This window comes from Cupressus sempervirens, chromosome 4 (assembly GCF_028749045.1).
Source record: "Cupressus sempervirens isolate cs-2001-9-10 chromosome 4, ASM2874904v1, whole genome shotgun sequence".
In the NCBI taxonomy this organism is placed as follows: domain Eukaryota; kingdom Viridiplantae; phylum Streptophyta; class Pinopsida; order Cupressales; family Cupressaceae; genus Cupressus; species Cupressus sempervirens.
Window position 1 is genome coordinate 55,388,640 of NC_143121.1, and position 288,358 is coordinate 55,676,997.

At 35.2% G+C, this 288,358-nt stretch overlaps 1 protein-coding gene and 1 long non-coding RNA gene across 8 annotated transcripts; one reads left to right on the top strand and one right to left on the bottom strand.

Moving 5' to 3' along the window:
- The first annotated feature begins 2,333 nt into the window (after positions 1-2,333).
- LOC149559912 (uncharacterized) lies at positions 2,334-210,132 on the top strand. Of its 5 annotated transcripts, none has more exons than XR_016363638.1 (4): positions 2,334-2,490; positions 26,374-26,413; positions 97,396-97,517; positions 209,635-210,132. It is a non-coding gene; the product is annotated as an uncharacterized LOC149559912 (long non-coding RNA). The 5 variants fall into 5 exon arrangements; XR_016363637.1 differs by lacking the exon at positions 2,334-2,490 and adding an exon at positions 12,139-12,274; XR_016363639.1 differs by lacking the exons at positions 97,396-97,517; positions 209,635-210,132 and adding an exon at positions 87,118-87,154.
- LOC149559913 (transcriptional activator DEMETER-like) lies at positions 2,892-215,446 on the bottom strand. Of its 3 annotated transcripts, XM_089824361.1 has the most exons (22): positions 215,159-215,393; positions 214,989-215,031; positions 213,767-213,847; positions 212,713-213,637; positions 210,814-212,543; positions 210,666-210,768; positions 207,896-207,986; positions 206,609-207,713; positions 95,665-95,744; positions 95,402-95,486; positions 27,560-27,651; positions 27,232-27,300; positions 25,955-25,991; positions 12,651-12,733; positions 11,757-12,251; positions 11,556-11,592; positions 11,407-11,464; positions 11,120-11,262; positions 10,921-10,986; positions 9,853-9,967; positions 9,723-9,761; positions 2,892-3,270 (listed from the first exon to the last, which is right to left on the bottom strand). In XM_089824361.1, exons 3-22 carry the CDS (start codon positions 213,779-213,781, stop codon positions 3,131-3,133), a joined length of 5,508 nt encoding a protein of 1,835 aa, XP_089680487.1. In that variant the 5' UTR covers positions 213,782-213,847; positions 214,989-215,031; positions 215,159-215,393; the 3' UTR covers positions 2,892-3,130. The 3 variants fall into 3 exon arrangements, with proteins under 3 accessions (XP_089680487.1, XP_089680489.1, XP_089680488.1); XM_089824363.1 differs by lacking the exon at positions 11,757-12,251 and having other exon boundaries at positions 215,159-215,446; XM_089824362.1 differs by lacking the exons at positions 12,651-12,733; positions 25,955-25,991 and having other exon boundaries at positions 215,159-215,395.
- Positions 215,447-288,358: the final 72,912 nt, after the last annotated feature.

The window sequence follows — 288,358 nt, forward strand, 5'->3', positions numbered from 1 at the left end:
ACCATTTAAGATTGTAGAGGACGATCATATAGATTTGGAGAAAATATGATCTTGGCATAGATTCTGATGCAAGAAAATCCAATATTTCACACAAAACAAAGCCCTGAGAAGATAGAATTGGCGCCATTAATCATTCTGACCGAGTAGATGGATAAAACCGAAAGCAATGGAGTGTTGTCCTTTGTTGTTTCTAACCTTGCATTCATTCAAGAGTGGTTGGAATCGATCATGAAGATCGAATCGTGCAGAAAACCATCTCTTTTTCCTCATTTCTAGCTTATAAAATCAACAAGGTCAGTAGGACAACCCGGTCACGCAACTAGAAACCTCCATGTGGACCAACCATATCATTTCCTTTTGCCACCTTGTAGAGTCTTCACATGTTTGATCGCCAAACCAACCAATTGCACTACCTCCTCAATCGCCAACGATTTATAATATTGCAAGTTCTAATTGCAATGTCAACTTAATTGTGTCTGCCAAATTGGGCCCGCCAGGACACATGGTGAATCCTCACTATGTCACTATAGCTAAATGTCGAGCAACTTCTTATAGCAACAAAGTGAGAGAAGTCGATCTTCCTCCATCTGACGGTCATGAAGAATCATCAATCCTACCAGTGCACCAACCAATAAAAACATGACCCTTTTGCCATCTTGTCTGACACTTCATCCACATCACATCGTGAACCACAAAGGGAACAGGCACACCCGCCACATGTCAACTTGTCACTTTTTTGCCTTGACTAAATATCGAGCAACTCCCCAAAGTGACATAATGACCACCCTTGATCTGCTTGCATTGAACAATAGAAGGTAGAAACTAAGAACATTATGGCCCACGACACTGACCATGTCAGAGGCTCAACCAATGAAATGCCCACCGCATGCCAGCTTGATCTGACTCATCAATTTGTCACCTTGTGGCCCACAAAACATGACATTGATATCTCTACGCAGTCGGAAGATGACCCACGAAGAAACTTGGACCCACAATCCATGTGGCAAGTTGTTGCTATGTTGCATGAAATAACTCCCTTGCAACTGCATAACGACATGGCAACAACCATTGATCCTTAAAAGATCAGACGATGGGGAAGTTGCACAATGAACTAGCCCACACTTTGGACCATTGTTACCCTAGCCAATGAAACAACACCATATTTCCACATTGTCCTGACAATTGCCTGGTTGTTTCAATAGGAAAGGGGGGTCCACCAAGCTGTCACTATGTTGCATGAAATAAAGAACGTGCAACTCTGCATAGCAACAAAGCAACCACCATAGATTATCTTCGATCCTAGAAGATCTGACGACAGATCGAAACTTGCCGAGGTCGAAAAAGATAACTTAGGAAAAGGAAATACAATAAGTTTTTATTTTTGTTTATTTTGTATTTCCATTGGCATTTAAATATTTAAAAGTGGGAAGTGACCGTCGGGTGGACCTAGATATTTGAATTCAAATATTTGGCAGGGAGGCAAATATGGTTAACAATTACCACCTCTTGTTGCTTTTCTTAATCACAAACAATTACCACATGTTAATAATTCAATATTACACTATGAGACATAATTAGATAATTAATTGTGTTTAGTGTAGATAGATATTATTAGGTAATACAGAATTCAATATTAACTTTAGAGAAATAACTAGACTAAATTAATTATGCTCATTAGCGTAGATTCATTAAGTGTTTTTTTCAAGTAAAATCCCTCTACTCCACTATTAGGACAGTGCAGTTTTTCTGAATATTAAGGAAATGATTTTTCAATGATACATAGCTTGTCTATTGACCATGATGGTGTTCCATGATCAAAAGTAAAATTTCTTCATAAATTTTTACTTAAACTAAAATATATGTCAATTGATATAAAGAGAAAGTCAAAATATAAAGCAATATTATTAGTAATTATTGAAAACAGAATCATCACAACAAGGGAAGATTGTGGGAATGAGGGATGCTTATTCTCTAACACAATTATCACATGTCAACTAAGAGAGATGTCTCTTTTAGTTTTAATAGAATTCGAAATACATCAATTGTGTTCTGAACATAAATTTACAAGAAAGCCAAAATACATTATTTTTATTTTTAATATTAAAATAAAGGGAGATACAAAATAAGAAAGGCTAAGTGGCCATCATAGAGAAATCCACTAACTAATATCAGTCATAATTTGTCGATTGATTGTTTGTTTGTTTTTAATGAATAGTCTCTTCCTTATATTAAAAAAAATACAATAAAGTTACATATTCAAAAAAATAATTTGTCAATTATTTTTTAATTACAATTTATGCTGGAAATCAATTTATTGCAGATCACCCGTTTTCCATCATTGCGGTCTGTAAAGAGTTTTTCGTTCTGCTTTTTCTTACAGTAAAAGGCATGTTACAAATAAATAATTTGTGACCGTAACCAGTGGCATGATATGTTTATACCATATAACGTTGAACAAATGATGCATATGCATGGGACGCAGACTATACGGTAATTTCATTTTTTGCAGTTGTAAACAAAAATTTAAGCCAGGTGTATAAGAAATTTCATCGTATATCGATACTTCTTATTAATGCAATTGCACAAATTTCCTGCAGCCTATTCGAAATTTAGATTTTGAGGGGATATCGTGCTCCACTAGTTAATTGGATTGTTGCATCTCAGAATTTCAATCCCAGTAATATTAATGTGCCACTGTATATGGGAGTTCAAGTAATATTAATTGTGAAATTGTGGATGGAAATTGGAGTTTATCTACATAATGTCAGCCAGATAGTTATTCTTTTTTGGACTATTTTACATCGAATTTGAAACTCATATCACTAAGAAATGTAGAAATGTGCTTATGCCCAAAGTGATCATAAAATTAGAACTCAACAGGAGGTGCTCGATTATTGAATTGTAATGCTTTTTATTGTGACCTATATTTCTTTGTTGAACAATTTAATCAATTAGGAAGTTTGAAAATGGATTAAATGGCCATGTGGCACAAGCTTCTTCTTACACATATTAATGATGAACTCTCTATGAATACTCTTCAATTTTTTTTGTTACATTTCAACCTTTAACCTTTGCTTGTCCTGCATCAGTATGCTATAGCCCAAGTTTCATCCTCAATCCTTTTTTTGTTTCAGTATATTGAGGCTTCTCTCTTGTACTTTACATCATTGTCTTGATCTTTATCTTTCCTACTTGCAGGGAAGTGTAACCTTACAACAAGTGGTCGTGGAGCTCGTATCTTACGCTCGAACCCTCTTACACAAACATATCCTGCAAACATATCATTGCTCAGACCTTACACAAACATGTCATTGATTAATTACTCAAGCTCCTCTCTAACACAAACAATCATTGATTCATATCATTATTTAATCCAGCACTTTATGATTATCGTATGTATTCAAATTGAGTGGTTGGAAACTCCCAAGCTACTTTAGTGAATAAGTGGAAGCGCTTAAAAATCAAAGTAAAAACTACTGTAGCATTATATTTTTGAACCCATTGAAAACAATAAGGCAAGTACTGCGTGAACAATTCCCCGTCTGTTGGCTTTATTCTCGTCCCAATAATTTATTCCCATTCAGAATTAAAAGATAGAATTTCAGAGGTCCTTCTAGGCATTCCCTTTTCTTTCGTTATATAATCTTTTTTTTCTTTCAAGCATAAGAAATACGGGTGAAATTTGGAGGAGAAGGTTTCTGATTGTATCTCAACATTTTAGCAGTTCAAACATCTCGAAGTTCCTACCAGTTGTAAACACACACCCCCATTGAAAATGAGGGACCCAGTTAATTGCTTGGTTGCTTAGTGTTTTGCTTGGTAGTTAGTAGTTTGTCTAGTTTAGTTGTAGTTTAGTAGGTCGTCTAGTTTAGTCTTAGTTTAAGCAGTGATTTCAAAGGTAGAAAGTTTGAGTAAGGTTGAGATGAAGTCCATTACTAGTTAGGAGGTCCAGGGGAACAAGTCAAACTTTTCATTTGTCAAGTCATGATCCACACACTTAGCAAAACCTTTGGTACGAATCTAAGAAAGGTTTCTAAAGACTAGTAGGTTTCTGACTTGGATGAGCATTCAATCCAAGCAAGCCGCTAAGGGCCCGTTTGGTGAGCGGAATAGGAATACCTATTCTGGAATAGAAAATGGGGCTATGTATTCCTGTTCTCCGTTTGGTTCAGCCAATATTTGATGGGAATTCACGGACCCCAAAATTTATGTTTTAGTAAAAAAAGTGGAATAGGAATACGTATTCCAATAACACCTATTTGGGTGGAATTGCAAAACCCCATTTTTGGGCCAAAATTGGAATACGTATTCCTATTTTACTTCGTATTCCAATTCCATTTTGGTGCATCCAAACAAGGAATTCAAAATTTTTGGAATACGTATTCCTATTCCGCTCACCAAACGGGCCCTAAATTCTGATTTAAACATGATGGAATCAGATTGAGTATTGATCAAAACTAGAAACAAGTGTAAAAGTCCAGTTCAACTCAAGGCAATTAGTGTGAGCAAGTAATGGAATGTGACCTCAATGTTGATGGAAATTAAGACAAAAAGGTGAGTATCTGAAAATCTGAGTTTCCAATTCTAGGTGAAATTTTGAAATTGATCTTAGTGTAAGGGAGCCTAACCAAGGTCAGAAATCCAACCTCCTTTGGGTTCTCAAGCCCAAACCAAGGGTGAAATCCTAACTGCAAAGATGTGAAAATACTTAAGGGAAAGTGAAACCAAGTGCTGTTTCAAAATCCAACTTGATTGCCATGACAAATATCAGAACTTTTAAACACTATTATGCAAACTCCTATCAATCTGAGATTTCTGATATGAATGTTGAGAAGAAAATCCGAGTCCAAGGCAAAATTTGATTTCTTTTCATAATGCGTTCCTAACATTTGGTGAATTTTTTAAGTTCAAGGTCAGAAATCTGGCTTTTCTTGGGCAGAAATCACAACTCGGGCTCTAATTTCCAAAAGCCTGGGAAGGTGAAGTTCAACTTGCAATCAATGAAGAGACTTGAGGGAGAGGCGTGGTCAGGTTGTTGTCATTGAATTTACCAAGCATTGGAGCAACCCAAAATGATAGCCATACACTTGTACAAATAAACATTTGTAATAGTTCAAGTCAAGAATGGAAACTAATATGCATTTCAAGTGAAAATCGAAAAACAAGTTGAAGATCTGATCACTTTAACAAACAATTTCAACACTTCGCAATTCTGGTGAATTGATTTTACTAGGGAGGCCAAAAATCTGACCTCCCTATGAGGCAATGTTGTGACCTTTTCACACATTGCTTCATTGCAAATGGGAACCCCCTCTTTTGGTTGAATAAGCCAAGTCTTTTGCATTCATTGTTGTCTCCTGAACCATGAAATGGATTGATGATTCATGCTAAGTATGGAATTGGGTTTCAATTGCTTTTGAATTTGAAAGAGGAAAGTTTATTAAAAACCAACGAGTTAGGAGAAGTGTGAAAAAAAATTGATCTTACACAGAATATGTGAGTGAAATTTTCAATGTCTTTACCTGCTATTTCTGGAAATTTCTACTTTTAGTATGTCTATTCTTAGTAAGTTCCATTGCACCCCAGAATGGCCTAATTTTATGTTTGGAACAACTTAATTTTTTTAGCAGTGTGTATTTTTCCTAAATCTTTTTATAGTAAGTTTTGTTTTGTCCTAGTTTGCACCAATTTTGCATTTAAAAACTCCCTACTTATAGTAATCCTACTTATGGCAGGTCTGTTTTGATAGTTGATGAGAAATGATAGAAGAAGAGGCAAAGGGCATCCAGTTCTAAATCTGGAAAAAAGAACATCTGAGACAGATGATCTAAATTTGGCCAAGTCTGAGAAAACAATTGATCATTTTTGAAAAATGTGAGCATTAAAAATTTAACTAAGTCTAGAGAAAATTCCTCCTCCACCCCAAATCAGTGCCCAAGGTAGGAGATTCACCATTGTCAAGGATTTTTCCAAATTTCCAAAAGTTCTTCTCCATGCCCAATTTGCGTCCAAGAGGTGTTCTGAGATATCAAGGAATTTTTCCTCACAAGGGAAATCCTCTACTGTGGCTAAATTTTGCTCAAGCTGATAGACACTTGGAAAGTTGGCGAAGTGATTGAAAATTCCATGACCCCACATATACGTTCAAGATAGAGAAAGTAGAAACAAATAAACAATGGCGAAGTCTTGGAAAATTCCATGACACCCCCTCAAATGCACCCAAGGTAGAAGATGAGATGTCAAAAAAGCTACTTGTTGATCAAGAGGGAGATGGAGATGTTAAAAATTGGCCGAGTATGAGAAATTTCCCTACACATGCATTGATGGCACAAGCACTCGTAAGTGCTGATTCTCTAGTGCCAAGCAAGTTTTCAAAAAGTGAATGTCCACTGCCATTCTCATTTTCACCCAAGGGCATGGATTCTTTAAGGGAATTTGTTAATGTTTAAAAACATCCCTCTATATCCCAAATGCTCTCTAGAGCGCCAACCCACAATGATCAAAGAATTTTCAAAAAGTCCAAAAGTCCTTCATTATCTCTCATATGCACTAAAGGGTGCTAGTTTGCCTATGACAAAGAATTCTTTGAGGTCAAAATCCACAACCATATCTAATGTGCACTCAAGGAAGAGATTGCAAGTGGTGATTAAAATTTGAAGTATGGATTACTCCCCATATCTCAAGTATGCCCACAGCAAAGATTGAATAGAAATGTTGAAAAATTAGCCAAGAGTTAAAAATAAATCTCCAGATCTCAAACGTGCCCATGGAAGAGAAGTGACTAGAGCTGTAAAATTGAAGTTTCCAAGGAGATATTTTGATAAAACATGGCATTCTTGACAAGTTAGAAGATTAAGAAAATTGTAATTTTTCTGTGATGTAGGAGCAGACAATGAATTATGCATTTACATCTGCTCTTCATCATAAAAGTAGTGGTATCAGGTGTTGTCCCCTTGCTCCAAACACTTTTTACAATATCCTATCCTCTCACATGCATTTTGTGAAATCTCTAAAAGATGAAATTGGAAAAATAGCAAACAAATAAAAAGGTTCTGAAGACCTCAACGTGAAAAGATCTGATAATAGATAATAATGCATAATAAATTTAAATATAATCTATTATTTATTGATAATATATTATATTACTATAACAATAATTAGCAAAATATAATAATAATACAATATTAACTGTGTAAATAATAATGTATTATTATTTATAAATAAAATACTAAATAAAATATAAACAATAGAAGTTTATTGATTATGTATAATGAATATAATCACAGGTGGCTTAATGACTATTCGCAACCCTCAGGACAGTTGCCTCTCCTCACTTCCCCACACCAATATACTGTGAAGAGAATAGCTGCTGTCCTGGAGGGGAAGAATCAGCATGGATTATAAAACATGTCAGTACAAAACTATAAGAGAATCCTGCAGATGAACGAAATCCTAAAAAAAAATAGGTCAGCCCTTGATATTTAATTCTCAGATCAGAAAGGCTCTATAAGAGCTTAATAATCTGGTGAATAAGCAAGATGATATCTGGAATGAAACAGCTAAGACAAAGGCACTACAAGGATCGAAAGACACACAAGAAAAACATAGAAAAGAGAAAGATTAGAGGAAGCGACTGGCAGTGACAGCAGACGGAAATTAACTGCAAATGATAACAAGGACAATGACCAAACCCAATGACATTCCTGTCTCATGAGGTAATATGGTGGTAAGAAATTCCATTCTACTTGCTGGATAGTATAATTATATGAAAATATATGGGATGGTGGGATATATTCCAAGCAATGTCTAAAACAGATATATGTGTGTGTGTGTGTGTGTGTGTGTGTGTTACTGTTTCTTCAATACAAAGTAATTACTGTGAAATGTCTTATATATATGGAATATGTACATTTGCAAATGGCCTATGGTTTGTTGATCATACTAACTGTGTAATATAGATAAATACTGTCATCGGACTCTGTACTTTTGCATATTCATAAGTTTGCCATAATTACCATGTAGGAATGAATGATAAAAATTAGTATTATATCTATTTATATCCCAACTACATTAAGATTATCTCTTCACAAGATAAGGTAAAGCCTGCAAGTTGAATGAACTGTGCTACATTATACAAAGGTACCAAGGAAAGCGTGTGGTGCTGATGCAGGAGCATCCAAAGGTATAAGGGCAATCCTGTGTCACCCAAAAAAATATACTTAGACTTAGTTTCTGTTTCATGTGTTTTCAATTTTGGATACCCATTTGGGTCAAATAAAGGTTCCAACTCTCACAGTTCCACTATCAGTGTTCGTGTAAATCCCGAAAAAAATAGGAGTATGTAGTTGAGCCATCATTTTGGTGAACGAGGAGGTGTAAATTGGCCAGATGAATGTAATTGTGATTTAGAGCATTCCAGAAAAAGAATCAGGTCAAAAGACCCCACGGTTTGAAAGTTATTGCAGTTTTTCGGATTTTGGAGACCTCCTAAGAATGCTTCAAAGTTAGGTTAGGGGCATTAAATGACCTCGAAAAGGGCCGAAAAATGGGAGACGAGCGAAGCTTGTCCATAGGGCTATAGAGCGCTTCGAGAGCTTTCCGAAAATGTAAACAGTTCGTCAATCGGAGCTACGGTTCAAAAGTTATGCCTCTCGGAAGTTCGGTTATCGTTTCTAGATTCTTCTAGATTTGCGCCGACTTCTAATGCAGCTTCTGGAACCTTCTATTTGGTCGGTGGATGCCTACTAGCACTTTCTAGAATGTACTCCTAGTCCTTAACCCTCCGGGGTCTATTTAAGGAGATTTCTGGCATTGTAAAAGGCAGTTCGGAGTGGAGTTTGAGAGGAGGGACTGAAAGGAGAAATTATCTCCACATTTATGCTGTTGTAAGCCCTTAGGGCATGTTTTGAAGTTTATTTTCTCTGTACTGAATGTACTAGCTTATTTTTTAGTTAATACAATTTCCCTTTTCTGTTGTGTCCATTCTGTTCTTGGGTTGTGTCCCCATCAGGTGCAATGGGCATGAGCTACATCATTGAAAGGCACTAGGGAAAGCATGTGGATGTGGTGGAATGGGCACGAGCTACATCATGCAAAGGCACTAGATAAGATCTGTGGTATTATGAGCATGGGTTACCCGATACAAAGGCACTATTTTGCAAGGGATGATCCACATTGGCAGAGAAGTTATGATGAGGGGGCATGATAAGGCTACCAGGTATGCCAACCCCATGGAGCATGGGGCCAAGCGGAACAGGCTTCTGCCCTTGGGCCTAGGGTTGGGCTAGGGCACCCTCTTAGTAATATTTCCATCCACCTTTAGGAAAGAAAAATACTGCACATTACATGTTGTTATGGATTGGAACTCTCTTTATCAAGTTACAAATGTTTAAGAAAGATAATATCATGTTAAAAATATATTTAGTCTATGAATGTATATTTGAGCTCTTGTTTCCTTTTTGGTGTTGCAGGCCCTAAGGATTATCTTGTAGAAAGATATTTTTATTGATAAAGTTCCATCTCTAACCATCTTATAATTCTTACTCTAATGGAATTGGCAATCTTCAGCAAAAATTAGAGCAATCCCAAAAGGAGACATTACATCAAGAGTTCAAGACTCCTCAAAGATTAAAGAAAACTTAGTTTTATTTCAATTAAAATAAAAACACCAACGCTGCATGTATAAATCAAAATTATAATAAAAGCCGTGAAAATATTTGCACCTTTCCAGAAACACTCTTGGATTGCTTCCGCATCAAGACCTGATAGCATGCAGTACAAAAATACACTACAATTTAGATAAGAGTAGAGAAACTAGGAGCATTTTCTGGTTTTAAATGGATGTAAATTTACCTCTAAATATACTGGGAATTGATGTACTAAAGTATACAGTGCACCGTCGCAAGTTCCAAATCCAATTTCTTGGAACTTCGATTGGATGTAAACTTGTTCTGTGATCAGCAAACACCTGTAAGGAATAAACACATTTTTTAGAATATATATTAAACAAGGCAAACAATCTCTGGTGATCATTAGTGAGAGTTTGGATTCCCAGTCGTTGATGGGCATTCATCTTGGGACCTTTTCACTTCTATTTTCAGTTCTTTTTGTAGCTTAGAGAATCTGTAATTATAGGTTATCTGGTGTAAATATTTTCGTTGTCAGAAACCACGAAAATATTTGTGAAGTACCGAGTGTAAGGCACCTTTTTCTTTAATACATCATGGTGCAAAAAACAGTTAATTTGCAAATGAGGCAAAGTTCTACATCAATCATAAAATTGAAATTGTGAGGCAACTACCAAGGGTCATTAGTTACAATGAAATTCTATGATGTAAACAGTGTTACAATTCATTAAGTGAATACTCTAAAAACAGATGGACACAAATATTACCCTAGTAGATTTTTAGATTTTGCAAGACAATGTTGTCTTATGCCATATTTGAGTATGAGAAGGTTTTTTCATAATCTTTTCTCTTCACTCCTCTAATCTCATCACATAGGATCAGATAATAATTGTAATCCAGAAATAAAAGTGACGAGCTTCAGTTAGTTGTTTTCTTTTAGTCATTATTTTAACTCATTTTAAATATGGAGGGGGTCCTCACAAGCCTTTCTACAAATATATTGACTTATGTAAGGGAGTTGATGCACCATGTTGAATGATCATAAAGCACCATACATAGAAAAATACCCATATAATTTTAAATAGCAGTTGCTAATCTAAACCACATTAAAGTTTATTGATAAATGTCAAAAATTGCGATCACTAATCTAGATTACATAATAATAAATCTTTAATTTGTCGTATTGGTTGACTTCACAGATTGGTGCTACAGTCATATATTCTAATGTGACCTTGTTCTACATAATGAAATTTACAATAGAAGATGTGCCTTGATTAATGTCTGTCTAAAATACCTCATTAACTTGAAAATAAGTTCCATTTAATGGAAAACGCCCTCTCATTGCTGTTTTGCAAGGTATCTGCATATGATAAACTTGTATGAGTTTACAAAATATGGTATAGAAATCTTCACCATACATAATGATCTCAATTCAACACACAGATCCACATGAGATAATTGCATTTCAGATATGCTTAATTTTTGGAACATACCAATACTGTGCCCTTGACAACACCGTCATTAATGCCTCTTGTAGTTGTACAGGAACTGCAACTTTCTTGTTCACATTGATATTCATTCGATCCATTCAGAATACAACATGAACCTGGTGTTAACACTCTTTCTACTTTTTCACCTGAATTAACAAGATAAGATATTAGAGTAATCTGCCAAAAAGATGATTCTTTTTCAAATTCTGACTTTCATTCTTTTTTCTTGTGATTTAGGGTTTTCAGCATAACTGAATCTATGCATGAATGTAACCCTAGTGGAAATATACCTGAACTCCATATAGCTAGAAGATAAGAGCAAGGGTCATCTGGTTCTCTTGGGTCAAACTGTTCCAGAAAATCCCAGTAAGAGAACTTTTTGGAAATTTGCTTTCCAGTTATGCATTTCTGATAGTAAATGAAAATTTCAAATGCTTACCTCACTCAGAAGCTGATGATTGTCTGGAATCTCATATCTGCAAACAAAAAACACCTTTTTGATACTAATTCCAAGTTAAAGTCCATAGACTACTAGTGCATCCTTTCTCTCTATGAACTTATTTAGTTGAAAATGTGAATATGAAAATATTTATTTTCTTTAATAAGAATAGAATCCTGTGCAGACAAAGCTAGTGCTTACACTTGATGCTCAGTCCGAAGTCGATTAACATTTTTTAGCTTAGGTAAGGGTATTGAAGCAGACTCAGGAGGTGCAACTACTAAAGCTGTCGATGTGTCTGTTGTATCTAAGTGTTGGGTGCCACTCTCAGAAGATTTGTAAGTCTGTAATGCATTGTCATCACAGTTCAATTTGATAATGGGAATTTCTTCAGAATCCATATCAAATGAATCATGTGGTGCATTTTCTGCTGAACTGTCTATGCTCTCATGCTCTGGAGATGAAGGCTCTTCGACAATAGGTTCACAGGCAGGCATCGATGTTGATATGTTACTCACAGAAATATTGGCCAAATCTAGGGCATATGGATCTTTCTGATAAAGATTATTAAATGAAGATATTGGAGGCAGAGCAAGTGGAATAAGGGGATAAGAATCTTGCTGAGTTTGTGGATCGAATGAAGAAATTGGCACTGATAATGATTTGTCAACTGGAGCTGGAAGGGCCTGTCGTGCACTGAGACAGAAAATGAAAGAAAAGTAAGTATATCAAGTCTTTGAGAGATCTTAAAGTCAGACTTGAAGCCTATTCACTAATGTAGTTGTGTTACCTATGCTAATTTATTGTAATATCAATAACAGTAGAATCACAATGGTGGATAAGTGGGACTATGCTGACCTTGAGTAAAATACTGATGCACATACTAATTGAATTCTTCCTATTTTGATTGAAAAAATAAATGCCAAGCAAATGTGTTAGAAAATCTCCAAAATATGTTTGTGACCTAATATTATGTCTGCTCTAGTTCAGGCTTCTGCATCAAGCTTCAGAATGATATTGAATCCTAGAGTCAGGTATTGTATTACAGAAAAGAGTTACATCAACAAGGAGGATAAAAAATAAGTGTCTGCCAACCTCACAAAAGCACTTGCAAAGTGCTTGCAGTTAAGCTTCATTGGACATGCATTACAGTTTGGCCTGCTTTTCTGACAGAAAACCTGATATGAAAAGGTTAAAATAATTAAATTTCTGAAAAATCCTTAAATTGAGAAAAAGTTAGAATTCATTAATTAGAAACTTAAGACCCTGATTTAGATAAAAATGCTGATACTTGAATTTTCAGAGCCCTAATTTGTGCTCTTAAAGTTAGGTTTTAAGTTTTAACCCTGTTGGAGTTCTTACTGGTAAGGAACATACTAGGTTGCTTTGAGCCTAATACTAGGGTGCACAAGACAAAGACCAAGCCTAAGGAATAGCTAAAACCTATAATCAGCTGGGTTTATCCTAGCTTTGGACCAACTTCAACAGAATCACTATGACTCCCTTCACTTTAGGCCTTGCAGGGCCAAGGCGGGCAAACCTTAGGGATTGATATGATTACTTCTATGATACTCTTCTCTTCAAGACAATCCCCTATAACAGAAAGTGGTCAATGTTCTTCTATGATTTACATATAACTTCCCTAGCACAGTAGCTAACTATAACTGAGAAGATATTGTAAATAAGTAACGACTAGCAAATTTTAGTTCTTCATTACATAAAATGGTGAATTGATTGTTTATAATTGGTGTATTCAGCAATTATATGAATCATCAGTTTGCAACTTTAAAATTATTGACCAGTGTCTTATCCATTCTTATATAGAGTCAAAATGAGCAGCTCAGACCTATTTAATCAACTTGTAACTAAATCTGTCAATAGTGAGCTCTGAGTTTCATTCTTATCATATCCTTCTTATAAACCCTAAACCCTATCACTTACAGAAAGCAATTACTTATTTCTTTCAACTAACAACAATTAGTAAGAGATACACAATTCATTCAAATTGAATTAAACTGAAAGAAACTTGTTCATTTCAATCTCAAGATCAAAGATATATAAAGGAGACAAAATTCAAAGACATAGATATGCAAGATTTTCCTTTTGTATTAATTTTCGTTTGAAAAGTGAATACAAGACTGATAAAAATTCAAAATATGATTCAAAACTAGACAACTGATACTTAATATTCACTGTATTCTAGAGTAGACAAAACTGGATGGACTGCAAATCAGGCATAAAACATGAAAATTTCTATAGACTACCGATCACCACTCCACATCATGGGAATTCTTGTATAGAGGATTGCACCAAGCTTCAGATGGGAGGGCAGATGTCAAAAACTATCCAGTCAAAAACAAAAAGAAAAAAACCTTTGCAAGGTTACATTAATACATTCTTTGTAGTTGGAGAATAGGTAGGAAAGTGGGTGCAAAAAGTAGATGTAACTTATGGTAAGAGCTTTTGCTTTAACTGCTTTGTCTTTTTTCATCTTCTTCTGTCCTCTCGTAGCAAGCTCAAAGTCGTTTCTATCTAATCATCCTCCTGGGAAGGTAGAACCTTGATGTCTGCAATCAACTCCCATATGACTATTTCTGATTCAATATCAGGCCAGGTGGCATTTCTAATCGCATCTAAATCCTCTAAGCACTTTGTCCACTCAGCATCAATTATGGCTCTGACCTCAGCAGTCACCTTGGACATCTCTGTCTCTATTTTAAGAGGCATATCAATCATATCATAGACGGCAGTAGGACTCCCTTCATTATTACAAAAAAATAGAAATCTGGGATGATCAAGAATATTTTCAAAAGATGATGACCACTCTATCTAGTCCTTTATCTTGCCTTCATTGTCTAGAATTGTAGGTATAAAATTTGGTGTTCTTGCAACAATTGTTTTCATCTTGTTTTGAACTAGCTGCATCTTACCTCCAAAAAAACCATTTAACTCTCTCACCTTATGAATTGCTTTCCTTGTGCTCACATTGGTTGTCTTTGGCAGACCCTTTTTCTGTAAAAGTATAGTAACTAAATTATCAAAGAATTGAATATCCTTGGGCCCCATGTGCCAAATAGCGGAGATAACAACGCAAGTGCCTCTGCACATTTGTATTCTACCCCTTCTAAAGCAAGCTAGCTGCCATGCAGATTCTAAGAAACTGCCTTCAGTACATTCATCTTATTAATCAACAAATTTTTCATAGCTCTGATCTCTGCATCCTTGCTAGCTTCTAACGTCTCTTCATTAATTTCCATAGCATGGCTTGATGTTTCCCATGTTTCATGTCTCTGGCCCTCTGTTTGCACACCCTTGTCATGGACCTCTGAATTGTTCCTGACATTTTTTCTCAAATCAGTTATGTCCATTTCAAGTTTGATAGTCCTTTGTTCCAAAACATATGTTTTCTTCATTTCCTCTTCATGGCTCCTCTTAGTTCTCAGATATCTCTCATATGTTTGTTCTAATTGAGCTTGAAGGGTATCTAAAGTATGCAATCCAAAAATCTGATCACTAGAGGTAGATTGAACATGCCAGAAAATAAGATTTCCCCTAGGGGATTCTTTGATTTCCACCAGGCTAGGCTTATCATACTTAGGAGCCATGCTCCAAATTGACATTGCTTGAGCATCTATATTGTAACCTGACCCTCTCAATTCTCCATATTGATTCTCATCTTCAAATGAGACCGATCTATTCTGTCTCCTCATTTGATCTAGTAAAACAGATGAACTAAGATCCCATCCTAGAAAATCAATCATACCATTCCTCATTACCAGCTCCCTTGCATCCTCAACAGTGAGGCTCTCATTAGCAAGGTCATATTCTTGTAGCTTTTTGATTAGTCTACCAGCTACCTCTTCAGAATCCCATCGCTTCATTTGTAGGGTAAGTTCATTTTGTTTTTCTTTAAATAAAAAACTCTTGAACTCATCAATTTTTATAAAATTATCATCTTTCATGAATTCATGAGCCTCTATAATTCTATCATTTATCATTTGAGCTGCAACTTCTTTGCTCTTTGCTCATCCTCGGAAGCTTGAGATATTAAATATCTCCTCCTTATGTCATCAAAGTATTTACTGACTCTTGACAAGACTTGAAGAGCCTTTTGCTAGGCTTTTTTAGGTAATTCAACAATTTTTTGCTTCTTATGTCTCTGTTCTACCCACTCAGAACTCTTAGGAACATTTTCCTTAGCCTCTTCTTCATCTTGGTCCTCCTCATTAGAGACTTCAACAAAAATCTCATCATTTGAGTACTCAAGGTCAATCCTTTTTTTGATTGCCTTTGGAACTTGGATTACTAATTCATCAAAATTTGCCACACATTTTTCCAATTTTGACCAGTGATCCTCATTAGGATAAAAGCCTTTGAAACTTTTATCTATCTTTTTCATCTCATACTCAAAACTAACAATATCTCTATACTTAACCATTCTTTCTCTACACACATCTTCATTCGGCTTGTCAACAATGACATCCTCTTCCCACATAGGTTTTGTAGGCAGCAGGGTATATCCTCTCATTTTCTTCAAGGCATGTCTAACTACGTGAAAGGATCATAAGTCTTAGCTGGCCAATTGGCAATCTATATTTTCTCAAAAATTCATTTGTTCCCTCAATGGCATTCTTGTCAATCTCAAAATCTCCCACTTTGGTACATCTACAAAGGAAGATCCCTTTCTTAACATCTTTGCCTAAGTACTCTTTGTTTAAAGAAATTAGTTGCCAAAATACCTCTACAAACCCTAATCTTTCAAGTACATATTTAGGTAAAATATGGGGTGGCTGAGGGCATCCAAAAACCCTAATAACAGTATATTCTTCAAATAAAAAGACACTACCCCAATCACGTGTTAATTGCTTTCCGTCATCAAAGCACATTTTAGGTTTAACAACCTTTCTTACACTTGTAGGGATTCTTTCAATTATCAGACCTATCATTTTTAAGATTGGATAAATAAAATCATTATAAAAGGCAATTATATTAGAATGAGGGTAAAACATTTGACATACTCTTGTCCACCTTTGTACTGGCAATCTCTCTCCCCATTCTTGAGTAGACCCAAAGAAACTCTGATCAAATATGTCTGAATTCTTGAATAGGATTAGGTGCATGAGTAGAGAAAAATGGTGGAATTTGAAATTCGCCAAGTCTCCTTGTTGAGCAACAGTGATCTCCTTATGAATATGTTAGAAAGGTTAATATTTCCTTGGATATATTTTAATTGGGATATTCCAAGGGTCCTTACATGTAGTTTGTCCACTTGTACACATGTGGAGGATATGTCATTGTTTGTCCTTTATTCCACATGTAAGGACAACTCTTGTTTATTTCTTTATTTAGTTTATCCTCCTTAAGAGGATTGTGACACTTTGCACACACCTATTATGAATGTGGCATTCATAGAAATGGGAGTTACAAATGCAACTCCTCTCTCATCTCTATATAAGAGATGCTCCTCCTTCTTTCTTCACAACTACACACCACTCTAAGCACTTGATGTTATTGTATTGAGCTACTTTTGCTCCAACACTCTCTCTCTCTCTTCTTTAGGCATTTGCCTTCATTCATAATAATTCACAAGGGGTTTTCTTTGCTTTCCCCTTATAAATCCTTGTCTCCATTGTTGAACCATCTTGGTGTATGCTCTTGGAGTTGCTTATCTTATGGTAACATTGTTTCACACTTAACTTACTGGGATTGTTTCTCGTTCCTTGCTCAACATTATCATTTCTTACATGGTATCAGAGCTTGGTTATCTAATCCTTGTTTTAAGTTTTGTGGTGAAGGTTGCCATTCATTGGAGCACACCTTATTTGGAGACGTTATTGAGAGAAGAAGTTTGTGTTGTGATTTTAGCTCTTTTTAACTAATCTTGTGCATGCAAGCTTTATTTTTTTACTAACCCTCTTTGGAAGGCTTGCCGCCAAAGGGTTTTCTTGTAAAGCTTTATATTTTTCACTAACCCTCTTTGGAAGGCTTGCCGCCAAAGGGTTTTCTTAGTAAATTTTAATTTTTTTTTTAGTAAATTTTAATTTTTTTTTTTTTTCTTTGGTTTGTTTTGGACGGCATGCCACCAAAACAAAACATATTACATTGGTAAAGGTTTTTATAAAAACACAATAGTAAAGCTTTCTATCTCTCTACTTTTTCTTACTTCATTTATAAAAAAAAAAAAAAAAATAATATATTTTACTATATTGTGTTTTTTTAAAAAAAACATAGTGCAAAGTTTTTTATATATATAAAATAAAATATATTTTTTTAATTCAGTTGGGCGGCCGCGCCACCCACGCGCCACCCCGTGCCTCAGCGCGCAACTGCCGCCAACGGCACTATCATCATTCTTCGCGCACAAGCGCCGCCGCGCGCCAACACTGCCTCCGGTTCAGACTTACGCCGCCGCGCGTAAACGTCGCTGCCGTTGCAGACCTCGCGCTGCTGCGCGCAACCGCCGCGCACTCTTGCGCCGCTCCCCACTCTGTTCGCATTTTAAACCCCAACCACCGCTTCCGCTGCTACCTCCGCCCTCCTTTCACCACGCGGCGACCACCGACCTCGGCCCTCCGTTCGCCCCGCGGCGACCACCGACCTCGGCCCTCCGTTCACCACGCGGCAACCACCGACCTCCGCCCTCCTTTCGCCACGTGGCAGCCACCGACAGCTCCGCTCCACTTTCACATTTTTTTAAAAATCCTTCCCCCTCTTTCATAATTTTAAACCTTTTATGTTTTAAAATTTTGTTTTAATTCCAACTAATACAACTTGTATTATATTAATTTTTTAATTGTTTAATAAATTAATTTTTAATTTTCTCTATCACAATTAGTTAAAATTAAAAGAAAATATTCTTAATCTTATCAAAAAAAAAAAACAAAAAAAACTAATTTTTTTTTTTCAATTAATAAAATTAAAATTTTTTTTCTCTCATTTACCCTTTTTTTCAATTCATCTGATTTTCAAATTAAGGGCATTTTTTTTTTTTTCAAAAAAGCGAAGAATTTTTTTTCCTAATCATGTCAACATTAATTCCAGAAATCAAACTTAATTATTCTAATTATCATTCTTGGAAAACTCATATCTCATTTATTTTTCGTTTTAAACATCTCTTCGAAATAGCCACTGACCCTTCTCTTGAGCCCGGTTCAGCGGCTACTCAAGACGAGAAAGATACTTGGAAAGCTAAAAACGAAGAAGCTTTAGGGTTAATTGGTATTTCTATTATTCCAGATTTATATGTCTTAATTGCTCACTGTTCTAAAGCTCATGATGCATGGTCCATCTTGAAAACCAAGTATGACAGTGGCGATGAATACCGCAAAATACAATTGCAAGATCAACTCGAAGATCTCAGGTATGCAGATTTTAAAGGTATGGATGAATTCCTCTTAAAATTTGATTCTCTTAAAAGTCAAATTATGGCTTTAGGTGTTCAATTAGAGGACATTCGTTTAATCCATCTTATTCTTAAAAAATGTCTTCCTAAATAGTTTCAACAGTTTATAACTAATATTCATGCATAGCTTGCTATTCCTACTTTAACTTCTCAGTTAACTTATGTTATTTTTCAAACTTTATTAAGACAGGAAGAAGCTAAGCTAATTCAGTTTGGTACTCTCAAATCAACTGAACATGCATTTGTCTCTAGAAATTCAACTAATAATTTTCGTTCCAATAATAATAATTACAAACAATCTACTTCTAATTCAAATAACACTAAATTTCATCCCAAATATAATAATACCCATCATCCTAATAATACTCGTAATACTAATAATCAAAGGAATCATTCCAATTCCAAACCTCATTGTTCTTATTGTGGCAAAGATGGTCATCTTGTCAATAACTGTTTTAAAAAACAAAATGATAAAAAACCTATGAATCATAGTACCAATCATCAAACCTCAAACCATAAAAAAGGTAATTCAACTAGTTCTAATCCTCGTCATGCTTTTACTTGTAGCTTTAATCTTTGTAAACCTTTAGAATGGATTGTTGATAGTGGTGCATCACAACATGTCACTTCTCATAAAGAAATTTTTGATTCCTTACAACCTGATATTGCTAACATTCCTATTCAGTTAGCTAATAATCAGACTTGTAAAGTTGAAGGACTAGGTGATGTTACTATTCCTAATGGTAAATTGCATGATGTTTTATATGTACCTGACTTGAAAACTAATCTACTTTCTGTTTCACAGCTATGTCAGAACTATAAAGTTGAGTTCTACAAAGATACATGTTATATTATAGATCCTCAAACCCTCAAAGTGATTGCTCATGCTAAAATGGATAATGACAATTTGTTTAAATTCCATGAATTTGCTAGTTCACGATATTCTTTACACACTTCTATTGATTTCAATATATGGCATGAAAGACTTGGTCATTTAAATTCTGATTATATTACTTTCATGCAAAAGCATAGTATGGTTGATGGCTTGCCTAACATTATTCCTTCCAAGATTGCCTGTACAGGTTGTATGAGTGGTAAAATGCATAGGGAGCCCTTTCCAAGTGGAAAATCATGGCGAGCAACTCATAAGTTGCATCTTGTCCATAGTGATCTTTTGGGTCCCATGGAGAATACCTCCATCCAAGGTTCTCGGTATGCACTTACCTTTGTTGATGATTTTTCTAGACGAACTTGGATCTATTTTTTGCATAGCAAGGATCAAGTTCTTGATATATTTATTGAATTTCAATTATATGTTGAAAGGCAATCTGGGTATAAACTTAAAATTCTTAGAACTGATAATGGGAAGGAATATGTGAATAATGCTTTTCATTCTTATTTGAAATCGTGTGGAATTAAGCACGAGCTTACTATTCCTTATACACCACAACAAAATGGTGTAGCGGAAAGAAAGCATCGGACCATTGTTGAAATGGCTCGAAGCATGTTGCATGCTAAGAATTTGCATTATAAATTTTGGGCTGAAGCCATGTTTTGTGCAACTTATATTCTTAATCGGACTCCTACCAAAGCTCTCAAGGCTATCACTCCAGAAGAGGCTTGGTCTGGTAGGAAACCGAATTTACATCATTTACGGATATTTGGTTCTATTGCTTATGTTCATACGCCTAAAAAGAAAAGGCATAAATTAGATGCTAAGTCATCTCCTTATATGTTTGTTGGCTATGATGAAAACACTAAGGGTTATCGTGTTTATGATTCCACTACTAACAAAGTTCAAGTTGCCAGAGATATTTGTATTGCAGAAAATGGAGTTCATGATTGCTCTACTACAATGGATGAAGAATTCAGTGGCACTAAAATTGTGCTAGTGGAGGACCAACCTCCTTCTCTTAACCCTACTCTTTCTCTTAATCAAGTACCACCGGTTATTTCTGCTCCTACATCTCATGATACTCAAATAGATACTAATGATACTTTTCTTACTCATGATTCTTCCTCTAGTGATAATTCCATTACAACTAAACGTAAACCTAAATGGGCTCAAAATCTCATCAATGAAGCTGATGATTATATTTCCAAATCGGGTGGAATTAAACATAGAAGGATTAATTATTGTAGTTATGCTTTGATGACTACTATTATGAATTCTAACGATCCTCAGTCTTTTGATCAAGCTAACTCTCACCCTCATTGGCAGAAAGCCATGCAAGAGGAATATGATTCGTTACTTGCTAATCACACTTGGGACTTAGTCACATTACCTCCTGGCAAAAATCTAGTTTCATGTAAATGGTTATATAAAACAAAATTGAATACCAATAATGAAATTAGTAAATTTAAAGCTAGACTAGTTGCTAGAGGTTTTTCCCAAATTGAAGGCTTAGACTATAATGAAACCTTTGCACCTGTTGCTAAAATGCCTACTATCAAATTAGTTCTTGCTTTAGCATCTAAAATGAATTGGCCCATTCATCAAATGGATGTTAAAAGTGCCTTCTTAAATGGTGAGTTACATGAAGAAATCTATATGGCTCAACCTCCTGGATTTGTTAAGAAAGGTACTGAAAATCTAGTTTGCAAATTGAACAAATCTATTTATGGTCTTAAACAATCGCCTAGAGAATGGTATTCTCAAATTAATTCTTTCTTCATTTCTCAAGGTTTTACTAGAAGCAAAAATGATCCTAATTTGTATATTAAACATACTAACGATGATATTATCATTGTTATTGTTTATGTAGATGATTTAATTCTCACTTCTAGTTTAGACATTTTGATTTCTGATATTAAATTCCAACTTAAACAAAAATTTCAAATGACCGACTTAGGTATCTTACATTACTTCTTAGGTATGCAAATTTTTCAAACTCCTACAGGTATCTTTGTTTCTCAAAGCAAGTATGCTTATGATCTTGTAGAAAAATTTAAGATGAATGACTCTAACCATGTTTCAATTCCATGTGAATTAGGAACTAAATTAATGAATGATATGAATACTCCTTTTGTTGATGAAACTTTGTATAGACAGTTAGTAGGAAGTTTAAATTATTTAACTCTTACTAGACCTGATATTGCTTATAGTGTTGGTTTAGTGTCTCGCTTTATGTCTAAACCTCAACAAACTCATTTTAAAGTTGCCAAACGCATCTTAAGGTATATTAAAGGAACTATTAATATAGGCTTATTTTATGATCCAAACTCTGAATTTATTTTACATGGCTATACTGATTCCGATCTAGGTGGAGATCCCAATGATGGGAAATCCACTTGTGGTTATTTTTTCTTTGTTGGTTCAGGTCCAATTTCTTGGAAAAGCAAAAAGGAGCACTCTATTTCCCTATGCTCAACTGAAGCTGAATACAAAGGTTGTACCAATGCAGCTAAGGAAGCTTTGTGGATTCGAAGACTTCTTGATGATTTCGGTCTACCTCAACAATTACCTACACCTATACATTGTGACAATCAAAGTGCTATTGCCTTGGCAAAGAATCCAGTGTATCATGCCCGAACCAAACATATTTCACTTCAACATCACTTCATTCGAGAACAAGTTGAAGACAATCAAATTATTCTTCTTTATTGTAAAGGAGAAGATCAAGTGGCTGATATTTTAACCAAACCACTTTCTAAAGAGAGATTTCAGTTCCATTGTAAAAATTTGGGTTTACAACCCGTTGAAGTAAACTCCCCAATTAAAGATTAAGGGGGGGTGTTAGAAAGGTTAATCTTTCCTTGGATATATTTTAATTGGGATATTCCAAGGGTCCCTACATGTAGTTTGTCCACTTGTACACATGTGGAGGACATGTCATTGTTTGTCCTTTATTCCACATGTAAGGACAACTCTTGTTTATTTCTTTATTTAGTTTATCCTCCTTAAGAGGATTGTGACACTTTGCACACACCTATTATGAATGTGGCATTCATAGAAATGGGAGTTACAAATGCAACTCCTCTCTCATCTCTATATAAGAGATGCTCCTCCTTCTTTCTTCACAACTACACACCACTCTAAGCACTTGATGTTATTGTATTGAGCTACTTTTGCTCCAACACTCTCTCTCTCTCTTCTTTAGGCATTTGCCTTCATTCATAATAACTCACAAGGGGTTTTCTTTGCTTTCCCCTTATAAATCCTTGTCTCCATTGTTGAACCATCTTGGTGTATGCTCTTGGAGTTGCTTATCTTATGGTAACATTGTTTCACACTTAACTTACTTGGATTGTTTCTCGTTCCTTGCTCAACATTATCATTTCTTACAGAATACTCTCAATGATATAATCCACAAAAGCATAACCTATATTATGGTTTGGGTCTTTGATATTCAAGGCCATAATATGTCCTAGTGCTTCCATAGTTTCATCTAAACCTAGGACTTTGTTGCTTCCAAATAAAATGTTCTGAAAATATCTTTGGAAGAATTCCAAAGGCATATGTTTGTCAAGATCCTTCTTCTTTGGAATGTTTCCTACATCCTTCTTTGTAGACGAAATATGCCTGGTCATGTTCTAGCCCATATAGAAATTCTGATGACTCTTGAAATTCTCAGTTAACTTCTCCACCTCTATTGGCATTGACATAGGTCCCCCCAAGTCAAAAACTTCTATAAATATTTCCTTGTCTAGGGATAAGAAAACACTTCTATCCTTCCTATGAAATGTCTTGTTGACAGAATTATAACATTTGATTAGGGCTTTCTCTAGGTTGACATCTACAAAAACTTCAAGAATGATTAATTTGCCTAAGTTTCTTCCCCATGGATTCCAAATCGGAGCATTTGATGCTTTGTTCCTATAGAAGAACCAAAATAATTCATACCCATTTCTATGAGGGACTTCTGCACCTCTACACAATGCATATGGGTCTTTGAATATCAAATCATCTGCTTTCTACGCATTAGTTGAACTAGCAAAATGTGAATCCACTCTTCTACAAATGTGTTTGGAACCTTCGGTGGTGCATCTAGTTGCTCAATTATTGCTTGCGTGATTAGCTCTCCCTCCCTATGAGGCATTTCTACAAGAAATCTAGTTAATTTTGTATGCTGAAAGCTGAAAAAATCACTTAGATATCACTTTGCACTTGAAAATTGCTCAAAAAAATAGACAACTTAAGAAAATGATAATGAAAATTCTCCCGCTATTCAGACTTTATTAGTTTCTATAATGAGGGCGTGGCTTTAATTGGCATTTAAGAGTGGCACACTTGAAAATCTATCAATTTCTCGAACTGGCCAAATCTGCACTTTTTCCAAATTTTTGTACATCTAGCTCATCACATTCTTATCCAGCTCAGACTTTGCCATTGAAAAAGTTGTTTTATGCCTTAAGACTAATACTCGTGACCATGCGACTAGGGCTTCACCTCTTAGCACTTCGCAACTTTGCAACAGTTTAGTAAGATACCTATAGTAACTGTGTGATGCCGCACTCATTGTTTTATCTAGCCGTTATTCTTTCATTACAACATTGTGACTTAAATTTTATTTGCTACACATATCCTTGCGAACATGCGACACCCTGCAACCTTAACCATTTGATCTTGCTTTCGCTCATTCGCAGCATCAACTTACTAACTAGGGTTAGAACTTGCAACAGTGTGATGCACTACATTCGCTACTTCACCACCTTCCCCGCGAGTTAAAATTTAACTCCAGTGATGGTGCGAAGCCATAAAAGTTGATTGTATGATCACTTGATCGCCTCTTGCAACTTGAAACTTCAACTATGCTTTAAACTTTTGCAAACCAGCAATGGACATTTCCTTTGAATGCCATATATCCTTCGCGACCTCACGGCTGGAAGATTATCCTGGCCACTTGACCATGCGATCATGTGCATATGTCAGATTTCTTTGCCATGTGTCATAGACCAATCTGCGTGTCTATGATTTGGCTTTACCATCTAGGAGCATTTGGATATGTGTCCTCCCTTTGCTACTTCGCAACCTTAGAAGACTCCAGCTGGGTCTCACATGCGAATATGTGACTTACCTTTATATTGACTGCTTTCCTTTGTTCGCATGGTCGCCAATTTGAAATAAGAAAAGTTTGGAAGACCTGCAACCTTGCGCTTATACTCTTTGCGACCGTTCACAACTAAAATACAAAAGTTGCCACTGACTACTATGAAACCGCGCAGTACCTAACACAAGCCATTTCGCTCCTCGCTACCTTAGGAACAGTTAGTGAGCAAGGATGTGTGATGTTGCTGAAAATGAAGACTTCGCAACATCACAACTTAACCATATAGAAAGCCATGAAATAATAATGTGAAAGCATTGTCGTATATCACAAGGATAGAAGATATATCAAACAAATTGCATATCCTTATTTTGGACTTTTAAAATCAACTTTGAAAAAAGGGTTTCTATTGATCTCCAAGATGGAACGTTTTGACCTAGGGTTTTATAAGGACAAACAAACTTTAGAAACCCTAAACAAGGTAACTGCAATTCTTTCACTATTTTCACTTATAATTTTCAAAATCTTTGGTAGGTGGAAAATTAGACCAACAAACCCTAACTAAATACAGGGCTTTTTGAGTTTTTCAATTTTAGGGGTTCATACAAAAAAATCCACTTAAGTTTTTATTTTTATTTTTTATATTTAAGCATTTGTGACTTGGGTATAGCATGATTATCATATCTCACTATATCCAGTATGGGCAATTTAGCTGCTGGTTATGACTTTTCTCATTAATCTTATTACACCTTGAATATAAACATAACTTTGCAGTCATTAGTATGAGAGAACAATGGTAGACTCTATTGTTGTGCTTAATATTCTTTATTGATCACATTATACTTTTCTGTGGAGCTAATACTAACCAATACAATTACTTTTGCATCTATAAGATGTTTATGAATTGATAATTAATTGAAAAATAGTGTTCCACTTATTTAGAGTCATAAATGCATTACCACTACTAAGCAATGAAACAAATTAATATTATTCAAGTGTGTGAGGCACACCTTTCCAAATGTAATCAACTGATAGTGAAGTTCGTAACTGCACACAATAAAGGAAGAAAAGAAGTTGAGTGTCATGCAATGAAACAAAATTGAAAACCCCCACATATGCAATCAGATTAAATAATGGTAAAATGTTTTGTTTTAATTTAACAAATTGTGAAGTAGAATACTTGGACAAGAAAAAAATAGAACCGCCAAAGTATGATTATATTTTTGTTTTAACATTTTACATCCTTGATTTAATTTAAAAAACATCAATAGAATTTGTTGATAAAGGTTCATAAATAATTACACTGTTTGTACTTTTGGCTTCAAGCTTTTCAAACTCTGCAAATACTCTCTGAGTTGCTGTGTACTCTCTATTTTTTTTTATCTATTACTTTTTACCAGTCTAACTTGTGCTTTTTTTATACATACAGGAAAACTATGGATAAAATCGCAAATGTGAGCAAAACACAGGTTAAAACATTTTTTTCACTTAGTTTGGCCATATAGCCACTAAATTTCTATTTTGAGATGACTATTTTTTATCTGACACAACTTGTAATTGGATTTTCCAAAAGATGAATATATGATCTTTTTTGAGACTTTAAATTAGGCACTTCCTGTGTTGCCAAGTTGTTTTTGTCAAGTTGAAAATTTTGGGCTTGTCATGTACTAAATCCGAACCTACAAACTATGGCTATAACTAAAGAGAAAGGATATGGGTATTCAAGGTTAACAAAAAAGATATATAGATTGTAAAGCATTAATTGCCTCTATACCCACAATAAGAGGCTAGATAGTTATGGCTAAATGCAGAGGTGTTATTCTTTCGACATTATTTTGCACGTATGCTTTTCTTTTAATTGTAGTCAACATTAGAAGTACATCTACCATTTTAACAGTTAATATTACATGTTTGATTCTTAAGTTCTTAGGTTTTATTTGAACAAGTTGAATATATCTAAGAACCTACAATTTGTTTTTTTATCTAAATATTAATATAAAAGCACTATGTTAGGTCGATGAGAGAAAATGGTCCCTACCTGTCAAAGATTGTAGTCATCTCTTCTTACTTCAGTGGTTCTAATGTTTTCTAACCACATTAAGTTAAACTGCTTATCTATGTATATCAAATTTTGCTTTGTAGATAACTTGGGATCCAATGCAATTTTCACACTTCTAAGAACATTATTCCCCAAGTAAATGCATTAATTAATTGCAGTGTAAGTTTAAAATTAAGCTTCTGTACGTGCTTTAAAAATTGCAGTCTGCTAAAAAGCATAAAAATTTACAGAGTCCGCTGATCAAGTGTGCACAGTCGTGGCCATAAATACTGATGGATGCTGTTCAAATAAGGGTACCTGCATGACATAAACCAGGCAAAAATGACCTTACTGAAAATTTGATATAAATCTTATGGCTTATTAACAATGCAATTATGTTTAATTTCCAGATGTGATATGTCTAGACTCTAACTAACTTTTTTGTATATGACATCAACTATACAGCCAAAGTGAATTAACATAATTGTGAACTATTTAGGTAAATCTTTTGAGGACCTACAGTTTAGAACTGCCATACATTGAAATCAGTAAAACTTTGTTTATTCATCTTACTTACTCCTCTAATTTATGTATCAAAAGACTTTCTGGGAGTGGGGCAAGTGGAACCCATCCAAGACGTACAACTATCCGTGCAACATTTGTGTCCACCTGGCAAAAAAATATTTTGTATTAGTGGCAACATATCCAAATCAAATCTAGTTCCAAGGGACCATCAATATGTGTTTCTGATTGAGTTATGACATTTTTAAATCTTTATACAAGTAACTACCAAAAATATCTAATGTAAAAGAACGATAGTTGTGAATAACAATTAAGGTATACATATACTAGTCAAACATGTTGTATACGTCAGCATTTTTCTTGCAAGTTTATAAATCTAGAAGTAATCAAGATTAATTTTTCTAGTAGTGGAAGGAGAAACATGATGACCCCAATAGTTTAATTTAGTTTTTAGAATATTGTGATAGCAATGGAAACATATTGTAACATGCTTCCTAAGTTTAACTTATTCTTTCATATAATACCTTTTATGCACATACAATACTCAAAATTAATAATTATTACCATGAGATAAGATTCCAGTTTACCTTCATTATTGGTAAAATTCATTTCCAGCTTGCATCCCAATACTGATGAGTTGGACGCTTTTGGTATGCAATTTGAATTCTTTTATTGTACGTCAAGTTCGAGTTGGAGTTCTTCTCTATTTGTCATTTCGGAAGTGAAAGGCCTTCCCTATTTGGCTGATATAGTTTCGGTGGGATTCATCCCTCACCCTATTGTACTTGTTTCCCTTGGCTTCAGATCTAGCAAATCTGATGCATTACCATTAATTAATCAAGGAATAGGTCTTTGGCAATTCATATTTAGTTGACTTATCTATGCATGAATTTATTAATCTACTATTTATAGATGACGAATGCATTCAGAAGGCATAAATCACTCCATTTGTGAAGTTTGTTGGAGGCATTATACAAACACCATTCTATACTCCCACAACACTTACATATAACTCCCACCGCACCCCACCTGTACAACCTCTACAATATCCCACCCTCTCCCAATTACCATGCAGATTGCAAAAACACCATATGTTCTTGACTTCGTACGACCCTACCTCATCATCGTGCGCCATCACTCCCCTTCCACTATACACCCTTACTTCCTCCTCTTCCACCATAGGCCCTCACTTCTCCCTCTCTCTATCATATGCCCTCACTTCTCCCTCTCTCTAGCATATACCCTCACTTCTCCCTTTCTTCGTTGTGTATTGTCTTTCTCCCCACCATACTTTCACTATTGCATGCCCCTTTACACTCTATCATTGTAGAGGCACAGCCAGTCAATTCCATAGGCCCTTGTCCTTGTTAACATATTATCTCACAAGAACATAGCTGAAGGCCAAGCATATTAGGTTACCTACATTTCCCATGACATTTGTAGGAGATTATAATGGTAATAGAGCTAGTGATTTTGCTATCCTGTGGGAAGTGAATGCATGTTTGTACTAGAAAAAATAGATAGTATCACTCTGTTGGTAGAATGCGGGAGCCATAAGACCCTACTGTAGAAGTTGCAACTTTGCTAAGAGAGCTCAATAGAAATCAAGCTCAGATCAATGACATTTAGCGACTCATGGAGGAAACATTATGCAAGTTGGTCAAGGCAAAATATATGGAGAACAAAATGGGCATAGTGATAATTCGGTTATGGGAAGGATAAACCCTGAACTCTCGTGCCCTTGACCCCCGATGCCAAATTTTCCTCCAAAAATTTAAACACTCCATACAGAACGGGAACCTACCTTCCAAGAAATGCAAGAAAAATTATAATAAGATTGGAGAAATGTGAATATGGAAGGGGATATATCCTACAAAGATTATACTGAGTTGAGAATGAGGTAGTCCGACAGTGGAAACTGTGGCTACTTTAATAATGACCTTGAAAGAAAAATAGGCAAGGTGAATCTATCTCCATTTGATGGATCTAGATCAATCTTTGCAAAGGCATGGGTGAGGAAGACATACACATACTTCCATCTCAATCCAATGCTTAAAGAAGAAGAAATCAAATTTGTCACACTCCACCTGGAAAGAGTTGCTAAGGAATGGTGGCATTACAGTTTGGTCACTCTTGATCATGATCCGCTAAACTCTTATGTCAAATTTATAGAAAGACTTATAGATTGTTTTGACAATAAGGATCTAAAACTTAATTTCAAGGAGTTGGCAAAACAGAGGCAAACTGGGTCAGTTGAGAAGTACATTGCTGAGTTTCAAAGACTCTCTATGTTGGTGATGAACATCTCAAAGAGATGATAGATTATGCTGTTCATAGATGGTCTAATAGAACCACTAAAAGGATGGATGAAAGGGTTCAATCCTAGCCCTCTCTCTGAGGAAATCAAGAGGGCATGTAACATGGTAGCATCTTTTTCTTCTTCTTCTTCCAAGAGTTATTCTCACCTCCAGCGACCCTTGGCTCCAAAGGAGAAAGACAACAAACCCCATCTGAAGAAGCCATCATTGGGTGAGGCCACTAGACAAGATTGAGGAGGAATCTCTATACTTTTGTAAGGAGTCAAAGGAACCAAATCATTGATGCCTAGGCAAGGGAAAAATCCATTATATTGAGGTGATGTTTGATAGCGAGGAGCATGAGGAACCAATGCCTAAAGGAGATGGTCAATAAGCTTTCCAAGGAGTTTAACATAAACTACACAAAGAGGATTGCCATGCTGGTATGACAAGGAGGCAACATTTCTCTTGCTGATACTCAAAGGGTATCATAGTCCACCCTTCCCAAAATTGCTTGTCCTCAAGCAATGCAAACTTTTAGTGTAAGTGATGCCCACTTATATACCTCTGATATCCAATGTAATAACCTTGAAATTTCAACTTGAGGTTAGAACTCTATAAATTTTTGCGAATATAAACTTACAAATCTGTAAAACATCATAATATTTAATTTAAAATACTAAGAGTAATTCAATTTTGGAACTTATTTAATGTATTGTAGGATTTTCTTGCTCCTGACTATGCATTGCCTTGTCCTAGGATGAATCTTGAGGAGTAATCCTTATAATCCTTGGAAGAGACTTTATCTCTTCCTAGGCCTTATGGATACCCTTTTAGGATACATCCCTTATTATTCACGGTAGATATTCTATCTCTTTCCACGTCTTTATGGATATATCACTTTAGGATGCACAAATCTACAATCCTTTGGAGAGACTTTATCTCATCCCAAGCCTCTATAGATATCCCTTTAGGATTTATCCATCTCTATAATCCTTTGGAGAGACTTTACCCCATCTCAGGCCTCTATGGATATCGCTTTAGGATTTACTCATTTCTACAATCCTTACGAGAGACTATCTTGTCTCAAGCCTCTATGGATATCACTTTAAGATTTATCCACTCTACTATCCTTAGGAGAGACTTTATGTCCTAGGCCTCTATGGATATTCCTTTAGGTCTATATAATCCTTAGGAGAGAGTTTATCTCTTCCCAAGCCTCTATGTATATCCCTTGAAGATTATCCATCTTTCTAATTCCTAGAAGACTTTATCTCTTTAAAAGCTCTAGAAATGTGTGATCTTAAATTAGTTCCATACAAGCAATTGAAAAGATTCTAAGCATAAGTAAATACAATTGGATACCTGCATTAATATGTTTGTACTTTATTGTTTCCTTACAAATTCTCATTCTCTAATTCAATATTCAATTCTTTACTTGTTACAAGTCATACCTGCCAATTCTGATATAAAATTAATATTGATAATTTCCAACTAATTTAAAATCAATGAATTTTGATTTCTAATTCCACTTTTTGGCCTTTCTTCTCTAGTATTGGTTGTTGTTTTGGTTCTCAAATTTGTGCGCCATTGTCATAACTAGGATTGAATTTCATCAAAACTCCATTGCTTTTCCTCTTCATTTAGTGATTGGATGCTATTGAGATCTCTTGTATCATGTATTTTTTTCTTATGCAGCCATCCTTCTATTAATTTGTCAGATATTGCTTGTATTCTATGGAATTGATTCATTTTCACACACTTATGTCCTGCTGCCCATGGTTCTTTGCACCTTAAACATAAGCCTTTCTTCATTATGCCCTCTTTTTGCTTGAGAGCTTCCTTGCCTTGGCTTTGGTGCCCAATACTCCACTGTTCTTTGCAAAAATAACATGCTTTTCCTTTATAAAATTTTCTTGACCCTTCATACTCATGGTATGCCTTGGTTGGTAAATTCTTAGTCATTTCATTAATTGTATTAGACTCAACTTTCTTTGCCAATCTGGTGGCTTCCTCCACGTTTTGGGGATCAAATGGTTTTACAAAGTTTTTGGTGAAATCTTTAAGTCCTATAAAAATGTGACCCTATTTTGGGAAAGATTTGGGACCATAATAGATAACCTTTGGAATTGGTAGGATATTCCTCCATGGTTCTAGTTTGTTAGAGCTGGGTTTTCTCGTGGAAATACCATTTGGGGTCCTTTTCATCAAATCTATTTATATGTCTTTGGGAAAATTCCCCATTGGAGTTTATATCTTGGTGACCTAGGGAAATAAGCCCTTGATGCCACCACTCATGTGTTGCCCCTTCCAGATGGAGTATAGCAAATTAGAGTGCATTTTCTTCTATCATTGGGTTCAAAGTGAAGAAGGTATTCAACTTCTGCAACCATGTGTGAGTTGTGCTTTTGGTGGTATTACTTTGTTTCCTTTGTTGGGCTCTTTGTTTATATGCTTCCTAGTTTCTTTTTGTCATGTCTCCCCCCTTAGATTGACCACTGAAGCATATACTTAGCATATTCCAGAAACCCATTAGGCTAAAGTTATTAAACAAGGGATGATGAACATGGTGACATTAACATTAATATTGTTAATTTCATGCCCCTCATTTTAAGTTGACAATTTTATAATGTTGAATTTAGCCAATGATTCTATTTGGTGTTTTCCCTTAGGTCAGTTTCCCTATTGGCATTCTTTTGCACACTATTAGCCAATGCTTACACCTCAGGCTAGGCACAATTCCATAATGAATGGCCGCCATCACGATATTCCTAAGTATGGGTGTAACACTCAGGTAGACGGATATTCAAGGGAAAACAATGCGTAGAGAGACGATGGGAAGAAGGATTGAGAAGCCATTTTGTTAAGTAATGCATTTGCAAGTGGAGTCTATGTTGAGGCTAGAGATGAAAACTCAAACTAGTTGAGGAGTCCATCACAGAACTTCCTATCATGCTGATATAAACGAACTATGAAGGCGAGATTGACATTCTGATGTACCGGGAATCAAATTGATTTGGTCGAATGGAGAACAAGGCATGCCTTTGCAGTGTTCAGTTCAAATGGTTAAGATGAGCTTGTGGTTGAAGTCCATATGCTCAGAGCTTGAAATAGTTAATGTGGACAATAGTATTGGTAACTCATAACTACCAAGTCATCAGTCATTCCTGAGAGTGGTAGATAGTTTGCACTCTTGTGTTGTCATCTCAATTGCATGGATTGCAGTATCTAGAGAGACAAACTTTAGTGCAGACAGGCCTAACAATCGACTCTTGTAGCCAACCTTATTAATCATATGTTGAAGGTGGATTTCGGTGATTAGAAGATAATGAGTATTTCCTATAATTCGAAGTCAAGCCTAGGGGTTATGTAAAGTTTCTAACTAGATTTCAATATAACACCAACTAATGCACAATTTTGTTTGCAGGTTTAAACACAGATGCCAATGAATTAGATTTACTTTAGAATCTATATATAGCACTACAGAAACAACAAAGATGTTTTTGTATATGCGATGCTTATGTTCCTTTGATATGCTTGAATTAATAGATTTCAATGCCTTGCAATATCGAGCAGATCGAGTATATATATAACAAGGAGGGGTGTGAGAGTGAATGGGCATGTCTCTGAATTGAGACATGACCATTCACTATCACATCTATTTGGTGATTGATTATCATACTCGTTCTAAGTTAGTTAGACTTAACATGTTACATCCCAATTTTTGACCTAATTTAAAATGTTCATATAGCCATTGAGGTTCACATGAAGTCAGTCGACAGTTAAATTTGTTATAATTCTGCAAAATGGTAAGATGATTAGTTGTTATAATTTCATATGAAGATAACATGCTAGTTGATTATTTTGCCATGAATTCATGGAATTGAAAAGGCGGTTAGCTGTTATGATTATTTAAGATGATTAGTCATTACAATTTCATGTGAAGATAACATGCTAGTTGATCATTTATTCATGGAATTGAAAAGGCGATTAGCCGTTATGATTATTTATAATTAAATAACTTATTATGGTAATATGATTTAACTGTAGAGAATTTCCTCGTAGGAAGCATGTTGAAGGTGAGGAAGCATTGTCAGAAAAAAATTGAGCACAGGAGCATCACCATTGCTAGACATAGGAGCATTAACATCGTGAATCACCATAGTCGAGGACTTAGCGACTTGAACATCAGGATACAATCAATGAAACCAAATGAGCTATTAAATAAATAATTTAAAACATAAAATAATTTAATTAAAATATAATGCGTACTTCCAAAAAATTTAAATGAACTTTCACTATATTATTATAATATATACCTATGTACACATAGATATAAATAAAGTGACACCATAATATCATTTTCGTTATAATAAAATGATGCCACCTCATTAATATATCTACGTATATGTAGATAGATTTAAACCTTAATATTTTCCGAATTATAACCTCCAATCTTCTTATTCCTTTTCTTGTTTGAAAACTGATTGAACACTTGGCACATTTATTTGGCATCCAAGAGCTAATACATTTCCTTATGTTATGGCTTCTTGGAAGCCAAAGAGTTTCTTAATTCTTTTTATAGCATGAGGTCGGGAGAGATGAGAGACAAGAAATCACATTTCCGCCTGCTATTATTTTTCTAGTGTTTTCCTAGCTCATTTTGGCTTCTTTCCACAAATGATACTTTGCAAAAACAAATCGATTTTCTGCAATTTCCATTCGAAAACCTTTGCATTTATAGCAGTGCCATTCTTAATATAGACTGCTGCATATTATTCCTTCTATGCTAAAGATTGACATTGTATTTACATATTGTGATTATGCCTGCAAGCAAATCAAAGAAGAGCTGATACAAAATTGTTTAGCAATACTCTATTCTTATTTCCTACAAACACCTGACTACCTTGTTCATATTTATTCTGCCAGAAATTGTGAGCACTCTTATGCTAAGACTGTAATAGATGTTTTGCAAGCAAAGGAGAGGTAAGTAGTTGAGCATCCAGCAAGGTAACAATTACGAATTAATCTAGGTTATGTAGAATACCCGAAATCCAATATTTCAAATACGGTTTTTCTTGATCAATGGTGCAAAAACATCGAATTACACGGTAGTAAGCTATAATATTTATCATCATTATGTCTTGTTTGACCTTATAGGATCGATCCTCTTTAATTTAGAATTGTTCATGGTAAGTAAAAGCCAAGTAACCATGATATGAATCCATGAATCATTATGCCATTGGAATTAACACAATCTTTTGCAAATCTTTAAGAATATTATTTTCAAATCACAGATTGTGATAAGCTGGAATATATATATATATATATATATATATATATATATATTCATGAATTAGTTGAGAATTAACAGACAGAGCCAATTGCTCTGAGCTCCAAGCACCTAGGATTCACCGGCTATATAGCCATGGGAAAGGTGAAGAGTTGAGATGGAGTCTGCAATGACATAGAAATAAAAGTCAGATATGAAACATTAAATCTGGAATAATATCGTTTCATAGCTCATGCATGATCATGTTTATTATATTTTCTACTATCAAGTCAAGTGGTGTGATTAGATACCAGGATGTTCAGTGAATGACAAGATATTCCATGTCTATTCTGGGTAGGGGGCATTTCTCATTAGAGATTGTGTGGGGATAAGTTATGGTCTGAGGTTGGGTGGTTAAGCCCCTAACAATGTTTCCCCTCTTCAGAAGATGTTGGACGTGCATTAGATAGAGATAAGATATGCATCCAAAAGTTTGTTGTAAATAGGTATTTTTACTTTAATGATGTATATTCAAATAGAAGGTAAGATTAATTGAGTTGTATCATCGTTACAATTATTTCTTTAAATGAGAACAACTCTTATCGTCAATATAGTTGGAAACCAGTTAGATCAATTGATCTTCTGACTAAACGTGGAATTTATTTATTTGCGAGAGATGGATTTATTTGATGGATTGTTATTTCATTCTTTCATTTATAAGAATAATGATTATGAGCATATTTTCTAATCAGATGTTATTGCCACAATTAAGCAATCGGAGGGAAAAGAATGATCCAATGGTGATTGCCTAATTGATATAGTGGTATATGAAGCCCTAAATGATATAGCGGCATCTGATGTCCTAAATGATTCAATGGTAATCGATGCCCTAATTGATACAGTGGTATCTGAAGTGCTAAATAATATAATGGTATTTGATGCCCTAAATGATCCAATGGTAATCAATGCCCTAATTGATATAGTGGTATGTGATGCCCTAAATGATATAGTGGTATTTGATGGTAATTGTTATTTGATTTTGATATAGTGGTATTTAATGATAACCGTCATTTGATTTTGATATAGCAGTAGTTGATCGTAATCGTCAATTTATCCTAAGTGATATTTGTGGACTAATTTGGGTGATTGCCAAAGCATCCCTATAATGATTTCTCAGTTCAAATTCCATGGTATGTAGATTTTAATCTCTGTAGTAAATTTATTGATGGTGTTTTCAGATGTTAGTTATGAGTTTTCCATTTAAGTAATTGTAACTATTAATCTCATTCACATGAACCTAACTGATATAACTGCCTTCCTATAAAATTAAAGTAATAATTGTATTTCTTTGAATATGTTAGTTGTTAATTAAAACCCGAAAAAAGTGTATGTTACATATGGTATTAGAGCATCAGGTTCAACGCTGAAACTTTGGGCCAAACACTGCTTTTGAGAAAACTGAGAATGTAATGTTGAAAAAGATTTATTTTACATGACTAGATATTACAAACAAGTTGGAAATATCACACCGAGAAATCATCCAGAATAGCCGAAAAGAGTTGAGATGATATGAAATGGACAAATGTATAAACTGCAAAATCATAAAGATGAAACAAAACTAAGAAATGACATGATTGGCAAGTCGAGCAGTGGTGATCGAGCTATTTATCCGCTCATTTAAATCCTTGCCAAGGTAATTTAAAGGCATGTTTCCCATCTTTCGAACACAAGATTGTCAGTGGTGCTAGTTAATAAGGCAAGACCCGTCTATTATTGAGCGGACATTCTAAACACTAGTATGCTTAGGTCGCAGGACCAAAATGGTACATATGCCTTATCCCAGGAGGAAGGGTCATTCTCAGTAGAGAATGACAAGATTAAACAAGGTCCAAATGTTAAGGCTTGCACAATACAAACTAGCTCCTATAACCTTGATGAGATGTTATCTAAACCCTGATGATGGCTAAATATTTCTTTTCAATTGAACGTTCCTAGCATTTACTTTATGCAATTATATTCCTATTCATATGAAATGGTAGTAATATTTTGCTATCTATTTTGGACTTGAACTAAAATAAAAATAGAACAAAAAGTGTGAACTACAATTTGAGAACTCTTTTAATTTAACAATGATAATCCTTTTTTGATGTTGATTAAATGACAAGAAGGCCATTTTGTGCTCCAATATGGAGTAAACACACTTGCATAATTGAAACTATCAATGCTTATTTATAAATATAAAGTTTTGTTTGACTTGAGTTTTCCTTGAAACATTACGTTGACAAGATGGGCATGAAAGCCTAGGTCACAAAAATGGAAAAGATAAACTTCCAAATATTTACAAGCAAATGATGAGTTACTCGATAAGAACCCTATGTAAATTTGTTTCTAATGCTTATGGAAATAACAAGACACATTGAGCTATTTATATTATTTAAGGATGAAGTATATTTCTATCATGGGCTGATTATTTTGATGAAATATTATTGTGATAAGATGGGCATGAAAGCTGAAGTTACATAAATGGGAAGCATGGATCTATTAACCTTTTCCAGATGACTTGTAAGTTTGCGAGGATGATCTACTCATTATGAGTACCATATGCCAAATGGTATGTATAAGTGATTTAATTATGTGATCAAGTTATGATCTAAAACTTGCTAGTTGAAGAATTCCAATTTTGAATACTTATCTTACTCTTAGTTATTTAACCCTGAAAATTCTATTATATCAAGATATCAATATGGAGAATTGAACTAATGATATGGTGAGTGTCTACATGAGTATGAAAGTAATATGAAATAGAATATCCTACAATATAATCAACTCAAGTGATATTGAGGTGACCATAAGAATGGTAAAGTGAACTCAGGTGAGTATGTGTTAAATTTTATGATATCATGCAAGCATTTTTCTAGAAACATTGAAGTAAAAACAGACCTTGAGTTTTGATCATGATTTAGATTTTCATCCAATTTTGAAAAGAAATGATATCATGATACTATATATACATCTTGTATTGGAATATTCTTTTGGTGTCTAAAATTGCAGAGATCATCGAGGACGATGAAACACAAAAGGGAATGGTACATTACAGTCCAATTTTAAATGCTCCTTTATAATGTTCGTTACAATTTCAAGTTCATCGAGGACAATTAAACACAAGGGGAATCGTATGTTAAATGTTCATATAGCCATTTAGGTTCACATGAAGTCAGTTGACAGTTAAATTTGTTATAATCCTACAAAATGGTAAGATGATTTGTCGTTATAATTTTATGTGAAGATAACATGCTAGTTGATTATTTATCATAAATTTATGGAATGAAAAGGCAATTAGCCGTTATGATTATTTAAGATGATTAGTTGTTATAATTTTATGTGAAGATAACATGCTAATTGATTATTTATTCATGGAATTGAAAAGGCGGTTAGCTATTATGATTATTTATGACTAAATAACTTGTTATGGTAATATGATTTAACTGTAGAGAATTTCCTTGTAGGAAGCATGTCAAAGTGGTGGAAGCATTGTCAGAAAAGAATTGGGCATGGGAGCATCACCATCACTAGGCAAATGGGTATGAATCATGAATCACCATGGTTGAGGACTTAGCGACATGAATATCATGATACAATCGATAAAATTGTATGAGCTATTAAATAAATAATTTAAAACATAAAATAATTTAATTAAAATATAATACGTACCTCCAAAGATTTTAAATGATCTTTCACTATATTATTATAATTTATACCTATGTACGTACACATAGATATAAATAAATTGACACCATAATATTATTTTCTTTATAATAAAATGATGCCACCTCATTAATATATCTACGTATACATAGATAGATTTGAACCATAATATTTTTCGAATTATAACCTTCAATCTTCTTATGTTATAGTTCTTGGAAGCCAAAGAGTCTTTTAATTCTTTTTAGAGCATGAGGTCGGGAGAGATGAGAGACATGAAATCACATTTCCGACTTCTATTATATTTCTAGCATTTTCCTAGCTCATTCAGGCTTCTTTCCACAAACGATGCTTTGCAAAAACCAATCAATTTTCTGCAATTTTCATTCAAAAACCTTTGCATTTATAGCAATGTCGTTCTTAATACAGATTGTTACATGTTATTTCTTCTATGCTGAAGATAGACGTTGTATTTACATATTGTGATTATGCCTAGAAGCAAATTGAAGAAGAGCTGATACAAAATCGTTTAGTAAAACTCTATTCTTATTTCCTACAACACCCAACTACCTTGTTTATATTTATTCTACTGGAAATCCTGAGTGCTCTTATGCTAAGACTGTGATAGATGTTTTGCAAGCAAAGGAGAGGTAAGTAGTTGAGCATCCAGCAAGGTAACAATTACGAATTAATCCAGGTTATGTAGAATACCCAAAATCCAATATTTCACATACGGTTTTTCTTGATCAATAGTGCAATAACATTGAATTACATGGTAGTAAGCTATAGTATTTATCATGATTATGTCTTGTTTGACATTATAGGGTTGATCCTCTTTAATTTAGAATTGTTCATGGCAAGTAAAAGCCAAGTAACCATGATATGAATCCATGAATCATTATGCCATTGGAATTAACACAATATCTTCTGCAGATCTTTAAGAATATCTTTTTCAAATTACAGATTGTGATAAGCTAGAATATATATATAACATTCATGAATTAGTTGAGAATCAATAGATAGAGCCTATTGCTTTGAGATCCGAGCACCTAGGATACACCGGTTGTATAGCCATGGAAAAGGTGAAGAGCTTACATAGAGTCTGCAATGAAATAGAAATAAAAGTTAGATATGAAACATTAAATCTAGAATAATATCATTTAACAGCTCATGCATGATTATGTTTATTGTATTCTCTTGCTGTTAAGTCGAGTGGTGCGATTAGATACCAGGATGCTCAATGGATGACAAGATGTTCCATGTCTATTTTGAGTAGGAAGGGTCTTTCTCGTTAGAGATTGTGTGAGGATAAGTTATGGTCCGAGGTTGGGTGGTTAAGCCCGTGACAATGTTTCTCCACTCGACAATATGTCGGACGTGCATTCGATAAAGATAAGCTATGCATTCAAAAGTTTGTTGGAAATAGGCATTTTTACTTTAATGATGTCTATTCATTTAGAAGGTAAGATTAATTGAGTTGTTCATCGTTACAGTTATTTCTTTAAATGAAAACAACTCTTATCATCAATATAGTTGGCAACCAGTTAGATCGATTGATCTTCTGACTGAACATGGAATTTATTTATTTGCGAGAGATAGATTTATCTAATGGATTGTTATTTCAGTCTCTCATTTATAAGAATAATGATTATGAGCATATTTTCTAATCATTATGTTCTTGCCACAGTTAAGCAATCGGAAGGAAAGGAATAATCCAATGGTAATTGATGCCCTAATTGATACAGTAGTATCTGAAGCCCTAAATGATACAGCAGCATCTAATGCCATAAATGATCCAATGTTAATCGATTCCCTAATTGATACAATGGTATCCGAAGTCCTAAATAATACAATAGTATCTGATGCCCTAATTGATATAGTGGTATGTGATGCCCTAAATGATAGTGGTATTTGATGGTAATTGTCATTTGATTTTGATATAGTTGTATTTAATGGTAACCGTCATTTGATTTTGATATAGTAGTAGTTGATGGTAATTATCAATTTATCCTAAGTGATATTTGTGGACTGATTTGGGTGATTGCAAAATGATGTCTCGGTTCAAATTCCATGGTATGTAGATTTTAATTTCCATAATAAATTTATTGATAGTTTTTTAGAGATTAGTTATGAGTTTTCCATTTAATCAATTGTAATTGTTAATCTCATTCAAATGAACATAACTGATATAACTGTCTTCCTATGAAAATGAACTAATAACTATATTTCTTTGAATATGTTAGTTGTTAATTAAGACCTAAAAAAAGTGTATGTTACATAACACAGGTATAAACATATATTACTGATCATAATGAGCTTGATTCATATGCAGCCTGATAATGATATTTATAAAGATTGATAATGATCTTAAATCAAAGGGATTGGAATATGTTACGATCATGACTGAGATATGATCTTAGATAAAATATATATATGTTCATTGGTTTGAACTACAACGATCATTTGCAAAATGACATAAAATGGGATTATATATACATTTATGTATGTATGTATCTATGTATATATATCAGTGTGTAAATCATATTGGTATATATATACATATGTATATAGATCTTTGATCATAGTCACTGTCTGACCAAAGCTAAATGCTTTAACAATCCCTCTTAGCTAGGAAAGACAAGGTGCATATATATATATATATATATATATATAAGTTCGCCTTATTTGAAAAGTGATATCACCTAGTTAGTGATATACTTTAAGAAAATCAAGTCTCATGATATCTACCATAAGAGATCATGGTATATCCATAGATATAATGTCACATAATACCCACCGTGATAAAATGAACATATTGATCTTCTATAGATATCACGTCACATGATAGCTATCAATATGTCCTTTTAACTCTCATGACTTGTCCATGAATATCAAGTCACATGATATTCATTATGATAGTAATCTAATCATTGTAAAGTCATCACCTTATAATGTTAGAGTCAACATTTCATTATAAAAGATTGTCACCTTTTAATAATGTACATAGGGTAGGCCCATAAGCCATAGTCAGACATATGACAAAAGTGTTTACACTTTAAACATCTTTATTAAATATAATACAAATTTACAAAGTTGAGACTCAATCTCATAAACTTACATTTCAACCATACCAAGTTTCTTTCTAAAATGATCAACCTTCACTTTAGGAAGAGACTTGGTGAGAATGTTAGTTGTTTGATCACCTGTATTAATATATTCCAATTGAATAGCTCTTCTTTCCACCATGTCTCTTACGTAGTGGTAAGGAATTTTTATATGCTTGGATCTATCATGAAATACCAGATTCATGGACAACTTGATACAACTTTGGTTATCACAGTGAATGTTGGTAGGTTTTAGAGGGTCACAGAATAAACTAGAAAGCAATTTTTAAAGCCACACTGCTTCTCTTGCTCCCATTGCTGTTGCAATGTACTCTGCCTCGGTAGAACTCTGATCAACTGAAGCTTGATTCGTACAAATCCATGCAATCATAGCTGATCCTAAACTGAAATAACATCTTGATGTGTTTTTTCGATCTTTTACACTTCCGACCCAATCAGAATCAGTATATCCATGTAACTCCAAGCTAGCATTCTCATATTTAAGTTCATACCCAATAGTGCCTTGAAGGTACCTTAATATGTGCTTCAAAGCAACAAGATGTATTTCTTGAAGTTCACACATGAACTGACTTAATGCATTCATAGCATAGCAAATGTCTGGTCGAGAATTCACAAGATACATTAGAGACCCAATTATCTGTCCATATAAAATGGGATCAATAAGTCTGGATTCAACACTTGCTTCCTTTATCTTGTGCAAGTTGGTTTCCATAGGTGTTGACATAGGTCGATAGTTTCAAATTCCAAATCTTTTTAGAATATTGACAGTATACTTCTTTTGATGTAGGGAGATGCTTCCAGACTTCTAATAAAAATCCAATCCAAGGAAGTAATGAAGAATCCCTAAGTCCATGTCAAATTCAGAAGTCAATTCTTTCTTACACTGATTAATGAAATGGTCTTCTCCCAGTAATCAGAAGGTCATCAACATAAAGGATTAGAATCAACATATCACCTTTAGTTACTTTAAAGTAAAGATTTGGATCAGCATCAATTTTGCTGAATCTAAGACTTAGAAGATATTTGTCAATTCTTTCATACCAGGCTCGGGGAGCCTGTTTGAGTCCATATAGAGCCCTTTTCAATTACATACATAAGAGATAGCATCATGAGTAACAAATCCTTCTAATTGTTCCAAGTATACTTCTTCCTCAATCGTTGCATTTAGAAAAGCAGTTTTCACATCCATTTGATGAATTTTCCAACCTTTAATTGTTGCAATGGCTATTACCATTCTAACTGAGGTATACCTGGCAAATGGTGCAAAAGTTTCTTCAAAGTCTATTCCTTCCTTTTGAGAGAATCCTCTAGCCACAAAATGAGCTTTATGTTTTTCAATGCTACCATCTGCAACATACTTAACTTTGAAGAGCCATTTGGATGAAACAACAGATTTTCCTTTAGGTCTAGGAACTATATCCCAAACATCATTTTTTAGTATAGATTGATATTCTTCTTCCATTCTATCTTTCGAAAATTGATGTTTAAGAGCTTCAGAAGCATTAGAAAGTTTGGAGTTTGGAATCTCACACATGAATGCATTGTATGTTAATTTTTGAGGTCTTTTACTTTCTTTGAGTATCCCTGAAGGTGTTACAAATTCATCTCTTTCTTCTATGATTTTTCTTGCCCAAAGTGGCATCTTAAAATTATTGTCAAGACTCTTCTTGAGTCTCAGGAAGTATCTCATTTTCATTTGAAGTCTCTTCAGGGTACTCCCTTTGAATCTCAGGAGCAAGAGCCTCTTCTAGGGAATAGGCTAAGTCATCTATATCTAGTTCATTTGAAATTTTGGCTCTTTTGAAAGCAATATCTTCTTTGAAGATGACATCTCTACTGAGTTCTATTTGTTTCTATCCAAGTATCTAGATTTTGTAACCCTTTACTATTTCACTAAAACCAATAAGAATTCCTTTCCTTCCAGTAGGTTCTAACTTTGTCCTTTATCTCCTTAGGTATATGAACATACATAGGACATCCAAATCTCCTCAAATGGCTAACGTCAGGTTTCATACCTAAAAAGGCTTCTTCAGGAGTTTTGTTGTCTAGATATGAGTGAGCGCATCTATTTTGAATATAGACTATTGTATTAGATGCTTCAGCCCAAAATGACACGCTCAAGTTTTGATCATATATCGTAGCCCTAGCAGCTTCTATAATGGTTGTAATGCCACAAAAACTAAAAGATAAGAAACCAAGAACAAGTACAAAAAACGTAACCATTTTTTTTTAAATCAACTTAATACAAGTACAAATACAATGATTGAGTCACTCTCAATCCAAAATACTCAAGATGAAATATGATATCATCCATATATGTTTCCATTATAATGCTAATACATATTGAGTTTAGTACAATAATGAAGTACAATGTCATTCTTAAACACCTATGTCCAACATATGGACACTACAAGTAACAAATTCTATTTTCCAGATATAACTTCAATAGTCATCCTTAGCTACTTGCTAATCAACTTGAAGCACTTGAAAAACACACATAAATGCAACACAACACAAAGAGGGCTCAATACTGAGTTGAAAAGCGTAATCCACCTGCATACATGTTAGAATAAGCATATACATATCCATAATGCAAATATCTGATCCACTTAACATAGTGCATTTCTGAAATTAATATGCAAGAAGTAATCATTTACTTATAAATGCAAAATTAAACTCGCACTAAGAATAACCCGTAAATGAATCATATATATACTGAGGTGTCATCGTTATGGCACTAAGATTCTGCATCCATGTATGGTACGCTCATAGTCAACACATAACGGAATTCTCTATTATACTTGTCAACGACTGAATAGAGATTCGCCTTGTACTCCGTACTTAACCTTATAGGTTTAAGTCATAGGTAAGGCCAATTGTCTTTTTTTTTTATGTAATTAACCCACCCAATTCATTTTAAAGTTATCACTAATTTAATTAACTGAATAGGATAAACCAAATTCAGCCACCCCAATATATGTTCATCACAGCTATTCATAAAATACCCATCAAACAAATATACTAAGAATGTACATGAAACAGATATAAAATCAGTATTCAACATGATACTACATCCTTTAATCTATTTGTAACACATCTTATTCTGCCCATTTCAAAGGTAAATTTAGATTACTATAACAACAAAAGAAAATACTATAATAGTAAGAACTTGTAAATATAACTAAACTGACACATTAGTTTAATGATATTTACCGATCTTAGTACTATACCATTTAACCCTGCTGTCATCAAATATCTATATTTATCCTTCGGAATGACAAAATAGTAAGATCAAAGTACAGCTGATATTCTTGTTCTAAAATAAATTCCATCTACATATATCAATGGTACATCTTTTCTAACTAAGAAATAGTTTTGAATTCAAATAATGAACTAAAAGATTTCTAATTCATAAAATTTTAATTTCAAACCATCATATAAATATTCATTGGAAAGCTTCATAACACAACCAAACTAATTTAATCATATCTGGCAGACTTCTCCATGTCCAAGCTTAGTTAATGTTTCAAACAAAAGAATATTAATAATGATACCGAAAGTTCAACATTATTTCCAATTCTCAATTGCAAGTTCTACTTACGGCAACTCATAGGCTATTACCAATAACCGTAATTAACTAGAATGGAAGTCTGCTATGTTTTAAGATGCACACTTACTGTTCAACATAATTTTCATTTAGGGCATCGAGAAACATCAGCTATCAAATTTTTCAACTATCACATAATACCTTATAAAATGGTGAACGAAACCAGATCACATACACCCCTCAATAAAACATCAGCTATTATAACTTGATACCTCTCTATAAATTTCCATAACATAATGAGTAAATTATGCTGTCGCAATGATATCTCTATTTTTCAAGTTTCCTCTTAACTATTTGACAAAATGCCAATACCACAGACTATCACCTTTTATGCTATTTTCAATTTTCCATAAATGCTGCAGACCGTATATAAAACAGACACAACAAAATTTAACCAAGCTACGGGTTGAAACATAGTTGTATTTTAACATTTTCTACCCGAATTTAATCCAACAGGAAACTTAATACATATATCATTTTTTCAAGATTATAACATAGTCCACACACAAACTGTTGAATGCCCCACATAAGTGTTGTTTATTCAAAACAATAAAACTACAAAACTTCGTTCTCACAGGGTTCGGATTTTACTAGAACCGATACCCACTATGTATTCTCATTTCCTCATTACAGTATAAACCTAGATTTATAATCACGACATGGTATTAAGGTGGTGCTATATATATATATATATATATATATATATATATATCGCATGCAAACTATTTAACAAAATGACAATTAATAATATACACCAAAACTTAAAGCACACAAAACGTGGCTCTATGGAAGCCGGAAATCTCATAATGTTACTCATTTCCATAACGTAAAACAAAACTCTACTGCATGCTATGAAACCACGGTGTTTACACCATACCCACATCCAAGTATGGGGATATGCACAATTCGACAATTTCATTGCCGAACCCTACATACACCCACACTTGGGTGTCGATATTTTAAAAAAAAAAATTGCAGCATCTCCTAATTCTTTCAATTAACATAAAATAACAGTAACAGAATAAGTTAGAAAATGCCCCCTACCTGAAATATAGAAGATGGAAAAACGTTATGAAATATGCTTGATACAAAAGCCCCAAATGTCCAAACTGAAAAACAATCTCCACAGAGCTACCACACAAAACTCGCAACCGACCTCCACAATGAAGGATAGCAAAAGAATCTAAATGTCAAACAGTAAATAAATCCCAATGAGTATTCTCCTTGCTCGACTTCATAAGCAAGTATCTCTTTCCAATTGAAACCCCTCATATTGCCGAAACCCCAGCAACATCTCACAGGTGTGAAACAAAACAGAGGAAAATGGCCAAATTTTCTAGCCATACCTAGCATAATATCTCATTCACAACAGGACTGGCTGACCAAGTCCTTCAATGTTATTAAGGCCACATTAAAATGCAATGAATGAATCTGCAATTCACATAGTGTCGTGCATACGGCTACCTCATAGCCATCGGCATATTTTGGCCGAGTTTTAAACAAATGCAAAATCCCTTAAGCATAATGTATGTGAAACCCATTAGGGTTTTAGGGAAATAAAACAATAGCCACATTTTCTATAACAGCTGTGGGTTTTAAACCCTTTTTAATAGCAATAGATTTAAAAATAAATAAACTTAGGATACATATAGACCCCTTTAAATACACAACCCACATATATATATATATATATATATATATATATATATGACATGCCAATGTAGGGTTAGGAAAACACCTAAAACATGAACTCATAACCTAAAGCAACATTACTTAACTAAAGTCATCATAGGCCAATGGATTAACCACTATTACATTAGACCAAAGCTCCGCAAATGTTCAATTTACAGCATATTAACATTAATACTGTCATACTGAATATAAAACATGATAATCCTAAACAATATGCTGATATGCAATAAAATATGAAAGCTACAACCATAAAACCTGAGCTTAATTTAAAAAAAAAACTTTTCAATAGTTTTATCAATCATATTTTACCTGCAATCAATACATAGCAATATTGTTAAAACTAGAAACATCAAACATTATTTCTAAGTACATCAGAAAGTTTGTCAGATTTATAAGTGCTTCTACCAAAGCTCAAAATAGAGTATTTCTGAAACAGAAAAGTTTGTCCAGCAATAATCTCATGTTCCAAGGACATTAATAAAACCTAGTTCTACAGATAATAAGAACATAACATCAGAAAGAAACTTATAACATCAAAGTCCTAATATGCAGAAAACCCGGAGTAGTGGTCAGGCATGACAATGGTTCTATTTTTCCTTTTAGCAACTCCATTCTGTTGAGGGTTGTCGGGAGCTGTATACTCCCTCTTAATCTCAACAAATTTGTAGAATTCTTTAAATATTTCAAAAGTGTATTCTTTCCCATTATCTGTTCTTAGAATTTTAATTTTTTTTCTGAGGAGTTTGTAGTGATAGTTTTGAATTCTTTAAATTTAGAAAGAAAGAATCTCTTCAGATTATTTGCTCTTAAGGAATTATATCTATGTCTTCCTTGAAAGATCATTAACAAACATCACACAGCACAAGAACCCTCCTATGGATAGTGTAGACATGGGTCCACATAGGTCAAAGTGCACTAGTTCTAACACATCTTTAGTTTTGCTCAAACCATGAGGAAATGACTTTTTTGTGTTTTCCCCCAAGGCACAGCCTTTGCAAGATTCATTTTGAATTTGATTTAATTTGGGCATTCTAATTACCAACTTCCCCATAAATGTTAGGGCACGAAATTTGATATGACCTAGTCTTCTATGCCAAATTTCATTTGAATCTGAGGTTCCATGAACAAGAGCATGATTTGTCTTAGTGGAAAGCTCATATAGTAGTCCTTGTCTTACTCCTATTGTTTGGGCCTTCTTTATAGTTGAATTCTTTGCACATGCTAGTACTTTGCCATCCATGAATGTAATTCTATAACCATCATCTTCAAGTGCTGATATAGATATTAAATTTCTTTTAATACTTGGTACATATAGACCTCCAAAAAGCTGAATGGATTTTTCTGATTTTAATTTAATGGTGTAGGTCCCAATTTTTTTACGGAATGTGTAGAATCATCCGCAATTGTAACTTCTTCATCTGTTTCTATTTGCATGCTTTCTAGGTTATCTTGATATCTAGTCATGTGTTTTGAAGATCCACTGTCAATTATCCAAGCGTTGGACTTGGTTGATATTTGACTAGACAAGGCTGAGTAAAAGACGTATTTCTTAGAAACTTGACCTTCGATTGATTTATCACTTTTGGCAAATGATGCTTGAAGTTTTGATCGATTAGGACAATTTAGTGCATAATGTCCATATTGATCACATCTGTAACATTGAATTTTAGACAAGTCTTTTTTTTTTGTTTTGACTGTCCTTTTCTAGGAAAGTTTCTTTTCCTTTTGGTGTTCTTCTTCTTACCTTCTTATGAGAGTTCATGTTAAGAACATGAATGTCTTCATCTAAGGTTTTATGTTTTCCTTTAGCCATTAGTCTTGACTCTTCTTGAAGACAATCATATCTTAATTATTCTAGTTTTGGAATTTTAATCTTGCAAATTATACCTTGTACAAATGACTCCCAAGAATCTGATAATCCTCCTAATGCTATTAGGGATATTTCTTGATTGTCAATCTCATAACTGACTGAAGATAATTGTTCTCTAAATTCTGTGACTCTCATGAAGAAGGCATTTACTAATTCTCCTTTATTCATGCTAATATTATTCATTTGTCTTTTAAGAGCAACTTTTCTATCAATGTTATTTACTATGAATACATTTTCAAGACGTTAAACATGCAATATGTTGTTGCATGTTTTGCCACAATAGGCACTATGTGATCTCGAACAACATCCACTATTATTTTTTTCATGGCCTTCTCATTATTCTCGATCCATAAAGTTTTTTCTAGATCATCTTTAGGTTCTTTTTTTTCTTTTACAAAGGATTCTAATTTGTTCTCTTTAAATAGCATCATTATACTAATTTTCCAATTCAAAGTTGTCAGCACTTGTGAGGTGGTGTTCGAATCTTAAAATGTTTGTCATCTTGAAGAATAATGAGAGACTACAACTTAATGTGAAATCTGATCTCTTAAACTTAATGAGATCTTTCCTTATACCATGCAAAGTTTCTAACCAGATTTCAATATAAGGTGGATTGATGCATGATTTTGTTTGCAGGTTTAAACACAGATGCCAATGAATTAGATTTACTTCAGAATTTGTATATAGCACTATAGAAATAACAGAGATGTTCTTGTATATGTGATACTTATGTTCCTTTGATATGCTTGCATTAATAGATTTTGATGCCTTGCAATATCAGGTAGATAGAGTATATATATAACAAGGAGGGGTGTGAGAATGAATGTGCATGTCTCCGAATTGAGACATGACCATTCACTGTCACACTTATTCGCTGTTTGATTATCATACCCATTTTGAGTTAGACTTAACACAACTCTAGACATATATTACTGATCATAATGAACTCAATTCATATGCAGCCCGATAATGACATTTACATAGATCGATATTGATCTTAAATCAAAGGGATCAAAATATGTTACGATCATGACTGAGATATGATCTCAGATAAAATATATATGTTCATTGGTTTCAACTGCAACGATCATTTGCAGAATGACATAAAATGGGATTATATATATATATATATGTATGTATGTATGTATGTATATTAGTATGTAAATCATACATTACATACTAATATATATACATACATACATACATATATACATACATACATATGAATATAGATCTTTGATCATAATCATTATTTGATCGAAGCTACATGCTTTAACAGGTTAGCCTTAGGGCTACTATTGGAGCCTGAGGATTACATTTTATTCACTCTGGGTACAGGCATTTAGAGTGGTTCCAAATAGTTGACACAATTAAGTCAAGTCTCAATGAGAATTTGTCACATTTTTCACCCTATAACATCCACCCTCTGTTTCTTATAAAGTCTTAAAAACTAAGACTCTTTCAAGACCTCTTAATGGTTGTTCATTAGATGATATTGTATTGAAAATTATGTCTTATGGGAATTGAAGAAGTAATTTCTAGGTGTTAAACTGTTTAAAATAGTTCTATTTCTTTTTCTATCCACATTCCATTTGGTTGTGTTGTTCAATGTTCAGTTCTTAACATTTGGGGCTGCTTTAAGATATTAGTAATGTGAAAGTCTATAGGCGACACATTGAAACCATAGCCAAGTGAGTTATAGTTCGATGTAATGTCCCAATTTACGATCTCCCTTGATTTAGTTTTGAAACAATAATTTTAAGTTAAGGTGAGAACTATTATATATGAATATAAATTTATCAAATTTAAAGATATTTCTCTATAATATTCAATTTAATAGCTTAAGAATAATTCAAAAGTTAGGACTTATCTTGATATAAGAAAAGCTTCGCTTCTACCATCTGGAGCATTGCCTCATTCTATATTGAGCTTTAATGAAACTACCCTAATTCTTAAAGAGAGTTTGTACTCAGGTTCCATGCTCTCGAGGGAGTACCTCCTGGGGATCTAGTTGCCTTATATGGCTATTCTAGAAAGGTCCTCAAGGTATTTCACCATCTCATTATGGCTTTCCCTTTTAAGGCCTTATGGATATCCTTTTCTTGGTATATCCACCCTTGGGAGAGACTATCTCTTCCCAATCCTTAGGCGAGACTATGATCAAATACATAGCCTTGGGGAGTGCTTCTTGGGGTTCTAGTTACTTTATAAAACTTAGAACAACTCTCCAACTAAGTAGCATCTCCTCACTATAATTCTCTTTGTAAGGTTTTATGGATAATCAACCTTGATATATCCATCCTTCCTAGGAGAGAGCTCTTTCTCACCCTAGGCCTTATGGATAACCGCTCTAGGTGTATCTATCCTTGAATATGCATATGTCACTAACCTTAATAGTATATACTAGCTTTAAGAGATGCATAATCTTTGCCTTAATTCCCTTCTAGGAATTTCAACATTCACTAAGAATGTTACAGATATGTAATCTCTACCTTAATTCCTTTATAGGAATCTCAACATTCACTAAGAATGTCCTTGGCCTCAACCTTATTTGCTGGTTGATATAAATTTAATTACAAATGAGAAATACTACCATTTCTTGACGAGAACTAAATTCTGATCTTTCTATCAATTACCTTGTGAGAAAGCTTTGTTGGGAGGTCTTCACATCATTGCCCCAAAATTTTGGGGACCCCTTTTTTACCACCTTAATGAGTTTTTCGAAGTTGTCCAAAAGTTTTCGATTTGAAAATTTTACACCTTGGACGCCTTTGGGCCCAGGAGGGATTTGATGTAATTTGTTTTTTTTTCACCTAGTGTTAAATTGATTTTTCGAAGCATGTAATTTTATCCTTAGGCCAAACAAATTTCAATAGCAACATTTATTTTCGATGGTTAGAACAATATTTGATAGGATAAAATTGCAAAATTTTGGACTTAGACGAATTTTGTAAATTGGAAATAATTGTATAGACTTGAGCATTTTCAAAATGAATTTTTTCTTAGATTTAATTGTTTTGGAAAATCTTAAATATTTTTGGTATGAAAAAGAAAATTTTGATAGTGAAATTAAAATTGGAAAATCGATTTTGAATGCTAGAGAAATGATTTATTTTGATTAAAAAAATAAAATTGCATTGCAAAATTGAAAGTGGAATAAATTGCAAAATCTCATTAAATTGGTTGAAATATTGCTTAAAAGACTTTTTAATATTAAAGGAAATTGGTAAATTAAAATTGAAAATCGATTTTAGCTTGCTAAATTCGATTTTAATAATATTTTAATTGCCAAAACGATGTTAAATGAAAATTTTGGCATCTCCTAGGCTTTCCTTGTTTTATTTTGCAATTTTTGATCAAAACTGGTAATTAAATCGGCTAATTTCACTATGAGCTAAATAATTTTAGCATGGCATTCTGGGCCATTAATAAAGAGCTAATTTAATTTTTGCTTTCCTCCAGGGCAAGTCGGCCAACTTGGAGGGACAAGGAAATTTTGGTATAAGAGGCGCTCCCCACTCTCTCATCTCCTCATTCCATCTTCCTCCTCCTCATATGTTGAGCGATTCTCCTCTAGAAGGGCAGCTTGCAGATTTGGGCAATTTTCTTGGGCAGATTTTTACTTGCTTGGCGTTATTTTTTTCCTTCTTCCATCTTGAGTGAAATTTCTGCCCTAGGCGATTTTGGAGCAAATCTGAATTTTCTTTAACTTGGGCAATTTGTTTTTTTGGTTTGATTTTCTTTCCAAAGGCTGCAATTTCAATTTCCAAATTTGGGCAATTTTGTTAGTGAAGAGGCTATGTGACCCGAGGTCTAATTTTTGGCAAATGTGGACAATTTCAAAGAGGTCGAAATTCTGATTTTAGCTAGGGAATCATTATTTGCAAGGAGGCTTGAAATTTTGAGATCTGATCCGAACTTGAAGAGGGCCTGATTATTGGTAAAGATAGATTTAAGGTAAAATTCTATTCATTTTAGAGGTGAGGATTGGTTTAAAGGCGGATTCTATTCTTTGTTCTTACTTGGTTCATTTCCTTTATATTTTTCTTGCATTCATCATCCACCACTTCATCATTCCATTGATATGTTGAAGTTTGGAGAGATAAGTGTAGATCTCATGATATGACACTTGGAGAGGCAAAAATAAGCTAGACTGCTCTAGGATTGAAGTTGGGAGATATAAGTTAGTCCATCCTAAGGTAACGAAGAGGCAGAAATAAGTGGTAGTCCCACGCCCCGGTTGAAGGTTGGAGATTGATAAGTGTAGAGATAGAACTTAAGGAGGCTAAAATAAGCTAGATTCTATCGATAGGAAGAATGTTAGAGATTGATAAATGTAGTCCATATCATTTAGAACGAAGGGGTGAAAATAAGTGTTTGGGATGGTAGATGTTAGTGTGAGCAAGAACCAGAAGGGAACAAATACCAAAAAAGACAAGGAAGACATGATGCCTAAGACCACCTTCTCGAAAGTGAGGCGAATAAGTGATACCAATATCGGCACAGAGAACATGGTACAGTTGAAGGACAGATTGAAAAAAGGATAATCCCCCATGGCAAAGAAGATCTGCAAAAGCGGAATTGTACATGCAGCGGCTTTCCCTTCTACCTTGCCCTGTCCAAACTTGTTAATGGAGTGTGCACCCCGGTTTGATATTGTTAGTAAGTCCATCGTTTTTGATGAAGGTAAGAGAGTGTTGGCTAACATCGATAGACAAGTGGTCAAAGAAGCATTTAATATTCCCTAATATAAAAGCACAATAGTGGTAATCATGGATCAGGCGGCTAAGTTATTTTAGGATAATCAGGAGGCTTACTTCATTCATCTAAAGCAAAATTGGCTACATGAAGGCAAGAAGAGAGTCACTAGGTCATCAAGGCTCACCAGGTCAGATTTCAAATTAGAGTATGGCGACCTTATTGTGGTTCTCAGCCGAATCATGGGCTTAGCTCAAGGTATGCAATTCGGAAACAAGATGTACTTCTTTATTGATGCAATTGAAAATGGAAAGATAAAGTTTGGTTGGGCTAGATTTATAAGCAAGAATTTAGAGTTGCAACTTAGGACTGGGAAAAATCAAAAGCAATTCTATATGGGATCGTATCTTTTCTATTTGATTGCGAGACTATCTGAAAATATTGGACTTAAGGCCTTAGGAGTAATTGACAATGGGTCGGGGCAATGTTTGGTGCATGAGTGTTATCCATAGCTTGATTTGCACAACACCAAAGACTATAAAATGTTTTATGATGCCTTTGAAATGAGGATGGTAAGGATATTGCAAAGGACACCTACTAAGAGGCTCTCATCAAAAGCAGAAGCAAAAGTTAAGAAGTATGGGAGTTGGTTCATCCAATTTTCACAATTGACATATATTAGAGTAGCAAGAAGTACAGTTTGTCCCAAGAGACTTCCAAGGTACCCACCTGACAAGGTAATTTTGATGGAATTGGCTTTGCTACTTGAGCATTGTGACAAAATGATGAAACTTAAAGGTGAAACAAGGATTACCTTCTCATTTGGAATTGGCAATGATAGTTGCCCCAATCCTGTCGCCTTTGCAACTGCGGAGAAAGAATTAGAATGGTATCATCTAGGATGGTATAGAGCAAGATGAGGATTTGATCTTAACAGTCTTATCAATCCATCTCATGGAAGTACATTCAAACATGTTCCTACCATAGAGGATTTATGGGCCAATGCACAGGATGACTTTCATGCGAGAAAGCTAGCTTTCTCAAGATTGTCAGTGAACATGATGAGGACAATCAGATGGAGAGGCTTTGATATTCCCGATCAACTAGAAGATGATGAAAATGTGCTAAGAGAAGATTATGATACAATGGATGGAACGAAGTTGAATCTAGTGGATTGGGATGATCATTAGGATCCTTCCTTGGAGACAGTTACAAGGACAGTTGATCTGCACACCAAGTCATGGTATAATGGAAAGTTAAGGAAATTACAAAGTCAAAAGGTATACCTTACTTATGAGAAGATGAAACCAAAGGAAGGTCTAGCAGAGTCAGTTGGACAGAAAGGTGAGAAAAGTAAAGAACGTTAGGAAACTCTAGCAAAGAAATAGAATGCAGCACTGGCAAGGGAGAGCATATTTGAGGCTAGAAGCCAAGAGGATAATACAAGTGGACATGGGGCCATGGTAGAGGTGAGCTTTGATTCAGAATCGAGTGGTTATAGTGACAGTACTGAGTGCTCCCCTCTCTCGGAGAACCAACATGGAGATGATGTGATAGTCACTAGTGAAGAAAAGGATAGGCCAATTGATATTGAGGAAATAAGTCGGGCGCCTGAGGCCATTGGTGATGCTATGCTAATCAAACCAAATCCAGATTTGGGGAGATGCACGACACCGCTATGGTTGAGGCAAATGCTTATGCCAAGAGGCAAGGTGGTGACTGTCCGAAGAGTTGAAGATATCCAAGGATTAGTGGAAAAAGGTGATAGAGAGAACCAGAAACAAATTGCAAGAACGATGGCAAAGGTAATCAGGAGTGACAATGATGGTCACCGAAAAGTTTAGATTGCTATACCAATGGTTAGCAAGGGATTGGATGAGATTTTAGCTCAAGAATATGAGATAGTAGAGCATAACTTGGGGAGAATCATGGATGATATGGAATGTGAGGAGATCTAGGAAGGCATGGTTTCAATTAGAGAAAGGTTGAGGAAGGCAAATGAAAGGATGGTAAAGTTGGAGGCCGAGAACAGGTATTGGAGAGATTGTCAGCTTATCCAATAGTAGCACTAGGTAGCCATTCCTCAAGACAGTGGAAGCAACACAGAAGAGATATCGGCTCAGTTGCGAAATCAAGGATTAGATCCATGATAGAATCCAAGATGGGCAAAATTTCTTGCCTTCCTTTGTCTCGACATTCAAGTCATTGGTGGCTATTAGAGACAAATTCAGAGCATTTGAAGATGAGTGGAAGGATTTCCTTCCAGTCAAGGACTTAGCCGTTCCCAGGCTCTGAGCATTCATTGAGCTACTGGAGAAATATTTGAAAAGAGACAAGTTGGTTGATAAAGGAGGATTGAGTATGGTGGAGTCTCAGTTTGTTGCCTTAACTATTAGATTGAGAATACTTGAAGAGATATGGAATAAGATAGCACGACACAACCCAAGTGTTGACACTTCCATTTCAACCACGATAAGTGATGTTGGGATTGTGCCTGATTTTGAAGATATCAGAGAGGAGAACGTCAATGAGACAGAGTTTGGATCAAGATTGGATGAGTTGGGGAAGGTTGCCATCAAGAAGAAAAATTTGGGCACCCTTGCCTCTCTCAATGCCTTTGTCGGATATGCGAAAGAATATGAGAAAGATCATAAGAAGACACTGCAAGTAGCGAGCAACATGATGAATTCAGCCGAGCTCAAGATGAAGCATACACTTTTCCCTCCCATGAAGGAAGTCAACGACATGCTAGCCAAGTTCATCACTTTGGCTAAAAAGATGAAAGAAAAGGGTAGAACTATATTAGAAGATCATTTGATGTAAGCCCAAGTGGAAAATTCTACTCCTTCTTGGGTAGGATAGGTGTTTGATTCTGATTGGCTATCATTTTGGTGCCTTCTCATTGGTTGCCACTTTTTCTTTTTTTCATTGGTCCATTGATGAGGTGGCATCTTCTCATTGGCCGATGGGGTGGCAACCCTTATTAGGGTTTCTAGGATCCAATTTGGATTGTTGGTTTTGCCTCTTAATCTCTACTGTTGGTTGTAATTTTGGCCTCTATATAAGGCCATTTGCTCTCATTTGTAAAGGGTTGAAAAAATTTGTTGCTAAGATAATACCAAAATCGCTTCTATTTATCACTGTTGTGACTTGCACTGTGATTAAGAACATTTGGTGTTATTGCATGGTTTCTACTTCCAATACTTAAAGTTAGATTTCTTTTGAAGTTGTTAAAGTAGATCTCTTTTCAAGTTGTCAAGTAAGAGTAAGAGTAGATGGATAGTTGCATGGTGATATTAGAAAATGTTTGATAGGGATCTATAACTAGGCCACTAGCATCCTAGCAGCTTGTTGGGAAGCCTTACGTGGTAAACTAGTCTTTTCCTTAGAATCATTACATCTATGAAAGTAGAGCCGTTGGTTAACTTTCATCAAATCCGATCCCCATCCATTGGCTAATCTTTCCACTCATAGGAGTAGGAGTAGAATAGCAAGTAGTTGAGTAGTCAGATTTCATTTTAAGAAAGTTAGAAAGGTAAAAGTCATTAGAGCATTATTGCCCCCATCATTGCAACCCTCAACATTATCTAGTGCTAGACCCTCCATCATCACCACCATCATCATCTAGCACTCATACAATATTATCACCATCACACCAGAAGTCCAAGTTATCCTTGAATAAACAACGTAAAGCCATCTATGTGATTACTAGCAAATCATATCGATATAACTGAGTTAGTATCCAGAGGTGTAAGAAACATTGGAGTTTTTCTCATGTCTTCATGAGTATTAATTTTTCAAGAGAGGAACTGAGTGTTTGATATCCCATATAAGTGTTCAATTGCTATATGTTATGTAGTGGTACAAAACTGACATTAACAAGGTTGTTATTCCTTTTGCTTATTATCTCAACTAAAGACATATTTTGCCCACTTAGATAAACTAGAGAATTATTTACCTTTAACTGATTTCATTTCCATAAACATATATATATATATAATTCTGATTTCACTTCTATATATAGAGAAATAATTGTGATTTCACTATTATTAATTCTATACATATGATATTATTATTACGACTGATATCAATGCTATATATATTGGCCATTTATTACTAATAGTTTTCTTATATTATTCTGTATAGCATTTTAAACTCTAAATATGTCATGGTATAATTGTCGTCACTAGTGCTTGCCTACAATTTAAAGATTCATTCAACTATCATCACTTCAGGTTAAAGAGTAACCAATATATTCCTTTTTATATTCTGTTTTATGATCTTCTGAGTCTTCTACTGATACAAAGTACCAAATATATTTCCCCTCCACAGTTATCAAAATGCTAGATATAATATATAAATTGATACCTTCCTTTGAAAATATGCATCCCATATTAGCAAACCTTCCTTATTACAAACCAAATAACTAATCAATTCATGCCTTTGGATTGATATGGAATATTGATTAGTTTATTGCGGCGATATTAGATTTCTATACAAATCCTTGATTGTAGCTAAATGTTGACATTATTTCTGAATTGCTAATTTTAGTTTCCTAAATCCCTTCTGTATTAATGCCAGTCAATTCATGCCTTTGGATTGATATGGAATGTTGATTAGTTTTCTGCTGTGATATTAAATTTCTATTCAAATCCTTGATTGTAGCTTATAGTTGACATTATTTCTGAATTGCTAATTTTTCTTTCCTAAATCCCTCTTGTATTAACCCCAACCAATTTGAATGGATACAGAAATCAATCAAAATATTCCCTTAGGGCCCGTTTGGTTACAAGCATAGGATTAGGAAATTAGAATGGAAAATAAGAATGGCAATGGGAATGGAAAATGGCAATTCCATTCCTATTTGGTTCAACTAAAAATTCTCCGAACATGTAATTTTCCTTTCTCCTTTATTCATAGATACACAATTCAAAACTAAAATTCTCCCCTAATATTGAATTTCTGAACAATTGAGATATTTCAACGGAGATCGAAGAAAGAGTTGCGGCAACGACAAAGCATATTGTAAGATCTCTTTGCACCTCCGAAAACAAAGATAAAGATATGGAAAGAATTCTGTCCGATTTCGACAGTCGGTTATCTATGATGAGCCCAAGTGAGCAAGGAAGGAAGAATTTGTATTTAGACAGCTTATCCAAGGCAAAGAATCTGATTTCTAGATGGGACATTAATGCCACGAACAAAATCATGATCTAGAGGAGAGCAGAAGAAGTGTGAGTGTACATGGAAACGGTCGAAAATCTGCGAAGCCAAAGTTCCTTTTGGTTCATTTCATCTTGGAATTGCGGAGGATTCAATGGCAAGGGAATTACCATCAAATAGGTGGGATGGACTAAGCTATGCACCGTTGGCACCTGCAAGAACACTAGGGGAGACATAGTACTCGAAGATTTCAAGACGATGGTGACATATTCTTATTCTCCATTCCAATAATAAATATTTTTGGAAATGGACTTATGCTCATTTTGGGCTAAAATAGGAAATGTATTCATATTCCCCATTACCATTTTGCTCACCAAATGAAAAATTGAAAAATATATCCTAATTCTCAATGACCATTCCGGTCATATTCCAGCAACCAAATGAGCCCTTAGTTCTATTCCAGCCATCACCAAAGTATTCCTTACTTCCATAAGCTGGAGATGGTTTTTCCTTTTGTTTGTTTGCTGTTTTATAGAAGTGATGTGGCATGCTGACTAGTAATGAATAAGATGAAGATAAGAATAATCAGCAGTCCTTTTAATTGTTTGCATATTAAGATATTGTTTGAATGTGTATCAACTCATACATGCGTAATAGGGGATTACCAAGATCACATTAATAATCCATTTATTTATATATTAGTAAGCATGATAATCAGATTAATAAATAAGGATTTACATTGTATGCTTTTGTTTGAGGAATTATATACTTTTTTAGTTGAGATTCATATATATATATATATATATATATATATATATCTACACATGTTGATATGTATTATATTATATTATATTTATTTACATTATAGTTTGATTTTATCATTTTATTATAATTCTAACTACATTTGTTATAGTTATTTATTATGATAATATTATTAAATCTGATTTGAGAAAAAGGGACATCACAGTCTGCTCTTCCTCAAAATTGCTTGTCCTAAAGTAATGATAATTTATATCTTTCCATGTGGGTAGCCTTATTATTGGATTCCTTCTCACTAGAATGATTCCTTGTTTATCCTTTAGCCTAGGATGGCAAAATCATGCTCTGATACCTTTGTAATGTCCCCATTTAGAACCTCCCTTGATTTTATTTTGAATCAATAATTTTTTTTCTATTGAATATCATTAAGTCAAAATTTAGAGTTCAGCTACACCGATAAAGAGTTTATCAAAAAAATTAGAAATAGTAGAGTGTACTCAAGCGATAGAGTTCTAGTACATATCAATACAAAATAGTAAATCTAAAAATATCAAATTACTACTACAAAAGGTCTTCATCTAGGTTTCCACTATCGTAATCAAGATGCTTCTCCTAATTAGAATTTGAATTGTTAGTGTCCAGTGAGACAACATTATTGTTGTGACCAAAGTAACGAGAATCAAAATCGGATCGGAATTAGCAAGGCCAAATCAAATCGTGAATCGGCTATGAATTGGCAAATTAAAAAAACCCTCAAAATTTAGAGATTTTAACAATTTAAAACTTATTTCATGCAACGTTTATTGAATATAACTTAAAAACACTATAACATCATCAAATAGAAGTTAACATACATAAACATGGAACAAAGTAACTATCCAAAATGTTTTTCTGCACTCTAGGCTGCAATATGTTGGACTCAATCTCAGTATAAGATCGACTAACACTAGCATGAGCACTAGAACTAGGACGAAAAGGAGACCTAGAAGAACCCTCTCCAACACAACCTACGGATGCAGATGCAGATGAGGCTATAGGAGCATGGGAACCAATAGCCCTTAACCCTTCAAGTTGCCTTTTATTATTCAATTTATCTTGTTTATATTTTTCTAATGCCACTAAACAAGTGTGTTTTGCCTGAGGAGTTTGTAGAGTGCAAATTGTAATATCATGTCTAGGTATAGCAGCATTATTGAGTTGAGGAGTGTTGCTATTCACTCCTCATGCTCCCAATGCCATCTGATGACCTCCCCAAATGGACTTTTGATCTCTTTGGTGCTCTTCCTTCTTGCCAGTTGGAAACCTATGATTTTTCTTTTCTCTTCTTCTCTTTCACTTTTCCTCTCTTCTACTCATGCTTAACAATTAGATGGTGCTTTAGGGTTAAAACAAAGAGGAAAGGCCACCAAAAAAAAAGAAGTTCACTTTAATCCTTGCCGATTCAGGCAATTTTTTCCATGAATCGCATGAATCGGCAATTTAGGCAATTCATGGAAAAAAAGCCCGAAACGAATAACGGCTCAAAAAATATCACTATGCCTAAATCGAATCGCTAAACTGGCAATTTTGGCAATTCTCAAAACTATGGTTGTGATTATCTACAGTTCTGGGCCATTGATCCATGCCCTATGAGGATTCTAGAGCAATACCAACTTAATTCCTCCGCTACCCCTTTTGTTTCAGTTGTTAGATGTGTTAAGGTATTATCGTTGCGAATGTAATAGCATTGCCTGTAATTTATGTGTTCCAAAGCCAATAATCTCTCTTGTACATATATTGTGAATGAGACAAAGAGGGGTATGTCCCTTCATGGGACATGTCTATTCATTAACACGTATTGTTTCATTGTTTATGATTAGTAATTATTAGACAATTATTAATTAATTTTTATATATATACATATAATATATATAACGTATATATACATTAATTGTCCAATGATTACTACTTAGAATGATTAACTAGTAATCATAACAATATATCTAATGGTTAAATCAATCTTACTGAAGCTACAACATTAACACTCACTCTTAGCTAGGGAGGATTATTATAGAATTAACACACGCTGCCCTCAAGCAATATAGAGAGACATCATCTTAATATGATGTTCTTGAAAATGACATAATTAAGGATATCAACATATACCAGCCAAATTAGATGTTATCCTTTGATATCATCAGAAACATGATTCAACAAAGAATATCAACAATAGGATATTCATCATACTTATATTTTCTTGGTATGTGCAATGGCATCAAGTCCCATGATGCCTACAAGAAAATATTTGCAAATTGTGTGTCCAATACTATGTCTCATAGTATACACCATGCAACATCTTAGTACAACAACTTTAAAAGTTATTTGTGAGATATGCATCGTCAAATTGTACGGCATTTCCACGAATATCTTGATTAGAAGATATCCACCATAATTATATCAAGAGAAATCACCTACAAATATCAAGTCTCATGATATTTACCAAGTACTCAAAGTAATGGCCTACGAATATCAAGTCTTGTGATATTCACCAAGTACTCAATATGTTCTTAAGTATGTGCACTCGTATCACCCATGTGATACTTACCATTAGGACATCCAAATCATGGCCTTCCCACGGATATTTAATCCACCATGATATATATATATATACAATACAACTCATAGATATATATGTGACAACATCTATCTCTCAGTTGATATTGATTTATAAGATGTAATCTATCAAGATCTACTTAGATATCAACCATATGACATCCATCATGATAGAAGGTTAGACTATTGTAAGATCGTCATCTTACTATAGTAATCATAAACAAACATCAATGAAAGATAGTCACCTTCCATTATGTTTCCACAAAGTCATGTAGTAACTCACATGACATCCACCATGAACGTTTCTAGAGAGTGGAACAAAGTATTTCACCTCAAACTTGTCTCTCATAGAGAATGATACATTATAGTACCTCTCAGGTAATCAATGATGCTAATTCTCCCTCTCACTAAAGGCTTTGATCTTTTACTTCAAGCTTGTCCTGAAGAACGTACAAACTTCGCTTTGGCAAAAGGCTTGGAGAAAATCTCGGTTGTCAAATCTTTAGTGTTAATGTACTCTAAATGAATAGCATTCCAAGTACCCATCTAGTTTAGGCATTCGCATAAAGACCTTTTAGTTTGCACATATGGATCTTTATCTCATGAATCATAGTCCTCTAACTACTATAGTTTCTTGATCATTGGAGAATCCATCTTGACATGGTCTACTTACTCCCTCTAAATAAATATGATCAAGATCCTCAAAAATCAATTGAAACATATCCTTGATTTTTTCCCTTTTTCATGAAAGCATACCTTGATTCATAGTAACATGATTGAATGTACTAAACTGTGAATTTATCCTAAAGATTGGCTATACCTAACATTCATGCTAATGTTGATCTTTTCTAATGATCCAAGTTCATTAATCAACCTCTTGACTTCCAAGTTTACCCTTGATGGATGTACCAAACTCCCTCTTGATATAGAAGGATGCTCCTAATCTCAATCATCAAGGATATCTTGCTCCAATAGCCTCAATTTATCTAGCATGATCATCAGATGACTAATGAATCCTAGATCATTACTTCTTTGGAGCTACTATCATAAGATTGAGTCTTTTACAATATTTGGTAGCATGCTTAATGTACCAATTTTTTTTCCTACAAGAACATCCCCGAAGACAAAGGAAAAGGTCAAGGCAAATAGCTCTTTATAGTATGTGTTACATCCCAATTTTCGACCTAATTTAAAATATAGCCGTTGAGGTTCACATGAAGTCAATTGACAGTTAATTTGGCTATAATCCTGTGAAATGGTAAAATGGTTAGTGGTTATAATTTCAAAATGAAGATAACAAGCTAGTTGATCATTTGCCATGAATTCATGGAATTGAGAAGATGGTTAACCATTATGATTAAATAATTTATTATGATAATATAATTTAATTGCGGAGAACTTCCTTATAGGAAACACATCAAAGGGGTGGAAGCATTTTTAGAAAAAAATTAGGCATAGGAGCATCACCATCACTGGGCAGATGGGTTAAGAACCTAGCGACTTGAAACATGATATAGCTGTGGAACCCACTTGAGCTATTTAAATAAATAAATTGAGAAACATAAAATAATTGAGTTAAAATATAATACATACCTTTAGAGATTGTTTATTAATTTTTATCTTATCATTATAATAAACACTTACATACGAACATATAAATATAAATGAAATGGCACCAATAAATCATAATAATATAATCTAATGATGTCACCTCATCAATAGACTTATGTGAATGTATATAAGAACGTATTATAATAAAATAAAGTTTATAACTCTTCAACTCCTTAATTCTTTTCCCTTTTTATTTCTCTTCCTTTCAAATTGAATTAATGTTTGAATTTGAATGGACATCTTGAGAAACCGATGGGAGCCAGAAAGTCACGACTAGTTCCTTAAGAGAAGCCATGATAGGAGTTGGGTCAAATCAAACCTCATCATACATACTTTTCTGCTATGATTCTACATATGTTTCGTTTGCTTAAGCCGAGTTATATACTCTTCTTTCTTATTTCCGCCATTACTTGCAACTCCCAAACCAAATCCATAATCAAGTCGGGCAATACACGACTCCCAGCCTTCCCATTATTCTGCAATCATTTCCGTAAGGATGCTTGCAACAAGCCGAGTTCCAAGATATTCTAGTTATTACCTATATCCACCGCACTTTGCAAATGTTGTATCTAGCTTGATTCAAAATTGTGTGTCTCAAACTAACCCGTGCAAGAGTTCTAGCTGGAAGATGTGTGGGTATCAAATACAAGCCAAGGCCATCAATATCCAGGTTATGAAATGCTTCCAATGTTTTATTTATTTATTTTCCAGAATGTAAGACACAGTGCAGCCGGCTAGGCATGGTAAATCATTATTTGGACAGAGGTTATCATTTGTAGCACTACTGTTGGCCACCTTCAATTTCATAGAGCCTTTCATTTTCGTTTTTCTATATGTATATTTTCATTCATTGTATCTTAGACCTTCAATAAAGAAGTTGATGGTAACTTAGGGATCTCAAATAAAACAAGAACCATTACAAACAATATGAATATCAACAGCAATAATTATTTTGTTTCTGAACCATGACACATGTAATATAAGAGAAGTATGGATTACTATGCCATTGGATATTAGAATCCATTCTAGAATCTTTAAAGAACATAATCATGTAACCATAGATAGTGAAATGCTGGATGCATATAATCTTCTTGTATAATATTCAGGCCCTATAGATTAATATTCAGTCCCTGTGTTTTAATATTCAGGCCCTGCGAATTTTATAGAGGCCTTTGTATTTGCTAGCATTGGCCAGCTATTTATTTGGAGGTCTGTAAGAGGGCTGCGATCACATCGGGGAGACACATGGTGTCTGAAAAAGTTTGAAACTATATCAAGCAAAATAGGTTACAACATTCATTTTTTATATTCCTTCTTACTGTTGCAGTTGGGTTCATTAACAAATAGTTGTAATTACAAATTAGAAACTCAAGAATTAAGTAATAAGTGGAAATTGCTTAATGGAATTTCATTGCACATCTAGCTGGACTTCATTGTGAATCTTGATTGCAAACTAATAAACAGTTCAATTCTAAGATTCCAAGTTTGAGTTATATTTGGTTTGTTATCATATTTGGATGGAGAGTTTGTTTGCAATATGTTTGACAAAATGCCAAACCATTTGATTGTTGGGAAAAATTGTTGAGACCACAGTGGTTCAAGATATAGTCAGTTGAGGGTTGTTACAGTGGTAACAGAGCGATTTCCTGCCATCCTGTGGAGTAGGGAAAAAATTATTAAGTCAGATGTGATGTTATTTTGGGAGTGACCAATAGTCTAGCTTTTTCCACTTATGGATAGATGTAGTAGGCCTAGTAGTTCTGAGAGCTGGTGGAGTAATTAGAAAGATAGTAGGAAAATAAATGCTTTGAAGGAGAGTATGGAAAAACTAAAGCTTTGTCAGTAGAGGTTGCCGATGAGCTTTTTAGATCCAAAGATGGTTGAGAGCGCAACAAGGTATAATTTTTTTGCCTTTAGAAGGCAGACATCGAGGTTGCAAGGAAGGAAGCTTGAATTTTCCCCAACTAGTGTCCATGATGCAGATTTACCTATATTTAGTATGACAATTGCTATTCCCATCTGAACTGTTGGTGATGGACTTAATTCATAGGGATGTGGTTGTGTCAATGGCATTGGAGGATAGTGGCACTGAGCTTCAGCAAGTTAAGGCTCCTAGAATTGGTGTTATAGTTAGTGTAGGACAACCACTGATACTTCAGACTCTCTTGAGGAGGGGATTATTATTGGAGATTTGTAGGTGAGTTGTCACAGTATCACTCTAGTGCAGGAGGCAGTTGCTTCCTCAGGTGGGACCAAGGCATGTATGGAGTCACTCAGCTATAATGTTGGTGATTTGGGTGTTATAGCGGAGTCAATAGATGTGGGTTGATGCTCTAGTATTATTGATTCACAACCTGACATTGAGTCATGTGCAGAGTCAGGTATTAGCAACTAAGGCTTTATTAGGAGATGTGGATGCATATAGTATGGAGTCTAGACACATTTGATGATCCATCTAATGATGTTATGATTTGCACTAGGTATAATACCCCTTTCCAGAAATTAGATGATGACTCCGAGGAGGTTTTAGATGGGTCCCAACATCCATGTTTACAAGATCTTACTTTTGAGGTGGAAGCTAAGACATGTGAGGAGATTGATACTGCAACGGCTTCTATTTCTTTAGATGAGGAGTTAGTTGAGGTACATAGTAGTTGTATCTCGAATGCAAAGGTGTGCAAGGACAATAGCACACATGTGCTGAGAGATCTTGTGGTGGCCAGTTCTAATTCGGTTTCCTATCACAATGTTGTTAGAAAGATAGAGAGCTTGCATAGGAGGTAGGGGTTATAGAGGCATTATGTGACCAGTCAGCTAAAGGTGATTGAAGTGACATTTCTTCAGCTCTTGAGCATTATGATGCCATCCGTTAGATGCTAGCTACATCTAGTTGGGGTTCTCCTATGTAAGATGAGTAGGGTGATAGTAGTATTTCCCTAGCAAAGGTTCATGCACTTCGAGAGGCCGTCAAGAATCTTGAAGCATAGTTACTCTCAGTTAGTTGCTAACAGGGATTACCTTCTAAAGTGGGGTAGCACCTATTATGAGACATTAGCGAAAGAGGAGGTGGCCGAGCTCACTGAAGAGCTTTAGGTGACCATGGACTCTCTTCAGTGTACTCAATCAGCTCTTCAGGAGTCAGAATCACAATTGGATGAGGTTATTGTGGAGTTATTGGGGGTACAGTCGACATCTGCCCCAGACCCTGCTCAGCTACATATTGTGGTTGGTGGTAAGTTTGCTTCTATAGTTGGGGATGATGGACATGATGATGTGGCCGACACATCCATCTAGGATATGGGTGCAGTAGGTATAGAGGAGGTGAGAGCATTAGTGGAGATGAATTCTCATGGTGATTTGCTTCCTTTAGCCTAAGGAAAATCTATTTCTTCATTTCATACAACTAGTAGCATTGGATAGTTGGCAATACGAACTTTGTAGAGGGATCAGCTGTGGATCATGGGGGAGCAGGTTGATGCTTCCACATATAATTTCTACTCCACAAAGTCCTTCATGGAGTATCTTTTGAATTGTTCAAATGTGTGAGAGGATTCATATAGAGTGTCTAAGGGTACTCTCCTCTGAGGCTCTCGTGCAATTCAGAGGTTGGTGGAAAAGATTCTAGAGACTTTCTCTATGATGCTTCCCAATAGGGATTTTTTGGTTGGGTTTGTTGAGAGAGTTTCTCACGATCTTTCCCGACTAGTAGTTTGGAGTCAAACACTGGAGCCATCTCTTGATTACAGATTTGGTACTGATGAGCCATTGGCAAAGATTGGGGCTTTCTATTGGTATTATACAATGGGGTGTGCTCATCATTTTTCTTTTGACCCACAAGTATAGGATTTGGTTTCATGCTGATGTGGGTTGGCTCTAGTTTCATACCATCCATTATGGGATGAGTTAGCACCATCTTTTGCAGATGGGATCTGTAGCTACAAGTTACACCACTTGCAGTATCTACACACTCATGATAGTTTATCAGAAGTTGGAGTTGGTGATTGTGACTTGGGTACTTATGGTTGTTATCATCTCCATAGTGCAGTTGGGTGTGAGTGTCAATTTGATAGGGACTCAGATGTTGACAAAGATTGTATTTCAGTTAGATTGAGTTCCAATGATTTCTTACCGCCATTAGTGCTTATAGTCTATTTCTGGATCATTATGTCATTAATATTAGTTATTTGGGTGTTGATGCTACAAGAGTTGCTTGTACACAACAGGGATAGTACGTAGTTCTACCCTTGCAATCCAAGTGGATAGTGATGTTCATTTTGCTCAGTGATTGCTTGGAAATCTTAGGAGGGAGGACTGTAATGTCCCCAGTTTTAGTAGGTTCTTGGGCTTGGTCAGTTCACCATCGCGACCCTCATGAGCTGACAATGGGATTTGATGGTCTTACTTATGGGGTTATAGGCTTTCCAATAGCCTATGGTGTGTTTTGGCTCTATTTGAGGAACTTTCTATTTATAGTAAGTAAAGCTATTGGTTCTTATGAGCTCAGTGGAGTTAAAGGAGTTGAGTGATGCTCTTAGTTCTTATTGCAGGCTTCCAGTTTGGGCTTCAAGAATCTTGGAGGGAGTGTCTATTTATAGGAAGTCACCCTGTCAGGTTCATTCATCAGGATCACTTGTGCTGTCTGATTTTGATTCTGATACTTCCTCAGTCATTTTCGCAAGATAGGTGAATTATTATTATTACTCATCTAAATATGTTGGTGTTGCTATTTTGTTGGTGTTATATGTTGGTCACCTTAGTATCATAGGGATAAAAAGTTTTAAATCGTGGGCACAAGAAACAATGGCCTTGTGTGTCAGAATATTATGTTATGGTGGAAAAGGTCATTTTTGGAGCCATAAGCAATTAATAAATTATATTATAATGGCACTTTATTATATTTTAATGTTGTATGGAGGAAGCTTCTTAATTGAAGTTCATTTGAGAAACTTGTCTGATTTGGAGATCATAAATATAAGGCCATTTGATAGGAAAGGCATCCAACTGATTATTTTTTTTTTGTTGGCTTTGAAGAGGCTATGAGTTTGTGCCCTTGCTAAAGTATAAGGGTTTTATTTCTGAAAATTGTTCCAAGATTGCATTGCAAATTGTTGCTGTTGTATGGCAATTTGCTCACACTTCTTTACTGTATCTTCTATGACTAAGAAGAGGTTAAATTGTGAGAGCATTGACTGGTCTGTAGATGATTATCCGTGTCTATTGTTGTTTTGCATGCCTACAATTTGCTGGAAGTAATTATTGTGCAACATTGAGAGGTTGCAATTCCATTGTGGCAGCATTTGGGCACTATCCTACCTATTGTTGCTTAGTATTTGTCCTACAACACATTTGGAGGGGCGGCATCCAAATTATAAGGGACCTGCGTTACTTAATAAAGGCCTACGAACTTCTTTCAGGCCCTATGGATTAATATTCAAGACCTCTTTTATAATATTAGGCCTTACGAACTTCATAGAGGCCTTTGTGTTTGCTAGCATTGTCCTGTGATTTATTTGGAGGTCTGCAAGAGGGCTGCGATCACATTGGGGAGCCCTGTATTTGGGTTTGAAATAGGTTACAACATTCATTTTTTATTCCTTCTTACTGTTGCAGCTGGGTCTGTTAACAAATAGTTGTAATAACAAATTAGGAACTCAAGAATTAAGTGTAAATTGCTTAATGAAATTTCAATGCAGATCTAGCTGAACTTCATTGTGAATTTTGATTGCAAACTAATAAATGGTTCAATTCTGAAATTCCAAGTTCGAGATATATTTGGTTTGTTATCATATTTGGATAAAGAGTTTGTTTGCAATATGTTTGACAAAATGACAAACCATCCGATTGTTGTGAAAAATTGGTGAGACCGAAGTGGTTCAAGATATAGCCAACTGAGGGTTATTACATGAGCTGATTAGTTCGTATGGCAAGATGATTTCCTAGTCTGCATAGTGGCACTATAGGTGTTGGGAAAGTTGGCGTGCGAAGGAGAGAGGTTATTGTATGGACTATGCTCGTACAAAAGGAACATGTACGCATAATTGCCACAAAAGAATTCAGAGATAGATAATTACCTTCAAGTTGCCAGCTGAGTGAAAAATTGAAACAATGAGTATGCACAGAGCAATTTATAACCAAACATAGATAATTGTAGCTACTGATGGTGCTCTAATTTGCCAAATCCAAGAAAAGTATTACACAGAACAGAATAAGGTGAGGGTTGAATCCCACCAAAACTGGAAAAGCCAAGTAGGGAAGGTCTTTCACTTCTGAAATAACGAACAATATTGAACTCCAACAGGAATTCACAGTATAAAGAAATAATCACAATCGCATACCAAAACAACTCAATCTCGTGGACATATATACCCCATTAAGGGAGAAACTATGTGCCAAAAGAAGACATGGAAAACTCCTATAGAATTAATCAGCCGATAAACAAGTTCTAATAAATTGTTTATTTTATGACGGGAACATTACAGTTTCTCCCTTTTTGAAATAACTCAGATTCTGATTTCTCATACCCAATTAATCTCATCAATCAAAATTGAAAACCTTCTACCTCTGAGTATTTTTCTTTCTTTATTATTCCTCTGCCTTGCCAAACTGATTTGGACAACATTTTGATCACGTCTTCCAATCATTTACTTATAGATATTATTGTTTGAAGTAGATTATAGATCTTGTATTCCTTTTGACTGTGCCATTTATACTTGTATTCTTGGCAGAAAAACTCCTATATATAATCCCTTCTCAACTGACAAGATATGCCTTAATCAAATCCTTTCAATGAATAACGATTGTTTCGAAGTCCCATCACATAACAATGCAATCTGCTAATAAAATCACTTCCCTTTGTAAATGATAACCACTGGGCACTCAATCAACTTTATGTCTTTATCGGTAAAGTCTTTATTAATGTTCTCTTAACTAGTCACTGACAGGGATAATTTAAACTACAACAAATCTGGTTGGGGTATTCAATGTCTTAGTGATATATAAGTGGCTCATTACAAGACGGTGACCATATGGATTGAAATTGCAAATAAATGTCCTCTTGCTCTCATTTTCTACACTGCCACATATTCCATCATGGATATTTCATGTGTCTTTCTTCATTCAGATGCTATTCGTAATGATCTTTATAAATTATCTTCATGTGCCTGTAATGATTCATATGTTGGCTTGGTACTGAACCATTGAATCTCTTCCTTATCATCATTCTTTGTAACCAATGGCCAAGGAGGCAATTCCCCCCTGTTGGTTTAGATAAAAACTTCTCCACAATCTTCTTGAACGTTGTTTGGCTATTCCCTAAATGTTACTGACCTGGATCCCTAGTGGCCGGTTAAATAAATTTCCGTATAATCTGCAATGGAATATAGAAAGCTCAAGTGATTAATGCTTCCAGCTGTCTGTTTTGATGGTCGATTATGGTTTATTATATGATGGGTCTTCCATATATTCATTCTGCTCCCGAAGCCTGTAGCGCTGAGTTTTGACATTTGTTTTTAGTATGAGAAAATACAAATCAGTATTATTGGTATCTTCATAATGTTTACGATGACTTGAAGCTTTATGGAATCCGGTATCATTGTATTTCTCTCCACATCTTAGTTCTCCTCTCTTCTGTATGTATCTCCTCGCTGTAATGGTCTCCACTATGCATCTCAACATTGTTTAATTAGTAATTTATAATTATGGTTTGTGCTGAAGATGGTGACGACAGCTATATTAACCAGAAATTTGTAGATAAAATACTTCCATAATCCATTATATAATCAATATGATTGGTTTCTTTCACTGGTCTATACTTACAGAAATTGACTGACTAAAAATATACAAATTGTTCATTAATTATTTCTCATGTCTATCCGCCTGCAATGCATTAGCTTGATCCTGCATAAAATGCTTATTCTCATTTTCGTTCAAATGCAGTAGCTAAGGTTATATTCTTGAGATTGATATGGATCTTAGCCTTATTCAAGGACGATGTTTATCGCATGTCAAATGTATCTCTAACTGAGAGTGTACTATCATACCAGTGTAATCTTCGGTCAGACTTAGTTTCTTCTGTACTTGGCTATGGTATGCCATCTCAATGTTAGGCATCTCATTGGGCTTTTGATATTGTCCCTCACAAAATCTCTCTAGGCCTCACTTTAATTCCTGACAAATTTATTCCAACATATCTTAATCAGGCTTCAAAGTTATCTCTCAAGCTGATGATTCACCCATAATATCTCTCATAAGCTCCATTGTGGGATCCAATGGATGTCCATTGAATAGCTAGAGACTAGATTTCATTCTATTGCTCAACAATAATATCTTATTACAATCCATTTCATGGCAGCTTAGTATGTGAAAGATCCCTAAGACCAACGTGCTCTAATAGCATGTTAAGGTATTATCGCTGCAAATGTAATAGCACTGCCTGTAATTTCTGTATGTTCCAAAGGCAGTTATCTCTCTTGTATTTATATTGTAGATGAGACAAAAAGAGACATGTCCCTTCATGAAAAATGCTTATTCATTAACACATACTCTTTCATTATATATGATTAGTAATTATTAGGCAATTGTTAATTTTATATATATTAAAAATGAATGTATACATTGATTGTCTAATGATTACTAATCAAAATGATTAACTAGTAATCATAACAATGTATCTCATGGTTAAATCAATCCGACTGAAGCTACAACATTAACATGATGAGCTCTCAAAATCATCTTTGTCCTTGACATTAGTGTATCCATAGGTGATCTAGGTACGGTTTTTAGCCACCCCACAAGACATCATTATTCCTAACTTTCCAAATAATTTGTAGCCATATAGAGGAAAAAATAGACCAGAATATTTGTTGTCAGTAATAATGTTCCCAGAAACATCTTGCAATGAGAATTTTCTATTCGTGGCCTTACCAAACATGTTCCAGATTTCCTTTGCAAAAGAGCAGTCAAAGAACACAAAGAATACAGATTCTGGAAGTTTGCAAACCGAATACATATTAGGCTCCCCCCTAAGTTTCTAAAAGGCAGTTTATGCAAGAAGAAACACCATAGGAAACAAGCTACCTCGGGTTCAATAGGGCAAGCCCAAAGATCAGATAGGAATTTACTCCATATAGTAGGTACAAGTTTTAGATGCTACTTGCAGTTGAGGTGTTCAAGGATGTCATGTTTATGGGTCAACAGAGAGTAGATATACTTAGCTTTGATCAGATGAAGAAGGGTCTCATCAGGCCATCTGAAAAGGAAGTAGTGGACATCAAGAGGACAACAGGAAAAGGGGAAGGCCAAGCTTGGAGATGGAAGAGGAGAGGATAGAGTAGGTCCTCCAGTAAACATATGAGATACCAAAATCACGTTGAAGAATGTCCCAAGGGATCAACTTGCCATCAATGATAACATTCTGAAAGGTTCTAATACCCTGTTCAGCCCATTTCTTGGCAGAGCACCCCTGTAGTAGAGTAATATACTTGTCACCCTGTTTCAAGTTCCAGCAGACTCATCTTAGTCTAAAAACAATGTGATTCCCTTCGATGCCTCCAACCTCTTTGAATAAGTGCCTAACAAATTTCCACCCTTTCTATATGGATTTAAAAACATTAGAACATTGTACTAACACATTCCAGTCCATGGTTAAAGTTTTTGAAAAGTGAAATCCCATCCATGCCTTTTCTCTGCAAGGCTGACCATGAGAAATATTGTATTCGATAAGGACCTTCCATGGCTCACTCCCTTAACTGGCTTTTGCCACCCATTTAACTGCTAGGGAAATACGTTGGGTCTTCAGATCTTTAAGCCCCAAACCACCCAACTGTTTGCTTATACTGTACCAGTTCCAACTGACAGCATGATATTTCTTATTCCCTTTGCCATTGGACCACAAGAAGTCTCTAGTAATCTTCTGAATAAAGCTGAATTGGTTTTGGTTAAAAAGCCATGTAGAGGAGAAATAAATAGAATATAAAGACAAAATCTTGGCAGAGCACCCCTGTAGTAGAGTAATATACTTGTCACCCTGTTTCAAGTTCCAACAGACTCATCTTAGTCTACAAAGTGTGATTCCCTTCAATGCCTCCAACTTCTTTGAATAAGTGCCTAACAAATTTATACCCTTTCTATATGGATTTGAACACATTAGACCATTGTACTGACACATTGCAGTCCATGGTTAAAAAATCTGAAAAGTTAAGTCCCCTCCATGCCTTTTCTCTGGAAGGCTGACCATTAGAAATATTGTATTCGATAAGGACCTTCCATGGCTCACTCCCTTAACTGGCTTTTGCCACCCATTTAACTGCTAAGGAAATATGTTGGGTCTTCAGATCTTTAAGCCCCAAACCACCCAACTGTTTGCCTATACTGTACCAGTTCCAACTAACAGCATGATATTTCTTATTCCCTTTGCCATCGGACCACAAGAAGTCTCTAATAATCTTTTGAATAAAGCCGAATTGGTTTTGGTTAAAACGCCATGTAGAGGAGAAATAAATAGAATATAAAAACAAAATCTTATGTTACACTTGCATTGGCTCAACAAAAGAGAGGAAGTTATTGTACCATTTGTTAATCTCCTTAGAAATTTTCTCTTTAATCTAGAGCCACATGTTGTTGATATTAGGATTGATAGCAAAGGAAATGCCAAGGCATCTAACAATATGATTAGGGCCTTACCATGTAATCCCAATCCTATCCAGCCAAATAGGGAGTTTGTCTTCCCATCCTAGTATGATAGACTTTGAGAAGGAAATGTTGTTGCCTGTGTAATGTCCCCGTTTTGGAGGTAATTTGATTTAATTAATTTAATTAATTAAGTTGTCCAAAATAATAAATATTTTATGAAGATGACTAATTAATTATTTTAATTAAATAAATAAGTGGTATTAAGTTAACTATTTATAAAGTTATCAAATAAATAAATATTCAAAGGTAACTTTATATTTAATTAATTTAATAAAGTGATTTCAATTATTAAATATTTTATAAAGTCACTTAATAAATAAAATAAAATAATGTTCCAGAAGTTTCTATAGAAAGTGGAGAAAAAAGAATAAATAGGCATCCTAGGCTTCATTCTCGGCAAGCAAATTGGATGTTGATGATTGATGATTTCTTCTTGAGTATTTGTGGAGCCAAGTGGTCTGCAGATAATCAATTTGTCTTTGGGAACGAAAACTCCCAGTGATAGCAATTTTGAGGGTGTGAAATATCCCCTGAATTATTGCAGCTGTGGGAAGGATATTTCAGTCCTTTCACTTGTGATTAATTGGTGGCCAAAGGGCCAAGTTCTTTTGCTGGTTTGGAGTTTCAATTGGAGCCATTAATTGGAGAAGCTTGAGCTTCCATTGATGAAGCTTGGAACTGGAGATTTCATTATAATTTGATATTGGTCTGATTTTATTATAGTCATTAGGGCCAGCATATAGGAGATTCGATTTGGCATAGAGGAGCAACATATTCATTTAATTTTGCATGGGACAATGTGGAGATGATGATTCTTTGTAGGGTATATTGTTAGCTCCTCATTTGGCAGAAAATTATTCTTTATTCCAGGTCATAAAGGGCAGATTGCATAGGGAAAGTCTGATAATTCAAACTTCAGAAAATTAGAGTCATAATGGAGGCCACGATTTGCTTGTAACTCCCTCAACTTGGTTCGATTCTCCCTTCTACCCTGGGCGCACTTCATAAGAGGGTTAGAAGATGAAGTTGGATGCATTTTGGAGGGCATAGAAGCTGAGAATTATTTTATAGAAATTAACTTATATCAGAACAAGGGTGGCTGGGTCTAAGGATTGTTTCGGCATCAAGAGGTCATTATCATTCAAGATATTGCTTGCTAATTCATCAAAGCTTCAAGGCAACTTCATGTTCCAGGTCCCTTTTGATTTATACAAGCTTAATGATAATTTAGATGCATTTCATGGTAGCTGCTGTAGGTGAACATTTGTATCAAATCTGTTTGTAACTATTATATGAGTTGTAAGCCAAGAGTCTTGGCATTGGCATTGACATCATTGTTAAAAGATTGCATTCTCAATACCATATCAATAGTTGGAAGTTTTCACTTGTTGTTTTGAGCATTGAATGTTAAAATCTGAGGCTGTATGTCAACTGTTTGATTATAAGCTGTAGCTGCACATTTAGCTGCACATTTAGGTCATGATACTTCATCTGTTGCATTTCAAAATACAAAAAGAAATCTGCATTGCATCTAGGACCTTGTCTAAACATCATAGGACTCTTTTGCAAATAGTAAATGGGAAAACATTTATGCACTCAGACCAGCAAGTTATAAGGTTGCACATGATTTGTTTGACAAAATTACAAGCAGAAAATTAGGGCAAATTGTGGTCAATTTGAGGAAGGCTCATTACAGCTTGAGGCCAAGAAAAACAGCTCCAGTTTCCCTATGAGGTGTTCCATATTATTCTCCTCCAGGTTAATCAAAATATCTATATCATCTGCAAACTGCAAAATAGATTTTTCTTCATTGCTAAGTAACAAGATGCCTTGTCCTCTGGGGGATAAAGTATCATCTCTCAAGAGGTAGTGTAAGGAATCTGCTGCTATCACAAACAAGGATGGGGCAAGAGGACACCATTGCCTAATTAACCCAAGCAATTCAAAGAATTCCAACCTTGCCCCATTGATTTCAATAGCTTCCCTAGGACCAAGAAGTAATGTGCAGATCATTTGCAAAATTAAGGGGGAAAGCCCAGTGCATCTAGAATTTCTACAATATAGACCCCATTCAATTTTGTCATAGGCCTTATCATAGTCTATGAGCAACATTCCTTCTTTTTCCCCATACTCCTTGGCCCAATCTAGTGTCTCGCAACACGAGATGAGGTTTTCAAGAGTGTATCTTCCTTTTACAAAACCTGTTGGAGTTGGATTAATAATTTGAGGGAGCAAGTTTTCAATTCTGAGGGCCAATAATTTGGCTAATATCTTACATAAAAGATTGAGGAGGGTAATGGGTTGTCATGTCCCCATTTTGGAAGCAATTTGATTTGATTAATTTAATTAATTAGGTTATCCAAAATAATGAATATTTTATGAGGATGACTAATTAATTATTTTAATGAAATAAATAAGTGGTATTAAGTTAATTATTTATAAAGTTATCAAATAAATAAATATTAAAAGGTAACTTTATATTTAATTAATTTAATAAAGTGACTTGAATTATAAAATATTTTATAAAGTCACTTAATAGATAAAACAAAATAATGTTCTAGAAGCTTCTGGAGAAAGTGGAGGAAAAAGAATAAATAGGCACCACGGGCTTCATTCTAATCATCCAGATTTGTTGTTGTTGATGTGCATTGTGGAGCCTAGAGTTTCTGCAGTAGTCACAACTGGCCATTGAGAACGAAAACTCTCAATTGGTACGCAATTTTGAGGGTGTGAAATATCACTTGAATTATTGCAGCTGGGAGGAAGATACTTTAGTCTTCTATTTGTGCTACATTGAGAAAAAATATTTGAGTACGAAAAAAGCAGGCTGAAAAGGCGGTTCGAAAAAGCAGGCTGAAAAAGCAGCTCGAAAAAAGTAGGCCGAAAAAGCAGTCCGAAAAAAGCAGGCCGAAAAAGCAGAACCGAAAAAGCAATCCGAAAAAGCAAATTTGAAAAAGCAAAAAAAAAATTATTACAGCCATTTACAATCAGGGGCGGCAGCTAGAGAGGCACGACTTGGGCACTTGAGGAGGTTATTTTCTGTTCAATGGTATTGCAATACATCTATTCTCTAAGGCGACTTCATATGCCAGGTCTGATGTGTATTTTCATAGTTGCCTTTCACTATAGAGTGCTGTTGTAATTGTCATTTCGTATCAAACCTATCATTCATTAATAGATACATCATTCATTTTTACATTCCTCACAATGGTATCAGCAATCCATGGCTTTAGTTGTATTTAATCATGCATGTGATTAGCGCACTGTTGTAGGGGAGTATTGAAGTTAGATATTTAGTATTGCATTAGTTTTCATTGGCAACTGTAGGTGCATATTACTTTACCAGCAATCATCATATTTTGATATCTTTGTAAATGCCAAGAGTCTTGGCTAACTTAGTATGAATATTGTATTGGATACTCATTCTCAATCAAGGAGATACAATTGCTGGTCATTAATAGTTGCCTTTGAGCGTTAATATATCATTTTTTATCAGCGAGTTAGCTTGCATACCAACTGTTTGTTAAAATACCAGTTGGCTGTAGGTGATCATTTTCATGATTAGAACTCGTATATGCATTCACTATTGCCAAAATTAGTTGCATATTTATGTTAGGACATTGTTTAGACAATTTGGAGTCTTTGTAAGCATTCTCTTTGAAGCAAATCCAAACAAGAATCACTGCAGCAATCTGAAAAGTTATATTAGTCAGATGACCCTTGCTTGCAAAGTGTTTGACGGAATTGCAAACAACTGAAATATAAAGATTTTTGGTGTTTGAAGAAGTTATAACCTATTGGGGTTATTACAGTGGTATCAGAGCTATTGACCTGCCATCCTGTTGGGTAGATTTGACATTGAATCAGTTAGTTTATCATGTTTACTTCAAGTACCCAGAAGTAGTGGGACAAGGATATGAAGAAGCTTAAACAAAATTTGAAAAGGTTGGATGAAAGTCAGAAAATGATGAATGAATTGATGGTTTCCATGTTTAAGAGGACTACATCACAGAACAAAGAAAAAGAGGAACAAGAGGTCTCTACAAGTGAGGTATCTAGAAACCTCTACAAAGAGTTTGCAGCAGTTGGTGACCAGCATATAGCCGAATCTAGGGAGAACAAAAATCAGACTAGCTTAGAGGAAGATGTTGGGCACACAATACTTCAGAAGGTAGTGGGAATGGATATTATGCAGATTGATAGTAACGATCAACTTGATACTCAAGTTGAGACAATTGTATACAGGCCGTCAGAGGGTGATGTCACAGGTACTCGGGATGGTTTAGTTCCAACAGGCAGTGACTACAACGTAGTGGGTTGAGATGATGATTATGAGGATGTTGTTGTGCATGATGGTGAGATATCTGGTAGAGATGAGCAGACATTGAGCATTCATGACTTTGCTGAGAGAGAGTACCAAGCACAGTTAGATGCTTCGTCACATGAGGTTGAGGCTGGTAGTACTTCACATGATTTGTCCAGCCAGCTCAAGGTGAGTGAAGACAGTATTTTGACTTCATTATCTCATCATGACAGGATGCAGGATATGATAGAGGATCACATCCGGATGATTCAGTTACAGGATAGACATAAGGGAGTTCAGGCAAAGTCTTCTTGTGTTGACTTACAGGTGAGTAGGGAAGGAATGGGGACGATGAAGTTGAGTTATTTACATCTTCTATCAAATCGCGACCATCTTCTTAGCCTTGTCGGAGACTATTCAGATGCCTTGAGGAGGGAGGAGGAAGTTGATAGGCTTTCTCGCGAGCTTGAGGACACTCGAGCTTCTTTGGTGAATACTCCATTGGCATTACAGGACCAGGAGAGACATGGGGATAAGCATGGCATGGAGTTGAGTTTAGTTTCATCTTGAACTCCTGATACTCAGCTTTCTACGGCACGTAAATCATATGTGGTCGTTGATAATGTTGTGAGTTCATCTTGCATTCACATCCAGGATACAGGGACAATGTTAGACTGGTATGTGGAGTTAGTTGGTATTGGTCATATTACTCAGCTGAAGAGTTTGCTTGAGTTACCAGCTGATTCTAGTTTACGGATATGGACTCGAGATTGTTTCATTGGCATTTGGGATTCAGTTGACTGGAGATCTTTAACACTTTTTGGTTGCAGTGATTGTTTGGGTGCTATCATGGATTTGATTAGCAGATTGCACGGTGTTGTCTTTTCTTACGCCAACAGCTTGTCCGATGTTGGTATTAGTTTTTATACACCGGTGTTGGGCTTTGTTCATATATCCAATCAACCATTCTTGCTGGAATGTGTTGATGATCTTTCATATTTGGCAGTGTGTACAGATGAGTCCCAGGATCATATTGGCATTGATGACATCCAAGAGGATGCAGTGGGCAGTTTCAAAGTCTTAGTTTCCTTGGCAATTTCTTTTGGTACAGAGGAGTTGGATAGCAGTGCTACAGACTTTGATACTCCGTATGTTGATATAAGCTTTGGAGTTGATTCGCGGGATATGGATGGTAATACTCTAGAGACCAGTAACTTCGAGGATACTCCTTTAGACAGTGCGTCAGAGGAGGTTTGTAGGAGACAGTCTAGCCAGTGCCATCATGTGTCTAGTCAGTTGAGAGTTAGTGAGCGAGACATTGCTATCGCTTGCCAGCATTTCGATGCTGCTCCTTAGTTGTTAGCAGTTTATGGATGGGGTTCTCGTACTAGTGATGAGTAGGGAGGTAGTTATTTTTCCTTGACAGAGATCCACTCTTTATGGGAGGCTATTCGGATTCTGAGACATAATTATATACAGTTGGTAGCCGATAGAGATTATCTTATGGAGTGGGGGAGTACAGCATATGATGCATCATTGGCCAAGGAAGATGAGGTGAGTGAGCTTACTCAGTAGCTCGAGGTGACTTCTGAGATTCTTGAGAGTACACAGTTGGCTTTCGAGGAGTCACAATTTCATTTGGCTAAGGTGACCGTGGAGTTAGAGCGACTGCAGTCTTTACCAGATTCTGTACAGTCACAAGCTGTGGTGTTTGGTGATCCGAGGATGTCCATGGTCGAGATTGTCACAGATAGTGGAGATGGGGATGCATCCATCCTTGATACTAACATTGGCATATCGGGTTCATTCCCACTAGAGTCAGGTTCAGTTGAGTTGGGTGCTACAGTAGATTTTTGTGGTATGCCTGACATGGTGGTGGCCTCTAGTACTGATGGCACAGAGACTAGAGATGTTGTATCAAAGATCATGTGTGATGTTGGTGAGCCGGCAGTTGGCATGGTTCTTGCTAATAATACTACTCCCTTGGCGATGTCTTCGAAGGTAGTAGTCAGTTGCAACTTGGTTAGTGATCGATTGCAGTCTGAGCCACTGACTAAGATTGGCGCATTCTATCGGCATTACATTGTGAGGTATGCTCATCAATTTACCTTTGATGACCATGTTGATGAGATGATGATACAAAGATGTACTTTGGTTCCTAGTGCTCGTCATCAGTTATGGGACGGTTTGACGCCTCGGGATGAGAGTTGTGATGGGCATGACATGGCGATAGGTTCTGCGATTGATAACTTGATAATACATGACTTAGAGCAGGAGTTTGGGAGTGATGCTTTAGCGGTTGTTGTTATTGATTCTACTCCTTTGGCTATGACATCTCTTGACTTAGCTGGTGATCAGTCACAGTGGTTGTATCACTTGTTCATGGTGAGTTGTTGACTGAGGTTGGTTCTTTTTATCAGCATTATACTGTAGGATATGTACATCAGTTAGCATTTGATCCTTGTGTTGAGGAGTTGATGGCAGGCAAATTTGGTTTGGGTTCCATTTCTTGCTGTTTATCTTGTAATGTCTTTTCACCATCAGCAGTGCATGGGAGTTATGGTTATGAGATAGTGGCTGGTGATCTCCAGAGTTGTGTTGACTGCAAGAGTTGTACAGTGTATGGATTCTCCATACTTGGTACAGTTTCATTCGGGAGTATTCACCATTGTTGCAGAGTTGGATTGTACATTTTGTATAGGCCAGTGGGATGCATTGATGGTATTTACTGTGTTGGCAATTTGATTTGTCCACTTTACTTGGGTTCTGATGTTCCAAGAGTTTGTGTCTCATGGGTTTCTGACTGTGGCAGTTGTGATTTTGGAGTTTGGTTGAGCTGTAATTGTCAGTTTGATTATGGATTCCTCTTGGTTATATTGCAGAGGATATTGCAGGAGCCTGTGTTGATTGATAGCAGTATAGTACATGACTACATTTGGGATCCAGGCAGATTGATTGGTTTATTGTTCAGCCATTGCTTGGGGACAAGCAATTTTAGGAAGGGCGGACTGTCATGTCCCCATTTTGGAAGCAATTTGATTTAATTAACTTAATTAATTAGGTTATCCAAAATAATGAATATTTTATGAGCATGACTAATTAATTATTTTAATTAAATAAATAAGTGGTATTAAGTTAATTATTTATAAAGTTATCAAATAAATAAATATTAAAAGGTAACTTTAATTAATTTAATAAAGTGACTTAAATTATAAAATATTTTATAAAGTCACTTAATAGATAAAACAAAATAATGTTCTAGAAGCTTCTGGAGAAAGTGGAGGAAAAAGAATAAATAGGCACCCCGGGCTTCATTCTAATCATCCAAATTTGTTGTTGTTGATGTTGATGTTTGTTGATGTGCATTGTGGAGCCTAGGGTTTTTGCAGTAGTCACAACTGGCCATTGAGAACGAAAACTCTAAATTGGTACGCAATTTTGAGGGTGTGAAATATCACTTGAATTATTGCAGCTGGGAGGAAGATACTTCAGTCTTCTATTTGTGCTACATTGAGAAAAAATATTTGAGTATGAAAAAAGAAGGCCGAAAAGGCAGTTCGAAAAAGCAGGCCGAAAAAGCAGTTCGAAAAAAGCAGGCCGAAAAAGCAGTCCGAAAAAAGCAGGCCGAAAAAGTAGAACCGAAAAAGCAATCCGAAAAAGCAAATTCGAAAAAGCAAAAAAAATTATTACAACCATTTACAATTAGGGGCGGCAGCTAGAGAGGCACGACTTGGGCACTTGAGGAGATTATTTTCTGTTCAGTGGTATTGCAATACATCTATTCTCTAAGGCGACTTCATATGCCAGGTTTGATGTATATTTTCATAGTTGCCTTTCACTATAGAGTGCTGTTGTAATTGTCATTTCGTATCAAACCTATCATTCATTAATAGATACATCATTCATTTTTACATTCCTCACAATGGTATCAGCAATCCATGGCTTTAGTTGTATTTAATCATGCATGTGATTAGTGCACTACTGTAGGGGAGTATTGAAGTTAGATATTTAGTATTGCATTAGTTTTCATTGGCAGCTGTAGGTGCATATTACTTTACCAGCAATCATCATATTTTGATATCTTTGTAAATGCCAAGAGTCTTGGCTAACTTAGTATGAATATTGTATTGGATACTCATTCTCAATCAAGGAGATACAATTGCTGGTCATTAATAGTTGTCTTTGAGCGTTAAAATATCATTTTTTATCAGCGAGTTAGCTTGCATACCAACTGTTTGTTAAAATACCGGTTGGCTGTAGGTGATCATTTTCATGATTAGAACTCATATATGCATTCACTATTGCCAAAATTAGTTGCATATTTATGTTAGGACATTGTTTAGACAATTTGGAGTCTTTGTAAGCATTCTCTTTGAGGCAAATCCAAACAAGAATCACTGCAGCAATCTGAAAAGTTATATCAGTCAGATGACCCTTGCTTGCAAAGTGTTTGACGGAATTGCAAACAACTGAAATATAAAGATTTTTGGTGTTTGAAGAAGTTATAACCTATTGGGGTTATTACATGGGTCCCTAGTTTTTAATGAGTGATTTGTCCTTTTCTTTGGGAATCAATTTGATTAACCCAACATTATTGTCAAATCCTAAGGAACCTTTCAAGAAGGATTCATCATAAACTCTCAAGAAGTCCCCGCCAATCTAGTCAATGTTCTTTTTGTAGAAATCTACTGAGAGCCCATTTGGTTCCCGAGCTTTCTAATTACTGAGTTTTGAGAAAGCCCATTTGATCTCATACCCTACCAACTCCCTACTATAGATTTAGCCCCCTCAACAGATACCTTTTTTGGGATAATACTTCTGATTTTACTTCTGGCCATCTCCATCTTATCACCAGTGTCTCCAAAATAGAACAATTCACTGTATAAATTACAGAAAGCATTGAGAATATCCTCTAGGGAAGTAAAGGTATTCCCTCACTTGTAGATACAAGAAATCTTGTCCGTATCCTCTTTCACTTTAAGTGCATGGAAGAAAAATTTAGATCATCTATCCCACAAATTTATCCAATTTATCCTTGATCTCACCCTGGCCCCCCTAATCTTTTGGCCCTAGATTTCCCTAAGAGAGTCTCTAATGCCAGCAACTCTGTCAATCACCTCATGATCAGCTTGGTTGTTTTGAGCATCTTCCTCTTCTACTTGAAGTGAATTGAATAAGTAGTTCTCATTTCTCCTGGCATCCTTTTCCTTCTTCCTACTAACAACCAAGAAAGATGAGAACTACTTATTCATTCAATTCCCTTCAAGTAGCAAAGGAAGATGCTCAAAACAATAATAAATCTGCAATCATGAGTTGCGCCAAAGGCTACAATTTGTGATTGCACACAATGTTGCAATGCTCGCTGAGCCATAGGACATACATGAAGGAAGTGAAAAGAAAAAGGATAAGACATTAAGAAAATAGCAGATGATATAGATTGAACAAAAACACCATACTAAAACAGCCACGGTAAATAAAGACTAGGAAAGAGAGGACAATAGCCCACAACTAAGAAACAAACAACAGAAATTTAATTAAATAAGAAAACCAATAAAGGCAGTGATATGGATAGCGCTAAGAAACCAAGGGATTAATAAGTAGAAGAGTTAAGATCGCAGCAAGAAAGATTTAGCAATTCATGCAGTCAGTGGCATCTATAATAATCACACAAGATCCATGTTAGTGAAGAAACCACACCACCAGCAAATCGAGTATTAAAATGAGTCAATACTTGACGACAATCATAACAAAGGAAAATCAGTGGATTGTCAAAATGGGGGAAAGATAACGAGTGCTTTATCCCTAGTTAGACTAAAGAAATAATCTTTTGGACACAAAACGGAAGAATTATAAATTACAGATTTCTATATGCATTGTAGAAATATTAATTTTAGATCAAGCACAAAAACAATCATTGTAAGAAAATTGGAGCAACTTGCAACTTTATAAACTTGAATAAGGATAATCAGATATAAACAATAAATGTAGACTGTAGCACCACATCAGATACTTGGAACTTTATGTTGCGATTTATAGTCCATATTAGATGTAACAGCCCCCTTTCCTAGGCCTTAGCTAACAATTATCATAACATTGACATAGTTACTTTCCATGTTCATGATAATGAGAAAGCAGTTATAATAGTTATCTTACATGTTCATATGAAAGAGATTAATGGTTAAAATCAATTTAACTGAAATATCTTAACTAACAATTGAAGGAGGATTCAATCAACAAATATGATGAATATAACTACCATCATAACCAACCGTTACAAAATGGAAGAGAGACATTTTCTGCTAATAAAGAAACATACCTTTCATAATCATCTAAAGATAGTTTTACAACTACTTTAGACATTCAAATGGAAGAGAACTAACGACTATAACCGATTAACAAAAAAGAAGATATTGATTAAATGATATTAACCATTTAACATATCTTCAACTTGAAATTGCAAATTCATTAAGTAAAATACCCGTTACCAAAAGATATTTGAAAGCAGATCATATCCTGGTTTTGTGCAAGCCTTGGCATCTAGTGGAGAGGAAAAGCATAGTCAAGGGCTTAACCTCCCAACTGTGGACCCTTAAGTATTCCCACACAATCTTCTACTGACAAAGGCCCTCCCTACCTTGGGAATCAGTCTTCTTAGTGTTCCGAACAGTTTCGGTAATGATCCCGGAAGTTTCAGAGATGCCCCTGAAAGGTTTCGGTAATGTTCCCGAAAGTTTCGGAGATTTCTCGAATGGTTTTGGAGATGCTCCTGAAAGGTTTCTGCTCTAATACCACCGTAATGTTCCATTCTAGAGTTTCCTTATGAAGTCCCATATTATGCTTTAGGTAGTCTTGTCGTGTGCTTCAGGTAGTCTGGTTGTGTGCTCCAAATAGTATCCCTCAGTGCTTCGGGTGGCCAGTGCTTCAAATAGTTCTCCCTTAGTGTTTCAGGTGGCCAATGCTTCAGGCCAGTGCTTCAAGTCAGTGCTTCGAGTTAGTGGGTCAGTGCTTCGGGTCAATGCTTCAAATCAGTGCTTCGAGTAGTTCCTTTGGGTGGCAATGCACAATGGAGTGAGGTTGTACTGCAATGTTGGAGCACAAGGAGGCCGTATGGCAAGGAGCAGGCAGTGAGAAACAATACAGTATAGGAACAAGTGACCGTATGGTGGTCTTCAGGTGACCGTATGGTAGTGGATTGAAGGGTCTTACGGTGACAAGGGAAGAGGTAGCCATATAGTGGAGGTGGAGGGGAAATTGTGCAGGATGGAGATAATAAGGCCACACAAAGGGAAGGATAGTCGTACAATACAGACAAACTGGAGGCTGAAAGGGAGGTATGGAAAGAATGTGGTGTGCTGAGGTCGTACATCCGTACGGTGATACAAGAGGAGGTTGTACAGTGAAGTAAAGGTAATTATGGCAAAGAAAACAAAGAAATTCAATAATGTCGTTCGCAATGCAAAATGCAATGTATTAAACACAAACACATTGTAGGAAACCAAAGACTAGCTAGATACACACTTGCACCAATTAATAATGATATTTCTCATATAGACTCAAAAATGGAGACTAGAACACACATAACCTTCAATTAGATTTGTCAAAAGATGGTGCTCCGATTTGCCAGATTCGAGCAAAGTATTACAAGCGACGGAATAGGGTGAGGATTGAATCCCACCAAAACCGGAAATAGCCAAGTAGGGAAGGTCTTCCACTTCTGAAATGGCGAACAACAAAGAATCCCAACAGGAATTTGCAATACAAAAAAAAAATCCAAATTGTCTACCTACAACTACATGCAAACCATGCTTAAATACCCGTCGAGGAAAACCTTTTTGAGAGTGTACAAAGATAGCCAACAACAAAACTTACCAATGGAAACTAAAATAAAAATAGGTCCAAGATATATTAAATCAATCGGAACCACAAATACATATAATAACTTGGGCCCATATTAATTAATTAAAGTAACTAATTAAAGGTCCTTTTATTTTATTATTTAAATTCTGGGACCAATTAATTAATTAATTTAATTTAATTATTACATTCAAATTTGGGGACATGACAGGCTTGGGGCACCATTGTCCAACCACTACACATCCTGACATTAGAGTAGCAACCCACTGCTTGACTACACAACAAGACTTATACTCTAGACTACCATGAGTTGACACGGGTTTCTTTAACAACATAATTGCTTGCTTAAGTTACTGATGATTCTTTTTTTATCATGCAGGAGTATCCTTTGTTCAACAATTTCTTCCTCAGACCCTTAATCTCGACCATGCTGGTCTTCCTGGATGATTCATCGAATGGATGTATGGGTGATGGTAATCACAACCAATAATCTGTCTTTCTGGCCTTAGCTTAATAAAGAGAATTATGAATTTAAACCTTAATATGCATTGTCAATTCTTCTGCCATTCTGGCCTTGACTTTTTTGTAAAAACCACTTTGGCCTAATACTAATTTGCTGTTTGAAAATGAGAGATGTTTGGATTTTGTGTTTCTTTTTTCTAATTTTGAAAACTATACTATCAAAATTCTTTTCAGAAATATATGAATTGACAAGGAAACAATATTGCAAAATGACACTCTCAGAGCTCTTCAAAATTAATTTGCCAGAAATAAAATAACAAATTTAACAATATCTTCTAGAATTAAAATAATCTTCAACAACCAAAGAACCTGATTGCAATTCGAATGCTTCTGGTATGATCCGTATGGAAGACAATGACTCCAGATTGAAGATGGAATTGTGGAAATCAACATGGCCCCTCCAATTCAGACAGTAACCCAACTGGCCATGGTTGCTATCCCATAATTATTACTGCTGATCAAAAACATGGCTCCACTATATAATCAAAATGCAAAATTGAACCAATTTGGGAATCATTCACTCAAACGCTAAGTATGTGGTGTGGTGCAGCTGAGTTCCAGATTTACGCAATGCTAACAATGGATGACAGGCATTACCAATTGCTGATTCTGACTCAGAATTCCCTCACGTAGACCACTGTTTGCAAGCATTGAACCCATCCTCCATGAAATATATCCTCCAAATCATGAACTGCTTCCCTAGGTTTAACATCAGTCTTAGGTAACTCAACTTGGTTCTCCAAATTAAAATCGCAGCTCTAGCAATATAATTCACCAGCTAATAAACTCAGTGAATAAACCTCTCCTCTAGACACAGTGAGATACAATAGGGGGAGATCAGACAAGTTGTCATACAAAAACAACAATTTGCAATATTGCTTCTAGCAATTCTCATAAATTCACCAACCCTCAGCTAGATGATCAAATAAGCAAAAGATATATATTCAAGATTATTCTCCTTAGCCACAAACTTTACAATAGGAGATGTTGGCTAATTATATACTTCAGCACAATTGCCAAGAACTTCTCAGAATCTTAGGCTCAACCCTTATACTTTAGCAGGCAAAGGCCACAGATTACCAGAACTCAAAAAAAGCCACAAAGACAGGAAAAGCAAATTAAATATCCAAGCATGTTTTTCCCAATGAAATGAGCTCCTATTTATAATCCTTTGTTGGCCAAAGTTTCCTTAAAAACACCACTTCAGGCATTGCGGAAGTTTCCCAAAAAAACTCAACACGTGAAACTTTCCAACACACGTTTTAGAAATATCTCTTAATGTCATTATTATAATAACATAAATATTATTATAATAATGTAACTTAATAATTAATGAATAAAAAAGAGCTCATGTAATTATTAACCTTATTTATTGTAGGTGACGACCAACTGCCAAAGCCACCCATTGCACTACCAAAAATAACAACTGCCAAAAAATAGACTTGCTAAAATAGTAAGTCCAGAACTAGAACCCCCAAAACACTTTGTCAGCTCACAAAGGTCACTATGATGAGCTAACTCCATCAACTGCACAGACTTGCCAAAAACAAGGACATTACAATTTCAAATGGAAAATTGGAAATGATTAAGCATTCATATAACAGCCAGTATATCCGCCATTCTGTTGCTAGTAACAAAATGATAGTTTCCTCTAATCAATTTAGTAATCAGCCATTCTGGCTTGCTAATACACATTGATATGGAAGTTTGATCTTTTACAAATCTAAATCTTCAAAGCACAGAACTCTCATCGTAGGAAGTATATTGCAAATACTCTTGTATAAGATGCACATTTTCAAGAAAATATAGACATTGCAGTTCGGCAAAATCATATCAATCATAACGAAGAGCATCATTTAATTCACAATCAATAAAGCAACAAAGGAAATCTTTAAATGACTTCAGCCATGCCTTATGATCTAATTGCAAGATATATTTATACATGTGCAATGGTAACGACATGACCTAGTTAATGGTTGAATTGCATAGTATGAGCAGCTCTAGTTGATACATGTAATGCCCACTCCAAGAGGCTTCAATATGTAGTGTCTAATTATTCATTGAATGCAAACACACATAAGAGGTGTATCAAGTTGCTGGAAAAAATATTGAGAGCAAAACAGGGATTGAAAATGAGGTAGTAGTGACTTGTTTTTCCCAAAAGAACAATATATATATTTGAATTAAGAGCCTACACATAAAACATAGCCTTCTCGGCTCAGTTACGAGCAACATACAAGGTAGTCAAAATTACAAGATTCTTTGGCCAGTGGCTCAATGTGGCAATAATAATATTAATGGTATGTCCACCCAAAAATAAATAATAAAAAGGTCGATGAGAGCAATATAAAAAGGTGGCCGTTCAAAGAGAATATAAACTATTGCCAAGAAATATCTTAAAACATATAATAGTATTAAAACATAACATATAGGGGCCGATGACATAAGATAATATTAAAACATAAAATAATATTGCTTAAAGGTAACTATTGTTCCCAATTTGATTTAAGCTTGAGTAATTATTAAATCATATAAGTTGGACTAGTTGGCTCATGGTTGTCCCTTAGTGTGCCCTTGCTTGCCTAGCTGCTTTTCCTTGGTCGTGGTGGTTTAGGACTCCTATATATTTGCTCAATAGCAAGTGGTGCCCCCGTGCCCAATTCCTTTTTGGCAATGCTTCCCCAACTTTGACATACTTCTGCAAGAAAAACAATTCTCCATGATAATATCATATTCCTCAATATAATCACAATTAATATAACAACTTATTATTCATAAACCATCATAACAGCTAATCACTATTTCACTTCCCATGAATTTATGATGAATAATCAACTTTCCAAGATTTCAAGATAGCAATATAATAACATCGTAATGATTAACAAACATGTCATCTTCATATCAAATTATAGTGATTAAACATTTTACCATTTCACACGATCAAAACTAATTTTACCTGTCAACTAACTTCACATGAAACTTCAATGGCTATATGAACATTTTTAAATTGAGCCAAAAATTGGGATGTAACATCAAAAGTGAAAAAATTATTATATAAATTAAGAGATCTTTCTTGCATTAATTACATAGCAATGTTCTCCATTTATTAGAATAACAAAAATCTCAATTATATTTTGACAATCACATCATTTCAGGTTCATAAGTCCTGATCTTTAATAAAGATTTTAATGAGAAATTCCTTATGACTTAGGATTATACGATAATTGTCCCTATTTTACAACTTAGCCGACAAGGAGACATTGCATTGTAATTGATAGCTTAATAAAATACACTCACTCCTTTCCTATTGCAGCTAATTGTACCGGAGTTGTTCTTTAAAGAAGTTTTCAAATTGTATGGTATACCTAAAACCGTTGTCAATAACCAGGACATGAAATTTCTCATCATATTTGTACGAATTGTTCAAACTAGTAGGGACACATTTGACCCCTAGTACTAGTTATCATCTAGAATTGCACGACTTGCTTGTCCTAGTACGCAAAATACCCCAAACTAGTGTTGGGTTTCACGTGAGGGTGCACCATAAGTAGCATGAGGAAATCTAACACAACACACCGATGGATAGGCGGATGGAGGTGGTAAATAAATAGGTTGAAGGTTATCTCTACAACTAGATTTCAAGGCAGCAGTGAGCTTGGGTAAAATGGATGTATATCAGCCAATATTGCTAAACTTGACATAGCATACAACTATGAGCATGTCTCCCTTTAGAGCACTATATGGTCATGATCTGTTGTCTTTCATGGATTTCACCCTTAGCTGATAGCGGAACTCCATTGGAAAAGATTGGTTATAGAAACAATAGGATATTCTTATAGCTCTCAAGGAGAATATACAACAAGCTCAGAATCAACTAAAGATTTACAATGATGGCTTCAAGATGGAGAGGTCTTTTGAGATTGGAGATACGGTATTCCTATGTCTTTAGACCTACGAGAAGAGTTCGTTGAAGAAGAGCATTTCAAAGAAACACAAGCCTAGGTTTTATGGACCTTACAAGGTGCTAAGAAAAATTGGGGAGGTAGCTTGTGAGCTAAAATTACTAGATCACAAAATGATTCATAATGCTTTCTACATTTCATGCCTTAAGAAGGCTATTGGTCAGCATATGATGAGTTCTCCAAGATTGCTCCTATTGGATGTAGAAGAGAAGTTAGGATTGAAGCCCACTGATATATTGGAGGTAAGGAAACGTCAGCTAAGAAACAAATCTATTAGAGAATATCTAGTATGTTGGAAAGATTTTCCCAATGAAGGTGCAACCTAGGAAGGTGAGCACATACTTCAAGACGCAACACTACGATTTCTGAAGGGAAAGCAATCATGGGAAGAGATAACTGTCATGACCCCTCCCTTAGATTGACCACTAAAACATATACTTAGCCTATTCCAACATCACAATAGGCTATTATTTAACATGGGATGATGAACCAAGTGGCATAAACATTAATATTATTACTTTCAAGCCTCTTATTTTAAGTTGACAATTTTATCATGTTTAAGTTGGCTCATGACTCTTGTTGGTGTTTTCCATTGGGTAGGGTCCCATATTGTGTAATGTCCCCATTTTTATCTACATTAGAGTTTGGGAGATTAGCCTATTATTGTGATCCTCATAGGCTAATTACTGTGAATAGGGGGTCTTCTGAGGAAGTGGCTTGGCTTGGGAGGGTCTTGTCTTCTCCACAATTCAATAAGTTACATGTTGGTCTTCGTTTGGCTCATATTGAACTTTGTTTGGGCTTATTTTGTGTAATTACTATTTGCGGTAAGTCGAGTGTTGATTGAGATGAATCCTTTCTATTTTTGGAAAAAGCATTTGGTCACATGGAGAAATAATAGATTTGACTCCTATATCAGATGACATGTTTAATTAATGAGTAAATTTTGGAGTTATTATTATTTTAGTGGCCAAATTATTATTAAAACATTAAAAGACTTATTATAAAGTTATAATTTAACTTTATAACTTCACTTAAGTTGAGGGTTGAGTCATCATCGGAAGGGGCCATTAATCTAATTAGTTATAAGCATAGTCAAGTATTAAATACAAAAGTGCAAGGAGTTGGAAGTTTCTAATTAATGTTGAGTTGGTGAAGCTTCTTAAGTGGAGTTTGGTTCTTGGAGATTATAAATATGGGCTCATTGTGAAGAAAAAAATATCCGATTATTTTAATTATCTATTTTTTTTCTTGTCTTTGTGACATTTTTCAGTTTGTGGATTTCTTTGCCCTTGCTGAAGTAAAGGGTTTGGAATTGAGAAGTGCCTAGTAATTCACAGTTTGAGGTATTGTGAATTAGATTTCTAAGATTCATTATTGCCTTCCATTGCTATAGTGACTGTGGCTAGGAAGGCATTATTGTTGTTAGAGAATTTGGTTTTGGGGTTTGAGTTTGACCATTTTCTGTATTGTTCTTCTTGTGGCTGGAAATCAACCAGTGTGAAGACATTATATGTTGAAGGTTATTATGTCTAATTTGGAGCATCCTTTCTAAGGGTTGAAGGCTGAGATACTATTGTGTTGGAAATCGATAGTTGTCTACATCTGCAATTTGGAATATATTGTCACCTGGCTTTGGCATCAACCATCTATGTTTCAGTGTTGCAAATTTCCTATCATGGATACCATGGTTGTTGGGAGTTTATATCTTCTTTTGCTATGCCAAAGTTTCCTGTTAGCTGGTGTTAGATATTCAACACTTTGAGGCTATGATTGTAATGTTCCCGTCATAAAATAATTAATTAATCGAACCTGTTCATGGGCCGACTGATTTAAGATATCTCGGACCCATTTTTTATTTATTATTTTCGTAGCTTGGTCGTCGGCTATATTTGTAAACTCTCAGGAAGTTCCTCCGAAGGGTATTTAAGCACGGCATGTAGGTAGCAGATGATATGCAATTTGGATTATTTCTTTGTACTGTGAATTCCCGTTAGGGTTCTTTATTGTTCACCATTTCGGAAGTGAAAGATCTTCCCTACTTGGTTATTCCAGTTTCAGTGGGATTCAACCCTCACCCTGTTCTGTCTCTGTATTACTTGCTCAGATCTGGTGAATCCGTTCACCATCTTTGTTGCAGATTCATATATATAAATATATGTATATATATGAATTTGCAACAAAGATGGTGCAAATTCATATATATATATATATATATCTGAAGTTAGATTGAAACATTGGTACTAATACTAATTAGTGTATTTGGTGAATGTATTGCTTTGACATCTAGTGGTAGCTTGATCTGCATACACTGTACGCCCCACTGCACTTTTTTAGCTTGAACAATGCACACCGTACGGTATACCATACGGCCTTCTCAGCATCCCCTATTGTACGACCTTATCATCTCCCTACCTGTGTAGGTGCCAACTCCACATACCGTACAAAACTGTACTCCGCCCACCCCATTGCACGACTTCAAGATCACCACCATATAGACATCTAGAGGTGATTTGTCTCACTGTGCTGCCCCTACCATACGGTCACTCATTCTAGGCTATCCACGATTCTCTAATCCATATGCTGTAGCATTCTCCAGAGCCCCAACAAACCGTACATTCCACTTCTCAGGCCACCATACGACAGCTAAGAAACCCTATAGTAGCTTGTTCAATCACAAGAAACCCATCCAGGATTACTTAAATCTCCTCAGCATAGTTGGAACATTATAGTGGTATCAAAGCCAACCATCCTGCCAGCCTATGGATAGTGAATGAGCGTTTATAGCCAAAAGAGAAGAAGATCCCATTCAGTTAATAGAATGACAAAAAAAAAATCCACTGCTACCGAACTCATGGCACTACTAAGAGATCTTTCGAGGAATTAGGTGCAGATCCATGATCCTCAGCGACTTATGGAAGAAACTCTTAGAAAATTGGTATATAATAAAATATCCGGTGAACAAAATGGTCACAATGTGGACTCGGTCTCAGGTAAGACAAACGCTCATCCAACACGCTCTCAACCTTCCATGTCGTTTTTCCCTCCACGAACGGAGGTATCATGTGGAGGAAAGCACACAACCTTTGAGGAAGTTCAAAGATAGTTGAGAGAAGACAAGAAGAATGCAAATTTAAAGGAGGATATATCCTACAAAGATTACGTAGAACTGAGAATAAGATATTCTGGAGGTGGAAACCGACGATGTTTTAACAATGATCTCAGAAGAAAGTTGAGTAAGGTAAATCTGTCACCATTTGACGGATCCGGATCCATATTTGCTCAAGCATGGGTAAAGAACGCTGATACTTACTTCCAACTTAATCAAATGCCAGAAGAAGAAGCAATCAAGTTTGTAGCACTACACTTGGAGGGGGTGGCACATGAATGGTGGCATCATGGCATCATCATGGCTGAGGCGTGACCAAATAAAATACTTATGCAGAATTCACTAAAAGATTGATAGACCGATTTGATGGTAAAGATCTAGAACTTAATTTCAAAGAATTGGCACAACTAAGGCAAATTGGATCGGTCAACCAATACATCACAAAATTTCAATAAATCTTTGTTTTGGTCATAGACATTTCCGAAAGAAGATGAAAACTGCTCTTCATGAATGGACCGACAGAACCATTGAGGGGTTGGGTAAAAGGTTTCAATCTTGCCATGCTTTCGGAGGCTATAAAAAAGGTTTGGAGCATGGCATCATCATCGACATCTTTTACATCTTTATATCTTATAGTGTAATACATCTTTTGATAACTAGCATTTCAAGTACAATATGTATAGTATATACAACCCCCCTATCCCTCAGCGCTGCCCCCACACTATCCCCAATTTAGGGCCTCTCTGTTCCCCATCCCGGAAACTTTTTGTCTCCTTTGGCTCTCCAATAACTTGATGATGGATAATAGAGTGAGGTCTGGAATATTGATGCAAAAACTCTTACACAATATAACTCAAAATAGAAAATATCGGCATGATAGATTGTTAAAAATATTCTATCATTGGAAAGCAATTATGTTACATATGGAAAAAAACTAAAGCCAATGTGATGAAGCAATATGTTTAAGGATAACCAAACATTCCAATAGAATAGAAAAAATAGCTTTAAAATTTCAGATGTCAAGCACAATCATAAAATCATAGTAGATTGGCAAAGATAAATTTACTCACAGGGAAGGCCAGTTGCTGAAGTGTTAAGAGACGAATGCATTCAACACTTTTGATCCCCATTCCTCGAACATTTAGAAGAAAATTCCTTACATTGACAAGTTGAAAAGCATAATATTACAATCTATACCAAAAACATGATCAATAAAATTCCTATTTTAAGCACATATTCAAATGAAATTCAAAGTTTCTGTCATTTCTAAGCTTTAAAAGATCAGATTACTTGAGCAGTAACATATCTTAAAATCATGTACAATAAATCTTACTTGGCATCATTAGGTGAGAGATCTTTCAACCACTCAAGGTCGATGCTTCCGTGCTCTGTATGAAGCATCTCAAGAAAACTCTGCAATTGATGGTATACTCAGAAGAAAGAATTACAATTAGTTTTCCTCCTGTATTAAAAAACTAAAACCACCAATTGACTGGCATGTTTTTGACAATGACGACATCAATATTAATGAACTTACTCAGAATTGTGAGGTTTATGAGATTGAATTTTATTGTAAGGTTCCATACATAAGGGAAATGGGTCACTCTATTAGCAAAAGGATCGAGTAAAATAGTGTCGATACTAAACATGAATGCATGAGTAACTCAACCTAGGTAGAACAATCTTGTAAAACTATGTAATATATCTATATTCAAAAATCAAAAGCTTTGGCAATGGAGTGAAACTATATTAGAAAGCAAGTGAGAGAGATGGTTTAAATTGGAAAAAAAATAACAAAATCTGAATAAAGTATCAGTGGTATAAATCTTTGCCATAATGCCCTTCATGCTAAATTTAGTTATATATTCTCAAGATTTAAAAAAAAATTACATCATTTACATGACATTTGATTAGTAAGAGATATTTTACCTAGCAAGTCAAATTGTGATATTGCTCAATTGTGTAGTTTTTGAGTCAAACTACTTGACCCATATTTCAATAGTGTTAAGCATTCCACTCATTCTCATGAGAGATGGGTTCTTGTGAACCACTACCCGTGAAACGTGGTTTAATGACTTTGACTCAAAAAATACAGAGTTGAATCATGATAGCAATATTGCTACATGACATTTATTTGATTGTCTATTGTTAAGTCTAAAGATTTACAAAACTTGGTGTAGAGTTATTAAGATCTGGAGGAATATCATATGATTAGGATCAAGCCTCTAGAAGCATGGCCTGAATGGAGCATTAAATAAATTCATGACCTGAATCAACCACAGATGAAAATGCAAATTAATTGTGCCCTTAGGAGATAGTTCTTAACATTCTAAAATTTCTTGAGTATTTGTTTTTCTTAGCATTCTAATGAGTCAAAAGTTTTCTTCCAAAATATAAACTACCCTAGCCAGATTACATAATTATTCACAGTAAAAAATGTTTTTGGTGTAGTTTTGCCCATAAATGTAACAACCATATCCAATCTTTTTGCCTCCAACATGAGAACAAGACAGCTTATTGTTCCTACCTCACAAGAAAGACTTTAAGGATTTTAAATGAAATTATTAATCTAATGAAAAAACAATACCTTCCTACTTGCTCAAGAAAAGACCAATAATCATATGCAAAGAATATTTCAAGAGAATAACAAATTGGGTCATTACCACATGATCTCCATAATTAGAAAGTTATGTTCTCAATAATTAAAAAGCTATGCAAACTGACAGAACTGATGTTAGCAATAACATCATTGGTGCTTGGGATAATTGTGAAAATGTCTTTTTGATAAAGTTCCTGTATTTTTGTGTATGCTCTCAATGTTTATATCTGTAAAAGAGATGTACTTTTGGGGTAATTGGTTATAGGTACCTCGGTACCTCGTAGGCCTTAGTTTCTGTTCAGTTCAGCCACTAAACTGATTTGAATTGCTATGTTGACAGTCTTTTCAGTTTTATGCTCTATCTTAATAGAAAAAAATTAAAATTAAAATGCTATGTTGTATGCAACACTAGAACTTGGGTAGACAAATATCACTGATACAAAGTGTCGGTTCCCAAATCAATAGATTGGAAAGTTCCAAGAGTGTGCCTGACTCTATGCTTGAGTCTTCCAATTGACTTGGCCAACAAATGGGATCAATCAGACTATGGTTATGCTCGCCTGCACTTCAGCCTCTGCAGGACCTACGTGAGTGAATCTTCTCACCAACTAATCCTAGTTGATGCTTTTTATAGAAGATTATGTCTCTAACTGTAAGCTACTTCTGATATCTATCTCAAAGCAGGTATGTCTTCAAAACAGATTATCTAATTTACTGATTGATTAATTTTTATTATTTCTTTATCTTATCTATACTGTTATCTTACTATCTTCTGAATTTAATTGTCATTATCTACTGCTCCTTTCTGATTCTTGCTTCTACTTGCATTCTGTTCAACTCTTGCAAGTAACTTCTTATTTGAACTAACCTTTCCTTTTACTTATCTCCTGCTCCTACTATTATCTGATTATGTTCTGAATGTATTTTATATGAAATGGACCAGTGCCTTGTTCTCCTTTGAGCTATAGAGTCACCGCCTTCCAGAACCTATGTAAATCCGAGAGACAATTTTTAAACCCTTGCCTTGAATGAGCTTGTCAACTATCTAATACTTTATGCTATGATTATAAAGCTCTACTACAATTAGTCTGATTGAATTTAACTAAACCGCAATGGACCAATTAGAACAAGACACAAATAGACAATTATATTCAGATGAATCTTATTTTTCCAATCTTGCAGTGATAACATATAACTTTCACATCTGGATTTAAGATAGCAATCATTCACCAAAAATGATAATCACTAGAGCACTGATCAAGATAAACAATCTTCCACAATTCAAATAAGAAAGAAAATACTGATCTCTATTGCTTTAAAGCTGAAAAGTATTGAACTGCATAAAGAGTAAAAGGATGTTTTGTGGATGTATAATAGGGTTTTGGTTTCTCCTTTGTACCAAATGAGGAGAAGCAACAAGCTTCAAACCGTTTGCACAATGCCTTTTCCTAACTATGACCAATATCATGATTAATTCCTAATAATTTGTAATGTTCCGTTATTAGGGATGACCTATGAAAATAGGAAGAACTTTGTCTAAGACCTGAGATTGAGTAGAGTTGGCTCCCAACTGTGCATACAGTAGGCTCAAGACATCCTGTACAGTGTAGAATTCCTCCTCTGTATGGTATTTCTGTGCAGGTGTATAGTTAGTTGTGGTACGACATATGGACATCATATGGTGATGGCCCCAACTATGTGTACATTGTGTCTTCTGTACACCCTCCCTTTGCTCTCTGACAGTTGATGTTGTATACTGGTCAACCAAGACTATACACTGAAGATGATTTCCATACAGAAGCAGTTTCTAGGTCAGGTTTGTGTGAATTTGCCAGGTGTTACCTTCAATAGGAGTTTGTGTGCACTTACTGTTATACCTTCTGAGTGTTATCGAGATCGTGCAGAGACATTTCTAATAAGAATATTAGCACAAGTATGGGAAGAGAAAAGATCTGTATTTGCAGATCCAGTAATAATGATATTGCAACACAAATTATATTCGCAGATCCAGTAATACTGCAAAGTTACATACGCATTGGACAAAACCTGAGCAGATGCAAAGCAGTCTCCAATGACAACGTTTGATAGATTTTAAGCACAAGTATAATATCCGTATGATATCTCCAATGGCAGAATAGGGTGAAGTTGAAACACCAAAACTGTGACAAGCAGGATAGGGAGGGTCTTCCACCTCAAAAACTATGCACAACTTCCTCAACCTACAGTCTCTGAAAATACAAAGACAAGTCAAATTCCATCCATGATGAATTACAATGCCCAACCATCTCCTTATAAAGGCCTCCAAGAAGCATCTAGAGATTTACAACAGGCTGAGAATATTTTATTACTTAATTAATTTGGGCCCCGTATTTATTAGTTAAAGGCTCTTTATTATTTTATTTTATTTATGGGACTAATTAATTAATTAAATTATTATATTAAAATTGGGTACATCACAACTTTTTAAGATATTAAACATAAATCAGAATAACAAGGATGCAAAGCATGTGACCATTGGGTCTCAATCTTCATGAATTTCATCACCAACCTAATCCTTTTCTTCAAGCACATGCTCCCCTTTTTGAGACCTCTTTGATGGCTATAGGTATTCAGCCACCCATTCTACTATCTGAGCATGCATTGGGAAAAATTAATGGTGTCCATTATACTAAGAAGATGATGCTTACACTTATTATTTGTGATTGTATGGCCCCTACTATAAACTTGGAAAATCTGCTACCAAAAACAATAACCCTATCCAAGAACATATTGAAACTTTGAAGATTAAGTCCTTGTCCTCCTTCAAGTGAGAAATGATTCAAGGAACCAAATCCTTGTAATCGGTTCTCCATTCCCCCAAGGCCTTTGACATGACCTTCTTTGTCCATGAACTCAAGAACTAACCAATGCTTGATAGTATGAAAAAAATATTCCTCATTTATTTTATTTTATTCTCCTATGTACCTGAGTTTTGCAAGGATTGTACTTATCATCATTTTAGTTTCTCCTAGCTCAAGAGGTGCATCTAGATCTCTGAGTAACATTACATAACCTAATAAGATCATGATCATAAGCCCCTCTTTACAAGGCCCTCTAAATTTTCAGCATATCTAACAAAGTATGGTATCCATTACAAGCTTCTTCATATTTATTCATCACCTATTCAACCCTATGGGATAATACTTGCTCCAAAGTATTTAACACAACTCTGGGAATTTTCAGTACAAGTTCCTTGTTGGCAACCTTTAGCTATTTGATTTCCTTTTCATACTTGTCATTCTCCTCTCTCCAATCCTTGTCATCCTTCACATCTACAAGTTGAGGAGCATTCTTGTGTAACAAAATAGCTCTACTTTGGTTATCCCTTAATTCTTTAAACTCATCCTTCAAAGTTGTAAAATTCCCTTTTCCTGAGCCTTAGCTAACAACTAGTATATCATCAAAATATAGTTACTACTTCACATTCATGAGAAGGCAGTTTTAACAGTTATGTTCATGCGAAAGAGATTAACAATTATAATCAGTTTAACCGAATTATCATCACTAACAATTGAAGGCATCATCAATAAATCTAAATAGATGATTTAAGTTTTCCATACCCTAAATTCCGAAACCGAAATCCCCTAGGGTAGCATCTACAAAACCCAAGTTAGCTCACATATACCACTTAAGACACAAATAGTTATACCACTATATCACAATGACCAATACCATTTAGGGCATCAAATACCACTGTATCATAATGACCAATAACATTTAGGGCATCAAATACCACTGTATTATAATGACCAATACTATTTAGGGAATCAAATACCATTGTATCATAATGACCAATACCATTAGGGCATCAAATACCATTGTATCATCCCTTTTCTTTCCTATTGTTAACTATGGCAATAACATAGAGTTAAAAGATGCGTTCATATTCATTAAAGGCAATCATCTAGTAAGCCGATCTCATGCAAACAAATACATTTCGTGTTTACTTGGAGAATCAACTGATTTAACTATTTTTTGAATACATTAAAAGGCACTGATTTTTGATATAAATCAACCTAGCATACCTTGAACTTGTAATTCAAATTCAAGAAAGTAAAATACCTAATACTAGCAAATAATTGAATGTGTCACTTATCTGTCTTATGCATGTCTTGGCATTTGGGGAGAGTAGAAGCATTGTCAAGGGCTTTACCTCCCAACCGCGGACCCTTAAATATCCCCACACAATCTCAATTGAGAAAGGCCCTCCCTACCTTGGAGTTGGACATGGGACACCACTGACCCATCACTGAGCAAATTGGTGCCAAAGTAACAACCATCACTTGACTGGACAACAAGAATCCTTACAAGAGATTACCATGACTTGAATTACATTTGTACTCAAGTATTAATGCTAAAAACTCTTTTGTTTATTTCATTTTATGCAGGATTTCATGAATCCTTACTCCTTTGCCATAAAGTCGTGTCATTCAAACCTATGAAATCATAAGGAAATATGACTAAAGTTTCTGATTTGATTTCATAAATCGAGTACACCATCTCAAAGACTTATTGATTATGTATATGTATGGTGACCCCTACTTTGGTTCTTTGGAACAGTTATACTGAAATATTTTTGTAACAGAATAAAACTTGTAACATCACATGGCTTCATTCGTTGTAGCCAGATAATAGTTTCACAGCCGAACAGTACTAACGGCATAACAGAAAGGAAGACACATAGGATTAAGATGGAACATTTAAACATAACCTAATTTAGGTGGCAATTTAATGTATATTGTACGTATGTGAAAATGTCGGCACCAAGATCTCAACAAATCGATGAATAACACAAACTTAGTCTCCTACTATCTATGGCTCTTATATATATATATATATATATATATATATATATATATATATATATATATATATATATATATATATATATATATATATATATATATATATATATCAGTTTCTATCCTCTTGGAAAAGCTCAATTTCACAAAAGCACTTGTGTGAAAATGAAAAAAAATGAGGAAAGCAATAATACTCAAATTTGAACTGCAGAGAGAACAAGAGAATATATTCCAGAGAGGGGAAAAGAGGGAGAGAGAGAGCTCTCACAGCATGATCTAAGAGTAAATATATGCAAATAATCATCAATCAAGAAAAGAGACCTCCCATAGCAGTTAGCAACAAGATTACGGTGACAAGAAATGTTGCCAAGAATTAAAAATTCAAAAGAAATTCAAACGATTACACTAACTCAATGAACTAAAGGTGGCAATAGCAACACAACGTTCTTGCTCAAATATTTAAATAAAAGACTAAATTCTGAGCCAAGAAGATATAAAAATAAAGGTGGCAAAAATACACCTAGTTCATGTCTTGGTATATTAGTACCATACCTATACCTTCATGCTTGCCTAAGTAATTATGATGTGTCTATATATATATATATACACGTACGTGTACATGTATATGTTGATGATAAATTTTGTACACATATCCACATACATACATATGTGTATACATATATACACATTTCATACCCACTCAAGTATAACTATAGATGTCATATTACTATATTAAGATATGATAGTTTTCAAGGTACACAAAGATCAATACATAACGAAGGTAATATTCTTATTTAAGTTCTTTATAATGTTTTTAATTTAATTGGCTAGCTCATGGTCATCCTTTGTTCTTCTTGCTTGTCTAACTATTTCATCCTTAGTCATGATGGTTTAGGACTCATTTATTTGCTCAACAGTTGGTGGTACCCCCCGTGCCCAACTCCTTTCTCGCAATGCTCACACCCTTCGATGTGCTCCTACAGGGAAGAAATTCTCCATAATAATATCATATTTCTCAATATAACCATAATTACCACAACAATTATTATTCATAAACCATCATCCTACCTAATCACCATTTCACTTTCCATGAATCCACAATGACAAACCAACTTTCTAAGATAACATTAAAATATCATCATAATGGTTAACTAACTTGTCATTTTCATATGAAATTATAACGATTAATCATCTTACCTTTTCACATGGTCATAATTGATTTTACTTGTAAACTGACTTCACATGACCTCAACGGCTATATGAACATTTTTAAATTGAGCCAAACATTGGGATGTAACACAAGTAGCATTCTCAATATACAATTCATTTACAACCCTAATCAATTTTGTTTCTTGATTATTAACTTGATCAATCTGTTGTTGCATATGTTTTACTTGATCTTTGTTAAACATTGGTTTTTGCATGAGTTCAATTGCTAACACTAATGGGACAATGTTTTCCATAGTTTGCACCATGGCCATCTCATTCTTTCCTTTCACAAAATTGAGAAGCCTGGGCTTGTGAGGGAATTTAAAGCTAACCCATGTGGTAAGAACCTTAGTCTTTGGATCATATCCAAACTTGCTTATCTTCTCATTTGGATTGAACTTTGCTACAAGTGTAGCTCTTCTTGTTTTCTAACTTGATCAAGTAAAAATAAATGTTTCAAAGATAAACCTAGAATGATCAACATGTCACTTTACAAAGACCATTCTTTTGGCCTCATCCAGAGTACAACTTATCTCATAAAGATTCATCTCCCTGAGCATCTAATTGACAACTTCCTCACGTCGACTCATCAATACCCATCAAGTTGACCTATTTTCTTTATTCAAAATCTTCCATTTTCACTTGAATCTAAAATCCTTGAATTCTCAAGACTCCATAAATTTTCATCTTCAATGAACCTTGAAGATGTGACTTGCTTTTCATCAATGAAATCAATGGGTTTTACAGCATTTTGAATTTGGACTTTCTAGCCATGCACTTTTTCTTGATACGTTAAAGGAGATTCAAGCCTATTTACCTCAATATTGTTCTTTACTACATTGAATGCACTTGTGGCCAATTCAATGTCACCTTCTTCCCCTAAATCACCGTAAGGAATAGTAAGCATGTTTCATCCCTTTTTAGATTTTTGGGGGAACTAAGTGTAGCCTCTGAATCTAATGAACCATGAATGGTTAACCAACAATGCTTCTTGGCATGAGGCTTCACCTTTAATGGTGTGTCACTAGAAGCTTTTCTATATAATTTCTCAAATTCTTTTAAACATAATTTCATTCTTCTTACCTCATTAGTTTGTTCATTATGGAAACAAGGATCTCTCCTTCATTTCTTATCTTCTTAAATCTTCCTCAGGATGCTCTATTTCTTCCACTTCTGCATCAATCCTTCAAGTGTCATACAATTTTGAGCTATATTGTTATGTATGTTATCCTAATGTAACGTGTTTGATGAGAGAGTGAATGCAATCCTCAGGATCATGTGTTCTTTTTGTCCCATCCTATAAACAGTACCCCTCCTTCTAATACTTTTGAACTTGTTCAAGAGCATCAAAACTAATAGAAAAGCCTGCATATTTAGTTGTATGAATTAAAAGGTCCATTTTTTTCTTTGTGCATAGACTCCTTGAACCACATCATCTACCAAACAAATTCTAGAAATGTTATTCTTTTTGGTACAAAAATTGGCAACTTATAAAGGGCTTGTTTACACCTTGATACACTTTGATAAGAGTATGATCTCCCTTCAAGAACCAGTCTGCAAAGTGATGGGTATGACCCTTCCCAGGGTTATACTCCAATGGCCTCTGTACCTTCCTTATCTTGAGTAGAAACCTCTTAATCAGAAGGACTAGTGCCCTGAATATCCAAAAACAAAATATACCATGCAACACTTGAAAATTGCAATCTCATCTATCCTTATCCCACACAAATCACTATAGTTGAATAGGATGCATACTTCCTTGATTATCCATGGTAGTCAGCTTCATGCTATGCCTAAAGACATTGTTATTCTAAAACAAAATCAAATGACATAGAAAAGAATAATGTTTGAAGACCCTCTTCTCTTTCCAATTGACCAATTGGTTGTGGATGAGCCTCTCAACTTCAATAGCGATGTCAAACCTCAAATTGACATTAGGGTTCTAAATCCTTGTAGATATAAACATTAAACCAATATACATTCTAAACTTAGAATCATCTCCACATACTTGGCCCCATTCATGATACGTTTTCTAAAAAATGTTCATGAATCCTTGAGTAGAGAATAGTGTGGTCTTTGTAATAGGCCTCGATCTATTCTTCTCCCTACTTTCTCTAAAAAATGTCGCTTCTATCAACCTGAATGTTTTCAACAACTGTTGGTAGTCAACTTTGAACTTTTCTCTATCAATCTTTGCAAGGGCTTGTTTGTTTAGACCGAAACATTATGCTTTGCATATTTAGTGACAACCAAAATTGGATTCCCATTTTACACTCCTATTATTTTGGTTTTTTTTAATAATTATTTACCAATACTTCAATAAGACAAACATTACCAAACACATTGGGAACTACTGTTTTGGCTAAGTTAAGGTTCCATGGATTTGAAAGTGGGACTCCCTCATTCCTATTCTTATAGAAATACCAGAACACACCTTGACCTAGAACTGGAATTTCGGCATCCCTAAATTCTCCCTATACATCTAAAATACATTTTTAACATCAGTGTCCTCTGACCCATGTATTGCATTCAACATAACCCTTTGCAAAGGAATCTTAGGTGATTCATTTTTAGGGTTATCTAAGATTTCTTCTAATTCTTTCTTTTTAGGCATTTTGAATAAAAGAAATCTAGCATAGCGAAGATATTTGAACTTATTATTTAGTTCGTATTTGTAGAAGTCAGTCCCTCTTCCAATGTCATCCAAGCTTCTCAGCTCTTGGTGCTCACCTTGTGCCTACTTCAATGAGAAATTTTATCCAACACTTAATAAAATTTCACAAATTTGTGTTCATTAAATTCCTTTACCACCTCTTCAAATTGCAAGCCCATTCACATTCAATAGGTGTCATTACTTCGTAAATGTGGTGATCTTTCACTTGTTTTAGTCCTTCACCTAATTGCTAGCCAATTTTCTTCTTTCAGAAGAAAAAGCGATACTTTTTCACTAGTTTGTAAATGGTCATATTCACCTCCACAAAATGGCAATACTTGTCATTTTGTAGCATTAAAAACTCTTATAAAATAATGTTATTTTGCATTTCCACAACCCAATGTTGTAGATCCTACAATATAGCAATGCCTTCATTGTTTCGCAGCTCCTTCTTTGTACTTGTGAAACAGCGAAATGTAATAAAATTTGTTGTTTTTATTTTATTTTATAATTCAATATCTTTTCTTTCTTATGATAAGATCACTTATTTCATATAATATATGTGAGAGGTGCCCTTTCACCAAGGGACACCTATTAATATAATTATACAATAAATAATTATATTAATATAATATATATCAACATCTTATCAATATTTATACTTAGCAATACAATAATATTATCAAAATTATTATATTATCAATATAATATTATAATTATTCTATATTCATATAACATAGTAATTATAATATAATTAATAATAAGTAATACTATATTATCTCATAATAATATGAATAATCACAACCTTTGTAATATTTAGGTTGGCTTGTGGGTTTCAACCACAGCTACAATAAAATCAACACTCTCTCTTAGCAAAGGAGGAATTCATTTAAGTTGTGTCACAATGACTATCCTTGATTAGTAAAATTAAATAGATTATTATTGAAGAAATATTGGGTAAGTCGTGATTAGTTTATTTACATATTTATGTCTGAAATAATACTTTGTATTATTAGAGACATCATTGTGAATCAGATATATAAGCCTCCAAAAGCTAACTTCAACACTCTCTCTTTAGCTAGGGATGCTTCCATGTTAAAGCATAATGAACTTATCATTAAGGTTTACAACATATATCTCTTAATGAATTTTGGATATCTTCATACGACATATCTATGGATATCACTTCATGTGATATCTACCATTATGTCCTTGGATAGCACCATATGCACTTGTCCTCCATAATGGATTTACAATATCTCTTTGTATAGCATTGTATGTGCTTCCCACTTTCATGGCATGTCCACAGATATCATCATATGTCCACTATATGTGCTTCCCACCTTCATGGCATGTCCATGAATATCACCATATATATTATCCACCATGAAGGATTTTAAGGTATCAACCAATATGTTTTGATATTGCACCATATGCATTTGTCCTCCATAATGGATTTACGATATCTCCTTGAATAGCACCATATGCACTTCTCACCTTCATGGTGTACTGTCTTAAATTGGATGCACTCCATTTTAATGAAGGTTTAGCTCCTAGGTGGAATTGGGGTAAAACCTAATAAATCCTCTTTAAAGCTCATATTTTCACATCATTAAGCTCGAGGTAGGATCTATCCTGCTAGGTTCTCCCTTCCCTTCATCTATCCACTTGGCGTCTACTCATTGCACCGCAATGGCTACATCTCTGATTCTAGGGATCTGGGACTTGTTTTAGGATCCCAAAGGGATTCCAGAGGTTCCAGGACCTAGTTGTTAGAGGCACAATGTACCCCTGACCAATCAGGGGCATGGTACGCCCATAATGGGTCAATCAGGGGCATAGTGCACCCCAAATTAGGACCTATTTTAGGTCTCCTCTTCGTGTCTTGTGTTCAAGAATGTTTAAGGTGTGAATTCCTAGGCAGCTCAACCTACAGGAGATAGTCAATTCTGAGATCTATATATAAACCCTTCCATTTTCTCAATTTTCATATCTCATTCTCAAGTGTTCAAGTATCCACAAATTCTAGCACTCAAGTATTCAAGTTTTCAAATCTTCAAGCATTCCTCTATTGAAGATCAAGGATTTAAGCATTCAAGCAATTGAAGGAGTTTATCTTCTACATCCATTCATCTTCATCTTTTTGGTCCAAATCAATTGGTGAAGTTGACACATTGCATTTGATTCAAATGATCCAACTTTTTTAAGGTGAATTCATACATTTACTTTACATTCATGCTATTTCAATTATTTCAATTCAAGGTTAATTCCTAAACTAGGGTTTGACAAAGGCTAACCCCCCATCAATGACAAAGACCTTTTTTTTGGTAGGTTGCGAATATCACATCGACGAACAAGTTGCAAATTTGAGTACCCTTTTATGCTTTCTTCGGAATTGGGCAATAAGAATCAATGTTGCACACTATCCATCAGAGGCACACTGCACCCTTGATGATCCAATTCAGCCCTGAGAATTCATCGAAAGATTTCTAGGTTTTGTCTCTTACACAATTTCAAGCCTAGATCCGATGATTTCAATTCATTCCAATCAAAACAGCAATCATAATACAGATTCTAAAGGTTTTTTATACTTCCAACACATTTACTTATATATAGCTTTAGCTTCTTTCATAAGTCTAGGGTTTTCAAGGACTTGGATAGCTTTCCCCTATTCTTCCTAGACCTAGTTTGCGTTACTGTTCTTTGCTGATTTGATTAGCACTAATTTCTCTAGATCTAGTTCTCTAGAATTGGAATTGAAAGAACTCTTTTCTTTGACTTCCCTCCCTCTATATGTATATGTATGTGTAGGTTATTATAAACTTAGGCTCTTTACCCTTTACTCACATTCCTAAACCTACATTTATTGGTGAACCCGACTTACAACATTGCCCCTTCTAATTTGGGGTTAGATTTCTTATTTAGAGTTAGATCTTCGAATGGCATTATCTTGCGATCTTTCTTTGCAACCTTTATATCTTGTTTTACATTACATTGGAGTTGAGTTCATATCATACGGTTAGATCTCTTTGCATCTTCTTTGGTGTATGAGCTTTACTACTTTTAGTCCTACCTATAGCGTTCCTATTAGAAGAAGTCGTACACTCATGGCTCTTTTTGGTCTGGATTCCTCTTCTCCTCACCTTGGAAACCTTAGTGACCTTATGGTTTCTCATGATCTTAATCCTTCAATGATGAGGATGAGGCTTTAAGGGTTCCTCTTGAACAAGTTGACAAATTTTCTACTAAGATTGATAAAATGCATGATTGGCTTTTACAAGAAAATCAGGAATAGAGACTATTGCTGCTTTTGATGCTCTTAAGAAAGTGATCCATGATGATGAGCATAGAGTTAATCTTTTGCATGGTCTTACTTGCCTTGTCCATACTCATGTTAAGCCTTTAACTCAAGTTGCTTCTAAAGTAGGGAAGGCTCTACCTATTTCTACTCTTGAGCTTGTTTTGCTTGTTTCTATACCCATCTCTAGCATTCCTATATATGTTGCTCCTATTGTGACTACTTCTGTTCAGGTGTCTAATCCTCTTAGTAGTCTTCCTTTTCCTTCTTTTCTTGTGAGTGTTCTGCTTGTTTCATTGCTGATTTCATAGTTTTCATATAATAATGTTCCTTTCACTTATCCTAACCCCCCTACTTTGGTTCCCAGTGTTCTGCGCGTAGTTCCTTCTATTCCAGCTAAAGCGTACACCCTCCTAGTGTGTTGAATGTGTCTGTACCACCTAATTCTTCTAATAATTCCCCTATCCTTAGACTTGCTCATACCGTGTCCTCTTTACAACATCTTGCTTCTTTCACTCAATCTAAGTTTGATGTTCCTATGTGTGATATGGTTAGTCCTTTTATCTTTTAACATTATCCGTACTGCTGCTCCTCAACAAGCTGATATGCCTCACCTTGAAACTTATAATGGTAAGGTGATCCTGTGACCCATCTTAAGACTTTAAGTACTATGTAGTGACTATGCTCATGATCATAGGATTTTAGCTAAGTTGTTTTCTCACACTTTCTGTGACAAAGCTATGCAATGGTATTGCTCTTTGCCGCCTTATTCTATTGACTCTTTTCATAAACTTGCTAATGCTTTTATTCAACATTTTCAAAATAATATTGGTCCTTCCATTTTTTTAACTGATTTGTGCATTGTAAACAAGGTCCTAAGGAGAAAGTGGCTGATTTTATTGGTAGATTTAAGCATTTGCATGCCCAGATTTCTTATCTTGAACTTGATCTTGAAATTAAGCATATGTTTATTGTGAATTTACAAAAAGACATCGGAGATAAGATTTTGCTTATTGAGTTTACATCTTTTTCACAATGTTGTGCAACAATTCAACATTATCAATTACAAGTGAGTCAGTTTGAGAGCACCACTCCATTAGTTCCTGTACTTATTAATAAGAGCAATGCAGCACCTAATCCTAACAAATTTCAGAAACCTAACAATTATGTCAAGATTAACAAAGCCACAAACACAATAGATGATCAAGTAGTTTCTTATCTTGAGGTGCCACTACTTCTTCCTCTACTTTTTGGATGAATCAAAGTTTACTCCTCTTTCTGAGTTTTTACATTCTAGCATGAGTAGGTTGGTTAGTACTAATATGATTACACTTCCTCCTATTAAACCACTTCTTCCTTCTACTACATCGAGTCCGCATTTTAATCCTCAAGCTTTTTGTCAATTTCATCGCTAGCCTGGACATGATATAGAGTCATGTTATTCTTTGAAACATAAGATTCAAGATTTGATTGATTCTAAAGCATTATCTATTGATAGTCAGGATAATGGGAATAAACCTATAACACCTAATCAAAATCTTCAAATCTACACTAATCCTTTACCTTAGCATAGTACTACTACTATTGTTTAGCATCCTTCCTCTCCTCCTAAAGTGAATGTTTCTTATGATACCTTAGGATGAGAGAATGATAATACTATTAATGTTGTGGATCCTATAGTTCAACTTCCACCTCCACCTCCACCTAAGGAAGACATTCCCTCTACATCTAATGATCAACCTAAACCTAAACCCAATCCTAAGTTCTCTAGAGCCCTTACTATCTCATTCACTAATGCTGATAAGTTCAAGGCTCCTAGTGATCCTCTCTATATTACTGCTCGGATTGCTAAATATCTTTCTTATGGGTGTCTTATTGATCCTACTTCTATGGTTAACATTATTACTAAGGAACATTTATATGCTAAGCAAAACTATCGTGATTTCTATGACTCAACTAACACTTGGATTCAAACTTGTAATAGTTTCTTGTATCCTCCACAAGGGTCCATTTATTTTCCTATTGAGATCTATAATAAAGTGGTGAATATTACCTTTGTTGTCATTCCTACTTCCAATCAGTTCCAAATGAAGCTTGGTTTACCTTGGTTAACTGTCATGCAAGCCATTGCTTCCCCTATTCATCAATGCATTAAATTTCCTTATGATTGTGAAATTAAGATGATCAATCATAGGCTTTATCATCCTTCTAGACTTGACATTGTGCTACTTTGGGTTTCTTTTGGCCTTCTATTCGTATTGATCCTACTCGTCTAGATTATATTTTTTGCACTTATCAAGCTCATAAATGTTGAAAGATGGTTGAGTTAAGTATACCTTGGGATATTTCTCGTGGTCTTTTACCTACACCTTCTATGCCTATTTCTTCAGATTCTTCAATTTCTAATAGTCAACCACCTCTTGCATCTACTGATCCTCCTAGTGTGGTTCATTCTTCTAGCACGACACCTACTAGTATGGTTCCTTCTTCTACATCTTAGCCTCTTCTTGTTCCTCCCTTGTGCCATCAAAAGGTAAGGAGCCTATGGTTGTTGATCCTCCCTTGTCTTCACAAATCTCTAATAAAACTAAGCATAACCGACATGCTCAAGAATGTTAAAAGAACAGTCAAGCTCGTGCTAAAGCTCGTATTGATACTTCTCATCAGCCCATGTCTATCAAGGAAGTTAATCAAACTAATGAAAAGAGTATTCCTATTTTGGATTCTATTACTATTAATATAGATGAAGAAGGTACTAATGAGCATGAGATTATTGATCTTGATGTTGATTTACCTAACATGTTTTATATGCAGCTTACGCTTACAGCTACACTTGAGCATAGTGACTCTCTCTCGAGTCCTTTCGAATTAAAAATTGTTCCTACTGCACTAGAAAAAGTTCCTCTTGCAAGTCATCCACCTTCTCTTATTACTTTTGACTAAGATAGGGGAGGAGGGAAACGTGCTTGAAGTGAGTGCTCTATAATAGTAGTTTATGTGTTTTCCTATTGTTAATGTGCTTCCCTTGTATTGTGTTTTCTTTATGTTTGTTTAGATTTATTTAGACGACCTTTGTTGCTCTAATAACACAAGTGTTTACCACATAGGTTAATTAAGAATTGCACACAGATAATGAACATGAACACGAACAGCAAAACTCTTCTTATTATTATTCGCATATGCCAAAACATTACATTATGCTTTTATGATAAGATAAGATGAATACAATACTTCTCGAAGGGGTTATAAATACTTTCCGCAAAACTTTCCCGAAGGAGTCCGTCGGCCACATACAACATGTCGCTACATAACAAAAACCTTTCCGAAGGGACCCGTCGGCTGATACACAATTTCCTTCCCAAAGGGACCTGTCGGCTGATACACAATTTCTACCGACGACATCATCCCCCCCAAAAAGAAAATTCGTCTCCTGACGACTATTACAAAATCTCTGAGACAAATCAACAACCAAAATACATTGACTGACTAACTGGTCTTCAACACTATCACCTTAGCCAATCTGACATCTGACCCTGATAGCCACTTGTGCCGCTTTTTGCCTTCCAATTCTGAGTACACTGAACCAAGTGTCGCTGCACTACCTCCAACTGGATGATCAGCTCCTCTCGAGCTCTCCACGCATCCACCAAGACAGCCTCACTGCCAACACGTACTCTTAGTGCCTCTGGTACACAGACACTCCATGCCTGCAACAGCTCTAAGTCTTCTCAACTGGTTAGACTCCCACGACTAATATCCGCAACGACTGAGGGTCCAAGGGGCAACGCCCCTGGTGGGGTCGAGGGGTAGCGCCCCCGCGAGGTCGTGGGGCAGCATTAGCACTTTGAAACCCACACAAAACTGCACGGAACACACCATTTTTGTCATTTTCTGCCGATTCTACACTCTTTCTGGCAATCGTTGGTTCTTCCTCTACCCTGTGGCATCATCTGATACTCATTCTGAGCATTCCTGATTTGTCGACGTTTTTTTTTTTGTTTTTTTTAGAAACCCTCCTATCACCCTTCTGTGCTACCCAATAGAAAGTAGAAGCCGTACGGCAAAACCCCACTCTTCAGAATCTGTAATCTTGCAATCCAAATCCGTACACATGATATGCTTGAAAAATTCGTACAATTACCTCGCATTCCAAATTATAATTTCCGTACGCTATCTTTACTTCCAAATTTCGTACGTCGTACGGCCAAAATCCGTAGTGTCAATGGCTTTCCTCAAAAATCCATACAACACATGTAGAAATTCGTACTGATCAAACCCCCCCAAAAATCCGTACAGTCACTATACTAGAAATCCGTACCATAACTTTTGTTAAAAATCCGTGCTGGGATATCGTACGGTGATTTCAATAAAGTCCATACGGTGCATGGTTAAAATAGCTTAAAAAACCGTACATTCATGTGCGAAGGAAATCGTACAATTTTATGCCAATCCGTACGCTCTTGCCAAACTGAAAAATCTGTACGACAACCTTTACTTAAAAACCGTACACTGCATCATCATTTTAAAATCTGTACGGTACATATCAAACTTGATGCTTTTTCGTACACTGCTCAAAAATTCCAAAAAATCCGTAACAAGATGCAAAACCTGGCGAAATCCGTACAGCACGAAAATCCATACACTAGACTGGAAAATCTGTACACTTCCTTCAAAACCGCACGGTGAACATTTAAGAATCCGTACGGTGCTTTGTTTCCAAAAATCCGTACAGTAGCTTTTTCATCATTTTTTTTTTTTTTTCATTTTCATTTTTTTTTTTTTTCATCATTATTTTTTTTTTTTTTTTCAATAGCAAAGTCATTTTTCCCTTCGACCGTCGGCATCGTCGGTCTACAACGACGAAGGGGTCGCCCGAATGCCATTCTCTGACGCAGAAGTCTTCTGGCCGTGGTATACCTTCAACTTCGAGCCATTCACCGCCTGAGGCACTTCCTGTCCATCCAAAGTCCATAATTTTATTGCTCCATTGTCCCCTACTTCCCGGATCTGATACGGCCCGACCCACTTAACTTTGAACTTGCCTGGTTTGATCTCATTCCGGTTGTCGTACTTCAACACCCACTGTCTGAGTTGAAACCTGCTACGCCTGTTCTGTGTCATCTCCATATCGCCCAATTTGTTCCCGAAGCTCACTACCATGGACTCCGTCAGCTGCCCCTTCTGTCCGTCAATAACACATTCACTCTGTACTACTACAACTTTTATTGAACCCTTCCTCTTTGTTGCCTATGCAGACCGTATCGTGTGTCTTCCTTGCTGCCGGTATCTTTTTGCTATATCTGTGGTTCGACCTAATACTTTCTTCTTGCGCAGTCGTACAGTAGAATCTTTCCTTCTTTTGGGTTTGTACTGTATGTTCTGTCCTTCAGCTTCAGTCATACCCACGTTTCCTTCTTCGGCTTCTTTGGGTTGCTTCGAACATTCATTTCCTCCTTCAGCTTGTCCATGTTCTTTCAGACATTCATTTCCTCCGTCGGCTTCTATGTGTTCCTTCGAACATTCATTTCCTCCTTCGGCTTCTCTGTGTTCCTTTGGACATTCATTTCCTCCTTCGGCTTCTCTGTGTTCCTTCGGACATTCATTTCCTTCTTCTTTTTTACCTTCATCGATCCTTAGCATATTACAACTTGGAAAGAGCTCATAATCCTCTATCTGCCAATGGTAAAGACCATTTACTGAATCCAGATCGTCATCTCCTTCCAATCGTAGGACTCCCTCCTGATCGGGTTCCATACTCTACCTCCTCTCATCATCTTCTCCTTCGGAATCCGACAATAGAGCTTCTTCTCCAACCATCTGAGTGTGTAGATCGATGACATACTTCCGGCCTTTGCTTTCAAGTGATAAAGTATTTTTCTTCCAATCGTGTTTTGCCTTGGCTTGTATCAGCCACCCCCAGCCCAGAATGGCATCATATCCTCTCCGCTTCAGTGGGATCACAACAAAGTCCAACAGGAACAGTTGTGTTCCAATCGTCACTGGTTGCGCTGTAAGTACTCCCAATGGCTTGATTCCATGTTGATCGGCTGTTAACAACTGGAAGGTAGGTGGCCACAATGTTGGTTGTCCCAACTTTTTCCAGGTATCCTCTGGCAGCACATTGACACCAGACCCTCCGTCCACGATTGTGTCCGTTAGCACAGTCCCAAGAATGCCCATTTCAACAACCATCGGATAGCGTCCGGATGAAAGAGCTAACAGCATCGGATCTTATGCACTTGCGCCACTTTCCTTCTCCTTTTTGTCCACTGTACTTGCTCCACTTTCCTGCTTCCTTCCATGTTCTCCTGGTAGTTGAGCAACGGGAAGGATGTTTGTGAGTCCCGATCGAAGCTAAGGCATCGTGAGCAACAGATCACTTATCCTAACGGGTATCTCAGCTTGCAATATTTTCCGTACAATGTTATGTTCTACACAGTTCTGTACGGAGGTACTCGGCGTGTCCTTCAAGTGTGTCGTTTCTATCTGCGTTGCTCTCTGGATCTTTGCCCGTGCTTCCTCCAGTCTCTTCTTTTCCTCTATCGGATCAAGGTATAGCTTCGCCTACTTCCGAGTGATTGCCAGAACTTCTTCCTCATCTGTCTCGACAGTAATCAAGTTTACTCCAGACTTCGGGCACTTAGCATCATCATGATCGCCAGGTCCACACCATCGGCATAGCAACTTCGATGTGTTCGCTGTTGTGCACTCTCGAGCAAAGTGACCCCACAGATTGCATGCGCAGCATTGAACTATCGGCCGACCATTCGCATCATACTGAATTCGACTCCTTCCGCCATTATTGTTGTTGCTGCTATTGTTGTTGTTTTGACCGTGTCAGTTGTTTCTATATCCACCCGATGTGGCACCTTCCGTACTGGTGTTCCCGTTCCCTCCTGACGGGGATGCCTCCTGTGTCAGGAACACTTGCTGCGGTGTTCTTGTTTTCAAATTGAAAGGGCATTTCTTTACCGGGTGTCCCATAATCTGGCAAATCTCACAAAATTGATCTTTCGGGCATGATCCCTTCGTATGGCCTTCTTTCTTACACTCTGTGCACCATAGGTCGTTGCCCTTAGTCTCCTTGTTCATGTTTTTGAACTCCCTCATCATCCGAAGCATGTCCTTCTAAAGAGCATGAACTTTCTTGCTGCTGCTTTCCTCGTCGCTGCTATCTTCTCCTGAAGGCTCGTCGGCATCTGAATCGGATGAGCTGGTCTTCTTCTTCTTTTTTGTCTTCTAGTCACTTTCAAGGTTCATTGCCCGATTGTACACTTCAATATATGTCGATGGTGGCACGATCTTCATTTTTTTCCGCAACTTCAGGTGAAGGCCTTCAATGAACCATCTTTCTTGGAGTCCATCTGCCAGCTTATTCTCCATTTTATTGATTAAGTCCTTCAACCTCCTAGCGAAGACCCGTACTGTTTCATTCTTCTTTTGTTTGGTATTGAATCTCTCTGCTACAATTTCATTATCGTCACGCAGAAGTTGAAATTCTACGATTAACTCCTTAATGTTATCCCAAGTGTTTAACTTTTGTGGATCAGTATCAATAAACCAATCAATCGCAACACCCCGTAGGGTAGCGAGAAATTGTCTGATCCATTCGTTTGTATCTATTATGCCATTTTCCCTCTAGATTGTTTCACATGTTTTACAATGTTGAATGGGATCAACTGCTTCATTACCATCAAATTTTGGCAACTTTTCCTTCGGACCTACCATTATCACTATATGTTGAGGGTTTTGTTGTGTACCTGCGCTGTTTTGCACTCCCGCGTTGTTTTGAACACCTGCGCTATTCTGAGCTCCCGCGCTATTCTGGACAGCCGTGCTGTTTCCAACACTCGCACGGTTTTGAACACCCGCGCTGTTCTGCACACCCACGCTGTTTCCAACACTTGCGTTGTTCTGGACACCCACCCTGTTCTGCACACCTATGCTGTTCTAGACACCCGCGTTGTTTTCTACACCCGCGCTATTTTCAACACCTGCACTATTTTCGACTTTCGCGCTGTTTTCAACTTCTGCGATGTTTGGTGAAGAAGAGGTTTCGTCAACCGAGGCTGTCCGTTCCGGAAGTATATCTCGGATGAAGAGGTCACTCCATGCTCGTGCTCCCTCGGCACTCCGAGCTGTGCGAGTCGATCTCCTTCCATCAGGATTCTCTTCCCATGGCGTATGTAGGCTCAGAAACTCCTCCCTAGCTTCTTCCACCAAATCAAGCCATTGTCGAGTCTCCTTCAACAATCCTTCCGCGCTCTTGTTTCCGTCGGCAATCTTCTGAAATCTCCTTCAACGCTCTGTCTGCTGAGCCAGAATTAAATTTTCCTGCGCAACGCATATGTCATCTTTTTCCTTCAGCTTATTCTTATCTTTGTTCAACTGATTCGGCATTTAATTCATATCCACCTGCCTGTGTACCAGGTCCATCGAGGAATGGCGCCAAATATTTACCGCATAGGTTAATTAAGAATTGCACACAGATAATGAACACGAACACGAACAGCAGAACTCTTCTTATTATTATTCGCATATGCTAGAACATTACATTATGCTTTTATGATAAGATTAAATGAATACAATGCTTCCCGAAGGGGTTATAAATACTTTCCGAAGAACTTTCCCGAAGGAGTCCGTCGGCCACATACAAAATGTCGCTACATAACAAAAACCTTTCCGAAGGGACCCATCGGCTACATAACAAGAACCTTTCCAAAGGGACCCGTCGGCTGATACACAATTTCCTTTCCGAAGGGACCCGTTGGCTAATACACAATTTCCTTCCCGAAGGGACCCGTCGACTGATAGACAATTTCTACCGACGACAACAAGATGATAAAAAAATTGAAATATCATGTCATTCTTCTATTTGTATCTTACTTCTTCTATCTATCATTCTATGTTATGTTGTACATGTGCTATTGGTCATACTTGTGTCCTTGTGAATCACTGGAAGAGCTACTGTAAAAAGATCTTCTTCAATCCATTCAAGATCCTTTGTTACATCTTCTACATCCATTCATCTTCATCTTCTTTGTCCAAAACAATTGGTGAAGTTGGCACATTGCATTCGATTCAAGAGACCTAGCTTTTGTAAGGTGAGTACATTTACTTTACATTCATTATATTTCAATTATTTCAATTCAACATTAATTCCTAAATTGGCGTTTGACTGAGGCAAAAGCCCCCATCAACAATAAAAACCTTTTCTTGCAAGTTGCGGATATTGAATCGATGAACAGGTTGCAAATCTAAGTACCCTTTTCGGCTTTCTTCAGATCTCCGCAATTAGAATCAGCACCGCACACTGTCCATCAGGGGTGTACTACACGTGATGATCCATTTTGCCCCTTAAGATCCAATTCAGCCCAAATAGTTTGCTAAAAGATTTTTGCATTTTGTCTGTTATGTAGTTTCAAGCCTAGATTCGAACGATTTCAATTCGTTCCGATCAAAACATCAAGCATAAAACAGATTCTAAGGGTGTGTTCTTTACCCTCTTTGTCCTTTCACCACATTTACTTATATCTAGCTTTAACTTCGTTTATACATCTAGGGTTTTCAAGGACTTGGATACCTTTCTCCTATTCTTCCTGGACCTAGTTTGCATTAGTGCTTCTCGCTTATTTGGTTAGCACTAATCTCTCTAGATCTAGTTCTTTTGAGTTGGGATCAAAATGACTCTTTTCCTTGACTTCCCTCCCTCTATATCTATATGTATGTATAGGTTATGTGATGAGCTTAGGCACTTACCCTTGACTCACATTTCCAACTCTATACATGGCATGTCCACGGGTATCACCATATGTGTTATCTGCCATTAAGGATTTTAAAATATCTACCATTATATCCGTGGATACAACCGTATGTGCTATCCTCTATAATTGATTTATGATATTTACCATTATGGCATGTCCTCGGTTATCACTACATGCACTACCCACCATAAAGGATTTCTCAACCATCATTGTGAGATGGTCACCTCACAAAGATATTTGTATCATAGGTACAAGGAAAATCGCCACGGATTGTCTGGCATAGTATTATTATGATGTCACATAGATGACATTCACCATGAACCATATCAAAGGGAGGAATAAGGCCTTTCACCTCAAACTTCTCTCTTACCGATAAGTACTCATTAAGAAGATATCAAGCTTTTGACCTCCTCATTCAAGGAGGTTTTTTATGAGCTGTTAGACTCCCTTTGAATCTGATATCAACCTTTTGACCTCATGGCAGCAAGCCATGTCTTCATTCTTTAGCCTGCATCAAGATCTTTTCTTGAATGCTCCTTCATCCAACAAGTATCCATATATCTAGCAATAACATGATCTCGGTGTCAACATAAATACGTTTTAGCTGACACATATGCCACTCCATCTATAAATCATAGTGAAAGTGGCTTTGATCATGGTGAAACATTACAACTTGATTTTCAAAGAGGTGTTCAAGTAACTTCAACAGTTTCGGTCTTAAATACAAAAAATTCTTGGCATCTTGTGGATAGTGGTATTTCTGGAGGATTCTAAGGGTGATGGTGTATATCTCTACTATAAGGTCAGACCACTGTTCAAAATTGTGTTGAGATTTTCTAAGAAAACTTCAGTGGCTTCAACCTTTGATCAAATACAAAAGCTTGGTGATGGCTTAAATATCTAGCTTCCAACACAAAGCTCGACATTAAAATCTACATTTGATTGATTTTAAAAATTTACTACCATAGTAAAGAAGACACAAAGATGACATATAGAATGATATTTCAACAGTATAAGAAAGCATCAACTATCATTACAAATTTCTTGTTCTCAAAGCGCTTATTATTAGTTACAAAGTGCTGAATTTGGAGTCTTAGTACACTCATACTTTATTACAAAAGTCAATGCTTTAAAGCACAAGCACTTAAACTTCCTAATAGAGAGAATATAGTACTTTAATGAAGAAACTAACATAAACAAATAATAAATAATAAGTTACTTAAACATAAGCCTTAACACACTACCCAAATATTGGACCTCCAAAACAACCTCTACTACAAATTCTTGCAAACAAAATTAGCAAGCTGAAACTTGAACACCTTCTGAGATTTTGATGCAACTTATAGCTCTAAAGCATGTTAAAAATTCTAAAATATTCTAAATCCTAAGCCCTAATCTGTTGTCAACTCCATCAGTTGAACCTGGAGATTCAAATCTGATGTCTTCCAGGGAGAGCACAACGTAGTCTGGAACCTAGAAATAATCAACAATTTAAAACCTCAAAAAAAATTCATTCTCGTAATCATATTCTGGAAACCCTAAACAGTATGGCCACAAACCTACCGAACACTATTCGGGAACTTGTTACAACTGTATGATGCGTGTGTATGGTTGAAACCTGTTGGTGACGCTTGAACATCTGCTGGAAACATATGACCTGTAGTAGCAAGTTTACAAACAAGTGACACCCTCAACTGATCACTATAATACTGAGAAAATGAAGATGACTGAAAATAAAATTTAAAGAAGAAAAATGCTGACCTGAAAGCTTCACAAAAAACACCAAATTCCATATGAGAAATGTCCTTTATAGATGCTATTCTGACAGTTTGATCTACCGATATATAAAACCCTGGGTGACTTTGCAAGACTGCTGCCATAAGTGATTGAAAAGTCAAGCACTGTATTCACAACCTGAGAAGAATGAAAACCTTACTGAGCCTGCCCTTCATAGGTTATTGCCACTGAAAATCACATATTTAGGTGCATCTACTTGTCATATTTTCCATTTTGAAGTTTTATGAGACGCTCAACATCTTAATCATGTCACCCCTGTTATTTCAAAAGTTACGACCTCCTCTTTATCAGCTCAAATACCTCTTCTAGGAATGTTCATCACAAAAACCCTGCTCTGATCAATTAGACATGTCATCATGACATGTTTGCCACTTGAATGATGTGCTACAGATCTGGGTGCAGATCTTCTACAAAAATGCCATTTAAAATTACTTATTACTGCTCCAGGCAACCTTTTAACTGCTCTTCTATCACTTGAATTATTTAAGCATGCATTTTTGGCATCTATGCCTCTTCAATGCCACTATAAAATCTCTCTGGTATGCCCTACATTCTAATCTGCAACTTAATGACCCCATTCGTTATGCTAGAAATACCCATTTGGTCTCTACCACTACATAGACATGTTATTACAGATTAGATGTGCCCAATAAGTGACCAGGTCATATAAACTAACCATAATCTTTCATAGGCACTTATTTTCTGGACTCTTGCCACTTGTTACCTGTCTCCTAAGTGCACTCATAGCATATTCTTACCACTGAAAACCCTATTCTAACTACTAAAGCATGCATATCTGTCATTTTTGTCACTTAAAACCCTGTTCTAACTACTGAAGTATGCATGTCTATCGTTACTGTCACTCAAAAAATCTCAATCAAAGCAAGCATGTGCCTATTATTGTCATATACATCACTTGAAGTTCCAAGATCACCTTCTAGGTGCACTTATATGGCAGTTGTGTCACTTAAACTTATCTAGATGCACATAGGCAATTATTTCTGGCATATCTGCCACTTACAAGACTTTATCTTGGCCTCCAAGGATGGTAGTTTGTTCATGATAGTCACTTGATGCAACCTATCCACTACTGAGGCACACATATTTGTCAGCTCTGCCACTTAAAGTCTGCTCCAGTTCCCTATAAGCATGCTCCTCTCATGCTTACCTTAGAATAACAGTACATTTTTCATGCTCTTGGATAGATTTCTGATTCGGATGAAAGATCCATCACATCACAGCTTCCCATGGACTGACCCAGGGTTAAGCAAGCATTTAGGACCTCAGCATTTTTCTCCTAGTTGACTTCTTCATACAAGATCATTGGAAAGGTAAACATTCAACACTCATGAAATTCAAATCTAGCTTGACATATGACAAACCAAAAGGCACAATCATGACAGTGAGCTTTGTATTGTAATTATGATCGGACACAACTAAACATGTTAGAGCTTGGATGCTAAAAGTTTTGGAAGGGTGCACAATAGTTCCAACAAAAAATTGAATCAAATACGTTACCCGAATATGTACGAAGCCAATCCATCCTTGGGCTTCATTTCAACAAGTTTCTATTAATAGTCTACGTTTACAAAGAAGTTAGTGCAAGTGAACGTGGCTAGGAAAGTAAAGGCAAAAATTGTTTCAAAATAGAGGATAGGTTATCCACTTGTGGCAAGAATGTGTTGTGATAGGAATTTGACTATTGGGTTTGAAAAAGTATAATGGTTAAGGTTTATTTGACAATTGTCATTGCGTTTGCATTGGTTTCTGTTTTATTGCATACAAAACTAATGTAGAAAAGTGATATGAACAAAAGATCTAGAAAGTGATATTACAAAAATTCCTAGAACGATAAGGGCAAGAGTGGTGGTAATTGAATGTTGGGGTGAAGCAATGACCAAGGCTACTAGAAAAATGTTATGCACAACTTAAAGTGTGATACACGCAATGAGGGCACAAACAGAGATAAAAGAATCCAATTACAAACCTCCGACTTGGTCAGGTCCAAGTTGGACTCATACTCGGTCTCGATGGCCAAATTCGGCAAATTAAAAAACCCATGAAATCAAAGATTTTTAAGGATTTTAGGTTTTCTTCATGCATCATTTAGCCAATTAACATCAAATACACAATAATTGAGATAAATAGAAGCGACTTTGCACACATATACAAATTTTCATAATTCATGTAAATATAAATGCAAATTTTTGAAAGAAATTACATAAAGTTAAACTGAATAACATAATAGAAATCTGAAATATAGTATAACTGATAAGTAGGAGATAATTTCCACAGCTAGTCAAATTGTGATATGAATATCAGGATTTAACTGTGTGATTTTGAGTCAAACTCGATGACCCATGTTTCATGAGTAGTGATTCAACATGAATCCATCTCTCATGAGAATAAATGGAACACTTAGCACTCATTGGATCTAGGTGATGCTCACAGGGGTGAAGCACCGGGACTTCCCGGGAGGTCACCCATCCCAGTACTACTCCAGCCTGAGCGCGCTTAACTACAGAGTTTCCTCCATAGTTAAACCCAAAGCTTGCAACCCCATTTGCAAAACCTTCACCAAGTGTTGTGCCTTATGAACCATTCATTAGAAAGCCCCTTAAGCTCATCAATTGATAAGTAGGAGATAATTTCCATAGCTAGTCAAATTGTGATATGAATATCAGGATTTAACTGTGTGATTTTGAGTCAAACTCGATGACCCATGTTTCATGAGTAGTGATTCAACATGAATCCATCTCTCATGAGAATAAATGGAACACTTAGCACTCATTGGATCTAGGTGATGCTCACAGGGGTGAAGCACCGGGACTTCCCGGGAGGTCACCCATCCCAGTACTACTCCAGCCTGAGCGCGCTTAACTACAGAGTTTCCTCCATAGTTAAACCCAAAGCTTGCAACCCCATTTGCAAAACCTTCACCAAGTGTTGTGCCTTATGAACCATTCATTAGAAAGCCCCTTAAGCTCATCAATTGATAAGTAGGAGATAATTTCCACAGCTAGTCAAATTGTGATATGAATATCAGGATTTAACTGTGTGATTTTGAGTCAAACTCGATGACCCATGTTTCATGAGTAGTGATTCAACATGAATCCATCTCTCATGAGAATAAATGGAACACTTAGCACTCATTGGATCTAGGTGATGCTCACAGGGGTGAAGCACCGGGACTTCCCGGGAGGTCACCCATCCCAGTACTACTCCAGCCTGAGCGCGCTTAACTACAGAGTTTCCTCCATAGTTAAACCCAAAGCTTGCAACCCCATTTGCAAAACCTTCACCAAGTGTTGTGCCTTATGAACCATTCATTAGAAAGCCCCTTAAGCTCATCAATTGATAAGTAGGAGATAATTTCCACAGCTAGTCAAATTGTGATATGAACCATTCATTAGAAAGCCCCTTAAGCTCATCAATTGATAAGTAGGAGATAATTTCCACAGCTAGTCAAATTGTGATATGAATATCACAATTTGACTAGCTGTGGAAATTATCTCCTACTTATCAATTGATGAGCTTAAGGGGCTTTCTAATGAATGGTTCATAAGGCACAACACTTGGTGAAGGTTTTGCAAATGGGGTTGCAAGCTTTGGGTTTAACTATGGAGGAAACTCTGTAGTTAAGCGCGCTCAGGCTGGAGTAGTACTGGGATGGGTGACCTCCCGGGAAGTCCCGGTGCTTCACCCCTGTGAGCATCACCTAGATCCAATGAGTGCTAAGTGTTCCATTTATTCTCATGAGAGATGGATTCATGTTGAATCACTACTCATGAAACATGGGTCATCGAGTTTGACTCAAAATCACACAGTTAAATCCTGATATTCATATCACAATTTGACTAGCTGTGGAAATTATCTCCTACTTATCAATTGATGAGCTTAAGGGGCTTTCTAATGAATGGTTCATAAGGCACAACACTTGGTGAAGGTTTTGCAAATGGGGTTGCAAGCTTTGGGTTTAACTATGGAGGAAACTCTGTAGTTAAGCGCGCTCAGGCTGGAGTAGTACTGGGATGGGTGACCTCCCGGGAAGTCCCGGTGCTTCACCCCTGTGAGCATCACCTAGATCCAATGAGTGCTAAGTGTTCCATTTATTCTCATGAGAGATGGATTCATGTTGAATCACTACTCATGAAACATGGGTCATCGAGTTTGACTCAAAATCACACAGTTAAATCCTGATATAGTATAACTATCAAATGTATACAGTATCCATGGAATCAAAAGTTCAAAACATATATCAAAAGAAAGGCTCATTGTAGCCTATGTCTTCCTACGAGTATGCCTAAGATAGGTCATGGAAGACTCTAGAGTCATCCTCTATCCCTGTTTTTGAGGATGAACCTTAGTGACATGCTCATCATGATCATCCTCATCATCCTCATCATCAAAGTCTCAAAGTCGGATCCATAACTCTCAACCTCAGGATCCTGCAATGGAACTCCTCATGCTCTAGCCTCCTCTACTGCCACTGCAACTATCTTTGCCTCTCAATCCACCTGATCAACCCACTACAAGTCTTCATTATTGAAGATTGGAACATCAACCTCTGTGTTCCACCCTGCTTGTATATCAGCCTTCTCTAATACAATGGGAGATGTGTCAGTGCCCAAAATTTGTTTGTGGCAGAAGCAAAGGTTGTAGTGAACAAAAACAAGATCATTCAACTATTTTATTGCCAACCTGTTGCGTCTTTTTGAGTGTATATGCTTGAACATACTCTAATTACATTCGTATCCTAAAGTACTCATTAGTTGGCTCAAGATACTAACTAAAACCCTCTATATTTTCGGCAACATACTGCTAAACATCTCCCACCATATATCTAAAACATGAAAATTTAAATCAGTTATATAAATTTGACTTTATCAATCTAGATTCTAGATTCTAAAGAGGTAATAAGATAGAAACTAAAGTTTGGAATCATAGATTTTTACTAGGCATCAGTTCTTTCCAGTTTTTCTTGCTTAAGACTCATAAAAATAGCTCTCCTAGTCCTTTCTTATACAACTCTATCTCATGGACTATAACTGTTCCAACAATTGCATCAAGTGATGTTCTCTCTATAACATCATAATGGCCACTCAACACCTCTTCATCATCCTTAGAATTTGGGCTGAATTAGTATTCTAAACTAAGAAAGTGGGCAGCTGCATGTATAGGCCTATGAAGAGATGTTGATCTTCCAGGATCCCTACAAATGTACTAAGCACTGCCATGTATTTGGTATGTCTTTTCCAAATGGCAGCAACCTCTTATTTAAATTGAGAACAAGCCATGAAGAGACATGGCCCATGAATAAGACATGTCTATTCATTAGCTAGATAATTAATATAATAGAAATTTAATAATTGTTATATATATATATATATATATATATATATATATATATGTATATATATATATATATATATATCTCACATAACAATAAACTTATATACATAAATTATATCTCGTATATAATTTATATATAGGTTTATCCGATAGAAGCTAGCAAACATCAACATTCCCTCTTAGCTAGGGAGGATAAACAGACGTATTACGTCAAAGTAATATCAAGTCAGCAAGATTAAGGATATCTTTGATCAAAAGATATCTATCATTTTGATAGCACATTTGATATCATGAGTATTAGCCTTCAGAATATATGAAATTCACCAAATACTTTGAGTAATGGTCTCCAAAGTAGCAACACTTAATGCTCACCATGTACTCAATAAGGTAATGATCTACAAAATATCAACATATGATATTCACCACTTTTAATATCACATTTGAGTAGTTGTCTACAAAATATCAACGTATGATATTCACCAAATACTCTTTATGTAATAATCTTCAGAATGTCAAGATGCAAGATATTCACCAAGTACTATGAGTAATGATCTCCAGAACATCAAGTTGCATAACATTCACCATGTACTAAAAAAATGTTGATAAGGTATGTGCATACGCATTCTCATAATGCTTACCTTATAAACATCCACCATGCAAAGCACAATCTATCATGATTTGCATATACATCGTAAGGTATCCATCATAATAGAAAATTAAGTTATTGTAAGATCGTCACCTTTCAATAACTTTTGCAAATACAAGTGACATCATTTGGAAGTCATCACTTCCTCATGATGTACACGTGGGGGTAGGCCCATTAAAATCACATAGTGACGAGGTATATTCATGAAGCACAATCCTCTTGACTCCTACAATTTATCACTGGAGAATCCATCTCAACATGGTTTGCTCCCTTTGAATCAATATGACCGAGATCACGGAAGGTTGATTAAATCATATTCTCTATCTTCTCCTTCAAACGAATGTGAAACTCCCTCTGAACATCAATCTTCTGAGCTCCTTTACCTTTGAAGAATTGTCAAACTCCCTCTGATTGAAATCAATCTCCCTTTTTCTACAATAACATTCTCAAAAACGATCAAGGCAAATAACTCTTTATAGTATGTATAGAAATACAAATAAGAAAGACACTACACTGAGTAGATAGATGTAATATTCAAGAATAATAAACACTTATCTCAAAATGCTCATTAACATCCTTATAATCTACTTCTTTCTTAAAGTATTAGTCTTCTTCCAAGCTCTAGTTTTGTCCTTTCCAATTAAAGGTCCAAACATCGATTGAGACTATCAATAGTAGCAAAATACGTCTATTTCCATTTTTTGAGCATCTATAACAATTTCTATCACTCAAATTAACCTTAGATATATGATCTGTATATTCATTGAAAACTTCAGTGTCAATCTACAAAACTAGATATCATGCCTTCTTTAAGACCGTATTTCTATGGAGCAATTTATCAAACACGACTTCCTTTAAGTATATTATTGTCAAAGCATTTAGTCTAGCACTTCACTATTCTTGTAGATTGTCTAGGATGCTCAATTTTACTCATAATCATTTGGAAGTACACAATGTGACTAGTAAATTGACATGGTCAGTAGAGTCAATATGGCATAAGGAACAAGTTAACATAGCCCGCCTAAGTGAAAGACTTGTATGGATCAACCATTGGTGAAAGGAGAAACAACCATCATACCAGACAACCGTAATAGGCAGTGGGAGTGACAGGTGATCAACATAGTCAGAAGTATGACTGAATTAGAACCAAAAACAATGAACCAATAATTCGAGAGATAAGGTCTAATCACCCCCAGGTGGCATGAATAATAGAGGAAGTCATACATTTCCATTTAACAAAGGATGTCGAGCCATAAAAATGATGAATGGACTAAAACTGTTCTTAGTTGGTTTTGAATATATAACAATGCTCCAATCTCATAATGTTTGGTGTTGAAGTCGAACATTTCATCACTAATACTATCTTTATTTATGTTGTCCTAATAGAAAGAGGTTGAACCAATAGTCCAATTTAAGTTTGAAGATGTTCAACAATCAAGGTCTATGTTACTCAATCAAGGCTCGAGTGCTCTCCAATATTCAATAATATGTAACCTGATTCAAGACAAATTTTTTTTGAAAAACTATTATAGTAATCTATGTAAGCGATACTACAAACACATAAGAGTTGCATCAAATTGATCACTGCAAAATTGAAACCAAAAAAATTACCATCTTTAGGACATCACAAGGTCTCATTGACTTGTCCTTTTGTCATCTAAAACATCTAAACTGTCTCTTCCAATTTGGTCCCAGACATCTAAAAAGAAATTATTACTACTGCTTTGATATAATTGAAAACTTGATAAGTTGATATGTAGACCCCTATATTGAACCCTGATTATTGACCCAAGCTCCACTATCAGTGATTATAACATGTGGTTTGGACTTATTTTTTATCTATGTTCCCATATTTCTTGCAAAATGCTTTTATAAGTTTTTGTGCCCTTTTTGGTGATTTCATGTCTTTGTTCGCATAGACAGATCATTAAGCTTGCTCCCAACTATGTATTTTCTTAGATCAATATTGTCACACAATGACCGCACATCCAAGATCATCCATGTTTGTGATGTTGGGCTCCAATGTGCCACGGGGATGAAAGAAGACTCGTACTCCAAAGCGAGCAGGTAGGCTAGATGCTCACAGTTGCAATTTTAAAATAGTATTTTCTTCAAAATTGAAAAATAAATCACAAATCTTCTATAGTATTTAGATTGACCAGCTCATATCATATACTTTGCAGCATGGCTCTGATATCATGTTGATTTTCCAAGATCACTGCAAATGTACTAAGCACTGCCATGTATTTGGTATGTCATTTCCAAATGGTAGCAACCTCTTTTTTAAATTGAGAACAAGCCATGAATGAGACATGTCTATTCATTAGTTAATAGAAATTTAATCATTGCTTTATATATATATATATATATATATAGGTTTATTTGCTAGAAGCTACCAAACATCAACAATACATTGTGCCATCGCTTATCACTGACATCCCATATGGAACCATATTTTTTGTGATTCCCTGCATAAAAAGATCGAATGGCCTCTTTGGCACCATCCATTCTCTCATAAATGTAACCCATTGAGAGCTTCTCTCCAACAATCCGTAAGATAACAATAAGAGGCTCTATGAATTGCAATCATTGTGAAAAACAAAACATTAAGCTTTAAGTTTTTCATTTATAAATGAACAATGTGAATATCAATGAACATAAACAAGTGTTTAAAACTTTAACAAAAATAGTGAAATAAAATGGAAATGAGCAAAAAAAAAAAATTACCTCCACAATCTCCTCGGTGAGTTTCCAAAAGCCACTCTCATCAAAAACCTGATCAACCACCTCAATTGTTGCATTGAGCTTTGCATATGATGAATTTCTTTGCTTCTCACATACAAACATACCTTTCAAACTAACCTTCGATTAAGAAAAGATTTCAATGTGAGGAAAATTGTTGCAAATCTAGTGACCGCTGGACGAGACAACTTTTTTTTCTTTGTATTGCCTCATAAGGTCGAGGACCCAAGCATGACTATATATAAACTTGCAAATATTCCTTTCTTTCTCTACACATTTTTTTATCCAAGAAATTTTACCTAGATCCTCCAACATGAGGTCAATGCAATTGACAACACAAGGGGTCCAAAACAAGTGGCGATGCCTCTCCATAAGAAGTTTACCGGAAGCAACATAATTTATTGCATTATTTGTCACAATTTGGACCAAATTCTCCTCACCCACCTCCTTCAACACTTCCTCCATTACCTCACAAAGAAACTCAACGTTTTTTGTCTTTCCAAAGGCATTAATTGATTTCAAAAACACTGTGGAATTTGAGAAAAGATTAAGAAATTTAGTACAATCACAATGGTCAATCAATTTGCTACTAACTTACAAAATTCTAACTTTCTAAGTATAATATTGAATTACCCAATGAGGAGACAAGAAAATTCAGCAGTGTTCTATTTCTTCTATCAGTCACAATGGTGCAACCCTTCGCAACCCATACTTTACACTTCTCCTCAATTTCAACTTTTACATTAGCAATGCAATGGGCTAAAATAGGACCTTTTAGCTCCTCATTAATAGGGTTCTTTGAACCTAGGACCACAAACACTAACGGCATCTATGGCAATTTGTCAATACGGAGAACTAAAACAAATTAAACAAGCAATATAAGTATATTTATTATGAAAGCAAGAGAAGACATACAAGTTATAAATTATAAGTACATTGCTACATTAAATGGAAGGTTGTTGTAGAAGAAGAAATCTCCAAGTGACAACTTTGCTTGCTCATGCTTCTCCTTATTCCAAGCCATGCTTGCAAGCAATGGTTGAGCACTTGGACTTATGCATGGAACAAAGATAGAATCAAGCAAAGATCTTTTCTTACGCACCCGAGGCCCAATGGTCACAGTCTGAGATGCAGTAGTAGTAAAAGGTAGAACTGGAAGGTAACCATGTCCATGATAACTTTGAGAGCCCTTTACAGATCTAGTTTTAGCTAATTGTGTCATCTCTTCTTGTTGCTCTTTTTCTAATTCTTGTTGCTCTTTTTCTAATTCTTTCTTCTTTGCAGCTTCCTCTAAGAGACCTTGGATATCACGCATAACATCTTGAGGTATGTCCTTGCATTTTTTGATAGCATGCCTTGGTATATGTGCAAGGTGATATTTCAATCTATTAATGCCTATCCTATTATATGTTGTCATACAATGCTAACATGTCACAACTCCTTTCTTACGCCCAGGAATGGCATGTTTCCAAGCCCTATTCAATATTACTAAACTAGGGTAAACATAAGGGTTAGTTTTAGGTCTAGTTCCACTACCCTCAAGTTGAGACATGATGTTGTTGCTACAACAATATACCATAGATTAAGAAAATAAGCATTTAGAATATAGAAAATCCAATTTACAAACACTAGGGCCACCTACCTTTCAAGTTTTTCATCAGCATAAAATGGAACAAATCTGAAGAGTCCAAACACATGCAAATAAAAAAAAGATTCATGAATGTAAAAAAATTGGCAAAATAACAAGAAAAAAATGTATCTTACCTCTTCAAATTTGCTCTAGAAATGGAAATGTAACTCAAATTTGAAGACGTCTCCTCCAAATGCTTCTTTTAACTCCTCTCAATGCTTAAATCCAAGCCACAAAGTGGCACAAACAATCAGCAATCGATAGATGAAAGCCAACCAATTTGCTAATTTATCTCCCAAGACCCAATACTCTTCCCTCAAAATCTTAATCGTTTCTTTGAGATAATTGTTTTACTTGGAGGCTGTAATTGATTCTTCATAACATCTGTAGAATGGTATATTCACCCTCGATCACTATTTCTCCTCTATATTATTGTGTAACTAGTCTGAGACAGAGTTTATTTATATTGCTCTATTGATGCTGACCGATATCAAGACAACCAACATGTAGAGCTACAGGGCTGTTTGCTCTTATCGCTACTGGTATGAAAGCTACAGAACACTATTCTTATTACTTCTGCAGTCTGAAACATACGTTGTTGCTGATTTGGAGTTGACACTCAATTAAGGCTTGTGTGTCCACTTGAGAAGTTAAATTGATCATGGATAATTTGCCTACTGCAATACCTCTTCCCTTTTGTAAATATGCAGCCCTCAAAGTCGATTCAATTCAATGCCTCTTATGATCGATGGGAATATCTCCTTATAGTCTTCCATGAAAGAGTTATGTGGTAAAGATGCATCTCATCACTTTCTTAATTGCATCCCTTCAAAGATTAATACTATTAGTTAAATATGATGTTATCATTGCATATATTAATATATGTATCAGAAAACACAAATATTGTTTATCGCTGACCATGAGATAGACACAAATCTGTCTATACAAGGCTCCTTAAGCATCACTTATGCCTATACTTAATAAATTATAGTTGTTGTAGTATTATAATATTATATTGTTGTAATAATAATTATATCATCATTACATCAATTTATATATTATAATATATTTAATTTTAATAATATTTATTTATTTATACAATATATTATTAAGTGTTTGCTAAATTTATGACAGAAGAGGGGGACATCACAGTCCCCCTTCCTCAAATTGCTTGCCCTCAAGCAATTGTTAATGGGCTCGGTCGTGCAACTTGATATCCTATGATCCTGAAATCATAACTTTCAACATGAGATTAGACTAACCATATATTTACAAATATAAACTCAAAGATGATAATATTTAATTGAAAGCATAATGAAAGATTTGAAAGGTAAATCTTATTTGGCTTTATTGTTAGAGTGCTCTCCCTTCTCAAATATTGCTTCATTCCTTGGTGTGTTCTAACAAGTAAACCTTGCAATTTCTCAAAGAGACTTTATCTCTTCCAAGACATTATGATTACTCTTTAGTATACCTTTGTAATCCTTGAGGGGGACTTATCCCGCTTTAGGTCTCTATAGATATCCCTTTGGGATTTCCATCTCTACAATCCTTAGGAGAGATTTTATCTCACCCTAAGGCCTCTAACACATAATATGTTCTCTGTAGTGGGGTTTCTTAGCAATTCTACCATATTCACAGCATAGTAGGGTGTTTTATCAGTGGTTCTCCCTAAATTGCAACTATGATAGGTTGCCCTCAACAGTTCTCCCTCAAATACTTCTACAATAGGGTGCCCTTAGCAGTTCTCCCTCACTTATAACACAGTAGGGTGCCCTTATCACAATTCTCCCTATCATGCTACTGCAATAGGGTGCCCTAGCTAATCTCCCTTAATTGCAATCTTAGGAAGGTGCTAACAATTGGGTGTCCTAGTAGTTCTCCCTAAATGACAAAGTAGTAGAATAACAATTTTTCCTACTGCTATTGCAATAGGGTGCCCTCACAATTCTCCCTTCATTACCACTCTTTCTTTTCATTTAAATTGAATATTTAATTTCTATAAATAATCATTAAAATATTTACATACATGTATTGTTTGATATTTACATCTCTTGATTAGGGTATGACTACAGTTGAATTTCCTTGAAGCTCCAACGATTCTCTATTCCAATATCCAACTTAGATATTGTTAAAACTCTCTTGATCACAGTTTGCACTCTTGTTTAAAGTTTCTTCCTTCTCTATTTCCAGTGTTGCTTCTATTTTATGAAGTTGACTCTTCTGGTCACACTTATGTCCTAGATCCCAAGGGCCTCTACATCTGAAACATATGCCTTTCTTTAATGTGTCTTCTTTTCGTTTTTGTGCTTCATTGCTTTGACATTGCTGTCCTCTGCTCCATCTCCCTTTACAGAAATAACATTCTTTATGATCTTTTCTCAAGTCTTCATTTCTATGTTTTGTCTTAGCTGAGAGGCTCTTAGATCTTTCGTTTGATGAATTTGATTTTACCATTTTTTATTTTCTAATGGCTTCTTCCAAGTTTTGAGGTTCATGCAGTTTTATAGTGTCTAGTGGAGTCTTTTAATCCTTCTATAAATATATGAGTGAGGCTCTTTTGGGAAAGGTCTAGGACCATAACTGATAACTCTTGGAATTTCAGAGCATATTCTTCCATTATTCCAGTTTGTCTGAGTTGAGCTAATTCTTGGGAATATCATTCAATATCCTTATCATCAACTCTGCTCATGAGCTTTCGGGAGAATTCTTCATAGGATTTTACATCTTTATGTCCTAATGAGATACGTCCATGGGTCCACCAATCATGCACTACTCCCTCTAGAGGAATTATAGAAAATTGCAAGGCATCTTCTTCCATCATGGGATTTAGAATAAAAAATGTGTTCAATTTTTCTAACCATTAGCGCAGTGTAATATTTTTTGACCCATCAAAATGTGGAATCTTTATTTTGTTGATTTTATGTTTGAGTTCTTCATTTACAATCCTTCTAATGTCTCCCTTCGTTTATCATCATAAATTCTTTGAAAGATACCACTTCTCTTATGTTAGGTTCTAGAGCTGCATATGCCCTTGCTATATCTTATGTCCTCCTCATTGGTTGTTCTATTCCCTCTTCGTCTCTTGGTATCTCTACTCTGCGTAAGAATGATGGTTGTCGTATTCCGGTTGAAGTGGTAGGTTCTAGAGCTGCATATGTCCTTGCTATATCTTAAGTCCTCGTCATTGGTTTTTCTATTCCCTCTTCATCTCTTGTTAGCTCTGCTCTACGTAAGAATGATGGTTGTCGTATTCCGGTTGCAGAAAACACATTATTATTTTCTAATGAGTGGAGCTAGTATCCATTTCCTAGTTGGGTTGACCTCTCAAATTGTTGATAGAATTTCCCATATCTTGCAATGCTTGGAGAAGTGTTTGATTTGATTTTTCCATTTGATTTAATATAGTTTGATTGGTTTGGTTGTTTTGCTCCATATAGGATCTCACCTCATTTGCTAAATCGTTTATTGTGGTTTTATTTCTCCTCCTCTCATAAGTTTCCATGAGCCTTCACTCATAGGATGGTAGGATTATGCTCGGATACCACTGTGATGACCCTATGATAATTCACTTAGAATTTGGGGCAATACTCTTGTAAATTTAATTGCTGAGATTTCTTCCTGTTAAACCTTATACACTAACTAGTTGAAAGGAATGTTGATTTCTTGTAACGAATAGAGTCACTATGTATAAGTGAGCCTAAATTCAATATCTTAATGTAATCCAACCATGGTTAAGAATCTTGTTTGTAAGTTCAAAGTTGTGGCTTCAATATATGAAATAGATTATTGATGATCCTCAATGTGGCATAACATTTACAAACCCTCTTTAGCAAACCCTTAACAATGATTTGCTATATTCGTATGAAGATCTATATAAATGGAGTGATGATACAAGACGAGTGTCATTGAATAATTATTCTCAAAACAACAGTGGAATTATCTTTATACAGTGTATTTATTTCTTAATTACTGAGATGCCAATTGATTAACAAATGGATACCCTTAGATGTCTCATGGCAAGTGCTAAGTTTGATTGATACGTAGTCCTTCCGAATCACAATCTTAATCGTTCCTTTGACATAACTTTTTTACTTGTAGGCCGTAATTGATTCTGCAGAACGTTTGTAGAATGGTATATTCACACTCAATCACTATTTCTCTTCCTCTATATTATTGTGTAACTGGTCTAAGGCAGAGTTTATTTATATTGCTCTATTGATGCTGACCGATATCAAGACAACCAACGTGTAGAGGTACAGGTCTGTTTGCTCTCATCGCTACTGGTATGAAAGGTGCGGGACACCGTTCTTATTGCTTCTGCAGTCTGAAACACACATCACTGCTGATTTGGAGTTGACACTCAATTAAGGCTTGTGCATCCACTTAAGAAGTTAAATTGATCATGGATAATTTTCCTGCCACAATACCTCTTCCCTTTTGTAAATATGCAGCCCTCAAAGTCAATTCAATTCAATCCCTCTTATGATCGATGGGAATTTCTCCTTATAGTCTTCCATGAAAGAGTTATGTGGTAAAGATGCATCTCATCACTTTCTTGATTGCATCCCTTCGAAGATTAATACTATTAGTTAAATATGATATTATCATCGCATATATTAATATATGTATCAGAAAACATAAATATTGTTTATCGCTAACCATGAGATAGATACGAATCTGTCTATACAAGGCTCCTTAATCATCAATTATGCCTATACTTAATAAATTATATTTGTTGTAATATTATATTGTTGTAATAATAATTATATCATCATTAGATCAATTTATATATTATAATATATTTAAGTTTAATAATATTTATTTATTTATATAATATATTATTAAGTGTTTGCTAAATTTTTTATGGAAGAGTGGGACATCACACACAATGAAAAAAAAGAAACTTTTAATTTTTATTGCTTTTCTACTTGACTCAATGAAAATTGAACATTGACTATCATATTTAATACATATTAAGTATGAGTATGTATGTATACATTTCGCCTAAGTTACCCTTATTCACCCCTAGACCCTATCAGACCAGCGTAGGTATGAATTGGTACCTAGGCCTAGTCTAGTTGCCTTTTTGGTCTGAGCAGGGTTCAAAAACTAGTGAACAAGTTCGAACATAGAGGCTCGAAAGAAAACCTAGGTGAACAAGCCCAAACAGGTCAAATCATGCACACATTTCAATGAATTGGAACCCATGAATGTCATTTAAGTGACATTTTGCAAATTTTATAAAGTTTTAACATCCTTAACCCGAAAAGGTGGAAATAAAAGACTTATATTGGCTTCTGATTCTCATTTGTTGTGTGCATGTACATTATTTTGTCTTAAGCAAGAGAAATATGTGGTTCAGAAAGAGCTTGGTTGTACAAGGAGGAGTTGGAAGATTGGTTTGTGAGCCTTCTTGAAGTGTTTATGTCTCATTCCTACACCTTTCCAATCTAATAATGAGTGAAAGATGTAAGTTCTTGTTCCATTTTCTTTCGTTTTTTTGTATGCAATTTATTTTTTCATTTATCTTTCATTGTCCATAAGATCTAGCCATTGTTTTCCAAAATATTTCATCTCTTTCTTTTAAGTTTTATAATGAACATGTATACAATTTATTTCCATAGAAAAAGGAACTACAATGGCATTTACCTCTTCCTCAGTAGGCAATACCAAACAACTAGTAGAACTCCAATCCGATTCTCCTTTGTGGAAGTATGTGGATATTGTAAAACCCCTTCAAGGAGATGGTGCAATCCATTGGAATTGTTAGGGTTGTGACGCAGAAAGGAATGGTTCGTATTGGGTTGCGATGTAGAAAAGAATGGCTCATATTTTTGTATGGATACCTTGGAAGGAGTCAAGACATGTCCTAGAAAAAATGCACCTAAACCAAATTCAATAATATTAAAATATATTTAAGAGCATGAGGAAGCGAAAGATAGAAAAAGTAGGCAAAATACTATCAATGGCAATAGAAATAAAAGTAAACAAAGGAAAAGGGAATGCAATCCCCCACAAATGTTGTGATAGATGATTGCCCCTTCTATACTAACTCTTTTGTCATTGATTTTGAAAATGAAGCACCCCTTACAAAATAAAGGGACCACTAGAAATCACATTTCAAAATCAGAGTAGAGAAATTGCTGAAATTAATGTGGCAAGATGCTTGTCTGCAAATGGGTTGTCTTTTATAGTTGTTTGCTCTCCATATTGGACGATGTTGAGAAGAACTAATGAAGCTCCTAAAGGTTATTAGGCTCCAGTTTTGAGATAGTACGAACCACCTTGTTGGATCAAGAGGTCAAGTTGATCGATGAGCAATTGAAGCCCAAAAAGGATTCATGGATTGAGAAAGAGGTAACAATTGTTGGAAAGATGCTAGAAATTGTCCATTGATCAATGTTTTGGTAGTATCCCCTAAAGAGGAAATGTTTTTGAAAGCAATGGATTATAAGGGCAAGTAAAGATAGATCATTTGTTGCTAATATTCTTATCTCTTCCATTAAACAAGTGGTTGCTAGAAATGTTGTCCAAGTCATAATAGGCAACGTTAAGAATTGTAGAGCTACTAGTTTGTTGGTGAAGAGAAATATCAATATATTTTTTGGATACCTTGTACGATCCATTCACTCAATTTTATGCTACAAAAGCTTAGGGAGAATATTGAGTAGACCAAGGAGGTGTATGTAGAGGCCGACGACATCCAAATGCTCATCAAAAACCACCACATGACTCAAGGAATATTCGAAATGTAATGTTCCTTTTTTTAAACATTAGGAATTTTGAAGTTAAGTTTATATAATATTAAGTTTGGCTTGTGAAAGCTTAAAGAAATTTTTTAAATGGGTCAACTTAATATTACAAAGAGGGTTAAAAGGTGACGAAGAGGGGAAAAAGATGAAAGAAGAGGAAGGAAGCTCAAGAGTCACATGTTGGGTCCTTTAAAGGATGAGGAATTCATTTTGGCATGCTTGGTATGTGATTCAGATTTTAGTTTCTCTCTTGGAGAGTTATTTGGAAAGCTTTGGCTTTCATCCAACTTGAGGACGGAAATCCTTGTGCCAGTAGATGATGAACACAACCCCATTGTCCGTGGAGACGTCAAACCAGGTGTCTCACTTGTGCTTACACTATCTTATATTTCCAATCTGACTGTATTTCTATATTTAAGATTGGACATGATGTTTGTTATTGTATTGCTAATGTATAATGCAATAACGAGTATTTATAAGAAATTTATATGAGCAATTACTGGTTAATATTGTTGGGTTTCATTGCACAATTTATCTGTTATATTTTTAAAATTGTTTTGTTAGAAAATTTGGAGATAATATTCTACTAGGATAGATATTACACAATTTTCTCACGTTTAGAATTATTAAAAGCAAGTGAACATGAACTCAAGTTAGTAATTTAATTATTATAACATAGTATCTTACAATTTCTGATTTTTTTATTGTGTAATGTGTATTCTTTTTGCTTTATTTTATGATATAGATTGTTGAGATTCATTTTGCATCAAATTTAATCATGTTGAGATGACTTGTGCAAGTAAAAGATGCACTTTCCAATATGGTAATCAAAAACAATTTGGCTATATGAAGGCAAAGCAATAGTGAGAGGGCAGCCAAAATAAATCTTAGGATATTGAATGACTTGTGGTGGTAACGTGTGAAATATCTCATCAAGCTCACCAAGCCCATTAGGAGCATACTTAGTACACTATCATGGATGGGCCTTGCCTTGGAGAAATCTATGATGGCATAGACTCAAACCTTGAGAAGATCAAGCATATTGTAAATGAAAAAGAGAAGGATCCCTAAGAGACCTTCTTCAAACAAATGCAAGCAATTGTTGTAGAACGATGGAACAAAATGATCGCTCCAATACATTTGCTTGCCTATGCCTTGACATCCAAATACTATAGCACCCGATATATTGATATACCAGGAAGGCTACCACCCTTTAGAGATTTAGACATGTCTGATGGAAGGCAGCATTTGAAAGACTCTTTCCTAATGATGATATGTGAGATTTCATTATGGATGAGTTCATAGAGTTTGTGAATGCAAGAGGTCTAAGTAATGATTCTTTTCATCATCAGTTTAAAAAGGATGCTCGTAGTTGGTGGTATGTCCATGGCCAAAGATTCCAAACGTTGCAGCCCCTTGCAACCCAAGTTATACCACAAGTTTTATTTTAAAAAAATACTATTGCTTTACCATCTTCATAAATTGCTAGAATTTTTATTTGATAAGAATTAAGATTAATAATTTTATTTTAATTGTTTACTTTGTCATATCTTCATAGGTTGCTAATTTATTTACATCAGAAAGAAATCAGAGCACATATTCTTTCATCCACTTAGTTAAGCACAATAGGTTGCAATCAAAAAGAGAGGAGAACTTGGTATTTGTGTATTACAACTAGTGTCTTGTCTCTCACAAGAGTAAAGAATACAAAGAAGGGGAGAGGAAGAGGTGGGATGTAAATGCAAAGCTTGTGTACTTGAATGCTTCCACTTCTTGACTTGCAATCAATGATTTTCATGATTTTGATGCCAATACTTTTCTTGCTGTTGTTGATCCCATTGGCCTTAGCTCTATTGTTGAGTCAACCAATCCCAAAGAAGAAGAAGATGAATATTAATAAAATTTTAATCGATTAGTTGAACTTGAAACAGTGATATGTGAACTTGTTGTTATGATTTAATTGTAATGTTTTAAATCCTAGATATTGAATTTTAAATATATGATGGTATGGTCACGGTTCATGATGCTATGATTACAAGTTTTAAAGTTTACAGTGTTTTTGTTGTTTAAGTCATATGATTTTATGATATGATGTGAAATTCTAATTTCAACTCATGCTTCTAGGTTTCATAAATATGTATAAATATAACTTTTACATGTTTTTATATGAACAAGCCCAAATAAACCCAAAACCCTTTTCCAATTTTTATCGTATTGGTGAATTGGGCCTTAGAACCCAAACTTAGAACTACACTCGAACCAGTAGCTTAAAATTTCACGAGCACACATACACACACATCCTCTACTCTCACCAATAAAAAGCCCTCTCGATTTCTATCCTTGATATGAGTCTTGATATCTGTTGCTATCAATACCCCATAAACACAATGAAACATAGCATCTTTGGGAATATGATCCATCTAAGTGACTTCAAAATTGTGGTAATTCTAGCCACGGATAAATAGGCGGTCTCTTGTGGGTATAAGTGTGCATATTTTGATACTAAAGGGAGGTTGTGTGTTTTTGATAGAGATGGGGTAAGTAGATAAGCTAAGTTAATGAGCATGAGTTAAGTCTAGGAAAATGTTACAATGAAGATTTTGAGACTGGATTGCCTCTCAGGGTGGTGGAGATATCAGCATGTTCTTGGTTCTCAAAAGATGTTTTTTCCTTTCATCTAGGGAAGGATGCGAGTCCATTGCTGATCTTCATCCAAATCTTTAATGGATCACCTCTCTATCATCCCTAGGAGTGCTGTGAGTAGGTATAGCATTCTCTATTCTTGAATTTTTTTTCACCTCTTCAAACACTGCATACGTTTGTAATAAAGACTAACAGGAACTTGCATTTGTAGCACCTTATTCTCCCTTTTAAAGGATTTGAAAGAAGTCTACTACTTCCTATGGCTTGGTAGAATAGGCTTTTAAAATTGATTGTAGTAATTTAGAGATAGTGCTAGTATATATACTTCAGTGGAGAGATGACGAGGGGATTTCCTAACTCTAGACGATATGGATTTTCACCTTGGCATTGTGCAATGAACATATGATTACTACAACAATAAATCTTCTTCCAAGATACTCTTATAACTATATTGTTTTATGTCCATGGATAACAACCCCAACCGGATGGTTGGACATTTTGTGAAACACTTAGCATACAAGCTCTCATATAACTGAAATCCACCCAACTGGAATAGACAACACAAAATTTTCTACCTTTGCTTAATGACTTTGGGTTTATAAACCAAATGCTTTTTTGATAATTTAAATGCTTTCTAAGATAAGTAATCATGTGTGCAAATACCAAATGAAGGAAATGACAACTACTGCAAACTTGATTACTGCTATTGCTAACTCCTTATAATGAATTAACATATCAGATTTACATCAAATTGCAAATATAGCACATTCATTTCAACTATTAATTCAAATGCTTGAGATACCAAGAACTATCATACTCGGTATGAACTTCTGCAAGGGACTGCTCTGAAACTTTAGAAACAGCTGATCTGGAAACTCTCATTAGCCACCAAAATACCCTAGCCATGAACGCCTATCAGCAGATATGTATTTCTTCACCTTCCTCTTGCAGCTACGTAGTTTCAAAAGTTTGACAATGATTGTTCTTTGCAAAATAAGAAATCTGCTCTTCAAACCCTAGTGAAATACTAAATAAAAATCACTTAATGTCTGGATTGGTACTATAGTGATCACTATTCACACACTCTAGCATTTACTGTAGCAGACAACAGTAAGTGTATTCTAGAATGCGTCTTCAATGTCTGTATAACCTGCAAATAGATATTCATCCAACCCTTTGTATTCCTTGTGTTTCTTCTCCAATTTGCACTAGTGTAGCCTCTGATTGAAGCCACTAATGGCACAATTTCACTGGATATGTCACCAGTTCAAAGTGCAAAAACACTTAGAAGAATTCTCAATTCTTCGAGCTTTCAATATACGAAACCCTTGTTCCAAATTTCTCTTCCCACAACAAAAGAAAATACCAAGTCATGAATGAATTCATTTTCCCTTGCCTTGGCATTTTATAATTCTCCATGAGATATCTTCACAAATACTCTTCTCGTAGCTTAGAAATTACTTAGCTTTGAAAACATTTGCTTTTGTTTCAATTCAATTACAATATTCATTTATAACCCCTCCTTTTGGTGCACAATATTAACTATTCTTTATTAAACACTTATATCTCCCTTTTAAATAAAATACACTTAAACCATAAAGTTATATTATATCATTGTGAAGCACTTTATTAAGTGACTTTTAAGTCATTAAGTGGCCTGATTCACATAAAGTAAAAAAAGTCAATTTACAATTACATTTTATCATTAATTATTAATAAAGTATTACTTTATTAATAATTAAAATAAAGTAACTCCAAAAAAAATCATTATTCCTTGTTTCCATCTGAACTTGGGAGTTAACAATTCTATCAATGTCCTTACTAGAAATAGTAAGGGTTCTTCTCTAACATTCACTAACTATAAATAGTAAGTCCCTGAAACTGAGACAATTGACGAATGATTTAATCATTATACACATTATGAGTCCAGGTGCCCTTGCTAGATATAGCTCTAGCCATAATTTAACTCACATAAACAGTAAGTCCCAATTTGGAAAATCTATCAATGTTACCACAACTCCATACTACTAGTAAACTATCCAGGTGTCCTACTAAAGATAGGAACTTTGACTTACACTTAATATAAATAGTAAGTGCGTCAATCTGACTCAAACTGTAATTTCCCCATTTTTTCCAGCACCGGAGTTTGAGATATTAACCTATTATAATGATCCTCGTAGGCTAATTATTGTGAGTAGAGGGTCTTCTAAGGCAGTGGCTTGGCTTGGGAGAATCTTGTCTTCCTCAACAATACAGTAAGTTACAGGTTGGTCTTCGTTTGGCTCAAATCGGACTTTGTTTGGGCTTAGTCTTGTGTGCTTACTATTTGTGGTAAGTCGGGTGACTTTAATTGGGCTTAGTTTTGTGTACTTACTATTTGTGGTAAGTTGAGTGTTGATTGAAACGGACCCTTTCTAGTTTTGGAAAGTGCATTTGGTCACATGGAAAAATGGAAAAATAATATGACTCCTAATTCAGATGGCATGTTTAAACAATGAGTATTTTGGTAGTTATTGTATCTTTAATGACTAAATTATTATTAATTCATTAAATGGTTTATCATATAGTTATAATTTCAAGCCATCATTGGAAGGGGGCCATTTATTTAAATAATTTAAAGCCTAAGCCAAGTATTAAATGTTATTAAGTGAAGTTGTGTTGGAAAGTTTCTGGAGTTGAGTTCTTTCGGGAAACTTTTGGCTATAAAGGATTATAAATACGAACTCATTTCATTGGAAAAGGCATCCGATTATTTGATTATCTTATTTTCTTATTATCTTTGTGACATTCTTGAAGTTCTGATTTTTCATGCCCTTGCTGAGGTATAAGAGTTATAATTCAGAGAATTACTATTGTCTTCCTATAGCTGTGTTCACTGTGGTTGGAAGAAATTAATCGTGACTGTTTATTTCTCTACTGTTTATCACTGTTCCTAAGAAGTCATTTAATGCTGAAGAAATTTGTGGTATTGGAGGAATCATATAAGCTGCTGGAGTTAATTCAGTACCTGTGATCTATCGTGGAGATTATTTGTGCACACTTTGAGGCTGTTGTAAGTCTGGAAAGAGCAGAGTTTCAGATTCCAAGGGCACATGAGTTGTATTACAGCCCTGCGATTCTGATTGATGGCTGTGTTTTTGTTTAAGAGCATTTGCTGAAAGTGTTAGAGCCCACGTTGACATACCTAGGAGTTGGGAATTGTAGCAGCAGGTTGAGTGGGGTTTGGGCAGCCTGTGTTGAGCTGGAAATCATTGCCACTTGCCAGTGTTTGTCTACTGGCTGATTTGGATGTTCAAGAGGGCAGTGATATGCTAGAAAGACGTGGCTGTTTACTTCAAGGCCATATTTTAGACATTGAGCTATTGGCTTGGATGCATAAACAGGTTCCAACCTTATTTCTTTGCAATCTGTCTTTACTAAGTGTACATGGGCCCATCTATTATCATACTTTGCAGATTTATGATAGCTGGTGTGAATGTAATCATTTGTGAATCGCCCAATCATCTACTTGTAAAACATTTACAATAGTACAAGATACTTGGAAATTAAATTCGTGCAGAATTTTAGTTGACTGAATTGCGTGTCATTTCAGAAATTCGTAGTTGTGAAATTATCTGTTGAATGAATGGGAAAAGAGGGGAAATTGCAGATTTTCATTGGCCAAACTAATTTTAATTATGATAGTTGACATAGTTTGATTAGTTCACTCTCAAATATCAGTATAGTGCTTGAAATTCTTGTGGAATCTTATTGTCAGTAGTGAGAGCCAGTTGACATTATTACACAAACAAAGAGCAATCTTGGACGTCTCTAACCTCTAGACTGGGAATTGGCCTCCAACTCTACCAATTGGACCCTCTAAACAATTCCATTAGCCTATGAGGATCATGAAATGAGCTATCCTTTGAATGATGAGACTCAAGGAGACATTACATTATGTCAAACTTGAAATTGTACAATGAACAAATTATCAATACAAGGAATGCTCTAGTTCCAAGATGCATGTCCATTTTGGACTTGTGGGCTTAATATTCTAACACTAAATAGTCAATTCGGTCCCTTTAATAAAAAATTGTGAGCTATGTGCTGTTTGATTTTGATATTGTACAAAGCAATTGATATTCATTTCAAAATTTGTGACAAACTGTAATGTCCCCTTCGAGATTTAGTCTTCCTATAATGCAATTATAAGCTAGACTTGGAGAGCAGTATTACCAATGACAGATTTAACTTCAATTGCTCAATATAAATTCTTACTCTCTAGCTTTCAGTCACTTTTTGATTTATTTCACTCCATATAATTTCATCTTGCTTCATATATTCATTATTTAATCTCCATAAAATACCATCATTGTTCACATTTACTATAGTAAGAATTCATATAGGTGTAAATTATTAGAAATGTTATTCTCTTTGTGGGGTGTTATTGATGTGAGTTTTGTTCCACAATTATATGAAAGATAGAACACTAAATGTCTTAACGGTGAAACATCAAATATCATATTCTCTCTTGAATAAACGCAGTTCTTATGCTAAGACTGCAATGAAAGATTATAAAGTGATTTAAATTTCCTTCTTAACGTAAGACAATATTGATGATGGGGTTAGCCTCTAACCAATCCTTTCTTCGCCATGTCAACTAGGCATATGAGGGTGTTATCTTCTACGAATGCAAGAATGGTTTTCACATTCTCAATACTCATTCAAATACCCTATGAAGGTGGAATCTAAATGAGCATCTCAAAAAGAAGTTAAACACTTGTGATAGAATTGCCTTGCATTTTTACTTAAAATTAACAAATACCAAAAGGTATGGACACTAGATTCACCATTAATGACCACTCAACAGCATCTTCAATTCATCTACTTACATGAAATGTAATCTACATGAGGAATTGAAGAAACCATGCAATACTCCAAGGCAACAGAAGTAATCCACCATGAATACCAGAAATGAATCAACAATTACTTTGATAGAATTATGGCAACAATTTCAGGATGCCTCTGATAGCAATTTGGCTAGGTTAGATAGTATGAGGTTGTCAATTATGGAAACATATACTTAGTATGAAGTGAGCAAAGTATGGAGATACAATTTTGGTAGTTAGACTTAGAAAATTGTCTAAGTATTGAACCAAGTTTATCAGGTAATACAATTAAAGATTTGCTTGGCGTAGTTCACAAAAGCAATATTGGCACGTGCACTCTTAGCTACAACAGTACAGCATGTCAGGATACCTCAAGTATGTGCGCAAGACAGTATGGATAGATTTATTGCAGTTTTTCTAGTTGTGGTAATGAGTCGTTTGAAAAAGATAAAGATAAGGAATAAAGTATTTTATGTTGAGGAATTGTTTTGTTTACCAAAACAATTACTTGACTAATTAGGGACGACATCCTAGATGTTAACCCTAAGTGGACAAGGTATAGTTTTGCATTTTGGCAAATGTGTAAAGGTATGAAGGCTAACAATGTAGCTTATTGTGAAATATCAAGGTATAAAGGAAAGTTTTTGAAATGCAAAGTTGTGTGTAAGTGAATGTGATGTGATGATTGAATTCGATTATTTTGTAATGCAATCTTGCTATCAAAGCAGTGTAAAGACAGAGTGTGCAAAGTTGGCATAGTTGGCTATAAAGATCAAATCAAATATTGAAGATATCAACAGATTGTAAAGAAGTTTTTAACTACTCTTTTTTATATTGAATATTATTGTATATTGCATGTTTGGGCAGTGAGTTCAGCTTGCATACATTCTGTAATTGTATTAACAACTCTTAATAGAGTTGAGGCTTCTAACAAGGCCTAGTCCTCTAACAAGGATCGAGACACTATATAGATATAATAGACTTCTACTAAAGTCAATATCTTTCACAAGATACTTTTGATTAGCGGATCATTTTGTGGGTACCATCCCCACCAAGGTTGTCCCTTAGTCAGGGTGTCCCTAGTTAACAAAATAATGCATTATGTGTTGCATTACTCTATGGTTGTGTTTACTATTTAGCTTAATTTGTTTACTTTCATATGCAAGTTATAAGATTGTTAATGATATCCATAATTGGGAAAAAGTTTGTGAAATACTGATTCATCTCTTCCCCCCTTGAGTATTTCCTATTTCTAATAATTGGTATCAAAGCACAATAACTTAGAAAAGGCCTAACAGCTTGAGTAAGATCTCTATGGATATGGATAAGTTACAAAAGAACCTAGAAGAAGCTCTTGAACAACTTGATGTACTTATAGAAGAAAGAGATCCTTTGAGGGATAAGTATGAAGATGCTAAGGACTACATTAAGAAGCTAAAAGACAAAATAGAACATATCACATCCAAGAAAGGATCTAAAGATTAGACCAAGGACTGCAATGAAATTTCAAGGCTTAAGAAAGAAAATGAGATCCAAAGCATTAACTAGAGATTACAAATCTAAAGTTGAGCTTGAAGGACGATGACAAGAATATTGAATCAAATTTGAGATCTGAGATCTAAACTTGCAAAAATGACATCTAAAACTGAATCATCAAAGTTGCAATATGCAGAATTTGAGAAATATAATGCAATTGTAAAAGGACAAGCAACACAATCTAAACAACATCTTGAGAAGTTGTATTCCAGTAGTGAAAAACTTGATGAGCATATCTAAATGCAGAGACCCTCTTATGATAAAACTGGTCTTCGATACTTTGAAGGAGAATCATCTAAGAAAAATGAGGTTACAAAGGAATCAGATATTGTAATCCAACAGTTTGAGCATGAAAAAGAAGATCTAAACAAGGTTGAGTCAAATCAATCTAAAGATGTACCTAAGGAACCTAAACAAGTTGAATCACCTAAAGAAGTAAGGAACCAATTTAGAGGAAGATGTTATGCATGTAATGAATTTGGTCACATGAATAAGAAATGTACAGGTAAGCACTTTAAACCCCTTTCTGGTTATTGATATAATTGTCATAGTTTTGGTCATATAGCTATTGAATGTAAGAAACCTAAATTTAATGATAATAGTAGAATGTTTAGAGGTACTAACACTGTTGCTACTAGACTTATTGGAGGAACCAATATTATAAGGAATGGTATCATGTGTTATAAGTGCAACAACTTTGGACATATTGCTAGAGATTGCAGAGCACAGATCAATCAATTAGGACCTAGATATGGAAACAATGTGATAGCATGTCAAATTTGTAACAACTTGGGTCATATAGCAAGATTTTGTAGGATGAACAGTATGAGAATGCCTAACAACATGAGAAACCCAAATCCTAGAAGGAATATGAACAACAATAGAAGAAATGAGAATAACAACAACAATCAAAGAGAAAATGTGAAAGACCTTGTAAGAAACCTTGATGAATCATTTGTTATAGCTAAGGATCCAGCAAGTTCACATGTTGTATGTTGTGTTAGAAAGTCAGTCAAGTGAAGAACTTGAGAACATATTAAGTCAATAATAGTTACTAAACAATCCCAATCTGATTCAGCTGTTCCTTTCATCAATTGTTATAAGAGAATTAGCATCAGAATAGTGTAGACACCCTTAAGGATAGAATTGCGAGTTGCGCAATTAATAGGATTTTGACATGGATGAGTAGAAGCTATGGTTAAGTGTGCATAAGTTTTGGAGGTCATATGTGAGTATGCAAAAGGAAACAAGTTACTGGCAATTAAGGAACAACTTGTTGTTACTGCGTAATTTGCAATTAATGCAGAAGTCAATTCAAAAGGATTTAAGGATCAAAATTGAATTTGAGTACCATTTGATTGTGTGTGAAGTTAAGGAGCAAAAAGAAGGTTATCAAGGCAAATTTGAAGTGTGTGTATCAACAAACCCTATTTCTGCGACATTTGAGGTATTTTACGATCTTGTGAAGATTACTTTTTGGAATTGTTCAGTATTTTGTTCGGTTAAGATGGATAAATCCATGATTCACAATGTGAAGCATGTGCCTAGAGATGAAGTTAACCCTTGGAAGATGACTCTTTGATTGCATTTTTGCACACATGTGCCTAGAGATGAAGTTAACCCTTGGAAGAGGACTCTTTGATTGCGTCTTATGCTTGGAAGATACCAGTAGTAACACCAGATGTAAATTCAAGACGATAGGTGAGGAAAGCATTTCAAAAGAGTTTGACCATGTTTACAATCATGATATGTCATTTTAAGAAGGCTATGAGCACCTAGGACAGAATGACCTAGTTAGATACCTATTTCAATATTAGTTTGACAAGGAAGAGTGGACCAAGATTATTTTGAGTAGGATTCATGAAGGCAAGTTCTGGATGGGAGAAACTGTTGTCCATGCAGCATATAAACTTTGTGTTGAGAAATCCAAGGTGAATTTATGTGAAATATTGAGAGAGCAATTGGTAGAGAACTTGGAGACGATTAAAAAAATGAGAAATGGTCAATTGAGGTTTCAATCCCTAATTACCTATATGTTCTTCCATCTGTTGTAAAGATTTCCATTTATGTCAATTTCTGAATTGATTAACAATGACAAATGCACAATGGAAAAGATAATTGATTTATATAAGAGACATCCCATAGATAAAATTGAGAGTAGTACAAACCTAATTATTAAGACATTCTAGAGTGAGATAAAGCAAAGATTTAGGATTCCACCATCAGTTGTGAATAGACAAGAGGATATTTGTTTTATGATTGATACAGATTTCACATACATTGAGGCAGTAGAACCAATAATGTTGTGTGAAGATCCTCTTGGATATGAGACCTCTGAAGATAAAATTGAAGGTTATGTGAAAGCAAATCTAAGATCAAACAAAGATGAAGAATTTGTTAGATATGGTACAAATGAAGAGAACATGCAGAAGATTTATCAAGTGAAACTCGAGAAGTCTGCTAAGAAGAAAGTGCAAAGTAATGAAGAAGATCATGGAGCAGGTACAGCTGACTCCAAAAAAATCTATTGCAATAAGGCAGACAGTATCTGGCATGAAAAATATTGGTTAGAAAAATATTAAGGTTTGTGCCACCATTGGCAGTAGCAGGACCCTCACCATCAGCCCCAACATTAGCAGAAGGAATTACAATAGCTGAACCAGTAGCTAGGGCATCCACCATTCCGTATGCAGTAGTTGCACCAGTGCAACCACAGGTGACATCACCTATTCAGCTAAGAGAAGAAGAAAAATTCAGCATATTAGAGGTGAAGAGAAAGTCTTCTAGGTTAGTAGAGGTAAACCAAGAACCAACAGAGGCTCCTAGATAGAAAAGGATGAAGGAAATGGCAGCTAGACCAGGCAAGAAACAAAAAATCTTGATGACACCTGAAAGAAAAAGGAAAATGAGAGGACAAATAGATACTCTTGAGGTCGTAGAACAAGAAGAGCTAGAAAAGAGCAAACAAAGAGTGTGAGTAAGGGAAGACGACAATGGAAGCCTAAAGTTGAGAAACTGAATTGTGCAATCATTGATGATGGCAATTTTGTACAATTAAACAAGTATTATGATCAGTACAACAATTTCAAGAGATTTGGGATAGAAAATGCAAGAATAAGGCATATGATCTTGAATAACAAGAAGTACACTGACATAGGAGGAGTTATCCCTAAAGACTTGTATTAAAGACTTGTGAACAGAAAAATGAGAGGGCAAGAAGAAGATTTTTAAAAAAAGAGAGAAAAAAAGATAAGAAAATTGTGTGAAATAATAAATGAAGAGCAACTAGAAAGATTGATGAAATATCTTGAACCTTACTTAAGGACAAACACAAGAGCTATACTAATTATGGGAGGAAACTATGAGGAAGTAAACAAGGAAATAGAGGTAGCTATAGTGAAGATGATGGCAGAACTTAAGCCATCAAATCCCTAGCAAACAACAACTATAGAGGAAAGCCTGATGTCGGACGGAGTAGCCCTTACTCCAACAGTACTGCCTACAGCAGTAGTAGTACAAAGGACATAGGTTGAAGCACCTACAGTCACAACAGAGGTAGACATAGTGATGAAGGAGGCAGAAGAGAACAAAGCAAAACAAGGCACCAGTATCAGCAGCCCCACAAATAACTGTTAGTGCTGACACCAAGAATGTGGATAGTACAAGCATAGCAGTAGACACAGTAGAAGATCCTTACAAGGATTGTGGCCCCAATGTTGGCATTTTGGTAGGTTATGCTAGTTCAAAAGATGAAGAGAAGAAGGATGAAGATGAAGAGAAGAAAAAGGAAGAAGAAAAGAAAGATGAAGAAGGAGATAAAGAGGTTAAGAAGATCTGACAATAGCAGAGACATAAATAAAGAGCAATGAAGAAAATCAAAGCTTACAATTGTAGCTAGTCACTCCTGTCAGAAGTGTAAGAAAAGAAACACCTAGTTCTTCAAAATCGCCATTGGAATCAATTTTGGCTACATTATCTAGAGATGATGATGATGATCAAGTTGGATTGATATCATCCTTGAGAAAAATCATTGAGAAGAACAAAAGAGTGAAGAATCTACAAAGTTTATTGATGGAAGTTACTGAGAAATTGCAAAGTGTCATATCAATAAGAGATACTGAATCAAATTCACAAGAAAGAGAAAAAGAAGTGATCAAGGCTTTTGATAAGGAGTTTACTGAATTATCAGAAGTTGCAACTACAAAGGCACAAACTTTTCATGACACTGAAATGTTTAGGAAAGTTTGTGAGAACATTAGAGAAGACTTGAAGATTCATGACACATGCATCAAGGAATTGAGGTGGTGTTTGACAGAAGGAAAAGAAATATACGATAAATGTGACCTCTCACATACTTTTATCAAGGACATCTTAGATGAGCTAAAGACCAAAATGGAAGAGTTAAAGACTCTTGTTACTGAGCTACAAAGTCCAAATGTACAAATCATGGCAAAGTCCAAATGTACAAATCATGGACTTGGAAAGAAGAATAGGCGAAATTCATGATGATATTGGGCTATTAGAGCTAAAGAAGGAAAGGATATTGAAAAGGTTTTTGCTATTGAGAGAGCACCTTACCCTACGAATAGACCTTGTGCAGAGACAGTTGGAGGAATGCCTTTCAGCCAAGGCATCATGTGAGAAATTTGCATACATACATTTGAATACAGTAGAGACTGCATAATATGGATTATGTGCATTAATAAGCATATCAGATGCAGTTATGGACAGGTTTGACAAGGAATTCTCTATCTTGAAGAACTTTATGTATTGCATTATACATATTGTAATACACCCTCTTTGAGATAAAATCTAATAGCAGTAAATAGAAATAAATTATAAAGTAGTTTACTGCTAAATAAACTATATCATTAAATGATGAAAGGAAATAAGAAATCATTAATATAATATAATAATATAATGTATACAATAACATAAAAAAGTTGTATTCATAAATTGACTAATTATTAGTATTAAGTTAATAATCAATAAATAAATAATAATAAAAGAGATATAAGAAATAATTGATATTAATATAATATCAAGTGATTCTAAGGATGAAATTATGAAGCATATAATTTGACTTAGCTATATAATATACTAACCAAACAATGGCCATCAGTTATGAGGCAACACGACCCATGAAACAGGAGTCCATATAACTATGGAGGCACGGGGAGAGATTTGGGGGAGGAGGAATCAAAACAAGAAACACCCATGCAGCATATAGCCATCGGAATGTCCAACACACACAATAGTCATAGGGTACGTCGACTAAGTTGCCAACGAATAAAAAAGACACCCCTAAGAAAAGACGATTAAGGAGAGCAGCGTAAAAAAGCATAGTCATTGCAGAATAGGGATATAAAAAAGGTGGACACAGACATCAAGAGGATAGCGTGAACAATAGCAAACAAATCGACGAAAGAAAGAAAAAAGGGAATATAAAGAATGTAGGCCAGAGTGAGTGAATGGAGGACTAGTATCAGAATGAGCTGAGGATATACCAATGCTATTACAAATAATGTCCAAGTTCGAACACTTGGGAATACCGTGTGAATCAGTCATCAATAACAAATAAGAAATAATAAAGGGAGATTTGTAAGGAGAAGAATAGTATTTCGGGAACCATTTAATATTCATTGAGTGAAGGAGTAGAAAGTCAGCGTGAGCCAGAGAATAGTTAGTTGAGAAATGATGGAAGCTTAATCACCTTGGTATTTCCCAAATGAGACTTTCATGGCTATCGATCCAAGGAAAGATGGAAGAACTTACTAAGAAAACATATCAAGTCATACCCGTCAACTAGCATCATGGAAAACATAGAGACAAGAAAAGAAATGCAGAATGAGAACACTCCAATGTAAATATCTATGACACATCATGCTGCCATGGGGGATAAAACAGGACAAGACAAGGACCTCTAATAGAAGACAAGTAAAGACAATACCAATGGTGAAACATACTAAGCACACATCAATGCAAGAATTTGTCTCATTATTGATAAGGGCATGATCACTACTAACATTGGTATTGGGCACCAAACCGAGATGACCTCGTGAACTAAAGATAGAATCTTCACATACAGTAGCAGTCAGTAGAAGCAAAGAGAATTACCACGTGAGCCAAAATGGATGCTAATACAAAGAATCACGTAAGCCAATAGGGACACTAATATAGAACTTCCATTAAGAAGATATGTGGAGATGGACAATGAGGGAATAGATAGAAGAGTATTGTCAAAGCTGATAGATACTACAAATAATAACACATGAAAACAATAATCCTCAAGCCATCAATATTCCAAAAGGAAGCAGCAACGAGGGATCTAATAAGTAACAGCGCATGGGGAAGTGATAAACATGGATAAAAGAAGTAGAATAAGAACCGATATACAACATTTTACAAGAAGAATTATGTAGACAAATAATTACAAGAAAGAGATATGAGAAATTTATATTTCATATAATTGAATGACAATTATCCTAGAGATAATTATCATTTAGTGTTATTAGGGTTTGCAATCATTTCATAGATCAAGGTAATCTTGGTAGATAAAATTCATTATGAATGTTGAATTCTTCTCTTAAAAAGAACTCCTAGAGACCAAAGGGCATTCTTCATGAATGTCGAGATTCCAAATTGGAACCCAGAGAGAGATTTGTACAGAATCTCTTAGAGACAATATATATTGTAGTGGTCAAACATATGCATATGTCAGAGATAAGAGACTTGATAGAGGTGGGATCTCGACCAAGTAGTGTTACTAGAGATCCCAGAGAGGCCTAAGGGAGAAGCCTTTTCTATGACAATTGCCTAATCGAGATAAATTTCTCACTAGAGGGTTACGTGACTAGAGAAAGGATTTCTCTTGAAGGATTAGGAAGGGTAGCTTGGGTAGTATTTAGAGTAGTATTTACTTAAATCCAATATTGCTAATATGTTTTACATACAATTTTTAATATCGTACTAACAAATGGTTGCAGGTTACAGCATTCAAACCTAATTCGGAAGTGGGGACATCACAAATATCCACCCAGCAGTCTTAAAGGTAGAAATTCAAAATTTTGATCTGTATATAAGTTTTGACACACTTTTGTCATTGATGTCAAAGAGGGAGTGTGGCAAGGATAATTGAATATAGAAGGAAGTAACGTATAGAAAAGGTATCCATGTAAAAATGTAGTAAAGAATTGTATAAGGGAGTTATAAGTAAGAGCATACTCAAAGGGTGAGTATCCCTATGTAAGATGGTATAAATAAGAAAGTGATCCACATTTTGTAAATTTTGTATGGCCATATAAATGATGTTACCACTTTGAAAATTTTGTAATTTTGAAGTTTTTGGGACAACCAATTTTTCCAATATCTTGCCATTAATGCCAAAAGGGGAGATTATTGGCAATTTGGCTAGGTTAGATAGTATCAGGGTGTCATTTATGGCAACATCTACTTAGTATGAAGTGAGCAAATTATGGAGATACAATATTGGCAATTAGACTTAGAAAATTGTCTAAGTATTATAGAGTTTATCTAACAATACGGTTAGAGATTTGCTTAGCGTAGTTCACAAAAGCAATATTGGCACGTGCACCCTTAGCTATAGCAAGTACAGTGTGTTAGGATACCGTAGGTATGTACGCAAGGCAGTACAGATAGAGTTATTGCAGTTTTTCTAGTTGCAGTGATGGGTCCACTAAATAGGATAAAGATAAGGAATTGAGTATTTTACATTAGGGAGTTATTTTGTTTACCGAAATAATTACTTGACTAATTAGGGATGTTAGCCCTAAGTTGGCAAGGTATAGCTTTGCATTTTGGCAAATGTGTAAAGGTATGAAGGCCGACAGTGCAAGTTCTTATGAAATATCAAGGTATAAAAAAATGTTTTTGAAATGTGAAGTTGTGTGTAAGTGAATGTGATGTGATGATTGAATGTGATTATTTTGTAATGTAAACTTTCTATCAAAGCAATGTAAAGATAGAGTATGCGAAGTTAGCATAGTGGGCTATAAAGATCAAATTAGAAATTGAAGCTATTGAAGATATCAGCAGATTGTAAAGAGGTCTTTATCTAATCTTTTGTATACTAAATATTATTATATATTGCATGTTTGGGCAGTGGGCTCGTTTGCATACATTCTATAGTTGTATTAACAACTCTTAACATGGTTGAGGCTTCTAACAAGCCTTAGTCCTTCAACAAGGACCGAAACACTATACGGATGTAATAGACTGCTAACAGGGTCAATATCTTTCACAAGATACTTTTGATTAGTGGACCATTTTGTGGGTAACATCCCCATCAGGTTTTCCCTTGGCTAGGGTGTCTCTAGTTAACAAAATATGGAGTTATGCGTTGCATTACTCTATTGTTGTGTTTACTATTTAGCTTAATCAGTTTACTTTCATATGCAAGTTATAAGATTGTTAATGATATCCATAATTGGGCAAAAGTTTGTAAAATACTAATTCACACCCCCCCTCACACTCCACCCACCTCTCGATATTTGTTATTCGTAATAATTTCCTCCTCCTTTGCTCTAAATTAATCTCCTCTCTAATGAATCTAAAATTTAACCTTTACAAATGAGAAGGCTCTGGCCTTTTATAGTTGATCAATAACAATGAAGGGCCAAGATCAATTCAAGATCAAGGTCCAAGATCTGTTGAATAAATGGTAGCTTCGATCAGATTAGGAATGATGATTGCTTTGATGATGTATATATGTGTGTGTGTGTACATGTCAGTATACACTGTGCACTAGTATATATATACTCACACATACATATTTATTTGTATATAGTCATATCATTATCTGACATAAGTTTTTGGAAATTGATTATCACTCATATAACTGATCAAAACTTTATATGTCCCAAGTGTATTATCGATCTGCATTTCAAGACTATTATTTGCAGATTTTTATTATTTCATGTTCCATATACAATCCCCATCGAGCATGTATTATCGGTGATTATATTCAGATTGGATAATTATTTGCGCAGATATTACAAACCTGACTATTTCAATCATATTTGTTAAAGTCATAATTATTGCATAACCCAATTAGTAATAGGATGTATTAAATAGAATGAAAGGGCACATTCAAATGGGCATGCCATGAACTAGAGGTTTGTGGACACTCATGCACTCATGGATCGTACCCCTTCTAATGATCCCAAACAATGGACATTGAACATTGAAATCAATAAATGTTCTGCCTCTTGGAGATCAAATACCACTAGATCAGATTCAGACTAGATAATTTATATTAATATTTTTCAATACTAATTTAGCATCACCTTCATATTTTTCAAGATCAAGATTATCAATATTCTGATTACAACCTGCAAATAAAGTACAGTGATTAGTAAGAATCATATTTTGAAAATTGAAACGACATAGATAGATCCAATTTGAAAGAAATTTAGTCATTTTTAACATGGTATCAGAGCCTTGCTAAGGAAGAACCGATTGAATTTGAGAGTTCAAATTACTCAAAATTCAAATATTATCCCTCTTGAAATTGAAATCACTTTCCATTCCTCATAATGTCAAGTGTAATCAGACTTGAGAATTAGCTTGATGGTGCAACAAATTTGGCATTGTGGAAATTTAGAATCGTGATGATATTGAAAGAAAATCAATTAGATTCATTTGTGAAAGAAAACAAAACAGAACCAAAGAATGATCCTGAGAAAATTCAATGGATTGAGAACAACGAAAAGGTCATGAAACTTATAATAGATGCAATTAGGGATCATAAAGTACCTATCTTATCAAAACAAGATACTGCATACCAAATGTTTAAATCTCTTGAAAGCACATTTGAAATAAACAACAATAGAATCCTTGTTCTAAAAAGGCAACTTAATCATGTGAAAATCAACAAGGGAGAATCCATCAATCAGTGCACATTTCGTGAGAATCACTAAACTAAGAGATCAACTCTTAATAGTTGGAAATCAAATTGATAGCAAGGCTATTACAAACCTCACGGGAGTCATTTATTCAAGGAATAAGTGCAAGATCAAAACTCCCTAAGTTTGATAGGCTGAGAACATATTGCTTCCAAGACGAATCTAGACTGATGACCACAACATTCAAAAACCCATAGATGAGGATATTCATGTATTAAACACCAATTCTCATAAAAAAGGTAAGAAAAAAAATTTCAAAAGAAAGAGGAATATTTATGTAAAGAAATCATCCAAAAAGAGGAAAGACATTTCCCAAATACAATGTTTTAGATGTGATCATTATGGACACTATGCAATCAAGTTCCCTGATAGAGAAAAACAACAAACATCTTTTGCTAGAGTTGGAAAGCCTAATATAGAACATGATTCTAAGAACTTTTTCTTCTACTCAGCATTATCAAGCCAAGTATCAAACAAACTCAACACCTATATGATTGATAGTGGATCATCAAGATACACTAGAGGATTTAGAGAACCCTTAGATACTACGGTAGAAGAAACTAAAGAAGAAGCAATTATTGGAGATTATTCAACAAATTTAGTACAGTGGGTTGGAACCTACACCATAATTTTGAAATCTGGTCTATCTCTTCAACTAACTAGAGTATTGTTTGTACCTAGAATAAAGGAGGAACCTAGTATCCATTTCTTCCCTTGAGGACAAAGGATATAGGGTTATGTTTATGGTGTTGAAGATGGTAGCTGCAATAGAGATCTTTATCTCTAGAAATATGAACGTTATTACCGTTATTGTTACGTTCAGCTGGAAAGGACACTTATGTTTAAATTGTAATATTAAAAGTAATGACATGTGTCATTGGACATGCATTGAGGCATGAATATTCAAAGAGTCATAATTAATTATAGGAGTTATGAGAATATCAAGAGACCTTCGGTTATAATGTGAAGAGTCTCTCCTATTGTTATATATTTGCATCAAGAAAAAGATATTGTACACTCAATATTTCACTATCAATAAAGATATATTTGTATTGTGTGGCTGAGTTTTTTCCCGTCATTCTTGAAGGGTTTTCCCAAGATAATTCTAGTGTTTTTTATTCAATTTTGGCTCCTTATTGTTGTTTATTACCATTGATTTTTGGGATCTAGATTTAACATGGTATCAGAGCCTAGTTTGATTTTATTAATGAAGGAAGCCTATTTGTGTTCTTGGTATCATCAACTTCTGCATAAATATTATTTTATTTTATTTCTTCCTATTGTGTCGTGCTTGGCAGATGGTCTTATGTCTTCCATCTAAATCTCTTGGGCGAATGTGCGTAAATGATGCCCAGTTTGATTAAGGGAATTTTATTTTTTGTTATCTTTCATTTCTAAGTGATGCCTCACTATGACTTAAATATTTTGTCTTATGCAGTTGCCTCTTCGATTTGGTGTATTTGCAATATCGAGAATCTGTGATATCTTGTATTTCTTTAGATTTTTTTTGTGTATTCAAGTCTTTTATTATTTTTGCCATGTTGGATATAGTTTTCTTTGGCATAAGTCGAGATTTGTATTGTTTGGAAGCCGTTTGTAAATGCTTTCATAAGTATATTTTGGTGATATCATCGCTTGTATTCAAATCTGGTTTTTAGAGTTGTGATTACATGAGGATTTGAGATAATTTGGTAAGGATCTAAATTGTTTATCTAGGTGCCAAATCTCTTGTACATGGCTCAGCGTGGGTTCGCATTATGTTTGGACGCTGAATTCTTTTGAGTATCTGCATTTGAAATTTCCTGTACTAAAGCATTTCAAATTGAGAAGGGGAAAGGGCATTAAATTGATTTGTTATTGTGTGCGATATTGGGTGTTGTGGGTCTTGCCTGTGAGCGCCCATATTTGCTATTACCCTAGATGTCGCTGCTACAAACCAGTGGTGATTTGAATTGACATACCCCCTACATAAATGACGTTGATCAATCTGAAGCAGAACGCAAAAACACTAGGTCCTCATAGCACCCCCTGCTACCGCGATTCATCTACATCGGTGATTGTTAGAGGGGAATCAAGTTGTAACTGAGGGAGTTGATTTGTCCTATCAGGCTGTGTGAATTTGACACCACTAGCAAAGCATTAATGCTCTAAAATACAAATGCTAACATTGTCATGTGTTTGGCACTGCCTTGATTTGAATTTTTGCATTTGTTTTGGCCATTCGGGGGTTATGGTATTATGAGGTTTTGTACAGTGATTAGAATCTGATACTGTTGTGGTAATATATTTTTTACATTGTAATTGCAAGGCTTAGAGGGGAACTGTAGAGGGGGATTTGACTTAAGTGTTGGAGCCAATTTATTTGTATAAAGCGGTCACTTTCTCTGACTTGGGCATCGATTCTTATAACATATAGGAGTCAGCACTACTAGTGTTAATCCCAAGAGTAAAGCATTACTTATTCTTTTACGAGTTTGATGTGTCATTACTGGCATTACTGGCATCAGTTGCACTCAGCATCGACAACATAAAGGAGTTTCCCCACAAATGGTAAATGCATGACAAGGAAGCTCGTGATTTAATCACCATCATTAGTTACTTTATTATGAAACATTTGTTACCCCCTTCAAGCAAGGATAACAGAAGTTAGTTGATTTGTATGGGAAGTCGATTTGTGTTGTTGCAATCACCCAAAACTTCTACATCATCATATTGCCTTGCCTCCAATATCATTTGTTTGTGGATCATACATTTCTGGGAGGCTAGTGTTTGGACTCTATTCTTCGTTGGGATAGGAAATTCCATGCAAAGGAGTAGCGGGTTTGGCCTCATTTCTGCCTCCAAAATTCTCTATATTTGTGGATTTTGATTCTGTTGTTTCTATTTTTTCTAACTTCAGCTTGCATTTCCAAGACTCACATTGGAATCCTATCTTGAGGAGGACTAGTTGGAAGGGATCAAGAAGAGCAATTTTATCAAAGGCTATAACAACATCGAGTACTATGTCGGAAGAAATGGCATCTATAGGTTCTGACCAAGGAGGAAACATTAATAATGAATTTCTATCAAGCATGGAAAAAGTTATTGGCTATTTGATTCCAAGTGTTGTCGAAGGCCACTAATCATATAAATAGTAGCATTGACTGGAGAAGGTGTTAGGGGACCTTTTCCGAGGGTTAAGCGCCATTTTGAGATAAAGAACTTTGGTAATATTTCCTAATGCATTAGTGTTCTTCAGGATGCAACAAGAAGTATTAAGATGAGAGTGTTGCTTTGCATCTGGAAGGAAAAGTTTCAGCTTGAGAGAGAGATTTCTTTTGCTATTTTCTACCGATCAAAATAGTCCTCAATTAATCTTTATGATAAATTCATTTAATCTCTCTTCATTGCAGGATGCAAGAAGAAAGGCAATAGGTTGCTTTGGGAGATGTTGAGCTTTAAAAGGAGATATTAGCTTTAGAGGGAGGTTTAATTATTAAGAGGGAATGCTTATGGAATTCCTTTCATTGTTATATATGCATGTGATGCTTCTGGTATTTGTAAATCTGACTTAAATGGAACTAAGCCTTATTTTGTTATGCATATTTCTATTCTTGTGTAAATAAATGAGATTGTAAGATCACCTATGATAACTCTTTCACTATGCGATAGTGAACATCATGTTGAGAGAGTCCATGATGTCATCACGTTGAGAGATTCCATGATGGGAGTTGGATGTCATGTTGAGAGATTCCATGACAATTCACGTTGAGAGAGTCCGTGAATAAAGGCTAGTTGCAAGTCTTGCAAATCTTTTCATGTTGAGTGATTCCATGAATATGAGTAATTGTTACAGGGTTTCATATTGAGTGATTCCATGAATGTGATTGATTGTATATATGTGATGAGATTTTATCATTGACATTTTGGTTGTAGTCTTGCGTGATTGTTTAGCTAAAGATCTCTCTCTGGCTAAGAGGGAGTGTTGAAGATGGTAGCTGCAATAGAGATCTTTATCTCTGGAAATATGAACGTTACTACCATTATTGTTACGTTCAGCTGAAAAGGACACTTATGTTTAAATTGCAATATTAAAAGTAATGACATGTGTCATTGGACATGCATTGAGGCATGAATATTTGAAGAATCATAATTAATTATAGGAGTTATGAGAATATCAAGGGACCTTCGGTTATAATGTGAATAGTCTCTCCTATTGTTATATATTTGCATCAAGAAAAGGATATTGTACACTTAACATTTCATTATCAATAAAGATATATTTGTGTTGTGTGGTTGGGTTTTTTCCCTTCATTCTAGAAGGGTTTTCCCAAGATAATACTAGTGTTTTTTATTCAGTTTTGGCTCCTTATTGTTGTTTATCACCATTGATTTCTAGGATCTAGATTTAACATATGGGTGGAAAAGTTTTGGCATGGCCAAAGAAGTCCATAAAAAAAGCACAAACTATAAGAATAAGACAAGGATATCTTTACAAACTTTTCACAAACATAAATAAAGCTCTTATTCATGAGACCCCTGACACAAATGAAATTCGGCATCAAAGATTAGGATCATAGATAAAATCTCTCCGAGAAGTGGCAAACATCTTTACTTCTAATGAGAACTTTTGTAAAATGAGAAAACTTAAGGTTTTCTCTTGCAAAATTGATGCCAAGAAGACCTTAAATTCTCGATGAGAAGTTGGCCACTTCTCTGCAATAAATTGGGAACTTCTCATGATAAATTAACTACTTCTCATAGGAGCCACCACTAAAATTAGGGCACCCAGTGACTTGCCGAGTCATTGATTTTTTTTTTCAATGTCGAGTGTTTGGTGGAGAGGAAGACTTTTTCAGCCTTGTTAGTTGATTGCAAGTGGATTTGAAGTGGACTAGTTTTTACTAGAGATACTAGGAAGGGGAAGAGGAAGGTAGACTACTTTCATATTGTACTTGACATTTGTATTTGCTTATCTTTGTATAAAGACAATTTGCTATTTTTGGTTTGCTTTTGAATTTAGAGTCTTTGACTATGGCTGCCAGCCATTGGCATTCAACATTAGGATGCGATTTTGTTACATATTGCATTTATATATATCTAGATCAGATTGGTTTGTTTGTTTACACATTTATAGACTAATGAGACGTATCTTCGTATTGAATTTTGCAAAAAAAAAATGCATTTCTAATTAATTTAAGTAATTTTTTAAAATTCCAATACTTTCCTGAGAGGTTACCTATTTAGCTCCAATATTTGCCAAGAACTTTTTGTTTCCTTGCCGATAAGTGGTAGAGAACAAGATTTTGAACTATGACTATGACATATTCATTTCTATGCCCTGCATTTAGTAGAAAAAATGGTGATAGGATTGCCCAAACTAAAACGAATTCATGGAGCATGCAAAGAATGTTCCTAGGAAAGAATACAAAGGGAACTTTCCAAAATTGTTTTAGTAAAATAAAAATGTATTAGAATTAGTTCACTCTGACTTATGTGGACCCATGTTTGTACCCTCCATGGGAGGTTTCTTAGATTATGTAATCTATGTAGATGAATTTTCTAGAAAGAAATAGATATATTTTCTTAAGTGTAAAGAGTTAGGAAATCTATAAAAGGTTTAAAGGAGTTCAAAGCTCTTACAAAAACTCTGACTCGAAAGAAAATCAAAGTACTAAGAATAGATAATGGGAAGGAAGACACCTCAGAATTTTTTTTTAAGTTTTGTGTAAATGTCGGGATTAAGAGGGAGTTTACTATACCTTACAATCCACAACACAATGGTGTTGTTAAGAGAAAGAATCAAACTATTGTACAAGCTTCTAGACCAATGTTGTTCTACTAAAATGTAGAAACTTCTTATGGGCATAAGCCTTTAGGATAGTTGTCTACATTCAAAATAGATGTCCCCACTCATATCTAGATAACAAAACTCCCAAAGAAGAAGAATTCAGAAGTGTAAAACCTGATATAAGTCATTTAAGGATTTTTGGCTGCCCTATCTACATTCATGTGCTGAGAGAAGAGAGGTCTAAGTTAGAACCCATTGGCAAGAAAGGGATATTTGTGGGCTATAGTGAAACATTGAAAGCCTACATAATATACATACCTATATAGAAAAAAATTGAACTCAACAAATATATCATCTTTGAGGAAGACATTGCTTTCAAAAGATCGAAGAATTCTCATGCGATATTAATTCAAGATTCTCCTAGAGACATGGAGGATCCTACCCCTAAGATTTAGAGGGAGTCTCTTGAAGAAACCATTAATCAAAATCAATCTACTCCAATAGAGGAACCCAACAACAACAAAAGAAGACCACTTTGGGCTAGAAAGATGATTGAGGAAGTTGAGAAATATACAACACCCAAAGCAACTTTTAGAGAAAGCAAGAGACACCACAGATTCTCCAACTATGTTGCCCTAATGAGTGAGATCATCAATTTAGAACCAACTAGTGTTATAGAAGCTCTCAAACGTCAAGTATGGAAATATGCTCTAATAGAAGAGTGTTAGTCCATTGTAAAAAATGGTGTGCGACATAGTACCAAGACCAAAAGAGAAATTTGTTGTCTCTTCCAAATGACTCATCAAAATCAAACATGTTGTAGATGGTAGTATAGAGAAACACAAAGATCATTTTGTTGGTTGAGGCTTCTCACAAATGAAGGGTATTAATTATGAAGAGATATTTGCACATATTGCCTACTACACCTCTATTAGAGCAGTAATAGCTAATGCAGCAACTAAAGGCTGGAAGATCCATCAAATGGATGTGAAAATTACATTCTTGAATGGGACCATTGAAGAAGTCTATTTAGAGCAACCTGAAGGCTTTGTGATACATGATGCAAATACACATGTATGTAAATTGAAGAAAGCCCTATATAGACTTCAACATGCCCCCAGGGCTTGGTATAAAAGGATTGATCGCTATCTTATGGGACTAGGATTTTCTAAGAACGATATAGATCCAAATCTCTATTTTAAGGTAATTAATGGTAATATGTCAATACTTATTTTATATGTTGATGATCTACTAATCATAGGAGATCACCTTATTACTCAATGTAAGAACGGCCTGGCCTCAGAATTTGATATTGGCTTAGGCATTTTACATTACTTTCTTGGGTTAGAAATCTGACAGAAATCAGATGGTATCACTCTCAATCAAGGAAAGTATATTATTGATATTCTGAAGAGATTTGTGATGTTGGATTGCAGACCTTTGTCTACACCTATGGAAACTAACTTACAAATTTGTCATGTCCCCAAATTTTAATGTAATAATTAAATTTAATTAATTAATTAACTAGTCCCAAAATTTAAATAATATAAGGATCTTTAATTAGTTACTTTAATTAATTAAGATGGGGCCCAAGTTAATATTTGTATTTGTGGTTCTGATTGATTTAATATATCTCGGACCTATTTTTATTTTAGTTTCTATTGGTAAGTGTTGCCATTGGCTATCTTTGTACAACCTTGGAAAGGTTTGCCCCGACGGGTATTTAAGCACAGTTTTAGGTAGTCGTAGGTAGGCATTTTGATTATTTCTTTTACACTGTGAATTCCCGTTGGGACTCTCTGTTGTTTGCCATTTCAGAAGTGAAAGATCTTCCCTACTTGGCTCTCGTGGTTTTGGTGGGATTCAACCCTCACCCTATTCCATCGCCTGTAAGACTTCGCCCAGATCTGGCAAATCGAAGCACCATCTTTTGGTAAATATTAATTGAAGGATTTCATGTGTTCAATCTTCAATCTTGTTTGGATTTATGAATTCGGATCTATAAGTGTCTTGATTACAAAAGTTAGCATTCTCTTCCTATCTATACACTATCTGTCATTGTGGTGTAGCAACCTCACCGTACACCTTCCCAACACCATTCGGTACGGCTATCTAGGCCTACCGTACAACCACCCAAGACAATCGTACTACCTAGTTGTTTCACCATACAACCTCCTACCATACTACACCTACTCTACCATATGGTCATTTTCCCTCCCATCCAACACTGAAGCCATCATCATACATAGCCGTACACCTCTCCTTTTTCCATACAAACCTATTCTTGACACCATACGACCATTCCCCTAAGGCCTTGCTGTAAGCTATCACCGTACAACTTTCCTGTTGTGCCTTCTCTATCACCATACGGCCTTTTCCATCCTGCACATTGACACCATATGGCCCACATCCTAAGGCACTGGAAAGACTACTCGAGGCATGGAGGAGAACTACCAGAGGCACTGGAAAGACTACCCGAGGCACAGAGGAGAACTACCTGAGGCACAGAGGAGAACTATTGACGGCACTAGAAAGACTACCTGAGGCATGGAGGAGAGCTACCGAAGCCACTGGGAAGACTACCTGAAGCACGGAGGGAGAATTTCCTGAAGCATTTGCTACCGGGAGCACACAACAAGGCTACCTAAGTAATTGTCTACAGGTTGAGATCCCCTTTTATAGCCGACATTGCATTCGGATCGAGATCACCTACATTCCGAGTTCCCCTTAGGAACATTACAGTGGTATTAGAGCTAGTGATCTTGCCAGCCTGTTGGGATGATTGAGAGATTTTGGTACTTGGATCACACTATGGCCCTAAACAGCGATGGAGAGTGGTGGGTGAAGGCACTACAAAGGATTGGCAAAGAGCTCAGTGAGGGTGTTGATCTTCCATTAGATATATTGGAAGTATGTTTGTGTTAGATGGACCAATTACCTTCAAGATTTATACAAAGAATCCTCTCACCGATTAAGGATGCCTTAAGTCAACCCAGGCTTTCGAGACACCATGACAAGGATAAAAGATTGGTAGTTGCAGCATGTCTCAATGTGGTCTTGAGAATTTCAGCTCCTAAAGCACCATATGATGATAACACCATGATAGAGATATTGCAATTGATAGTTGATAGCTTTCAGAGTCTTGATGACTTCAGTAGTGACCCTTTTGGTAGGAGATCTACAATATTGGAGAATTGTGCAAATATCAAAGTAAGTAATCTTCTCGTAGATCTCGAATTATAAAATTTGGTCCATGATACGTTTCATCACTTCTTGCTCACCATCAAGGAAGATCATGATACTAAGATTCCAGTTGCTATGGAGAGTCTTATGATTTCGTGCATTGAAGAGATGGATAAGATATCCCAACCCATCACATCTATGTTATGGGTTGTTCGTAATCTAGATTGTATCCCCTCTATAGCAGCATATAGATTGGTCAATAATGTTTTCAAGCATTGTGAAGAAAAACTAATATCTCATTTGCACAAGTGGGAGAAAATAGATGACAATGATAAGGGTGATGCTTTACATGAGGAGAATGAAGGCATCATTACAGGGTTGCTCCAGGAGGATTTGCTAAATCGTTCTACTACACCAACATGGGGAGAACACCAAAAAATTGAAGAGGTTGCTTGCATAGATCTTGTGAAGACATAGACAGATCATGTTGTGCCCGAGGTTGTGCCTGTCACCAATACACTATCCGTTGAGAAAGCTCTATTAGTTGCCGAAGTTGTGTCCATCATAGAAGCGGTGTCTGTTACTAAGGTCCATGTCTGTCATCGAGTTTATGTTTGAGATTGTCGTGTCCATCACCGACACCGAATCTGTGTCCGTGTCCGTCGTCAAGTTGGTGTCCATCACCATCGTGTCTGTCACTGTCATGTCCATCACCGACATGTCCGTCACTACCGAGTTCATGTCCATCATCGAAGCTAAGTCCGTGTTCATCGTCAAGTTCGTGTCCGTCACCATTATTGTGTTTGTCACCATCATGTCCATCACCGACGTAGACTTCGTGTCCGTCGTCGAGTTCATGTCCGTCACTTCCATGTCCACCAATGCCACGTCTGTGTCCGTTTTCAAGTTTGTGTTCATCATCGTCGTGTCTGTCACTGATGCCAAGTCTATGTCCATGGTCGAGTTTGTGTCCAACACCATCGTGTCCATCACAAACGCTAAATCTGCGTCCATGTCCATCACTATCATTGTGTTTGTCATCTTCGTGTCCATCACCAACGTCGAGTCTGTGTCCATCATCGAGTTTGTGTTCGTCACCGTCACCGTCACCGTCACCGACGCTGAGTCCATGTCTGTCATCGAGTTTGTGTCTGACACCGTCATGTCCATCACTGATGCAAAGTCCATGTCCGTGTCCATGTTTGTCGTCAAGTTGGTGTATGTCACTATTGTGTCCATCATCGTCATGTCCATCACCAATGCCACATTCGTGTCCGTCGTCGAGTTTGTATCCGTCACCGATGCCGACTCCGTTGTCAAGTTCGTGTTGTCAACATTGTCATGTTCGTCACTAATGTCGAGTTCGTGCCTGTCGTCGAGTTCGTGTCCCTTACCATTGTCCAGCATTGATGCCGAGTTTGTGTCCCTTGTCAAGTTTGTATCCATCTGATGCAGGAGCATCCTGGGTTTCTTTGTGATCCTTCACATTAGCTCATTCTGCCTAGTTCCAATTGGGCTGACTTTGCTCACATTTAATTTTGGTATAGTTAATTATATTTGATAGCTGGCCGACCTGTGGTTTCTCTATGTTCTAGAATTATCCATAAGCCATTTTGGCAAGTACAAGTAGGGTGTTTAGGTTTAGGGTTAGGGCAAGATTTTGGGGAGAGTTCAAAAGAAAAGAGATGTGGATTTAAAAAGCTGATTTGAAGATCTGGAAGTTGTACATTTGTAATTGGCCGTAACCCAGAAGGCCTTACAGCTGGGCATGTATGCTACATATTTGATAAATCAATAAATATATCCTTGTTCTCTCTCTCCTTGGTGTTGTTCCTTGTGTTTGCTTCCGTTGTGTTAACTCTTGCAGGGTGGTTTGGATAGCCGGGTGTGCCTTTGGCCCTAGTTATTCATCTCTTGCCTACATCAGTTGGTATCAGAGCCCGAAGTTCATCCTTGTGGAGATTGGATCATGTAGAACCCTGATTTGGATCTGGTTCTATGGTGGCAGATCTGTGGATTTGACCTATAACTTGCAGAGGGTTACGATCTTGCAGGAACCTGATTTGTAAAGATGGTTCGTGGTAGAGGAAATAATGTTGATAATGCTATATTGGATCAGTTAAGACAAATTGCATCCAGATTAGATGCTGTGGAGACAGCCCAGAGGAAAGGAGCGCATCTTGAAGATGTAAGTGATGATGAAGCAGCAGCACCAAATCATAATCCAGAACCTGAAGAAGATCGAGATGAGGAAAGATTGTTGCAATTATTGTCTAGGGAAAATTCAAAGCCTACTGTAGAAGTTGTTCCTTATGATGGGAAATTGGATACAAATACTGTGCTGGATTGGATCTCTGATATGGAGAAGTTATTTGAGTATGAAAACACTCCTGATAATAGAAAGGTGAAGATTGCAGTCACTAGGCTAAAAGGTCATGCATCATTATGGTGGGAGCACATGCAAACTGATAGACAAAGGAGAGGAAAGGAGAAGATAAGAACTTGGCCAAAGATGGTGAACAAGGTAAAGAATAAATTCCTTCCTACTGATTACCAAGTTAGCTTATCGAGAAAGATGCAAAATTTGAAACAAAGGGACATGACTGTGAAAGAATATACCGAGGAATTCTATAGATTGGACATCAGACCTGGACATATGGATGATGATGTTGAGAAAATTGCAAGGTACATTAATGGATTGAGATCTGGAACTCAAGATGAGATAAGTTTTGTCAAGTTGGAAAGTGTGGAAGAAGCATACCAGTATGCCTTGAAGGCTGAGGAGATCTTGACAAAGAAGCATGAACAAAGACAAAGAGGTAGAGGTGGTAGATTCCAAAGAGGTAGAGATAGATCTTATGGAGAAAGTAGTAGATCTGACAATTCTATGCAAGATAAAGGCAAATCTGAATGGAAGAGTGATGATAAAGGCAAGACCAAATGGAAAGGTGGTAATTATTACCAAGGAGGCACTAATTCTTACCGAGGAAGAGGTAATTCCTATTCTAGAAGTGGATTTCATGGTAATTGTTTTAGATGTGGCAAAGAAGGGCATAGATCTTTTGAATGTAGATCCTCTGAAAGTGGACAGAATAATAGAAATGCTGTGATTCAAGAAGACATTGAAAGTTCACCAAGTGGACCTGAGGTTGGAGAAAATCTGATGTTGAGAAGAACCTTATGTAATAAAAGAAGTGATAAGGAACCTATTTTAAGGAGAAGTCTTTTCAAGACAAGATGTAAGATGGCTGGAAAATGTTGCAAAGTGATCATTGACAGTGGGAGTTCTACAAATCTGGCATCAGAAGAGCTGGTTACTAAGTTGCAGTTAGAGAAGCTGAAACATCCCAAACCTTATCATGTTTCATGGATCAAAGATGAGCATAAGATATTGGTAAGTGAGCAATGCCTTGTGAAATTTAAAATTGGACATTATGTTGATGAAATTTTGTGTGATATTATGCCCATGGATTGTTGTCATATTTTGTTGGGTAGACCTTGGCAATATGATAGACATGTTGTACATGATGGAAGATTGAATCAATATACTCTTTGGGTGAATGGGAAGAAACAAACATTGTTGCCTTTGATTGAAGTTCCAGATGAGGCTAATTGTACTGCTATAAAGATTTGTATGGTTAATGGGAAACAATTTGAAAAGGAAGTGAAGAAGAATCAGGTTTGTTTTGCCATAATTTCAAGAAAACCAAGTTTTGTCAATGAAGGCCAAGTGCAAGAGAATAATGCTAACCGAGTGCCAGATAGTGGTGACCGAGTGACAGATGGTAGTATTGACAAATTGCAGAATTGCTCAATGAATATAAAGACATTATTGCTGATGATCTTCCTGATGGATTACCTCCAGTAAGAAGTATAAGTCATTGTATGGATTTGATTCCTGGAGCAAGTTTTCCAAACAAAGCACCATATAGATTGACACCTACAGAGAATGAAGAACTTAACAGACAAGTGCATGAGTTGTTGCAGAAAGGTTTGATCAGAGAAAGCTTGAGTCCATGTGTTGTACTTGTTGTATTAGCACCTAAAAATAATGGAGAATAGAGAATGTGTACTGATTCTAGAGCCATTAACAAGATAACAGTGAAATATAGGTTTCCTATGCCAAGGATGGATGACATAATGGATTGTTTAAGTGGAGCAAAGTATTTTACTAAGATTGATTTGAAGAGTGGCTATCATCAGATCAGAATCAGAGAAGGTGATGAGTGGAAGACTGCTTTCAAGACAAAAGATGGTTTGTATGAATGGTTAGTTATGCCTTTTGGTTTGACTAATGCACCTAGCACTTTCATGAGGTTAATGAATGAAGTTCTAAAAAGATTTTTGGGTAAGTTTGTGATTGTTTATTTGAATGATATTCTAATATTCAGTAAGACTAAGGAAGAACATCTTGAGCATATTAGACAAGTATTGCAAAGATTGAAAGAGGAAAAGTTGTTGATTAATCTGAAAAAGTGTTCTTTTATGCAAGAGGAGATTGTGTATCTAGGATTTGTGATTTCAGCTGATGGTTTGAAGATGGATCCTGAGAAGGTTAAAGCAATTTTGAAATGGCCTACACCTGGAATGTGAGTGAGGTAAGATCATTTCATGGTTTAGCTAGTTTTTATAGAAATTTTAAAAAGAATTTCAGTGCTGTTTGCAATGCTATGACTGAGACAATGAGGGGAGATAAAAAGGAATTCAAGTGGACACATGGAGCTGATAAGAGTTTTGAAACTGTGAAACAAAAGGTTGCAGAATTACCGGTATTGGCTTTGCCTGATTTCAACAAATTATTTCAAGTTGAATATGATGCAAGTGGTAATGCAATAGGAGCTGTATTAAGTCAAGAAGGTAAGCCTGTTGCTTTCTTTAGTGAAAAGTTGAATGATGCTAGAAGGAAATATTCTATGTATGATCAAGAGTTTTATGCTATTGTTCAAGCATTGAAGAAGTGGAGACATTACTTGATGCCTAAGAAGTTTGTGTTGTATACTGATCATAAAGCTTTACAATACTTGGGAAGTCAACATAAATTGAATCAAAGACATATGAAGTGGGTTGAATATTTGCAGAGTTTTACATTTGTGATTAAGCATAAGAGTGGAGTTACTAACAAAGTTGATGATGCATTGAGTAGAAGATGTTCTTTGTTGACTGAAATGAAGGTTGAAGTTCTTGGTTTTGATGAGATGAAAGAGTTATACGATGCTGATCCTGATTTTTCTGAGGCATGGAGAGAGTGTAGAGCACCAAATCTAACAGATCACATAAGTAAGTATGATGAGTATAGCATTCAGTTGTGTATTCCTAGAAGTTCTATGAGGTTGAATCTAATTAAGGAAAAGCATAGTGGTGGATTAGCTGGGCATTTTGGAATTGATAAGACATTGGGTTTGCTGAAAGAAAAATATTATTGGCCACAAATGTATAAGGATGTTCAAAAATTTGTAAAGAGTTGTGGAGTTTGTCAAATTGCAAAAGGAGTGAGTCAAAATACTGGTTTTTATACACCTATTACTGTTTTTGAGAAACCTTAGAATGACATTAGTATGGATTTTGTTCTTGGATTGCCTAAGACAATGAAAGGGTATGATTTCATATTTGTGGTAGTGGACAGATTTTCTAAGATGGCTCATTTTATACCATGTAAGAAGACATCAGATGCTGAGCATGTTGCTGAACTTTTTTTTAAAGAGATTGTGAGATTGCATGGATTACCAAGAAGTATTATTTCTGACAGAGACAGTAAGTTTGTTGGATTTTTTGGAAGACTTTGTGGAAGAAGATGGGTACTGAGTTGAATTTTAGTTCTACATTCCATCCACAAATAGATGGACAGATAGAGGTTGTGAATAGAAGCTTGGGTAATTTGCTAAGATGTTTGGTTGGGAATAAGCCAAGTAATTGGGAGATGGTATTGGCACAAGCTGAATTTGCATATAACAATTCTGTGAATAGGAGTACAGGGAAGACACCTTTTGAGATTGTTACTGGAATGCATCTTAGAGGTATGTTAGATTTGAGAGATGTTGTTGGTGAAGAAAAGAGAAGCGCTGCAGGAGAAGAATTTGCTGATTTTATGGAGTCTTTGCATAAGGAAGTGAAGTTGAGATTGGAACAAAGTAATCAAAAGTATAAAGAGAATGCTGATCAGTCTAGAAGACACCATGATTTTCAGGTTGGTGATGAGGTGATGGTTCATCTGAAGAAAGGAAGATTCCTAGCTAGAACATACAGTAAGCTGAAGATGAAGAAATTTGGACCTTGTAAGATCTTGAAGAAGTTTGATAGTGGTAATGCTTATGAAGTTGAGTTACTTGATGACATGGATATATCTCCTATATTCAATATTGCTGATTTGTATAAGTATCATGAGTCAGAGGATGAAATTGTTGTACCTGATGATTATCCTAAGAAGCAAATCGAAGAGGTTGAACAGATATTGGATCAAAGAGTTGGTAAGAGCACAGGAGGAAAAGATTACTATGAATATTTGGTGAAGTGGAAGAATAGACCAGTTGAAGATGCTACATGGATTTCTCAGTCTGAGTTGGATTCAGCTCAGGGTGTGACACTTGCATGATTCAGGAGAATCATTTTTTTTCCCAACCCTGCTTGTCTGATACAGGAGCATCCTAGGTTTCTTTGTAATCCTGCACATTAGCTCATTCTGCCTAGTTCCAATTGGGCCAACTTTGCTCACATTTAATTTTGGTATAGTTAATTATATTTGATAGTTGGCCGACCTGTGGTTTCTCTATGTTCTAGAATTATCCGTAAGCCATTTTGGCAAGTATAAGTAGGGTGTTTAAGTTTAGGGTTAGGGAAGATTTTTGGGGAGTTCAAAAGAAAAGAGATATGTGGATTTAAAAAGCTGATTTGGAGATCTGGAAGTTGTACATTTGTAATTGGTCGTAACCCAGAAGGCCTTACAGCTGGGCATGTATGTTGAATATTTGATGAATCAATAAATATATCCTTGTTCGCTCTCTCTTGGTGTTGTTCCTCGTGTTTGCTTCCATTGTGTTAACTCTTGCAGGGTGGTTTGGATAGCCCTAGTTATTCATCTCTTGCCTGCATCACCATCACCATCATGTCTGTCACCGACACTGAGTCCGTTTTCATTGTCGAGTTTATGTCGGTCACTGTCACCATATCCATCATCATCATTGTGTCCATTGTCATCATTGCGGCCTTGTCCGTTGCCATGTCTGACACCACCATGGTCGTCATGTATGTTATCTTCATTGTGTCCATTGTCGTCACTGCAGCCATGTCTATTGCCAAGTCCATCATCATGTTCATTACCATCATTGTGTCTGTCAACGTCGTCGTGTCCGTCACCGACGTCAAGTCTATATCCGTCATCGTTAAGGGTGTATCCATCACTGTAGTTGTATCCATCAATGACATCATGGCTATCTCCATCATCATTGTGTGCCCATCATTGTAGCTACATCAGTTGCAATAGTTGCGTTTGCCGCCATTGAGACATTGCTCACTGTCGAGGCTCTATCCATCATCGAGTCTTCAACCAAGGCTCTGTGTGTCATTGAGGTTTTATCTGCAGTTAAAATTTTGTTTGCCACTGAGGTACTCTTCGTTGAGGGTTTTTCTGCCAAGGTTCCCTTTACTGAGGTACTCTTTGTTGAGGCTTCCATCATCGTGGCACCCTTCACTGAAGCTCCTATTGCCAAGGTTCTCACAGTCGAGCCCCCCTTCAATGACATTCTCACAACTAAAGCTCTCTTCATCAAGGTTTCATCCGTCAGGAATATAATAGTGATCGTTGTGGTTGTGTCAGTGGGTAAGTTTGTGCCAGCATCAACATCTGTGTGCATGACCATACCCAAAGAGATTTTTGAACATATATCAGAGTGGCGTAGCAGATGCTTAATGATAGTGTGGTGCAAGGGAGGTTTGACGACAATTCTCTCATTTTGCCCACGTGTTTGATTTGGGACCTTGGAGCTATTGATGTTTTGTCAAATGACGGATTGATTGAGGGCAAGCAATCTTTGGGCAGTGAGGATTTGTCATGTCCCCAAATTTTAATGTAATAATTAAATTTAATTAATTAATTAACTAGTCTCAAAATTTAAATAATATAAGGACCTTTAATTAATTACTTTATTTAATTAAGATGGGGCCCAAGTTAATATTTGTATTTGTGGTTTCGATTGATTTAATATATCTCGGACCTATTTTTATTTTAGTTTCTATTGGTAAGTGTTGGTGTCAGCTATCTTTGTACACCCTCGAAAAGGTTTTCCCCGATGGGTATTTAAGCACGGCTTGTAGGTCGTCGTAGGTAGGCATTTTGATTATTTCTTTTACACTACGAATTCCCATTGGGATTCTCTGTTGTTCATCATTTTGGAAGTGAAAGATCTTCCCTACTTGGCTCTTGCGGTTTTGGTGGGATTCAACCCTCACCTTATTTTGTCGCCTGTAATACTCTGCCTAGATCTGGCAAATCAGAGCACCATCTTTTGCCAAATATTAATTGAAGGATTTCATATGTTCAATCTTCAATCCTGTTTGGATTTATGAATTCGGATCTATAAGTGTCTCGGTTACAGAACTTAGCATTCTCTTTCTATCCGTACACTATCCATCACTGTGGTGTAGCAACTTCACCATACACCTTCCCAACACCATTCCATACAGCTATCTAGGCATACCATATGACCACCCAAGACAACCGTACTACCTGGCTGTTTCACTGTACGACCTTCTACTGTACTGCACCTACTCTACCATACGGTCATTTTCCCACCCATCCAACACTGAAGCCATCACCGTATGGACATAGCCGTACACCTCTCCCCGTTCCATACAGACCTATTCTTGACACCATACGACCATTCCCCTATGGCCTTGCTATAAGCTATCACCGTATGACTTTCCTGTTGTGCCTTCTCTGTCAACATACGGCCTTTTCCATCTTGCACATTGACACCATAAGGCACACATCCTGAGGCATTGGAAAGACTACCCGAGGCATGGAGAAGAACTACTGGAGGCACGAAGGAGAACTGTCGAAGGCACTGGAAAGACTACCCAAGGCACAAAGGAGAACTACCTGAGGCACAGAGGAGAACTACCAAAGGCACTAGAAAGACTATCCAAGGCATGGAGGAGAACTACCTAAGGCACGGAGGAGAACTACCGGAGACACTGGGAAGACTACCTGAAGCATAGAGGGAGAACTTCCTAAAGCATTTGCTATTGAGAGCACACGACAAGACTACCTAAGTAATTGCCTATGGGTCGAGATCCCCTTTTTTAGCAGACATTGCATTCGGATTGAGATCACCTACATTCCGAGTTCCCCTTAGGAACATTACAAAATTGAAGGAAGCGGTAGTAGAATAAAAATTTGCAGATCCCATTCTCTATAGACAGAAATTGGATCATTGATGTACTTGGTTAACACAAGACTGGATATTTGTTATGCAGTAAATGCTCTAAACCAGTTTATGTGTGAACCAAAGGAGATACACCTTATTGTTGCAAAGTATACCATTGGATGTGGTCTTGAATACAAAAATGTAGACCTAGATTTACATGGATACTATGATTCATATTGGGCTGCAAGTTTAACCGACCGAAAAATCACATTAGGATGTTGATTCAGTTTAGGATCAGCTATGATTCCTTGGATCTTTAGGAAATAGTCTTCAATGGCACAAAGCTCTATAGAAGTTGAATACATTGCAGCCCCTATGGAAGCAAGAGAAGCAGCATGGCTCCAAAAATTGCTTGTGGGATTATTTGGTGAGCACCTAAATCATATTATTATCCACTCTGATAATCAAAGTTGTATTAAGATCTCAGTAAATCCAGTATTCTAGGATGGATCAAAACATACTGAGATTGCTTGCCACTATGTAAGCGACATGGTAGAAAGGAATGTGATCTAGTTGAAGCATGTTAGTATAAGCAATTAGACAACATACATTCTCACCAAGCCTCTCCCTAGAGTGAAAGTTGAACCCTTTAGGAAGAAACTTGGTATGGTTGAAAATGTAAGTCATTATTGAGATTTAGTCTCAAACTATTTATCTATACTAATATTTAAAATATGTATAATGTGTAAACTCCTCTTTTGTCAGGCAAGAGCCTATAATACAATGGTAAATTATGAGCCTCTTATTTGGGAGGTCTTGAGTTCGAGTTTACTCAAGCTTCACAAAAAATAATTGATCTCAATAATAATAAATAATCTAGGCTTTGTCCCATTACCTATCTAAAAGAAAACTCCTTTTGTCATGTGTGTGACTCCATGACTTTATGGGCCCCTTGTGTACACTATTGAAAGGTGACTATCTTTCAGATAGTGAACACTTGTATGTGACATTGTAAGGTGATGACTTTACAATGATTCGTTTCAATATCACGATGGATATCATGTGACTTGATATCCGTGGACATGCCATGATAGTATCTCTTGGACATTCTAATAGATATCACCGGACTTGATATCAGTTGAAGATCATTATGATCCTTATGAGATAATCATGGTGGATAATGTATCCGTGGATATACCATGATTTGTTATGGTAGACATCATGAGACTTGATGTTAGTGCACATACCATAATTTGGATATTTCATGAAGAATGTCATGTGACTTGATATTCTTGAGAATATCAAATCTATTGATATTACAAGTGAGGTGATATCTCTTCTCTCAATACATGATCCTACTATTGTGATCTATACTTGGTCAAAACTTTATCTTCCCTAAGAGGAAGTGTCGAACAAAGGGTAGCTTTGGTCAGATATGGAAACGATGATCAATTTGATTATGTATATATGTGTGTATATATGTCAGTATACACTGTGTATACTAATATATACACATATACACATTTAATTGTATACAGTCATATCATTATTTGACGTAAGTTTTGGAAATTGATTATCACTCATGTAACTGATTGAAACTTCATATGTCCCAAGTCTATTGACGACATTTGAAGACTATCATTTGCAGATTTCTATTATTCATGTTTCATATACAATCCCCATCGAGCATGTATTATCGGTGATTGTAGTCAGATTGAATAATTATTTGTGCAGAGATTACAACCTTGACTATTTCGATCATGTTTGCTAAAGACATAATTATTGCATAACTCAATTAGTAATCAGATGTATTAACTAAAATGAATGGGCACATTCAAATGGGCATGCCATGAATGGACATGCCTCCACTTTGTGTAGACACATCCACTCATGAATCGTACCCCCTCCTAATGATATATAATGCAGATCTGATCCCAAACAAAGGGCATCAAAATAAATAAATTTTTAGCCTCTTGGAGATTGAATACCTCTAGATCAGATTCAGATGTGTGAATTTATATTCAGTATTTTCAATATTGATTTAGCAACATCTTCATATTTGTCAAGATCAAGATTATCAATATTCTGATTACAACCTGGAGATAAAGTAAACTAAGTAATAAGAATCATATTCTGAAAATTGAAAAGACATAGATAGATCAAATCTGAAAGAAATTTAATCATCTTTGACAAGATCCATTAAAAATCCACGTTAGAATTTCCATACTATCATCCAATTACATGAAGGAGAATTTGTATCACCTTACATTCAAATTCAAGAAAATCAATAGTTGAGGTAATTCATATGGGCCATGCTCAATCCAAATGCAAGTTGTCTTTCCTAAATTACCATAATCAAAATAATGATTTTCACAACTTTAAAGAGTAAAAGCAAGGAAAGATACAACCTGGGATGTTTCATTCTCGAATGGAGATTTTTACTCAAATCCTTTATGATCAGACATATCTTAAGGAGGTTGATGTTGGTGATGGATCCCAACATTGGCGTCGACATCAAACTCATGAGTGATCAAGGCAAGATCAGTCTTGAAATCAAGTCTATAGAATATTGCCTTTGGAGGCTTGTCCTTGTGTAACATGAACCATAAATCCTTGTGAGTTTCCTTGAGCATATCCTCAAAAATCAGGAATTCCTTGATGATTTCTCCTTTAAATGTCTCCTCAACTTTTTCAAGTGCAATACCAAATTGTAGCACCAACCCTAATTGATCTTCGTTTTCTTCATCCATGGGAGTAACTTGATCGTCTCCCAATAAATTTTGTATATTCTCACAAAACACATTTGAAGCATCACCATCTAACATGAGATTTCCAATTGGTTTTTCTTTAAGAGCATCTTGCGATTCTTCATGCATATCTCAACACTCATGATGTCTTCATAACCAACAGGAGGATTATCAAACATCATCGAGAATTTCTTATTAATAAAACCTCAAGCGGCAATACCTCATGGAGGCTTGAGTTGACGGTGAATCATGACACTTGCAACAACTTGTCTATCTTGAGATGTCTTTGCCTCTTTGGCAATGATTCCATTTGAATTTCTTCAATGAGATCGTTGAGCACCCCCCACCAAAGAATATGATGGTAATGACAACTTGTAGAACTGACGCAATACAAGGCAAGTGAGTCTTCAAAGGATGACCTAGCGCCTAGTAATTATTCACAGTAGAAATTAAACAATAACATGGAGTTTTAGATCCAAAACAACACCAATTCTCATAATAGAATCATCAGATTTACATCCAACATGCTCGGTTGTAAGGCCTTCTAAGTTACGGCCAAATACATCAGCAATTACAATAATAGTTCTACAAGACCTCACAAGATCCAAAATTTAGCTAGCCTAGATCCACAATCTGGTAGAAACCCTAAGAAGAGTCTAAACTTGTGCTCGCAAGTCACCAAGCAACCTTCTTGTTTCCCAAGCCCACACTTAGCTACTAGCTCTACCAAACTTCGCTCCTCTCAACTAATCCATCTTCTCCATGTTGAATGATGACTCTAGACATCACAAGACCCTCTACTTATACTAAGCCAAGCCACAAGTCGGCCTAGCAAGTTATATTAAATAAACCCTTACGTTAAACAAACCCTCAAACCACAAGTCAGCTTGGCAACATGAAATAACTAAATACTTAGGACAAGACCCAAGTTTACAATGCATAACTAACTCATACGACAACATAAGAGTGTGTACCCTTAGGCATAGGTCCACATGCCATCCAACTATCCAAATACAAGAGTGCAAATGCCAAATCCCTCAGATCAAAGCTCATCAATACAATCTGCAAAGTCTGCCCAAGAAATCAAGAACACATTACCAACAGCCATCAAAATGGCTCTAACTCCAAGACAATTCCTCCAATTAATATGCGCAATTAGGACAAGGTTTTCCAATATGTCTCCAACACTACCCCAACTGCACGAACCATAAGTCCACAAGTCCAAGCTCGATGCTCATGCATACAAAATTGCTGACTAACCCAATATGCTCATGCATCAAGAATTTGCAATTCCTTGTTTAGCACATCCACTTCACAACCTTCCTCTCCAAGGATGTTTGAAATTCCTTGAAATTCATCCTCAAGAATCTCCTTTTGTAGCACAAACAAAAGATGACTGAGGATTTCTCCCTCTTCAAACTTGTGATTATCTTGATGTACCTCCTCAAGTGTTTCTAAATGTTTCTCTTGATAGTTTACTTAGTGGCCTTGTAGATTGCTTCTTTGGTGCCATTGGAAGTTCTTTTGCATGCTTTGAAGTTGATTGTTTTGATTTCTCAAATATGTAACCTCTATAGACAACTTCTTCACTTTCTCAACTAGTCCCTTGATCTCATCCTCTTCTTTATGTGTTCTTGTAGATGTGCTTGCACCTTGAAGATATAATAGTAGAGTTGAAGGTGCTTGTGAGAGAAAAGCTCATAGATGCACTACAATTTGATTTGATAAAGCTTGAAATGCTAGTTGTGGAACTTGGTTATTTGCACTTGATGATCTAGTATTAATTGCTGGTCCTAGTACACTTTGTTTCATTTGTTGGCCTACTTGCACTCTTCCCCAGCCAATTTAAATTATAAGTCGAAATCCTATCGGTGGAGGATAAAAAAAGATCACCTAATACATGATTAGTGAAACTCGATAAAGTCAGCCTTGTTTAGGGGGAAAATGGCATCAATGGATTTAACAATATAAACTAGATGAGATGTGTTGGTCTGACTTTTTCTGCAGTAAAAATTTTTCAGTTAAACCATAGAAAGGTCAGGTGATCTATGTCTAAATGAAGTATAAGGTTTTGGATAAACCATCTGTGAGAAATATTCGCCTTGTAAGGCTTACATTCATCTCTATTTATAAAAGGTCGGGCGCGAAAATTTTCAAAATTCAAAAGAAGCGAATATGCTTCCGTATTCCTTTTCCTCTCTCCCGGGTTACCTTTCTTACTGTTTGTCCCAACCGTCAGATCTGATTAGATCTACCGCTGGCGTTATCTCGCTATTGAAAGTTGCATGCTCATTAAGTATAGCGAGATAGCGAGTGTCGAGTTTTTTAAGCGGTGGGACCATGAAGTGAACGTGCGGCGATCGAAGATTTGCTATTTAATTGCTTTATTGTGCAGGTACACTTAGCAATTCGCCGTAAAAAGGGGGAAAAGGACCCACTAGAATATCTGACATCAGAGCCGGAATGTTGATATTTTTCCGGAAGTACCACCACCTCGCTATCGGAAAATTCAGGCACTTCACCGTTAGCGAAGTAGCGAGGCCACGTGAAAATCTTAAAATGATGACATTGCATCTTGCTTGTGTCATAATTACACCAGGTGGCATGACCTGTCGTAAATACTGTTGTCAGAATCAGTTTTAATTAAACAGAAGTAATTACCGGGTACCCCCTTGCTTTTTCCGGCACGGAATCCTTTAAAGTGCCGAAGCTCGCTACCTCGCTATCGGAAAATTGAGGTTCTTCACCGTTAGCGAGTTAGCGAGGCCCCGTAAAGTGGTAAAAGATCGGCAAGATCTATGATGACGTGTAATGACAGGTGACTGATAAAATTTGACATGTGCTAGCTATGCAGAGATCCGATTCTCATTAATGCCTACCTGACTAAATGTACAAGAAATCTGGAACGTCAGTTTGAAGTGAATCAACGGAGCTCGCTATCTCGTTTTGAAGAGTAGCAAGGAAGATAATTATAGCGACATAGCGAGATGGGCCCACCGCCTTCTTTCTTAAGAAGCCCTGTAGCGTATCTTTCGATCATTTCTTGATCCGATCAACGGTTGTCGCCGCCTCGTTATGGAAAGGTGCTTGTTCTTTATGCATAACGAAGTAGCGACATGCTGACACGTGTTCTCCGTCGTCAGTGGGTTTAAAGGTAAGCGCCATCAAAAGAAAGAATTATGTACATGGCAAGCTCTCATTGGGTAATATGACTGACATGGCAAGTGTAACTCCTAGTTGTTCTCTTTGTACCGCATGATCGTAGGATCTTTGAAGATCAACGGCGCAGTTTTAAATTAAAAATGTAGTGCCACTCTCTGTATTAATTAGACAAGAAAGCTTCGTCCGTGAGAAAAAACAGAGTATAATACAGAGAGATTGCATCAGTTTCATTTCACGCGAGAAAAGATTTGAAGCCATTCCTGTGCAGAAGCTATTACTGAAAGAAAAGCGTGCCAAGGTTGATAAGAAATTGTCAAGTTATCTGTTCGCTGAAATTTTGCAGGAATTCAAAGGAAAATTGAGACAGAATTCAAGTAAGTAAAACTGCCATCATCTTTGTGAGCTTTTAAGTTTTAAAGAGGATAGCTCAAGATGCCTCCTAAGAAGGGATTTACAGGAGCAGTAAACTACCTGGATAGAAATGTGCATGATGATTTGCTTGAGTTACTTCCTTAGTCCACTGTAGAAACGGTGCAAGTTAAGAGGTTGACCTCACTCAATCCTAGGCTTAGGGTAGCTGATGGATTGTATGATAAGGGTAATTGGGTCCGGGATGCTCAAACTGCTCAGACTGGTTTGAGTCTATTCAAGAAATGGTTTGCAGAGAGAAAGTTATATGCCCCTCATGCCAACATTTGGAATTTTGATCTTGGGAAGCTTGTTGTTCCCAGCGTGTTCATGGATTTTGACCTGCTTGAAGCCATAGCAAAAAACTATGACCAAGCCACTAAGGTAGTGAGGAGAATAGATGGTGAGGCTTTAGTTACCATCAGTCCCGAGGAGATTAGGAAGGTATTCAGTCTGGGACCCCTCACCATGTATCATGTGCCCATTAATCTGACAGATTTAGAAAAGGAATATATATCCAAGAGGGATGTAGTTAGACAGGGTGCACTGAAAGCCCACATAGGCCGAATTGGAGGCCTCCCAACCATAACATCATCTTCTAAAGAGCCCTTCAAGAAATCATGTTTTAATGCCAGGGCAGTCGAGATATATAGAACCCTGTGCAAAGTCTTCGGAGAGGGCGAAGAAGATTTTATTCCGGTGAGCTTCATGTATATGATCACCCAAATCTCTTCTTTTGGTGTGGAAATAATTTTTGATTTTGCATCTTACTTGGCAAATGAGATCCATCATGGATTGGTGGGGATTGCACAGGGCAAGGTGGAAAAGGTTTGGGGTCAGTATTCCTTACTGATGCATATGTTTCTTTTTAAAGGGGCCACTTATTTTGGTAAAGAAATGGTTTTAAATAGAGAACAAGAAGGGGAAGCACTACCAGTCCAATTATGGAGTGCAGACATGACCTGGGAAGCAGAAAATGCTAGCTTCGTCAGATTTGATAGGCACTTTGCCTCCAAACTAAGGTGCCTCTTATTGAGTGATAATCCCAGAATCCCTAAGGCATTAATGCACCTTATCAGGCCTATGGACAAAACCCACAATCTAAAGGTTTCACATAATTGGGGAGATATTATCCCATATTCAGTCTCAACGGTCATCAGGGTCTATGGTTTCAAAGGAACACCCCATGTGTTACCCTATCAGGTACCCTTGAAGGTAGGGATAGCTGAATTTTTGTGGCAGTTGGGAGGAGTGGAGGAGGCCTTTTTGCACAAAAGGGGGACAGGATCAATTTTTCCTACTTGTACTATAGCCCACCAATTTGTGATAACTAAAGAAGGGTGGGCCTTTCTCCATAAATTTTTGGATCAATACAAAATGGCAGTGTCTCACTCTCGTTTTTGTGATACAGAAGGTTTCTTTAACTCTGCCCTTAGATTGAGAATCAAGCTGCGTCCAGTTCAGCATGAATTCTATTTTCCAGAAGATGTAATAAGAAATGAATATTCTCTCCATGAGCAAGAAATAAAGAAAGAAAAATGGAGAGTCTATTCAAAAGTTTTGGAATTCATTAATTGTTTTGATAAAAATTTCAGTCCTCTTAGTAATGCTGCAAACAATGCAGATAAAGTACATAAGCTCATGAGTAATTTCTCTGAGATAATGGAGGTAATGAATGAGAAGAAACAGCATTTTATTAATTCTTTTCCAGATAAAGCCAGAGAAATTATGAGAAAATTGGGTTTCACTCCCAATATTGGAGTAGTCCACTGGTGGTACGGAAGAAAACAGGATATACTATTGTCCGACAGCAGGTGCCCGTTGTGCATAAAGAAAAACAGATTGTTGGATCTTCCAGCACTGTCCTAGAAGAAAGACCCCCTGAACCTTCCCCCAAAAGAAGAAGAATAATAAGGGAGGAAGAATCCCCTGATGAAAGTGGCTCACCTTCTCAAACCCCAATGAGAGTGGAGGAAGAACAACTCACCAGTGAGCAATTTGAACAAATGGGGTCACAAGGAGAAATTTTTGTTACACAAGCAGAGATTGATGAAGGCAACCCTCAGGAAACCCCTGTACCAAGTTTTGAATTAACTACAGCAGATTTCAGAGGAAGGGAATTGGACCCTGTTTTGGAACAAGCCAGTCAGCATTTTTTGTCTGATAACAATTTTGTAAGATCTAGAGCTTTCCATCAGTTTGCGTGGAGAGTAAACATGCACATTTTTGAGCAAAGGTGCAATAATATGAGAACAGAACATCCAGAAATGGATGAGACCTCCATTCAAAATACAATAAAGGAACAAATGGTTCAAGAGTTCCAAAGTATAACCCCTGATGAGGGAAGACAGATGGTAAAAAATGCTAATGTTTTATTATTGCCCAATTGGGACATTGCTGACGCATTAGTTTTTAATTCTGTTTCAAATAATTTAGGACTCCAGGATCCGAATAAAGAGGAATTCTTGGGTACAGCATTCAGCAATGATCAAGCTGCCCTTGTTATGTGGTCCCTGAGAAGAGGATCCAGAGTTACTTCATCACAGCCTGATGACTCAGGATTGACAGGGAGTATCATTGTAAGAAGAGTTGCTGACACTTCAAATGTACAGGCAGCCCACATGAATGTGGATTATTCTAAATTTTCCCTGGCTACTGCGGAAAGAGAAGAGAGGGAAATGATGGATATGCATAATAAATATGAAGTAGTGGTGGAAGCCTATAATCAAGAGGTGAAGAGGAGAATTGAGTTAGAAAACAGGATATCTCAACTGGAAAAGGTACTTGGAAAGAGAAAAGTGGGAGAATCCAGTACATTGAGAATTGCATATCCCCCACAGTCATCTGTGGGATTAACCCCTATTATTGAGATACCTGACACCCCTGAAAGACCCCAATTCTATACTGCAGAGGAATTTGAAGCAGAAAAAACCAAATTACATGAGTGGCAGATAGAATTTAGAAATCAGCAGGAAGAAAAATGGAAGCAGGGTGTGACATACTTGAGGGATAAAATACAATGGTCAGATTTTTATGACCAGCTGACCAGGATTGTAACCCTCATAGATGAGTTAAATAAAGGAAAGAATGGACTAGACTCCCTTGCACAGAAGTGGAGACAGAGGAATAATGATGTCACGATTGTTTGTATCTCTGCAGTTCAAATGCCTTACCATCAGGTTGAAAGAATTTTTGATTTATTAAATCAATTAGATAACTTTGAAAATAAAAGAGATTCTTTACAGAGGAAATTGACACTCTGTTTTTCAAGATATCTTGCTAAAAAATTCACCCTATTCCCTTGTGCCTTAGAAACTGTTGATACAGTAAAAGAAAAGGACAAATGGAAAAAGGAAATGGATGAATTATTTGATAACAGAATAACAAACATCATCAGTGAGACTGGCTGTTGGTTTTGGGCGAAGACAAATGAAGAGCTGGTAAAGATACAATTGTATTATGCTGCTATAAGAAAAGAATTCGATGAATTAGAAGATAATGCCAATTCTTTAATAAAGATACAAAGAGAAACCCTAAGTTTTGATTGGCCAGATGATGATACTTTCAACAGATGGAAAGATCAGTTTAGTGAACAGATGTCAGGAGAAGATGACGATGAAGATGTAAGAGTAATAGTTACTCTTGTAGTCAGCAATGATGACATAGAAAATCCCCAGGTTAAAGTGATTTTGCATGCAACAGAAGATGATACATCACTTGCAGACCTTATGGATATGTACTCTGAAGATGAGGAATGATTGCGAGAACAGACCATAACAACCAAGAAGCATAACAGAAAGGGACCCGCCAAGAAATGCTGTTGTAATCAACCTTTCTGTTATTCTTGTTTTTTGTTTTTCAAAAGAAGGACACCTGTCACCTACTGTAGCCTGAAGCTTGTTGCATCTCACATTATTTAAGTGAGATCCCAAGGCTAAAGAAGGGTCCGAATTTGGTTTTCACTAAGTGTTGTGCTTAGTTCCTTTTTGGTCCAAACATTTTTGGAAAGAAATTTATAGTATGCTTTTTCTGTCAAAATCTCTGAGAGATGGATGAATGTAAAAAGGACTGTGCTTCTTCTCTGAAGGTTTTTCTGGGTTTTTTGTAAAGGATATATCATTTTCAAAGGAAATGAATACAAGTTATGAACTGTCCCCATATCTGTTCTTCTCTGAATTTTGTCTCCTTTTTAATACTGAGTTACCTTGATGTTGTGTGAGTAAAAGCTTATGCAATTGATTGCAATTTAGTAAGACTGTACATCCATTTGTTATTGCTGTTAATTCAATGAATTAAGTAAAGGCTTTGATAAATGTGATGAGGTTGCTTGGGTGTTAATAAGGATTCTTGAATGATAAATTCTGGTAAGAATTGCTGATGAAAATTCGTTGCAAGGCAACAAATTAGATCTAAGAATTTACTTGACTCTGAATTCCCAATGGATTAGGCACTGATCGAGAGTATTTCAGCCAAAAGAGAAGTATATTATAACTAGCTTTTTCAAAATACATCATAAAATCAATTTTCATTTATCTTTCCTGTAAGATTTTCAAAGTTGGCCAGCACTTGCCTGCCTAGATTGTTTTAGCTTCATTTAGCCATTGTTGTTGGAAACATCTGCAGAGCTATAGAAGATTTCTTGGCCATATCTGTTCAAGGGATGTGTTTATCAGTTATTTACTTATATGTTTAAGGATTTAGAGATGAGAATCAAAATGAAACTAAGGATAATTCTCATACAATTATTCCATCTTTGAACCATCCCCGGGTGCACCCGCCCTGGTTTTACAGAGCCAAAAGAGTAGAAAACCGTCGAAGGTTTTATTGAAGTTGGGTCCTAATACTTTGCATATGCAAGTGATAATGAGAATTGGCTATTCTTTAGGTTGTGTATGTACTGATATCTAGGTACTAAGCCTTTTGTCGCCTAGTAGTTTTAGTACTGTTAACATCAAAATAAAACACCAACAAAATGGCGACTCTACTGGGGAAATTCATAGTGTCAAAACTTGAGAAAATATGAAGATATAAACCCAAGTACCATTGCTACACACTGACACATCCAGCTTATCCGAGTGTCTTATCTAACAAGCAAGAGTTGCAGTCTTACAACATCAGTGATTGATCTCTTTGTGCCGTATTTTTGTTCCCGCTCGTGTATTGTTTTCTTTCTGTCAGTAACGAGTGTTATTGTATTTTCCCGAAAAAGGGTGGCGACTCAGTCAAGGTTTTGAAGCTAGTGCTTATTGTAACAAAAGAAAAATATGGCTGACAAGAGAAAAAACACAAGGGCTTACATGAGAGCCAATCCCAATGTATCAATGTATACTGATTTACCCCAAGGTGGTAGGAAGAACCAAAATAAGAAAAGAATAGATCCAAATCCTACTTGGAAGCCTAGAGGTAATGCCTCTGTAAATTCCCATTATCAACCGATAATAGCAAGAGAATCATCTTCGCTTAGTTCTGAATCAGAAAATACAAGACTTTTAGGAGGTATTTTCAGTACCCCATTACCAGATCAGAGAGTTTTTCAAGATAAAGATGTATCTACTATGGGAATTGCTTCACCCAGACCAGGGCCTGTAGCAGATATAAATTGTAGGCTAGGATTCAGAAGTTCATCTGATAACCTTTTTAATCCCAGAGTAGCCCCATATATGGAACCGAACCTTATAGATCTAGATGATCCTGCTGATTCCGAGGCAACCTTTGCTGATTCTAAAGAAGTGCAATCTGAAATAGGATTTTTGAAGAAATGGATTGCTGAGGAAGAAGCTAAGCGCATCCGTCTTGAAAAAGAAAGGGAGCGAGCCACTTTGGATGCAATAATAGAAAGAGATACTCTGCTAAGAAGGATGGCTGCTTTGAAAGAGCAAAATAAAAAACTAGAAGAGAATATCCCCACTCTCCATCAGGACGTCTTTGGAAATATTGATAATCTAAGAGCTAAAGTTCAACAACAGGAAAAACTCCTAAATCAAAGACAAGAACCAATTATTGCTCAAGTTCAAGCTTATAAACCCATTCAAGTTAATCCAATAGAGCCCACTGGAACAGTTCCAGATAAAGGAAAAGGCAAGGCTGTAGGAATCCAAATAAATGAGCCTCAAGCTATACCGAGCAAATCTATACAACCCTCTGTATCAAAATTAGACCTAGAACTAGAGAAGGCTCGAAAGGAGAAGGAAGACCTTGCAAAAGAACTTGAGAAGGTTGAAAATGAAGCTCAGGCCGCAGAGACCAGAAGGAAAATCCAATTCATAAAGTCTAATTCTGCATTAAATTCATGGCCTAGTTTGTCTATCCCACCTACAAATCCTGCACCAGTTAATGTTCCCATAATCCCGACTCAGAAAGCACCCCAACTTGCTCCTACCTCATCTTCCAATATTGGCACTCAAGTCCCGTTTGTCCCACCACAGCTATCCCAAGCTGCTCTCCTAACTCAAGCTAATGCAGCTAGTACCTCTAACGCTCCCGGTTTCCAGAAGAAACCTATATACCTCGAAAAATATAGACAAATATCATTTGCCGGTATTCCTGGTGCCCCCCATCCCATATCTTTTGATTTAAGGGATAAAGTGGTGAAGTTTTCTGGAAATAATGCTGTCACTGGTGAAGAACATTTGAGAATTTTCATTGACATGCTCAATGATTATGAAGTTGAACATGAGGACATGGTGATGAAATTATTTGTGCATTCACTCACAGAGGATGCAAGGGATTGGTTCAGGAGGTTGCCTGATGATAGTATTACTTCATGGAGCGATTTGGAGAAATTGTTCAAGGAACAATATGGGGACAATACCAATGCAGGATTCATGTTGAATGAGTTCAACAATATCAAGAAGAATCCAAATGAATCCACATTTGATTTCAATGTGAGATTTCAGAAAGGAATGTACAAACTATTTCAATTTATGCGGTTAAATGAAGACGTCTGTCTTACAACCTACTTCAATGCCTTTGATAGCAAGATGGCCTACCAACTGAGAGATAAGGATCCTAAAACTCTGAGAGATGCCTATAGAGTTGCAGTGAATATAGAAAATAATAGAAAGGCCTCTGGCAAATTAGGGAGAAGGGATGATCCTAAGCTTTTCAACCCTAAGAATAATAATAAAAGGGAAGGTGACAAAACATCCATGGGAAAAAGGCCTGAAGAACCTACTATAGGCCATGTTTTAGAAATGCTTAAGAAAATGAATCCCACTAATTTCAATAAGACAAATGTTACTGAGAGAACCCCTGTGAATAACAGCAATTTCAATAGACAGCCTAGGATGCAGAATTACCCTTACACCACCCAATGGAAAGATGGTAAACCAGTTCCTAACCAGATCCAAAATATGAAGGATAAGGGTACCCCAGACCCCCTGCAAAGGAACACTGTAAATATGAATGATGATGTACCTTGGTGCATTATATGCCAATCACCTCATTCTGCTGACTATTGTGTTGTTGCCCAATCATTCACCCAAGCTCAAGGAGTGCAAGCAGAAGAAGAAACAGAAGAAAAGAACCATGATGATATAAGTTGCAATATGGCAAACACATCTGATGATTTGATAGATTCTGATTCAGAAGAACCTGAGAACGATGTTACCAGCCAGAGAATTGCCTACCAGTTACATCATCAGCAAATATTTGCAGATGATGAAAAGAATGATACAGATAAGGTATGCAATACATTTTCTGAAGTAGGTTTCACAAACCTAAGAATCCCCTCCAAGGAGGAAATTGATAGAATTACAGCCGAAATGATTTCACAAGTCCACAGTAATTACAATTTGAGAAATAGAGCAATAAGTAATGAGGCAGGAAGGCCATCTAGTATGTTCATCAAAGACACCACTCATAAGACAGATGATCAACACAAGAAAGTCAGTATAGATGTGTCTAAGATCAAGGAGAACAAGGGTCAGAAATGGGAACCAAAAAAGAAGGTTCAATTTCAGAAAGTTGAAGCAACAAAGACCGTAGTGCAACCAGAGAAATCAGAACCGGATGTTGTCAAGCTAAAAGTGGTGCCCACTACTCAAAAGACTCCGATCCCAGGTACTATTGTAAAACCTACTGTAGTTGAACCTGTTGATATGATTGCCATGTTATCTCAAATTACTGTGAAAGTACCCTTGTCTGAGCTCTTTAGAATTGAAGAGCATAAAAATAAGGCTTTGTCATGGTTGGGTGGAATAGCAAACAACAATAGTATTGATAATCAAGCTGTAGCCCAACAGACCCCATTAATAATAGAGGACAATGGTATTATATCCTAGATTCCTCAGATGTTCTTAGATGATTCATCAGTTGCGTTCATACAAGATATTGATCCTTTTTTCCTTAGTTTAATCATAAAAGGGAAAACCTTGAAAAATTGTATGATAGATTCTGGAGCTTCCAACACTATAATGCCTTTTAAAGTAATGGAAGCCCTAGGATTGAAGGTGGATACTAAGCAAGGTAGATGCCGAGGGATGGATGCTAGAGAGGTTCCAGTAATAGGTACTATAAATGCCTTACCATTTAAACTGGCTGCATTTCCTGAGGTGGAATTAACCATGTCTGTCCTTGTAGTGGATATACCCCCACATTACGGGATGCTACTTTCCAGAAAATGGAGTGCCGCCATGGGGGGAAGCCTACAGTGTGACCTTACTTATGCCACTTTCCATATAGGAGACAAAGCTGTCAGGGTAAATAGGGAACCAAGGGTTAACCACATCTTAGGTGAAGACATTAACAAAGATACCACCTGTTTCCTAGACACGGGGATCAATGCTTTCAGGGCTGAATTGATTATTCAGGAAGTGGAAAACTTACCTGATATCATTGAAAATGAGGTTGAATGTTGCATGAATTCACCAAAACTGTGGACAGTTCTTTGATGGGGCTAGTTCTAAAGAAGGTGCAGGGGCAGGTGTAGTCTTTGTATCCCCTGAAAATAACACCTTCAGGTATTCATTCACCTTGAAGTTTGCTTGCACAAATAACATTGCTGAATATGAAGCATTGTTGCTAGGTCTCAAAGTGGCCACACATCACAAAATTAAGAAATTGTATGTCATAGGGGATTCTGAATTGATCATCTCTCAGATTAAAGGAACATACTCCTAAAAAAATAGGAGATTAAAACAATATAGAAACGAGGTCTGGGATCAAATAGAATTCTTTGATGCATTTGGGATCTCATGGAGAGATAGAACCCAGAATAAAATGGCTGATCTTCTGGCCAATGTAGCTATCAAACCAAAAGAAATATCATTTGCAGGAATCTCCCAGATTGAGATTCAAAACAGACCTTCTATACCTGACAACATTGACAATTGGCAGGTGTTTGAACATGACAAAGATATCACAAATTTTTTGCTAAATGAAGACAGATACCATGGGCAGGAGATGGACTGCAATGGACTGATTGAAACCATAAATGGGAAGGAAACCATTTTTGGTCAAGAAATCATGCAATTAAAAACAAATAAGATGCCTAAGGGGTTGGTAGTCTTGGAGAACATTTTTGATAACCAAGACAGAGTGAGATCGGAAATAAAGGACCCCAAACCGCAGGAGCTAGAAGAAGTGAATTTGGGAACGAATGAAATCCCTAAAAAGGTTTACATCGGCCAAGATCTGCCAGTTCAAATCAGAAAAGCATTGATTGACCTACTTAGAAAGTACAGGCATGTTTTTGCTTGGTCATATGATGACCTTAAAGCTTATAGGGAGGACCTTTTCCAGCATGTCATACCCTTGAAAGAAAATGTAAAACCCTTTAGGCAAAAGCAGAGGCCAATCAATCCCACCCTTGCCCCAAAAATGCAGGAAGAACTGACAAAACTGAGAGATGGTGGAATAATCAAACCAATTAGGCATTCCACTTGGGTTTCAAACCTTGTTCCTGTAAGAAAAAAGAATGGAGATATTAGGCTTTGTGTGGATTTTAGAAATCTAAACATTGCATCTCTAAAAGATAATTATGGCTTACCTAATATGGAAGCTATGTTGCAACAAGTGACCGGCTCTGAATTAATGTCAATGATGGATGGCTTTTCTGGATATAATCAAGTTCTGGTAAAAGAAAGTGAACAGTTCAAAACAGCCTTCACAACCCCTTGGGGAACATATGTGTATGTGAGGATGCCTTTTGGCTTGATTAATGCAGGAGCTACTTTCCAAAGAGCCATGGATGTAGCATTTCATGAATATATTGACAAATTTATGGTTGTGTACCAGGATGATCTTACAGCGTATTCTAATAAGGCTGAAGATCACTGCAAACACTTGAACAAAATTTTTATAAAAGCCCTGGAATATGGGGTATCCCTAAACCCAAAGAAATGCTCGTTTGGGGTCACAGAAGGAAAGTTATTAGGACACATAGTGTCCAAGGATGGGGTAAAAATAGACCCAGAAAGGGTAATGGCTATTGATAAAGTCCCTAAACCTAAAAACGTGAAAGGTATACAGTCCTTTTTTGGCCAGGTTAATTTTCTGAGGAGGTTTGTTACAAATTTCGCTGAAATCAGTAGACCCATTTCAAAAATGCTCAAGAAAGGAGCTGTTATAGATTGGAATGGTGAACCTTCATAGGCATTTCAGGATATAAAGACTGCGATAAAAAATGCTCCAGTGTTGAGGACCCCAGATTATACAAAACCCATGCATATCTTTTCATTTGCATCATTCCATACTGTGGCTGCAGTTTTATTACAGAAAAACCAAGAAGGGTATGAACAGCCTATTGCCTTTTTTAGCAAATCCCTGCAGCATGCTGAACTGAAGTACGAAATAAATGAAAAACAAGCATATGCTTTGGTAAAGGCTGTAAAAGCATTCAGAAGTTATTTGATAGGTGCTACTATTATTGCCTTTGTACCTAGTGCTGCAGTTAAAGATATTTTCTCTCAGCAGGAAGTGTCAGGAAGGAGATGCAGATGGATCAATAGAATCCAAGAATTCAACATCGATATGCAGATAACTAAGTTAGTTAGAGGTCAAGGTTTGGCCAAACTTATGGCTGAAACTAACCTGGAAGCTAATCAGATAAACCTAGTAAATGATGATTTCAGAACTGATTTATGCGACATGGACCAGTGTGACTGGTACATTAATGTTATACATTATTTGCAACACATGAAAGTTCCTCCCCATCTGCCTGATAATGAAAAAAGAAATATTAAATTGCAAGCCATCAGGTATGCAATTGTTCAAAATAACTTATGGTGGAGAAACTTTGAAGGAGTTCTCTTGAAATGTGTTGACAGAGAAAGGGCAAAAGAGATTTTGAAAGAAATGCATGCTGGAGTATGTGGAGGACATTACATGGCCAAAACTACTGCGCATAAGATAATGAGAGCTGGTTTCTGGTGGCTCACTCTGTTCAAAGATGCTCAAGCTATGGTTAAAAAATGTGATCCTTGTCAAAGATTTGCTGGGAAGCTGAAATTCTCAGGAAGTACTCCACTGAAGCCAGTTGAAACTAAAGCACCTTTTCAACAATGGGGTCTGGACTTCATAGGAGAAATTTTTCCCAAGTCCAGTACTGGCTATTCCTGGATTCTGGTTGCTACTGACTACTTTACAAAATGGGTAGAGGCTATCCCTACCAGAAATGCAACGAGTAAAGTAGTAAATAATTTCTTATTGAATAATATCATTTCCAAATTTGGATGTCCACAGAAAATTGTCACAGATAATGCTATGTGTTTTAGGTCTGAGGAATTCATAAATTTTTGTGATAAATATGGAATGACAAGAACGTCTGCCCCATATCATCCACAAGGGAATGGACAAGCTGAGTCCACAAATAAAAGCCTGTTGAAAATCATTAAGAGAACCTTGGACGATAATAAAAGGGCATGGGATTCCAAGTTACAGTTGGCAATATGGGCTGACAGAGTAACTGTAAAGAAGGCAATTGGGGTGGCTCCATTTGATTTAGTGTATGGAATTCAAGCTAGAATGCCCCAGAACAATTTGATGGGATTATACAATTACATCCAGTCATATGATGAAGATACTACTGATGAAATGAAAGAAAGAATGAATGAACTGGTAGGATTGACCGAAGCCAGAAGAGAAGCATCTCTGAGAAATCAAAAATTGCAGTTACAAGTCAAAACACTCTATGATAAAAGAACTGTAAACAAGAAATTTGAAAATGGAGACCTAGTCTTAATGTGGAACGCCAGAATTGAAGATAAAGGAAAACATGGCAAATTTGACCCCATTTGGTTAGGCCCACATCTCATTGAGAATACTTGGGGTGAACATTCCTACATAATCAAAGATGTATTTGATAATATTCTTGAATTGCCAGTTCATGGACAGTTCTTGAAGAGGTATTTTTCTTGAAAAAATACTTAGTTTCTTCCATGAACATTAGTTTTAGGTTTTCCCAGCGTCCTGTTTTCTGTAAATCCTTGTACAGTCAGAGTTTTTGTCTTTGTGTGCTGCTCAGTGCTCTCTGAAGAAGTTGTCATTTCCCGGATGTGTGGTCTGCTCTCCCATAGATTCTGAATCCTTGCATAGACTCAAGTAGTCTATCATCCCCAGACAGAGCCACTGTTGGTCTGACTTTTTCTGCAGTAAAAATTTTTCAGTTAAACCATAGAAAGGTCAGGTGATCTATGTCTAAATGAAGTATAAGGTTTTGGATAAACCATCTGTGAGAAATATTCGCCTTGTAAGCCTTACATTCATCTCTATTTATAAAAGGTCGGGCGCGAAAATTTTCAAAATTCAAAAGAAGCGAATATGCTTCCGTATTCCTTTTCCTCTCTCCCGGGTTACCTTTCTTACTGTTTGTCCCAATCGTCAGATCTGATTAGATCTACCGCTGGCGTTATCTCGCTATTGAAAGTTGCATGCTCATTAAGTATAGCGAGATAGCGAGTGTCGAGTTTTTTAAGCGGTGGGACCATGAAGTGAACGTGCGGCGATCGAAGATTTGCTATTTAATTGCTTTATTGTGCAGGTACACTTAGCAATTCGCCGTAAAAAGGGGGAAAAGGACCCACTAGAATATCTGACATCAGAGCCGGAATGTTGATATTTTTCCGGAAGTACCGCCACCTCGCTATCGGAAAATTCAGGCACTTCACCGTTAGCGAAGTAGCGAGGCCACGTGAAAATCTTAAAATGATGACATTGCATCTTGCTTGTGTCATAATTACACCAGGTGGCATGACCTGTCGTAAATACTGTTGTCAGAATCAGTTTTAATTAAACAGAAGTAATTACCGGGTACCCCCTTGCTTTTTCCGGCACGGAATCCTTTAAAGTGCCGAAGCTCGCTACCTCGCTATCGGAAAATTGAGGTTCTTCACCGTTAGCGAGTTAGCGAAACCCCGTAAAGTGGTAAAAGATCGGCAAGATCTATGATGACGTGTAATGACAGGTGACTGATAAAATTTGACATGTGCTAGCTATGCAGAGATCCGATTCTCATTAATGCCTACCTGACTAAATGTACAAGAAATCTGGAACGTCAGTTTGAAGTGAATCAACGGAGCTCGCTATCTCGTTTTGAAGAGTAGCAAGGAAGATAATTATAGCGACATAGCGAGATGGGCCCACCGCCTTCTTTCTTAAGAAGCCCTGTAGCGTATCTTTCGATCATTTCTTGATCCGATCAACAGTTGTCGCCGCCTCGTTATGGAAAGGTGCTTGTTCTTTATGCATAACGAAGTAGCGACATGCTGACACGTGTTCTCCGTCGTCAGTGGGTTTAAAGGTAAGCGCCATCAAAAGAAAGAATTATGTACATGGCAAGCTCTCATTGGGTAATATGACTGACATGGCAAGTGTAACTCCTAGTTGTTCTCTTTGTACCGCATGATCGTAGGATCTTTGAAGATCAACGGCGCAGTTTTAAATTAAAAATGTAGTGCCACTCTCTGTATTAATTAGACAAGAAAGCTTCGTCCGTGAGAAAAAACAGAGTATAATACAGAGAGATTGCATCAGTTTCATTTCACGCGAGAAAAGATTTGAAGCCATTCCTGTGCAGAAGCTATTACTGAAAGAAAAGCGTGCCAAGGTTGATAAGAAATTGTCAAGTTATCTGTTCGCTGAAATTTTGCAGGAATTCAAAGGAAAATTGAGACAGAATTCAAGTAAGTAAAACTGCCATCATCTTTGTGAGCTTTTAAGTTTTAAAGAGGATAGCTCAAGATGCCTCCTAAGAAGGGATTTACAGGAGCAGTAAACTACCTGGATAGAAATGTGCATGATGATTTGCTTGAGTTACTTCCTGAGTCCACTGTAGAAACGGTGCAAGTTAAGAGGTTGACCTCACTCAATCCTAGGCTTAGGGTAGCTGATGGATTGTATGATAAGGGTAATTGGGTCCGGGATGCTCAAACTGCTCAGACTGGTTTGAGTCTATTCAAGAAATGGTTTGCAGAGAGAAAGTTATATGCCCCTCATGCCAACATTTGGAATTTTGATCTTGGGAAGCTTGTTGTTCCCAGCGTGTTCATGGATTTTGACCTGCTTGAAGCCATAGCAAAAAACTATGACCAAGCCACTAAGGTAGTGAGGAGAATAGATGGTGAGGCTTTAGTTACCATCAGTCCCGAGGAGATTAGGAAGGTATTCAGTCTGGGACCCCTCACCATGTATCATGTGCCCATTAATCTGACAGATTTAGAAAAGGAATATATATCCAAGAGGGATGTAGTTAGACAGGGTGCACTGAAAGCCCACATAGGCCGAATTGGAGGCCTCCCAACCATAACATCATCTTCTAAAGAGCCCTTCAAGAAATCATGTTTTAATGCCAGGGCAGTCGAGATATATAGAACCCTGTGCAAAGTCTTCGGAGAGGGCGAAGAAGATTTTATTCCGGTGAGCTTCATGTATATGATCACCCAAATCTCTTCTTTTGGTGTGGAAATAATTTTTGATTTTGCATCTTACTTGGCAAATGAGATCCATCATGGATTGGTGGGGATTGCACAGGGCAAGGTGGAAAAGGTTTGGGGTCAGTATTCCTTACTGATGCATATGTTTCTTTTTAAAGGGGCCACTTATTTTGGTAAAGAAATGGTTTTAAATAGAGAACAAGAAGGGGAAGCACTACCAGTCCAATTATGGAGTGCAGACATGACCTGGGAAGCAGAAAATGCTAGCTTCGTCAGATTTGATAGGCACTTTGCCTCCAAACTAAGGTGCCTCTTATTGAGTGATAATCCCAGAATCCCTAAGGCATTAATGCACCTTATCAGGCCTATGGACAAAACCCACAATCTAAAGGTTTCACATAATTGGGGAGATATTATCCCATATTCAGTCTCAACGGTCATCAGGGTCTATGGTTTCAAAGGAACACCCCATGTGTTACCCTATCAGGTACCTTTGAAGGTAGGGATAGCTGAATTTTTGTGGCAGTTGGGAGGAGTGGAGGAGGCCTTTTTGCACAAAAGGGGGACAGGATCAATTTTTCCTACTTGTACTATAGCCCACCAATTTGTGATAACTAAAGAAGGGTGGGCCTTTCTCCATAAATTTTTGGATCAATACAAAATGGCAGTGTCTCACTCTCGTTTTTGTGATACAGAAGGTTTCTTTAACTCTGCCCTTAGATTGAGAATCAAGCTGCGTCCAGTTCAGCATGAATTCTATTTTCCAGAAGATGTAATAAGAAATGAATATTCTCTCCATGAGCAAGAAATAAAGAAAGAAAAATGGAGAGTCTATTCAAAAGTTTTGGAATTCATTAATTGTTTTGATAAAAATTTCAGTCCTCTTAGTAATGCTGCAAACAATGCAGATAAAGTACATAAGCTCATGAGTAATTTCTCTGAGATAATGGAGGTAATGAATGAGAAGAAACAACATTTTATTAATTCTTTTCCAGATAAAGCCAGAGAAATTATGAGAAAATTGGGTTTCACTCCCAATATTGGAGTAGTCCACTGGTGGTACGGAAGAAAACAGGATATACTATTGTCCGACAGCAGGTGCCCGTTGTGCATAAAGAAAAACAGATTGTTGGATCTTCCAGCACTGTCCTAGAAGAAAGACCCCCTGAACCTTCCCCCAAAAGAAGAAGAATAATAAGGGAGGAAGAATCCCCTGATGAAAGTGGCTCACCTTCTCAAACCCCAATGAGAGTGGAGGAAGAACAACTCACCAGTGAGCAATTTGAACAAATGGGGTCACAAGGAGAAATTTTTGTTACACAAGCAGAGATTGATGAAGGCAACCCTCAGGAAACCCCTGTACCAAGTTTTGAATTAACTACAGCAGATTTCAGAGGAAGGGAATTGGACCCTGTTTTGGAACAAGCCAGTCAGCATTTTTTGTCTGATAACAATTTTGTAAGATCTAGAGCTTTCCATCAGTTTGCGTGGAGAGTAAACATGCACATTTTTGAGCAAAGGTGCAATAATATGAGAACAGAACATCCAGAAATGGATGAGACCTCCATTCAAAATACAATAAAGGAACAAATGGTTCAAGAGTTCCAAAGTATAACCCCTGATGAGGGAAGACAGATGGTAAAAAATGCTAATGTTTTATTATTGCCCAATTGGGACATTGCTGACGCATTAGTTTTTAATTCTGTTTCAAATAATTTAGGACTCCAGGATCCGAATAAAGAGGAATTCTTGGGTACAGCATTCAGCAATGATCAAGCTGCCCTTGTTATGTGGTCCCTGAGAAGAGGATCCAGAGTTACTTCATCACAGCCTGATGACTCAGGATTGACAGGGAGTATCATTGTAAGAAGAGTTGCTGACACTTCAAATGTACAGGCAGCCCACATGAATGTGGATTATTCTAAATTTTCCCTGGCTACTGCGGAAAGAGAAGAGAGGGAAATGATGGATATGCATAATAAATATGAAGTAGTGGTGGAAGCCTATAATCAAGAGGTGAAGAGGAGAATTGAGTTAGAAAACAGGATATCTCAACTGGAAAAGGTACTTGGAAAGAGAAAAGTGGGAGAATCCAGTACATTGAGAATTGCATATCCCCCACAGTCATCTGTGGGATTAACCCCTATTATTGAGATACCTGACACCCCTGAAAGACCCCAATTCTATACTGCAGAGGAATTTGAAGCAGAAAAAACCAAATTACATGAGTGGCAGATAGAATTTAGAAATCAGCAGGAAGAAAAATGGAAGCAGGGTGTGACATACTTGAGGGATAAAATACAATGGTCAGATTTTTATGACCAGCTGACCAGGATTGTAACCCTCATAGATGAGTTAAATAAAGGAAAGAATGGACTAGACTCCCTTGCACAGAAGTGGAGACAGAGGAATAATGATGTCACGATTGTTTGTATCTCTGCAGTTCAAATGCCTTACCATCAGGTTGAAAGAATTTTTGATTTATTAAATCAATTAGATAACTTTGAAAATAAAAGAGATTCTTTACAGAGGAAATTGACACTCTGTTTTTCAAGATATCTTGCTAAAAAATTCACCCTATTCCCTTGTGCCTTAGAAACTGTTGATACAGTAAAAGAAAAGGACAAATGGAAAAAGGAAATGGATGAATTATTTGATAACAGAATAACAAACATCATCAGTGAGACTGGCTGTTGGTTTTGGGCGAAGACAAATGAAGAGCTGGTAAAGATACAATTGTATTATGCTGCTATAAGAAAAGAATTCGATGAATTAGAAGATAATGCCAATTCTTTAATAAAGATACAAAGAGAAACCCTAAGTTTTGATTGGCCAGATGATGATACTTTCAACAGATGGAAAGATCAGTTTAGTGAACAGATGTCAGGAGAAGATGACGATGAAGATGTAAGAGTAATAGTTACTCTTGTAGTCAGCAATGATGACATAGAAAATCCCCAGGTTAAAGTGATTTTGCATGCAACAGAAGATGATACATCACTTGCAGACCTTATGGATATGTACTCTGAAGATGAGGAATGATTGCGAGAACAGACCATAACAACCAAGAAGCATAACAGAAAGGGACCCGCCAAGAAATGCTGTTGTAATCAACCTTTCTGTTATTCTTGTTTTTTGTTTTTCAAAAGAAGGACACCTGTCACCTACTGTAGCCTGAAGCTTGTTGCATCTCACATTATTTAAGTGAGATCCCAAGGCTAAAGAAGGGTCCGAATTTGGTTTTCACTAAGTGTTGTGCTTAGTTCCTTTTTGGTCCAAACATTTTTGGAAAGAAATTTATAGTATGCTTTTTCTGTCAAAATCTCTGAGAGATGGATGAATGTAAAAAGGACTGTGCTTCTTCTCTGAAGGTTTTTCTGGGTTTTTTGTAAAGGATATATCATTTTCAAAGGAAATGAATACAAGTTATGAACTGTCCCCATATCTGTTCTTCTCTGAATTTTGTCTCCTTTTTAATACTGAGTTACCTTGATGTTGTGTGAGTAAAAGCTTATGCAATTGATTGCAATTTAGTAAGACTGTACATCCATTTGTTATTGCTGTTAATTCAATGAATTAAGTAAAGGCTTTGATAAATGTGATGAGGTTGCTTGGGTGTTAATAAGGATTCTTGAATGATAAATTCTGGTAAGAATTGCTGATGAAAATTCGTTGCAAGGCAACAAATTAGATCTAAGAATTTACTTGACTCTGAATTCCCAATGGATTAGGCACTGATCGAGAGTATTTCAGCCAAAAGAGAAGTATATTATAACTAGCTTTTTCAAAATACATCATAAAATCAATTTTCATTTATCTTTCCTGTAAGATTTTCAAAGTTGGCCAGCACTTGCCTGCCTAGATTGTTTTAGCTTCATTTAGCCATTGTTGTTGGAAACATCTGCAGAGCTATAGAAGATTTCTTGGCCATATCTGTTCAAGGGATGTGTTTATCAGTTATTTACTTATATGTTTAAGGATTTAGAGATGAGAATCAAAATGAAACTAAGGATAATTCTCATACAATTATTCCATCTTTGAACCATCCCCGGGTGCACCCGCCCTGATTTTACAGAGCCAAAAGAGTAGAAAACCGTCTAAGGTTTTATTGAAGTTGGGTCCTAATACTTTGCATATGCAAGTGATAATGAGAATTGGCTATTCTTTAGGTTGTGTATGTACTGATATCTAGGTACTAAGCCTTTTGTCGCCTAGTAGTTTTAGTACTGTTAACATCAAAATAAAGCACCAACAAGATGAATTCATTGATTAAACATATTCAGCCTAAGCCATTTAATACAAGAGAAAGAGGGGCTTCCAAACATAACTCTCAATATAACTTAAGTTAGAATAGCAAAACCCATATAGGATAAAGGGATGTTAATATTAAACCTAAATTATACTAAGGAACTTTAGATGTGCAATGTGAATGTAAATTGAACCAATTGATTCAATGACAAAGATGAAATAGATCTAGATACTATATGTATGCAATGATCATATTAAAATAGGAAATAAAATCTATGATATGAGATGAAGAGAAGGAAGAAAACTGACCTCAAAATGTGCAAGGGGAAGTGGTTTTTTTCTTAAAAAACTGTGGATCTGCTATTGCTACAAGACATGTGATAGCAGATCTAGAATTAGAACTAAAAACCCTAAAACCATGAAAATCTCAGATCTCCAGGTATAGGTAGATTTGGGTGACATCTACCAATAGGTTTATAGGATGATGGACATGTTCCCGAAGCACAGAAAAAAAAGTTGACCTAGAATATTCTAGAAGCTCACAACTAATACTTTTTGGGATCTGAATTTGCAATTCTGATAACCTATTCCTACACACAAGAAGAAAAAAAAAATTGTTGGGGGGCAGTGACTTGCCTTGGTCAAGCTCTTGTTTAGGAATCAAGCTTGAAAGAGACAAGTATGGAAAAGCATGTAAAATAGTAAAACAAATGCAATGATTCACCTTAATGAAACCCTTGTTAGAAGAAGTTTTGTTATTGCTAGATGTTGTTGATGTTGAATTCAATAGGAATATATGAAATCTCCACAAACGGAATGGATCTAATATTGAGTCATGGAGCCATGGATGTAGATGTGTACAAAAGAAGAAGAAGATGAATGCTACAATGTAGATCTCCCTTGATTACCAATAAAATGCTAGATCTTGAAGAGGAAATGCTCACAACGGATCCTTGAATCATGAAAACACCATGAATGTTTGAATACCTTATGAAATCTACTAGCTTGGGTGTCCTTAAGTGTGGTTGTGGTTTCTTCTTAATGTCTAGTGTATGTCCTTAGATGTGAAAATGAGGTGCTCAAGATTCCTTTTATACAAGTTTTTGGGCTTAAAAGCCAAAGCAAGCTAGTGGGCTTACCCGATTTTCAAAATTAAATCCCCTATACAAAACTGACCCCAAGACCAAAGACGCCTAGGGTACAGGTGGACCTAGATGACCTATACTAGTATAGGTCAACTAGTCGACTGATCGACCTATACCAAGGTTATCTCGAGGAGTGATAGCCCTGAGGTCTTGTAAACTGCACACAAAATTAGAAAAGAGGAGTCAAAGTGGAAAAGGGTTGTTTGTGTGAATGTATCCACGATCCATAAATCACTAAAGAGTGGGAGCTAAAAGGTCTTAAATTATGGGTGTTTCCATTTTAAGATGAAGGCCTATGTACTCGAACAAAAGGAGTAATTTGAAATGATTTAATTAGCATAAATAGAGACGATTCAGCCCAAGACATGCCTCTTCATTATTTCAAGTCACCTATATAAGATAGGAGCAACATTTCATTTTTCCATTAAACTTGAACATGTTTATATTTCCTCTAAGGAGCACATTTTATGGCTAAGAGGAGGCAATTTTAAAAGAGTTTAGAGGATGAAAGTCACTCATTTTCCCAAAAATCAGAATTGAAGAACAGAGATTTGGTCTTGCATCAAAGAAAATCCATGATCAAATGCATTTTTGCCTCATTTCAATATAGATTTTTGATCTATCTGGTTTAGTAAAAGAGAAGGATGATTTAAAGAAAAGATAGATGCAATTTTACTTCATGCAAGCTTTCAAACTTCTTTGATTTCATTTTTACTCATCATTTTGTGAGTTTAATGAAATTTCCCTTTTGTTCTGTGAGGTAATCTATGAAAAGGGAGAATCTTGGAGAGCAAGGAGATGATGGCAAGCTCAAGTTCAAGATTCCAAGCAAGGACACAACAAATGGATGCTACAAGAACAAGTTCAAAGAATTGAGGCAAACACGAAAGTTTGAGAAAAAAAGATAAAAAGAAGATTCCAATCCAAATTCAAGGTCAAATTATGAAAATAGATACCAAAGAACAAGTCATGCAAGACAATGATCATGGGTAGAAGTGAAGGAAAAGCATCATCAACTTTGAAAGATCCAAATGCATAAATATTCATCACTTTAAGAAGATCAATGTCAATGCATCAGAAGAGACATCAGGTGTGTAAGTGTAATCAAGTTCAAATAATGGCAATGAGAAAATCTCCAAGAAAAACAATGGAGAAAATGTGAGAAGATGAAGCAATTTGGGAATATTCCATCACAGTTGAAGGATTGATAATGTGGAGTATTAAGAGATATTTTCTCATCGCCAAAGAATTGATCAAGCTTATAAGATGAGGATGTTAAGGTGGTGCCCACTTGTCTTTAACCAATTAGAGAATTCTAGTTACACCTCTCTAAGAACATTCAATCATATTATGCCAAAAGTACAATTTTTTCATTGGCTTTTGACTGAACTATTATTTTCTTAATGGCCCATTGAGTGCTGCCTTCATGGAAATGGATGATGGTGTGACAACCCTTATTAGGGTTTTTAATGTGTAAATATTGGCCCTTGATCTTGACCTTCATTGTAATATAGCAACTATAAAAGGTTAGGGCCTTCTCATTTGTAAAGGTTGGATTTTAGATTCATTAAAGAGGAGATTAGTTTTAGAGTAGAGTGCGAGGAGATGTGCTGAAATTCCTTCCATAATGCTATCAAAGTAATTGTTGAATCATTGTTGACCTTCATGGTGAATTACTTGTGTTGCTTTGGAATGTTGCATGGTTTCTTCAATTCCTCATGTATATCAAATTTCATGTTAAGTAGAAGTAGATGAATGGAAGATATTATTGAGTAGTGACTAATGGTTAAGCTAGAGTCCATACCTTTTGGTACTTGCTGATTGCAAGTAAACATACAAGGTTAGTCTAGGCCTAAATTGCAAGTGTTTAACTTCTATTGGAAATGTTCATTTAGATTGCACTGGGTATTTGAATGAGTATCAACAATGTAAAAACTATTCTCTCATTTGTAAAAGATAGTACCCTCCTATGCCTAATTGACACATTGAAGCAAGGATTGGTTAGAGGTGCACTATCTCATCAACGTTGTCTTACAATTTTAGAGTTAGATAGAATTTCTAAACCCTTATCTCTTTGCATGTCATCTAGTTGGAAAAAGTTAAAGTCAATTTAATATCCATTGGGTGAATAATGCAAGTCCTTTTGTGATAACTAGCATATCAGATCATAAAATTGAGTGGAAGTCCACAATAAGAAGGAACCTTGAGGTTGTCTCATTTGATCACGCAAGTCATCTACATTGTTTAGCATATGAGCATCCATATTCAATTATTCAAGAAATTGTTGGAGTGTCATAGCCCCTAGCAGGTTATAACTCCAAAATTCATCAATTATTCAGATGTTTGACAATTCGTCAAACACTTGGAAAGTGAACTCAAAACTCAAGCAAATGAACTAGAGATGGATAAGATGCACATAACTATATATGGTACCAATATGGGAATTGATTCTCCACTCTTTCAATAATTTGATACATTCACAAATTGACTAGAAATTGATATCAAAATAGTGACAAACAACTAACGAGCAATTCCCCACTTTATTAAATGCCTTAGCACAATTTTCATTTATTGGACATGACACAATAGTGTTGCAGGTAGACAGAATAAATCTAGAAATGAAATATACAATAACTAACCAGCTTCCTGATCCCATGCAATTTGGAATATAATGCCAAGATGGATGCCAATCTGCATATTTTGTTTGCAATATGAATGATGCCAATTTGTAAATTCAGATCGCAGCCATGATCTAACAACAAACCCCAAACTACAGCTCGTACATCTTCAAATTTCACTCTCAGGGCGACCAAATGAATCGCAACCTCCCAATTGTGCAAATCTCAAACTCATCTAACCAAATGCTACTTGTAGATAATGCCACCCTTCAATAATCGGCCAATCCCTTCAAATAGAAAATGCAGATACAAATTTAATAATTTTTTCCAATGCCAGTGAAATTCTTCAACACAAAACTCTCCTTGGCCATAGTAAAACAATAGGAGAAATGGCCAATTGTATACCTCAACACAATTGCCAATGCAAACTCAGGACAAAATCTTAGATTTGAATCTACAAAATTTAGTTGTAGATTCAATGGAACAACTCAAATTTTAAACTCTTATACTTTAGCAAGGGCACAAACTTTAAACCCAAAAAAATCACAAAGGCAATAAAGAAAATAAATATTAAAGCAAATAAATATTCAAGCATGCTTTTCTCAACAAATGGGATTGTATTTATAACCTCCAGATTCCCTTTTGTTGCCAAAATGTAAATTCACTCAAGAAGCTTCACCACACAACATTAATTAGAAGCTTTCATTAAATTCTTTCACTTGACTTGGCTTAACTAATTAATATATGGCTCTTTCCAATCATAACTCAACCCTCAACTTAAGTGAAATTATAAAGTTAAATTATAACTTTATAATAAGCCATTTAATTATTTAATAATAATTTGGCCACTAAAAATATAATAACTCCCAAAATACTCATCATTTAAATATGTCATCTAAAATAGGAGTCACACCTATTATTTCTCCATGTGACCAAATGCACTTTCCAAAAATAGAAAGGGTCCATCTCAATCAATACCAACTTATCACAAATAGTAAGTACACAAAACTAATCCCAATCGAAGTCCAATCTAAGACAAATGAAGACCAACCTATAGCTTACTGAATTGTGGAGAAGATAAGACCCTCCCAAGCCAAGGCACTGCTTCTAAAGACCCTCTATCCACAATAATTAGCCTACGAGGATCACAATAATAGGCTAATCCCTGAAACTCCGGTGCTGGCAAAAATAGGGACATTACATGGAAATCTGGTGTTTACTCTCAAAATACTATGTATTCAATTTTGTATATTGTAGTGGAACAAGACTAGCATCAATAGGTATAATTTTAATTATACAAGCTAGCCCTATAATAACTATGATGGCATCTTTCTCTTTAGAAACATTGTGTTGACACTTGATGTATAAGTATCATAAATTATTTTACATATAATTTTTAGAATTTATGATTTCATAAAGCTAGTGATTTCGGTTCAAAATTGCTTTGAGTTTAAAATTTCATATATTTGTTTGTGGTTTTCCTTTTTGTGGTATTGTCTCATTATTTATCCGAGATTTCCTGATATGATTTCTAAGTTAACATCACTTACACATATATAGTCATGTGATTGAGATTGGAGACCAAGCGTTTACAAAATATGAATAGTTACCACAACATCAATCAAAATGAAAACCCTTTAAAGGATAGAAGATACTTTTGTAAAGTTTGCATGAGCATACAACCATAAGTATCATAATATTATCATTGATTCCCTTAAAACCAATTATATTTTTAAATGAACAATAAAGTATTTGTTACTTTTGGATCCAAGATTTCTATAGTTACATGCCTTTATTTTTATCAAAATAAAAAAGATTTGGCATAAAAATAATTCATAGAGGGGAAGATGGAAATCCATGATACTTGCATATAAGAACTCGTTAGGATAATTCGTCATTAAGGTGGAGATGTTAGAACCAATGGTATTCCATGGAAAAACCCTCTCATCAATAATATGATAGTAATAGAATTTTCAATATAATTGATTAATCAATTACAATCATATTTTACTCAAACAAAATCGTAGACACATCATTCTTAGAAAGATAATAGTAGATAAAAGAAGGCAATGTCAATTAATGTCAAAATGCTTCCAGATCCGATTGTATAGGCATTTTTGCGTCAACATTTCAGATCGCAGTCTGTGAACCATCATTAGGATATATTGATGCAAAAATACCTACTCAATCAAATCTGGAACCTTTTTGAAGATTATCTATAGATTGTGGAAATCTACTTGCTGTCAATGTTGATAAATTTTAGCTAGTATTCATTTTCACATGAATGTTAGCTAGTGATAGGTTGACTTGAAAGTTGAGAAGAAATTCGTCATCGTTAATCAATATAAAGTTTCTATATTTACCAATTCATTTTTAATATAAAGTATTATATTTTAACAAAAATATCATGCATTGTAAGTCAAAATAGCATTTTTTGTTAAAATATAACAAAAATGAGCATCTAAAGAACATTGGATTTTAAAGATTCAAAAAGGTTGTACAATAACTCACTTTGATTCTTCCTGCAAGAACATTGTTCATTCCACGGTCTTTAATGGAATCTGCAATATCTTCAAGATCGGCACATCTAACTGCATCCCAATTTACAGAATCTTTGCTATTTGGGCACCTTTCTTTTTTAACTGCACAATCGTTGAAGTCCTTGGCATTCCTTTTTATAGATTCCCAATCAAGTTTCTTCTTGCCACTTCCCTGGCTCATTTCCATAGCTGCTCTAGAAATGCCACTAGTTTTACTAATGGAATCTCTGATATGAAAAGTTCTGCTGATAAGATTTTTTATATGATTAGCTCTACTGATATGATCTTTGGTAGAACCAGGTCTCCTATTACTTCGGGGATGTTTTGGAACTTTTGAATCAAAATAATCATGTAGAGGAGTATTACTTGCAATTGAACTACACTGACAGTCAGAAACAACAGAGGCTTGTTTTCTTTCTTCACAAAATCTTTGATGGAAACCATGTGGAAAGGCTTGACCAAGAGAATGGTAGCTGATTTTGTTTACATAAGAAGGCTCTTCTCTTGCATGGGGATAGTCTTGATTGTGCTCAGAGTGTGTATGCACCAATCTTTCATTATCATCTAGTTTTATAGTTTCATCAATTTGCAATATATCAGGTAGACCTTGGGGTTTCTCACCAAGTCCAAGATCCTCGTGGGATATCTCCTCCTGAAATGTAGTATTACCCATTCCATTTTCTATTGTATTGTCTTGGACATATTTTTCACATAATTCTGGTGCTGTGTCCTGCCTCTGTAACAAATTTGTATCACAGACCTTGTCAGGGAGCCTACAGGATGGAGTCTGAGGGAGCTCAATATTGAAAGCTACCTCCTCCAAAGTCATCTCCATATGAAATTTAACATTTCTTCCCTCATTTTCTGCTTGAAAATTCTCAACTGATGCTACAGATACATCTGGTACTGTTACATGCACTGGTACGATAGTTGATTCATGATCCTTGTCAAGGAGACTTGATCTTGGATTTTGAGCGCTCTCGATACTAAGGCCCAAATTGCTTGAAGTTGTTTCCTCATGAAATTTAGTATTTTCATCATTAGGAAAACGTGAAGCAAGGGATATGAACGCCGAGCTATACAGTACATTAGAAACTTATTAGAATATCATAAAATTAATGGTTACTCTAGAAGAAAGATTATTCATCTTAGATTGATATACCTTACACTAAGAAGTTGCTTATATGAGCATCTATACTCATATAATTGCAAATATAATTATCTGGGTTCTCAAATAAATGTTTGAGTCTTAAAATACCTTGAAAGATGATCAGAAACATTCTGAGTTAGGAATGCTCCAACAACAGAATCAACAACTGATCCTTTCCAAGGTGAGAATTGCCGATTGCCTACACGCAAAAATACATTCTAGCTTCAAATCAATTTTATGTAGACCAAGAGAAATATATAAAATACTCTAAAAATTATTCCCACATTAAAAATATTCAATTTTGATACAGCTAACATTCAGGTTCGTATGACCCTAGGAATTCACTCATTTTCAAAACAAACAAATTTGGAAACCTATTTCACTTATATCTAAATCTATTTGCAGAAACATCAATTCACATGTTTGCAAACACCACATGCTAGAAAATTCTACCTGTAAGCTGTGTATGGCTAGTAGGCATTACAAAGAAATTATTTTAGACATTAATGAATCTTGAATAACACCTTTTCTAGATTTTGCACTACTGTTGAATAGATTAGTTACTAAATGACTCGTTTAATATCATGTTTCAAATTGATTTATAAAATAATGCAGGTTACAATTGCAAATTCTAATTGTGAGCTTACAAGTGTCATATATTAAACACAAATTGATGTTTTCTTTTCCGATTCTAACATATTTACATCTTTTTCTAGGGTAAAAGTGTAATATCCCCTTCTAGCACCAAGTCAATTTGGGTATTCCATTAACCTATTCGTGGGCTCTTGTAGTCTAAGTGAAGTTGGTCAAGAGATTTGGTGTCTTGTGAACGGCTGTATCAAGTGATTTTTCATTTTAGGTGTGTTCAAGACAGAGCTCCTATTTTCAGCATATGGCTATTTTGTGTAAGTTCCATTTCAGGCAATTTGTCTCGCTTCCTCTTAGTTCAAACTTCAGAATGAAGTGTTTTTGAATTCAGTGCCTTGATAAGTTCTAAGGTTGGAAGTCTATACTTTATTTATTCCAATTAAGTGCCTTTTATAAAGTGACTTTATCTTATCACTTTAGTGGCTTAAGAACTATTCCATGTTTTGCCCCCAAATACTACGCTTAGGAAAGGGAGGGGCAAGTTAAGTTTGAAAAAGGTTTATTTTGAGGTTAAAAGGTGATGCCAAGAAGAAGGAACTATAATATTGTTCAAAATTTTGAAATATAAGGGAAATAAAATTCAAATTTGAAGAGCATCACCCTAATTCTTCCCTCTGCATTACTATATTGAACTTTGAAGTCTCGTTTGCACATCAAGAGTTTTACACACTTAAGAAAACACTGCTGGAATGAACCTAAATGTTCTTCTAAGATTGATTGATGCTGGAAACACTCATCAAAAAAACTAATTTTGGTAGTGAAAGAACCTCCCTAGCTAGTTTGATATTTTCACACAGGAAACACCCTGGTTTTCATAGATTTTCCAAAATCAGGATTTGAAGAAAAAATGAAAATATAAAAGGTAATTTGATTGCCGATTCATTAGGTTTTCTTTTTGGTGACCCTAGTTGTAAAACCTCCTTTTGACATTAAAAAATGAAGATGGAACATGATTAATTTCTAGCTGATAATTGACAAGTATTGCCTTGCTGGTTGAAGCTACGGCAGTTCATTATCAGCCAAACATTACTTAGATTTGTGTTTGAGCAGATATGAAACTAAAACCAGTCCATTTATTTGCCATGTATGTTTAGAAGGTCAATCAGTTTTGATCAAAATGCTATTCCCTGTTAGTATGGAAGTGGAAGAGCTGTGGGCTACTTTTTATGAGCCTTGAAGTATCTTGAGAAATTCTGCAGGAGCATTTGGAAGCTGTCTTCTTGCTGCTATGCTCTGCGCAGTGGTGTTTTCAGTCATATTAACACCCAGATTGCATATTAAATCACAAATGTTTATGAGCTGTTGGAATTCGTTGGAGTGATTCCTAAGTGGTTGGACCTCTTTCCATCAAGTGGAAGTGCATTGAAGCAGAGATTTAAGGCTTGCTCGGTTGCAAACAATCACGGCCGTGCCTGTACGAGCATTTTACAATTTATATCAGACCTTAAATAACAGCTACAGCAGTCCAAACATTGGGTTTCAGATCTGTAAATAGAAAAAAGCCCTTTGGGCAAGCTATTTGCGAATGCAACCATGTGTATGTTTCCCATTTGATGACTTGTTCACCAAGAAATTGTAAACAGCAGATTGAAGGATGTATGAATCTTTAAATCTGACTTGATAACACAAGCATGTTAATGGTTGTATGTTTATGTTATGATCTCAGTTGACAATAAAGAGTACTTTGGTTCTGTTTATGTGATTTGATTTTGATAAATTTCTCATTCCAGCCCTTCAACAAGAGTTTATCTATTCATGAAACGAGGCTTCAATGCTGTGTGAATCTTTCAAAACAGACTAGAAACAGCACTGATGAAAGGATCTAAAAATCATATCAGAACTTTATGGCAGCTAAATGTCTGATTTGCATTTCAAGCTATTGCTTCCATTGAGCCAAATTTTAAAAGAAAATAGACAAAATTGAGGGGGTTTTATTAAAGAAAGTTGTGATTTGAATATCAAAAATGTATAAAATACATGTTTGCTACAAAATAAAACACAAATTATTCTAAATAAGAAAATTACTTTTCCAAAGTACAAGTTGTCAGAATGTCATAAAAAATAACATACTGTTAACTACAAAATAAACACCACATACTTGAAATCGTAAAAAAACTTAGTTCACCTGTTTTGAAAAATTTAGTTCTTCTACTGACGATAATGTCCCTAAAAAAATCCATCGAACATTTAAGATTGATTGTAAAGAAATTTAACAAAACTAATGTATTACCTTGCAAGACACGCATACATGCTATGAAACTTTCAGCCCTGTTTTTGAATATATTTCTCTCTTGATTCAACTTTTCTTTCTCATCATATGTGTCATTCTCAACCTCTTCCTTCCCTGTTAAAAGATCATCATATGTGTCATTCTCAACCTCTTCCTTCCCTGTTAAAAGATTAAATTCTATCTTTGTCTCTGAATTTAGTAAAACTTTTGGCCGAAATTTTTTTATCTTCAATGTTCCCAGAGAGCCCTCATATGGGATCAAAGCCAAGCTTTCTGCACTAGAAATCAAATCATCTTTCCTTTCAATAGGTATCATTTCTTTCCTGTTGTGTATCTGTGTAGTGTAGACCTGATCCTCATCAAATTTCAGGTTTTCTAATTTTTCTTGAATCGCATCCAATATATCTATAAATTTGACTCTGTTCTGACGATCATGAACAATATGTTCAGAAAGCACTTTGTGTCCCTGTTCATGGTTATTCTCCGTGCATAAACATAGAGTATCAGCACAATGTGCATGCTCATTGTTGTTTGAATTAGCTATTTTCTGTGTCTGAAAACCAACTCCGATACCCTGCCAATGCTTAGGAACACTGTCTGATGTCATTGCTGATCTATCTGTGCATAGCACAGCTGAATTTATTGGACATAAATTACCTCCAGCATTTTGAAAACCAACTAATTTCTTCCGAGGAGACCTTTTCCCTTTGAATTTAACAAGGGGATTTGTAGACAATATTTGCATTGTGAGAGCACTTGCATTCTCCTCATCTGAGATAGTGAACTTTTTTCGTGCAAGTTCTTTTAATTTTGATTTCTTCTTTTTCCGTGCAAGGACTTTCAAGTTGGCTTTTCTTTTTTTCTGTGGAATAGCTGAACTAAATTTTTTAGAGAACCCTTCATCTATACTTTGCAAATGGTTCTGAAATGTCCCTACCATCAGTTTTGCTTGTTCAGTAGCATTGCACAGAGACAACACTTTATTATTACATTTGCTTTGTACAGATACTCTATTCTGACAACCATCACTTTGAAATCTCAAAACCTCTGAAGAACCTGACATCTCTCCATTTGTAGTAGAGCTTATATTTGTCATAGAATGAAATGAATCTAATTTTGTTGAAATACTTGAGGCTTCTTTAGTTGATGTTGGAGTTTTTGCCTGGCACTGATTACCTCTGAAATTGTTACCCTTTGGAAGTTTGCTAGTACTACTATTAACTTGGATCTTCGACCTTGACTTTTTGACAGAACTACCATCTTTGAGAATTTTAGGACGATGCCTTCTCTTCTTAGGTTTTTGAGTAGGAACTTTGTTTAAATCGATCTCATGACCATGTTCTTGTTCAACTGCTAGTAGAGAAGATTTGAATTGTAAATGGAGTGTTTGGTCTTGAAAGGCAGCATTTTCTACCAAAGTTGGCGAAGATGACATGGAAGAAAGATCAGGAGTGAGTAAATTGGTCTGCTTCTCTTTTGGGTTCTGCCCTTTTGAAATTTTGCTAGGAGTACTACTACCTTGGATCTTCAACAATGAAATTTTGACAAAATTATCATCCTTAAGAATTTTGGGACGATGCTTTCTCATTGGTTTTTGCGTAGGAACTTTGTTTAGGTCAATCTCACAACTATGTTCTTGCTCAGTCACTAAAAGATCAGATCTATATTGTAAATGGAGTGGTTGGTCTTTAAGGGCATCATTATCTCCTAAAGTTGGTGAAGCTGAGGTGGAAGAAAGCTCAGGAGTGAGTGAATTGGGCTGCTGCTTCTTTGAGTGCTCAACACTTTCATGAATGCAGAGATCGGGAACCGCATTTCTTGCAAGTAGGTGATTTTGAGTATTGTTTTCCCAATCTGGTGAAGAAATATGTAACCTGTCTGTAAATAACAGAGAAAAAATATATAAGATCAGAACACTCATAACTGAATGTAACTTGCTTCATTAAAAATAATAAAACTATAGCAATGTACTTTTCTGTCTAGTCTATATGCATTATGCTGTTCACAAAACCTGAAAACAATTAGGTCTTGGAATCAAGGGCATTACCTTCATTTATGGAAGCAGGATCAACATTCTCATTATTCAAATGCCCTGTGCAACAATCATCACTTGAATCATATAACTGTGCCTCAGGGGAAACACTAACAAAAGGATGTGGATCTTCAGTTATTTTTTCATAACAGATCAGATCAGTTCCTTCAATTGGCAATACACTTGCTTGATTAACTCCTAGACGAATGAGTGGTTGTGATATTTTTCTATGACAGATATCGACATCTGATGCCTGAGTTGAAATATCAAGAATGGCATCATTATTTGTAAAAGCAGAATCAACATTCTCGTCTATCAAATTAGTCAATGCTTTGCACCAGTCACCATTTGGCTCATATAACTCAGTATTAGGAGAATCATTAACAAGAAAATGTTGGTTCCCATTTACATTTTCAGAATCATATGCAATTTCAGACCCTTGATTCTTGAATTCACTGGAATCACAATTTCCCACAAAAGAGGGTTGTGGAAATGCTGCTCTATAAAAGCTTTCACCTGTCAGATTTGTATAAACTGGTAAGTCGATCAAACAATTAACTTTTCTCTTTTTAATATTAGGTTGTGGTGGTGTGTTGGGACCTTCTATCTCATCTTTACAAAAAATTGCACTCTCCTTGTCACCATTCTGAATTCCAGTCTGGCAGAGGAAGGAACATGGTTCTAGATATGTTAACAGCTGAGGGCATACATAAGCAATAGGGGAAGGCCATGGGTAGACAAATTGAACTGGGCTTGATGTACTTCTTTTCTTCTTAACGGCCCAAGTACAAAGGCTTGGGTGTTCAGCAACTCCAACCTCCTCTGTCTGCACATTTGTTTCCTTTCTAGCATATTTACGTTCACGTTTTTTCCTCTTGAGTGACCAGCCAACTTTTAGCGTTTGCCGAGCCCTTCTGGACATGCTTCTGGTGCATACATTCTACAATGGTGCAATAGTAGCTTTTAGTGATATATAAATCATGTAACTCGCATCTGTAACCAGTGGTGGAAGTTTTTACAAAAGTAAACTTAGTGAATGATTAGTTTTACAACTCATAGGATTACTTACCAGAGACCCAGACATATTCGCATTAACACTTTTCACTTGAGAGGCTACTCCATTGTGTTGAAACTTTCTAGGGCATCCATCCTACAACGTTTCATGAATAACTGTTTAGAGTTCTGCATCTGTAAGCTCACTAAAGAGTGCAAAATAAAATCAAATGTTTTCATTTCTGTCTACTTTTTCAGGATTTTATAAAAAAAGTCAAGATAATGCATGCTTTTAAAAGCAAGAAAATCAGCTTTTATATTGGGATTGCATATTTTTTATGAGGTTCTTTCAATAAGTATTGAGCTATTATTTTTGGTTAAATTTTGTTGATGAGTTAAGAAGCTTCTTGGGGTGCAGCTAACTCATAATGCACAGCATATATCCGTGAACAAGCATGTCTTTTCTCTTTCATATTGAATTTGACTTCAAAGGTTAAGTCAGAGGTTTGGGGTTCCAGTGAATTTCTCCTTAAAACTGTAGCTGATGCCAGAAATTGTTGTCAGCTGAATCCGTCATAATGAAACACGTCCCTAAAGTTGTATATACCAACCTCATTGTCAAAAGAGGCTGATTGGAGATAAATTTAAGATTTCTTCTTAGCCAAGCCATCATACTGGAGCTAAAAAGGCCCTAAATATGCCTATATTAACCTCCATGACAAAGAAGGTTTTAATTTAATAGTTGAATTAAGATGAGCGACCCCGGCGTATTAAATAAGTTCCTAAAGCTGTCTATTCTAACCACATAAGGCTTTAGCTTATCATTGGTACTCTAACAAACGAGCCATCACAGAGGAAGGAAATAGTAGTATTAATTCAAAATTATGAAGCATCTTGGTCATCTTAAAGCTGAATTTTCACTAGTAATGTCAGAAACAGTGTCTCGCATAATTCTCTACAGTACAGGGTAATAGGAGTTAGAACACACAGGTTAGAAAGAACAGTAGAAAAACAGATAAAGTGGGATTGAACTTCCAAAACTCAAAATGAACATCATATTGTTCAATCAAAAAGGCCAATGTGAACTCAGAGACAACAGCATAGTTCAATCACAAAGACTGATGTTAAATAGAACAGCAGCTAATTCAATCACAAAGACCAGCTTTTACTTTAAAAAACAATATAATGGGGTGGCGTGGATTGTCAAACAAAATAGCATTCTGGGTAGTTTATGGTTGAAGCAATCAGCAAATTTTAGTGCTTAAAATCTAAAATTAAAAAGGATATAATAACTGCACCTTGTGATTGCAGCTGACCTGACTTCTTTCTCCTTAACACCTCCTGACGCAGACAGAGCAAAATTAGTAAAAATTGTGCAACTCATGCAAATTGCAAGAAGCCATAAGAAAATTATTAGAAACCGTAGGGCTAGGTCTAATTAATTAGGGTTTAGTGATCATAAATTTACGTCTCTTTCGGTTGGAAAGCAAGCAAGACTCGTTACAAGCCATAACTTTAGATGCATTTCAATTTTTTTTGTAACAGATTCATGTATTCAAACTATAGCAACGGATGGATGTATTTAATATATATATCTTTTTTAACGGAATCATTTAAATGATGGATTCCTGGTGGATTCTTCATACATGCAAATAGTATAACAGCAGGGAAAACTGAAAAATATTTTAATTTCCACTAACAGAAAAGAAAGTGAAAAGAGATATCCTCATTTTTATTCTATTATTATTATTAATCCATTTGTCGCCTTGCATATCAACTCTATGAACAGTCGTGCATTTGTCTTCGATATAAGCAAACGTGGCTTTTTAATGTACGGAATAGTGTACATGCATCCCAAGCTCTTGGAATTATATGCACCGTACAAGTTTGGAAATTTGAGCAACTTTAGCAAACTTGTAGTTAGTTTGATATATATTTATTTATTTTTTATTTATTAGTTTTTGATCATCTAATTTCTATTAGTCATTGCTTTGGACAATGCTTTGGACAATGTGAAATTGGCAAAATAATCCATTTAGCTTGAGGTGGTGAGAATATTTTTTTATTAAAATAAATTTTTAAAATTTAATTTCTCTTTTTCAGTTGGTGCTGATGGTTTTTCCTATAGTATTTTATATTTTCTAGTTCAAAAATTAGCATGAAAAAAAGGATTGTAGAGAGTGACATTTGTTTGTTTGAGGATTCAAGTGGCACCATGCATGTTGAACAAATATTTTGTGCGGTTCCACATGGCTAGGGTCTTCCATCTCATGAAAGAGTCGGGTGAGACTAATGAATGGATTTGTAGCAGGGGGATCCCTCAAAATATTGTGGCAATATGATAGCACTGTCACACGACATGTCATTAATGTACAGATTTCATCACCAACAAGGAGAACATAATATATTGGGGGAAGCTGATCACTAGGCCATTGATTTTCAATAAGATTTATTTCATTCTAAGGTTGTAATTTTTTAATTGAGTTGTAGATTGGTGCAACCTTAGGCTTATGTTTTAATATAAAATTATAATAGAAATTAACATGTGCACTACTGTAATTTTCTAGCCATTTCCAACCAAAACATTATATCTCTATCCAAGCCAATGGAAATATGAAGTTACAATAATAGTTGAGTCTATTCATTTTCAATCTGGATGCCATTTTCCACGTGTAATTGTAGCTAATAGGTCTGGATAGTTCATCTTTGAGTTTGTAGGATTTAAGATCTATTATTTGTTGGCTAAACAGGCCAAAGAATGGAGTTTGTTGTTGAAGGTGTCCATATTATAGATAAATCCTTTTATTTTAAAAGGTGTTGAACATGAGCTCATTTTGGTATATTTGAAATTGATTATCTATGTTCTTAGGGTTAGGAATTTTTGGATTGAAAATGCAGAGGTGATGAAATGGAATGTGCAATAGGACTTGGTGCACTGCAGGTGGGAAATGTTGGGAGTGGCGGGGATCTTCATCCTAGAATTTTTTACAGAGTTGGGGCTTCTTTTTGGTACACTACAAACAAGCAAGAGTACTTCACTGACAAGACCACTCTCTTCATGGTGGAAATGATGTTGCTTGGATGGGTAGAGGGGTTGTCATGGCCAAACATAATCGAGCCTAGATCTGTCTACACTAAACCCATTTTCCCCAACAACAACCTTACTAGCACCAATGTGGGTTATCTTGGAGGTCTCTGGTTCAAAACCCCTAGGTTGGGCCTCAGTCCTTTGGAATTGAGGATGAAGGAGATCAAGAATGGTTGCCTAGCTATGTTGGTCGTCATGGGAGCTTGGTTCCAAGCTAAATTCCGATTTGTTTCTATAAGGAGTGATTGAGGATTCAGTCATCATTGACGTTTACAACTTTGACTGAAAGTGCATAATATATTACTCCCATTATTCCTTAAATTTTTTTGAATGTATTTAATAGCTCATCATAAGCTTCCTTTCCACCTATCTCATGTGGAGTTGTTCTTCTTTGTAATGGATCAAATATATAGAACATTTAAGCCTAACTAATTGCTCGAAAAAAAATCATAATAGAGGACACAATAAACTGGAATTTCAATGTGATAAAGAAACAACAAAACTAAGAATCTGCATTCCAACATTAAACTTGATGCACCTTTATAACTCAAAATAAAAGGAGTTGGTGCAGTTTTGAGATTTTGTTGTGCAAATATGCAGCATAGTATCGAAGTACATAGCAGTAGTTCTATATTTTGGAATTTTTAGAGAAAGGTTAGGTTTAATAATTCAACTTAATAATATAATACCAAACCGTAGGGGGGGCATATTGACTTTTCTGCCACAATTGAATTATGGTCTCTTTTGGTTGAATGGAGGCTTTTCCAATTTTATTAATCTTTCAATGTAGTTATTTTCTTATTTAATCAATGTTGTTATCTTTAAAATTAATTTCAATCTATTCCAATTCTTATATTAAAATTTATCATCATATTTGTTATTTTCCTTGAATTTTATGTACTTTTTTATTCCAATTCTTAAATTGAAATTTATTATCATATTTGTTATTTTCCTTGAATTTATGTTGTTTATTTATTTTATTTTTTTGAAAATATAACTTTTTATGAAATTTAAGTATTCATCTAAAATTTTATTCAATATATTGTAACTTAATTTTTCACTACATATTTTAGTTAAAAACATTGCAAAAATCCAAAACAAAATGTTTCACAAGATTCAAATTACTTATAAAATACCATAAATTGAATCGTGTGTCACTATAATCAAACCAGGCAAACATAATATAACTATTTTTTTTAATATATAAATATGTTTCTCTAAACTCAATAAAGTCTATTTCGTATTTCAATTTTTTTATGAATATTAATTTTACATCACATTTTTATTTTTTAAATGTAATCTAAAAAAAAAGTATAGCAAGAAATGTTTGGAAAAGTATATACTAACACTTGCATTCATCTATCTATAGTTTTACGGACTATATTTTGATATTACACTTTAAGGTACCTCTTAAAATCTTCATGTATTTTTTTTTTCATTTGTAAATTATTAGGTATAGAAATAGTGAAGGGTTGAAAGAATTGGATATTACGTTGCTAATAAGAGGTCAATGTTTTCTTAATAATGTTTCTATTTTAACCAAGTTATTAGACTAATAACATATTTAATATGGATCCATAAATTAAGCTATTTGTCCCTAAATTGTACCAAATACTAACTTTGTAAATATTTTGCAACATTACAATCATGAATTTTGATTTTGTCTTCTTCAAATAATTGCTAGAATTCTCCATGTTTCTCTTATCTTTCTTGAGGTGGGAATTTTAATTGAGTAAGATGACATCCACTTTGGAAATTTTTGAATGCTTCAATTGGCCTATTTGGTGCCAATCCCCCATGTTGATATAATCAGTTTATTGTGGTTAGTTTTTGGAAATACATTTTTCTATTATTTTTAATTTGATCAAAGTGTAGTATAATCTCCTCCAAAAATTAATACCATGCGTAATTCTTAGATCCTACAACTTCTATCTCCATATTGAAAACTAATTATCATAAAACAGTAAAAAGGATCTTTACTTAGAATTAGTTGAAAAAATCTTCATGAAAATTTACAAACTAGGTCATGTTAATTTTTTTTCCATTTCTCATGAACCATTAAACCAAATCATGTTTGGTTGTGTTGTACTCTATTCTAAATCTTTTTAAGGCGAGACTCTAGCTCGACAGAGCTCTTGTTACTATATAGAATGTAAGTGCTACTTAGTTTTGTTATTAATATCTCTAGAGAAATATTATTATTGTAATAATAATAATAACCACCAGCAATTATAAAAGATTAAAAAAATTGAAGATAATAGTTTGTTATTATTCACATCATATGGACAAATGATGACTTGCCAATATGAAAGTCTTGAATGTTTCAAGAGTAGGAGTGAAGAGCGGGGAGATGAGAAGCACATGGAGGATATGTATAGACATGGCTTCAACAAGAGCCTTGATGGGAAATATAAGTAGTGTAGGAACATACTATGACAATTGAGAGGTACAAAAGGATGGGGTCAAAACATTTGTTTGAGAAAAAGCCAAATGAATAGATTGAAACAAGATGGCTAGAAAAAGGGTTTAGATGCAACTTTGGTGGACCATAGAGATATCAAAATCAATAAAGGAAGGGAGATAGCAATGGTTAATGGTATAGATAGGACAAGGAAGCTTTGGGGCAAAGCAAAAAGGGTTGAATAAACATGATGGGCACAAGTCGTGTGGAGGACAAACTAAAAGTAATGAAGATGTGACAAGAGGTTGGTTCAACAAAGAGAAACCCTAACCAAATGTCACCCAAGACCATCTACCTCACCAAAACCAAGGTACGAATGAGACCAAAAATTACATGCCCATGCTTTAGTGTTGTTATATACTTCTTTTAATAGATAATAAGGGGTTGTTTGGTTGCTAGAATAGGAATAGGAAATTAGGAATATGGTTTGTATTCTCCATTTGGTGCACCAAATTAGAATAGAGAATAGGAATATATTCCCATTTTGCCTCTAAAATGAGCATATGTCCATTCTAAAATACAATTGTTATTGGAATATGTCATTCCTATTCTCATTTTGTTTTTACTATTTAATCAAAACTACAAGTCCACTTAAGACTGCCAAATGTGGCAAGAACATATTTAGGAAGGACTATATAAAAGTTAGTTGCACAGATGGGGTCGATTTGCACAGATGGGGTCGATTGAGGTCCAAGATATGCAAAGACATCTAGGCATTTTTAGTCACAAACCTGACCAACCCATTGTCGACTTCATTAACTTTCAATCCACAATAGTAGACACATTAAGCTCAACAATTTGAAACTCAACTCACCCTTGGCAACAATTCTCATTGGTTACAATATACAAAAAATTGACCACTAATGAAATAGAGTTCATTAAAAAAAATTAACTCTAAATCTAGTAAATTGAATTCTGAAGAATTGTCACAGCTTTACACTATACAAAATACCAATTAACTACAAATCTAAAAATCTAAATCTTGGAAGACCATGGAGATGAGTACTAGTTTGGAATTGAATATATGATCTTTCAAGCAAGCAATAAAAACCCTTAGACTCAGATAATTCTATTCTAGGCATGACCTGACTGTAAACTTAGATCATAGTGTAGGAAAATAATAGAAGCATGTTATTATTTCAAATTATTTGAGGCCGAAAATGGGGCATCAGAGTCATTTGGAAAGAAGTTGTTTCACTCTCTGGGTGATTTAGATGACCATGGATCTCACACCACCTCACTTGCACAAAATGAAAGCATATTTGGTTGTATTGGAAAAGGAAATCCTAGAGGAGGATCTCCTATTGCTTGGCTGGAAATTTAATTCCAATTTCAATTTGGTGAACCAAATAGATAGAGAATAAAAAAATCACAATTTTTGTTCTCATTTCCATTTTTAGTTCTAATTTCCTATTCCTATGGTAGCAACTAAATGGGCTCTAATGGTTCCTATAATTTATTCCAACATATGAGGAAGATAAATGTCTTCAACATGTGAGGGGGAAGTTGGTTTGTAATTCCTAGGGTGAATCTCTAGCGTAGAAGAAATTTGAGAAAAGTGGAGGTAAGATCCCTACTTAGTGTATTTTTTCTCATATAATGATCTTACAAACATGTGAAGCCCTAGATCAGGAACAGTAGGCCATATGTAATACATGTAACAAGATTCTTCAATAAAGATTAGGTGTTGAAGTTTGACCCCTCTAGAGAAACTATAAAGGAGTTTGTGATACAGATCAGGTTATGCAACTTACCATTTGAATATTGAGACATGAAGAAACTTTGAGGATCATTGGCAATTAATCGGTTTCCTCTATAAATCTAGATTAAAAAAATATGGTGGAAATTTTTTTTGGCATGTTAAAAGGCTCTACATAAAGTGAAATTGGCCCTAGCCTTACCTAAGTAGATGGAAATTAGATTATACCATGGGAACTGGAGTGAGAGTGTTGAAAGAAAAGATGAGTTGGTAACTTGTAAAAAGTGTGTATCCAAGGGATGTGTGGTTCAAGAGAGTTGTATGTGAAAGAAGTTTATAAGGACCACACTTTATGTACAAATTGAAGAGCCTATGGGAGGTGAGGAACTACAGTTCCCTCTCACTTCTTATCATATGAATGAGCACAAGTGTGAAGGAAAAGATAATAAGATGCCATCTATAGCTCAAACACTCCACTCTTGGGCTGACCTAAGAGGAGTATGTAGAAATAAGGGGAAAAAATCATGAAGGTGAAAATCCCATGAAGAGAAAGATCAAACAAAGAAGGGTGCAAAGGCTCTAAAATAGGACTACTAAGGGGAATAGTCAGACAAGGGTTTCAACCTATTTTTATAACAATGTAGCAAGTCAAAAAAATTATGATTTATAGGTACAAGGAGGAGGGTTGGGGGGTGAATCAATATAATTAGATGTCTACAAACTTTAACCATTGATCTGCAAAAATTGAATTATTAACTTCCAAATAGTAAAATATACAACTAGTATCAAAAAATGAAGCATAATAAGATCAAATTGACACTCATACATAACACATGACATAATGCTTTTGATAATGTGGAAACCCTTATTAGAAGATAAAACTTGCAATAGGGATGATGCCCACAAAGCTCACCACTATAGTAAATGAGTTTCCCTGTTAGGAGTATACAATTACCCTTTCTAGGGGTTCGCTATGTTAGGACTAACTTTGTACCTTGTCAAATGTACAAATAGATCTGTTAGGATCTACCTTGTTAAATGATTTATTAAATTCTTTTGAGATTCTATCCTTTTAGGTGATTTACAAATAGAACCTATTAGGATTCACCTGATTCAAGGATTTACCTGTTGTAGCTATTAGGGAACAACTAAACCTCCTATCTAGTTATGTCACTCCTTTCTTATTAGGCTTATTTTTCTCTTTGATTTGTCACCACTGCATAGTGTTCTCCTTTTCTCAAGACTTTGATCACTATTGATCAATCACTCTGTTGCTTTCTTACTACTTCCCCTTGTTGCGCCACTCATTATCTTTCTTTCTTTCCATCTTACACAACTTATTAAATTTCAAAACCTATATGTTTACATATACTATTTTGTCTCTTAATCCTATCCATCAATTCATACTTCAAGCTCCTCACTCATCTTCTCATGCATTTTACATATCTCAATGAGACAATCTAACTAGGTCAACCTTCATTTTGATTTACCTATCTTCTACTAAGACTAGTCAAAACATGCTACTTTTCCCAATGTAACCTTACATCCTTTTTTTATTTTATTTATCCAACATTCCAATTAATTATCCTTCACTTTGTAGTTTCACACTATCCAATGTGATTACCTTTCTAGATTTGACTTCTTCCTTAACCAGTTGAAAATCCGCTATAAACTATATTATAATCATTGATCACCACTTAGCAATTGTCGATCATCATAGGCACCCTTCCTATACCAATCATCTCATGCCTTTAATGATCAACCTATCAGAATGTGCTAACTTTTCACCAACTCATTCACATCTATCAGTAAACTTGTGCATGCAAAACTTGTATGTTGTAACATATAAATCTAATCTATCACATGCATGAAAATAAACACGTAACACAATATTTGTTACCTAGAAACCCTCCAAGGTGAAGGTAAAATTGGGGTGGGGATGACACCTACAAATCTTCACTACTATAGTAATAAAGTTAACCTATGATGGTTACAATAATTGATCATAATATATGATCTACCCTATGAGGGGCCTACCTTATTAAAATCTTAAAAGAGTGCTAGGTCTCACCTTGTTAGAGGATTTAACACTTACAAAAAAGTAAGGACTCTATTACGAGATTTACAAAGATCAGTTAAGATCAATTTGTTAAGAGATTTACCTTGATTTAAGTTGATTAAAACTGATTCAATACCTAACTCTTGATTTTCTTTGTAAACTAATTTTGAGTCTTCTCCTTGCTAATAAATTCTATCATCTAATCTGATAAGCCTATCTTCCCTTTTCACTTCATTTCCTTGTATAGGTCACTTTCTATGTTAAGTGATAATAGAATCCTTTCGTTGTCTTCTGATTTAATATCGATCCATCACTTACATATTACTCCTTGTTTGCATGCATATACCTCTCTACTCTTTCTCTTGCTCTTTCTCATACATGCATACTGATCTAGGTTAAGATCTTTGCTATTTAAATAGTTTCGTAAAGATTTTTCTTTTTCCATAATATACCCTCCATCTCAATCATTGATTGCGCAACATAGGGATATGTAATCCACATCACTTACACATACAAAAACCTTTAAATATTCTATAAAAATCTCTACAAACTTTAAATATTCCTTCCAATTCCGCGTGAAAAATGTTTTATCTCAAATTTTCTTCCATTTCTGACTTTTATGTAAACTCTAAATTTATCAATCTTTATTTTTTCCTAATGCTCAATAATTGTTATTGCTCGATTTGTATTACACTCAGTGCACACTATGGAACTCAGAACTTGTATGCTTGAAACTTGCTCAATCACTATTGAGCTTGGCTTGTATAGAAAATACTTGGTGAGCATACACTTGGCTCCTATAGAGTATGGTATATACTTTCTTATGTACATGACTTAGCCTATATAGAGTAGTTCGGTTGTAGTGATGACCGCATGACTCTACCTTGTAAATGACTAAGTGGTTGACACTAATAGACAATAGTGGTTAGAGATACCAATAATCTCCCTCTTTGACATTAGTGGAAAATAAAAATTATCATATTTATAGCTTTACAATACAGTCTAATAATGAACTCTCCCCCTAAGTCTTATGACTTATGCCAATTAATAATGAATAAACGATGTAAAAATGAATAACAAATTCATTTCCCCTTATTCAAATCTCTTTCCCCTTTATTTCCTTTTAACAAATCTAATTTCCCCTTTTCCAAATCTATTTCCACCTTGCTTTTTGAACACTTGATGTCATGACTATTGGGGATAAATAGGTAGAAGTAATCCTATTGCTCAATGAATTCCTTATGAACTCTAGAAATCATGGATAGTGCATGATCCCATGTGATTCTTGTTACCTCCAAAACATGATTATGTAATTGAAGTCTTGCAGCTAAATCAATTAAACTATCTACCACTGAAAGATTGCGATCTTCTATGATAAGATCCTGGGCTATTTTTAGTTCTCTCTACATGACCTCCAAGTAAGGTATAAACATTGCCTAGATAGAGATCAATTTGGATCTCATATTGATGTCGACTACTTGAAGCTCAACCAATGTGCCTTGAGCATTCAATAGATTATTGAAATGACCAATGCTTGATCCTGTTGACTCTAAAATAATGTTGTTGGATCTCTTCATCTAAGCCTAAATTTTATTTATTTGTGCTTGAATGTTGTTTGTGAATCTTGAGACATCTGATAGAATGTTGTACAAATGTTGTACCTTCTGTATTAGTTCTAGCATAACATGTACCTTCTCTTGTAATTACATTTTCTACTCGGCAATGTTTATGGAAACTTTATCCACAACCTTAGTTTCAAATCTTCTCATAGACCAATCCATTAGTTTCTTATTTGACTCCATATTACTAGCATTCACTTGATCAACTATATTTACAAGCTGGTTGATTATTGGTGCATCTTCATCAAAATTTTGAATGTCAAAAGAATCAACACAAATATGCTTTACATCATATAGTACATAATTTTTCTTAAGCTCTCTTCTTCTTTACAAAAACTTCTTGCAGCAAAATTTTTTGCTCCAAGGTGAGATTTTCCAGATCTAATTATGACATCTAAATGATTTCATTCAAACTAACTTCAATAAATGGTGAAAGATCTTCTATTGTTCTCTTCTTGCTTGGTGAAGGAGTTATGTTGCTCAACACTACTTCAAGATTTGGTGAAGGGGTTTCACCACTTGCTCGTGCTTGTGCATCTATGCTTGAGACAACAATTGTCACACTCTATTCAACATTATTTGACTCTTTAATTCTCTTTCCTCAATATGAGGTTTTGAAACACTCTTATTATCTACACTTGTTTCTTTCTCTTCACCTTCTACCTCTGATCTTGTGAGCCTTAATTACTCAACCTCTAGAGTGTCAGGGGTGTCAACATGTGCTGGTGACATGCTGCCTTGTGGACTTAGCACATGTGAACTTTCTCCACTGCTATAATCATCTTCAATGTTTATAGTGTTTGTCTCTACTCTCTTTGTTGATAATCCAAAAATGCTTTTCCAAGGCAACTTGTCTTGTTGTTGTACAACTTCCTCTTTATTTTGTAGTATCAAAAAAAAATTGTACTTAGGAACAAATCTACTTCTATATAGTTCAAAAAATGTATCATGTTGATCCTGTGATAGATTAGGCATAACTCGGACTAATGTGTCAGTCCTTATCTTTTTCTCTATTTCCTTTTCCTTTTGCCATCTTATTTATCATATAGATCTTGATGTATCTTCTTGTCTATTTAACTACATAGTAGTTTATGATTTGCAATCATGTCTACCATAGCCTTCTTAATCTTATTTCTATCACTATTATCTAGTATATCATACTTTATAAATCTAAAGCTAGATAATCCTGATGATCTTCTCAGATCTGCACATACCTCTTCAATTAACTTAGATTTCCTTATAGGTGTTCCTCTGACCAATCTCCTTCTTCTAGTTTTGGGAGCACTAGGCTTTGGAGACTTCGATAATTTATGCTTTGTAGTATGCTCGACACTAGTAGCTACCCTAGTCCTTGGCTTGTTGGTGGAGGAGGAGGGATGGGTGTCACTGCAAACTTCTTCTTTATTCCTTTAGCCTTCTTGCTTGATGGCATGACAACACGTAGGGCTTTTCCCTTGTCACCTTCTTCTTCTTCCTCTCCCCCATCACCACTACCTTTTTCCTCATCTTCACCAAGACCTTGTACCAATTGTAATAGTTCTTTACCTTTGCCCAAGGTGCCCAGTTTTTCTTCTAGGTCTTCAATCATTTTCTTCCTCTTATTTTCCTTAGAAGCTATCTTAATATTTACAATTATTCTTTCTTTAACTTCTTCATATCTACCAAAAATTTCAACCACAACATCTTTCTCTTCTTTCAATAGTGCTTCAATTTTTGCACTTACTATATCACTAGTATCTATTTCATAATCAAAACTTTGTAACCAATCCATCCTTGGCTTTACTATTTATATTGTGTTGTCTGTATTGACAAGAAAACATATGTCACTATATAATATTTTGTGACTAGTTCTTCAGGTATCCTCATCATCCTTTTCATCCTTTTCTTAAATTCATCAAAATAAGCATCAATTACATTCTCAACATTTTCTCCCGGTTGAGTAATGAACTCATTAATTTGTTTTTTCATTGAATGTCTTGCTCCCAAACAACATTACCAACACCAGGAAATACTTTTGGACCAACACTAGGAAAATACTTCTGGATATAAAAGAAAATACACATAATGAGGGATCCAAAATTACACATTGAATTATTTTATTTTCTTATGGATGGTAGATTCTTTGTAAGTTTTACTCTTTGTAGGTCAACAAGATCATACTCATTATCTTTCATTACAATCTTTTATGCTTGATCCACAACCATATAAGGCACACTATTCAATCTGCTCGATAGGTAGAACTTATGAGCTATGAATCTCTCTATAAACTTAATTAGTGGATCAAAAAAAAATTGATGGACATACCACATCCATTCCACTTGGCTCCTGTGTTTGCCTCAATTTTCTCTCAACTCAAACATCGCATGGTTTTCTTCTTGCCTAGGGTTGGATAGCTTATAACCCTATGAATCATTTTCTTTGTAATCTCCATGGGTCCATTTTGTAGCCAGTACTTCATGTCATGAATTCTTCTCAAGACAAATTTAATCCATTCAATCTTGAAATTTCTTGGGAATTCTAGGGCATGAGTTAACCCTTTTCTTTCAACAAATTTGAATTCTTCCTTCAAGATTCCTCCATTGCACAACTTCTCATATGCTTCCTTGATCTCATGGTCTCCTACTTCTCCAATTTTACACATGTAATAGTTTCTAACATCATGGATCATAATATTTTATGTAGTGTCAAAGATAGTGCATCCGTTGAATCTGCTTTCATTGTAATTTATGGAATAGCACAAAATTTTGATGGAGGACAAGCGTCACTCTTCACTAGTTAGATTTTACTACCCTCTTGACTTATTCCAATGGTAGATGAAGTTTCCATGTTCGTTATTAGGGTTTTAAGTTCTTTCCTCTTTGAATTACTCGATACAACTTAGATCTCCACTCGTTCAAGCATCTAGCCCAAATTGCTCTTGAAATCTTTTACTCATCATTCAAATTGCCAAATCGCTCTGTGCTCTTGAAATCTTTATGCAAGGTATGAGATAATGTCTTCAATATTCAATATATACCTTCGTTTGATCTATTTAGTGTCTCCATTAATGTTATGTACTTAGGTAAGTGGAAGCCAGATGTCTCAGTCGATATTGATGCCTTTTAACTAGGTCTTTACTTTATAGCTCAGTCTCTTCCATATCACTTGGTCTCTACCATTCCTCTTGGTCTCTATCATTGCTCTTCTAAAGTGCTTGGTCTATGTTACAATGCTCAATCAATATAGAAAATTTAATGACACTCAACAACCTTTCACAATTTTTTTCATATGCATCTTTGTATATGCAAATATGAACTTTTGGCACATTTTCATGTAAGGAACTGATGTATTATTTCTCACTTAAGTATATAGTTCCATGCATACCTCTCTTTCTTAGTTTGAGATGACATGATCACCTTCTCTGTTGGATTGGGTGACCTTAGCTTCATTTTCTTCACTAGTTCCATCTTCTTCTTTCTTTTTCCATTTTTGATTCATTTCCTTCCTGAGTTTCTCAATTTCCACTTTGCCTTTGCCTTTGCCTTTTGTTTGATTTGTTGAATGTACTTGAGTCCTACAATTCTTTCTTAGATGCCCAAACTTGTGGCATTTGGAGCATGCATTGTTAGGTACATAATTATTCCTCTTATTTGTCTAGCAAGGTTTTGTCTTTGATCTGCATTCATGTTATCTATGTCCATACTTCTTACAACAATATCCTTCAAATCTAGGTGAGGCAGATGTATTCCTCAATTTTGACCTACACTCATGTATTTAATGCCCTTTTTTCTTGTAGTAAAAACACTAACCAATAAACTTAGTTTTAGGATTCTACATACCATGTTTTCTTTCACATATATTTGTAGTATGACAAAGTTTCTCACAATGATAGCATATTGGTTTGTCCTTTGATTTTGCATCCCTCAACTCTCCATTCCTAGACGATTCTCCTTTCTCAATGCATGAATGTCCTAACCCATTAGAGTAGCTAGATGACTCCATAAGTTCTTCAAAATTATTCATTGCCTCTTTAGGTTTGTTGAATCTCTCCATAGATCCTTCTCAATTTTCAATTCATTCTTCAGTATGTTCCTCTGTGATTTGAGATTTGTAATTTCCACATACTTGCGATTCAATTCCTGATTTACAATCATTAGTTGATTCATCATGTCCATTTGGGTGTTTGTAAATTTCTACACATCTAATGTCCTTTCTATTCAAGGGAAAGTTGGATGGATTAGGATTTTAATGAGATTGTTAAAGATAAAGGGGAATAAATGGAAGTCAATACAAAAGTAGCAAATCCTTTGGATGACAATTATCAAAACTCCAATTAAGTCAAATATGTAGTCAATATTTATGGCTCAATGAAGTTCTAAAAGAAGTGGGATGTTTGGAGTCAAATAATAGAATTTATTAAGAATCATCAAGAGGAAATATTGGTGATTGTTGGGGACTATAATGCCAACCTCAATAGTAAAGAGAATAAAGGGAAATTAGCACAAAATAGTTAGGTACAAATTAATTTTTAGAAACTTTTGATAAAAAACATGTTAGGAGAGGTGTATGGAATCATAAACTATAAACTTGTATTATTTATGCCACATTTGGTTCTATTTTCTTAATGTGTGATCCCCTAGCTCTAATTCCAAACCTACTTTAAGCCAATATTCTACAAATCTGATGTCATATGCTTGCATGGTTATACAAACCATTGTTCTTAACTAAGTTTAGTGTATTTCTAATTATGTTTCCTTTAAAAAAAAGGCAATGACATGTTGGTCCCCCTTGACCTAGTTAATGGTACTAAAGGAACCAGTGGCCTAGACCATTTGAATATGGTAGTGTTGTGATTTTTTAAAGTTGTTTCTCAATCCCTATGTCTAAACATGATTGTTGGAGGTTGAATTAATTCAAAAATACCTTCAAAACCCTATGTAAGAACATTCTCTTAATTCATTTTCACATCATGAAGATTCAACACAGGTCTAATAATCTAATAATATCAAGGTGAAATTTCATCCCATCATATCCTTACTTTCTTCTCTAGGGTTTAGCATTATAAAAAATTATGACAATCTTCACACAATTTTTTTTGTAATTGATATCCTTTACTTATTTATATAAAATTTTATAATATCAACACTTGTCACCACATTCAAAGATCATGGCATGAAGAAGATTGAGGTATAATTGTTAGAATTCTTTAGAATAACTAAGACAGGGGGTGGGGGGCGTGAATCAGTTATTCAAGGTCCAAATGCCTTAATAATACTTTTGTTTACACTTTTAATAAATCCATACACTTTTCATCCATCCAAACTTAAATCAACCATATTAGTAAGTTACAGTAAATCAACATGCAGAGATAAAACATGCAAGATCAACACATGACACAATGATTTACATGGAAACCCAATTTGGGAAAAACCACCAATAACATGCTACTTGATTCTCACTCTTCTAAAGTGATGCCATGTTAAAAGCCTGCCTTGTTAAAGGCTTACAATACATTGTTAAATGTGACCTTGTTAGAGGATTTCACCAAACTGTTAGGAATGGGCCTGGTTAAAGGACTTTAGAACATTCACTTGGAATGTCACCCTGTTAAAGGATTTATCTCATGGCTATCAAACCAACCTAAGTCCATAGGATTTAAACTAACTGTTATGATTGCTAGAAAGTAACGATAATGGCCTTCTGATCTGATATAACTTACAACATACTTTGTAGATTTCATATCACACTTTTTAGTTCAATCCTTATGCTTGGCTTCAATCACTTCAACTCTGATTGCTTGTCTTCTTGTCAAGCTTCGTCTCCTTGAGTCTTCTTACTCATCATGCCAATGCATCCATATCTGGGGTCTTCTTATTGAAATAGATTAACTATGCTCTCTTTCCTCCTCAGCACCTCCTTCAGTATTTTATGCTTTCATGCTTGATCGCCTCTCTCTCTCTCTCTTCTTCATGAACTTATGACTCCTTAAGTAGAAATCTAATTTTGCCTTTGCCACTCAATTCTCCTTCTCCAATTTTAGGGTTTCAAAATGGATTAGGTAGGATACAATGTATCTACCTCATATCTTGTTCTCATCTAGAAACTTCATCAGTTGTATCATTAAAAATGTTTTACATGGTGTTCTGTGCCACCAGCTCATCATTCTTATCTTCCATTTAATTGAAAAACTTCTAGATAACAACCTTGTCGGCTTAGATCTGGCGAATCTTCAATTTTCAAAATAATGCAGCAACTCGACATTATTGTTTTTACTGGTGCTCGACATCTCTGTGTTACTCAGGACTATTGGTTTTACTAGTGCTCGACATCTCTGTGTTACTTGGCACCTATATCTACTCGGCACTTGTATCACTCAGCACTTGAAGTTTACTCAGCACTTGATATCACTCAACACTTGAAGTTTACTCAACACTTGATATCAGTCGGCATCTGAAGTTTACTCGGCACTTGATATCACTCAACACTTACTAGCTTACTCAGCTTCAACTAGGAATCTGCTCGGCTTCAACTAGCTTGCTTGGCTCCCTCTCTCTAATGAACTTTAGTTAGGCTTTACAGATTTCTTAGCTAAAAATCTTACATCTTTGATATGTTTCAGTGTGCCCATTCTCTATGTCTTATAGTATGTCATCAACACACTTTTTCATCAATGGCTTAGCTGATCCTTGTACTTCATTACAACATCATAACTTCAACCTTTCTCTTGGTGTACTAGTTACATCTTATTGATTGCCTCCTCCTTGTCAATCAATTAACTAATAGTATTTGGATCACTTAAAGCAATTGTCATTCCTACAAATAGCAAGTTTGACATCAATGACAAAACAATGATTGAGAACATTCTTTACCATTTCCATATATTATTCCAACAACTTTCCTCATGATATTTTCAATCATTTCCAACAATAATATTCAATATTCTACTTTAATTCCTTTTTAATTCAATCACATTCATTTTCATGGTTAATTCTCAAATCAGGATTTGACCAAGGTAAACCCGTATCAATTCAATACATTTTCTATTTTACATGTGCATATAGAAGGATTGAGAGATACCCATGCTAGACACAACTGATGTTGATGAAAGTAAAGGTGAGATTGTTGGACATAAGTAAAGTTGATGAAGATGAAGGTTAGAATCAAGTTGAAAGTGTATGTAGAAGATTTATATCATTTGTTATACTATCATTGATGTCAAGATATTTGACTATAATAATTCATGTAAGTTGCAACATCTGAAGGATGTGATGTTGGATAAAGAAGTTAATGACAAAGTATGAAGCTGAGAATGAAGAAGTGATGTTAAGTATGTGAACATAATTGGCCAACTAATGAATTAGTCTATGATAGTATAATAATGGTTTGATTATTTTACATCATTTCATGAAGTATTAAGATTGTGTATAAGCAAGTTAGTTTCGTCAGTAAGAGAATAAATGAAATTGGAAAGTTAAAAGATAAGGTACACCCAACTAGACATAGTGGTCAATAAATGAAGAGTATAAAAGGTGAAATAATTAAGAACGATATTAAGGGATCAAGTCAAGTCTTAACTAAGAAAGGCTAGTGTTAATAAAGTGTAGCATTAACTTAGTATGAAGAAGGTCGACGAAAGAACATTGTTTGGTAGATGAAGGAAAATTTGAGAGAGATTGAATAAGGGACAAAAAAAAGTGAAGATCAAGACTATTATAGAAGATTCAAAGATAAGGATTAAGTTCGTTAGAGAGATCTAAGACTGGAGTAATTAAGTGAAGGTCTGATGGTAAAGATTTAAGAAGACATTTGAGATCCATGAAAAGGTACAAGTTCTGAGGATAAGATATAGTTGGCAAGATACTATAATTTAGTGCAGATACAATAAACTTGAGATTGTGTGGAGGACATTAATTCATGGAAACCCTAATGCATGAGATGAAGTGACAAATTTATGTCTATATAAGGAAGAGACAAGAAAGGGAATGATGTTGGTATAGTAAAGAGTAAAGTGGTTGTAAAGGAGCTAAAGGAGATCCTACTGAGAAGATCAAAGTGAGAAGTTAAGTAGAAGTGAAGTGTTGAGTGTGATGGCTAGTTAGTGAGTAGAGATATTGAGTAGAATGGAGATCTAAACAAGAAAATTGAGTGGCATTTTTATCAAAGTATTTGACTATTCCTCTCTAACTATTGTAACAAAAAGTCTCCTAATCGAGTGAGCTTAAAAGTCTTTTTATTTATAAATTATTATTGTGAGTTGAAATTCTATTGAATGTTTATAATTACTTTAGATAGACCACTCAAATAAGGGTGATAAGGTCTAGATGATCTTTGGTGAAATTATGTAACAGGATGGCATTTAGCAGTATATTTGTAACCTTTAACAAAGTTTTCTCTTAATCGAGCTCATTTTAGAAGATTCAAATATTTTGGGTAACTAGTCCTAGGTGGTTTTTACCTTAATTGAGTCTCCATGTTAAAAATCATGGTTTCAAAATGTTTATGGATGTTTTGTACGTTATTTTCTATTACATGTTGAAACAATTGCTATATCTATAAATTGGTTAATGTTAATAATATTTGATACTACAAGTGAAATATGTTTGATTCTTTAGAAATATTAACTTTACTATGATTATTAAGTTCATTTATCGATAAGTATAAGTTTTTATAAGTGTGGAAAATTATTTGAAAGAGACCAAGATAGCTAATTCATCCCCCCTTTCTTAGTTATCTAACAATTGGTATGAGAGTTTGGTGCTTGGAGGAACACATTTGAAAGACTTAAGCTAAAGATCTAAAGATGTATAAGAGAGAGATACCAAAGATGAACAAGGAAAATTTTCCATCATGGAAAAGCATAATGAATTTATACTTATATGGTATTGGAGACTCTAGATTATATTACCTGGACAACCAATACCCACCGCCATCCCAAGGTCCTATAACTATTGTACATATGAGAGAAAAGAAATAACACAAGTCATTGATGATAGTGATTGCATCTTCGTTAATAGATGCTAAATTTTATGATATCAAAGATTGTGCTACTGCTAAGGAGATGTGGGATAAGATGATACTAGTTCATGGAGGAGATCGGAACATGCGGAGAGAAAAGGTTGAAGTTTAAGAGGCATGCTTGACGACATGAAGATGAAAGGAGAGAACATTGTGCAATATTGTAACCAAATTGAGGCAATTTTTAATGCTATAAAAGGAGCTAGTAGAGTCATAAGTGATGAAAATATGGTAAGAAAGGTTGTAAGAACACTTTTACCTATCTAAGCTATTAGAGTGTATGTTATTCAAAAGTTGAGATCTATCCCTAAAAATGATATGGATCTTGATGGTTTGATCAATAACTGAATGGTTGTAGGATAAATAACTTCGATAATTGTGTGATACCTAAAGTTGAATTTTCTTTCAAGTTATCCCTAGCTATAGGAAGTTCAAGGAAAGATAAGAGTTCTCATAAAATTAATAATGATAGTGATTATGAGTCTGATAGTGATGACCTAGAAGATCTTGAAGCATTTCTTGCTAAGAGGTTGCGAAGAGGCAAATGAAAGTATAAAGGTAAAAAAGACCATTTTTTAGTTTTAAATGTAATAAGGTTAGTCACATTAATACTAGATATCCTAATAGAGATAGGGAAAAAAAAAAAGATAATAGATACCAAGGAAACATAGATTACAAAGACAAAGAAAAGAAGGTTTTCTACCTAGTTGAGGACAAAGACACTAAGTATGATATACTACTAATCAAAAGGAAGGTGAGGAAGTTGTATATATTTCAATGAAGGAGTATTATGAAGGAGAAGAAAGGCATGAAGTAGAAGGCACTTAATTCTCAAGTAAGTAAAAATGACACATGAATTATTGATAGTGGTTGCACTCATCACATGACTAGTGACATTGATAAGTTTGAGAATCTTGAACATTATGACGGTGGATTTGTTAATCTTGGAAATGATGTTCCATGTATTTTAAAGAAAAAAGTTGTATTATGTTGAATGATAAGATCAAATGTTATAAGGACTAACATATAATCTTTTGAGTGTGGAATAGTTAAACAATACAAGCCACCGACTAGAGTTCCAAAATTGAAGAGTAAAGATATATGTTGATGCTGGAAATTTGATTAGTACTAGTGAACAATCAAGAGGTAACATTTTACCTAGATCCTATTGAGAACACTTGTTTTTTTGCAAGAGTTGAATATGTTTGTCTATGGAACAAGAGGTTATGTCATGTTAATGTTGATAACATAGTCAACTTCTAGTAGAAAGAGAAGAGTAAGATATTTTTTGAGCTTACCCAAACCTGATAAAGTGATGTGTAAGAAATGTCAAATTGGGAAAATGACTAAGTCAAGTTTCAATAGTAAGTCTTACTCATATACTAATGCATTGGACCAATTTCATATTGATATATGTAGTCCAATGAAAGCTCAAAGCTACTACGGTGATAGATATTTTATCCTATATGTTAATGATTTCTCAACAATGATGTCTTTTATGCTTCTAAAAGAAAAATATAATACTCTTCAAATGCTCAAATAGTACAAGGCACTTGATTTGATAAATAAGTAGGCAAGCAATTAATTTTTTTGAGATTGGAGGTGACTTTATGCCTGATGAATTTAATGTCTTTTGTAATGAGAATGTACTTAAGAGATAACTGTTAGCACTAAGGACACCACAATATAATGGAATTATTTAAAGGATAAATAGATCCATTGTTGATTGTAAAAGAACACTATTGATTGAGAAGGAGGTTTCAGAAATCTACTATAGAGAGGTCATTAGTACAACAATGTATACACCAAATGTAGTATAGTTGAAGATACATACAAATAAGACATCTTATGAACTTTGGTATGGAGAAATTGTAACACCTTAAAATTAACACACTTTCCTTTTAAGATATTTTTTCTCCCTCTTTATAATTACCTCTTTTGACCATAGATATTCACCTACTCAATTTCATTTCTGTCCCATCTTTTTCCTCCTTCCACCCTTATCTTTCTGGTAGCCACCCTTTCTTTTTGTGGCACCCAAGATAGACCTCTAGGACTAGGTCAATTTAGTTGACCTAGTCTAGAATAGGTTGACCCAAGTTGACCTAGTCCTCCTAGGTTGATCCAAGTCAACCTAGTCCCCATCAGTTCTAGAGTTTAGGGCCTGAAAGGGCTTAGGGGTTTAATTTGTGTTTGACCATTACCCTATTAGCTTGTATTATTCTCCCACTCAAAAACTCATATATAAGGAGACTTGGAGGCTTCATTTTCATATATCATCAATAATTCATATTCACAATTCATTCATGCACTCAACATCTTTTTCTCAAGTGAATATTTCTGCCTATTATATTCAAGGAGTTCAAGTATTCATATATTTTAATCATTTTAGCAAGCAAATTTCTATCTAGCATTGAAGGATCCTTTGCGAGAACTTCCTCTTCAAGATCTAACTTATTGTTGGCGATCAAAGGAGGAGATCTATATTGAAGCATTCATCATCTTCTTCATTGATGCACACTTTTATATCTATGACAGCATGATGGAATTATGATAAATCTATTGCAAATAATGGAGATACCCTACATTTCTATTTCAAGATCTACATTACATTTGCATACATACAATCAAGTTGAATCCTAACATTTGTCTTTTTTTACAATCATTTACATTTATATTTCTCAATTAAGGTTAATTTCTTAACGTAGGGCTTGACCAAGGCATACCCTCATCAAACCTCAACCCCCAAACCTTTCTTTTTGTGTTCATTTGTAGTTTGGGAGAAAAAAGGATTTCATATTTGGAACCTATAGTTTGCAAGATTTCTAGAATCATCAATTCTAGATCATCAAAATACATCAACCTAGTTGTAGGATGTTTTCACATGTTGACCTATTCCTTAAGTCTAAGATTTTGAAGGGATTCTTAGGTCTTGTTCCTTTCATCATTTCATTTTGAGTTCCACTGATAGATATTTTGAGAGGGGAGGGGTGAATCAATTATTGCAAAACAATTTGCTTACCCTAGATGTTAATTCAAACTTTTCACTAATCATGCAACACTATCCATCTCATTTATAACCAAGATAATACTATAAATTGGTTAATAAAGAAATTTTTTGAATGTTAAATTATTTTGACCTTTAGTAACTTAGTTGTAGAAACATAAATCACTAAGCAAATAACATGAACATAGTTGACACCAAGATTTAATGTGGGAATCCAATTTGGAAAAAACCACCATGCAACTAGTCACAATAATTTTCACTCTTATGAAGTGAGCCATGTTAGGAGCCAACCCTATTAAAGGTTATAATACATACTATTAAGTTTGACCTTTTTACAGGATTTAGATCACCCTATTAGGAGTGGCCTAGTTAGAGATCTTCAAACACTTCAATCTTGAAATGTCACCTTGTTAGAGGATTTGCAAAATGACTATTAAGTCAAATTTGTTAGGAGATTTCTTCACTTCTATAATGGTTAGAAGCTAACATCAATTTGACCTAATTTATGAAGAAACTTCCTTTGCAGATTCATATCTTTGTTTTGGATTGACCTCTGGATCCTTATTGATCAGAATAATCTTTGTAGCTTGTCTTCCACACTTTCTTGCTTTACCTTCGCTCACTTATCCATCTTATTTCATATTGTATAACTTGCACACTATCTTCACTTCTTGACCTTCTTATATATCATAACTTTTATCAAGACCTCTTGAATACCCTTTCAATTAATCATTAACTATCCATGGAGTCAACCTCAATCAACTAACTATTTGACAAATGTATTTTGTTGTCACTTGGTCTATATTGTGATTGAATACTTGGTTAACACTAGAAGTCCTTTGATGCTCGACCACTCAGTTAACACTACAAAATGAAATCTTCTTCTTTTCTCAACCTCTTGATCAATGCTAAGTGCTCTTAATTACCCAAACACTTGGTCAATATTGGATATGCTTGGTTAATATTGCCAGTCCTCCATTGCTCGATTAATAGTGACATTTGTGTAACATCAATACAATATACAATTGAATAATTGTTTCCAACAAACTTCATCTCTGGCATTGATGAAAACACATGTCAACATAAAATGATAAGAGAATGAGCAATTGTATAATATCTTTAATTTCATTTTGATTGTCATCCATGCCAACTCCCTCTATGATTCTACCTAGATTTGTCTCAGCTACTTCAAAAATGATTTATTTTTTGCATCTACCAAGAGACTCTTGTTTAATTTTGACATTTTCTCCCTCTTTTTTGTAGATTTCATCATCTAAATATTTTCATGCTAAAAAACTTTCCCTCTTTCTCTTTAACATCATCTCTCCCTTGTAGCTCTTCCTTGTTGACACTAAACTCTCCCTCTTTGACATCAAACTCCAAAGGATACAAATGTTGAAGTTATTATGTACCTTTTTTACTGATTCATATGTAATATGATATGCATTACACACATAAAATGTGACAATTTGCTTCAACTTGATAGATCTTCAATAGAATCTACATCAACTTGATAGATCTTCAATGGAGCTTGGTTGATGCATTGTTATCTTTTTCTTTAGTGATCATCAGAAAGGGGAAGAACCCCTATTTTACCTACTCAATACATAAATACATTCTTAGGTAAATCCTTGGTAAATATGTTAGTTATTCACTCCTTGATGTTCACATATTCCAATCTCACCTCTTTGTCTTGAACCAATTTCCTTAGGTAATGATACATAATTGCAATGTGTTTTGTCTTTGTATGCATCACAGGATTTTTGGATTTATTGATTGCGCTCATGTTATCATAGTAGATAGCCATTGGTTCCTTGATTTCTTCCTTCATACCTAACAATAGTTGCTTGATCCATATTATATTATAACAATTAGTTGCTGCAACAACATACTCTACTTTTGCTATTGATTGAGAAATACAACTTTGTCTCTTACTTTTCCACAACACTAATCTCTTTCCAAGAAAGAAAGTTCCTCCACTAGTGCTCTTTTTGTGATCAATGCTTCTGGTCCAATCAACATTAGTATATGTTCTTAACTCAAGATTTCCTCCTTTCTTATACCATAAACCATATTCTTCATTTTCTTTAAGTTACCTTAGACTTATTTTTACTACCATCATTTGATTATCTTTTCTCATCTTTATCCTCTTTGTTTGGACATCTTACAACAATATGACCAACTTCTTCAAATGAGAAGCAAATTGATGAAACTTTTCCTTTGAACTTTCCTTTCCCTTTTGATACTCTTTTTGCTAGTGGGGCTTCAATGATGTCAAGGTCTTAATCTGATTCTTCTTCTTCTTCACTATCAACATGTTTTCCTTTTGAGTTTCCCCATTTTCTATGAAGAGTTAGTTTGGCTTTGAATGCAAATGCAAAGTTTCTAGGATTATGAGAATAGTTATCAAAGTTATCCAATTCAAAAGCAGTCAATCTCGCCACAAGTGCATCTAAGGTTAAGTCAATAGTTAGATTGCATCTCATCTGTTGAATTGCTGAAACTCTAATGCATAAATATGAAGAAAAGTTCTTAGTACCTTGTTGATCATTATTTCATCAATAATTTTCCCTCCTATAGCTTTGATTGCACTCACACTTTATTTGATTCTTTCACTATACTGGACAATGTTATCACCTTCTTTCATTTTCAATCGATCAAGCTCACTTCTTAAGCTTTTTTCCTTGGCTCTTTGCATGTTTTTGTCACCTCCATAGACTTTCTACAACTTCTCCCACATATCAAATGTAGTAGGACAATACTTAACCTCATCAAATTAAGAATAATTTAGAGAGGATGCTATATCAATCATCATTATATTGTGATCCTTTACTTCTTTTATTTATTCAATAGTCATGGGCTTGGGTGGTGGAACATTTTTTTTTTCCAAGTAAAACATACCAACATCACTATGCTTGATAGATGTAGCTTCATCAGTTCATACCATGATGAAAAGTCATCTCTGTTAAGCTTAGGAATCTCCTTTTTGTAAGGCATCTTGATCTTTAGCTTAGGTCCTTGAAACCTTTATGCAAGCACAAAATGATTTGACACCAATTATTTAGAATGAAGAGAGTAATTGAGAGGGGAGGGGTAAATTAGATACTAAAAAAAATTTCCCTTGCACTAAATGTCAATTCAAACTTTTTATTGATCATGCAACATTGTCCCCAGATGTTGATTCAAACTTTTTCACTAATCATTCAATATTGTTCAGCTCAATTATAACTAAGATAATATTGTAACTTAATTGATGAAGCAATATTTTTAATATTAAACTATTTTAAACTTTAGTAACTTAGTTGCAAAAACATAAAGAATTAAGAAAATAACATGAACACAGTTGATGCCAAGATTTAACTTGGAAACCCAATCTGGGAAAAATGACCATGCAACTAGTCATAATAATGTTCACTCTTTTGAAGCGAGTCATATTAGAAGCCAACCCTATTAAAGGTTACAGTGCATACTATTACGTATGATCTTGTTAAAGGATTTAGATCAACCCATTAGGAGTGGCTTGGTTAGAGGTCTTCAAACACTTCAATCTTGAAATGCCACATTGTCAGGGGATTTGCCAAATGACTATTAAGTCAACTTTGTTAAGATATTTCTTCACTTCTACAATGGTTAGAAGGTAATAAAAATTTGACCTAATGTATGAAGAAACTTCCTTTGTAGATTCAAATCTTTGTCTAGCTTGGCCTCTAGATCCTTACTGATTAGAATAATCCTTGCAACTTGTCTTCCACACTTTCCTACTTTACCTTCACTCACATATCCATCTTATTTCATATTTTATAACTTGCACACTATCTGCACTTCTTGACCTTCTTATATATCATAATCTTTATCAAGTCAACTTGAATACCCTTTCAATTAATCATTTACTATCCAAGTAGTCAGCCTCAATCAATTAATTACTTGACAAATGTATTTTTTTGTCACTTGGTCAATACTATTATTGAATGCTTGGTTAACATTGGAAGTCCTTTGATGCCTGACCACTCAGTTAACAAACTAAAATATCTTTCTTTTCCTGACTTCTTGGTCAATAGTGGGTGCTCTTCATTACCCTACTACTTAGTCAATATTGGATATGATTGGTTGATACTACTAGTCCTCCATTTCTCAGTTAATACTAACATTTGTGTAACATCAATCAAAATATACAATTGAATAATTGTTTTCAACATACATAGCATCTAGATTTACATTATTTAAGCAATTAGTCCATTTCCCCATTTACATTATTCTATCAAGGTCCAAAGAGAGTACATTTCCTTGTATTGAATTCCTCATTATAATATGAATTTAGAATTAGTTCCCTTCTTTTTTTGAGTCCTAGCTAATCTATTTGGCTTATAAGTCTAATCATGCTTGGAAATTTCTCTCTTTCCCTCACACACATATTTGAAAAACTTAGTGACTCTATAAAGTGGAAGTCTACATCCTAATTAAAGTGCTTCTATTGTGCCACAATACATTTTGGTGAACCCAACTTGTGCCCATTATTTTATGGAGTTAGATTGTTTTTTTGGGTGTTTGTCCTAATTTGATGAACTCAACAAGTACCCTCTTCTTCTTGAAGTTAGATTTTTCTAAGTGTTTACTTTCTTTCATCAAGTTAGATTTGGCTATCTTGTGTGTGGTTAGATCTCTCTTTTAGGCTTTTTGTTAAATTTGCATGATTATATCTCATTAGGGTTACCTTTTGTGATCTCATCTTTTATGATCTTAGTTACACAAATTCCAACCTATAGCATTCCTATTAGGTGAATCCATAGACTCATGGGCTCCTTTGATCACGATTACTCTTTTCTTCCTAGGAGTCATGATGACACTCAAATTTTTACTCATGATCTTAATTCTATAATGGAGCATAAATCTTCTCACTCATCCCATGATGATGATGATTCTTTAAGAGTTCCTTCATCACAAGTTGATAAGATTTCTAGTGAATTTTTTTAATTGGAAACTTGGCTTGGTCAATAAAATCAAAATCATGATAACATTGCTAAGGTTGAACCTCTTAAGAAGCTTGCTATTAATGCTAACAATAATCTTTCTATATTGTATGGTATACACCACCTTATTAGTACTCATGCTAAGTCTTTGACAAAATATCCTCAAGAGATGGGATATCCTCCTTTTTCCACAACCATTGAACCTTCCATCCTAAATTCTACACTCTTTCTAGCCTACCTACATATGCTTTGCATCTTATGACCACATCTACCCACATGCCCACTCCTTTAAGTCTTGATCTTCCTAGCCTTTCACTTCTCATGAGTGTTCCTCCTACTTCTATTCCTTCTTGACTACCTTCATATCATGCAGTTCCTTTTACTTATTCGAACCCTTTACCTATTCCTTCTCATCCTCAACCAACATCTTTACATATTCCTTCCATTTCTTATAAGTTTCCTAATCTATCTAGCATACATATGCCTACTAGGGTTTCTTCTGATCCTAACATTAGTACATTGGTTCAAACCATCACTACTTTATAAAAAAATCTTTTTTAATTAACTCAATCTAAGTACAATACTCCTAGATGTGATGTTGCTAATACTCTTTCTGTAGATATCCTTTGTGCTAATATTCTAGAACATGTTGAGGTACCTCATCTTAAGACTTATAATGATAAGGAAGATCATGTAATTCATGTTAAAACTTTCTACACTATATGTATTGATTTTGCTCATGACTATAGGCTTATGAGTAAGTTGTTCCATGCACTTTTACAAATAGAGCCTTGCTATAATATTACTCTACCTCCTTATTCTATTGATTCTTGTCAAACTCTTGCTAATCCTTTCATTCAATAGTTTTAGAATAATATTGGTCCTCAAATTTTTTTTAACTGATTTAATGCATTGTAACCAAAATGTTAAGAGAAAGTTACTAAACTTATCAATAGATTTAAACATTTCCTATGCTTGATCATGATATTTAGTGTATCATTAATTATAATTTACAAAAAATATTAAGGATAATATTCTCCAAGGTAAACTTTAAGAAACCCCATCTAGAAAAAGATATAAAGTATTGGTGAATCTTTCATTGTTTAAAAATAATTTATTTCTATTTGTAAATCTCTAAAAAAAATTTAAAATTTTATATATTATTTATATTGAATGTCATTTCAGAATTATAATTTTTGTGTAGAAAATATTGGTGCATCTCAATAATAATATGAAGTTAATTAATTACCATGAAATATTACAAATCAAAATTGGACATTTCTTTTAATCTCATAAAATATTACGAGGATTGTTACATTATATTTTAAATCAATAGTGAAGTCTAGATATTGGTAATATATCCCTAAAGTAACTAATAATTATGATAATTATTGGTGAATTATTATAAATTTCTTGAATAATATATAATATTTAGGTGAATCAAATTTAATCATGTATTGATTATTGTTGTAAATATTTGAGTGTAATATTTTTAATAAAATAAATCATTGAGCACAAATATTTTAGAACTAAATTTTATAAAAATATGGAGATTTAGGTTGCATTAAATATTAATTTATTAGTGAAATTACTAGCCATTTAAAAAAAAAATTAGCCAATTGGCAAATATTAGCCACTAAAAATACCTTGAGATTCTCCTTACTGGGTATGCCTCATTTTCTCATCTATGTGCACTACTTTACCATTACAAGTTGCAAGTGAGTCAATTTGAGAGCTCTAATCTAATGGCTTCTATTTCTAGGGATAAGAGTGATACCACCAAAAATTTAGACAAGTTCTCTAAGCCTAATAGTTTCATCAAATCCAGAAATACGGTTGATGATCAAGTGACTACTACATCCTGAGGTAAGGCTACTTTTTCCTTTGTATTTTTTTTCTAAGCATAACTATATTCAACTATTTGAGCCTTTGTCTAAGGTGATGACTAAGTTGATTCATGCTCATGTTCTTAATCATCCTCTTATTGATCATATTGATGCTATTAAACCATCAACTAAGACTTTTGATTCAAATTTTATTTGTTAGTATCACTATCAACCAGGTCATGATACTCAAAAGTATTATGGTTTTAAGAATGCTATTCAAAACCTTATTGATTCCAAGGCTATATCTATTGATCTGTGCAGGTTAATAACATGAATAAATATATTGTGCCACCTAATCAAAATTTGAAGATTTATACTAATCTTTTACCTTCTCACTCAACAAAATTTATTAATCAACCTTCTTCTTCCAATCACCATATTAATTATGATGAGAAGGTACAAGAACAAAATCATGTGGTTAATCGTGTTGAGTTAGCACCTCAACCATCAATTTCTTCTCCACCTGAACCTGAACAAACACCTATTATTACCTTTAGTCAATATGATATGTTCAAAGCACCTAATGGTCCTCTTTATATCATTGCTAGTTTTTCTCATATTCCTTCTTGTGGTACTTTGGTTGATTCTTGCCTTGTTGTGAATGTTATCACTAAAAACCACCTTTTTAATAAAGGGATGAATAGAGATACTTACGATTCTACTCCTGAATGGATTCAAAATTTTAATGGTTTTCTTTATCATCCTTAAGGATCTATCACTTTGAAGGTTACTTTATCAAGGAAATATGTTTTTACTAACTTTATTGTTATTCCTTGTTGTGAGTAGTTTTGAGTTAAGCATGTTAGTCCATGGCTTTCTTCCATACAAGTTGTAGCTTCTCCTATTCATAAATGCCTTAAATTTCCTCATGATGGAGAAATTATTACTATTAATCATTCTCTTTATAAACTAGTGCATCCTAGAGATTATGTTGAGATTGATTTTTATTGGCCATCTCATCCAGAAAACCACCTACTTATCTTGATCATCTCTATAGAAACTATTAAAAACATAAACTAGCCAAGATCACAGAGCTAAGTCTTCCTAAGGGTTGTTCACCTACACCTATCTTGCTTACTATTGCTTTTCTACTTCTGAACCTATTTTACCATCTACATCTACTCAACCTATTGATGTTCCTTCTTTGGAACCTATGGTAGTTGATCCTAAACCTTCTACTATATCCCATAAAACTATTTGTAGTCAACATGCTCATCAACATCACAAGAACTATTAAGATAAAGCTAAGGCTACAACTTGTTCTCTTTCTTATCTACCTTCATCTTGTTCTTAACCTTTACCTTCCTTTGCTTAAAATATGCATACGTCTTTGGAAGAAGCTAAACAAGATAACAATATGCATTTGGAAAAATGTGATGATTATATTCATATTTAAAATTATGTTAATCTAGATATGGAAGATACTTTAGATGATAGTAGTGATGATGATTTGATTGATATGGATAATGATTTTTCTAATATGGTTTCTATGCAACTTATAATCACTCCTAGTAATGAGCATAGTGACTCACAAATTCCTTGATCATAAGTTTTTGTAATTCCTATTATGGTTGATATTGTTCCTCTCACAAGTCACTATCATTATCTTAGCATTTCGAACCAAGATGGTGAGGGTGAGGGGCACATAAAACACTTGATGTGAAATTTATTCATCGTAGTAGTGTTTGAATTTTTTGTGTTGTGTTCTCCCCATGTTGTATTTTTTTTTTTTTATGTCATGTCTTTTTATTTCTTTAGACAATCCTTGCTTCTTTTTTGAACTCAAGAGGATAAATTAATTTCCCTATCATAAACATTATTCTATTTGTATCTCTTTTCTTCTATATTTCATTATGTGTTATTTGTGCTTGTGCTATTATCTGTACCAGTGATCTTATGTAGTCTTCTTGGTTGGTTATGATATGGTAGCATCGGTTGTTTTTGGTATTAATGTTATTGGCCCAAAAAGATTCTTCTATGTGTCTCTTCTATGTCTTTTCTGCCATTGAGTCATAGTTATACCTCTTTTGGGGAATGATGATATTTTCATACTTGATATAATATTACATGTTATCATATAATATTTCTAACCCCAAATTTAGTAGATCCCTTTTGTGCTCTCTCTTTTTGTTATTTTCTCATTTTCCTTGATATGGTCCCCTTCTTGGGGGCATGTCATAGTGGAAATTTATTCAGTGGATGCATGTACACTTCCATTAAAAATATTTCTCCTATTAAGGCATTTGCAATCAATTTAACATGAGATAATATACTTCTCTCATCCTTTGTGCATGGAATACAAAAAAAATTCTATATATAATTTGGAGTACTTTAGCTGTAGTGCTTGGTATGATTTCCAAGGTATACCCAAATCTATGCATTGTTATTTCATGTTTATTCCCTCTCTCATTTTTTATTCTAGTTTCTAGGATTTGTTCCTTGGAGGCTTGGTCTTTTTCTTTTTGGATCTCTCTATCTAAAATATGGATAGTTTGGGAGGCCTGATTCTTGTTTTGACCCTTCTTTTGACTACTAATAGTTTGGGAAGCCTAGTCTTGTTTTGATCCCTTAAGGGCACACATCCTTATGTCTAGATCGCTTTTCAATTCTTCTTTTTGGGACACAAAGTTCCCTTGAAGTTGAATCCACCAATGGACTGACTAGCATACCACACATAAAGGCTAGACCATTTGCTTCATCTTTTGATGGGTTGACTAGTAAGCCACAAACACTTGCTAGACCATTCAACACCATCCCCTTTTCTTTTACAAAGACCTTTCCCCATTTCTTTTTCTTTTTCTGATGTTGTCCATAATAAGGCACACAAATCTTATTGGAAAAGTAACTACAACCCTTTTGTAGTGGTTATCTCTCTTATTATGATTCTAGATGTGATAAAGACTTAATTATATTGGGGGCTTGATGATTTCTTTTCCTCCTAAATCACAATAATTTTTTCTCTCTTTCTTTGTCTATTCTTTAACATGAGTTTTAGAAAACTCATACTCCACTAAAGTGGTGGCTAAATGTACCATCTTAAAATGGTCACACTTGTCTGTTAAGACCTCTTAGCCCCCTCTTCATAATTCCCTCTTTAGAACATGGATATACCTATGCTCGATCACATTTCTCTCCCATCTTCTTCCCCTTTCCACCCTTATCTTTTTGGTAACTGCCCTTTCTTCAATGGCACACAAAACTGGACCACTAGGACAAGGTCAAATTAGGTTGACCTAGTCTAGACTAAGACAACCTAGGTCAACCCATTCCTCCTAGGTTGACCTAGACCCTAGTAGTTCTAGAGCTTAGGACACGAAAGGATTTGATGGTTTAATTAGTTTTTTAACATTACCCAGTTGGCTTTTATTATTTTCCCATGCAAAATTTTTATATATAATGAGACTTAGAGGCTTCATTTACATATCTCATGAATAATTCATATTCACAGTTCATTCATGCACTCAAGATATTGCTCTCAAGTGAAGATTCTTCCTTTTTCATTCAAGAAGTTCAAGTATTCAAGTTTTTCAAGCATTTTAGCAAGGAGATTTCTATCTAGCATTGAAGGATCCTTTGTGAGAATTCCCTCTTCCAGATCTAGCTTAATGTTGGCCATAAAAGGAGGAGATATACATTTAATCATTCACCATCTTCTTCATTGATGCACACTTTTATATCTATAACACCATGATGAAATTATGGTAGATCTATTGCAAATAGTGGAGATACCCTACATTCCTAATTGAAGATCTACATTACATTTACATACAGAAAAGCAAGGTGAATCCTAACATTTATTTTATTTTACAATCATGGTTACATTTGCATTTTTTAATTACAAGTAATTCCTTAACCTAGGACTTGACCAAGGCAAGAATTTATTAAACTTGACCACCAAACCTTTCTATTATGTGTTGATTCATAGTATGGGAGAAAAAATGATTATAGATTTGGAATATATAGTTTACAAGATTAATGGAGTAATCAGTTGTAGATTGTTGGACTATGTCAACATGGTTGTAGGGCATATTCCAAAGTCACCCTAGTCATTAAGTCTCAAATTCTAGGGAGATTTCTAGGTCTTGTTCCCGTTGTCATTTCATTTTGAGATTCATGGATGGATATTCAAATATAGTTCAGATTTGTGAGTTTTTGAGAAAAAATAAATCTCCCTCTATACATTCCAAGATGAGTCTTTTATATTTTGTTTCCTTTCATATCTTTTCCCGAGATTTACAACTTAATTGGGCTAATTTTCTTTACACAACATCTAGAAATTTACATTGCCTAAGCAATTAGTTCAATTCCACATTTACATTATCCTATGAAGGGCCAAAGAGAGTAAATTTCCTTGTATTGCATTCCTCTTTGTAATTTGGATTTAGTATTTTCTCCCTTCTTCCTTTGGCTCCTAGATAGTTTAATTTGGATCATAAGTGGAATCATACTTGGAAATTTCTCCATTTATCTCACACATATATTTTAATGGATTAGTGACCTTGTAAAGTGGAAGTTTACACCCTATTTAAAGTGCTTCCATTTTACCACTAAAAAAATACACTAAAAGTGAGTTATTTCAAGATATTTGGAAGTAGGTGTTATATTCTAAAAGATGATAGAAATGAAAAATTTGATTATAAAAGTGATGAAGGAATATTCCTAGGATATTCATGTTAGAGTGGGGTTGTCATTGCACCAAAAGATTGATTTGTTAGTACCCAATATAACCACTCAACTTATAGTACATAGGAGGTGGTTAAGCCCTTTCTACAAATCTTAAGGGATGCACTAAAGGTTTTTCCAATAATCTTCTCCTCAATGTTTCCTGAGGGTTTGAGGATTGAAACCTATGACCAAGCTTTGATACCACTTGTTAGAGTGGGGTTGTAATTGCATCAATAGATCGATATGTTAGTGCCTAATACAACCACTCATATTATACTACATAGGAGGTGGTTGATCCCTTGTCACTAATCTCATGGGAAGTGTTGAATGTTTTGCCAACAATTCCACTAGGATCAAGGCATATAAATATTTGAACAAGGAAACTTACAAAATCATTGAAAGTGCAAATATGAGAATCAATGAGTTTGTAGAAGAGAACAATGAAGAAATAAAGAAATAACTTAAAGATTAAAAACAAACAGAAGTCATTGGGTAATAACAACCTACTATTGAGAAACATGTTGAGTATGATTCAAGTGGCAAAAATACACAATATACAGAACCAAGCTTGTACTAGAAAAACATGTCAGAAGGAATCATTCATCAAACTAGACAACTAGAGATAATTATGTTAGAGCAATGACACAAAGTAAGTTGAGTGAAAATACATTCTTGAATTTTTAATTTGAGCGTAAAACATTTAAAGATATAGTGGAGAATGATGATTGGATTAATGTTACGAATGAGAAGATTGAAAAATCAGAGAAGAAAAATACATGGACATTGGTAACAAGACTGAAAGACAAGAATATTATTGATATTAAGTGGATATTTATAAATAAGTTGAATCAAAATAGACAAGTGATAAGGAACAAACCTAGACTAGTTTGCAAGGGTTACGCAAAAGAAGAAGGTAATAATTATGGAGAAAAAATTGCCCCCTGATGTAGGTACGACTCTGATACCACTTGATGAAGTACGTGCTCTGATACCACTTGATGTAGATACGGCTCTGATACCACTTGATGAAGGTACACTCTGATACCACTTGATGAAGGGCCACACTAGCCTACCAACTCATAACCAAGAATGCAACAATATGAAGACAAAGAGAGATAAAATGCTTCCCAAGAAATTTTATTAAACTTGAAAATCCTTAGCAATTACAATAACCTTTCTGCAAGATCTCTCAAGATCCAATCCAAGCCCAAGCTAGTCCAGATCCACACTGTGGTAGAAACCTCCAAGATCTCAACTTGTGCTCACAAGCCACCAAGCAACCTCCTTGTTTCTAAACCACAATCACTAGCTCTTCTCCAACTTATCCAAGATCCAAGTGTAAACTGCCTCACATTCAGCTCTCTGTCTACACACTCACAACTCCAGCACAATCCTTCTGTAAACTACCTCACATTCGGCGCTCTGTCTACACACTCACAACTCCATCACAATCCTTCTGTAAACTGCCTCACATTCGGTGCTCTGTCCACAGACTTAGGAAAACTCAGTCTTCACTTCCTCCTTCTATTTCACACCTTGAAGCCTTCCAAGTTTTCCAAGCTTCACCTTCCACAACTTTCACCTTTCCAAGCTACTCCTTCTCAAGCTTCTCCTTCTCGAGCTTCTACTCCTCGAGCTTCTCCTTGAGCTTCCACTTCTCAAGCTTCCACTTCTCAAGCTTGATTAGAAATGCTCATATGCCTTGCTTAAATAGGCACTGACCACCCAATACATGACTTATCCACAACCTTCTAGAATTCCTCCACAACCTTCTACAACTTCCATAACCTTCTATAATATCCACAACTTTCTACAATATTCATAACTTTCTAGAATTCTACCCACACACCTCGATAAATGGAATGACAACCATTTTTATTTTATTTTTTCTATTATGCCACCTATGCACCTCAAAAATAGAAATTTCTCCTTTTCCCTTCTCTTCTCCTTTTTTCCTTTTTTTATTATTTCTCCTCTAATTTTCGTCACTTTCTCTCTCCTCCAAATTTATTTATTTATTTAATTTTTTTTTTCCAATTTTTTTTTCAATTTTTTTTTTTCAATAATTTTCCCATGCAAGATGCTCCTGCATCACCCCCATTACTAGAATATAATTTTAAAGATTATTACTTGCATATACTTTTTTAAAGGGATTCAAAATTTATTAGATATATGTTAATTCTACATTTCTGAATGGAATACTAGAAGAGGAGATATACATTGAACAACAAGAAGGTTTTGTTGATCCTAATCATAGTAACATGGTATGTAAGTTAGACAAGGTTTTATAATGATTAAAGTAGGCAACCCAAGCATCTTACGAAAGATTACACAATTAGTTGACGAAGATTGGTTATGTTAGAAAAAGTAAGAATAATAATCTATAGCTAAAAGGAGAATATAATTATTGGATCCTAATTATTGAAATATTTGTTGATGACATTATATTTGGAGGACATGAACTAATATGCAAAACATTTGCTGATGAAATGAGGAAAGAGATTGAGATGTCAATGTTTAATGAGATTGAATTATTTATTGGATTGTAAGTTCAACAAGTGAAGGATGGTATTTATATAACATAGTTCAAGTCTATTAAGGATATCTCGAAGACATTTTGCATGGAAGGCTCAAGACTAGTTGGCACACTAATGATAGTAGGGTGTAAAATATCTAAGGAAGATGATACTTAAGAGGTAAATCAAATATTATATAAATATATGATAGGAAAATTGTAGTATGTTTCTCATAGAAGACCATATAATGCTCATGTTGTAGGAATTATGGCTAGATTTTCTTCTAATCCTAAGGAGACACACATGATTGGTGTAAAGAGAATCTTTAGATATATGAAAGGAACATATAATTATGGTTTATGGTACAATAAATATGGAGACTTTGAGTTGAAAGTTTATAATAATTTTGTCTAGGATAAAAATATTGATGAAATAAATAGTATTAGTGGTGGATCTTTCTTTCTAGGAGAAAGTCTTGTGACATGGATAAGTAAGAAATGAAGTTGTATCTTACAGTCCACTATTGAAGCTAAATATCTAGTTGTTGCTATTAATTGCTCTAATATTGTATCGATCAAATAATTGTTGGAAGGAATGCAAGAGGAAGTGACTAATCTAGTAACAATATATTGTGACAATACAAATGTAATAAAAATTTCAAAGAATTTAGTGATGGATGCAAATACATAGAATATCTATCAAGTATCAATATTTTAGAGGGAAATTTTAGGAGAAACAAGTCAGATTGGAGGATGGGAACTCCAAAGAGAAGATACATGATATATTTACTAAGCCATTACCTAAGGATACCTTTAAAGATCTAATAGCTAAATTAGGGGTCCTTCCCCTATCCAATGTTTTCTTAGAGAAGATGCAAGATTGTATCAATTCATGATTTATCAAAATATTTATTTATGGAGTTGATGTAGGAATTCACTCCTTAGGATGTCCTAAAGTCGTGAAAATGGTGTAATGAAAAATAAGTGATTAGTACATGAAAGGTACAAGGTGTTGGCTTGTATTTTCACCTTGTTTAAATCTTGAGAATTTGTTGTGAAAATCTATTTTTCATTCTGTGCTATTAGGCTTTGCATTTTTCATGCAAAAAGTATTCCCCTAGAGAAACTTTAGGTCTTATCCGTATGCATGTTTTCATTTTTGAAGCCCTCCTTGTTTTAAGTTATGTTTCACACTCTTAAAAGGTCTTTGAAATTTAAGGAGTGACCCTATGACCAAAGATGATCTCTCTATCATTGCATGGATAAGGTCTTAAATTCTTTTATGATGTGACAGTTCAACATAGTCAAGTGCTTAATATTTTCTTGGTCATTGCAATTAATTTGAAATAGTTATTTTAGAGAACAAAGGCATGAAATAGTTAACTATGAACTGATTGTAGGGTCACATGATTAAGTATGGAGTTATCATTTTAAGAAATGACCATGCAAAAAGGGATTAACACTTAGTCACTACCTTGTTAAGAGAAAAAAGATAGGACACATGGAAACATCTAGAAGCCATGTTTATGTTTATCATAGAGTTTATAGTTCAAAAGTGAAACTAAGGTTAAGAGATGTCATTCATAGTCTCACAACCTAAAGATTTAAGTAGTTAGAGTGATGGAGTGACCTAGTGATCTGTTTGATCATACAATTGCATGAATGAGTTTGAAGTTTAACAAAAGAGTCATGAAAATGCAAAACAACTAGTGCTACATTTGAAAATGCTTGATCACTTAGTCACAAGTTTTGATTTGTAAAGAGAAATGTAAGACACAAACTGATGACATAGTTTAGAGCCTTTCAAGAAAGCATTGATCGTGTAGTCACAAGACCTAAAGAGTAATGAAAAATAGAAGTCGTGACTTGGCAATCAAGGTTAAAATATTGTGCAAAATTCTTTGATCATGTGGTGTAATGTCCTCATCTTTTTAGCATCTCAGTGGAGTTCTCAGCCTTTACATTCTCTAAAGGATAAGTGAAGAAATAAGGTGAAATTAATTAAATTAATTTCTTATAAAGTCATTAAAAAAATTAAAATTAAAAGGCGACTTTATACTTAATTAATTTAATTTTATAGAAGCACAATTTATTATTGTATTACAAGAGAAAAGCTTCTAGAGAATGCAATTAAATAATATTTAATTTCCTTCTAGAAGGATGAAGGAAAATAATAAATAGAGGGGAAAGCCTCATTGTTAATCATCCAATTATTGTGAATTGCATTTGATAAAAACTTGCGAGAAGAAACTAAGGTTTCTAATTTCAGTCAGCAATTGGAGAACGTCAACTCTTCAGTGTTGTAATGATTTGAGGTGGTGAAATATACACTGAATTTTGTATTCAGGAGAGCTTCAATTCAGCAGCATTTATGTTTGATTCATTTCCATACTTGGGCATCACTATTATTAGGTTCCTCTTGCAACTATTATTAGTTAGCATTGTAATTTTTAGGCATATGATTTTGCTGTAATAACTCAGAATCAGATTTTGGCATTACTATAGTCATTATTGTAAGCCCATAGCATCATTGTACATGAGAAAAAATTCAATAAAGGAGATATATGTTGCATACCATTTGTTTGATGAAATGTCCATCTAATAGCACATATGATCAATATAATAGTTGTATGTCAATTGTTTGTCAAAATGTCAGTTGGCTATAGGTATGCATTCCATATCTAGTTTCCATGTATATGCATTGAAAATACCAAAAGAACTATAGTTGCATATTAGTTCATTGTAAGAGGCATTGTAATGTCATTTGAGAACATTCTAAATTTCTTAGCATTGAAAGGCAGCATATAAGTTTTTGGCAATATTAGTTGAGCTAAAATTAGTTAGTTTGGGCAAGGGATATTACATTGGTATCAGAGCCTAGTTCCTACCATCTTGAGGGTTTAGCAATCACATGCCACCTAGGGTTGGCTCTCACAAATTTTTCACTATCAGCCAAGCTTTGTTTGTTAGGGAATAAGATTTTACCAGGTAGCCATACACCATGGGTGATAGGCAAGAGTTTAGCCCACCAAGTGACAGTAGGAATGAGAATCATGAAACAAGCAAATTTTTCAGAGCAATGATTATAGGACTAGAGCTAGTGGCTCAGGCTTTGTAGGCACTCACAACCATGGTTGAGTGCATGAACCCATAGGACAGATGGAATTTGGAACAAGGGGACAAGAAGAGTGTAGTGGGATCACCTAAAACTCATAGAAATCATTCCAAAACAATAGATAGACCCACATGTCATACTTTTGTTAGAGAGGAACCAATACAGGAACCAATACAGGAAATTGAGGATGAGACATTTTTAGATATCCTTATGGCTGCAAATGAAGAATGGGAATTATTGGCATTGCAAGTTTGAGAGAGGATGACCTTTGAATGCTTTATAACTCCAAGGAGAGAACATTACATGTCACTTAGACATGATAGGAGGCCTAGGGGTCAAAATAGTGTGTTGAAGAGGGCTATAGGCAAGCTTACTATGCCTACATTTGATGGGAGTGGTAAGATGATAGCTTAATCTTGGATTCATAAGCTTTACTTATTCTTGGCACTGAGGCCAATGACATAAATTAAAGCTATCAAATATGCCACTTTTCATTTGGATGGAGTAGCACATGATTGGTGGTACCATGGTATGGTAACACTTTAGCATAATCATGTGAAAAAGTACCAGGAATTTGTGGATAGGTTGGTTGAAAGATTTGACAAGAAAGATCATGAGATTTACTTCCAGGAATTAGCATAGCTAAAACCAATAGGCAACTTGGAGTATTTCATTAGTGAATTTCAGCAGTTGGTAGTCATGGTGCCAAACATTTCAGAGTCTAGATTGATAGTTCTTTTCGTTGAGGGCCTATCTAAACCATTGAGAGGGTGGGTAAAGGCATCTGATCCCATTTCTTTACAAGAAGCTATAAAAAAGGCAAGAAGTATGGAACATGCAATTCCAACAAACAAATTTCAGTCCAAAAGAGCATCTTCTAATAAGGATAACAAACCATTTTATAAAAAACTAGAGAGGACTGATTTTTAAAATGATTCTAAAGATAAAACTCCAATACCTTTTGATAGGGAAACATTAAATGATTTGAGGAAGAAAAAATTATGTTTCTACTGTAAGGGTCTCTATGATGCAAACCATGGCTTTCCTCTTAAACCAAAGGGAAAAGCTAATAGAATTATGTGGGCATACTATGAGGAATCAAAATCAGATAATTTAGACTAGTAGTTTGATATAGAGGAAATAGATGATGAAAAAAAGGAAGATAAGGCTGAAAATTTGCCTAAAATGGAGTCCACAGATAGGGAAGGAGATAGGCAACTTAGGGAAGCTAATCTCACTAGTATTAAGCAAGAAGGATCATTTCAAATGAGAGTACTTGTTGGAGAAAGAGTTATAACTTTGGTTGATACCAGTGCCACTCATAATTTCATTGATGTTATTTTGATGGAGAAGAGTGGCATACAAACAAAGGATTTTGGGGGAGGTAGAGTGAGGCTAGTTGATGGCTATGTCCTCGATTATGATCGTAAGACATGAGACTCCCATTGGAAATTAATAATTATGCCTTTAAGGCAGATTTCTATGTTGTGCCTATGGGAGATATAGATATAATCCTTGGGATAAGTTGGTTGCAGGATATTGGTGAGTTCACTCTTAATCTCAAGGAGATGGAGATGAGGTTTGAAGTGAATGGGAAGACACAAATTCTTAAGGCAATCAGGGATAGTGATTTTAGAATGGTCTATTTTTTGAGGATGGCTAGATTGATTCAACACGATTAGGTCGAGTGGGCAATGGAGTGCATGTTAATGTCATCACATGAGGGATAGTAGAAAACTAAATATCCTCTTTATATTTAGGATCTTAGACTTAAGCACTCTGAGGTGTTAAGTGACATTCTAGTAGGTAGATCACCAGACAAGGGTATTGAGCACATTATCGAGTTAGAGGAGGGGGCTAAGCCCATCGTGATTGTACCTTACAGGCATCTGAACAGGTTGAAGGATGAAATTGAAAAAACTATAAAAGATTTACTTGCTATGGGCCACATTAGACCAAGTAAGTCTCCTTTCACTTCTTCAATGGTATTGTTGAAGAAGATGGGACACTGAGGATGTGCATTGATTATAGGGTGCTTAATAGGAAGACAATTAAAAATAGCTACCCCATTCCTAGGATCAATAAGTTGATTGATGAGCTTCTTGGAGCTTGCTTCTTCTCAAAGATAGATTTGAGATTAGGTTATCACTAGATTAGAGTTAGAGAGTAGGACATTGAGAAGACAACCTTTAAGTGTCTTTGTGGACATTTTTAGTTTGTAGTTATGCCATTTGGGCTAACTAACACACCTGCTACTTTTCAAGCAACAATGAATAGGGTTTTCCATCCTTAGTTGAGGAAATTTGTACTTATCTTCTTTGATGATATCTTGGCGATAGTAGATATTGGAAGGAGAACTGGTTCACCTTAAAATGGTGTTGGATATATTGGGTAGAGAGTCCTTGTCTACAAAGGAGTCAAAATGTGATTTGGGTATGATAGAGTTGTATTTGGGTCACATCATCACTGCACAAGGCATATGCATGGATCCTAAAAAGATTCATACCATTGTAGAGTGGCTTTCACCAGTGAACCTTACACAATTGAGGGGCTTTCTAGGATTATGTGGTTTCTACAAGAGATTTGTGGATGGATATTCTAGGCATGCAACACCCTTGACAAATTTGATGAGAAAGGGAGCTTTCTTGTGGACTCTTGAGGCACAAGAGTGTTTTAAGAAATTTAAGGAGTTGATGACTTCCTATCTAGTGTTAGCATTACTAGATTTTAGCATACCTTTTAAGCTACACTGTGATGCTTCTAGAGAGGGCATTGGAGTGGTGCTTATGTAGGAGAAGCACCTTATTGCTTATGAGAGCAAGAAATTAAGATGATCAAAGCAGAGCTTCAACATATATGATAAGAAGATGTTAGCCATTATGCATACTTTGGCTAAATTCAGGCAATATTTAGTAGGTAGCAAATTGTGTATCAAAACTGGCCATAATAGCCTAAAACACTTTTTGGCACAACAAAATCTCAATGATAGGTAGTAGAAGTAGGTGAGCAAGTTATAGTCCCATGACTTTGATATTACATATTTTAAGGGGACATAGAAGCTGATGCTTTATCATGTAGGCCCCATTTGAGCTTATTGACAAACATATTAGAGGATTGGAGACACTTGATCCTTGCAAAGTATGCAAAGGATGTGTGGACAGCTAGATTCATAGATGGAACTATTCAGGACAATAAATTCACCCTTATGAATGAGCTCATCATTTACAAAGGGAAAATATTTTTGGTTTTAGGCTCAACAATGAGGAGGATGGTTTTGAAATATTTTCATGATTCACCTATAGTAGGACATCCTAATTTCTACAAGACATACCAGTGGATTAGAGAGCGCTTCACACGGAAAGGGCTGAAAGTAGAGGTACTTCAATATGTTAGGGAGTGTCCCACCTACCAGTAGAATAAGTAGGAACACTCCTATCCAACCAATTTACTTCAGCCACTTCCAATTCCTGATAGGAAGTGAGAGTGTTTATCTATGGACTTCATCACAAGACTTCCTAGAGCCCAAGGCAATGATTGTATATAAGTTTTTTTGGATCACCTTACAAAGTTTGCACACTTCTTTCTGATCACTATTGCATGCATTGCTACATAGGTGGTAGATTTGTTCTTCAAGGAGATTTTCAAACTACATGGCTTACCTTAGAGCATTATGAGTTATAGAGATAATAGGTTTATGAGTCACTTTTGGCAAGATCTATTTATGTTGTGCGTGATAGAGCTCACTCTAAGTACTAGCTACCACCCTCAGACATATGGATAGATAGAGATAGTGAATAAATGGGTGGAGGGATATCTCATACATTATATAGAAAGGTAGCAAAAGGAATGAGTAAAGTGGATTTATCTTTGTGAGTATTGCTACAATACCAATAATCATATGTCTATTCAAATATCACCCTTTATGGCCTTGTATGGGTATGAAGCACCCAATTTTATGGATCTACTTTTGAGTGATAGTAGAGTGCCTAGTGTAGGTGATTTGTTACAAGAGATTCAAGACATTGTTAAGACTCTCAAGGATAATATAACCAAGGCACAAAATTAGTAGAAGCAGTATGCAAACTAGAAAAGAACTGAGTAGACTTTTGAGGTTGGAGATATGGTGTATCTTATGTTGCAACCTTACTATCAATCCACTCTCAAGAAGTGTGGTGCCAAGAAACTTAAGCCATGATACTATGGTCCATTCAAGAATATTAGGAAAGTGGAAGAGGTGGCTTATGAGTTAGATTTTCTAGCGGAGAGCAAGGTGCACAACATTGTTCATGTGTGACACCTCAAGAAGGCACTAGGATATCATATTGTTCCTTCTACAGTGCTTCCACCCTTGGATGATGAGGGAAAATTGGTATTGGTGCCAGAGGCTACCATTAATTTCAAGGAAAGGAACTAGAGGTGGTGTAGAATAAGGGAGTATTTGGTAGAATAGAAGGACTTGCCAATAGAGGATGCAACATGGGAGAATGAGGAGATTTTATAGCATCCAAACTTGAAGTTGCTTGAGGATAAGCAATTTCAGGGAAGGCAGACTATAATGGCCCCATCTTTTTAGAATTTCAATGGAGTTCTTAGCCTTTACATTCTTTGAAGGCTAAGTGAATAAATAAGAAGAAATTGATTAAATTAATTTTCTATAAAGTCATTAAAAAAATTAAAATTAAAATGTGACTTTATATTTAATTAATTTAATTTTCTAGAAGCACAATTAATTATTCTATTGCAAGGGAGAAGCTTCTAGAGAGCGCATTTTCTAGAAATATAATTAATTTGTATTGGAAAGGGGGAAGGTTCTAGAGAATGTAACTAAATAATATTTTATTTCCTTTTAGAAGGGTGAAGGAAAAGAATAAGTAGAGGGGAGAGCCTCATTGTTAATCATTTGATTATTGTGAATTGCATTTGATAAGAACTTGGGAGAAGAAACTAAGGTTTCTAATTATAGTCATCCATTGGAGAACATCAACTCTTTAGTGTTGCAACCATTTGAGGTGGTGAAATATCCATTCAATTTGGTATTCAGGAGAGCTTCAATTTAGGAGTTATATTTATGCTTAAATTGGAGAATATATTTTTGGCTACTACAGTATGCATGCATGATGCCACACTATAGTATTAATGTTTGATTTATTTCCATCCTTGGACATCACTATTATCATGTTCCTCTTGCAACTATTATTAGTTAGCATTCTCATTTTTATGCATATGATTTTTCTATGATAATTTAGAATCATATTTTGGCATTACTATAGTCATTATTGTAAGCCCATAGCAACATTGTACATGAGAATGAATTCAATAAAGGAGATATATGTTGCATACCATTTGTTTGACAAAATTTCTATCTAATAGCACCTATGATTAGCATAATAGTTGTATGTCAATTATTTGTCAAAATTTTAGTTGGCTATAGGTATGCATTCCATATCTAGTTTCCATGTATATGCACTAAAAATACCAAAAGAACTACACTTTCATATTAGTTCATTATACGAGGCATTGCAATATAATTTGAGAACATTCTAAATTTCTCAGCATTGAAAGGCAACATACAAGTTTTTGACAGTATTCCTTGAGCTAAAATCAATCAGTTTGGGCATGGGATATTACATGTGGTCATGCTATTAAAGAATGCAGTTGATCACATAGTTGCGAATCAGCGAAATAATTAAGAGCTTATAAAAAATTAATGTTCGCATAGTCATGTAGTTAAAGAGATAAAGGGAAATAAAGGTAGTGACCAAGTGATCACTCAAAATTAAGAGTTTCACATGATGACAAGCCTTAAATGTTAATGTTAGAATCAAGCCGCGATGGTGTGACTGGTAGTATTTGCAGTTTTGCAACCCATCAGATGTAGTTAAATCAAAGGGTCACGACTATGTGATGTAGTCAAGAGATGAAGAAGTTTATATGGTCACTCAATCACATAGTTAAGAGCATGGTACAAGATATAAGTCACAAAGTAGAGAGCAGACATAATGGTATTGGTTGCTCAGTCGCATAGTTATAAGCATAAGGTACAACATAGAATGAGAAGAAATGACAAGGTAATCTTTGAAGTGTTTTATCTTTCACATGGTTGAAAGGTCAAACACAAAATCAAACACCAATGTTATGACCAATGGTTTTTCACAATCATAGGCAAAAATAAGAGTTAATAGATAAACCTTGCAAAGTTGTGAATAGCTAATAGTTTTCTAGTATTTTCATGGTCACAACATAAGACTTAAGCACTAATGTGACTTTTGTAACCTAATAATTTCCAAAATAATAAGTACTATGTGAAAAGCACAAAAGGGGATTTGAATGTTGGCAAGTATAAGTACCATAAAGCCAGATTTTGATGCTTTTTGGATTTTTGAAAAAAATTCATGCATGCTGACTTAAAGACACCATTAATGCTATTTCTATGCTCAACTACTATTAAAAGGTGATGTAATAGATTTCTAATTACAACATTCACAAAGTTTTAGAGCCAAAAGAGAATTGAGCATGAAGTTGTTTAAGAGAGTTAAGTTGTAGAGGAAGTAATTAAAGAAATTAAGTTTAGAGAAAAATGACAGAAGAAGAGGGAAAGTGAATAAAACAAGTCAATGTAGAAGAAACCACTTAAAGTGTTATGAAATCTAAGACTAAGCTAGCCATTTTATATATTGAGGAGTAGGTTTACTTTCTACTAGGGTCATCCCATGCTGAAATAGTAAATTCACATATTTCCAAAGAAATATATAGCTTCTGTAGAGATGAAACCATGCTAGAAACTAATGGAAATGAGTTATTCTCATATTTTAATAACAATAGGTTTTGCAACCCCTAGAAAAGAAACTTGGAAAAGTTAATCATGATAGAGGTCAGAGTTGACATAGATTTGGTGAAGGCTATGATAAAATCCTACAATCCTACAACTCATGGATTTCATGGGAAGGATATGAGTCTATTGTGTACCTTGGATAGGGAGACCTTAATTAAAGTTTTCAACCTTGGAGGACCAATGAAAAAGATCATTGAGAAAGACAAAATGGATGAGAAATTCAAGACCTAAATTTTTTTTTTTCACTGGAAGGGTTATGAGAAGACATATCCCTAAGTCCAAGAAGGAAAAGGATGAGCTCCCAAAAAAGGTATGAAACTTCCTAGCATACCATTTTTGGAGTAGATAAGGTGATTTGATTGGATGAAATGATGAATGCTCTTGGAAATTTATACATCATGGCCCTACACATACATGACTTGCACCATAATGTAGGGTATGATTTTATGACCCATATTATAAATGTGATGCACAATGAGATTACTATTGCTCAGAGGGGAAAGATGGGGAATTTCAAATTCCAGCATTACTCATTGTTGATGTGCATCATTCTCTATGAGAATATAGGGCACATCAATCTTGATTTCATTGAAGGCACATAGGAGAATGGAGAAAACCTACCAGTGTAGCAGTGGATGACAATATGGAAAAGGTTTTACCCTTATTCCAATGCTATATCTTTTTATAATGATTTTTTTTTCCAATTTCCAATATGCTAGTTGATATAATAGAGAGGTTTCCAAGGGGTGTTAAGATGTTTATTAGACCCTTTGCATGTTGTAATGGGGATAGGAGGTTAGGACATGATTGGTAAAAAAATTTCCTTTTAAAAAAAAATTCTTTAATAAGGGTTTATGGATGACCCCAACCCCCTCATATTTTGCCCAAAATACATTCTAGAGAGAATTGGGACAATAGAACTCTTTTGGAAATTAATAATGATGAACAAGGAATACTTAGGACCTACAATAAAAAAGGGTTCCTTTGTTCCTAGAAATTTCAAAATAGGGGATTTTGTCATATAGAAGGATGCTACTGAAGAGATAGATGAATTCATGAATTAATTCTTATTGCCCTTACCCCCTACTGGTACCTATGATCCTAATGACCTTGTTAGGCATGCCCTAAAATATATGAGGAAGTTCAATGTACCAAGAAGAAAGTGCTATTGGGAGGAGGATGTAATTATGAATTTCTTAGAAATAAAGGCTTGTAAAGACAAAACCCTAAAATGGTAGGAAATCATGAGAGTAGAAGAGGAGATGAAAAGAAATGTTCCCTCCTTTAAAGGCTTCTACCATGAGGAGAGGTACCTGGATAGATATAATTAATGCATCAACATTTTTATGCTATAATGTCTCCTATACCTCCTAAAATAAGAGATAGAGAAACACCTAAATCTCTAGGGTATGATGATATTATTAAGATTGATGATGAGGAATATCAGTTAGAAAGTTTAGCCTCGGCTAAAGGTGGAAGAAAGAAACAAAAGTTGATAGAAAATCCTATACAAGGCAAGGGAGAAGGCATTGCAAATCCTTCCAAGGGGACAAAGTATTTTGATGATATTAGGCATAATTTCATAATAAGGTAGGTAGGCCAAAATGAACAAATCTTGAATAAGCTTGAGCTTGAGGCAAGGATGCTAGATGAAATAATAATCCAAGCTCAAGAATTTATGAATGATGATGATTTCACAAATTTTGAGGAATTCAAATATTTCTTGTTTAAAATTAAACATAATGAACTCACTCTTTAGTTGTAACTAGGAGACTCCCAAGAAATAGTTGTTGAAATCATGCAAAAGTTGCAAGAGTATGATCCAAATAGTGAAATTTTTATTGTTGATGATGCCAGAGAATTGGTGAAGAGAAATAAGATGTTTCTTTTCCCTAGATGGGAGCTCAACTCATTCTTTATGTTGGACCAAATAAGGAGGCAAAGTAAAATTATCTCATTTGAGGAGACTAATATTATAGGAGAATTGTAGAGGTCTAGGTTCAATGTTGACTCCAAAACAATGGAAATCTGGAGCATGGCACTTGAATCTGACAAGCCAATTTTGATAGAAGTTAGAGACTCTTCCCAAGGCAATCTGATATTTTGGAATGTCATAACAACATCAAGTGACTAGATTGACAAGTTGATGAACACTGCTTCACTCATGGGGAAGAGTAAAATGGATTTTCTTGAAAAACATTTGTATCAAACATACAAAATATCCATTAAGACAAGGAAGAAGTACAAGGAGGAACTAAAGAAAACCTATATACTAGAGTAGAGAGTGGTTATCCTTGAGAATGAGGTAAGAAATTTGAGGAATGCAACCAGACCTATCATAGAGGTCAAAGATCAAGAGACCCAAATAGATAGTGGTACAATAAATATGGGTATGGACCACACAATGGAAGTGGATGAGTTGGAAGCAAGAAAGGAAATTGAAGTCATGACTATAGAGAGCATGCTCTCACATAAAATAAATGTCCTCAAATAGCCTTTTCAAAATATCCACAAAAACTATATTACATTGCAGGGAGAAAAGTACTAGTTCTTGAAGGCATTGGCCATTCTTTCTCCCTTGTTTACTAAGTAGGGTCCTTACATTCCATTTTTTGATATATTGGTCCCAATTTTGGCCCAAAAGAAATAATTTCCCAAAGAGACCATCATTTCCACAAGGAAAATGGTAAATAAGGTCAAAGATTTAAATGTATTCTTTTCTAGTAAGCTTTAGTTAATAAATAATAAAATGAAGACCGTTGCCAATGGTATAACTAGCTTCATACAACAAATTGTTGATGATGATAATAAGCTTAGGGAATGAACCATTGTTTCCATAAGGAAAATAGTAAATAAGGTCAAAGATTTAAATGCATTCTTTTCTGGTAAGCTTCAGTTAATAAATAATAAAATGAAGACCATTGCTAATGGTATAATTGTATTCATACAAAAAATTATTGATGATGAAAATAAGCTTAGGGAATGGTAGGAATGGTTAGATTCATTTGATGATATTTTGAAGCATGAAAGGTTTGTTGCCTACAAAAATGGAGAAACTAATATAGCAATAATTTTTGATATTGTTGATATTCTTTATAAGCCAAAGGAAAATATTAATAAAATAGTTGCAGAGGTTAGGGACCTGATAGATGCTAAATGGAATAAGTGCCTAACTAAGATGAATATAGTTAGAGAAGCCACCTAACTAGATGAAGAATCAAATATAAATATGGTAGGTGATAACTAACATAAAGGCAATTCCATCTGGAGATAGCAATTGGAAAAGAAAGGAAAAGTCAAAGTAACATCAAGAGGGAGGACAACTATCTGAAAGAGGTACCTTATCTTTGTGGTTCACCTACTATGGGTGTGCTTTCATTAAAATCTATGAAGTTGATCTTGAGCATCCAGACTGATAGCTATTCAAATTTTGGCTATATCTAACATTCTTTTTGTAACTATTTTGTGTTATCTAAAAAAGTTGTTGTATCTTCTTTTTGAAATTGTGTCCTCCCATCTAAAGCTTATTGTAATCCTTATTCTATAAAAGTATTTCCAAGATGTGGAGTCAGGGTCTAAGAAGTTTAGGTTGAACAAAGTTTTGTTCATGTTTTAAGTCATTCCATGTTGTTGGAAATAGAGTAGGAAAGTAAACTCTGAGAGGGGGAAGGGGGGTGAATTAACACTTAAAAATTTCAACCTCAAAAACATTCACCAAACATCCATCTCAAAATCTATGTATATAAATTGAAATACCAAATTAAGCTTATACATCCATAACATGAAAGTAAAATATTCAATCACATATACGCCACAAGATATTTGGTTACCCAAAAACCCTCTAAGGAGAAGGTAAAACTGGGGTGGGGTTGACACCCACAAATCTTCACTATTGCAGTAATAAAGTGTATCCAATGAAGGTTACAATATTTTAATCATGAGACATGATCTACCCTATGGAAGATCTACCGTGTTAAAGGCTTACAAAGGCTATTAGGTCTCACCCTATTAGAAGTGTGCCTGATTAAAGGACTTTAAATTACAATGGAGTAAGAACCCTAATAAAGGATTTACAAAAACCTATTAGGACTACTTTGCTAAGAGATTTAACAAATTCACCTATTATAATGTCTCATCAATGATCCTTTGGTTAGCACTATGTTTCTTGATGACATATCACCTCTTTCCTGATGTATACTTGATCCTTTCTAATCAAATATTTAATTTCTCTATTGTCTTCTAATTCCTTTGCTCTGTTCTCCTCTAACTAATTCTACTATGAATCTTAATTCACAACTCCTTAGTCACCATGAATGCTCAGTTTTCACATGTAAAAATTTCTCTATTTTATCCTTCCACATACCTAAAACTTTTAGGGTTTGTTCTCCTTAAGAAAACCTAGGTGACTTAGGGTTAGGTATGAATAAACAATTGCAATTTATCCATCTAGCATCTTAAACCTTCTCTTTTTCTAATTGGATGCATGTACTACATAGGGATTCATAATACATATTCATTCATATCATCTAAGATCATAAAAAAATCCTTAAGTTAGCTACAAAATGGTTTACATAGAGGTTTGTTCCATTACATTCATCTACGTCAAAATTGTATAACTCAAAATTTTAAGTCCCTAATGCTTGGCATCAACTATAACTTCAATGTTGTGACTCAACCTCTGAATGACTCAACATTCATTGATCACTCGACATGTACTATTGCTCGACACTTGAGTGATTTGGCATGCACTGTCTCACATGTTATGATCCACATGCATTAATGATTTGACATGAACTAAGTACATAACTTATTAATGACTAAAGTGTATGGACACTCAATTGTGAAAACCAATATGAGATTAACAATCTCTCCCTTTAACATGAGTGACAAAAACACTTGGTCATGCATGAATGATCTTCACTTATAAGCATAACTCATTTATCCAATATCTCTATTTGACTTATATGGAAAATTTCAAATTGTCAAAATTTTGCAAAATATAACTTATTCATCATACCTCAAAATTCAAAAACTCCCCCCAAGTTGATTGTGTTGTTCTATATTTGAACCAAAAACATTTCTCCTATTGAGTAGATGTGCGCAAGTTGAACTATATATTCTATCTCTACCATTGAATCCTACAAAAATATTATCTTTTTCATTGGCTTGTATGTCTCCCCCTTTCCTTATTTCTCCCCCTTTTTGATACTTATGTCAAAGGGTTATACACTAATAGTGTGTTTATCCAAAAAAATTGTATGGTAATCTTCAAAGAAGCATCCCAATTTTCACAATCTATCTCTAATGAATAGATTTGAATGGCCAATTTGATAGCAAGGTGTACTAAGCCTTCATGAGTAGAAAGATGTAGATTTTCTTCATAAGTGTTTCAGAAAAGGCTAGTTCCTTGTGCAATATCTCCATATGTTGAGTTAGCATAAATTGGATGTTAACCAGTTTAGCCTTAATGTTTGCTTCATCTACATGTAAAATTGCTAACTAACTCTAGGAGTTTAGGATATTCCTGAAATGTTTCTCACTTTAGGCTAGAGATCTTTTTGGAGTTATACTAGATGATTGTATATGGCTCTCCAAACTTAGTATGTGGCTCCTCATTTCTTGTGTGAAGAGTGTGGGATTACACAATTTGGTGTACAAAGAGAAAATGTTCTCTAGTACCTTCTTCACATGGTCAATTTTTGTTGCTAACTCAACCTGTGATAGTGCAATAGCACTTGATATCTTTTCATTGATCTTATTCTAAAAATTTCTTTCAAACCATTCAAGTAACTTCACATTTGAATCTAGGTCTAGATCATTTACTTTATCAACTATGCTAGTTAACTATTCTAGGATTGGCTTGTTTGCTTCTAGAGCTAGCAAGCTAAATGCATCAACCAAAATTAAACACAATCTTCTACCTATGCTCCCATTTGAGTAGTTCTTGACATTTCTTCCTTGCAAGAGCATTCTATAGTATGCTCATCTGTTCAATAGTGATGGTTGCAAAATTAAACTTGGGCAACTCAATCACTTGATCCAAGTTCACATCATCAATTGATGTAACTTCATCTACCTTGGATGTGCTTGGACTTGGACTTGATGATTGTTAGGGTATAGCTTCTATACTCAACCTATGAGGAGCTTGACTAGGAGGAGTAGCAGTTCCTAGTAAAGTCACTAGTGTTTATATTTCTAGTTGCTCCTCAGGCTTTGTAGTCAAATCTGACTCTTTAGTCCAATCCTTGGCTAGCTCAACTTTTTTAGTTACATCTTGTGCTTGCCTTGTAGGTGTAGGAGTATCTACCTGAACTATTTGTTCTTGTGTTTCTTCATTATCCACTATGTCATTTTTTTCTCTCCAAATGTCTCACCCTTGTCAATTTCTTTGACCTTTTCATGTCCCGAGTCTAGAGAAATTTGTACCAAGGTACTGATAGTAGAAGTGGTTGTCTCCTTCCTTTGATATAATAAAATAGGTAACATAGTAGGTATAATGATAAATTGAGAAGGGGTTGTAGATGTCTCTTATGTCTAAACTTTCTCCCCTACAGATGCCTTCTGCCTTCTCAATCTCATCAACACTTAACAATATAGGATGTTCACATAGTTTTGTTTGGGTAGTGGATTCTACTAGTATTTTCTTGAAGTCTTCCTCTATAACGGGGTTGATTTTTTGATTGGTAGTATCAGAAACATCCTTGATATTTATAGTGTCAATGTTTATAGTCAACTCATGTTGAGCACTGGCACTCAACATTAGTGTATCATGTACACTCTATTCTATCTGTTGCTCATCCTAGCTGTAGCCTGTATATCTTCATGTGTCTCAATATCTTCCTCTTGTACAATTGTCTTAGTTTCAACTATAGTAACCTTAGTTACTTGTTGTTGTTCATCTCTATCCTCACCTACCTCAATAGGTGTCTACTCAATTTCCTTGGGTACTATCAAACCATATAGTGATTTCCAAATCTGAGTGGTCTTTTGTACAAAATCCTCAATATCATTTTTCAATATCCTAAATGATCTATATTTTGGTATAAATTTCCCTAAATTATTATTTATTTCCTTTTTCATTATGGTCCTATCCAATTTTGGCATCACTTGTGCAAGTTTAGTCTCTTTGATTTGTCTTTCTGTGGTGATACTATATTGCCATTTTTTCTCAACTCTGTCATATAGATCTTTTAGTAATGAGTTGTCAATCTCAATTGGAGTCTATTTGAATGTTGCCATCATGAAAAATATCAACTCCTCTACTTGGTTCATTTCAAATTTTCCAAGTTTACCAAACTCAATATGTGTAAGACCAAATAAATCAACATTTTTCCTTTTGTTTTTACACATTGTTTAAGTCTAAGGATGAACTTGACTTACCAATTTAAATTGGTTGTTATCGTTAGATTTAGTTTTCTCTTCATTAGATCCTTCTTTGGTAGTTGATATGGCCCTCTTTTCTTTTTTCCTATATTCTTCTTGGTCTTTCTTAGTAGTAGTTCTTGTGCTAGTTCGGGTAGCTTGAACTATAGGCTTAGGTTTTGCAACCTTTCTTGGTTTGCTAACTGTTGGGGTTTTTTCTTTCCTCTTCTTTGTCTTAGGTACTTCACTAGCTTCTTTTACCTTGACACCTTCTTCAATTTCCACCTCTTGTACTTGATTTTCACCTTGACCTTGAGTTAAGGCTAGTGGTGCTTGGGAAATAACATCTTCTTCTTCATCATCTTCTTCTGCACCTTCACCAAATTTCTCTTTGAGTTTCTTCACAATCTTCTTCATCTTCCTTAATGTAGTACAAGGTAGGAGGATCCCCAAAGGAGATGTCCTAGCCCCCAACAAATTACCACGTAGTGGAAACACAATAGAAAGAAGTAATAACACAAGATCTAATACCAAATCACAACTCTTTATTTATGAAATAACTATTATATGTAATGTGATGAGCTGTAAGGCCTTCCTAGTTATGGAAAAATACAATAGCAATTATAATAATAGTTATGCAAGATCTCTCAAGATCCAATCCAAACCCTAGCTAGTCTAGATCCACACTCTATTAGAATCCCTCAAGGAAGATCTCAACTTGTGCTCATAAGCCCGCCAAGCAATCTCTTTTTTTTCCAAGCCACAACTACTAGCTCTTCTCCAAATTCACTCTTCTAGCTCCTCCACTTCTCTAGAATGGATGAGTAATGACTAAAGACTTCCCCAAAACCCCTACTTATACCAATCTAAGCCACAAGTCAGCCTACAATAGAAATTAGATGTCCAAAATCAATGTTTGAGAAAAATCACAATATCTCCTAGCTGAGAATGAATTAGAACTCGCACTTCAAACCAAGGTAGAAATATAGGCCCTCTTGAATCCCTAAAATTTTCATCCTCTAACTCATTGTGGAAAATTAGTTATATGGCTTACAACAAGCACCAAATTCCTAAGCAAGGCTGAGCTCTATAGACCATGCTGAGCAACCAAAGACCATGCTGAGCTCCAAGACCATGTTGAGCTCTAAAGACCATGCTGAGTCCCATAAACTATGCCAAGCTCCAAAGACCATGTCCCATAGACCATGCCAAGCTCCCAGACCATGCCAAACACCAGTCCTTCTTTGACCAAGTACTAGTCCAACCACCCTCCAAAGAAACTACTGAGCCTCCTCCCATGAACTCTAGAGTAGTCACCAAGAAAACCCAAGATGCTCCTGCATTAGACTCCCCAAGTAAATAGAAAAGTGTGTCCCACACTTTGATTCCCAAAGATAGAGTAACAACCACCTTCATCTTTACCAAAATTTTCCACTCCAATAGGGACAAGATAACAAGTTTACACATCATCCACATTTGTATCATTCTATCAAACACCGAAATCTCAACCATTCGATTAGTGTGCTCACACCCAAGAACAAATTGAACATAATTCTTTAAGAACAAACCTTCATCCACATCAACAACTAGTGAACCCACACTAGTAGTAGCAAACTCTACATCAATAGCAATATGAAGATCTCCATCAACACATGCCAAACTCACAACCCCATCAACTTCATTGCTCACAACAAGATGCTCTGCAATAAGAAAAATCACCACCAATAGCAACCGTATCATCCATGACCAAGCACTCTGCAGTTTCCATGTCAGACCCAACCAACTGATCATGAAAACCAATCTCTTTCCCAGCATCAACGAGGTTAGGAATATCTTCAACAACAACCTCTAGTTGTACTGCAAGTTCTATATCTGACTCTACAATCTAATCAACAAAACCAACCTCTTCCATCTCAACCTTTTTATGCTATCTTCACTCATGAACAAGTCTCTTAACTAGCCAAAAAACCTTCTTCTAGATTGTTAAACTCTAGCTCCACAAATATCTATGAAATTCCTTCTTCACCCTGTCCCTAACTTGATTAGCCAAGATAGCTTCAAATCGAGCAAACATCTTAGAAAACCTCCTCTTGACCACATTCACAATCATCTCAGGGTCTAATCCTCTTAGAGCCATCTTCCAAAATTTTCATAAACTCTCTACAAAAAATCCTTCCCACACTCCTTGTGACAAAACTAAATTGTTTGCAAGTCAGATTGCAATCTTCCACCTTGCATGAAGAATTAGGAACCACATCACAAGTCCAGGACCACAAATCTACAATCCACAAACTTTTATGATCAGGTCTCAACAAGATCAACATTCCATCTTTATATCCATGGATCCATTTGCAAACCCTCTATAATTGCAACTTAGAACCACAATCTTCCACTTCACAACCAAGAGGTCTAGGACTCCAAAAAGAACAATGCACCACTAGATCAAGATAAAATTAGATCTACTTCTTCAAGCCAAGTCCTAGTGCAAATTGCCCTAGCTTCAACAATCTGTCTACACACTCAGGAACAACCTTGACTCTTATACCACCTAATGTAGTGTAAGGCAAGAGAATCCCCAAAGGAGATGTCCTAGACCCCAGCAAATAACCATATAGTGGAAACACAACAAAAAAAAGAAATAACATGAGATCTGATACCAAATCACAACTCTTTATTTATGAAATAATTGTTACGTGCAATGTGCCAGGTTGTAAGGCCTTCTTGGTCATGGCCAAATACAATAGCAATTACAATAATAGTTCTACAAGATCTCTCAAGATCCAATCCAAACCCTAGCTAGTCTAGATCCACGCTCTAGTAGAAAGCCTGAAGGAAGATCTCAACTTGTGCTCACAAGCCCACCAAGAAATCTCCTTGTTTTCTAAGCCACAACTACTAGGTCTTCTCCAAATTCACTCTTCTAGCTCCTCCACTTCTCCACAATGGATGAATAATGACTAAAGACTTCCCCACAACCCTTACTTATACAAATCTAAGCCACAAGTTGGCCTAGAACACAAATTAAATACAAATACATAAATTAAATGCCACAAGTAAGCCTACAATAGTAAAAAATGCCCAAAATTTATATCTAAGAAAAATCATGATATCTCCTAGCTCTGAATAAATTAGAACTCATGCTTCAAACCATAGGTAGAAATCTAGGCTCTCTTTAATCCTTGAAATTTTCATCCTCTAAATCATCATGAAAAATTAGTTATATGGCTTACAAAAAGCATCAAATTATTAAGAAAGGCCAAGCTCCATAGACCATGTCGAGCAACCAAAGACCATGCCGAGCTCCAAGACCATGCTGGGCTCTAAAGACCATGCCGATTTCCATAGACTATGCTGAGCTCCTAGACCATGGCGAGTTCCAAATACCATGCTAAGTCCCATAGACCATGCCAAGCTCCCAGACCATGCCAAGCACTAGTCCTTCTTCAACCGAGTACCAGTCCAAGCACCCTCCAAAGAAACTACTGAGCCTCCTCCAATAAACTCTATAGTAGGCACCAAGCAAACCTAGGATGCTCCCACATCATTCCTTATAACTAAGGCTATCTTTAAATCATCAATTTTTTTAGATCTAGCCACATCATAATTCCTAAAAGTAGTAGCCTTAGAATCTACATCTTTTGCAGTAATGTAATTGTTGCAGAGGCCTCATCCACATTGATTTTGTAGTCTAGTGGCCTTAGCCATCTTACCTTAGGCATTTCAGCCTAAACATATGTAAAATCAATGTCAACTAGAAAGAAAACATCATTGAAATGTTTCTCCACTAGTGAAACTGGTATCATCAGTCTTTTCTTCATTATCTGCTTAAAATCTTCAAAGTAGCTCATCATTATAGACTCAAAATTCTCTCCAAGTTGTTCAATAAACTCACCAATTTGCACCACAATGTATCTATTTTTCTTCTATCCAACTTTTCCAAATGTGGGGACTATATTCTGCACATAAAAGAACATACATACAAGAATTGAAGTAAATGTGTATTGAAGACTCTTGGTCTTCCTTATTGCTCCCAAATTTTCTATCAATTGTTGCAACTGCAACTAAAAAAGGTCATATGCATGATCCTTCTTGACTATCTTCTAGTCCATGTTAACATCAATACATGGTATACTATTGAGCCTACTAGATCGGTAAAATTTTTGTGCTATAATCCTCACCGCAAAAGAAATTAGGGGATCTTGGATAGTATCAATTGTCATACCTCATTTGTTCCACACAGACCCTGTATTCTTCTCAATAACTTCCTTAGCTTCATTCCTCATGGTTTTAGGTCAATCAAGAGTTGGACAACCTATCACTTTGTGTACAATGTTCTTGGTGATCTTCATTGGTCCATTTTTTCCAACCATATAGAATTATCATGAATTTTTCTTAGAACTATCTTTATCCATTCAATTTTGAAAATATTGCAAAAATCTAGGGCATGGGTTAACCCTTTGGTCTCTATGATTTTTGAACTCATCTTTTAATGCTCCATTTTCATATAATTTCCCATAGGTTTCCCTAATATCCATGTCACCTATGCTAACCACCTTGCGTGTGTAGCAACATCTCACATTGTAAATCATCAAAACTTGAGGTGATATCATTGATAACACACTAGATGGATCTTTCTTGTAAGAAATATTAGGAATGACTCTAAAGTTTGGTTGTTTGATCTCATTTCTTATCAAATATTGTACATTCAAAATTTCTTTACTCTCTTTAATCTTTGTTTCTAAAGAACTAGAAACCATTATGTAAACCTAGGGTTTGCAAGAATTCAAATTGCATAGCTTGACACATGATAAATACTTTTGTAAATCTGCTAAGATGATGTCAAGAAACTATTGAATCCAATTCACAAACACTTGGAATGATCTCTTCAATTTTCCTTCAGTTCTTCAAGCTCTCCTTCAAATTTGAATGATGCCAAATGAGTAGGAATCAATCATATAGACCTTAAAACCTTGCACTTAATACTAAGTACTTACACAGTTGTAAGCTCAACTTCAATAGAGATTTCAACTCACGTAGATTCTATGAAGTTCTCTTTATGCTCGACAACTACTATGAGATTGGTCAACATTATCATTAATGATAGCTCAACATCAACTAACATTTCACTCAGTAGCTAAAGTGAAACTCTTCATGGTCAACATTAACATGAAAACTATCATAACTCAAAGATTTCTTCTAGAATATAATCAACACTTTGCATCTTACTTTACGCGTATATAATCTTTTTAGAACAAAATCCTTGGAACTAATGTATAGTATATCTTTTAAATATCAGTTCCAACATACATCTTGATTGCTTAATTGGAAGTGGTGTGATCACTTGACCCATTGGGTGAAGTGTCCTCATCTAAGCTTGATGTGCTGCAATCTTCCTTTCTCTTCGATGTCTTGTTCATCTCATCTCTAACATTCTCAACATCTACTTTCTTTTTCCTTTGTTGAACTCACTTATAGGTTCCTTTGACCTTGTTGGACAATACTTTCTTATGTGACTAGTCTTAAAATAGCTAAAACATGTGGTTTGACTCAACCATCTTTTGTAGTCACTTCTAAAATGTGTTCTTATGCAATTTTCAGAAACATTTCCAAACTTTTGATAATAGTGACAACTATACCTAGTATTATAATCCCAATTATAAGAGTTTCCATTGTGATTTACTTTTGTCTTCTTATTTGATGATCATTTAGGCTTAGATCTGCACTCATATGCTCTATGTCCATACTTTTAACAATTATAACAGTATCCTTCAAATCTTTGTCTCCTTATGGTCTTAGTTTTGCATTCATGTGCTAGATGTCCTTGCTTGTTGCATGTGTCATAGTGACCCATGAAGTTTTTCATAGGATCTTAATTTATAACCTTTCTCCTACAAACATTAGTAGTATGACCTATCTTACCACAATTATGACAAGTAGGTTGAAGTTCTTACCTTTCTTACCTCTTTCTTCACCACTTTTAGATGATTCTCCTTCTTTAGTACTAGTGTAGCCTAATCTAGTAGTATCACTATTGGATCTAGCGGATCTCATCAATTAATCAAAGTACTTGATAGCTTTACTAGGTCTATAGAAGCTTTCAACAAACTCTTTTTATCTTTTCAGATAATTTCTTAGTTATCCATTCTGCAACTTTAGTGTTGAGATCTCAATATCCTTTGTATTTAGTTCATGATTTGCAATCATCATTTGACTCCAAGTTTCCAATTGCATGTTATCAATCCTATTTACCTCTAATGCTTTCTCTTCTAGTCTATTGGTTAAAATCTTTTTCTCATCTTCAATCATGACTTTGTCTTCTATGGCTTTCTTTTTCTATTCAATGACTTCAAAAAGAAATATTGATTGGACTTATTCTTCTATCTTGAGATTTTTTGACCTTTTTAGTTAGGGTTCCATTCTTTTCCATGAAATCTACAACTACTGCATCAAATTCACTTGTGTTTACATCTACAAACATTTCATCAATTGTCAATCTCTTGGTAATGTGTGTCATTCTCTTCAATATCTATTTCCTTCCTTCTTTTCAATGATCACTTTAACTCATCTCTTGCTTCATTTAGTTGATGTAGAGAAAGTTGTATTTCAATCTTCTGGTTCTCAATAGTCTTTCCCAACTTGTAGACTTCCATTTCCAAGATCTTTCCTTAAAGCTATAAAGCTTTACTTCTAGAGAACTCTTTCTTTGATACCAATTGTTGGAAATACAATAGAAAAGTAAACTCTCGGGGGGGGGGGGGGGGGAGGTGGGGGCGGTGAATCAACACTTAAAAATTTCAACCTCAAAAACATTCCCCAAACATCCATCCTCACAATCTATGCATATAAACTAAATACCAAATTAAGCATATACATCCATAGAATGAAAGTAAAAAATTCAATCACATATATGACATGAGATATTTGGTTACCAAGAAACCCTCCAAGGAGAAGGTAAAATTGGGGTGGGGATGACACCCACAAATCTTCACTATTGCAATAATAAAGTGTATCCAATGTAGGTTACAATGTTTTGATCATGACACATGATCTACCTTGTGAAAGGTTTGCCCTGTCAAAGGCTTACAAAGACTATTAGGTCACACCCTATTAGAAGTGTGCCTGATTAAAGCACTTTAACTTACAATGAAGTAAGCACTCTGTTAAAGGATTTACAACAACATGTTAGGACTACTCTATTAAGAGATTTAATTGATTCACCTATTAGAATATCTTGGCCATGATCCTTTGGTTAACACTATGTTGCTTGATGACAGATCACCTCTTTCTTGATGTACACTTGATCCTTTTTGATTATATGTATCTTTTCTATCTTCTAATTCCTTTCCCCTATTCTCATCAAAAATTTTCTACTATGTATCTGAATTCACAACTCCTTAGTCACCATGAAAGCTCAGTTTGTAAATTTAAAACTTGCTTTATTTTCTCCTTCCACACACATAAAATGTTTAGGGTTTGTCCTTCTTAGGAGGACCTAGGTGACTCAGGGTTAGGTATGAATCAAAAATTGTAATTCATCCATCTAGCCACTTAAACCTGCCCTTTTTTTGATTGGATGCATGTACTACACGGGGATTCACAATTAAGATTTGTTCATATCATCTAAGATCGTAAAATAATCCTTAAGTCAGATCCAATATGGTTTACATATAAGTTTGTGCCATTACAAACATCTATGTCAAAACTATATAAGTTGCATCTAAAGTCCCTAATGCTTGACATCAACTATAACTTCAACGATGTAACTCAAACTCTAAATGAATTAACATCTATATAGTTCAGCACATACTATCTTCTCAACACTTGAGTGACTTGACACTTACTAGCTAGTTGACACTTGACTCACTTGACATATACTATTGCTTGACACTTGAGTGACTCAACATGCACTGTCTGACATGCATTACTGATTTGGCATAAGCTAAGTACATAACTTATTAATGACTAAAGTGTATAGACACTCAATTGTCAAAACCAATATGAGATTAACACATGTATATTATTTAATTTTATTCTAAAGATAGAATGAAAAAGTTAACAATTGCTGGTCTAGTTGAGTTTTATTCTAATAAGAATTGGCATTTGATTGTATACATTTCAATGAAATAAATAAAAAATATAGAAATTTTCCTTTTCATTATAGATCTTGTCTCTTCTTTTACTTCCATTTTATTCTATAAGGTTTAATAAAAAAAGTTCATTAAATTTCAATTGTAATTCATTTAAAATTATATTTCAGTTTACTTGTGCTGATAATCTAACGGGTAATGTAAATGATTAATGTAAATTGAAAGTATTCTTTGTTTTTCATTGAAGATTTTGATAAGAATGAGATTTGGAAATGAATAATCATATTCTTACCTCAAAGTCTCAAGATAGATTTGATAAATAGATGTCAAATTCCTATGAGATAACAACCCAATAGATAGGGCACTGACCATCTATTAAAAGTTGATCCATTTTGGAATGTCTCTATAGTATAAAATATTATAAATCAACCATTTTACTATTTTATTGTTGAAGATCTAAAATGAAAGCATGCACTTGATTCGTGGAGTTTTAAGGTTTGATAAAATAGTCATTTATCATCTCTTTTATAGTCCTAAGAATTAGAATAATTAAGGTTAAATAATCTTCTATAAGGAAATTCCTTCTAAAATTTGAGTCTTAAAGATATAAAGAGTTAATTCCTAGGTAAAACCACCTAAATTTTGTAGAGTTCAAAGTGGAGAAGACATCAGAGTACTATTAGTTGGTCCTTTGATTTTGCTTCTTATAATGCCCATTATGGTCTCTACCTAATTCCTAGGTATTTTGATCTTGTAAGAGGTTGTTAAAATTCTGTCAAATCAGATGCCAAAATAAAATATAACTACAAGGTTTTATGTTTATAATTGAAGCTTATTGTTATGACAAGGGTGCTCCCCTTAATAGCAAAAACATACACCTAAATAGAAAAAAACACAATTCTGTCAAGGATAGAAACTATTGTTATTTCTATAAGTTAGTTAATGTTATTGATATCTAGTACTACAAGTGAATTTTTTTAATGCTTAAGAAAGATTAAGTTTACTATTATTATGGAGTTAGTTTACTAATTAGTATAAGTTTTAATAAGTGTGGTGAATTTTTTGAAAGGGTCTAAGGATAATTGATTCAACTTGCTTCTCAGTTATCCAACAACATATTTATAATTAGAAAGAGAAAATAGAGACCTTCTTATTAACCTTTCATAGATCTAAAAAAGTGGTCAACATTGCCCCACCAAAGAGTGACCAAGATTTTTTCATTAGAATTTTTAGAGAAGGTTTTTAACAATATATTGATCTTGAAAGATGTGACTTTAATATCTATCTCACATTCCTTAGCTAATATCATCACAAACAACACTAATTTCCCAATTGTTGGAAACTTACAATTGGAACAGATGTTGTTTTTCCATTGATGTGAAATATAGGGATGAGACATATTGCTACCTAATCTAAATTTCATATCCATTTTATTGATGAAGAGGATTTGAGAATTACTCATAACTATAGTACCTAGAGGAAAGGTTGAAGTTATGAAAAGGAAGTTACAATGGGCATTTGACTAGATAGAATTTGATAAAGCAAAGTAATTGTTTAAAAATATAGTTTTGATTGAGCATTAACATCAACCAAAAAAGTTATTTGATGCCAAACCATAAAGCATAATCAATGACTAAGTATTTTAGTGATTATCAAGTGATAGTAAAATATCAAATTCAAAGGAATCATAAGATCAAGCTGACTCAATTAATTTCTTGGGAGATGTAAAATGTGTTGAAGATAAGATTGATGAGTTGGATCATTAAATTCGAGGTGGTGATTAGGTAATACCTAACAGAAGGATTCTAGAGAAGTTTCTAGAGGATGAACAAGAAGATATACAGATACATTGAATTGAGTTGAATTTGATAATAAACCCTAATGTCTGTAGTGGATATAGAAAATGGTAAAACACAAATTGCCTATTTAAGGTGATACAAAACCAAAAATTTGGAGCCCATTCTAGCCCTAGTTAGTGTGTGCGAGTATTTATATGAAGGAATTCATATAGAGCAAGGTTGATCAGAAACACACAAGTGAGTGGATAGGAAGCTAAAGGATATAGATTGTAGATGTAATGTTGTTGCTAATAAGTGAATTTGATCAGAAGGCTCTAAATGTTGATGAGAAGAGTTGATGGGTTTCTTGAAGGGTGTCCAAGTAGATTATGATCAAAGAAGACAATGAAAGGATTATTAGTGAAGCATCATAAGGACTGAACATAGATTTGAACCTAAAAAAGTGAGTTGTAATCACACAAATGAAAACCTACTATTTTCTTTCTTATCATTGTAAATAGTTTGTATTATCCTTTTAATAGAGGTTTACCTAATAGTAATTTGAAGAATTGGAGTAGAGTCCCCAGATTATATAAAAAATGTGTTACTTAGAAGTGCACAAAGCCACTCTCCACTAATACAACCTAGGGCTCCAAAATAGTTCCCAAAACCCACATTATCTAGACTGGATCAAATTCAAATTCTAGAACACCTCCTTAAGGAAAAACAAGAAACAAAATCAAGACCAAATGTTTTAGGGATGGATATTGGTCTTCTTCAACATCTAAGATGTTTCTATTCCACCCTTGGCCCAAGTTGTGCCTTAAAAACCCAAAACTGGTCAGTGTGATGTAGATGTTTGTTTAGAGGGTTTAATATTTACTCCCCACATATGTTTCCTCCTAGACTAAGACCTAAATAGTCTTAGAGTACATCCTCCCCCCTTTCTTTCCACCAAGTCTTAAATTTTTCCCATGGTGGAATCTCTAGGAAAGAGAGATTTTTTCTCAAAACCCTAGTTAGGGCCTTCCTTCAACCAATAAACACACAAAAATAAAATTATATTAACTATTCTAACTAGAAGAATTCAAACCACTTGAAAATAATTCATATGAAATTTATTTAACTTTTCCAATCCTTTAGAGTTTCATGTGAATCTGTACAATTCTATACAACTAAGTTTTAAGACAATTTTAGTAGGAAACAATTTTTTTTATTGATTTCAATGCCAAAAATACATTAGATTCTTCTCCTCCCTATTGAGAAAGGTTTTTCAATATTATTTATTACATTACCAATTAGTTCCAATGATAAAGGTGGTTGTGAATTTTGGAATTCAAATCTTGCATTTTTGCACAAACGTTGTATTATGCAACATTGACAAAAAAGTTGTCAAATGTTATCAAACTCTACCAAGCTTTACTCATAGACTCTACCTAGGAACCTATAAATGTTATGACCTTCATATAATCATTATTAAACCTTCGAAACTACTTTTCCTTGTTTCTAATTTAGAAATTTTCCATAAAATGACTAAGGTAGACAACTAGGTTTATAATACAACTTGGACATTATTTCTAACATTGGAATCTAGATCCAACTACTACCCTAACCCTTTACCTTTGATCCTCTTGATGTTATTACAATGGATGGAATTAAAGGTGCTCCTACACCATACTCCTAGGGTGCATTGATCTCAATTCCTCTTGAGATAAGCTCTTACAAACTTAGGCCATGTTTTTGGATCTCTTGTTGATCCATCCATATAGACTCTTCTTCAAGACATCCCTAACATTGAACCAAATAATTCTTGTATACATTCTTCCTAGTTTTTTTTATGACCTTGGTATTAATATCTTGTCAAGTCTCTTTGGTTCATGGGATGGTATCCATGCAACATATTCTTTAAGCTCTTCAAGCTATACTTTTGAGACTGCATTCACATCACCTTTATATTAGGTTAGATCACAAATATTAAATATGGGAGCAATACCAAGGTTTAAGAGAAACTCTATCTCATAAGTATTCATTCCATACTTCTTCAATATTTGACAAGGTCCTACTTTCTTCATGAGTAGTTTGGTATTCTTGCCCTTTGGTAAGCTCTCCTTTTTCAAGTATGCCCAAACCAAGTCTCTAATTTGTAACTAAAAATCTCTTTTATGTTTGTCTTTTGACTACTTATACTTCTTTACACTCTTATCAAGTGCCAATCTCACTAAGTCATGAATCTCTTTCATACTTGTCATGTCCCTGTTTCAAATAATTAAAAATAAGAATCTTTGCTAAGGCAGGCAGGCTCAAAAAGGTGAAGTTTCGGCAAAAGGGGCTAATCTTTGGAAACCAATGGACTAATATATGAAAATTATTGTTAAAATATGTTTTATTAACCCCTTGTGGACGTGAGTTAGGGTTATGCCCTCTTTTAAGGGATTTGGAGACATTTTGGGCTTATTCTAGGACTTGATTTTGCTCATTGCTTTGTTGTTCTTTAGAGGCTGCAAAACCTGTGGAGAAGGAGACCCAAGGATGGGAGTTTTTAGGTTTCTAAGAAGGCTAAGGATGGTATTTTAAATCCATTCCATGTGCAAGATCATGCAGAGTTTTCCCTTGTGCTGAACAGTGCAAATTTGTGGGTTTTCGGGTGTGTTTTTTTGTAAGAGTTTGGTGTTTCCGGTTGAGTATTTCATATCAGTTTGGTTTTTTTCTGTATTTCAGATATTTAGATGTTAAAACAGAGCTGAATATATGTATTTTTTTGTGATTATACTTCTGTGATATATTATTAGTGTTTTTGTGGTGTTTTCGAGCATTTTTGTGTTAATTTCGAGAGCCCGATGAGCATGGTTTTTGTCCTACGTTTGGGAGCTGTTGTGTCAATGCTATACAGATCTAGAAATGTCATTTTTAGGCTGTTATGATGGTAAAATTTTTTTAAAAATATCTACTTTCAGATTTATTAATAATATGTGAAGCTGTGAAGTTTTTGGCACTATTTCGGGCATACGCGATTTGGCTTTTATTGAGAAATTGGTGGATCTTTGAAATATTTGGTTTTTTGGTTTTAAAATATAATTAGAGGCTTTTAATATCATATAAAATTAGTAAAGGGACATTTTAGTGGTATCAGAGCTATGATTTTGCTAGCCTGAGGGTTTGTAGAAGTTTGCATGCAACCAAGTGAAAGAGAAAAGAGATATTTGCAGCGAGAAAAGAATAAAGAAATTTTGATCAAACCTTCAGTTAAAAGTAAAAGTACAAAATCCAAGGAAGGAAAAAGTATGGCTGATAAAGATGAGATTGCAAATAAATTTTTCCAAGACATCCAAAATACTCAGAAGCAAATAGTGGATAGTTTCGCAGAAACTAGAGAGGCTTTGTGGATATTGACAGAAAAACTACAAGGAGTTGCATCTATTAATGAGAAAGGGAGCACTTCAGAGGAGCCAAGAAATCTAAAATCCACACCCTCTAAATCAAGAAAAACTATGTTCCTACCTGTAGATGAGCCACCAGTACCAAATCTAGCCCTTAATCCTGTGGAAGAGGTTACAGGTAACTTGATTGCATTAAGAGCTACTTACAATGTCTTAAATGATGACTTTTGCAGTTCGGTTCCTTTTAGAGAATATGTGGATATGATGAACACTTTAATGCTCAAGAAAGAATACAGGAGGGAGCATGACATAAGTGGAAGAGAGCTCAAAAATAAAATAAGCAAGTTTACAGAACGTACTTTTGATGGAACAAATAAAATTTTAGTTAGATCATGGCTACAAAAATTACAGACCTTCTTCACACTTAACCTCATGAAGGAGAGTGATGTTGTTCAATTTGCAAGTCTACACTTGGAAGATGCAGCCTATGATTGATGGTATCATGGAATAACTACTCAAGGGCATGATCGGGTAACTACAATTGATGATTTCAGTCAAAGAGTGATAGATAGATTTGACCTCAAGGATGATGAAGAGTACTTTAAAGAATTGTCAAATTTGAAGCAAAACAAATCAGTTAATGAGTATATAGAAGAGTTTCAAAAAGTGGTTATTATGGTACCTGATATGAGTGAAAAGAGGATTGTTTATCTTTTTCTTGATGGTTTGGAAGATTTTGTTAAGGGTTTGGTTAAGGCTTTCTCACCCTCAACCTTAAAGGAAGCTATCAAAAGAAGCTTGCAACTTGAAACTTGCGTGCCTATGAAACTAGTCACTAATCAAAAACCTCCAAATCTTGGGCAACATAAGGGGAATTTTCAGAAAAAGACTTTTCCAACACTACCATGAAAAAATGTGATAAATGTGGCAAAAAAGAAGGTAGACGAAGAGACTAGGAGTGAATTACGAAGGAAAAAGCTTTGTTTCACTTGTAGAGAACCATGGGTTCTGGGACATAGATGTTTGGGGAAAGGTCAAGTGCACTATATTGAAGTTGCTTTAGAATCTGATACAGATGAGAATGATGAATTTCATGACACTAAGGAGGAGGAAGAAGAAGAGAAAGAAAAAGAAATCAGCAAGGATGGCACTTTAGCAACATTATCAGGAGTCCCAAGATACCATCCCTTTCAAATTTGAGGGGTACTAGCAAGGCAAAGGTTGACAGTTCTTCTTGATAGTGGGGCAACTCACAATTTTATTGATGAGGGATTTTTCATGAAAAGAGGGCTTAAAGTAGAAGATTTTGAGGGATCCAATGTTACTGTAGCTGATAGATTCACTATGCCTTGCACACGGGTGGTGAAACAACTCAAGATGACCTTAGGAGATTATGAGTTATGTGATGACTTCTATGTGGTTGGCATTGGGGAGACAAGTCTTGTATTGGGTGTTCAATGGTTGCACTCTATTGGAGGCTATTACATGAACCATCAAACTATGGAGTTTAAATTTCATTCCAATGGGAAAGAAGTCTTATTGAGAGGCTTATCGAATGGAGCACCTAAGGCGGTCTCTGCAAAGATGATGGAGAGGACTTTTTGAAGAGGACAAGTAGCATGGGCAGCAAGAGTCATAATCCATCCAACAAGCTCTCCAAAGAATCAAGGTAATTTCCATTTTGAAATTAAAAATATTCTTGATAAGCATAGTATAGTTTTCAATGACTTGCCTCCAGGATTACCACCAGATAGAGGTTTTGAGCATGTTATAGAGTTAGAACAGGGTGCCAAACCAGTTATAACAACCCCATACCACCATCCAAGAGGTTTTAAGGAAGAAATTGAAAAAACTATTAAAGAACTCCTGGACATGGGATTCATAAGGCCTAGCTCTAGTCCATTTGCATCATCTGTGGTACTTGTCAAGAAAAAGGATGGTACAATGAGAATGTGTATAGAATACAGGGCTCTAAACAAGAAGATCATAAAAAATAGGTATCCCATACCATGCATAGATGAACTCATTGATGAGTTACATGGTGTTGTATACTTCTCAAAAATTGACTTAAGATGAAGGTACCATCAAATCCGAATGAGGAGTGAAGATGTGGAAAAGACTGTTTTCAAATGTCACTATGGGCACTTTGAATTTCTTGTTATGCCATTTGGCCTCACTAATGCACCTGCAACATTCCAATCCTGTATGAATAAGGTATTCAGCCAGCATCTTCAAAAATTTGTTTTGGTATTTTTTTATGATATCTTGATTTACAGTAAAACATGGGAAGAGCATCTGAATTGCATAGACACTATTTTGGGAATCTTGGAGCAGCAATCCTTCTATGCTAAACTATCTAAATGTGAGTTTGGTTTGACATAGATCCTATATTTGGGACATATTATAAGTTCTAAAGGAGTACAGGTTGATCAACACAAAATTTAGGCAATTTTGGATTGGCCTCCACCCACTAATCTTATATAGTTGAGAGGTTTCTTCGGGTTGTGTAGCTACTATAGGAGATTTTCCAAGGGATTTTCTCATCTTTCTGCCCCCTTGACTAATTTGACAAAGAAAGGAGCTTTTTTTTGGACAAAAGAGGCACAAAAAACATTTGATAAGCTTAAGGAGGTAATGAGTTCATGCCCTATGCTTGCAATTTCAGATTTCCCTTTACATTTTGTTGTTGAATGTGATGCTTCTGGAGAAGGTATAGGGGCTGTCCTAACTCAAAGGGGACATCCAATAGCATTTGAGAGTAGAAAATTAAATCAATCAGAGAAAGGTTACTCCATCTATGATAAGGAAATGTTAGCAATCATGCATGCACTTCATAAGTTTAGACAATATTTGGTATGTGGGAGATTCATTGTAAAGACAGACCATAATAGCCTCAGGTTCTTCTTGAACCAAAGGGATTTGAATTATCATCAACAAAAATGGGTAAGTGAATTGTAAGCTTATGATTTTGATATTGAATACATGAAAGGAAAGAATAATGTGGTTGCTGATGCTCTCTCAAGAAAGTCCACTTTGTGTTCCTTAACATCTATCTCTACTAATTGGAAAGTCTCCATAATTTTAGAGTATGCTAAAGATTCCTTTGCCATCAAGATTTTGGATAAGTTAGTGGATGATAACAGGTACAAGGTTGTTGATGAATTGATTTATTACAAGAACATGATCTTCTTAGTGCCAGGATCAAAAACTAAGGAGAGGATATTGAGGGCCTTTCATGACACACCTTTGGCTGGTCATTAGGGATACTTCAAGACATACAGGCAAATTTGAGAGCGGTTTTCATGGAAGGGTATGAAGGAGGATGTCCTTAAATACATTAAGGAATGTATGGTATGCCAACAAAGCAAGAGTGAGCAAAATTTTCCTGCAGGGTTGTTGCAACCACTTCCTATTCCTGAACAAAAATGGGAAACTATTTCCATGGACTTCATTACTGGGTTGCCCAAGTTTCAAGGTAAGGATTGCATATATGTGGTGGTAGATAGACTAACTAAGTATGCACATTTTTTTCCTATCACATCTAATTTCAAGGCATCACAAGTGGTTGAATTTTTCTTCAAGGAAATTTTTAGATTACATGGCTTGCCCAAAACATTGTCAGTGACCGGGATAGTAGATTCCTCAGCTCTTTTTGGAAGGAGCTCTTTCATTTGGTAGGAACTGAACTAACTCCCTGTACTAGCTATCACCCTCAAACAGATGGACAAATAGAGATAGTTAATAAATGGATAGAGGGATATTTGAGGAACTATGTTTCAAATAAACAACATGCTTGGGTGAAATGGTTGCACCTAGGGGAGTATTTTTACAATACATATCATCACATGTCTATTGGTATGCCTCCTTTTCATGCTCTTTATGGTTATGATGCCCTTTCCTTTGTTGATTTAGTACTGTCAGATAGCAGAGTACCTACAACAAGTAATTTCGTCAAGCAAAGCCAAGAAATAATAAGGTCCCTTAAAGATAATCTACAACATGCATAGAACCAATAGAAGTTGTATGCTGATAGGAAAAGGACTAAAAGATCTTTTGAGGTGGGAGATTTGGTATTTCTAAGGTTGCAACCATATAAGAAAAACACCTTGAAGAGGAGTGGGGCAGAGAAAATCAAGTCAAGGTTCTATGGGCCTTATAAGATCATCAAGAAGGTAGGAGAGGTAGCTTATGAATTCGAGCTCTCATCAAATAGCAAAATACATAATGTTTTCCATGTATATTTCCTGAGGAAGGTTCTAGGCTAGAAAAACATAGTATCTATAGAATTACCACCTCTTGATGATGAAGGGAAATTAGTTTTTATACCAAAAGAGATTTTGGATACAAGAGAGAAAAGATTGAGAAATAGGAGCATCATAGAGCATTTGGTCAAATGGAAAGGATTACCACTGAAGGATGCAACTTGGGAAGGAGCACATATTATTGAGAATTCAAACCTTCATTGCTTGAGGACAAGCAATATTTGGGAGGGGAGGACTTTTCATGTCCCCTTTTCAAATAATTAAAAATAAGAATCTTTGCTAAGGCAGGCAAGCTCAAAAAGGTGAAGTTTCAGAAAAAGGGTCTAATCTTTGGAAACCAATGGACTAATAAATAAAAATTATTATTAAAATATGTTTTATTAACCCCTCTTGGATGTGAGTTAGGGTTATGCCCTCTTTTAAGGGATTTGGGGGCATTTTGGGCTTATTCCATAACTTGATTTTGCTCATTGCTTTGTTGTTCTTCAGAGGCTGCCAAACCTATGGAGAAGGAGACCCAAGGATGAGAGTTTGTAGGTTTTCAAGAAGGCTAAAAATAAAATTTTAAAGCCATTCCATGTGCAAGATCATGTAGAGTTTTCCCTTGTGCTGAATAGTGCAAATTTATGGGTTTTCGGGTGTGTTTTTTTGTAAGAGTTTGGTGTTTCCGGTTGAGTATTTCATATCAGTTTGGGTTGCTGCTGTATTTTAGACATTTAGATGTTAAGATAGAGCTAAATATATGTATCTAATCATGATTATACTTATATGATAGATTATTAGTGTTTTTGTGGTGTTTTCGAGCATTTTTGTGTTAATTTCAGGAGCCCGATGATCATGGTTTTTTTTCTATGTTTGGGAGCTATTGTGTAAATGCTATATATATCTAGAAATGTCATTTTTAGGCTATTATTCTGGTGAATTTTTTATAAAAATGTCTACTTTCAGATTTATTAATAATATGTGAAGCTGTGAAGTTTTCGGCACTATTTCGGGCATACCCGATTTGGGTTTTATTGAGAAATTGGTGGATCTTTGAAATATTTGGTTGTTTGGTTTTGAAATCTGATTAGAGGCTTTAAATATCATATAAAATCAGAAAAGGGACAGTTCAATACTTTCTTGTAAAATTCTCTCCATGAGCAATGATTGGAGTGTTGGAAGGTAGTTCCCTGAGTTCTGAGATACCTCTTGGATTCTTCCCATACACTATTTGAAAAGGGCTCTTCCCTATACTCCTATGTATGAGTCATTAAAAGAAAAATCTTATTAGGGTAGGACTGATTCCTACTTGTCTCCATACTACTTTGTCAAGCATATAAGTATATTTGCACCTCTGTCTACCCATATGTTTGTGGATGGTAGGCAGAGCTAAAACTTAGATTAGTTCCCAATTTCTTCCACAAGATCCCCCAAAAGTGATCAATAAAATTCACATCTCTATCTGACAGTATGGTTAGAGATAAACCATGTATCCTAACAATCTCTTTGAAGAATAAACTTGCAATTACTGATGCATCATTAATGCTCCTATAAGGGATAAAGTGGACCATTTTATTAAATTTGTCTACTACAACATAAATGGTATCATTTCCCTTTTTTGATCTAGGCAATCCCATCACAAAGTCTATGTTGCAACTCTCCCAAGGCCTTGTAGGAATAGGAAAAGGTTGGTATAGTCTTACATTATTGGATGTACCCTTGGCCCTCTGACAAATTGTACATGTCTCCACAATCTTCCTCACTTTAATCTCAAGTCTTGGCCAATAATAGAACCTTCTCACTTATTCCAAGGTCTTTTCCAAGCCAAAATGTCTTCCCATGCTGCCTACATGCTTTTTCCTAATGATGTTCTCCCTCATTGAACATTTTTGAATTCATAATTGATTCCCCTTGAATAGTAGCACATTTTGAATCAAGTAGTCTCCATATTCAGTGTGATAGGGTTGAAAAAAATTAGAACATACCTTATAGATGTCTTTGAAATCACTATCTTCTTTATACATGTCTTTCAATGCATTGATCCCTACACTTTGGAGTTGGATTTCTTGCACAACTAGATTCTTCCTACTTTATGCATCTTCCACTTTATTGGCAACTCCCTTCTTGTGTTTTATTGAAAAGGTGTAGGCTTGAATAGATTCCACCCATTTCATATGTTTGTGGCTTAGTTTCTCTTGGCTATATAAGAAACTCAAAGCTTGGTTGTCTATGAAAACAAAAAAATTCTTTTGGAAGTAGGTAGTGCCTACATTTCTTTAATGATTAGACTAAGTTATATAATTCCAATTCATAAGAGGAGTATTTTCTCTTAGCTTCATTTAGTTTCTCACTGAAAAAAGGTTATTGACCTCCCTTCTTGACTAAAGACAACCCCTATAGCTAGGTTAGAAGAATCACATTCAATAGTAAAGATCTTCTAAAAATAAGGGAACACTAGGATAGGTTTCTCCATTACATTCTTCTTCAACATTTGGAAGGCCTCCTTTGCATCCCTATTGCACACAAACTTACATTTTTTCCCACCCTTGATGGTTTCAAGGATAGAAGTACACAACTAACTGAAGCCTCTAATGAACCTTCTATAGAAAGAAGCAAGCCTATGAAAGCTTCTAACTTTAGTCATGGTCCTAGGAGAAGGCCAATTCAAGATGGCTTCCACCTTCTTAGGATCCATTTTTATATTTCCTTCTAAGATTACAAATCCCAAATAAAAAATTTCTCCCTACATAAAAAGACACTTGTCCAATTTTATGAAAAGCTTTTCTTCATGCAATCTTTTTAACACCAAGTTAAGATGCTCTAAACATTCCTCCTTACTCTTACTAACAGTAAGGATGTCATCAAGGTACACTAATTTTTTTCCAAGAAATGGTTTTAGCACTTAGTTCATGA

Bases quoted from the DNA above. Each gene is read 5' to 3' on its own strand.
- LOC149559913 (XM_089824361.1), bottom strand. The intron at 27,652-95,401 runs GTGAGTAAATTT...TTTTTTTGCCAG, and splicing joins TTCAGCAACTGGCCTTCCCT to GTGGACACAAATGTTGCACG. The intron at 27,301-27,559 runs GTAAGTAAGATG...TATGTCATGCAG, and splicing joins TTGATACATAAATTAGAGGA to GTACCCTTATTTGAACAGCA.